Source organism: Equus przewalskii, chromosome 1, assembly GCF_037783145.1.
Source record: "Equus przewalskii isolate Varuska chromosome 1, EquPr2, whole genome shotgun sequence".
Taxonomy (NCBI): domain Eukaryota; kingdom Metazoa; phylum Chordata; class Mammalia; order Perissodactyla; family Equidae; genus Equus; species Equus przewalskii.
Window position 1 is genome coordinate 10,669,186 of NC_091831.1, and position 272,081 is coordinate 10,941,266.

General features: G+C 47.9%; 3 protein-coding genes and 1 long non-coding RNA gene across 43 annotated transcripts; 1 reads left to right on the plus strand and 3 right to left on the minus strand.

The window, feature by feature from the left end:
* Positions 1–3,723: 3,723 nt before the first annotated feature.
* On the minus strand, positions 3,724–213,944 carry TACC2 (transforming acidic coiled-coil containing protein 2). Of its 40 annotated transcripts, none has more exons than XM_070577572.1 (25): positions 213,640–213,766; positions 193,324–193,402; positions 189,029–189,088; positions 176,240–176,352; positions 149,138–154,504; positions 148,495–148,608; positions 114,346–114,471; positions 102,087–102,203; positions 53,321–53,457; positions 42,700–44,011; positions 41,055–41,090; positions 38,858–38,918; positions 37,471–37,672; positions 30,767–30,828; positions 29,341–29,456; positions 27,947–28,118; positions 26,518–26,658; positions 25,549–25,638; positions 19,067–19,210; positions 18,507–18,583; positions 14,775–14,818; positions 8,769–8,929; positions 8,468–8,574; positions 7,952–8,072; positions 3,724–4,273 (listed from the first exon to the last, which is right to left on the minus strand). In XM_070577572.1, the coding sequence occupies exons 2-25, from the start codon at positions 193,354–193,356 to the stop codon at positions 4,208–4,210; spliced, it is 8,979 nt and encodes a 2,992-aa protein (XP_070433673.1). In that variant the 5' UTR covers positions 193,357–193,402; positions 213,640–213,766; the 3' UTR covers positions 3,724–4,207. The 40 variants fall into 40 exon arrangements, with proteins under 40 accessions (XP_070433673.1, XP_070433716.1, XP_070433993.1 ...); XM_070577615.1 differs by lacking the exon at positions 213,640–213,766 and adding an exon at positions 195,136–195,635; XM_070577892.1 differs by lacking the exon at positions 189,029–189,088 and having other exon boundaries at positions 213,640–213,769.
* A 12,523-nt stretch (positions 213,945–226,467) lies between these two features.
* On the minus strand, positions 226,468–235,818 carry LOC139076934 (uncharacterized). Its single transcript, XR_011529037.1, has 2 exons — positions 235,082–235,818; positions 226,468–229,892 (listed from the first exon to the last, which is right to left on the minus strand). It is a non-coding gene; the product is annotated as an uncharacterized lncRNA (long non-coding RNA).
* A 1,019-nt stretch (positions 235,819–236,837) lies between these two features.
* On the plus strand, positions 236,838–251,756 carry NSMCE4A (NSE4 homolog A, SMC5-SMC6 complex component). The gene is made up of 11 exons (XM_070581956.1): positions 236,838–238,873; positions 239,594–239,671; positions 242,313–242,443; positions 244,610–244,761; positions 246,644–246,743; positions 247,682–247,772; positions 248,544–248,638; positions 249,651–249,699; positions 250,369–250,463; positions 250,553–250,639; positions 251,588–251,756. The coding sequence occupies exons 1-10, from the start codon at positions 238,585–238,587 to the stop codon at positions 250,625–250,627; spliced, it is 1,155 nt and encodes a 384-aa protein (XP_070438057.1). The 5' UTR covers positions 236,838–238,584; the 3' UTR covers positions 250,628–250,639; positions 251,588–251,756.
* Positions 251,757–255,132: 3,376 nt separating this feature from the next.
* On the minus strand, positions 255,133–259,683 carry LOC139076923 (uncharacterized). The gene is made up of 3 exons (XM_070582061.1): positions 259,327–259,683; positions 257,921–257,996; positions 255,133–255,941 (listed from the first exon to the last, which is right to left on the minus strand). The coding sequence occupies exons 1-3, from the start codon at positions 259,545–259,547 to the stop codon at positions 255,351–255,353; spliced, it is 888 nt and encodes a 295-aa protein (XP_070438162.1). The 5' UTR covers positions 259,548–259,683; the 3' UTR covers positions 255,133–255,350.
* Positions 259,684–272,081: the final 12,398 nt, after the last annotated feature.

The window sequence follows — 272,081 nt, forward strand, 5'->3', positions numbered from 1 at the left end:
GTGTGCACACACCTCCACCACCCCCCCCGCCCCCATCAGAACACCCACCCTGCTCTGGCCAATTTTTCAAGTGTAATGGAATGTCCTGGAAAGTAGAGAGGCTTTGCTAAGAAACCTCGGCATCCTACCAGCGCCAAGCTGGGCACCCTCACTCTGGCCCGGTCACCTCCTCTACCTGCCCCACGCGGAGCACCGATGGCTTCTCTCTCCTGGAGTCAGGGGCCTGGACTGGGGAGGCGTCCTCGAGGGACGCTCCCTACTGTGGCCTCAGCAGCTCAGATCTCACACCTAAGGAGCTGAGCCCCAAACTGGAAAGAAAAAGAAACTCCCCAGGGCCCCCCTCCCCAGGTCGTCAGTGACCACCTCCCTCTTTTCTATCTCCTTCCCCGCCCTACCCACTCTCTGTCCTCACAAGGCAGTCTTACTCTCTCAGTAAAGCCACCTTCAACTTGAGAGCACCAAGGAAATGCTGAGTCTGAAAAAGAAAACCAAAAATGATGTTAGAAGCTCAAGATTTCAACTGACTCGACAAACCGAAGTTCTAAGAGATGCTGAGAATCTCAAAGGTTGTAATGCCGGCTGGCGCATCAGTTGCTGGCTTCTCTTTCCACTCACTCAGCAGAGCAAAATAACTTAAATAGTCCTCAGCAGCCATCACGGGCTGAACATTTGCAAGCGTATGTGGCATTACATAAAGTGAGCGTAGGAGAAAAAGCAGCTGCTATTAACCCATAGGGTCCCGGAGGCCGGCACTCCGCACAGCGGCCTGTGGGTAGGTAGAGTGACGGAGGCAAGGGGTAGGTGGGCCTGAGGCCAAGCTTGGGGCCCGTGCTTCCCCAGCTAGGCCGGGCTGGCAGGCCAACAGTAAGAGCAGCCAACTGCCAGATCCTGTGCCCCAGAGCGTATACTGAGGCTGTGTGTGTCGGGCTTGTGTCTGTGTAGTGGTGGTGGGGTTATATCTTAGTACGACCTTAGTGGAAGGCTATTTGGCAATGGGCTTCCCAACCCAAACTTTAAAAATGTGTATAACCTTCAAGAAGGAGAAAAGCAGCCCGTGTCCTCAGGGAGCTGGCCGGCACTCACCGCCAGGTCTTGCTGTTCTCGTATAGAACACAGACAATTTCACAGAACAGCAGCGTCCAACCGACCACACTGTGATGGATCAAGAAAAAAATAAGACCACTCCGTAATCATGTCGGAACACAGACAGGACGTGAACATTATCCAAACCACAGAAAGGACCAAACATCCCTCTATCCTGGCTAATGGGTACATGAGTGACTGTTGCTTCTGTACTAATTACAGCTTTTCCTTAGTCTAGTCTTCTTCTAGATAAGATGTATTGAGATACCCACCCTGAGAAGCATCTCTGGCCTGACAGCATCCAGTGGAGCAAAGCTCTGCTTCCCCGAGTCTCCCCAGAACCACCTGACCCAAGTCCAAGCTCTCTGCCACAAGCTGAGACCCGCTTACTGAGATGCCCCACGGCTCCCCCTGGAGGGTGTCCCCCCGCACTGCACAGAGCAACAACCTGTTCAGTCACAGGTGTGCTCCTGGTGGCCTCTGGCTGGAGTACTGGCCACTTTAGGAATTCAGCCTAAGGAAGGACTCATGTTCACTAACGTATGTGCATAAGGAAACACACAGCATGCGTGTATAGTGACAGCAAAACGTTGGGACCTGATATAAATGTCCATCATGGGCAGTTGGCTAAATACATTTTGGTACACGGAACACACGCAGTCACTCGAAATGATGACAAAGAGCTCGATTTATTGATGCAAAAGTTTACCATAACATGACGGCCACATTACAGTATTAGGTGGAAAAAAACTTTACAAAATGGTGTGCAGGGCCCTGCAGAAGGCTGTGCCAGAGTGGCTCCACCTAACTGCAAATAATCCCGCTTTTATAAAAAGATCAACGAACATTTCACACACCGAGGAAAAAGCACAGCAAAATAAACATGAAAATGTTAACAGTTAGCATTTCTTCTTTTTTTTTCCTGAGGAAGATTAGCCCTGAGCTAACATATTTATATGTGGGTCACCGCCACAGTGTGGCTGAGGATCACGGTGCAGGTCTGCATCCAGGATCCGAATCCATGAACCCGGGTCACTGAAGCGGAGTGTGCCGAACTTAACCACCATGCCATGGGGCTGGTCCCAACAGTCATCATTTCTTGATTTGCATACGAGGGTTTTTTTCTTACCTGCATTTCTAGATTTTTAGTGATGGATGTTTTGAATGAGTTAATGGGAAAAATAAAAGCATTCAAGAGATAGGGGCTGGGCTGTTCTGAGAACACAGTGGAGGTGAGAACCTGGGGTGAGGGTGGAGGAGGGGGTCTGGCCTGGAGGAGAGAGCATCTGGGTGAGGGGGCTGTGGCTGAGCCATGAGGAGGTGTAATTGGGAGGCTGAGCCAAGCAGAGGTTGCTGGGCAGTGGGAGGAGGCAGACCCCTGCCCTGGCTTAGCATCCCTGCCAGGTGAGGGTGACAGTGGGACTAGAGCCAGCTGCGTCTTTCTCTCCCTGTGCCGCCTGACAGCATAACTTCACCCACTTCTAAATCACAAAAGAGACCCTCCCACACCCCTCCCATTCCTCCAAGGCTGAGGCTGCCTAGCCCACTCTGTTAGGGACTGGGGAGGCCCCACGTAAGGGGAGCAGGCTACAGCCACTGTGCCTAGGCAGGAAGAGGGGTGTTCGAGCCGAGGGCCTTCGGGGGCTCCAGACTGCTTTCCAAGCTTATATCCCACACCACACATCCCACTGGCACAAACGTATCCGCCCAAAGATACATCCATATCCTGACCACTGCCGCTTGTCAATGTGACCTTATTTGGAAATAGGGTCTTTGCAGATTTAATTGAGAATCATCCAGGATTTAGGGTGGGCCCTAAATCCAATGGGTGGTCTCCTTATAAGAAAAAGAAGAGGGAGATGAGACACAGAGAGGAGAAGGCCATGTGCAGACAGAGGCAGAGGCTGGAGTGACGCAGCTACAAGCCAAGCAACACCAAGGAGTGCTGGCCATAGCCAGAAGCCGGAGACAGGCACGGGACAGACTCCCTGAGAGCCCCCAGAGGGAACGACCCTGTCCACGCTTGGCTTCGGGACTTCTGGCCTCCAGCACCGTGAGAGAGCAACTTTCTGCTGTGTTACGCTGCCAAGTTTGTGCTGATTTGTTACGGCGGTGATGGGAAACGAGACACCGTCCCACCGCCTCACTCCTGCTATACACACACCCCTCAACCTGGGGTCCCGGAGAGAGTCAGGGGCAATTACGAATCTAACAGCAGGCACATCTCTAATTAATCACCTGTCTCCCACAGGTAACTGCCTGCCCTTTACGAAGCCTTCAGAGGGGAAGGGGCAGCGTCTCAGGGTTGATCTGAACACACTAGCGGAACGCACGGAGGAGTGACAGCCTGCTGCTTCCTCGAGCCAATCACAGGAAATGGATTTTGCCCCTAAAGTCAAAGAGACATTGTAAAAACAACTAAACTAATTCAATACACTCACTTAATCAAGTAAGCAGGAAGTCAATATTTCTCATTAGCTTCACCTTACCAACACAGCCACATCAACGAAGGAAATGTGAGTTACATCTGCGGACAAAGAAATGGACCCAGACAGAGGAGAGAGAAAGGCCAGATCTGATAGGATTTAACAAAGGCGAGAAACCACCCAACCCTTCCCAGAAAATAAACTGTAGCCACACTTATTGCCAAGATCCAAAGAAAAAAATTTATTTACAATAGAGAATCTTATTTGAAACATGCATTTTCTTTTTTTTTTTTTAACAAATCAGTAAATGCAGATCAAGTTTACACTCCTTAAGGCGAGAGTCCCTGTGCAAGCTGTACATGTTCATATGAAATCCAAAAGCTGCTCACCCTGGGAACTCGGGGACAAGGGCAAGGCCAAGGTCAGCAATGTCTTTTGTTAGAGAATCAGACAATCTCCCTGATACAGGAACTCTGAGGTCAACTTGCTATGAATTATACTAGGAAAATGCAAACCAATAGCAAGAAATTCTGATAGTCTCCTTAGTACTGCATACAATCAGATCAACTTTATTTAGAAAGGAAATACAGTAGTGCATACGGAAAGTGAAAACAGAACCTGTCCGCGTAACCAGGGGACAGCAGTGTGCTGACGGTCATATTGCACGCAACGGTCAAGGCCAGACGTTTGGTTCAAAGTTAGCTTTTCCCCATTTTGGCAATCAGTTCATCACAAATCTTGGTGAGTTCTTCTATCTCTTTATTCTGAAAGTGAAGACAAGAAAGAGGTTACTGAAATCTCTTGGTGGTTTGAAATCAAGCCAATCAGAATGGTCATTGGGCCTTCTGGGGCACGAGGTTCTCCAGGCCTCTCAGTCCCCCTGAAATTATCTGAAGCAGTGAGAGAAGTGACTTGGAGCCAAACAATCTAAGTACACATCCCAGCTCTAGCTGTGTGACCTTGGGCAAGTTACACAACCTCTCTGAGCCTTGATTTCCTTATCTCTAAAATGTTGATGATAACATCTGTCTGAGAATTAAATAAGGTAAGAAGTGTAAAGTTCCCCAGCACAGCGGCCAGCGCACAGTAAAGGCTTAACTAGCATTGGTTCTCTTCCCGCTATTTGCCTCTGAAGGACATGGACACAAAAGGATGGTCTGGGGTGAGCTCTTCAGTGGCTTTTTGGAGCAATGCTCCAATGAATGGGGATCACTGGCTTTATTCAGAGGATGCCCAATGAGGCAGTGCTGTGGATACAAGGGATCATGGAGAGAGGCGGGGGCAGGTGCAAGATGGCTTCAGGGGGTCCTCAGGCTAGGCCTTGCTCGTCCTCTCAGGGCTCGTCAAGGGGAAGCAACGCGATCGTCTCGCACCGATGATCCGACAACAACAACTGTCCATCCTCTAAGAGCGGAGATCCAGCGGGACGACTCCTTGTCTTGGCAGGTGCAGCCCTGCTCTCGGATGCACTGGATGCGGAGCCTCACACTGATCTGGCTCAACAGGCAATCTCGAACGGCCCCTCACAAGGGGGCTGGATCCTTCCAGCACCACGGGAACATTTTGCAGCCAGCGTTTCCTGGAGGTCCCCAGGGAAGGCGAGTCTTAACCACAAGCTTGTCCCCTGAGTGGTACTGAGACCCATCCTGGGAAAGCTCAGAACTCCCCGAGACACATCCCGGCACGGAGCTCCATGTCCTGTGCTTGCGGGTTGGGCTCCTGGTGCTCCTCACGGTGCCAGGGCCTGGGGAGACGCGGCCTCCTCAGTGGAGAAGTTCAGTGCCCACTGCAGCCCGCCACCAGCCCCTGCTGGGAGCATCTCCTTGGCCACCTCCCTTCTGGAGTGCGCAGCTCTGAGAGGCTCAGTTCAGAGGGGCCCTGAAATTCCTGTTGGAAGATGGGGCTCTGCACGAGACGCGGCACTAACCGCCAGTCCTGAAATTACTATTATTGCCAGTGCTGGGGCTGCTAGGGGTGATTTTTCACCTTACTGGAGCGCTTACCATGTGCCAGTCACCACGCTAAATACACTCAGGCAGCAAGTCCCTCAGTTCTCACGACAGTCCCCGAAGGGAAGCTATTATTAACTCCACTTTTCAGTGAGGAAACTTAGGCTCAGAGAGGTTAAGCGTTGTGCTTAATTTAAGGTCACACAGCAGGTCAGTCATGGCAAGCCCGGAACACAAATTCAGGCTGGCCTGCCTCCTATACGGCTCTGCTATCTTACTTATTAAACATAATGTCCAGGAACTGATGGTTGGGAGGCACTAGCAGAGCCGGCAGCTACCGACGCCTGGAGGTTCTCCAAGCTCTATCCTGGCACCGTCGGCCCACTGCTGAGCAAACCGCCCCATCACAGGGCTCAGCTCCTGGGGGCAAAAGTCCCAGCTCACTTTACAAAGTCTCGACTGGGCAAAAGGAATCTCTTTAGAAGAGAGACTGGCCCCTCTGTATCACGTAAAGTCCTTTAGTGAAGAACCCATGTGATTAACTCATTCCTCCTGAGCTTGCGTTTAAGATAAAATTACGTTTGCAGCTATGTTTGTATCTTCTCTGTTGTCCCAAACTGTGCAATCCCACTTGCTTTCTTCCTGGACTTTGAGTTTGCCAGAAAATTTAGCATCACCTTCATTTTGCAACTGTGATAATCTGCATGGGCCAGGTGCCTGGAAAACACCCATGCTGATTCCGGTTTTACCTCTATGGTTTTAGCTAACACCGTGATGGGACTTCAACACCGTCACATCCCAATGGAAGCAGGAGGGAACGATCTCCAACACCAGCACTGCTACCTTTCCCATCTAGAAACGCTGATGCACAACCGCCAAACCCAAAACCACTGTGGAATGTAGGCTTTAACGTAAAGGAATATTCCATTTTTCAAAAGTCACCGAGTATGCTATATGTGGATTATCGACATTCAGAAAACAAAAATAAACACCGATTCAGCAGTAAAACTGGAGTGATGCTCAATAAATATGGATTGAGGAAACGCCTGCGTTTGACAGTTCTGACTGTATTGCTTGTCTCTGTGGTTAGTGCAAAGAATAATGATCAGAGCCTGGAAAATAGAGGCTGAACATATTTGGCATAGTCCAGGCTCTTTCTTTTTTAAAAATACGACTCTGATATTAAACTGTCTGGTAGTCATTTGTCTTTTTCATCCTAAGAGGAAAATCATGATCTGGCAACGTGTGTTTTCTAGTTGTTTGAATTCTGGATAACCAGGAACGGGCCGTGGGACACACGGCCAGGCAGAGGCTGAGCTGTGGTTAGACTTGGATGCAGGGGAATTCATTCGACTAATAGAGCCATATAATTCTCAGGACAAGAAGGAACCTTCTAGATCTTCTGGTTTAATCCTCCAAAGTTACAAACCTAGAAACCAAGGTGAAGTGAGAGGCTTGCAGGGTGGGGCAAGGACCTGAGTCTCCCGCGTCCCAGGGCTCTTTCCCTGATGTCAGGTAGGTGAAGTGCGAGGCAGCACCTGTGTTCTGCTCGGCCCAGAACCCTCGGGACCACAGCCAGCCCCGCTGGAACCTGGCCAGGTGCAGGCACAGGAAAGGGGCCACTCTGAGGCTGGCTGGGTGCTTCTGGGTTAGCAGAGGCCATTTGGGAGATATGCGGGACCCCTGATGCCACCTGCCTATGAAGGACTCTCCATGACTGCTCATCAAGGCCCAAATGCATGAGAAGTGATGCTACCCAAGGTCACTGGGCTCTCTGATGACCAGCCAGGGGAATCCGAAGGCTCAGTAAGTCAACCAGAACAGGGTGCATGTCTGCAAACTCCCCTTCTAGAGACATACCCAGGGAGGGGCCTGCCTGGCTTACACCCATCCAGACTCAGACTCATATGGCGCTCCCGGCAGAAGTGGCCTCTCATGTCCTCTCACACCCAAGGAGACAGTGTGTACAGTGGACTGAGCACTAGATTGGAAATCAGGAAAGCTGGGGAAAAGCTGAGGGACCTCAGGAGGATCCCCCAGCCATGGAAATAAGAGGACATCTGGGGGCCCTTCTGACCTTGACATGGCCCCTTTTCTGCATCAGCCGGTTGTCTCTGCCAGGAGTCTGGTGGGGACCCCATCCACTCACCGGCAAGCATGGTGCAGGGACTAAAGAACCATGCCTGCGCATTGTAGGTGCTTGGTAAATATTTGACGAATGAATGAAAGTTGAAAAGGAATGAAAAACAGCAATAAACAGCCAAGCAGGCAGCCATTCAGGAAAGGCAGAAAGGAGGCCAGGCTCAGAGCTGCATTAAACTGGATCTTCCAGAGGGAGAGCGAGGAGAGCTCATGGAGCATGAACTTGTCCTGGGAGCGCCACTGCTGTGCAGCCTGTCCCCAGAGCTGCTGTGGGCGCAGGGAAGCCCAGTCTGTTTATCTGAGGGTCTGGCCAGCCCCACTGGCCTGGAGGCCGCCCCCTCGGCCTGTTACCTTCTGCTCCAGTGTTCTTTCCAGAGCATCCACTCGCAGCTGCTCCTTCCGCAGGCTGGCCTGGTAGGCAGCCTGCTCCTGCTGGGCCTTGCCCCGGACCTGGGCAATCTCGGCATTGGCCCTGTGGGAACGGGGCGAGGGTGTGAGGAGCTCAGAAATGGTCACCCTCCCCTGTAGATGTCTCCCACCCTCCTCCTCCCAATTCTGGACGGGGGCAACTGTCTGGCTCCAGCTCCTAGCGACAGGAGCCGAGCACAGGAGCCCGTGAGAACTGCCCACCTCCAACCCCGTTCCCACAATGTCCAGGTGCTTCGAGGGTGCCCTGGACATCACAACCTATCCCTTAATTAGCAAAATGCATGCCCACTGAGCGTGCACTCATATCATGAATCATGCTGAAAAAATGCACAGAATATCCGCCCTTCCCAGGCTAACGTCAAGGGTGCCATCGGAGCCCCCGGCCTGCCTTGGCAGGGGCTGCTGAGAGGCCCGTGGGAGCAGACCCAGGCGTGGTACCTGTCCAGCTTCTCCTCCGCATGCACCTTCAGGGCCTGGTACCTCTGCTCCTCCTTCCTCACTCGGGACAGGTACTCCTGTGCACACTTCTTCAGCACCTCTTCATTCTGACACGACAGAGGACACGGTCAAGCCCACAGAGAAACGCCGACGAGGGTTGCAAACCCCAAGAAGGTGTAACCCTGGCCAGCCAAGTCCGACTCCCCAGCCTGTGAGGACACCTTCCAGAATGTCCCCCAATCTCTCCCAACCTGTTCCACGCTCTCCCGCCCACACGCGCTGGCCCCGAACACAAACGCACCTTGCGGAAGCCCTCCAGGACCTCTTTCATCTTCTCGTATCTCCTGAAGAGATCGGCCAGAGACTTCTCCACGGAGTTCAGGTCAGCCAGGGCTTGCTCCTTCTCCAGGACCAGCTGCTGGACCGTTTGGTGGGAGACTGACTTCTCCCTCTGTTCATCCTCTGGCAGGAGAGACAAGGGGCCAAACGATGAAGCCCATGGAATCCGAACCTGAGCTCAGGGGCCTCGCGAAGCGAAGGCCTTGGATGCAACACAGCCCAACCAGCAGGCATCTCAGATCTTGGCTTTTTGTTCAGATGGACCCACTCTCCTGAGCCCACCCAGAGTCCGTCTCCAAAGGCACGAAACCCATGGCCCCAGCATCCCAGGCCTGGGCCAGCGCTGTATTAGACAGCACAGACACTGGCCAGTGTTCTTGAACCTCGTCGATGCAGCCCCTTAAAAATCTACACTGGAGACCCCACTGATTCTATCCGGTTGTTCACAGCAAACAGATCCATAAGATAAAAAAGTAAAACAGCACGACTTCATCGTGTTGGGCAAGATTAAAAAGTGCAGTGTTCTGGGCTGCACGGGGACGGCCTTCCTAACTGTTAGCAAAATAAAGAGATGATCGTGGAAAAGAAGAAGGTTTCTTCATCCTTCAAACATCCCCCGAACTCTAAAGCCTACATAACCGTTGCCTTGAAATTCTGCTTCACACAGAAACAGACATTTCCTTTGACAGAACAGGTGTCTGAACTCCAAGAAAAATGGAGCTGTTTCTGTCAAAGTGAGTTTCTCAGTTGTGTACAAAAGCATGAAATTCTGGCTGGGGTCAGAGTGGCTGATCCTGGGGAAGGCGACGGCTCTGTCCTCCACCCCACCTCTCTGGGCCACCACAAGCTAATATTCTGCCCCAAACGTCCTGAAAACCACCTAATCTTTATGAGAAAGTCTTTCTCTGACCACTCCACACACAAGCCCCTCGCCTGCACGGTGCTCTGTTTTGTGTGCTGATCCATCACTGGTCCAGGTGGGTGAGGAACCATTTGTTCTATCTGTCTGAAACTCTGGTGACAGCAGAGTGGGGAAGGGAGAAGCTCCCGCTCAGCGCTCCTGGGGGAAAGAACTCTGCAGATCTGTCCTTCCGTCTCAGCCCCCGGTCACCTGGGATGAGCCTGCCTGCTACCCAGGACTGCCTCCAAGGGCTGGCTGCTGAAGGATGGATCGCATCTGCAAATGCTAACAGCCAGAAGAGCAGCGGCCAGGGAGTCCTGGCCCCTCCACATGTCAGTGCCATGCTGACTGTTCTCTTTTTAATGCCCCTAAGCCAGCACCCAGCAGCCAGACCAAGCTTCCACAAGTGCAAACCGGGTCACCTCACTCCTGCTCAGAGCCCCTCAGGGCCTCCCCTTGCATGGGGAACAAAAGCCAAACTCCTTCCCCACACGCTCTGCTCTCTGCCCTCCCGGCTGCAGCCACAGTGGCCTCCACGTCCCAGGCGGTGCTGTCCCAGGGCTCAGCACTGCTGTGCCCACAGCGGGGAACGCAGGCCCCGGAGCGTCCCATGGCTCCCCCTCGCTCACTCAGGTCCCTGATCCCAGGTCGCCTCCCCAGAGGCACCTTCTCTGAGCACCCGTGGGAAACGCCTCCCCACGTCTAGTCCTTCATTCTCTCCCCAGCAGCGCCACTCCTTCATTCTATCAGATGGCTGTGTATGCGTGTGCACATGTGCACGTGCCTGTCGGCTGCCCGTCTCCCCTACAACGCATGCTCCACAAGGGCAGGGTCCTGAGTCAGTTTTGTCCACTGCTCTGTCCCAGGGCCCAGGAGGTGCCTGACTCACATGACACCTCGACCCACGCCCGTGCAATAGATGAGCCACTGGGGCCTTGCAACAACCTGGGCAGGTTTCTCATCTCCATTTCACAGAAGGTGAACAGGGCCTTAAGAGCTAAGTCACTCACTCACTGAGGCAGCGGCAGAGCCAGCCCCAAACCCAAAGCCGTGCTCGTAAGCACGTCTCCACACAGCCTCTTAGTAACTGACCTGGAAGGACACAGCACCCTTAAAAGCCAATGTTGCTTTGGGTTCTTTTCCCTTAGAGTTGATGGGCATCTTTCTGTATCTGAAGTCAGGCATATTCTCGCCATGTGGTGTAGAGGGGAAAGCACAGAACAGGAAGGCCATGTCCTGGTTTTAGCTCCTGCCCTGAGATAAACTTGCTCATAAGTCCTGACTCTCGGGGGCTCATTTCCAAATGAAGGGGTTCTCACATGTGAGTGTGCATCCGAATCAGCTGGGGGCTTGTTCAAACACAGATTGCTACACTCCCCCTCAGAGGGTTCTGACTCAGTAGGCCTGGGGTGGGGCCGAGGATCGGCATCTGGGACAAGGTCCCCAGTGATGCTGAGGCGGCTGGTCCGGGGAGCATGCTGGGAGACCCACTGGCTCAGAGGATGCCTGACGTCTCTGCAAGCCTGGCGCTCAGAGCTCCCGCCACCAGGGCGGAGGCGAAGAACCCACGCTTCTGAGTCTGACCGCCCCAGTTCTAGTCCTGCCTCTGCCATGTCCCAGCTGTGAGAGCGTGGGCGGGGCTAACAAGCTCTGTGTCAGCCTCCTCCCCTGAAAGGGGATCACAGTATGTGTCTCATGGTGTTTGGGGGAAGATTAAAGGAGAGAATGTATATGAAGCGCTCGCCATGTAGTAAGAACCCAGTGTCAATGACCGTTATCAACAACATCATCGGCATTCCCAAACTGGCATGATGTCACACCACAGTGACGCACGGAGGGGGAGCTTTTTAACGTAAGTGAGAACAGAACTGCCGGCAATCAGCTTGTTCCATCTAGACTCCTAAAAGAAAGGGCGTTTGGCAGTTTTGCGAGTGCCAAATGTTTGTTTTCATCCTTTGAATGTGAGCTGCCTCCTCAGCCTTCCTCACTGCACAGTGCGCCTTCCAGCCGGTCTCAAGCATGTGTACGTTTCACTTGGCCGGTAAAGGAGCCATTTATCAAACGGAGTCCATCTGACTTCCTGGACCTGAGACCCAGCCAGCCTCAGGTTTCCTTTCCTCCCCAGATAACCCCTGGAAAAACAGATTTCCCAGTTCCCAGGAGTTTGGGGAGGTGGGAGCACGTCACGGATCTTTGCGTAAATTACAAATCCTGTTAGGTTCTTCAAATCAGGAAATCAGCCCCAAACCAAAGGTGCTCTAGCCTTAACAGCAAAACAATGCCCCTGGAGATTTTTCTGGCTTTTTCAGGCAAAACCTGATGAAACCATGTGGGGAATGTGGCAAACACACAAAAGCAAAAGTAACAAAAATAGAAAAACAAACAAATGAGGGTTGCAATGGGCAGGTGTCAAATTAGGTGAAAAGCATTTACTTACCAGGCTTGCCTGTTTGTTTTGCAAGCAAAGGGCAAGAAGCAACAGAAAATGGAAGCAAAACAGATAATCAGGGCAGTTGTTAGGAGAGCAGAAAAAAAAATCAATTGCAACAACCTGGAATGCAGAAAGCACAGAAATCTCTCTTTGTTCTGAATTCTAAATATTCAATATTTGAACTTAATAAAACATATTCTCTTTAGTAACACACAATAAGAACAGACAATGATGGCAGGACAGATGTCACCCCGGTGTGGAGCATTTGTGGAGGTTAAATGGGGGCCACAGAGCCTGCCTGGAGCCAGGAAGGGCTCGAGTAGGTGGGGTGGAAACTGGTTTTAAATTCAAAACGCTATTACGTTCGCTCAGGTCCTGAACTGCCAAGCTCTCTGGGCCTGAGTTTCCCGTCCATGAGGAATGCTGATTGAGTGAGTGAAAACAACAAGAAAAATATGGAATCCAGATGAGACATGCGGATGTGCTGCCACATATGGAGACCTACCCAGAAAGAAAGCAGGTCCCACCCACAGCCACAGCAGGTCCCAGCCGTGCCCTGGACCCACACCATCTTCTACAAGGACATGAGGACCCCGAAATCTGCAATGGCCCTAATCAATGACCTGCAACAGTGACTGATGGGTGACAACCACGGACGTGCCACCTTTCTGATGAGAACAGTTCTGGAAAAGTGGCAGTGAATGGGAGCGTGAGGATGGGGAACAAGGAACGGACACACGGTGTGACACCACCCTGAGTGACAATGCTGCTTCCAGCCAGGGTTGCTGGAGTCTCACGGAGCCACTGCGGGTGGCTCGAACACCCCCAAACAGAAAATGCTAAAAAGGGCCAAGTTCACAGCTCTTGAAGAGAGGGACCCTTAGGCCAAACAGACCAGCTCTCCGGGGGCGGGGTACAGGGACCTGGGGGAGGGGGTGGGCATGTGGCCACAGTCCCTGGAGTCAGGGTCCCACATATCCTCAGACCGTGGGGAACTGAAAATTTTCTAACTACTGTCACCTGGAAATACGCTGTGAGGAAAGCATCAGAGTTGAACAGTTTTTGTCACGAGGACAGACCACCCAGGTGAACTAGAGAGATTCCTGCTCTTTTAGTTTTCAAGAGGGAACGTCTGCTCCCATGAAAACTGCCAGCGGAGCGTAAAAGATGGCTCTGGGCAGCCTGCAGTCAGGGCGAAGGCTCACGTCCTTTTACCCCATTTCAATGTTGGCCTAAACGTCATCACCAAGAGCAAAAATAAGGATGCATGACTCTGAGACGCAGGAGGCTGTTTCCAGATGAGCCACGGTAGGTCTGAGTGACGTTTGCACCTCCCAAGACTCCAGGAGGCCAAAAGGTTGAGCTCGGCTTGCCAAACGCCGTATATTGGAAGACATAAATCCCCCATCTCAACCACCTTTACTGGCAGTTTCAGTTCCAAGAGTTTTGTTTCACCTCCTCCAAACGCATCATAAATTGTTATACCAATTGAATGAAGAGGCTTCAGTTTATAGACAGCAGACCCCGGGAGGCTGAGCCTTAGAAACACCCGAATGGGCTTCCCCCCTGAGCTCCGGGAGAAATGGCCTTTTATTGTAATAACTCAAAACTAAAGCCCCTTTGAATGGGGGCACTCAGCTACCGGCCTCCTCACACTCCCGAGGCTGCTGTCATATTCATGGTGGGACAAGGCAGAGGTGTGGCGTGACGCACCCCCGAACGTTTGGGGGGGGGGGGCGTCATCTGCTAGCACAGCGTCAAGACGGGACACAGAAACTGCGGTCTGTGGTGAGCTGCGGTCTTTCTCCGGATGTCTTCAGGAGGAAAAGATTTTTCAAAGACTGGTATCCCAGACCTAAGCGAATAAACAAACAACTCCCCAACCCCCTAGAGTCATAACATCATTTTTGACTAGTGATCATTAGTGTAAAAACTTGGGCTTAGAATTTCTGCAAGATCTTTTTTCATTATTTACAAAAGAAAAAAAAAGAGCCAGGTGTGTATAACTTGTGACTTGCGCCCTTCTTTTATTGTAGACCAAAGGAATCTGTCAGTACTGGCTGCCTGGGATGCTGTGTTAAGATGGATTCTGAGGCAGTGTCCAACCTCGGTGAGAAAGAGCGTGGTGACTAGTTAACACGGTCTGCCATAACACAGGCGGAAGCAGGGGCGGACAGCTGGATTGCCACATGTTCTACTGTCCTTGTCCTAGAACCTTGTGTAAGGGCTGGATGGGGTATTCTGTCACTTGACTCTAGACTAAATTAGGGTTTAAGGATTTGATTCTTAGTCTCTCCCATGAGCAAAAAAGCCCCCAAACATCTCAGGAAACAACCCAAATCTCTTTCCCCACGAGGTGGACAGTCCTGGCTGCTCAAACGGTGGCCATCGAGGTGACTGCCACGGCTTCCCGGAGCCATGCATAATGCTAACACATTTGAGCAGGTGTTTCCGGGAGGTCCCCAGGCTCATTGCCCTGGGGTGAAGCCACATTCTGGGATGTTCTGGCCCCTCCCTGAAGGACTTCACGCTCCGAGAGGAGCCTAGGAGGAACATGCGCAGTGTCTACCTGCAAAGCCCTCCCCAGAGCCTAGAAACCTCAGGGCAGGCTGGGCCCCGCCGGCCGGGACACCCACCTATCATCTGGGCGATGGTCTTCTCATACTCGGCCACTATTTTCCTGTAAGAGAAGTGACAGCATGTTGGAACCATGACAACAGAACAGTTTTTAATTTCACACGGGGGCCCATGTGCTGGACATCAACAGCCTGACCAATGTACAAGAGGACACATGTCATTTCTCACACTTCTAGGGTCACCTCCAACCTCAACCCTCTCCTGGCACACCCAAACAGGCTCACTTCCTAGTGCACAACTCTCAACGCATCACTCCCCTGTGCAAAACCTTCAGTGTCCCCCGCACTGTCCACTGAGAAAAAAATAAGCCAAACCTTCAGCCTGGCCACTGAAGCCTTCCGCACCCAGGCCTGATCTCCCTCAGCAATCTTACCTCCTTCCACGCCACTGCGTGAACATGATAGTTCAACGACAACAAATAATTTTTTGTTTGCTCTGGGCTTTCTCACCTCCATGACCCTGCTCATGTTGTTCACTTTCTATCTGTTATTCAAAGTCCAATTCAAATGCTACTTCCTCCAGGGAGCCTTCCTTCATTTCTCCTTGGAACTCTATAACATTTTATCTGAAACTTCTTCTAAAACACCTCATATACCTGACATCATAGTACGTGAGTAGAAGCTCCTGAAGGCCTAGGGGCCACTTCTTAGTCACCTGTGTTTGGCAACGGGCGGGTGGGGGTAGGGGGAGAAAATAGTTGCACTTCTTGGGTAGCCTCACTAAACAGTAGCTGCACAAAAGCACTAAGATCTCCTGCTGGTGAGACTGCCTCACTGCTGCCCCCAGGTGGGAGGACCCAGGAGTGAACCAGCCCTCCCTCCAAACTCAACCTTCTGGAAGGAGGCTCTCAAAAAAGACTTGGGGGTTTCACTTACATCATCCAATAATGGCCCTCCATAAGAGTCCAAGAGCTGCTAGCCACCAACAGACCTGGACCCTGATTACAGCTGGCCCTGCCTCTCCCAGCCGCGTGATTCGGACAAGTCAGTCACAGATGCCGGGGGCTCAGCTTACGCCCTGGTAGACTGAGAGCGACCCCAGACCCTGACTTTCAGGGCTGTGGGGGGAATTAAATGAGGTTGAAAAGGACAATGAAAGCAGAACGCACTCTGCAAAGCTTAAAGGCCTCATGGCTGCTGGGCGTCTGTGGCTGGCTTCTTGGTCCCAAGGTCAGTGCCCCACTCAAGGGCAGACCCAAAAGAAAGGAGGCCCCGACATGAGCCCACCTGGGTTCTTTCTAAATCCTACATGGAAGCACTTTGTGTTTTTGTGATTGAACAACACCTCCTTGCATCTGGAGTCACACAGCGGTGACGGATCTTTGAGGCTGCCCGCCTGCACCCATCACCGCCGAGGACAGAGGCCGGCCACAGCAGGTAAGCGACGTGTCCTCTTAGAGTCCTGGAGACCAGGGCCCTAAAGCTGTTTCAGCCGCACTGTATCTTCATTTCCTTCTCTCAAGGACCCTAAGAGGTGCAGCCATCACTGTCCCCAGAATTGTTGATGGGCATACTGGGGCACAGGGTCACTCAGGAGCCGTTCCAGGATCCTCAGGCTATAAAGAGGCAGAGCGAGGATTCAAATCCAGGCCTTGGCCTCTGAAGCCTTTGTTCATAAGCCTCACACTCTCCTGCCTCGAAGCACTGTGATTTACCCCCATTTTACAGATGAGCAAAGTGAGGCACAGAGTTAAGGAACAGGCCCAGAAGCAGCTAGGAAGCAGAGCCTGACTCCAGAGGCTGACAGGGCTGACAGTCGAGCCATCAAACACCAGGGCAACTGTGCCAGTCGGTGACACCCGAAATCCTACCGTTAGTAAATAGCATTCCATGGAGCCCCCGTATGTGCTACTTCTGCCTGGGGAGGCAAAAGGGATCAAAGACAGAACTGCCAGCCTTCCCAGTGGGCCCTGCTGTCATTTTCAGTGCAGGCAAGAAACAAGCCACCCTGTGCCCTCCCCCACTCCCCTACCAAAAGAAAAAAAAAAAAAAGAGAGAGAGTTTAAAATACTGCAACTACACGGCCTCAGTTTGAATGTGAAATAGCACACTAAGATTAACCTCCAGAAATGGTCACAAAAAGCATCAGCAGAAAGAAGGAACTAAGAGGAGAATTTTCAGGAAGATACTATTTGACCCAGAAAACAGGAGCATATGATTACCTAAATGATTTGCTTGCTACTTAAAATAGTAGCCAGGAATGCAATTGATTTTGATAATTAACCAGCAGCTGCTATTGCAATTAAGTGCACTGTAAGTGTACTAATTCTTCGAGCAAGTTTTAAAAATCCATCTTTCCCTTACTCCCAAACTTTGAGACTTAACAATGAAGGCTGCTGTGGATTCCCAGCACAGTACCAGATCCTCTATCTCGTTAAAACGGCTGTGCTCTAATCGAAATTGTCTCTTGCCATTCAAAATCCATGACTTAATTTTTGTGCTGAAGAGAGCAGGTGTGTGGAAGAATGAACTGCGCCACTCATGAGCAGTTCTCAGACCTGGCAGCAGCCACAACCTGGACAGGGCAGACCAGAGCGGGGTGGTCACAGCAAAGGTTTGGGCCAAAGTTGCTTTAAAAATGACACCTGTCAGTGCCGGCCCAGTGGCCTAGTGGTTGAGTTTGTGTGCTCTGCTTTGGCCGCCTGGGATTCGCAGGTTCAGATCCCAGGCGCAGACCTAGCACTGTTCATCAAGCCACACTGTGGCGGAATCCCATATAAACTAGAGGAAGACTGGCACAGATGTTAGCTCAGGGCCAATCTTCCTCACCAAAAAACAAAACAAAACATATTTTTTTTAAATGCCACCTGCAATATAGTTTTAAAAATCACATCCCAAGGGTAAGTTCTAGCCCCAGAGATGGTTTCTTAGTTTCTAAGATGATGTGTTGAGAGAAAACAAAGGAGGAAACGAGCTGAGAACAAGGGAGGCAGGCAGCTGGGCACAGGGAAAAGAGTTTGCATTTTGGAGTCAGAAAGGTGGATTCAAATTCACGTTCTTCTAACTTGAAGCTCCAGGACCTCGGGAAAGTCACCTAACCTCCCTGAGCCTTCCACTGTCAGACAGGGCTGATCCCCTCTGGAGGGAGACGCAGAGACCGTGTCTAACCAAAAGCACAGCGCTCAGCACACGGCTGGCAGTCCACATGTGGTGGCTGCCACACTTCTGTCACAGTATGCAGCAAATAAAGAAACCATCCACCCAAAGTCGGGGATAACCCAAAAGCTCATCCATGGAGACCGGTGAAACTGACTGTGTCAGACCACACAGGGACAATTAAATGTCTGTTAAACAATGAGGTCGCCATGTATAAAAATCTGCCCGAGATATGCTCAGTTAAAAAGGCGTGTAGGATAAGGTATATTTCCTCACCCCACTTTTGAAGAAAAACAGAGGCTATATCGATCCATTCACACATTTGCGTTCAGAAATGGAAAATTCTTGAAGGATGCACCAGAAACAGTGCTCAGCGGTTACCTGAGGGTGTGGGACTAGAGGCTGAGCAGGAAGGAGATTGTTTCTCATTGTACATATATTTATTTGATTGCGTTATTTAACTCGTGCATGGTATTTTAATAATAGTAATATACTAAAAATACTTCTGTGAAAATATGACCCTTGTGTATTAAAGGAAAGATAACTCTAGAAGACGCGGGCCACAGCTGCTCCAGTTGGGATCAAAGCCCAGGTGAGCATCCCCAGGGACCAGGAAGCCGGAGCATCACAACTGACCTCATTTCCATCACTTCCCGCCTGCTTTCTTCATATTTATCTTTCCACTCTGAGACCTCTCTCTCCTTGGTTATGATCTAGGATCAGGAAGAAGAGGGGAAAGGTTAACCCCAAATGAGTGAAGTCAGATCTGAGCAATTCACAGCGACTGAAGACCAGGGGACATCGAATACATGAAGAATTAAAACTTCCTAGACCCAAGCAGGATTGTACTCAGAGACTCTCCCCGAGTATGAAACAGAAATAAGCCAGACATCAGACTTTCACCATGCCCCCTGGGCAGCGACTGATCTTTGTTATAAATCAAACAAGGCCATAAAGCCCCCTTAAACGACAGTGTCCAGAAAGATCAAAACCCACATTTGCCACCATCTCTGCCTGTGGTGGTCAGAGGAGAAAGTCTGTCTCCAAAGACACTGGTTTTGTGGACCGTGGGGGTGTGTGTGTGTGTGTGTGTGTGTGTATATATATATGTATACATTTCTTTTCACATGTGGCAGAAACCAGAGCTTTTCCCAGGGCAACAGAGCGTGCCTTCTCTGAGCCACACACCACGATACCTCTGCTCGGGCAATTTGGAGTGCGGAGTCCAGGTCCGGCTGCTGGAACAGAAGGCCTGCGGGTTTCTCCACCTCGGTGGTCCCGATGCGGGAGTACAAGGCTGTTTTGGAGATGGAGACATCTGTTGGGTGAGCAGCCTCTCTCTGTGGAATGGTTTTTAATTAAACAGAAAAAAGAAGAAGTTAACATCAATCATACGACAAAGGGGACTGCGTTCATCCTTTCATGAATGGGTCAGTTGTATGGTTTTGAAACAAGGAACATCAAAAGTATGAGAAAATGCTAAAACTAATGGATGGGGCAATGCCGGATACAATCTAGGGAAATCGATCATTTTGTACCTGTACAGGCAGACAAAGCGGCTAACAGCGGAGGCCTCCCCAACCCCCAGCCCTTGGAGTCAGGCGTGTCTGGTGCCTGCTTTATCACGGCCATTTATCAGACGCAGAGGCATTCAGGCACAGTGCCTAAGAAGCAAGGTCATTTTCCAGTAGGCTCCCCTTCCAAAACAAAGCCTGATGGTGAACGCTGTTGAATTCTAGTCTGCGTTTGCCTAGTTTTAAATAACGGCAGATCTGATATTTTTGTACGACTGTCCACATTTCAATTTGGGGGGGGGGTATTTGTTAAGCTCCGTTTGAAAGGATATGATTCACACAAAGCTTGAAGCCTACCAGAGGTGTCAACCAACGTCACCTTCAACAAGCTAGTTTCTGGATGCCGGAAGGTAAGAGCTATGTTGGAGTTATGTTGCCCTAAGTCTGTTGTGTCAATGGGAAAATTGAAAACCGGATCAAGGCTGATATCCACATTTGCTGATAAGACCCTCAACAAGCGGAATGCTTCCCCGCCCCCCACCCCAACTGACACAGGTGTGACGGCTTTGCAGCCTTCTGCAAGGACAGACACCAGCCTCCAGGGAGGCAGGAGAGGTCTGGGGCTACTCGGCCACTCTTTGCACAAAACACTCAGCAATTTCCAGCACACTCAAAATGCGGTGTTAGGAGCATCTCAACCAGAACAGCTGAGGGTGTCAGTCTAATTCTACGGCAAAGGAAACACCAATCCAACCGCACCCCCAGTCCGATTCATTAACCTCCCGGCGCGTCGGGCGTGCCCAGGCAAACCTCCCTGCTGGCTGCGAGAGTCCAATTCACTGCGAGGTAATGGTGGTCTGACAGGCAGGGGGCCACTGCCTCTTCCGAGGGAAATTTATGAGCAGAAACTGAGAAGTGGACAGAAAGCCACAGCATGGCAGACACAGGGAGAGACATGGGAAAAGAACGATGAGGACTTGTCTTGTCAGCGGCAGCAGCTAAGATCAAAGAACCAACAGTAACTGGGAAGGGGGCGCCCCCCCCCCCAAGGGACGTGAGCAGTGTTTCTCTCTCCAATCACAACAGGCATGCCGACCCTCCTCCAGCCTCAGGGAAGTGAACTCGAGGAGGGCGACAGCTCAGAAGACTCGGGCAGAAGCTTAATGGATAGGACTGGAGATTACCGAGTTAGGACCAATTAGTGGTACACATGCAAGGTGAACTAAACGGCTTTGGTTGCCTTGCCTGCGTTATTTGGCTAACTCTGCAGTGGGACCCAAATGATTACTGCCGGTTAGAGAGGGGAGCACTCAGCCCTTGTCCAACCAGATCCTAGAGTTACACCCACGTGTCAAATGGGATACCATGACCGTTTCAATCTCAGGTCCTAAACAGACCTGTTAAGGACATTTGACCGGAACACAAGTTCACAGCCAAGATGGACTGCTCAGCAGAAGGAGCGACGATGGGGCAGAGCCCTCCCACGTGTGGCTTCACCTCTGCTGCTGGAAATGTTTTGAAGGGTCTACTTGTCATGTGGGAAACTTCTTAGGAAGTAAATGGAAAATCATACCTAGACATCAAGATGCAATATTTGTATTTATGGATTAAGTTCATAAACACAAGATTCTGAATAGCGTTTTTTTAAAAAAACTGTTCCTATTTTTTTAAAAAAGTAAAATAGTGTGTTCTTTGATTAAAAAAAAAGAACAATAAAATTTCAAAATGGAAAGAACACTAGACACCATCTAACGCATCCTGGTCCTTCTGAAGATGAAAAAATTGAGCATCTGAGAGATTTGGCCAAAAGATTTCCAAGAAGGAGATTCAGTTCTGACCCCCCAAATAAACCAGCTCTCTAAAGTGCAGGAGAAAATGAATTAAAACTAACTTTATCACACTGGGTGGAAACTAAACATGACCAACACAAGAATTAAGGATCTTTAAGCTGCCTAAAGTCCTTTGTAAAACAAGGAGGGGGATGAAAAATAAATAAAGGAGCTTTCTAAGTAAATGCAAAGGGTTACTACCACAGCCAGCCCTTCCCTCTCCCCTTTCATCCTGGCCACCTGGTGTTTTCAATAAAGGAACAGATGACTTCAGCACCCACTTGAATTACTGCCTGAGTATCTGCATGTTAATAAAATTCAAGGTACACACCCTGGTTTTCTCTTACAACCAAGAATTGCTTTTCACTGAAATTAATAGGTTTGTCTCTTGCAGATTGTTTAAAATCAGACAGATTAAGCTTTGTTTCTCTCACATAATCTCCCACTTGCTACTTCAGAGAGACCAAAAAGCCACTAGAATCACAAATTAAAATGTGAAAAGCCCACGCCCCAGAGAGCCCTGAGCCTTTAGAACCAGCTTCCAACCCCCCAATCCACTCCCTCAAGTCTTGGTCCCGACGAGGACCCCTTGGCCACCATCACCCCAGTCAGACCTGTGGACCTCATGCTTGGGGTCCTTCTGGCCTTGCAGCCAGGGGCAGGGGTCCTGTCACTCACCCAAGCTCCTCCTTGTGGCCAATTCTCTGTTGCCAGGCCTCAGGGGACACTGCCATGTCTGGGACCAAGGCACCAAGATAGGATCCCTGTCTGGAAGCTGGGCCAGGAGAGCAGTGTGAGAGGCATGCATGGGGGTGGGGAGCAGGAGTCGAGATCAGGGAGGGAGACCACAGCAAGCTGGGCCAAGGTCATGGAGCTGGACACGGGCTGGGTGTCTGAGGGGGTGTCAGGGCTATATGGCACTGGACAGGTGAGTGGCTTCACTCTGGCGCTGTCCCATCCAAATTTGACAATGGGAGGTTCCCAAGCTCAGGATGGCAAACAGGAGGAAGGCACTCAGTAAGTGCCTTATCCCTCCCCGCAGGGAGGCATCACCAGGCACCACCCAGTGAGTCAAGACCTGGCCTCAATCCAGGCTGCAGGCGATACGCACAAATTCTCAAAAATGGCAAATAAGCTGAACCCCACGTGCCAGCCCTCTGTCACTGCTCATCAGACTGTTCTTATGGCTTTCAGGCATTGTGTTGTTAAACTTGGGGTGGGGGAGGTAGGTTCTGGACACAGCATGAGAGAAGGAGCCTATGATGCCAGGCTGCTCACCAACCACACAGGTTGCCCAGACCCAACTCCTTCTCCCGCTGACGTACTATCCAGGTGTCTGCCTTGATCGGCCAGGACTCCTGGAGGAATCAGACACTGAGGATTAACCCCCGCTTTCCCTCCCAGCGATGCCTGCTCCTAGGACCTCCTCCCGTCCTGAAGCTTGCCATTTGTGTGATCCTTGTCCCTAAGTTATGCAGACACATCCTTCTTTCTCTATTTCGGGTCCCCTCATCCAGAAGGGCCCATGGCTTTGGGGATCATGACCAGCATCTGTCATATACACAAATTAAGTCAAATCAGCCCCCGCACACCTTGCACCGCTCGGAAAGCACACAGGTAGGACACTTAGGTTCTATCTAGCCTCATTTAGTGTTAAATTCAGGGCTGCAGCACCACCTAGCCAACGACCCTGGTCAGCTTCACCCCCAGGAGGACACACCAAATTTAGCTGGGCCACAAGTGTGTGGAAGGAAAGCAATAAGTGGGCTACCACGTGGCATCCCAGCCCCTATGGAGTTTTCCTCCTTTCTAATGTTTTCTAACTAATGAGACAGAGCAAACCGCTGTGGTCCCTCCAAGGCCGGCTCAGTGGGCTCTCAGTCGAAAGGGAGATGCAAGTTGAAGCTGCTTGAAGGAGCAACCAGAAATCACCCCCATGATATTTCATGTGGCTTCTCATCTCCTCAATATGACTTTCCTTCATTCCAAGCGATTTCATTTCTGTGTTAGCAACAGTTTAGGACTACGCTGCCAAAAAGCCTGGGCTATGTCACCTGCAGCTGAAATAGATGGGCAGAAAAAAGAGCAAATTGGATACACAGCTGCTCTTTTCTTACAGATCAGCAGCTTCCAATGCAGTGAGGGGCAATCAAGCAGCTATATGAACAAGAAACCCACAGGAACTTAATTGGGTTAAAGAAAACGGATCACCCTCAGGCTGGTTAGTTACAGGAAAGAGCATCCACTTTCCAAGGTCACCAGGTAACGTATTTCTTACAGAGCAGTACAAGGTACTGTGGTTGAGAAAAACCTTCCTTACACTCCAAGACGGTTCTACACCTATAGAGTATTTCTTTTAGCATGCCCTTCTGAAATATGTAAGGAGGCAGCTGGGGTTGTCTCTCCGACTCACACTCTGTAGATCCATGTGACAATATTTCCTAAATCAGAATCGGGACACATGGTCTGAGAACAGACTGTAACCGAGGAAGTCAACTGCTGGCCAATAGTGCCGCCCGCCATCTCTGATGCGCTCTTGGAGGAAGGAGGCAGGGGGACCCGGGCACTCCAGAATGCTTTCCACTCAATCTGAACCACTTCTCGGAACGTGCTCAATTCTGCCTCCAACTTCTGGACAGGAATACTGTACACCCTATTAATAGCGGCCAAACTTCAAGTAATTCATTCTGTCTTGAAACCACTACCCAAGGATATCAAGAAATAAATCAATTAGGGAAAAAATCCTCACTGCTTAGTACTTTCTAAAAATCTCATTTTCGTGGAAATTAAGCCCAAGTTTACGGGTTGGCAACAAGAACAAGGACACTGGCAATCTGTATTTACATTCTTGTCTCTGCCCTGGGTCCCACTGTTGCCGGTTTGGACACCCACAGTGTGGCCACCTTCTGTCATTGGGAGCTGTCTCTTGGAGGGGGCCCCGTGTGGCTCCAGGAAAACCACACGGGGGAGCCCTCAGGGCAGGAGATGTAGGTGAACTTCTGATCCTATAACAAGGACGACAGATGGGAGAAACCACCGGCCCCTCTGCCAGATGAGACGTTTCTTGAGAGGTACAGGCAAGGGGCTCCCATTCGGAGATTTGAGCTCTTGTTCCCGTTAGGCCAGGTCACTGTCAGGCCTCAGGCTGGTTCCATGGCTCCACTTCCCCATCTGTAAAATGGGACGTGGACCCACTCCATGAGCTAGATGCTCGGAGCGTCTGATCAGGTAACAGAGCAAAAGTGAGGGTCAGCTAACAACAGCAGGTTTCGTTTATCGCACAGCTACTCACGCCACGCACGGTGTTGCTCTCCGTGTATCACCTGTAGTCCTTACAGCTACCTGCCAACCCGCTGTTCACAGCCTCATCTCACAGATGGGAAACTGAGGCTCAGAGAGGTTCACCAACTCCTTCAAGGCCACGGACACACTGGGGTCCAGCCCTGGTCTGACCGACTTGGGGGTGGGCTGAACCTCCCAGGGCCACCCAGCATTTTGCATGTCATCAGCAACTCACTCAAATTGTTAAGCAAAATTACCCTCAACTTGGAAGCCAGGCAAAAAGATTTCTGCATGCCCTGTCAATATCACATTCCACTCTGGAGCAGGGGTGAGCAAACCTGGTCTGCGGGCCAAATGGCCTGCTGCCCTTTTTTGTAAAAAAGGTTTTACTGGAACCCGCCACACCCATTCATCCATGTATTGTCTGTGGCTGCTTTCGAGCTCCAGTCGCAGAGCTGAGTGGTTGCGACAGAGTCCATATGGCCAACAAAGCCTAAAATATTTACTATCTGCCCTTTAGAGAAAAGGATTGCTGACCCCTGACGTAGGGGTCATCTGACACCTCAGGAAGGTCTGGGTTTCACTTACTATTTACTATTGATTAGGGTCCAGTCTCAGCAGAGTTAGATATTAACTTGCAGACAATGGAAAATTGCAAATTACTTTTGTTCAGTAGAGAAGCAAATGATTTCCGTAGGAAAAAAATAAACCTCAAAGGTTACAATTTGTTTGTCCTTTTAACCCAGTATTAACCAGTTTTATATCTAACTCTGTGATCTTATTCTCGCCTTTACCCCACTGACTCTGTACATCCATTTCTCATACTCTGTTCCATTCAGCCAGCTTTCCCATCCTGCCGGTTCCCTCACTACTGAGTTAAACAGATCTTAGACGTATGCACGGTGTATACTTATGTGAGTTATGCTTTCAGCTTTTTGGAAAATTATACTTTGTTGGACACTGACAATGCCTGCCTGGGCAATGGTTAGCAAAGAAGCTTCTGGACCACACAACATTCTCAGGAGGCAGCGCACGGCAGCAGCAAACTGGTACCTTGACGTCCTGGCGGCTGCGGGCAGCCAGGGCAATCTGCCTGGCCAGCTTCAGGGCTTCTATCCGCATGATGGCGAACTCTAGCTCCTCCTGCCGGAGGGCGGGTGTGAGCACATCGCAGGGGAAGCGCGTCAGGACCGGGTGTCAATGTTTCCCACATCGGAGAAATGAAGGCACCACATGAACGTGTCATGACAGGGACGCAGGAAAGACACACACTCTGGCTCTCTTTCACAATTAACACCTCAGCAGATCATGAAATAAGTGTTTAATTTCCTTTTTTTTTTGACTCGCCCTTTGGAATGTCTGTCGGGAAGTACTATGCAGTTGAATATGAAATGATTTTTTTTAAAATGGGGTCAAAATTTATACTGCACTGTTTCCTTCGATTTTTTTCCTTTTGCTCATTTAATATAAAGTTGCCTAACAATTGCCATGAATGGATTTGCATTTCTCCAATGACTGTTAACAATCTCTCGAAGCTGGCTCTGAACAGCCTAGTCTGGCGGGTATCAAATTAAGTTGTCACACGTAAAGCACAGAGTAGATAATTGTTTTGGTTCCAGATGCAAGACCAAGTCCAGATGTTATCTCAATGGGAGTCTGGGATGGCCTCCTATATATAAATAGCTCGGCTCCAGGGTGATCTAATACCCTTGGTTCTGTGAATAAATCACAGAAACTGCTTTTGGGGCTATCAAAACTTCTGAAAAATGACTGTTTGGGTCCAATTTCCACACTGAAATACTGTACAAATGGTTTGTTCCATATGGAATCACAAAATTTATATCATTTTGGCGTCTTGGGTAAAGAACACCACATATATCAGTCTTTGAGGGGAAGACATTTCACTTGGAACATTTTCAGCAATTCCTCTTTAAGTCCTGCCTCATTGCATGTGGGGCTCAGAGGTTCATTCTCTACTGAGGTTTTGACAAACTCCCAAAAGGTCACACGTGGGCTACAAACCTGAAGTTTCTGAGCAAATACTGGGGGGTTCTTTTCTGCTAAGTCGGGCTCCAGATAGTCAAGCGCACCACAGAGAGAGGCTGGATGAGCCAGCCTGCTGAGGAGGGCGTCAGCAGAGGCAAAGGAGCCCTCAGGAGCTGTCTGAAGGCCGGCAGAGGAGGACACAGAGGAAAAATAGAGGAGAGCAGAGTGATATTGATTCCAAGCAAGGACCACGCATCTATTTGCTGGACATTTCTGCCTTAAGGCTAAAGAGAGTACCAATTAGGTGCCAATACTTTCCTTTTCCTCTGGACTAATTCCCACACACTGACAATGGGCATCTGAAGACTGGCAGGCCCAACTCCCTTCCCAAAAGCACAGCTTTAGGCGCCCTCCCCACCCCCACACCACCTTCACTCCCTAACCAGTCGGTGGGAGCAAAGCAACCTCTTGCTTATTGATTTCAAAATCTTGGTTGGTGGGAGACAAGCTAGTTGATGGGTTTTCCAAACATAACTTATCAAGAAAACACCTCCAAGTGTAAATATCAAAGGAAGTAAGGTTTTGGTAAAGGTCATTTTCTAAATAATGGAAAGATGATTTGAAACAAAAAAGTGTCTCCTGGAGGATCAGAAAGACTTCAAAATCAGAAGCCAACTCTGTAGAAGCTGAACCACACCTGAGTCCTTCCACAGTATCTACTGGAGAGACGGTTGGACTCGTGTTGAGATTTTTTTTTTAGCTCATTATTATTTCTACACTATCCAACTGCCAGACTCACAGTAGGAGCTCAATAACTATCTGATGTATGAGACGAATGAATGGTCTACAATCCAGAACAACAAAAGTCACCCACTAACTCAATGGCCTCAAACCCTCCTGGGGACTGCTGGGAGGGAAGCAAAAGAAAGACAAAGAAAATTCACCTAGAAGGATGGTCCATTTTAGATGGGCAGGGGGTTGGGGCTGAGGGAAGCCTTCAGCTCAAGTCTATTTGCTCGGCAAGGCCCCACAGGGGCTGGGAGGGGAGAGGTCTAAGTCCTGTTCTACAAACAGGGGGGGTTTCCATCACCAAGGCCCAGAAAACCAACTGCTCCCCAAAAGGAGAGTGTCCTGCTCTACCATTCTCTGTCCTCTGCCATAGAGGACAGAGAAGCAGGGTACAGACTGATGACAGCTCCAAAGCAACAGTCTAGCCCTAAGGGACTAAAAGTAGAAAATAAATAACCCTGAAAGTAAGTAAAGCACTAAAGGTGAGACTGGAGAGCCTTTCTCTCATCATTGTGGTGTGGAGTTTCCCAGGCTGGCTCCTGTGGTCAAAGGGATGGGGTGGGGCCTCACATCAGGTGCCAAGTGAGTGTTGCTCCAAAGGCCTGCCCCTTGGTGATGGGACCCAGCAGGCTGGGTGTCACCCTCAGTGATCTTGGGCCCCTCTGACTCCACTTACAATTTCAATGGTGTCTGAAGCGGTGCCCAAGGCCATGGCCTCCAGCTCTTTCTGGGAGGATTTCTCTGACACCTGCAAGTGCGGGTCTTGGTTGGGGGCCAGCCCTCGTGCCACAGGATGCTGGATCTTTGCCCCAGCGTTCACAAGGGCTTCAGTCTCCTCAAAACTTGACCTAAAGAAGTAAAGGGCATCTTTAGTCTTCCCAATGGAAATCCCACCGAAATCGGCCAGGATGCCCCCACCCAGTCAACATCACAAGGGAACCTGGACTTGAGGGCTCCGTTCCCAGAGGAAATGGAGCAGATCTTGGGTGGCCACGGAGCCTGTAGGCTGGACAGCCTGAGGGAGAGGGTGGTCCAGCCTCCTCCCAAGGCCTGCTGACAAGGGCTGGTCAGAAGCACAGATGCCACTGGCTAAGGTCACAAGCTCTGCAGTTGAGCAGACTGCCAGTGCCTTGGTTGTGCCCCCGAGGGGGAGTGACTGGGTAGTGGGTAGTGTAGCTCAGCTTCCTTTCTGTAAAGTGGAGACAATGCACCCCTCTGTGAAGATCTAGTGAGACGCTGCCTGCATGTAAAGCACTGACCACAGTGCCTGTCACATGGCGCCATCACAGTTGTAAGAACATCCTCATCAGCAGAATTGGAGTAAGTTCTGGAAGTCAAAGCAAGAGTTTCCACTCCTGTTCAGTGAAAGGGGCAGGTAGGAGGGGACGAGAAGGTCCCAATCTTAGAGCAAAGCCCCCCTTACCCAATCCAGCACCACACAGCTCAGAACACGACCCTGACGAATGCTAATATCCACATTCGTATTAATAAATATTTGTCAGGCACTTCATGTATGCCAGATTCTGTGACAAGTGCTTTCCTCACAGCATCTCAGTTTAATTGTCCCGATGGCTTTGGAAGACAGGTACCCCATGCCCATCGCACAGTGGGGGATGCCTGTAAGACTGAAAGTCTCGCTCAATCTTCATAAAACCCCTACACATTTTTTTTAAATTACTCTTACTTTACCCATGAGGAAACTGCAGCACAGGAAGGCCAAGTAACTTGTATCAGGTCACACAACCAGTAAGGGCTGGGGGCAGGGGGCCTCAGGCTCTGAAGGTTGCAGCACGCTGTCTCCCCACGGGACAGGTAACAAAAGGAAGTCGTGTGTGCACTGGGGGGCGATCAGAAAGGGCTCACACTCAGGTGTTAAGGATTTCCCCTTAGTCCAACGGGCAGTCAGTAGCAAACCCAGTGCATTTATGACCACATGGACCTTCAGAGAGACAGGGATGCGGCTGCCTGAGTATATGCAGAGGAAACGATGCCAGGATAGCAGTGCCAAGGTGCTCAGAGGCTTGGGGGCCTCCGGCCTGATCCGCAACTCTCTCATTGTGGCGCTCGTACCCTGAACACGGCGTCGGGGACTCTGACATCCGGACGGGAGGAGACTTGACCGGGCTCTCCTGAGAAGTGTCGAACATAAGGTACAAGGCTTGCTTCTTCGGGGCGTCATCGTCCTGCTGCAGGGATCAAAGGCACACGTCAGCCTGGCGACACAGTTGGCCTGACCTGCTACTGAGGTGGAAAGCAGAGCACTCTTCAATAGGTACAAATAACTCGTCAGGGAAAAGCCTCTGCTTTTCTAGAGCCACCCAGAAGGGAGGAGAGAGAAAGACAGAATGGGATGGAAGTCGGGAGGCAGAGTGAGAAGGTGCAACTGTGCGCAGTTGGGACATTTTCAAGGGGAGAAGGATTGCACAGGCGTTGGTGTGCTGTATGCTGTTCAGTCTGTCAGCATTACAGGTCACCTTCTCTGGATAGGCAGCCATGCCAGCCACTGAGGATAAACTGAGGGGCAGACAAGACCCCAGTCTGCGTGTAGCCCACAGTTGAAATGGCGGAAGACGAGCATGAGGACCCAGTGCAATGAGCCCCGCCATCGAGGTTTGCTGACTGACAATAAACTGTGGTTTAGAAGCAGCAACCCCAGCAGCTATAAACGATGCAGACAGATAAGAACAAGGTGTCAGGGCCATTTAGTGCCACAGCCTCATGCCCTCCTGGGCACCTCCATGCCTCTGAGGGCAACACTGGACAACAGCACAGAAGGAGAGGGCATGCTGGAAACCAAACACCCCGGCAGCAGCAGAGAAGGAGCAGGGAACATAGCTGCCCATCACCACCACTTAAAACCAAGAGAGAGGAGCAGCTTAGCCCCCGAAGAGACAGTCTTCAGCTACATAAAGCAATTAATTTGAAGAAAACAGATAAGAATACACCTTAAAAACAACCAAACCACTCCCCTCTCCTTTTAAAAACAAATCTCTGATCAGTTCCTTCTCAGTCTAGGCAAGTACGGTCATGCACCGCATTACGACGTTCTCATCAACAATGGACCGTGCATATGACGGTGGCCCCATGAGATCAGTACCATGTGGCCCAGGTGTGTAGTAGGCTATGCCATCTGGGTTTGTGTAAGTGCACTCGATGTTGTTCACATGACGACGAAGACCCCTAACAACGCATTTCTCAGAACGTATCCCAGTTGGTAAGTGATGCTGACCGTAATTCTTCAGGGAGCCTAAGCACATTCTATCATTTTCCCCTGAAAACGCCATCTGAAGAGGACTGAGTATGCACCTCAAACCCTCCAGCGCCAGTTCCCCCTCGCCGTGCACCCAGGACGCTGTGGGCACAGAGGGCCCTCGATTTGGGGTCTGAGCTCCCAGGGATGCTTTGCACCCAGGAGGCGGCCAGTGCCTGCGTTTTCATGACAAAGGACAGGGCGAGAAAGCAAGTCCCCTCACAGGCCTGAGGCAGAAGAACTTACAGGTAAGGAGGAGCCAATTTTCTCCATATATTCAATTTCATAGGAGTTTCTGTAATCCAACTCTGCAAAAGAAACAGAAGGAGAGGTTAGCCCCTCAGACAAAAAGGGGAAGGATCTGGGCCAGGCAGGTTGGGGCCTAAAACAGGGTCTACGCTTTTGGAGACTGTCCACTGACTAGAGAGATCCCACACAGTCGAAAGGGGAGGCGCAAGTCAGCTATTCTCAGACAACTGGTAAACCTCTTGCTCTAAAGGGGCTTCTGCCATGTGGGGTCAGAGAGAGTTCCACGGGAAATAAACGTCATGACCAAGCATAGGTTTGGCTGGGGACAGACCTGAGCATTTTGTACCAAGTTTTCAGATCGGAGAGTGTATACATTTGGGGTGTTGGTTTTGTCTGTAAGTCTCATGTGCAACATGTGGAACCTTCCCACGTCTCGGTGACATTTTGAAACTGGACCCACGGTTGTCCCTCTCTGAGAACTTAGCTCCAGACACACTCTGAAGCAAGAGGAGAACAGATATGGTTCCTTCAGTGTTGCCTGTAAGAGAAGCTTTGCAAGTCACCTGAAACATCTCCCACAATTCTGCCAGTGCCAACAGGGCCAGTCCAAATCAAATTTTCAGATGCAAAGACTATTAAAGTCCAATTCGGTGGGGAAATGACCTATTTTTAACTGACTGGCAACTTCAGGCTGCAAAGAAAACTTCAGATGTTCTCACTAGAGACTAGAAAACACTTGTCTGCTCAGGTTTCCAGGCAGTTCCATGTGGAAACCCAGCTCTGCCACTCAATGAACTCCTCATCCTGTCAGTGGATTCTCAGCACCTACTGTGCGCCTCAAACCGTGCCGGGCACAGTGGATGCGGCGGGGAACAAGACCCAAAAGGATGCTCTTCTCGCAGAAGCTACAACTGCAGCTACCGGGTGGCTCTCTTCTACTTAAAAAGAAAACCACGAGTGACACGTGACCTGCTCAGAAATCAGCTGTGCAAGAGCATCAGTGGCAATCCCTAAAGCTGTGGTTTTCTTCACATAAAAAGAAACAGAAATAGCAGTTCCGGTTTGAAGCGCCTCAACTTCTACATATTGTTGAAGGCATCACTTCAAAAATGATTCCTTAACATGGGCTTTAAAATGAGATATTTCCTAGTAGACTTTTCTCAAAGCCTGCAAGTGTGTGTGGTCTGGCCGAATAAACCCCAGCACTGAAACCTGTGCACAACTTTTCTGGACTCTCCGACTCTCCCTGGAGAAGCAAACGCATCCTTCTAGCAGGCACGGCCTGATCCCAGGAATGAAGATGGTTTTGTGGATTGGTTATCAGAGAGACCTCGTGCATCCTGAGGGCTGACGCCCTGACATGTGTGTCACTCAGCAAGAACAGAGACAAGTGCCAAACCACATGCTGCTGGCCTGGAGCTCAGGTGACTGTAAATGAATCTGCACTGGGTCTGCCCTCAACTTAAGACACAGAAGCATTCGTTTATAAGACATACTGTCCTCCCCACCTTAAAAATAAGAAGTAGGTGGGGGACAGTGAAGGGCAAGGTGATTTCTAGGGCCTCTTCCAGAAAGGACCTTAGGACTATCTCATTTTTTCGTCCTATTAGGGACTGTTTAAGTCGAGAAGATAAGAGTGAATCAGCTGCCTCCTTCTCCAGGGTATCATTATTGCCAAGGTACGATTTAACTCTCAATTATGTAACAGGCCTACCCCTCAGCACAGCCCATGACAGCACAAAGTACCCAGCATGCACCCAACAAGCTGAGGGCCACCCCAGAGATTTTTCCGGGGACCTGTGGCCCTGGTCAGTGCCCAGCCCTGGTCACAGGTTGCCTCAGTGAAGCGTCCCCCTGGAATCTCAGCCCATTTCCTGTCAGCTGACTTGGGTGAGTTTCAGGTCACCGAGCTCTCTTATCTGTCTTCTTTCCTACCTGCCGAGGGGGCTTCCCCTCCCACTGCCCACCGTCCCCCGTTCCTCCCTTCAGAGGCAGCACACGACAGTACAACCGTGGGGGGGTTCTCTGACCCCCAAGAAATGCCTGCACCTGTGACAGGTGTGGTTACAGGAGGCCCACACTCTACACGGGAACTTCAACCAGAGGTGGGTGAGGGACGCCTGGAGGTGGCCCTTCAGAATGCACCCCAGAATTCCCAATCACAGCCAGTTTGGATTCTCACTTAAAATTTACAAAACGGCCTGGACAGGATATGAAGCCAAACAAACAGTTTTTATTGTCAGCAGAGTGATTTTCGATATTTTGAGGAAACTTGGTTTACTGAACTTGGTTTTCAAAATCTCACTCATCGGCTTTAAATTCTAAGCCTCAAAGTCAGGCTCGGACGGGGAGCCATGTCTAACGTTAGCCCCAGTTTTACCTCATGCACACGCAGCTGGCAGGCCAGGAAGGACGATGCCAGTTACACCAAGTGGCACGATGGCTTCACCTCTAAGAGAAGACGCCACTGGCTAAAGCATGTGCTGTTTTAAGCTGAAGAGGCCCAAAGTTATTTTTAATGGGTCCTGCCATATCCGAGGGTAGCTTTGGCTAATTATTTCATACCGGGCCAATGCACAGTGAGAGGGCCTGACTGCTGTTTCTACCTGACTCTAACTGCTAGAACTTTGCTAGAGGACTAGAAAGAACCCTGGGCAGAAGCTGGAGGATGCAACTGAGTCCACATCATCATTCCCAGGATCAGGGAAGCCGTCTCACTGACTTCTCCATGCCTACTGACCCAGCTGTAAAACGGAACTCGAAGTGCCTACATTTTGCAGAATAAAATGAAATGATGTAAGATAAATGCCCTACAATGGGTTATACAAAAGTAAGGGATCATGACCAGGTGTATCACTGCTTATTGTGAATATTTCTGGAGCTTTTAACATAAGTGACGAGAGAAGAAGAAAAGAGCCTTTTGGAAGGGGACGAGGATGCTGCTCCCAACTTCCTTGCCGTCACCCTTCTAACTGTCTGTGGTGTGACATCAATGGTGCGCACCACTGAAGAACAGTCAGGCCCCGAGGAGGATGCTTTCCCCTCTGTTGGATGTGGGAAGGAGGGGCTGAGAGCTGCGTATTTAGGGAGACCGGAGAATTGGGTAACCACTGAAAGGCCGTCTAGACTTGTGAATCCAGGAGCCGGCCCCACGGCCGAGGGGTTAAGCTCGCACACTCTGCTTTGGCAGCCCAGGATTTCGGCGGTTCAGATCCTGGGCGTGGACATGGCACCACTCATCAAGCCATGCTGAGGTGTAGTCCCACATGCCACAAATAGAAGGACCCACAACTAGAATATACAAGTATGTCCTGGGGGGCTTTGGGGAGAAAAAGGAAAAAAATAAAATCTTAAAAAAATAAAAATAAAAAAGCTTTAGACTTGTGAATCCAAAACAACTGCTCTCTCAGGGTCTCTTGGACCAGAGCTAGGAGAGGTCAGAGGCTGTGTTGCCCAGTGGTTCCTAATCTTTTCATCCCGAGGGACCACAAGGACTAGGTTTCCTCCCAGAGCACCATGTTTTGAAAGATTGTGCCCAAAAAGGGCATTTACTAAGCAAGCATTCAAAGAAACACATTTTAATTGCCAATCTGAGTTTTTAATCAGTGGGAAATTATCAGTGTTGCCACAGTGAGTTGATGTAATTATAGCCCAAACATGCAATTTTAATTAGCTGGGCATCTTCCTAAACTAGTCCCGCTCAGGGTTTTCAAAATGTGAAGACAACGTGAGCTCTCGTGGACCTAGGCAGGGAGGCACCTATCAGCTCAACACCCTCCTTCTACAGAGGACGACGCTCACATAAAGAGCGTGGTGGGAAAGAGCAAGGTTCTCAGAGTCAGGCAGACCTGGTTCTCCACGGATTAGACCCGTAACACTCAACAAGTCTTAACAGCTCAAAGCCTCTGCTTCCTCGTTCTTAAACCGGGAAGTGCAGAAATCCACTATCTAGAGCCAAGAGGGTGAAGTGAAATCATATACGTAAGAGACCCAGGAGGGCTCCAAGCGAGTGTTCCACCAACGACAGTTCCTGCCTTCCTTCGTTACTTAGAGAATTCATGTTGTAGTGAACATGTGTTCAAATGGTAATTATTTATTTCTAACCCAACATTTTATTTTCCTGGGATTTGTGGCTTCAGTGTAAGAAAGCCTCAATCAGAGCTGCGGCCCTGGACAGATTCTTCCCGGTGGTCAACATCAGCACCCTTGGTGCATGTATGGTGACGCTGGACTTGACCTCACTGAGTTAACAGGAAGAAAGATCTGATAAGAGGTTTCTACATTCAGTTGCCAGAGGGAAGCAAGGTCTATTAGAGAGGTGAATGCACTGTATTCACACCCATCGTGGATGTCCGACTGCCTGCCAGCTATAATTATGGTTGAGACCTCCCAAATCTTCACAAGCATTTTCTAAGGAGGCAGGTTTAATAGAATTTTGTTCCAAACTCAGAGATTTACCTATTGGTTGATTTTTTGCGGGGGAAAAAAATCAACGATCAACTACGTCACTGATATAATGGCTGGTCTGTTTTATGGTTCAATGTTAAAGATGAAGAAACAGATGTTGCCATTGAATGAAGCATCTATCAGCTTAAAAGGTACTATCAGCATCTTTACATTTTCTATGAAAAAAAAAGTATGTATTTGCTTTCTCATGATACCACCAAATACACACATACCCCAAATCATACACCTGTTGATTCTTATCTACAAGACCAAGCCCAGGTTAGTTTCTAAATGATTCTCTGACGTTTAAGAGTTTCTTATAAGCTTCAAAAGACGTGAACCAGCTGAAACCACAGGCGCTATCAAGATGGCCAGGTCCACAGCTTGTGTTCAAGCACGCCTGCTGCTTCTGGGATGTCACCCCCCATCTCCCTCACACAGGTGACACCTGTTGCAAAGATCAAATTGACTGTGCTGACACTAAGCTCTTTACCTGCCTGGCCTTGTATTTCCTTTCTCCACAAACCTGTCGTTAGTCCCTACTGAGTTCAGGAAGCTGTGGGGAACACAAAGATGGACCAGATGGAGTCCTTGCCTTCAGGGAACACACACTGTCGTGGAAGAGCAAGAGAGGTACACATATCATCATTATGGTGTTAAGTGACCTCAGAGTGGCCCAGACCAAGCATTGTGGGCAGGCAGTGCAGAGATGTCCAGGGAAAGGCTGGGAGGGGGCAGGACAAGTGTGGAAGAGAGGGAACGGGGGCATTCCAGCCGGAGGCCAGCAGCAGCCACTGCAGAGGCAGCTGAGTAGGCGTGTCCCCAGGGAAAAGGAGTTCCATCCGGGGAGACTGGTGGTTCATGTGTGTGTGCAGAGGAAAAGGAGGACTCAAGAGAGGTGGAGACCACGTCCCAGCCCCTGGGGTCAGGCTGGAGTGAGATGGTTACTGTTAAGCTTTCCAAACCCCAAGCCAGAGGGCCAAATGGACAGCCCACCAAAAGCCTCCATTCTGCAGAAGATACAATGCCCCAAAGTCCAAGAACACGTAATTTGGATCGTCTTTTCCTCTTCAAACTGTGGAAAGCCAGTGTAGTGAGAAGATAAGCATCCCAAATCCCCAAAACCATGCAATGGATCTCACGGTACCATTCAGAAACCTCATGGGCGCCAAGCAAGCCACTGAGAGGCCTGATCACGGAAGACCCTCCGAGGAAGCATTCCAATTCCACCACCGCCCTGCCCAGAGGGCGGAGGAAGGTTACGTAATGGAAATCATGGGCCTAATAAGCAGCAAGGAAGTAGAGATAAGGTTTTCTGTTCGACCATCCTCACGTTGACTTCTACTCAAGTTTTTACAATTGTCAGACAGCAACATCTTGGAAAGGGAAACAGAACCATCACAATGGTCCAGAGTGCTGGAATGATCACCCACACCAGGCTACAAGCCTCACACGGGGATGGAGGAAAGGCACTGTGAGGACTAGAACCCAGGGCAAAATCAAATCAAATCAGGGAAATGGATTAATTCATAGTTGCTCTCTCATCAGCTTTCCTAACAAGAAAGGAAGGGTGGAAAACAATATACACATTTAGAAAAATCAGTGTCAGTGGAATAAAAAACTTTTTAAAAAATCTTCATTCACCCAGTCATGCTGCACTGACTTAAGATGTATGAACTTTTCCAGCCCAAGGACCAGGCAGAAAGCTAAGCGTGAAACACAGAAGAGGAAGGAAGATATTAACGAAATAAGCAATGTGCCGGGGGCCTATTCCAAAGGACTGTCCTGTTGTTAGCAAGCCTGGGTGAACCTCTGGCTTGAGGCTTGGGTAGAAGGTGTGGTCACATTGTGGAATGTCCTATGGGGACTACAAACAGTGGTGGCACCAAGAGACCACCCAGTAGGTTGACTTACCCTGAGCATTTGACTTGAATGAAGCTCCTTAGAGCTGTTCTTTCAAAGTTATCAGCAGACAGACAGAGCGATACAGCTGAGAATGAGCAAAGCTCAAGGGAGCTCAGGACCGGGAATTAGAGGGCGCTGTCCTGGCTCTTAGCAGGCGGCTTGGGGTCACAGGACAGCTGGTGTCAGGCCTCAGGCTGTTTTAAGAAGCAGCCTTAGCTCGGAGCACACTGGGAGCCTACAGCTGACAGCATGGTTACCTGTCTTAGAAGTTTCTTTCCTGGCCTTTTGCTCCCTAGGGGCAGTAGTCTCTAAGGCAGGATGGGGGTCCGGCTGCCCCCCGAACTGCTTACCCTCCGTGGGCGAACTGAATTTGGTCTCGTTTACGAAGGTGGACAGGTCGGAGGGCTGCGGGTAGTCCTGTTTGTCAGCCTCCAGATCCACCGTCATGCACGTCCACTTCTGGCTGGTGACCGCCAGCTTCTCCTCATCAGTTGCGTGGACCACGGCGGAGATCACTGGCGGCGTTTCTGGTGTAGCTGCTGGAGTGGGGTCCTGTGGGGAAAGGGAAGCAGTGCCTTCATTCACTCAGTCTCTGCGTCTGAAACTGCGCCCACCAATGACTCTGGGGTCCCACTAACCAGAACAGGCCCCTGTCAAAATCCTTGGCATGTACTTGGACTCTGCTCAAAATGGTCCCAGGGCAACAAATTCCTTCCTCTACGAATTTCCTTTTCTGGTGGCTTGTTTCAAGGGGTGACCACAGGTTTAAAAAAATGAGGATTTTGTGTCTTGGCTATTTGAGACATTCCTGCTTGTTCACTGTGAGAAAAATAAGGAGACTTTTACTCTGGTCACTTTCATTACAGCTACTACTGTGTGATGGTCACACGGTACTCAAGGCCTGCACATCAATATTGTCACTATCACCCGACAATCCTAACGCCTGTCGATGGAGGAAGAGAGAGGGGGTCCTATCTCCATTTCCACAGAGGGTATGCAGCTGAGCAGGGCAGGGGGGGAGCCCAGAAATTTTGGAGCAGAGCTGGGACTGGGGCCCAAGACCCCGCTCCTGGGGCTGGACGCCTCTCTCTGCAGCCTCCCCCCTGGCCAGGGTTGGCTGGCTGGGGCGTTGATGGCTCAGATGGGAGGTTTGCTTGTTTGATGACCTCGACTGGCCTGGCATACACATTTGAGGATGGCCTTCCTTGGTAAGCAAATGGGGTAGAAGGAAGGGAATCTATGTGGTAGAGGAACTAGTAAGAGGAGGACAGGGACTCAGACGCAGAAGGAGCCCAAGCCTGCGCTGCTTTAGGGGATGGATTTCCTTTATCTTCCCACTGTGATTTTGGTGACATGATCCACTGCTCTTAACACACATTCAGTTTTTTCATTTTCTCACTATATATTCAACAGACCTCCTCCACTTGATACTTGTGAGTGCTCAGCAGATTAACTGGTCAGGATGGCCTGGTACCATTCCTACAGAATCCAACTAATAACATTCTTCCTGAACATCTTCCTACTCTTGAGATGCTCTGATGTTCCCCAAAGGGAAGGGATCAAAACAATGCCTTGCAAACACTGAGGGACCCTCCTCGCAGGAGGCAGAAGAGAGTGTTGGAGATGTGCCCATGATGAGCAGAAAAGAAAGCTTTGTTGACTAGTGGGGAATAAAAACACATCAGCCTGAACTCCTAGGTGAGCAATAAAATCATAAACGTCAAGGGAACAGCGTACCTGAGAAGGTGGATCAGAGAGAGGAGACCTTTTTGGAGACTTTTTCACCCTAAATGTGTCACTGGAAACAAAATGGAAAATGTAAACACAACAAACAGAGGCAGAGAACCCTCCAGAGCAGACCGAAGCCACCGCCTCTGCTGAGTATCTGGCCCAGACCACCCCCCAGTCTACACCACGCCAACGCCAAGACATCCACACCGACAATTCATTCTGACTTAACAGATATTATTGCTGCCCCCAAGGGAAAGATCCCATCAAGCTGGAAACCTTTAAAGAGATGCCATTTTGGAGAGCTGACCCAGAAAATGAAGCTAAATTTAACCACATGTTCTTATTTTAAAATGCAAATTTTGGGTGAGCAGATTAAAGGCTCCTGATTCATCCAGGAATGACTGAACCAGCCTAGGTGGAGGGAGGGGGTCTGGCTTCATGACAGCAATTAACAGATTTACAATTTACAGATGGGTGAGCCGACATGGCACTTTGACAACTGAAGGAGCCATGCGGAAACTGGAAAGAAGGTTCTGGGTCTTCAGGGAAAACCAGCAGGTTCCTTCCTACTCGCAGGAACTCTGAGCTTAATGGAATTAATGGGATTCCTGCACCTCTCAACTTCTAGGTGTGAGTCCAGCCACAGGCGGGCGGGGGCCGGGATGGTTCTCACGGGGTGATACATACCAGGAAACTGACCACCTTAAACACTAAGCGTGCAGTTCAGCAGTGTAAGGGACATTCACATTGTGCAGCTGATCTCCAGAACTCTCTTCAAGGATGGGAGGATTTTTTTAATGCCTTTTCCTAACCATTGTTAATGACTCTTTTCTCACCCTCTTTCTCCTTCATATAAATTTTTGGGGGTCAGGGGGGAATGTGAGGCAAAGGAAACATAAGATCAGACTCCTGAAAGGGTCAGAGGAAGGGACTTGGAGTCAAGACCGTTTCATTATGTCCAGTGGGTGGCCAGGGGTCATTTCCACAGTCAGAATGGAGGCTTCTCCACCTGCAGACTGGCCCCTGCCCCTGGCCTCAGGCCCCTCCGTGGTATGGTCCTGCCCCCAGCAAAGAAAGGGCTTTGGGGGAGGGGGGTCCCCTCACCTCAGATCTCAATGCCCTCCCTGCACTAAACGTTAACTGGATGGACAGAGCAATCTGGCACTCGAGTTCTTTCCTTGTGTTCTCTCCAATAAAATGCTCCAACAATGGCATCCAGTGGTGAAAAAAATCACTATAAATGGTTATTTACAGCATTTATGGCATTTGCCATATGAACAGTGCAATCACAGCTTGAAGCATATATTTATTCATGCATATAAATATATAACTGCACATTTCATGGCTGCTAAATGGCTCTAAAATACTAAAGCAATCCTGGGGGCAGAAGAAAGGCTGAGACCCAACCCTCCCCGGGACTGCTGAATGCCAGGAGCCAGGCCAGCTTCCCTCGGAAGGCAGAGAAGGTACCTGTCCTTGGGCCTCTCTGGGAGCTGCCCACAGGGTCCCTTCTGGCCGGAAGGCAAAGCATTAGGGGCACAGAGGTGGTCCACTCTGCTTCCCGACACCCAGCAGGGCAGCTCACAGGAGACATGCCAAGGCCCAGCCTGGTCCCAGGTGACCGAGAACGCAGGCCCTGCACAGCCTGACAATGGCTCTCACAGCTGTGTGCTCCACTCTGAGCGGACCCTGCACTTCAGGGCGCTCCTGCAGGTCTCAATGTGGAACAGCCCAATCATTTCTGCTTCACATGTAAGTAAGAACAAGCCACGGCAGGCACTGCCTGTGGTCTAACTGGATGGGTATTTTAATGTGAAGCCACAGTACTTTGAAAGCAATCGCCCACTAGTCCAATTTAAAACGAAAGAATGAAATGAGAGTTAAAAAAAAAAAAAAGATGCACGGGTTTCAGATGAAGACATCCAATATGCAACGGGGGAACACAAAGGTTCCATTCCTGACAAGCAGGCAGATGGTGGATAATCATGATTTCACAGCCAGGCAGTTTCCTTTACGTTCACCACTATGAAACAGAAAAATAACCTCTACTACTGGGCAGCCCCATGCCTCCATCATTCCCAGGCCCGCCCCAGAAATATGTAAGCAGCAGCCATGGAGAGGAAATAAAAAGAGCTTGGAAGCAAACACAGGGCAGAGAAAAGCACATTTAGCATAAGAGGCAGATCCCATTAAATTTACTTACAACAGAGAACACACAGACATCACATCTTCAACCATCCTAAGACAAGAAGACAAAGAAAAAGAGAGACAGACAGAAGGAACTGACAAAATAGATAAATCTGCAGACAACTGGTTATTACTGGGTTAGGATACGACAGCCGTCCACTGTGGGTTCTGCGTGGAGTGGGGGCAATATCCCAGCTTTCTGGAGACAGGCTGTTGGAGAAGCCCTTCCTTTCTTGGTTCCAATTATCCCACAGAGCGCTGGTGCCCCCAGAGCTCTGTCACCCCAGGGTAGGACTCCAAGCCATGTGCACTAGAGGTGAGACCTCCAGAGGGGCTGGCTTCCCAACCTCCGTCAGCTCTGATGGTGAAAAATATGATAACCAAGCTCTCCCCGTGGGGAGGAGACGGTGTGGCTACAAGTCAGCTCTCATTTCAAAAGGAGAGAACAGGGCTTTGTGGTCAGCGTTTGAGACTTCACCTGTTTGAGGCTGAAAATAAAGCTAACGACACAGATCTGATGGAGTCTCTAGGAAAGGCCTGGCTAGGTAACTGATCTAAGAAACTTCCACATTTTTGGTCAGGACTGCCTCCCAGCCCCACCAGACAGTGGCAGGGTGATGCAAGGCCAGAGCCTGCTGAGAGACCCTCTTCCCAGGAAGCCCCAGGTTCTTTTCCATTGCTAAAGGCTCGGGGCAGCCCGGATGGGAGGTAAACAGGTCCCCTGTCTCGATTTATACCAGGCAGACTCAGAGGGGCCAGCAGCTGTGGTCTGTTCTGAGTTGCCGCGGGAAGACCGGTCTCCGTGGCCTTGTTAGATTACTGACGACACTTCACGAGAACAAGGAGAAGCCTCCACACTCCAAGCCACATTCCGCTTGAACCAAAGTCCTGAGAACAGACCTCAGGCATCCGAGCTGAGCCGGGGCTTGGAATGAATTGTGGAGGCCTGGACATGGCAGGATTTAAGGGCAACTGATCTTGGCAAGTGTTTGGACAACAGACCCAATTCTTAGTGGCCTGCTAGTGTGCAAAGTGCTTCTCCCTTAAAGTTTCCTTTGATCTCTTCTGGACCTATAGGGCCTTTGGACTCTTGTCTGCAAAAGACGGCTCGAGAGAGGGATGAAGACAAACAGCTCTGGCTGGGGTGCAGGGAGGGGCCAGGCCAGACCTCTCCCTCCTGGGCCTCCTGGGCTAGTGTCTCACTAATGGGCAGAAACAAATACTATAGATTTTAACGATCTATATGACTAGGGCATATCTCCCAGCTTCCAGGCCACTCCAGAAAGCAAGTCACGTGCTAAATAGGGAAAAGGGTAAGTCACCAACGGGGAGGCTGACCAGGTCTCCACCACATTGTTCTCTTTCTCTGGATTTCCCACAATCCCATGGAGCTGAATGTTAGGTCTTTAGCTAAAAGTGAAGCTTTAGACAACTGACTTGTACTAAGGCAAAAAATCAAGGACTCTAGACCCAAAGGGATACGTGGATGAGAAATGCCAACACTGTGGGTGCAGAGAGGAAGGAAAACACGTATCTTGCCACAAACATGGCGTCACTACGGCAGATGGGGGAGGGGTTACGGCAGCCCAAGTTTGCATGACCAAGGATCCCAGCCAATGCACAGCCCGCCTCCGATCTTACCACCTGCACCCTGAACTTACGTCTTTAGGGGCGTCTTCTTCTTCTTGGCGGGCTTGTTTAGCCCATCCCCGTCCACTCCATTGGCTTCGATAGCACTGGCTGGGATCTCAAAGGAGGCTGGGGATTTAGAAGGTGAGCTGGGGGTCTTAGAGGACGTCTTAAAGGGGTCAGTGGACTCATCACAGGCGTCTGGGTCAAAGTTGTATGACTGTTGGGGGAGTTTGGGAGACTCCTGCATTTTTGAGGTGGAAGAGAAAGGGTTAAAATTGGGGTCATCCCACTTGTCAATATCAAAGGTGTAGGTACCTTTAGCAATAGGGATGTCATTGGGTTCAGCGGGGGATCTGGTAGGCGAGGCAGGAGTGTTGTCGAGTTTCTCGGGTGTTTTTTTCATCTTTGGCCTCCTTAGGGGCATTTTGGCAACTGGCTTTTTGCCTATCTTTTTGGTAGGAGGGGGGTTTTCCTGCTGGGTCTCCCAACTACCCTTGTCCTCAGAATAGTCAAACTCCAGCCTCACCGAGAGCCCTTTGGCTGGGGAGTCCTCCTGTCCCCCACTATCTGATGGGGTCACCTCCACTGCCTCTGGGGCCGTGGCAAGAGGCAACGTTTTCCTTCCAACGGGGGGTGAGTTCTGCACTCTGCCACTTCCAGGAGCTGGAGGGACGGCCCCTTCTGCGCCCTCTGAGTCCAGAGGGCAGCCGGCCTCAGACGCAGCAGCTGGTTTGAGACGAGCCTCCTCCAGTAAGGCTGGTACGGAACCTTCCGTCCCAGTGGATTCCGTTTTTGTCTCGGACGCTGGATTCTCCTCAATGGGGATGGGACTTTCTTCAGCTGGCTCTTGTTGTGTCTCTTTCACTGGGGGGGTTTCAGGGGGTTTCTTAGTGATCTGTTTCTTTTTTAGGGAAGGTGGCCTCGGTTTTTTAGTTCGCTTAAGGGTGCTGGAGGCACTGCTGGAACCCGTGCTGTAGGCATCTGGGGCCGGGGCCACGGCCTCGGCGCTGCCCGAGCAAGAAGCACCATCAAAGTCACTGGCTTGCAGGCTGAGAGACCGGGATAACGTGGACTTAGAGACGGGGACCGAATCCGTGGACTTCCTCCGCGTGTTCACTTTGCATTCGTGATTCTTAGAGTCTGAGCAGCGAGGCTCCAAGGCCTGAAAATCATCGACCAGCTCGATGCTGTCAAAGTCTAAGTTGTAAGTCCCGCTGCTGGCTATCGGCTTGTCTTCATCGAAGACGGCAGAGAAGGAGTGTGACGGAGGACGGAAAGGGCTGCCTTCCACCGAGCTGCTACGGGGGCCATCGGGGACAGAGACCGTCTCAGAACCACATCCTGAGGAACGGAGACAAAGCAGTCACTTAAGGACACTTGGGAGCATTTCTCATCTCGTGCCAGATGATTCCCCTCTAAACAGAGCCCCCTGGCCAACCTGGCCCAGCACGGGGCGGGCACACGGCTTGGGTACAAACCCTGCTCTCATTCTTAGCTCCCATTATTAGCTCCAGACCCTGGACAGGCTTACCCTCAGTTCTCTCCTTCATCAAATGAGAGTGATAAGGGCTGTCTAAGGAAAAGCTCAGATCATTCAGTCATTCAAAAACCCTTTACCAAGTGCCCAGTCTGGACCAGGCACCGTTCTGAGTGCTGGGGATTCAACAATGAAGAAAACAGAGAAAATCCTTGCCCTCCAGAAGTTACATTCTTCAAGGAGAAGACAGTCAAGAAACAAATAAGTAAAATGCACAGACTGTCAGATGGTGATAAGTGTTCTGGAGAAAAATAAAGCCAAGACAGGGGCATTACAATTTTAAAATAAGGTAGTTGGGCAAAGTCCTCCAAGGAGGAGACATTTAAGCAAAGACTGGAAACAAGGCAAAGGCATGAACCAGGAAGATATCTGTGGGGAAGCATCCTAGGCAAAGGGAAGAGCAAGTGCAAAGGCCCTGGGGTGGAAGCATGTCTGGTGTGTTACAGAAACATCAGAGGCCAGTGTGGCTAAAGCAAGGGAGAAGACGACAGAGCAATAATGTAAGCAAAGCACAGTAAGCCTTCAATAAACAGCTGCTATCATCATCAAGCCTGTTCTTGACTACCCATAGTCAGAGCTGTTGTGAGGAGCAGCAGGAAGCCTTTGTGTGGAGGTCCCCAGGCAACTGCAGCAGGCCTGAGACCGCCCGTCTGCCACCTGTCCCTGCTCCAGGCATCCCCTGTCATCTCTCCCTCCAACCTGCCTGCTATGCTCCTCTTCTTGGCCCTTCCTCTCCTCTTTTTGCGGCTCCCTCCCAGCTTCTCCAACCCCTCAGCCACTGCCGGCCAAGGAGACGCTCCTGATTTTACAACACGCTGCACATGCTCCAAATTTGGCCAAGAGATGCTCCCTCCTCTCCTGACCCCGCTGCTCACGGGGATCCGGCCAGCCTGGCCTGGGCTGGGCTCCTCTGGGCTCGGCCTGCACCGGGTGGAGCCTTTCAGGCATTGCTGGGTTCACAGCTGCCCCGGGCAGTCAGGATGCCAGAAAATGATCAGCCAGCAAACTCAAAGCGTGTCCATAGACAAAGGAGGGCAAATGTTGCAAAGTGGCCTGCAGACAAGGAACTAAAGAGCTGGCACACACAGGCCTGGGGACGGTGTTCCCAGAGGGAGTTCCACTGGCAGGAGGTATACTCCCAGACCGCCCCCTGCCCCCTGGTTTAACTGCCAGATAGAATACAGGATGTTCAGTTAAATTTGAATTTCAGATAAATAAGTTTTTTAGTATAAATATGTCCCATGTCCCAATTATGTGTTGTTTACCTGACACTCAAATGTAACCGGGCATCCCGTATTTTTATTTGCTAAATCTGGCAGCCCAATTCCTCATCCCCACAAACACACAGTTTGGAAGATGCTCGATTAAACTCGAACTGGCTTCTTACTGGAGATTTCCTCCCAGCGGCTCCTGCTCACTGTTGCAAAACTCCAGGCGCTGAGGGTCTCATGCGGTGCTCACTGACCCTGCTCACAAGCAAACCTTTCTCCGGGAGCACTTGGCAGAGCCCCCAGGAGATGAAGTGCTGCCGGAGACAAGGAAACCACAAGCCCGCCGAGTTCACGAACTGGTTTGACTGATCTGTTTTCCCCGGAACTGTCGTACTTTCTCTCGCAGCCTCAATAACGGCTCTTGAACTGAGAGCATCGTCCGGAAGCACGTCTATTAGCCAGTCATGGTTTCAAAACTTGCCCTCTCTTCTGCACCCAAGGCCACCCACCGTCCTACTTGGAGCAGAGGTCCCAGAAGGGGGAGCGCTGGCGTGAAGCCTCTCAGCTCTGCTCTGTCCGCCAAATGACTCCTCCATCATCTCAAACCCTCCTGTTCCTTCCCCTCTGCAGAGGAGGGGCATCCTCTCCCTTCTTCACTCTGAAGTCAACTCCCTCCCTATTTCCTCCAGGACTCGGGCCTTGGACACACCGTGCAGAGGGCACAGGAAGACCAGGGGACCAGGTGCTTTCATGTGGGCCTTGCAGGAGGGAGAAAAAGCCTCAGCCCATCCCATCGTTTCCAAAGCAAGGCCCACAACCGCTGACTTGCGGTGTCTCAGGCCACTTCGCATGCCCCAGCAGCCCGAGGAAGCCTTCCGAGGCCCTTCAGATGTCTGCGGTTCTCTCGGAATCAGGCAACAGTCAGCAGATATTTGGCTTAACCATCTGCTCACTGTTTGCTCTGGAAGGAAAGCTCCCTGCCTGCTTAACATGGCTTTCCTCTTTAGAACTGACATTCCCTAATTAAATCACCATGGGCCAGGAAATCTAATCTGGCTGCAGGGTTTCTTAACTTCAGCACTGTGGCCATTTCGGGATGGTGAGCTCTTTGTCGTGGGGGGCTGTCCTGTGCACTGTAGGATGTTTAGCAGCATCCTTGGCCTCTACCCATTGGATGCCTGTAGCATCCGCCACCCGAGCTGTGACAACCGAAAATGTCTCTAGAAACTGCTAAATGTCCCCTTGGGGGCCACAACTGTCCCCGCTTGAGAATCGCTGTCTTATCATGTGGTGACCTCCATGCCCTCTTCAGAGGAACCCTGGGTAAGCCAGGGAAAGGCCACTGCCACATGTAGGCCCTGATATTCCAGAGCAAGTGTGGTCCAATTGGGTTCCCAGTCCCCTCGGTGGATTTCTGAACATCCACACACCATAGCTGCATGAAGACCATTCATTCACTCATTCATTCATTCCACAAATAGGGTATGCTGTGGGCACAGAGAAGCAAGGACAAGACCCCAGAGGGATCCATCCACGTGAACATGTTGTCCACCTCATGCTTGCCCTGGACACCAACGCCTCCCCGGGGTCCAGTTTTGGCTCAGTCTGATGACAAAATCAGCATCCTTGGTTCATCATATGCAAAGGCTCAGTAGGCGGTTCTCAGTTCTGTCAGTCTGTCCAGGCCGCCATAGCCAAGTCCCACGGACTGGGGGCTTCAACAACAGACAGGTGTTCTCTCACAGTTCTGGAGGCTGCAAGTCCAGGATCCAGGTGTCAACAGGTTTGGTTTCTTCTGAGGCCCCTCTCCTTGGCTTGCAGATGGCTGTCATCTGTGTCCTCACCTGGTCTTTTCTCTGTGTGAGAGCATCCCTGCGTCCTCCTCTTCTTACAGGGACACCAGTCCTATTGGGTTAGGGCCCCACCCTTATGACCGTATGTAACCTCAATCACCTCCCTAAAGATCCCATCTTCAAATACACTCACGTTGGGAGGTTAGGGCTTCAACATACAAATCTGGGGGACACAATGCAGTCCATACATCAGTGCTAGGCAATAAAACTCCCAAGCTAGGCAAAAACACAAATGTGTTTAGAAACAAGAGGGAATTCTGAGGAAAGGGAGAAAGCCAATAAGGGGCAACTAATGCCACTCAACTGATGTCACCCTACCGTCTCCAAAGGCCACATCTCTCAGCTGTGCTGGACTGTTTCTAACTGGAGCACTGACTGCCGGCTGGGTTGGTGCTTCTCTCTGCCCTCGCACTGGCCCCGCCTGCTCCTGCAGGGACCCCGGGGCCCAGAGGACCAAAGGTGTCAACACATGGCCCCCCACACTCACAGACTCTTACCTTAAACCAGCACACCAAGGGTCAATGGCCTTACACACAGGGAGCATAGCTTTACACCTAAGCACATAAGTAATAATCTATTGCAATTCATAGTGTTTATTCTGGAAAAGGTCTCCATTTTAAGTAGGCTAACGAGACATAAATGGAGCATTACTCGGTCCTTATGTGGCATCTTGCTGGCAGGTGTGGGTGACTTGCAGCAAGTCCATGATGAACTGAATGTTTCCCAAACTTGTCTATGCTAAGACACGCCTAAGACGCTCATTAAAACCCCAGACTCCTGGCTCCTCCCTGGAGAAGCAGTTCAGCAGGCCTGGAGTGGGGGCTCAGAACCCCCATTTTCACAGCTGTCACAGGTGAGCCCCATGAGCAGGGAAGTCTGAGTGCTGGGCTACCACCTCACCTGCTTCCTATCTGGACTATCCTAGTTCTTAACACCTCCAGGGGCAATGGTTTAATATTTGGCACAGAAATGATGTGGAGGACACTTCGACTGGCTTGGACTGATCTCTGAGGTGAGCTCGGATGGCCTGCAAGGATTCTGCCTCAGAGGTCTGAGGCGTCAGGATGGGTGAAATGACAGGCAGACGGTCCGAGTGCCCACCCTCGTTGCTAAACTCAGAAAGGACCAGCAAAGAGGGGCAGGAGGCCCATGCGAAGCCAGCTTCCCTCCCTGACTCAGTGGGCCTTCAGAGTCTCACAGCGACCCTGCTGGGTCTTGAGGACCCCCACCCAGCGGGCCTGTGCCTGCTGCTTCCTGGACATCTGCTCTGCTCTCATACTATCCATGCTCTCGGACCTCCATCCAATTCCCAAAGGCTAAGGTGGGACCAGTGCTGCTCAAGGCACTGTGGGTAATGACAATTACTGCCCAGGGTGACTCATTGAGAGATGGAGAAATTCTCTCTGAAAACCAGATGGTTTCCACCAGAGTCCACCTGTGAGCAGCCAAGTGAAGCAGCCCTAGTTAGAACTGGCAGAGCTGAAAGGGGACTTTGCTGGCTGGGGCAAAAAGTGACATCACCCCACAGGGACCCAGGAGCACCGCGGGCTGACAGCCCCACTATGGGGCGGTGTGCAAAGCTGGGACCTGTGCAGCCCTGAGCACATCAAATGCCATTCTCCGTCCTGCTTTGCTGACTGTTGCTTTCTTCCTGCATCCTCCCTGCCAGAAGTCAGCAGCTTTCCTGCGGAGTCCTCACCTGCTGTCCTGCCTGGGATGCCCCACAGAGCTGCCTGCCAGGCACGCCGTGGTCCACCCCAGGCCTGGCCCGGCATAAGCACAAAGGGGCTTTCCTCTTACAGACTTCACTGCTCTTCATTCGGAGGTGGCAGGAAAATGACCAATAGAGGCAATAACTAAACACGCTGTGACAGGGGCCACTCAGGCTCTGTGTCCTCAAACTTCCCTTCCAGCCTCCCTCAACTATCATCCTGAGCACGAAATGAGAAGTTTCAGAAAAATGCCTTCTTTATAAGCTCAAGAAGACAGCTCGAGGACAAATCACTAGGAGAACATCACACACCCCAGTTCTGATGCAAGAAAAGTCAGTGGCAGAGGGATCAGAGCTGGACAAAACGTGGCTGAGACCTTGGCTCTGCCATTATTCAGCTCGGTGACCTTAACCAAAGTTCCTAACCTCGCTGTGTCTCATTGTCATTGTCCCCAGTCCCACCTCCCCAGTCGCTGCAGCATTAGAGGTTAGGTCTCTAATATGTCCACTGCAAAGAAAACGCTCCCAAATATTGCCTGTTGTTCTGTTCTTACTACCAAAAGTCATCTGTAACAGGGCAACATATATACGGCCTGGCTTATACCTCTGGCCTCCTGGGGGAATAACAGGCCCTGAGTCGCCTGTTTGGGGTGTGTGGGCCCCGAAGCACTGTGGGATACTCTCATGGCTGGCTGAGCCGGCAGGGGCCGCTGAGCTGGACGACGAGTGCAGTCGAGATCCTCCAGCGAGGTCACTAAGGGAAGTAAATGTGCGTCCAGAGGCTCAGGGCCCCGCCCGGTGCTCGGTGTGCCCACCCAAGGGGTCCAGGGCAGTGTGAGCACGGCAACAGTGGGCAAGTGAGGCCACTGTCCTCTCAGGTTTCCTCACCTTCCCACGTGGCCCCTGAACTCCCATCGTCCCTCCATCCTGGGATGCATAAGTTTTGGATCTGGGGGTGGTGGACCACATATACCCCTGGCCCAATAGCTGGAGTGCCCAGGAGCAGACCCGGCCTCTGCCTAGGCAACATGTGCCACCTGCCAGCTGTCACTAAGGCACCCGCCTGTGTGTTTTCTCCTTACCCATGGGGGTTGTCACATTGGGCTGCACAGAAGTGGATTGCCTTGTCCTACCCCAGTCGATTCTAACTCAGTGGTTTAGAGGTAGGACCCAAGCATCAGTATCACTGTTAACACCTTAAACTGAGAGTGAGTTCACCACTGGAGACACCAGTGGTCACGTGCACAAGAGCACGAACGGAGCTCCTGGACCCCTCCAAAGGGGCCAGGAGAGAGGGAGGAGCAGAGAGAGGGCAATGAAGTGTGGATGACCGGGGACAGAGATGCTGAGCACTGAGGATTTTTCTCTTCTGAACAGGAGATGAAACACACAGAGTTCCCAGCACAGGCCTGGCACATGGCAGATCCCTCAATGGGAACTATTGTTTATGTCCCTCAGTGGCCAGTTTTGAGTTCTAATAACACAGCCACTATACAGCAGCCAAGCGGTCTATTAACAGGACCATGGAAGGCAGAGTGGGAAGGATCTCAGAGGACTCTCAGGTCACCCTCTTCATCTTACAGATAAGAAAATGGGGCTCAGATAAGCTGCATCCTGGCCTGGTCCAGAGGATGGCAGGCGCAAAGTGGAACACCCAGGTCTCGCCCATCCTCCAATCCCCTGGAGCAAAACATGGTGGGAGGACCCAAGATAAGGCGACAGATTGTTTTGTAAAATGTAGCTTTCCAGGAGGAAAAAATCATGTCTCTGTTCACTGCAGAGGTCTCATCTATTATTTCATGTGGTTCCTTTGACACCTTTGGCAACGTCCTGGCACTCTGCAGAGGAAAACCAAAGAACAGACTCTCCTCTCTTGCCCTTTATTTCCCGTGGTTCTCAGAAGGAAGCTTTCTTTTCCTCTAGCCACCTCCACAAGCAAGCACAGCCTCTTCTCACGCCTGTGCCGTGCCCCACGCTGTCTGCAGGATGGAAAGGCAGCCTTTTGAACGAGTGCAGGGGCGCTTCAGGCAGATACATGCCAACCGTCAGTGTCCTTCCAGTATAATCCGCAGACATTTAGCCTCATTGTAGTTTTCCAAGGAGATGCGGAGAGTCCCTGTTCAAGACTCCAACAGGTGTAAGCAAGGTTCTGAGGGGCTGTGACTCATGGCAATTGACGGCTCCAACCCCTCCTCGGAGGGGTTCTCTCTTAATCCTCTATAATGCTCCTTCTTTCAGAAAGTGCCATCTAAGAAAGAGGTGGCTGTGGTGCGTGCGTTTATTTTTGCGAATGAAAGCTGTTCTTTGGTTTGTTGGAAAAAACTCAGGCAGAAGAAACAAGGACTGGCCAAAGAAGAGAAGTGGCAAACCAGTCCCCAGGGCTGGTCGGGACGTGAGCTGGAAGTCCTGGAGGGTGCACACAGGCCCACCGCCACGGTCTTCCTCTGTACACTGCTTGGTGCTTGGGGATGGACCAGACACTGTAAAATGCCATCATTTTCCTTCCAAATTCTTCTCTAAAGTATCCCACAGATTTATAGGCATGAGCTTATATATCCACAAGAAAGGATAATTTAATCTTAATTACATGTTTGACCTAGGGATTACAATCTGTTTGTAATTCAGCCACTTTCTATTAAAACCTAAGGGCCAATGTTTTACAAAATTATAGGAAGTGAAATTTTTACACACTTTATTACAGGAAGGAAAGAAAGTGGGGATGCAAGAGACTCTCTGAGAAAAGCAAGCAGCCCTTCTTCTGGCTTCTTCTCTACCTTAAAATCAAACAAGCCCTGATGATCACCCTCTCAGAGCCCAGTGTCTAGAGTGGCTGTGCAGAATCATGTCCTGCTAGCTGAGGAGCTGTCAAAGGGGAGAATATGGAAACTGCATTTGTCCGACACCAGCAAAGGCACCTGCTCTCCCTAAAAACTGTCCTACCCTCTTCTCCCAGCACCAGGGAGCATAGGTGCTTAGGAACAAAGTCCTGGAGTGTCTGCTCTTTCTAAAACAATGGCCTGCTTGAAGCCAGTGCAGGTAGAAAGACCTCCACCCATGTCTTTGTAAAACTAACGTCAAGGTCAAAATGTTATTCTATTTTTCAGCCCACCTGGCCAAGGAACGAGTACAAATGGAGGTCCCATCCTTGCCCTGCTCCTTCTCCTCCCACCCAAGCTCCAGCCCTCACCTGTGGTGGCCTTGAGTACAGGTGTGTGGACACCCCACCTGTACATCCCAGCCCCATCCTTGGTTCCTCCTCAGCTGAGAGGTACAGACACAGGCAGTCAGCTCTGGGAAGACGAGCCAGAAGAAGGGGAGCGGGTGGGCCCAGGGAGTGGCTGCTCCAGGTATCCAGAGCACGGTCTAGTTCAGCCCTGCAGACTCCTCACATAGTGACGGCTATGGCTTGAGGAAGGCCAGAGTGGAGCCCTAAAGTGTGGGGTCCAGAGCAGACCATCCAGGTCCAAGGACAGTACCATCTGGCTCCCACCCGGCCAGCCGGGCCATTTCTGGGACCACCTGGCCCCCTGACGAGCCTGTGGGACCATTTCTAGCAGTCCCCTCTCCTTCCAGGCCTCATGTTAAACTTTCATGCTAGAGGTGATCCCAGCCCTGCTGGTGTAACTGGAGGATGCACGCAGAGAACACCAGGCAGGTGAACAGGCTGGGGGTTGGGGAATGAGATCTGTCCCATCCCCAACGGTCACCCCCAGTCATCGCCACGTCTAAAAGGCACAGAAAGGTGTGTGTTTTAAGCCACACTCGGGGAGAAGGATGTGGGAAAGTGCTAAGAAATCAGGTCACTTGGCGTTCATGAGGAACAAAGAGCTGTCCACGCACGGATTCAGCTGTTACTTTCTCTTCTTGCGCATTCACTAAATATCTGCGTCCCTCAAGCCCGGTGGGGCTGTGATCTGTAACAAATTGCAGGTCCACACGGGCGTCCAGAACCAGTGTTCTTACAGGAGCAGGGGGCTAAAATCAGAATCCAAGACAGAAACTTCCAAGACCCTCTTTCCCCACCCAAACCCAGTTCTGGGTGCCAGGTGAAAGGCACCGAGAGATAAATGCGTGGTTTTCCCAGACGCCTCCCCTAAACTTCTGCAAAGCAAAAGAAGAATCCACTGTACCTGCTCCCCTTAGCTTCCACCCACATAAAACACAGCCCAGAGCCTAGAGGCCCCAGCAGCTGGGCTTGTCTAAGGAGCTCCAGCAACAGCCCCTGGGGAGGGTGCCCTCCTCCAGCCACGCCCCAGGAGTAGTTGCTGTGAGTTCCCTGGGGATCAGCCACAGGGCAGCTCCCGGGCCTCCCTCAGGGGGCACCTGAGCCTTGGTTACCTGGTTCTTCCGGGGGAGGCTGTGCGCTGACTTCAGATTCTGCAATGACTTCGGGGGGTGGCGGGGGTGGAGCTGGTGGAGCTTTCACAGGGGTCGTTGACTCCGGGGTCTCGAATGCTTCTTCAGAGTCAGAACTCCTGATGGAGAGAGAGGGGGAGAAACCCGGGTTAGGCAGGGGCCAGGGCCACGTTTGCTCCGAGGGACCAGGGGCCATGCAGCTGAGCAGCGTGCAGCCTTCTGACTCCCACCCGGGACCGGCAGAAGCAGGCTCCCTGCCAATTAAACTGTTTGAGGACAGATGCGAGGAAAGTCATTTCACAGCATGATTCCCAAGGGGGAATCTCATTATCACCAGCTTTGTGCCCAAATGATATATTCTTTGAACTCAGCTCTATTTGAAATACATATTTCTAGCCTTAGTGGCAAATACAAACAGTGGAATCTTTTGATCAACTTTGGCACGTGTTATTTGGCATCAGTTCAGTCAAACTGATATGGAGGCATTTCCAGGGACACTTTTTGATACTGTGGTTTCAACACCCCCATAGGATCCCCACCCCAGGAAACTCAATCTCATTTGGCCTCTCCCCACCCCACCTCATCATTCTCTCCCGCTGCCCTTCTGTCCCCGTGCTTCTCATAACTTGTTACTAGAGATTTATTCACTTTCTAATTGTGTCAATTATCTTTCTCCTCTACTGAGCTGAAAAGGCCATGAGGGCAGCCGGCCTTGTTTATCACAGCATCCCTGAACCTATACCAGGAAGCAGTGCATAAACATTGGTTAAACGAATGAATAAACCTAATGAATGAAGGGATGAAGGAATGAAACCAGCAAGCCAGCCAGCCAGCTGGAGGATGTGCCAGACCAAGACACAAAGCATAGGCCACTGACCCCAATGGTGTGAAAATGGCCCTCACTGGCCTGCAAGAAAGTCTGCTCTCAAGGAAGAGTCTTCACCCAGAGAACTGGGCCAAAATTCCAACCACAGGATGCCCCAGCAGGGGAGGCCGCTTACCAAACTAAAGTCTTGTCCTGGGCTCAAGTGCAGAGAGCCCTTCTCCATCACCCTGCTTCCAGTGGTGACTCAATTTTAAGTGAGAAAGTATGAGGCCTCCTCAAATCACTGAGCCAGGAATGTGTCCTCAGGCTAGGGGGCAGCTCCTCACTTGCTCAAGATGCCTGGGGGTCGACCCACGGTGCTTGCCCCACCTCGCTCTGAGGATGCCAGAGTGCAAGAAAGCAGCCTGATTCCCATCTCAGGATATTTTAAATAAACCAAAATGCTACGTATTCATTTGCAACAAGGAAGGTAATGATCAAGGGGGTGGATACAATGATTGCTACTGGAACAAGCCGCCCAGTGGGCAAATCTGGGTAAAGACCTATAATCAGAGGGTGATGCGTCAGGTGAGTATGGAGCATGAAACGCTCACATTACTGAGCTCCCATAAGGGTCAAAGGACCAGTGACCTCAGCAGAGGTCAGCATCTTCTAAAGACCATCTGCCAGTGGGCAGAGAGAACCAGGAACCAAACCAATCCCTCTATAGTCAGCCAGGACAGGAAAAAGGAGCCATTTGGTGAGTTCTTCAGAAAAATCTACATGGATGCTTTTATAACTTGTTTGTTGATAACTCACTTTATCAGTGCCAAAGACCCCCACCCCCAAGGACTCTGGCTCCTCCAACCAGCCACAAAGCCCTCTCGGGACCCAAAGAGATGAACAGAAATATCAGAGCTGCTTTTGATGGGATCCAATGAGCTGAAGCCTGCACACTATTAAATTTCATGAGTAAAGCCTTAATTCATGCAAACACAACAGGGGGCATACGGACTTTTTACAAACACACATTAATAGTAAAGGTCTGAGCTTTTGTCTAGAGGGAGAATGAAATATCCACACTTCAACAACAACAGATCTAGGTACCTGAAGTTTTGGAGTCTGTTCACCGGTATGAAAAACACAAGGAAGGTACACAACTGAGCATCAGAGAGGAATAAGCGTTTGCATCAGCCTGGTGGGCCCTGGGTGTCGCCCCGGCCCCCAGCACCACCTGAGTCAGGAGCAACATTGATGAGACACATAGAGCCAACTTGCCTCTTTCCAGAGCTTCTTTGAAGGACCCGCAGACTGGAGTCCCCACTGCTGGTCACCGCTGTCCACATCCACTGGGCCCATTCCACCAGGGGCCACATCCGACAGGAGGCAAAAGCCATCTCTGCTGAAGAACAGCCTCTGCCCCCCAAATTCTCACCCCTAATTCCCTCGGTGGTATCTGTGGGATCTAAATCTCTTTAAGATGTCATGAAAAAGTTAGCTGCACCACCAGCCACAGATGTGGTGAGCTTCTCCGGCGTCCAGCAGAGACACGGAACGAGAGGCTGCACACTCTTCCCATGCCTTCTCCATCCCTGGGCCCTGGCGATGTGTGGCTTTAGAGCACAAAGGCCCTCTGCTCTTTCCCAGCAGCACAAGCAAGCGACAGGGAGGGCCGGATGCTCTTGGGTTCAAGCTGCTGAATTCCAATGAGCTCTCCTCTGCTGCAGCTGCCCGGCCTGCACACCTGCTTGGAAGGGACCACCATTCACCACTGCCCTGTGCGCGGGGTGAGGGCACACCAAGCCCCTTTGTGGTTCCTTGCCTGTGTACCATGAACTATTTCTGCGTCAAAACACCAAGGGCTACTGTGGACCACTGGAAGGCATTCATTTCCAGCGTCGCCTGCATTGTTTTCATATTTCTGCACCCTCTCCCAGGAGCGGAGAGCAAGTTAATTAGAGGAGGCGGATGGCAGCTTTTTAAATTAGCTCTTTTTTCCCTAGTCAGTTTCCCAGGGGGCTCAAAAACATTTCCAAGAGCAGGGATTTCTGCAGTCCACCCACAAAGAGCGTGTACATAAAAATGAAGCAGCATTTTGGAGTCTCAATGCATAAGAGCAGTTCCCACCGGCTCTTTGATTTTTTTTCTACTACAAAAAAACTAACGAGAAATTGTTCTGTTAAGGTTCCACACACTTTCAAGACGAAAGAAAAGGAAATAAATTTAATTTGCCATCAAGCTGTATCAGAAAGAGAAATGTGCTACTTTGGTTTGCTAAAACATCTCTAAATTATAGGAAAATACGTTTACCAGGATATGCATATGCTAGGCTTCCTGTGTAAATAAATATGCAAATACAATAAGATATAAGCATTTCCACAGTGTAGAGAGATTATAATAGCTATTATACGTTGAACTTTTCGTTACGTGTCAGGCACTGGACTAGGCCCCTTTGTACATTTCTCTATAATCTTCAAAACATTCTGCCTGCTGGAGAGTAGGCCCATTTTACAGACGACGCAACTATGGCTTAGAGAGGCAAATTACTTTGTGCACGGCCATCTAGTTAGTAAGCAACGGAGGCTCAAATCTAGAACTGTCTGCCTCTAAAATCTGTGCTCTTTTCACCACATCTGTGGCTTCCAAACATTTTTAGCAACAGAACTATTTTTCCAAATGAATCTTATATGAAATTCCTATGCACAGAGAAAAGCCGTATTTCATTTATTTTATAAGCTCAATTTATAACATATTCTTATTATAAAGTCTATCATTAGAACCATTAAGCTACTTTGATGAACTTGAAAATGTGACGTTAGGAGTTGGGGATGTCAACTGCAGCACCGTACCTGGAAAAGTCCTGACACACCAGTAAGTAATGACAAACAGCACCTGTTTCTTAACAGCTCGTGCTGTGACCATGGGGTATTCTTTAATAAAGCAGACGGGGCAGGAGAGCTACCTAACCATACAAACCACATTAATCCGTCTGCAGAGGCAGTATGCAGGAGGTATCAACAGCACAGCGGGGTGTGCACAGAAGAGGAGGGAAGTCAGGAACGTGTAACCCCAAGTGCAGACAGACTGTGCCAGCCACTGGAACCCAAACCCGCCAAGCTCCCTGGGTGTGGGCTAGTAAAGTTTTAAATTATTTTTTCAGGTATTTTCTCGGATTTTGGAGACTATCTATGGAGCTCTGAAGTTCCACCGTACACAGTTTGAAAAACCTCTGCTCCACATAATGAAGAATTCCGTCCCTCCATAGACGACACAGTGTTAAAACAGAGCACTTTATGGAAACTGTCCCCAAAGGGAGACAGCGGGCAAAATGTAGAACCCTGGGGCCTGCTAACTATATTTCTGCTTTACTTTAAATATTTTCATGTTTTACTTCTATGAACCGTATCAACAAAATTGTATAAGATCAGCACCCACACATAAATATATTATATGTATTAATATACAATACAGCAAAGTTAGTATAATATATACATACATACATACACACACGTACACAAATGCATGTGCACATGTGTGTCTATGTATAAATAAAACATGGTATCTTTTAATAAAGAGGAACTATAAATGTAGTTTTCCAGAATATTATTAAATGATTACATTTTGCTCAAGTTTTACTGGAGATAATTCAAGGGCTTGGGAGAATAAATCTCTCAAGAGACCATAGAATCTTCCCACTGGGAAGCTGGAAGAAACTAGAGATCATTTCCTATTTCCACACACATATCACATCTTTTTAAACAGGTGAGGAAACTGAGGCCCGGAGAGATGAAGTGACTTCTCAAGGTCACCAGCCCATTCTGGCAGAGCCACAGCTGGACACCCCAGAGAACTGGCCCTGCCTTCATTAAACACTGCCTCTAAGTAAGAGCCTTCATTCTAAATATAACACCCCCCTCCCACCTCGGAAATCTAAAGTTACCTATCCGGTACTTAAATGTTACCTAATTATCAAGAAATAGTTGGTTCTTAAGCATTGCTAAAGGGGAGGGGAAATCTCCATACGCAGATCTATTTCTGGAGCGATTCCTCAGAATTCCAGGGTGCGGCTCCCACGTGAAAGTGGTCTGGGGCATGGAGGTTTTTGCAACCACCCACCAAGAGTGACAGGAGGCAGTGTAGGCGAGAGGTGGGAGCTCCCTATGACATAAACCCTCCCTCTGAGCTTTGCGGAGTGTCCACCCGAGCAGGAAGTGTGAGCGCTCCTCCAGCCTCCCTCCCCTTGAAGAGGAAACCCAGGGAAAAGCCGTAGTGTGGCCCCAAGCCCTGCATCAGGGAGGAAGGCTCGTATCCTCCAGGCCAAAGGACCATCTTCCGTCCTGAAGAGAGAGGGAGACCTTCCAGAAATGAAACTGAGCTCTCGGTAGACCAGACCGTCTCATTCATCTCTGCATCTCGTGTGAGTAAGAGTTTGATGGATTTGTGAGTGAGCGGATATTTCTGAAACTGTTGTACACTAAATTCTATTCATCAAAATATTCCGCTTTAGACAGGCCTGTCAAAAAACACTGTCTCTGCCTGCACGTGCACAGACAGACAGACAGACACACATGCACACTTCCCTTCTGCTTAAGACAGCTTGACCATACTGGTAATTTTTTCGGGCTGACTGAAAAGGGTCTTTCACTTCAATTTGCTCATCCTGTCTATAGAAAAGGCATTTGCTCTGCAATATCGATCCTCAATATTTAGGTAAAGGGAGAATGTGATTTCAACACAACCAAAGGCTAAGAGCCTTCTTGGGCGGTCAGGTGCTGTCTTCCATGAACACAACGCTAGCTCTGCCAAGCCAGGCTGCTAGACTTCTCCAGGCCGACACTCTAGGGAAAACCAAAGCAGATGATGGCTCACTTACCCCAAGATCCCCACCACCTAGTGTCTGTCAGGTGTATGAGGCAGGTCCCATTTTTAGGTTCAAGTAGTTATCACTTCGTGGCTACGCTGAGATGTCAGCAGGGTTCAAGGGGCAACAGCCATCAACATTGGCCATGTCCAGGTCAGGCTGCACCCCTGAGAGAAGTGGCAAGGAAAAGGGAAAAAAGCACACACAGACTGAGGAACCCCACAGACCTGGTGACAGCTGGTTGTAAACTGAATACAATTGCGGGAAACAGGAACTGACTCTAGATAACAAAAGCAAAAATGGAATTTATTGAAAGGCTATGGCAGCTGAGTAACCAGATTTGAAGAGACAGGAGGAACATCTAATTGGCCCATCCTGGGTCATATGCCCATCTCGTAGCTAGAAGAGGGTAGGGAACCCTAATAAATAAGCAACTCACCCTGGCCCAACGGGATGGGGGAGACAGAATTCCCCTAAAGGCAATCAGAAAGTGGAATGGATGGTAGGTAGTCCCCAAGCAAGGAATGTCTACAACAGAAATCTTCCCAGCCACATCAATCTCCATAACTATGGGACCTTTGGGAAGCCCACTTGACTCCTGGGCCCTTGCAGTGTTTGCCCCATAAATGGGGATAATACCTGTAAGGATAATGCCTCCCCTGTTACTGCAGCTCCTTATGACTGCAGCTCTGATTCTGCCCTTTGCCTGTAAGCACTAGAAATGTTGAGAAATGTGATTTGCTACTGTAGGGGAGAAAGACATTTCCTCCACCCACTCTAGGTCCTTCTGGCCAGGCTATGAATTAAATTGACATGAGATAGAATAACAGGAGAAAATCAAACAAAGCTTTATAACATGTATACATGGGAGAGACTCAGGAAAACTGAGCAACTCACCAAAATGGCCGAGGCTCTCATCTTAAACACCATCATCAGTTAAAGGCAAAGGAGGATGTTGGGGGTGGGAGTCAGTTATGGGAGATCACCAGAGAAGCACAGTAAACAAGAGTAAGGTTATAATGCAGATTTAAGTCCTTGCCTTCCGCATTGATAAGAGTTTCCAGAGATAAGGTCATCCCCCTCTTCCTGGTACAGACGAAGATTTCCTTTACAAATGTAATTGTCTCTTACAAAGGGTAACTTCTACTTTTAAGAGCTTCTCCCTTGTCTGCAGTTTCTTAAAAATAACCAGGCCCAAATAATCCTCATGCCAAAGAGACACATTTTGGGATGGCCAATTCCAATCCCCCACACCACCAAGGTGACTAAGTCTTTGATTTCATTAGGTCAAAACTACTGAGTCGCCATGAAAGAGAATCTGGGGGCTGCACACCCAGTGGAGGGCTGTGCTGCCAGGCCGGCCGTAGACAGAAGTGTGTCCTGGAGAACATGGGTTCTCTTAGAGTCACACTGAGCTCGAACTCCTCTTTCCCTTGCAGGGCACACAACCTGCAGACTCCAGCACAGAGGAATGTTTCCAGAACGGGGGAAGCTCAGTGTGGCACTGTGCACGTGTGCCCAACAAAATACACCACACACACTCAGATTTGAAACTGACTTAACCGCAACACCAGGCACTTAGCAAAAGAGACTCTAGTGGCCCAGGGTCTCACCACAAGCCGTGTGGAATCAACGCTGAATCGGCTCCCTGGCTCATGATTCCACTGACTTGTAAGTGGATCCTGGAGAAAGGCCAGATTGTGAACCAAGTTTCAGGAGAAATAAAGAAGGGACTTGGATTGCCCCCTTTCCCCTCGCCTTCAGCTACTGATAGCCCCCAAATCTCATCTTTGTAGCCAAACTCCTTGCTTGAGTAACTTAACTCAGACTCTTAAAAGCCTAACTGGAAATAAGATATTTACAGATGCTAGTGAAAAAAGAATATAACACATTGAACTGAGAAAAACATAAGAGGAGCTCCCGACAGCAGTCATTAAAAGTCCTTCTATTCTCTCTAGGGAGAGCTCCAGAACACTCTACCTAGTCAGAAGCCACTTGTCAAGCAAACAGTAGCCTCGCCCGGCTGAGACACAACCAGCACCCAAGAAAACACAAACATGTCTCTATTCAACCAAGTCCTACGACCCAGAGCTTGTGCTAAAGATCCTGCATGTTACTCAACGAAAAGCTCTCATGGTCTCATCTGAGAACATACGTATCCTTCTCTGGGACACTATTCTAACAGGTTTGCGCTATGGACTGAAAGCATGTGACCTCCTCAAAACTCACGTTGAAACCCAACTCCTTATGTAATGGTATTTGGGGCTGGGACCTTTGGGAGGTGATTAGGACATGAGGGTGGAGCCCTTAGGAATGGGATTAGTGCCCTTATGAAAGAGGTCCCAAGTGAGGACAAAGGGAGAAGCCCATCAAAGAAACAGGAAGTGGGCCTTCACCAGACACGGAATCTACCAGCACCTTGATCTTCGACTTGCCAGCCTCCAGAACTGTGAGAAATAAACTGTTGTTGAAGCTGCCCAGCCTATGGCATTTTTGTTACAGCAGCCCAAATGGACTAAGACAGTTTGGTATCTGGTTTCTGAAACCAAAACAAATTAGAAGGGGCACTAAAGATAGGCCCAGAGACAGCATCTATAAAGACGAAGTGAGAGATGAGACAGAACAGCCATAAAAGAGGACCCAAGAACTCAAGAAGCGCAGGAAGCTTGGTCAAAAAGAGCAGTAATGTTCGGTCAACCACCAGGGCTTCCCCTAGCCCCCAGCAAGCAAGAGACCCTCCTTGGTGCCACAGACAGCTAAGAGGGTGGTTGGGTTTGCATGTACACTCATGTGTCACTTGATGACAGGGACATGTTCTGAGAACTGCGTTGTTAGGTGATTTCGTCATTGTGTGAAGATCAGAGTGCGCTTACACAAACCTGGACGGTCCAGCCCACTACACACCCAGGCTGTATGGTACTAGTCTTATAGGACTACTGTTGTACACGCGGTCCACGATTAACCAAAAGATCACTATGTAGTGGGTGACTGTACAGTCAGGAGAGCTCCAAGTTAAGCGAGAAGAAGAAAAAACAGCAACTTAAAGGATGTATACATAGTATGAACTTATTTTGGATACAATAATTATACATAAACAAATATACATAAACACATGCACATTTACATACACAAATATACTATGTAGACACAGAAACATATACACATATAGGCAGCATGTATTGTTTTTGTAACCAGAAAAAGATCTTTAAACATGCGTACATGTTTGGCTCGGTACAGGGAAGGATGTAGGCCCAAACAGGGCAGAGCCCAACCATGCTGTTGGGAACCCCAGGGGCCTTCCCAGATCTGCCCAGCATATTCTCCCATCTCATCCAGTTCCAGGATGCAAGGAACAACTAACACAGCTGGGATCTGATTAGCTGGATTATGTCCAGGGCAACACAGTAGAAGGGAAGGAGCTGACAAGGAGTTTGGAAAAAGCAGAGTGGCAGCTGGAATGGAGCCTTCTTCTGCACAGTCCAGGGCAGACAGGCCCACCCGGAGCCAGCCCCCTCGAGGCTCTACCAAGAGGGGTGCAGGGGGCCACCTCCTCGGAGTGCTCTCACACCCAGCAAGCATCCATCCTGCATCTGAGGCTCATCTTCCGCACTCAATGAGCATCCTTCTGATTTCAAGGTTGTTTCCCAGGCAGGCACCTGAGTATAGGATGGGGGTAGCCCAACCAGGGACTGTGAACCTCAACTCAGCTGACATTTTACAATTAGTACGTCAGGGCTTTCTCATCCATCCTCTTATCTGACCCTCACAACAAGAGAGGCAGGTGGATATCATTCCATGACAATTTCAGCAGGACCTGTCGCGTGCCAGGCACCTGGGCAGCTGAGTCAGACATCTAGCTCCCCACTCTCAAGAAGCTTGCGTCCTCCTGGATCCTGAGGGTGAGAATTCAGAGCCAAGCGGCTCAGCAACTTGCCAAGGGCTCAGAGCCAAGCAAGGGCAGAGCCAAGACAAGAGCACGCGTCTTCTGCCCTTCGTCCTAACCCAAGTGCCTTTCTCAGTGTCCTGGAGGCTCCTGTGCATTGACAGGCTGGACTCCTCATTTGCAAATCAGTCTCTAATACCCTTGGGTGCTGTCAGTTTCCCAGACTGTCCTCATCTCCAGGGCAATGGATCTAACAGAGTTTCCACCTCTGGATCCATGACCCGTGGGGGGCAGCCAGGCCAGCCTGGGTCTCCTGCCTTCTGGCTTCCTCACTCCCTGTCCCTCTTTCGGCCATACCTTGACCCATTCCCTCATTCAGCCAACAAGTGGGGGTCTAAGCAGACCCAGCTACGCCATCCTGGCTACAATGGCTTGAGGGTCTTTGAAGCTACAGAGAGTGACGAGGGGAGATTCTGGGCCACCCAGACCTCTGGGGTTGGCCAAGAGGCCTCTGCAAGAGGGTCAGCTTAGCCTTCGAATCCTGTTACCCTCATTGATTCAAATCCTGGGCAAAGGACAACGTCATCCTGGGGTCAAGGGAGCCTGAAGTGCTGACTAATCTCAGAGCAGACTCTTTCAAAGAAGAGGCCACAGGATTTCTACTCAGCAGTGAGCAGGCTGGCTCTGGTTTTAGAATCCTGGCTCCCAAGTTCTTTAGGTTTTTAATTTTTCTTTGAGGAAGATTAGCCCTGAGCTAACATTCACTGCCAATCCTCCTCTTTTTGCTGAGGAAGATTGGCCCTGAGCGAACATCCGTGCCCATCTTCCTCTATTTTATATGTGGGACGCCTGCCACAGCATGGCTTGATAAGTGGTGTATAGGTCCATGCCCAAGATCCGAACCCATGAACCCCAGGCCGCCGAAGTGGAGTGTGGGAACTTAAGCACTATGCCACTGGGCTGGCCCCGCAAGTTCTTTAGGTTTTAAGTGTCCTCACCTAAGTGTGTGTGTCTGCCTGTCTCTCTGTCTATCTCTGTGTGACTCTGAATCTCTCTCACACTCTATCTGTCCTTGAGTCTGTCTCTGAGTATCTGCCTTCCTCCCCTCTCCACCCCGCGTGTGTGTGTGTGTGTGTGTGTGTGTGTGTGTCCCAACCCGTCTCCCCTCTCTAGTCAAAATGAGGAAAGGCACATTTGGAGGCTGCCCTGCTAATTTGAATCCTGTACTTTCCATCAATAATTAAAGCTCATGTGTTTTGACTTCATAATTCTTCATTTATCATTTTGCCTTTAAAGTGGTCCTTTAAAGCTTTGCAAACTATTATTAATAATAGCAATGGAGAAAGGATTAGAGGGCTCTTACTACATAAGACATTAATATCCCTATACAGTCTTGTACCACACAACGATGTTTTGGTCAGCAACAGATGGCATATACGATAGTGCTCCCACAAGATTAGTACCAGATAGCTTAGGTGTGTAGTAAGCTATACTATTCAGGTGTGTGTTAAGTATACTCTCTGATGTTTACACAACGAAGAAATCACCTAATGACACGTTTCTTAGAAGGTATCCCTGTCGCCAGGCGATGCATAACTGTACTCATCTCTTCATAACATTTCACTCAGTATAAATACATTACTGAGTCATGCTGAGAAGACATTGTTTTTAACAAATATATACACACCTTACACGTAAGATTTCAACCAGATGCTAAAACCTGAGCAGCCCAGGAAGCATCGTGAGCTCCTCGTGAGGTCCAAGCAGCTGGGATAATTAATCACAGCATCACGCCCTCCTGCTGAGCACGCTGACCTTGAGCGGCGCCTTCTGACACCCTGAAGAGAGAAAGTGCTTCCAGAGAGAGTTTAGCTTTTGTTATATTTCACTTATCTGAAAATTGGTGATTCTCAGAGCCCTGCCCAGAGCAGATGCTCAACCAGCACCTCCCACAGCTGCTCTCTGCTCATCAGAAAGGCAGTTCTCCAGAAAACCTCCTTCCCAGCTCTGCTGAATAAACGGCAACGTGCGGTCCACTGTCTCTCAACCACGGTTTTTCACACAGAAATAAAATGCGCAGATCTGGACTTGGGATGGGGTGGCCAGAATACATCTGAAATTTATAAAGTTTTAAAAGCTCGTTTTCTACTACTGTCTGCAAACAGTGCTTCTGTACAATAAAGAAAGAGGACTTAAATTTTTTGACCCTTTCCTTCTAATCTCCTTATACGATAAAAACGAAAAGAACGGCTTGTAAACAGTATGCCAACTGCAGAGAATAAGCATTGTTCAACACCTTGAAAACGTGCTTCTTTTAAGGCGCTGCCTGCTTCGGCATATTTTCACACCATTCTCTCATACATTATGCAGCAACATCAACTCAGTCTTTGACCCACTTATTAAAAATTCTGAACTGATAAGGTCTGATTTAAAGCACTGTCTCCACGTATAACAGATGAATTACATGATTCTGATAATCTTGTAGAAGAAAATAGTGCAACATTCACCAAATATAAAAATGCACATAGACAGATCTGCTTCCAAAATTCACGCCCTGCCACCTGTGAGGTGAGCAACCTGGGACAGGTTCTTTAACATCCCTGGGCCTCAGTTTCCTTGTCTATGCAGTGGGAAGTGGCAGGCAGGAGGCGGTACTACCACCTGCCACACGGGGTTGCTTTGAGAACTGAGTTTACTCCTGTAAAGGGCCTTGAACAATGCCAGGCATTTGGAGGGCATTTACTCTCTCCCATCCTTAAAGTGCTAAAATTCTACAACTGAGATGATCGTATCCTTCACCAAAACATAACCAGACAAACGGGAAGCAAAGTCACATTTTCTGCAAAGTCCCCTGTAGTCAGGGGACAGCTGTGCCAACGATTCGTGAGTTTACTGAGCAATGAGAAAACTTGAAACCTGATTTTCTTGCTCCTTCCACACATACTGCTTAAACGTCTGTGGGCGAGGCATTGCAAAATTAAGCAATCAACTTCACTCGAATATTTACTGAATTAATTCACAGCCACTCAGAGAGAAATTGTAATCAGCAAAACAGAATGCTGACACAGTTTGTTCCAGGCTCCGGGATGCACTTGGAGTTTCTCTCTCTTGTGTGTTCCCTAGAAGGAAGGCTTCTCAGAGACGAGACAGGGAGAAGGAAGGAGCCAGTGATCACAGAACTGGGGAAAGAGGGTTCCAGGCAGAGAGAGCCTCAACATGGAGAGTGCAGAGGTGGGAAGGAGCTTGCCACGTGCTAGGAATGGGCTTGTTGACACCCCCCTGGGACAGCAGAGCGGGCGAGGAGGAGAAAGTCAGCCACGAGGAGGGTTTACCCAGGAAAGACTCACTCTGATTTGTGTTTTTAAAAGATCATTCTGGTGGCTCTGAGCACAGTAGCCGGGGCAGGAGGCGGGTGTCGGGGGGTTACTGGAGGAGACGCTGGAGGCCAGAAGAAAGAAGACGGGGCCTCGGACCAGCCTGGTAGCAACGGAGGTGGTGAGAAGTGGCCAGATTCGGGACCCAGGTGGAAGGCTAAGGTGACGGGCCTCGAGGAGCCGAGATCCCAGGTTATCCTTCAAAAATTTTTGGCTAAAATAAGCATTTATTTTTACTTGCACTATAACTGATACAAGGAAGAAAATAGTTTTCCTTGACTCCAAGCGACTCTGAATCATTTTTTATACTGGCTGATTTAATAACAACAAATATATCAGAGCCATGATCAGTGGTTTAAATATGACAGAGCTGGTAAGTAAACTCAGATTTCAATTACATAGAACAAAACTCCAATAAACAGATACGATTTCCCACATCCAAGAAGCAAAACTGCCTCAAGGTTAAGGGTTTGGTGACAATAACCCAACTGAGTTAAAATCGACTCTCAGAGCCGACCTTCCTGCCAACAAATTACTCAATTTTGTAATGGAAGGAACAGAATAAAGTATAGATCTGACAGTAGTCACCTGGCTGTTTCTACTCGTCATGCCTTCAAGCCCTCTGACTTACAAACACGCTCCAGCCTTCTCTCGTGTTTTCAGGACAAGATGTGAAAGGCCAGCTTTGTGCTTTGTTTTCTCACATCTGTTTGCATCAAAGGCTCAAAGTTTTCCATTATCTCAAGGTTCCCACTATTTAAAAGTCATGCTTCTGGTTTCAACTGGAATTTTAATGTAAGTTGAATTAAATAATTAGGGGCTTATCTCTTCTTTTCTTATTTGTTACAGGAAGTGTTGACGGATTGAGCATTAGAAATAAGAAAAGGGAAGAATCAAGGATTTGACCTAAGTTTTGGCTTATGCAACGGGATGAAGGATGGTATTGATGAGTGTCTGTGTTCTAGCATGAAGGGAGAATCTGACTTTTGCCCAAAATTAAGATGGAAAAGCTCTGACTCTTGCCATTTCCACATCGCACTTCCTTCAAAAGCCAAGACCAGAGGGGTTTCATTGGCTTGGCTCAGGTGACAATGACCCACACGTCCACTGAGAGAACTGGCCAGCTCAAGCTCAGACTCCTTGATGAAAATCCATCAACCAGATCATCATTGCACAACCTCTAAACTTACATAAAGAGAAACCGTACAACAAAGACATCGGTGATGGAAAAACAGCCTTTCCGCCAAAGAATGCAAAAATACTCAGATATGGAAAAATAATCAGACACTTCCTAAGTACTGTTTCAAGATGGAGGTCCACAAACCCTCAAATTCCCTTTAGACACCATTTTCACCCCAGGAGTGGAAGCAATGCCCCAGGATGAGAGGGAAGGAGCGAGAGAAGGGGAGGGTACATTTCAGTCAGAACAAGAGACTCTCCAGGCACCAACCAACACTTGACTCTGAGCTGTTAACTGGTGCTCATCTGAGGGACTCCAGAGGGGAGCTCACCCCTCCCATCCCTGGTACCCAGTGCTCTCCGCCTTGGCTCTTTCCAGGTCCCAGACAAGAGATAATGCAAACTTGCTTCCTGACACATGGCCCCACATAAATGCTGGCTTGGGGGCCTCTCAAAGGCTTGAAATGCTGCTCCATTCCCTCAGAGAATTTGGAGTACCCTAATTCTCCCTGGGGTCTGCAGCTCCAGCAGGAAGTCTGGAGGTTTGGGAAGGGCCACGCCTAACTTTGGCACCTGGACAACCCCCAGCTCCACACAGTCCCCCAACTCCCTTCTTCCTGCAGCAGAATAATGCCACCGTTTTGCACACGATCCCAGCCCGACAGGCCTGGGCCCTATCTCCTCCCAGATTCACTATCCTTGCTGCTTAGAAAATCTTTCCCTCGGAGCCTTGCTCTCCCTGGGCCATCATTATAGTTTTTAAAAGGCCCTGTGCACAGGCTCCTCATTGCTCCTCAAATTGCATCTCCCAAACACACCCGCCTTTCCCTCTCTTCCAGCCTCCCTCCACTGCTCCTTCCAAAATGAGAATGTTTTATCTGAAATTCTTAAACTGCCACTGCCTTCCTTGCTTGCTAACTTGCTGTAACTAATCTCATACACATTCCGGCTTTCCAGGGTCAGACCAGCCCTTTCAGTAGCTCTAGTCTGCATGGTTATCCATAAAGCCACACATTTTCCAGGAAAAAAATATATTTTTGCCTGCACATACAATGGACTATTAAGTAAAATGACGTTGCATTTTCCTCTTAACTAGGATGAGCTGTGGGCAGTGGGCATGGGTCCCCTCGTCGCCTGTAGAACAGCCCAGCCTGCTGCAAGCAACTCCCCTGTGGGCGGCCTCTTACGCACTCACCCATTATCCACACTGGGCAGAAGAGCTGAAGTTCTCTATTAACCAGGGAGGACGTCAAGGGAGAATTTCAGGAAAGCCAATTTCTAAACAATCCCAAAAGACAAAGTCAGGCTCTTAGTTCTAAGAATAAGGACCCATAAAAGAGTCAGGCCATTCAATCTCTTAGGTCGCAAATCTGGAAACTCAGAATTAAAGTCAACTTATGTGACAAGAAACAAAGGCAGGCAGTCTTGTCCCCTTTTTCCTTGAACACAAAGCCAAAGCTGATCACGTGACTCCGCTTTTACCTCCATCAAAGACTCCCCAGTGCTGTCCGAACTCCTTAACGTGCTTCTCTCCCCAGGCCTTCCAAGAGGCTTTCCAAGAGTCGGTCCCTGCCATTTCCCCTGGTCCTGCCTCCCACGCCCGAACCCTGTGTGCCCAGGACTCAAGCCAAACCCAACAGCCTGCCCTCCGACAGCCCTCCAGGGCCCCTTCTGGCCCCTCTGCACTTGCTCTTGCTGCTCTCTCCACCTGGTGTGCCTCCCTGCCCAGTAGATACCTGCTCAGAAAGGGTCTGCAAAAGTGTCACCTCCTCCATGCAGCCCGGCTGTCCTGCTTTCTCCATTGCTTCATCCCCACTGAACACTACAAGTCTCTGTCCTAGTGCTTACAACATCCATGAGCATGTTTTGGGTATATGGCACTGGCCTCCCCCAGCAGACCGTGAGCTCCCTGCAGGCTGGGGAGTACCCAGAGCATCACCGTGGCCTCCAAGGTGCGCAGGGCCCGGCCTCCAATTCTTCATGTGTGGTCCTCATTCTGCCACTTGGCCTTTTCTATCTCACAACTTGACTGCTCCAATTTCATCTGAGATTTTTTACCAATGAAATGTTACATCTGGGTATGAGGCAGGTACTTCCCAGGGCCCCTGAGATTTGGGCAATTCGTATGATCTCCAGGAAGGTCTGTCCCCAGTTACCCCACCCCTTGGGTTCCCGTCCACGCACCACGCCAGGCATTTAAGCCCTGAGTTTTAGAAGGTGTGGTCGCATTTTGAGACGTGGGAGAAAAACAGTATGCAGAAAATTACAGATATAATAACATTTTGAGCATAGATTGGGAAATGCATTATGAACACCCAGAAGAGTGAGCACAAAGAACAGAGACTATTACTAAAGAAAGCCCGTCTGAGGGGCTGGCCCCGTGGCCGAGTGGTTAAGTTCGCGTGCTCCGCTGCAGGCGGCCCAGTGTTTCGTTGGTTCGAATCCTGGGCGCGGACATGGCACTACTCATCAAACCACGCTGAGGTAGCGTCCCACATGCCACAACTAGAAGGACCCACAACGAAGAATATACAACTATGTACTGGGGGGCTTTGGGGAGAAAAAGGAAAAAAATAAAATCTTTAAAAAAAAAAAAAAAAAAGAAAGCCCGTCTGAGCAGCTGGGTTCCAAGGTTCAGCACCCTCTCTCCCACTTCACAGGCACTAAGGGGTTTTCTTCTTGTTATAAACAGTTCAGACCAGTGATACTAACATATCCTTTTGCACAATGTATCACTGTTGCAGGGCTTTCTTCACCGGACTTCACTACGAATTACACCACATAAAAAACAAAACCAAATGCCAGCAGCACAGTACCTCCCGACATTTCACGTAGCATTTCTTCTCAAGTCCCTAAACACAAGCACGCATTCCCTATCTCATCTGCAGAAGTCACCTGCAGCAGCAAGGTTAACCCCATTTCACGGATGTTATAACTGAGGTTCCAGAAGCTGATGGTCCTGAGTGCACGGAGTGAGCAGACAATGCCACGTGCCCAGGAACACAGCACAGGTTCGCACTGAGCCAGATTTTTAAGGTGGTATTTGTCAACTCTGCGTTGCTCCTAACAGTGGCGATGGGCTGGTTCGTGCTGACCTAGGCAGACTCTCCCCTCCGTATCTCGGGAGCGGCTGGCTCAGTTCATCAGCACCCCTCAGTCTCAATGCCACCTGCTTCTCTGGTCCATGTAAAATACACAGGTCACAGACACAGACACACAGTCACACCAGCCGGAAAGACAAAGAGGAAACAGGAGGCTCCCAGTCAGGAGAAAGAACCCTCGCAGTCTGCTGAGCCCCAGTGACGGCCAGGGCCACGGTCGCACACGCAGAGGGTGGACACGAGAGAGAGAGAAAGGCAGGAGGAGAAGAGCTCGCCCGCCACAGCCTGTGCTCAGCCGCCAGCCCACTGCCTTGTGTGTACTGGAGCAGGTGGCTGGTGACCACAGGGCCCCAGCTCCATCTCATGGTGGCCTTGGAATCTGGGGACAGCCCCAGGACTGTGCTATGTCCCAGAGAGGGGTTGGCTCGGACACACTCTTCCCACATCTGTTACTAGGTAGACACGACGGACTTCAAGAACAAACACGTCTCTGCTTCTGAAGCCCTGCTCTTCCCCACCCTCACAGACAGCACCATGAAGCATTACTTTCCAGAGCACACCTTTCCCTCCTTACCAGGAGCTCCTTCCCACTCACCCCACCTCTGTCTAGTGTCCAGAACCATCAGCAGCAAGGGTCTCAGGAAAACACCGCTGGAAGCTTCCAGCTACACATGCCCACACTCCTGCCCCTCCTTTCCCTGTGTCTCAGGTCACTTCTCTCCAGCCTTGTCCTGGTACCTAAAGACACTCGGGACAGGTGCCAAGACCCCCGGGAGTTGTCCTAGGACCGGGCTTGCCTCCCATGACACCCCAGTCAGGGCACGACACACAAGCAGAGCTGCTGAAGGTCAGTTCATAGACCAACTGAGGGCCCTGGGTCCCCGCCGCCCCAGCTGGGCTCTAGGTCCGTGCAGACAGCCCCAGAGGCTGCAATGCGCCCCTCCACTCCCCAGCAGCTGAAAGCCCCCCAGAAGGTTAGAGAGGCAGCCCCAGGAGTAAGTCGCCTGTCGTGGATCAGAGAATGTGATTCTAAAGGCCACAAACTCTGATACTTCAGGTTTTCCAGGGAGGTTTTTCTTTGGGGGGTGGGGGAGAGGTCCCTTTTCCCAAAGTCGTGACAATTACCCCTGGAAGAGTCCTACCTGTCAATCAATCACAAGAGACACATTGCCTCTTTTCTTTTAGTCAGTTTGAATTGTTTGCCTTTTCACTTGTAACCACAGGTGCCTGGCTAAGGCCACAGGCAAAGGCCTTCTGAGGAAGGAAACATTCTGGGTGTAGTCCTGCCCAGGGACACCCCTTTAGACCCCAGGCTCCTGGTCACAAGACTGCCACTGCTTAGCACACACAAACTTTGCCAGTCAGTGGTTTAAGACGAGTCAAAACTGCGGGCTCACCACACCCGGGCTGGAGAGCCACCGGGAGGGGCCGGACCCTGCATCCGTCCGTCCCACCGCCCAGCGGCCTCTCGCAAACCCTCTGACTCTTCCTTTGCCCCCAGGAGTGATGACTCTCACTCTCCCAGCAGCCCTGCCCTCCAGGAAAAGTGTCTTCGGGACCATTCTTTCTCCCCTTGATGCATTAAAGGAAATGAACTCAGTCACAGATCCTCTTCCGAACCAGGCCGGGCTGGGAAATTCCACGCATGACCTGCATGTGTGCAGCTGTTTTCCCTCAAGTCAAGCCACCCTCTCCTGCCTTCTTCCTGGAAGGAAAATACTTCCAGATGGCTCTAGGCATGTCCCTTTAAAGCAGGACAATGGACAATTAGCAACCTCCCCAGGGCCCTGGTTAATGGCAAAGCTACTCCTCTAACTCTCAGAAGCTGGAGCCCTCTTTGATCCAGATTGCTTCTGAAGTTCCAGAGAGACCCAGATGTGCTCCCCATTAAAGATGGGGCTTGCACAGGGACTGTAGAAAACACAGCTCCTCCGGGGCTGGCCGCTGCACACCGGTCAGCAACTCTATTGTGATACTGTCCCCCACTGGGTTTTCTCCCCCAGCAGTGGACAAAGAGCAGCCCCGGTGTCTGACAGATGTCAAGCTTCAACCTGGACACAGAGCACGTCTTTAGCCACTTCCCATTTGGGATGAAGAGAGAAAACACCCGCCTGCCTTGGAAACTGGTCTGTGGAACACCCCTGAGGAGATGGAAGGACTCAGAAAAGAGAAAGACACTTTGGGGCAAAGACAGAAGCTAAGATGCAATGGAGGGCCTGGACCAAGGGCCCACTGACGGTCATTCTTATCCCCGAACATCCACTGCTTTTCCTCCAGGGAGAGAGAACCTGCGATCTGTGCCCTGAGAGGATGCCTCTGATTTAAGCTTACCAAATGATAGAGGCCACGTAAAAATCTATTTTTTACCAAATTGAAAGTTAAAGGGAAAAGATTAAAATGACCACCTGACTCTCTCTGAATGATAACTAGCAGGAAAGGCCTGCATGATATTTCACAAATGAGGTGTTTGTGGCATTTAAAACAACTTTCTATTAAGAAAAAGCCCTCAAGGGCCAGCCCGGGGACGCAGCAGTTAAGTGCACACGTTCTGCTTCAGCAGCCTGGGGGTCGCTGGTTCGGATGCCAGGTGAGGACATGGCACCGCTTGGCAAGCCATGCTGTGGTAGGCGTCCCACATATAAAGTAGAGGAAGATGGGCACGGATGTTAGCTCAGGGCCAGTCTTCCTCAGCAAAAAGAGGTGGATTGGCAGCAGATGTTAGCTCAGGGCTAATCTTCCTCAAAAACAAAAGACAGAAAGAAAGAAAAAGCCCTCTGTCAATTATAGAATTACAGAATTTCAAAATTAAAACTTTTACACAGTTTGAGCTCTCATCTTTAATTCAATCCCTCCCTTCCGTAGTAATTAATTTCGATATCCTCCTTTTTTCAAGCTTTGTTTTCAGTCATTGTAATTCATCAAAAACTTGCAGAAGCCAAAAAAAAAAAAAAAGCCCTCTGTGATTTCTAAGATCCTGATGTTTCCAGCTCTAAAAAAAGTCTCAGACTCTGGAACGCCACAAACACAAACACCTTGGAGTAAGTGAAGCTGGGATGCTGATAGCAAACGGGGCCCAGCAGTCAGCCTCAGGTGTCAGCCCCATAAGGACACAGAGCTGCTATGACCGCCTCTTAGCAGGGCTGGAGCAAACCATGGGCAGAGGGGCCGCCCTCACCCCTGCCTCCACCCCCACCACCCCAGGCCCCCACTGCTCTGCCCAGAGCCAGTGGCTGCTGCTTCTTCCATTTAAGGAGAAAGCAGAGGAAACAGCAAAAGCAGCAAACCCAGAGGAAAAAAGTCTTTTAAATAAGGAGGGCTGGCAGGTACCAAACCTGCGGGAAGTCCACCATCCCAAGAGGTAATTTATTGCACAGCCACGGGATGCATTGTGCAGAAGACCCACCTTCCTGGTCCCAGGAGCTGCTTTCCTTTGCAAGGGCTAAGGATGCAGGAACAAAGGTAATTTACTGCTCACAGGCCCACCCCAGCCTCCTCGTGAGCCTCTGCAGGGCCTGCAGCAGACACCTCATCTACCCAGCAGGGAGCGGCTTCCTCAGGTGGAGGCAGCTGAAGGCAGGAAAGAGACCAGCCAAGAGATGGACAGGAAGCCGCCCGCGGAGGTGGGTGGAGGGGAGCTGCCCAAAGAGGTTTGGGAGAAAACAGACAGTAAGAAGAGCAAACCATCTGGGAGGGGAGATAGCAGGCTGCGGGGTGGGGGAAGGGGAGAGGCTCCGAGTGTCACCTGAGTGACCTGCTCATCAGCCGCAGCTGCAGTGCATCCTTTCTCCTGCAAGGGCATTTAGGCAGGAACGTGCTTCCTTTTACCAATGGCACCCGCAGGATCCTGTGATGCCACATGGTGGCGACAGGCAGGCAGAGCACTGAACTGGCTGTATTTGTAGCAACGGGCCATGTCCTCACGCCAGGCCCACAGAACCTTAACGCCCGAGGTCCAGCCCAGCCTCTCCTTGTTCCTCCAAGTCCCTGACTGCAGGGCCCCACAGGATGGCTCAGTGTGGAGCAGACACCCTATGGTTCTTCTCATCGTAAGACATCCATTCATTTGTTCATGCATTCATTCATTCAACACATTATCTACTAGGCATCAGGCACTGGGTGAGGTGCTGGGGACACAAGTATAAACAAGGAGAATGCCCCTCAGTTGCTTACATTCTGATGAGAACAGTTAAAAGAGACAAACCAAATAACTACAAATGGTGCTGAGTATTAGGAAGAACCAAATAAGAGAATGATAGAGGGCTGCGTTGTCCAATACAACAGCCACTTACCATATGTGGCTATTTAAATTTAAATTAATTAAAGTCAAATAAAATTCAAAATTCAGTTTCTTGGATGCGTGACCCATATTTCAAGCACTCAATAACCACATGGGGCTAGTGGCTACCATATTGGACAATGCAGATTATAGAACCTTTCCATCATCACAGAAGGTTCTAGTGGACAGCACCGGAGAATAGTGGCAGGAAAACCTGTCAAGAATGAAAACTAGAGTAGCCAGCTATGCCAGCATGTGGCAGAATGCTTTCTGGATGGCTTACAGCATGTGCAAAGGCTCTGAGGCAGGCGGTCGTTGTGTGACAGGTGACCAGTGTGGCCTGAGATCAGCAGGCAAGGGGAGGAGAGGCAGGGGCCAGGCCTGCAGGTCCAGACAGTGGGGTTGGATTTTAGACTAAAAGCAACGGGAAGCAGAGACAGGGAAGGACCATGATCCGGACTGTTTTAGGAAGAAGAGAGGGGAGGGAAAAGGAGAAGACAAGATTGGACTAACAGGTTTTTGGCTGGAGCAGCTGGGTGGATGAGGTGCCGCGTGGTGAGATGTGGAGCTGGGGTGGGGACTGGGTTAGTTTATATGTGTGTTTTTGTTTTTGAGGGGAGGAAGGTCATCAGTCCTATTCTGGACACGCTAAGCCTGAGCTCGCCCTCGGAAACCCAACAGGAGAGTGGAAGTAAGCAGCTGGATAGGTCCAGTGGTCAGGTGAGAGGGAAGGACACGGATCCCGGCATTCTCGGTACATGAGAGTATTTAAATCCACAAGCACGGACGGGATGTCTGAGAGGGAGGGCAGAGAAACAAAGAAGGTGGCCAGGCCGAAGACTTGAGGACCCTCATGCTGGCCACGGGGTCACAAAGCTAGGGGACGTGGTCCGGGCACTGCACCAACCAGCTGTGTGACCAGGGGCCAGCAAACTACAACTCACTGCCTGTTTTTGCAAATAAAGTTTTATTGGAACACTCGTTTACTAACTGTCCACAGCTGCTTCTGCACTCTAACAGCACAGCATATGGTCGGCAAAGTCTAAAATACTTACTATCTGGCCCTTTACAGAGAAAGTTTGCTGACCCTTGATTTAAGCCATCCAGAGGCCTCAGTTTTCTTATCTTTAAAATGGGAGTAGAAGCGCCTGCCTCGTAGGGTTAACAGATATAATACTTCTATAATGAAAAACACCTGAGTCTCCTCAGCAAGGCTAAGAGAAGAGCCACTCACTCTCGGCTTTGACACCACAGCATCCAGCTCTGTTTTCACTTTTGGCAACGGCAAACAACACACACCCGCTCTCCAGAAACAACTGCTAAAGTGAATTGGTAAATATAAACAGAACCACCGCCGCCCGAGCTATCGCTTCAACACGCCATGTATAGGAACAGTTCTGACTACGCCAGTTCTCGCGGCCAACCAGTCTCCCCCGGTCCAACCTGAAACAAGGGCATCAGTCCATGAACAATGGGCTTTCATGGAACAATTGCTGACAATGCCTGTCCTCATCATTAATCTTAAGAGGGAAGGATGGAATTGTTCAACATCCTTTGCTTACCCCAGACGCTGCCCTGGCTCAGGCAATCCATCTGGCAAGAAGAGCCAATCATATTTCAGGCTCAAGTGGTTCCTAGGCAACCAAAAATATAGCCACAGAAACAGGCTGTAGACAGTGGAAAGAAACCTGGGGATGGGGAGAGAGTGGTCCAGAATCCACTGACCCGGATGTAACGCTCACCCACAGTCACTCCAGCAGTATCCCAGTCCTAGCTGCTCTCTCTCCCATCAGTGCCCTGTCCTGGTGCCCCAGCAGAAAGGGATGGCCTGACCCGTTGGACAATTGGCAGCTACCCGGAGGGACTCAGAATGTTCTTGCCTTTTGCCCACCTGAGAGAAAGCCTAAAGATAACTTCCACAGAGAAGGTATTGAATGGCCAGGATCCTTCTGGACATGGGCACCTGGCCACAGGGGCCATGCTGGAGATATCCAGGAATGACAGCTGAGGAAAAAAGCACCTGTTATGGACTCAATGTTCGTGTCACCCAGCCCCCTGAATTTATAGTCGAAACTCTGATCTCCAATGTGATGGTATTAGGAGGTGTGGCCTTTGGAAGGTAATTAGGCCATGAGGATGGAGCCGTCATGATGGGATTAGTGCCTTTACAGGAAGAGATAGCTTTCTCCCTTTCTCTCTCTCTCCGCCCTGTGAGGACATAAAGAGAAGACAGCCATCTGTAAACCAGGAACTGGGGTCTCACTGGACGGTAATCTGCCAGCACCTTGATCTTGGACTTCTCAGCCTCCAGAACTAGAAGAAATAAGTCTGTCGCTTAAGCTGCCTGTCTGCAGTATTTCTGTGATGGCGGCCTGAACTAAGGCAGCACTGAGAAGCCCCTTTGGGACTAAGGCAACTCCCATTCTACAGATAACCGTGCAGCGTTTTCATTCTCAGGGGGAACAAAACTCTGATAATTTGGTCCAGTGATAATATCCCAGATAAAATCTGCTTCCAGGAACTGAGAAACTGTGTGTAGCCCTCAGGAATGCTGTCATTTACCCAAATGACTTTGCCAAGGGTCACCCCAAGAAACAACGCTTTGAAAAAGACCCAATGAGGCCTAAAGAAAGATTCCTACCAGGAGCCCCAGCGGCCCCTCCTGGCCTCCTGAAATGCTGTCACTTTTTGAGCGCAGACTGTCTCCGCTTTTGCTGCAGACTGGTGCTTTCGTCTTCTTGGACTTTTTACAGACATGGCACCTCACCTCTGAGAAACCCTGTGAGGCAGGTGGGGAAAATCAGAGTCACTGGACCCTCTCAGCAGCTCTCAGACTCAAAGAGGGTGAGGAGCCACATGAGGGGGGAAGGGACCAAATCTCTGCTTTCTCGTCTGTGGTCACAGACGCGTGGAAAGCTCCAAACCCCTCCTGGGACCACTTTACCTCGTGAGGCAGCGCCCACGATCTCTCTCTGGTCGTGGCCACTCTCTCAGCTACAATTCTGATCTCACCTGCTTCTCCAATCCCAGCCCAAACCCGTGAACTTTCCCCCAAATGTGCTCCTAACCTGGTTTTCTCGTCCTGGCTAACGCCACATCCTTCTTAGTCATCGGAGTGTAAAACCACCGTCTTTAACCTTCCTTCTCCTGTCTCATCAATCATAGGACCTGTTGCTTCATCCTTCATCACCTCTCTCCATCCATCCTGGCCCTTCTATTTGGATCCCCATGGATCAAGAGGCATGGGTTTCCCTATTTGTGATCTGTTTTCTAGAGCCCAAGACATGAGTGGTGCCACAGTCGAAGGAGGCTGAACTTGCCAACAGTACAAATCACTCTCAGGTAAGGGCCCCCCAGCTGCCTCTCGGTGGGTGTGGGGATGTGGAGGAAGCTGAGGGAAACCCTGGAACCGGGGTCTCCAACTACACAAAGGACAAAGTACTTAATGCTGCTGCTGCGCTTAGCAGAAGCTCAGCCACAAGGGGCTGCCACGGAAGGAAGGCTCCAACGGCAGGTATAATCAATAGAGGCAGACCACATCTCCTCAAGCACTTCCCACCCCTTTCCCGTATCTCCCACCCATCCACGCAAAGTGTTTTCTGCAGCAGAATTCTCTTCCTGCCACCCCTCTTCTATTTGGAAGGAATGGCTACTGCTGCTACTAGAACTTTCTTCCCAGACAGGAAAGCAGCAGCTCGGTAAGTGGCCAGCGCTTCCTCATGGACCAGGATGGAGACAGTTGACTAGCACAGGGCTTCTCAAACTTTGCAGGCTACAAATCAGGGCATCTTTACAAATTACTAATCAAAACAGAGAATCTGATTCAGTCAATCGAGGGTGGAGCCTGAGATTCTGCATTTCCAGCAAGTTTCTAGGGGAAGCTGATGCAGCTGTCTGCAGACCACCCTCGGGGTAGCAAGGGATGGGCCAAGGTTTCACCTCCATCCCCCTGCCCAACCTCAATCCCATACGCCTTCCTGCTCCTCCAGGCTTTTATGCTGCTCCTCCCCAAAGGGGAGACACAGGACTCCGGATCTCCCGCCTCCTTGCCCTACTGCACTCCTATAGAGGGAAGCTATGGGGGGGGCTACAACAGCTGCCCAAAGGCATCCCAAATGTGCAATCTGAAGGAAAGAAATCCCAGAACTAAAAAGAATTCCTGCAGGCTCTTCCAAATCATCCTCATCTTCCCATTTTTTTGTTTCACTCTTACGCACCAGCCCTCCTTAAGCTGATCTTTCCCAGGGAACCATCAGAGAAAAAGAGAAACGCTCACTCTAGATTCCAGCTGTCATGACTGTACCTTGCCGCAGGTGTGCACCCTGAGTGCGTCTCCACCCCTGCCACCCTGACAGCATTGTCTTACAGGCGAAGCTTCTTTCCTGCCATGGACCACACGCCACATGTCTTGTGTATCATTTATGTGCATACGTTTTTAGGTGCATGGAAACACATGCTATTGCTAAAGACTTGAGCTTGTGCAGAAAGAGGTGCTCTCAATACATTTTTTTAAAGCCTCTAGACTGGAAATGAGCATATCTGTAGTAGAAAAACAAGCCCCAGTTATTCAAACAGCAGGGATGGGATTTTACAGAATAGTTGCTAGGAACTGCACCAGCCCCAAACATTTCCACTCTATTTTTCAAAACAAAATATTAGGGGATGGCGAGTGGGATTTTGTGAATGAGGAAATATACTATCTTAAAAATCTATATTCAGAGATTTTACAGAAGTAGCAGTTCCGGGGAGCAAAGCCTCAGGCTGGTGCTCATGGACCAACTCAACCGCACAAGATTTGATGAGCAGCTTCTCATGAGCAGTTTCCGTCACAATGTGGCCATTCAGCCTGGAGTTTATGTAAGTACCACTATCCCCACAGGACAGAACCTTGGGGCACTTTATCCAAAAAGGCAGCTTCTCCCTAACAGAATCCCTCCAAACTTAGCCCTCAGCCAACAGAATACTGGTCATTTATCAACTCAACTGGGAAAGAGGGTGGGGACGTTGGAGACTGGTGAGCTGAATTTTCAACGGCTGGGGAGCCTATTTTCCCCAAAGACCTGATCACATTACCTTTTCCAGCCTCCTAAGCTCTTTGACAGGTCTGAGCCCTGATAGCGAGTTTGATTTTCAGTTTAAAGAGTTTTAAAAAATGGATTGAAATGTTCTTTTCTGCTTAGGCTCGAGTCCTTCACGGGAGTACGTATTTCCATGCATCTAACAATACTACACATGGATGAAAAGCAGGGCAGGCATAGTGCAAGGCGCATGGCACTAAAGAACGGGCGTCCAACGCGACGCGCCTCCATTGTAAGCTGATGCTTTCTCAAGTTACAGGGATGAAGACCAATGATCGGGGCACACCTGCTCCTGAGGATGGTTCGCTGCTAAGGAGCCGGAGCCTGGAAAACCAGGAGGCTGGCCCAGCATTACATCACCGCGCTGAGCCGGCTCCTCATGGAAGCCCAGGCCTGGGGACAAGTGAGGAAGCCCCACATGGCTCCTGTCCCTACTACAACACACAGACCAACCCCTGCTATCTTTAATCTACACATCAATGGCTCCCATGAACTGACCACTTTACCGCCCCCACCCCCAAATCCCCAGAAAACACCCTTCTCTGAGACATATTCTTCTCTGGGGAAGGGGAGAGGTTGGCAGGGCTGTGGAGGCCCACTGTGGATGCAAGCCGGACCCGCTGAAACATGCTCCAGGAGCCAGATCTAGTCAATGAGCCCCATCCTCCAGACATGCCTGCGTAGGAAGTGGAAACAACCATATAGAAACGGCAATTCTAAAAAACACTCATGCAGAATAAAGGCCACTTCTGAGCACATTAGCTCTGTGGTTTAGAGAAATGATCAGATTCCTGGATCAACGCACAGTCAAATACTACCTCGACCAATGGACCAATGACAAGACCGTTCTGCTGGCTTTACTAATAATAGCAAGAGGCCTTGTCCTCAACAGTGTTCACCGGAGTGAGCATACCATGCTTTGGCTAACCCGAATGAATGTCCCACCAGCGATGCTCCACACCATCTGCCTAGCCATGCGAGTGGCTGCACCTAAATTGGTCTGTCTCCATGGGCACCGAGCTACCACACTGAAGGGTTCTTCCCAAGAGGCCCTCCTTGATACCCGGCTGTTCCCTTGCAGGAAATACCACTGCGCCAGGGGTGTAGAGTTAAGATGCTAATGGCACCAGAAGCCCCCAACCATGCACCGGGCTGCTGAACAACCAAAACCAAATTGCAGGGGGTCATTTCTGCCCCCAGGCAATATCCTGGGGCTGTCAGATGCTCATTCTAGAGGGAGTACGACATGCTAGATGGAGCAGCCACCAGGTAAAGCCACGCAAGGCTGCCGAGAACCCGGGCCAGCTCCAGCTCCAGGCTTCACGGTCATCAGGAGACGCGACAGTAACAAAGCCCCGGCAGCCTCTCCTCCTCTGGGGGGAGGGGGTTCCGGGCGGCCCGGCAGAGCACTTACATTGCCTCTGAAGCCTCCTGATTCAAGTCGCTGGCTGGGACTGGCTGCAGGGACTGCGACCCTCCCATCCTCGCTGCGCCCTGGCGAGCAGGCTAGCCGCAAGCAGGGCCAGCGTCCTGGCGCGATTCCTCCAGCCGGGAGCCCGGGGCGGGCCGGCCGGCAGCCGGGGCTGCTGCACTGCAGATGGGAGCAGCTGCTGGCATCCGTGGCGGCAGCGGCGGCGGGGAGCTGCGGCTCGCGGCCGGAGCCGGAGCCCGGGGAGCGAGCGCCGCGGAAGTGTGCGCGCGAGTGCGGTCGGCGCGCGCCTAAGTGTGTGCGTGAGTGTGGCCGGCACGCGCGGCTCTGCCCGGGGCGCGCGGGTGTGAGCGTGAGCACCGGTGTGGTCCGAATGGATCTGCTCTTAAACCCCCCGGCAGCCCGGCTCCTGTGTGTGACACAGTGATGTCATCATCACCGAGCAGCCCCGACGCCTGCATCTTCACAAAGCTCCATCGCGGGCTCCGGAAACCGGGCCGGGAGGAGGGAGGGCGAAGACCCTCCCTCTGCACCCACGCCGCCTCCCCTAGCCTCCCCCAGCCTCGCCCCGTCCGCTCCCATTGTGTGTCTTTGAAATGCAAATACGCTGCGGGCTGGGGAGCCTGGGGCCCCAGGAGGGAGGGGCCTGGTGGTCTGGCCAGGCTGACCACGGAGAGATTGGGGGGTATTCTCATCCCGACTGGTTCATCCCTCCAGGAGGAAGGAAATGGACTCTCCCGCCCCAGTGTCGGGGGACGGCTGGAAGAGCAGGTAAACAGGCTGCAGTGGGAAACGTGCAAGATGCGTGCTGTTGTTTCCCACTGCCTGCGTCTGCCTCCTTCAGGCCGGTGGCCAGGCCCTGGAGCAGCTGACGCCTGGACTGGGGAGATGTGAGGGCCTGGCTCTCCCCTCACAGCGAGCCCAGGCCAGGTCTCCAAGGACACCTTTGCTGACACAGTTAGGGGGATTGGGACAAGCTGGGGAGGGAGAGGCCCAGGCCCACTATAGAGTCTGCAACCCCATCTTTGGCCACCAGATGAGTTCTCCGCAGAGAAGCCCCCTGCAAGGGCACATCCGGAACAAACAGGCCAGGCAAGCTGCGAGGTCTGTGTCAGGCCCCTAATGCCACAACAAGGGTGTACGGCAAAGGCAGCTCCTGGTGACATGCAATCGAAAGGCCCATTTGTGTGATCCTAAACACAGGCTGGGCCTGCAGGAATGTCCGTGACACCCAATCGCAGAACCCCACAGCACCCACCCCCCAATATGCCTGCTGGGGCCCATTCCCAGCTAGCCAGGCCCCCACCGCTGGCTTCTGGCTGGCTCAGAAACCCTCAAGGCTTGGGCATCTGGGCCTTCTCACCAGAGGCTCCTAGAGGATTTCATCTCCTTAGAGGTGCAGGAGGTTTGGGGACGCACCTGGGAACCCGAACACCGTCTCCTGCTCTACATTCAGAGCAACCACATTCTGAGCTCCAAACAGACTCACGACTGAATTAAAGTGGAACCTCTGGTGGGTATGTTGAAAACTCTCCTACATTTTCCCAGCATTTCTTCACCTCCCCCAGAACAATAAGCCATAAAATGCATCTACATTGTGGTCAAAAGAAAAATAAAATGAAAACAAAACTGCTCAAAACATTTAAAAATTTCCCCCAATACAGAGTGTTTTCTAAAACTGTGGCCAAGGATGTTGGATGGGTACGTCTGAGGTTTTGGCTCACGATGTCAGGATAGTCCTAGAGCTTCACGGTGGGCCGACTTTCTTCCGCTTGTATTTAACATCAGTGTCAAACAAAAAGCCAGAAAATCAAATTTGTTTCCCGGGCTGCAACAACATGAAATTTCCAGGAAACACTGAAAAGGTTTACTTTCGCGTTTCTATGAAAATAGCTAATGATGGTGTCAATCTCGCAGGGAAGGTAACTGGCAGGGGGTGGCGTGATGTGGCCTGCTTTGGAAAGCACCGCCCCGGGAAGCCGTCACTCACTGTCAGCGCTGGGTGTCATCTGGAGGCAAGGATCCTGCAACTTGTTCATCCCATCATTCTCGGCACCTCCGGGTTTTGTTTCTCTAGCAGAAACAGATCTCTCAGGCCCATATGCGGCTGGGAGTCCAAAGAACCTTACCAGCAGAGCTGCAAAATTCATAAGTGCTTACCTAGATCTCATTTTTGGAGGAAAGTGACCCCTTCCCTGGGCACTGAGGGCGTGACCTTCAGCCAAACTTAGCACTTGGAAAATGCAGGGAAAAACAATAAGGAGACACAATTAGAACGCACCTGCTACCTTTTTTCTTTCCATGATGCGTGAAAGTATAGACCCATCCAAGTGTCCTTACCCTTAGCAGGTGGGGATTTTGCTGCAATAACAAGAGAGGGCTTTGAAACGAGACAGGAATTCAAATCCTGACTTCTTCCTCCTTTGCTGTGTGGCCTTAGGCCAACCGCTTAACCACACTGAGCCTCTGCTTCCTCAGCTGGCAAAAGAGAGAATGCATCTGCTTTGCAGGGTATTGGGACAATTAATGAAATAACAAATATGAAAGCCCAGGACCAGGACCCTCACTGGTACTAACAGTGCTAAGTTCCTTTCCTTCTTTATAGGAACTGTTCCCCCTCAATATAGTACCACAAAAGAAACCAGGAGGCATTAAAGCAAAGTGCTTTGACTTAGAATCCCGACAGCCAGAAAGTTACGACAGAGTGCCACTCCACTCAGCAGGCTGACACCACCACCTCGCTGATGTTAACAACTTGACCAAGAACCAGAGGAGAAACAAATGCCGTCTGGGCACCCGTGACGCTGATGCAGCTACAATCCAGGCGCCACTAGCCTGTGGGATTTCCTTACGGAAGAACTTCTCAGACCCTCAAGGAAGCCCTTTCGATGTTCACTTTATACACAATTCAAAACAAACTTGGTTCTCTAGTAATTCAGCCTACAGAAAATGTGAAACCTAAAAAATGGGGAGGGAGAGTGATTAGAGAAGAAAAAGGGCTGTGTACGCACTGAAGGTTTCTGTCCCCACATCCATATGTGGAGGCCCACTCCCCAGGGCGATGGTGCTGGGAGGCGGTGCCTTTGGGAGGTAATTAGGGTTAGATGAGGCCACGAGGGGCCTCTCATAATGTGAATAATGCCCTTATAAAAAGGGAAAGAGACACGTGGTCTCTCTCTCTCTCTCTGTCATGTGATGACACCGTGCCAGAAGGCGACCATCTGCAAACAGGAAGAGAGGCCTCACCAAGAACCTGAGCATGCTGGCACCCTGACCTTGGACCTCCAGCCTCCAGAACTGTGAGAAATAACTGTTTGGATTTAAGCTGCCCAGTCCGTGGCATTTTTGTTACAGCAGCGCAGGCTGACCAAGACAGGCTGCTTAAGACACATTGATAATACCAAGGAGAACGGCTGACAAAAAGGGAAAAATCAGAAAAACTATTAAAGTCAGACCAAGAAACCACAAAACACAGCAGTCCACGGCCATTCAACCAGCTTAAGTGTTCCGCAGACCCTGAAGATGCACAGCTCCCCCTGGGTTGTGGTTGTCCACAGTGACTGCTGTTAACCACACCCCTACAGCCCATCCTGCCTGTTTTACTGCCTCCCCTCCTGCCTCCCTCACCCCACCCTGCCACACCCCAAATCATTCCACGAAGGTTAAATCATGGGTTAATACAATAAGAAAGCACAGGTTCCAGCTAAAATTATTAAAATGCAAGCAGTTGGCATTCCACTCACTCATTCCCTCACGTATTCAACCTGCATGAGCACCCACTCGGGCCTGGCCCTCAGCTGGGGCTGAGGCTACAGAAGCGTCCCGTCTTCCCCCTCTGCTTTCTCCTGACCTCCCTTACAGGGGGCGCTGCCTTCACATGGCCCAGCTGCTCCTCCCCTCCTTGCGGCCTCTTCCACCCCAGCTGGTACTCCAGACTCCACCTTGACCACCCCGGGAAGGCAGAGGCTGCAACAGCAGACTGTTTCCTCTCTAGATCAGACCAGCGATGCCAGACACTTCTACCCATGGCTCTAATGAGGCTCTGAACTCAAACAGCGCCTCTGTGGGCCTCGGGACCACAGCACATGTATTCTAGGACCTTGAAGGTAGGCTAAGCCCACTTAGACAGGCTCTACTCCCAACCCTCCTACTGATGTCCCCAAGATACCCCAGTTGTTGTTAGTGCCGAAGAATCAATTCTGACTCCTAGCACCCCCGTGTACAGCAGAGCAGAATCCTGCCTGGTCTTTTTGCGCCATCCTCTCACCTTCAGCGCTATATCAGACAATGCTCCACTGCTATTTATAGGGTTTTCATGGCCAATTTCTTTGGAAGTGGGTGGCCAGGTCCTTCTTCCTAGTCTAGAAGCTCTGCTGAAACCTGTCCACCATGGGTGACCCTGCTGGCATTTGAATTATCGGTGTCACAGCTTTCCGCATCACAGCAACATGCAGCTGCCACAGTGTGACAACTGACAGAGGGGTGGCGTGGTTCCTTGACCAGGAATGAACCCAGGGCCACAGCAGTGAGAGTGCTGAATCTAGTGCTAAGCACTAGACCACCAGGGCTGGCAAAGACACCCTAGAAACCTGGATAAATCAAGGAATACGCTCATCATTTCTAAAACAGTTAGCAATTCAGCATATATTAAGGCACTTACCATGTGCCTAGTCTATCACTGCTGAATAAGATGAGTCTATTCTCAAGTTACTTACTGACACATACCAGAAATATCAGCAAACCTGCCAAATCCCCATCACTGAGAGATGAACTATGTGGTACAGGCGCATCAGTCCCACTGAGGTTCAAGGGACCGAGCCACAGTTGAGAAAGGCGAGGAGCTTGAAGCCCCTCTGACACCCCAAGGAAAACAAACTTGAGCGGTTCTATCTTTGCCTCCGGCCTCGGGGAAGTCTCTTGTTGCCATAGCAGCGATCCTCTCAAACACAAGCAGAGGACCCCTGCACTGCTAATTAGCCCGAGCACACACACTGAAGGAAAGTAGGTCAGATCACAGAAACATCCATCTGGAGAGGGCTGAGAATGTCAATACAGATGGGGAACAGGCCCAGGCAGGGGCCTGTTTCTTCAAGGCATTGGCCTTCACCACGATCCAGTGCACCATGGTGGGGAGTGCGAGGAAGCTGCACAAAACCACGTGGGCCTTCTCTTTAGAAGCCACCCTTCAGAGGTGGTGCCATCACTGCCCACATGCAACTTGTTCCTCCATCTGAGGCCCCAAGTCCAGCCCTACATCCTACGATTCTGTGCCTAGCGCTTCGCTCACTGCCTTTCCTGAGATTCTAAGAGCTGAGAGCTGTTCCATCTCAGCCCTCACGTGTGGCCCCAGTTCAGCAACCACATGTAACTATGGGCCTGAGACCAGCAAAGCCGACCGGCAAACACGATCAGGTGGTGGCGTTAAGAATGGCACACTGCTGGCACTTTCTCTGCCCAGGTTTCACGGATCCAGGATCCTCTTTCCTGGGCCTTTGGAGATACAGCTTTCACGTCACTCGACCTTGCTCCAAAAGTTGTCCACTGCCTTCAGGAAAAAGTCCCAATTCTCTGTCCAGGCCGTGATACTGTCCCTCGCTCCATCCTGTGTTCAAGTGGGGCCAGCATGCTCCCATGATCTCACTGCCGAGGAGGATCTCCCGCCCCAACTTCTCCAGCTCTCTCAATTCCCCCCTGCATCGTCCCAGCTCCCGCCAGCTCCAGGGAGGGGTCGGTCTGGCCCAGCCCACAAACTTCCTCCCATTTTCTCAGCTGCTAGCAGATTGAAGCCCTGGCTTTCTCCTGCCTCGCTGGAGTCTCCCTTGATCCATGTCTGTGTCTGGTGTCTCCGCCCTCCAGCCATGCGGTGTGCCCCATGCACAGCCAGAGCTCCATAAACACGGGTGGCATGACACCTCAGAGGACGTGGGAAAAGGTCCTGGCAAAAGTCTTCGATCTTATGAGGAACAGAGAAAAGGCAGGACGCTGTTGGGCTCCTCCACTCCCAGGGCCACTTCTGCTAATCTCCACTCCAACATTCTATCTCATGTGCTCACCCCTGCAAGTCTGAGTGGTTTTCCTGGGCTGAAGTGCAAGCTCAGGTGACACCCCATCTTTTCCAGAAGGTTCTGTTGCTCTCTCCTTGAAAAGGGCTCATCTACTATATGTCTTCCTTGTTGCCTTCACCATATTTACACGAGAACTTTCAAAGTTCCTTTCAAGCAAGGACAGCTCCAACGGCTACTCTTCATGAGGAAAAAAAAAAATCCTTCAATTCAGTTATGATAGAAGATGAAGGTTGAGGACTCTACTGTTACACCCAGGGAGGCAACCCAAAATGTGCTAGGAAAGAAATCAGTGAAGAGAGATGTGACTTTTATTTTAAAATTAAGAATTCAGGATACTTTTTTTTTTTTTTTTTTTTTTTGGTGAGGAAGATTGGCCCTGAGCTAACACCCGTGCTAATCTTCCTCTATTTTGTATGTGGGGATGCTGCAATACAAAATGGCTTGATGAGTGGCATGTAGGTCCGTGCCAGGGATCTGAACCCATGAATGTCAGGCCACTGAAGTGAAGTGTGTGAACGTAACCACAATGCCACTGGGGCGCCCCCTCAGAATACATTTTAAATCTTTGATTCCTACAAGAAGGAAGGAAGGCAGGCTGACCCTGAGAACCCCAGGACTATGCAAAAGTTAAGTTAGTGTTGAGAAGTCTCATCACATGGGAGAAAGAAATCAGAACAGAAACACCATGTCCAAGAAGACTAAATGAGATCCTCAAAATGCTTCTTTCTTTACCAAAATAATTCCGTTCTTTGGAGATGGAAATGGTAGGAGACACTAGAGATAACTGTTTGGAAAATATATCCTATCTAATTTTAAAAAGGATTTAAGCTTACAATTCAAGAGAGTAAAACAAGAAATTCGAGGAGAAAAGGTGGGTATAAGCCAGAGGGGGTGAGGTTGGCCTGGAAGTACTGACCTCAGCCCTTGCTGGAGTAAGCTGCAAGTCTGGCTCTATGCTTCCCAACAGCCAAAGCAAAAAGGGAAACAATTGTGATCAGTTACACAATTCATAAAAACCAGCAGATGAAAAAAAAAAAAGGCCATGCCATGGATGAGCAGCTTTTTCCATGACTGACATTCTCAACATGCCCTCTCCTATGGGTCCTCTGCCAGGGGACAGCGAATATGGTGGATATTGCCTTCAACAATACCCTTCTACCAATACAACATTCAGTTTCATACGGCTATTTCAGTAAGCCTATCAGCAGCTACTCAGCTCTCCCAGCAATCAATATGACCAGAAAATGATGAAGTTCCCAGGGGAGATATTCCTTGTTGCCCCATCCCACGGAGAGGGTCCCCACCATCTGTATTCCCAAAGTAACAAGGTCACAGAAGGGGAAGCAAAGGTCAGCGTTAGGAAGACGGTCATCAACCAAGCAACCACTTGCAGACTCCGTCTGCCCTCAGATATTCCTCTGGGCTTCACAAGTCCTTGAGTGTGACTGTCGGGGCAAACACACAATGCCACCCACTGCGAAGAAGACGGTCAACCCAGCAGAAGGTGAAGCGGGACACCATGAAGTCCAGGAAACTGATCCTGGGGAACTGCTCAAAAGCCACCCAAAGCCACTGAGAAATGGTGATCTGTGAACAACTGAAGGAGGGAAATCCAAGGATGAGGAAGAAGCTGGCTTCAAAGAGAGGACGTCAGGATCAAAGAACTAGAGAAGCTCTTCAGAAAACTCCCGAAGCCCTCCCGTACTGATGGAAAGTGAGTCTGTGCTTGAGCTGCAGGAGGCAAATGCGAAGCGAAGAATACGCAGGCCTGAAAACCTGGCAGAAATAGATGGCCAGAATTCTCTGTTCCTTCCAAGCATTAACATACGGTTATCATTAAAGTCTACATGTTGTTAAATACAAAATAAATCATTTTCAAGATTTTTCATTTCTTTTTTCAGGGTAAAGACCCAGTTAAACATTTTCCGCACTAATTACCATAAAATTTTGATTCATTAAGTGGATTAATGTTAAGTGGCCTTTCTCAGGTGACAATTTTCTTTAGATAATCCAGACTCCTTCCGGTAGCTATCTTTTATAAACTAGATTGACGATCATAGGCAAAAATAAACAAGGTGGCCCGCGGCAGAACTCCAGCCTCCAAAGTTCAGGATCCTCCTTGGAAATAAAGTCAAGTTTCACTCAAACTTGGGAAGACGGAAACAATTAACCACCTGGGCCAGGGAACTGCTTCTGTTTGGGATTAAAAACATAACCAGTGTCACCCATCGTTCTTCTGGGGAACTATTTCCGAGAAGAGCAGGAAATTCCATAAGCACTATAAAAATGCTTCGGTCCTTGTTAAAAGAGCTTAAATATCGTATGTGGTTTGAAGGGTGATGTGTTAATCTGCTGAGTCCTTCTGGAGCTTAAACTCACTGGTTTTAGAGGCTATTTTGTACCTGGGATAAGAGGCCTTTTAAGGAAAACATTCAGGTGTAATCAGCGATGGGATCTCCCAGCTGCCAAAATCGACACAAAGCTGTTTTCTGAAGCCGGATGGAGGACCAGGTGAGAGCTGCAGGTTCCGTCCATCCGTACCGGGAGAGGGTTCCCCATGGCCCCAAAGAGGCCATTCAGGGTGGAGCACATTCAGAAGCTCCAGAGCTCTTCGTCCTTCCTTCACTGTAAGCAGAGAGTGGGTACGGGTGATGTGCCCTCCTCCGGCGCAGCAGCCGGTTCACATCGGCAGGCGGCTGTCAGCTGGTCTGGGGGAAATTCCTTTCCATGTCTGACTAGCAGTGACACAGAGCCTGACAGGGAGCTGCCCTACTTGTGAGCGGAGCAGAGAAAACCAGGCGCTGAGGACCAGAACTGCTGACTCAAGGCTCCGACGAGATAGAACAGAAATCCAGAACGGTTGGGCCAGAAATAGCATCCCTGAGCATCTACTGATAGCATAATTAGCATAAAGTCTGAGGGCAGAGCGAGTGAATGAGCCTGAGTGTGCGTATGCGTGTGTAGGCATGTGTGGGCATGTGTGTGTGTGCATGTGTGCACTACCAAGCCCAAAAAGATATCCCTCTTTTCATCACCATTCCAGAGGCTCTAATTCCCTCTGCACCCTGACTAACCGTCGCTGGATGCAATTAGCTTTTAACTGTGTCTGAGGATAAGGGATTATTTTCCCTAAATACTCATATCTGTAGGAACTGATTTGTCCACATGAAGACAATCTTTCTGCATCCAGAGACAGTCCTGACTCCTGCCTCATCCCGCTGACCTTAAGGAACTGCGCGGGAGACATGACCAGGTTTCCTAACAGCCTTCAGAGGCCGGTTACTTATAAAAGTTTGGCGCAGAATAAATGCATGGTAGGTTTGCATTTTTGTGCATCTCTTTAAGCTCCTAACCTAGAAAGAGATGAAAGGTCTCTGCTTTAGATGAGCATTTCTGCAGGGCAGAGATTGCACAGCCTGGAACAAGCCGGGATAGTTGGCATCGACACTCTGGAGATCCCCCAGCATGGCGTGGCCCCTTGGTGTCCAGAAGGTCCACATCTCTCTCTAGAGGGGTAGAGGGCTGCCCCCCAACACCCCCTTTCTCCTTACAAAGCAGAGGTTTGACAAGGTCGGCTCCTGGAGGGCTGGGGCCATGCCTCCCATATGCCCCAGGGAGTGCCCCATGTTTAGTCCAGTGCCAGGCACTCAATGGCTGTGTGGACAGATGGATGGACAGATGGGTGGACAGATCTGTACTTAGAGACACAGAGGAGACAGGCAGAAACTAAAATTCTTTCCAACTGAGGCCAGAGCTGAAGGAGAATCAACGAAGCAATCCCCAGGCCAGGTCTGCCCACTGGCATCCACGCAAAGCCCGGAGCCACGCTCTCCAGCCTCCTTGACCTCAGCGCCCTCCCCAGGGGCAGGCCTTGGGGTTTTGTCTGTGATTTTAGGGGGAGAAGGGCAGGTTGGGTGCCCAGGAATGAGGTTTGAATTAAACTGTCTTCCTCAGACACCTAAGTCAAAAAGATCAGTGGATAATAGGGGACACTTTTCACTTACCTGAGTCCTTAAACTGACCCTAACGAATTACCTAACCCGACTCTTCCTCAGTTTTCTCACCTGTGCAATGGAAATAATAATCATACCTCTCCGACAACGTGGATATTGCAAGGTTTAAATGAGCTAACACATGAAAAGTTCTTAGTACCACAACACCAGGCATACAGCAAGTGCTCAATACACATCAGCTGCAGCTGCTGCTGTGGCTGTTTTATGAAAAAACAAGAAATCACTTTGTCCCGGGGAGGACTCTGTGTCCCTGCTTCACTGACTCTCACAGCATCTCCGGGACACCAAGCCCAGAGCTCCTCATTCAGGAGTTAGAAGCTGGCGGGCTTCCCGGAGGAGTCCCTGGAGATGACCCAACTCAAACGGTTCCCACTACAGCTTTGCTCTAGGAGCTGGTGACTCCGGGCAAGGTCCTGAGTTCACCGGGCCTCAGTTTTTCTGTCTATAAAATGGAGACAATAAAAACATCTGCCCGACAGGGCTGTTGCGGGCATTAAAAGAGATGAGGTGTATTTAAGGCATTTCTCTCAGTGCCTGGCACAGAGAGAGCACTCAGGAAGGGTTAGTTGTCATCACGATTATGAAGTAAAAAAGCCAGAGCCACCTTGTAAAGCTCCAGGAAGACCCTGAAACCCGGGCCCCACGCCCACGGCTGCTCCCTGTCCTTCCCTTCTCCACCCCTTCCTCCAGCAGGGCCAGCAGTTCCCACCTAGGGTCCTGCTGTAGAGCACTGCCACATCAGTGTTCCGATCGCAGAGGACGAGGCTGGAGGATGGTCCAGCCCCCCACCCAGCTGCTTCTGCCTGCACAGATCTCCCAGCCTCCGCCAGCTGAGGTCCACACAGGTACCACGTGCCAACCTACGGACAAGACTCCCCCTCCTCTTGGAAATGAAGCAGGGCACAGTGCACTAGGAAATCAATCAGTTTAGCAGTGTCAACCAAAATTTTCAAAAAGAATAGAATGGAGAATAGGACAGGATGGGATGGATGGGATGGAGGGGATAGAAAGACTAGAATAGGAATATTAATGCATCCCGTCTAGTAAGGGAAGTTCTGCGCCAATCACAGACACTAGGCCTGTTGGTGTGAGCGTGCTGGTCACGATGTAAGCTCCTCGCTGTGGTTTGAGGAAACTGCTCAGGGCAGGCCACGTCTGCTCCTCCCTGGAAGATGCCCTGGAAGATGTCGCCTTTTGGTTTTGTTTGCTTGTTTCTTTGTTTTAATGCCTCAAGGTACAAGCGGGGCTCTTCCCTCCTTTAAGAAATCAGGCCACTTTTGTTCATCGGCTTTCAGCCCCGTTATAGAAACCTGACCCAGGCTGAGGGACCCCGTCGTTCTGCAAAGCTCCCCAGGCAATGATGCTCAATGAGTGGGTATTTTTTTATTTTTTGAGGAAGATTAGCCCTGAGCTAACTGCTGCCAATCCTCCTCTTTTTGTTGAGGAAGACTGGCCCTGAGCTAACATCCGTGCCCATCTTCCTCTTCTTTATATGTGGGACGCCTGCCACAGCATGGCTTGCCAAGTGGTGCCATGTCCACACCCAGGATCCGAACTGGCGAACCCCAGGCCACCAAAGCGGAACATGCACACTTAAGCACTGCGCCACTGGGCAGGCCCCAGATGAGTGGGTATTAAGACAGAGTCAGGAGCAGAGGCAATGAGGTGGGGCACAAATGGGCAAGTCCTCCCCGAGGAGCCGGCTGTCCTTGGCCTCTTAGCCAGGAGAAAACCCCAGAGCTCCATGCTGGGTGACACCAACCACATGGGGAAATACACCCCTTCCACCCTAAGCCCAGCCCTGCAGAAAGGGGAGTAAATGCTGGTGCTGAGCCCAAGGTTCTCGGTGACTTGTGCTAGGAGCCCCTGCCCAGAATCACAGCCCAGCCTGGAGTAGCTGTCCCTGCAGAGTCCCCTCAGAAAGAATGTGGCCCATGTCTATGGGGGTCACACTGTCTCCCTGGCACCGGTTTCTGGCCTGCACAGAGCAGAAGCTCAACAAATGTTCAGGAGTGAATGAATGAATGAATGAATGCCAGAAAGACAGAGTCAGATCCTCTCCATCCCCACCCCCACCGCCCTAGTTCAGGCCACCATCACTTCCCCCTGGACCACAGTCACAATGTCCAGGGGTCCCGTGACCTCCGGCTTCTCCTTGCCATCCACCCTCCCCTTGGCCACCAGAGGTATTCCCCAAAACTAAACTGTGTCCCAACTTTCCCCTGCTTAAAAAGGGGAGGCGACCTTCCTTTCACTTCGTGGGTCCCGGGAAACTCCCCGGTCTGGCTGCAGCCCCTCCCGACCTGACAGCCACCTGCCACTCCTGCCGCTAACCTCACTGCTCTGCCCGTGACCATCAGTGTCCTCCCTCCTGTCCCTCCAGGCTTCTCCCTGTCCGTTGCCTGAGCCTCCCCACGCCCCGAGCCAAGGCCCATGCGGGTGCCCTCCCTGAAGCACCACCACCTTCTTCACCCTCAGCAAACACCTGTTCACGCTGGAAAAGCCAGTGGAAGCTTCGCCTCCCCCGGGAAGACTCCCGACTTCTCCAGGCAGAGTTGGGCACTCTCTTCTCCCAGTCTTCTGCTCTCAACTCTGCCGGAGAACTTACATGCCCTATTATGCTGTGTCTGCTTACAGAACAGCCGACTCTGTCTGTCTTCTTTCCCCCAGCACTCCCAGTACCACTGGACAATGGGGAGAGCCAACGTCGATTAAATGCCGCCTACTTGTCAAGCACTGAGCTACATTCTTCATATACCTCATTTACTCCTCAGTTACCTCCAAGATGTGGGTACTCCCAGCCTCATTTTAAAGATGGGTAAATGAAGCCTCAGAGTGGTCAAGTAATTTGTCCAAGGTCACACAGCTCATAAATGGGGCAGGGGCACGTCTCTCTGACTTTACACTCTTTCCTCTGCATCACAACACCATGGGATATGAATCAACCCAGGATGTGTATGCTGAGTGGACGGACAGATGGGTGGATGGATGGATAGAAGGATGAATGCATAGACAGATGAATGGATGCATGGATGGACAGATGGACAGACAGACGAATGGATGGAAACGAAGCAGAAGACAGCACTACGTGATCCACTGACACTCAGAGCACTTATCACTTCCTGCTGCTGACAGCATCAGGCCTGTGACTTCATCTCATGAGCGGAAGTAGACTAGAAACTGACTCCAACAAAGCTGTCAGCAGCCCCCCAGGCAGGGAGGGGCCCTCTCGACCTCTCTGGGGCCTGTCTCTGTCTGGGCTCCTCCCTCGGTTTGGGGGTCTAGGTCTCCACCTCCCCTTGCATCTCCAGCTGGGTCTGAGCTCGAAGGCATAAACTTTGTTTGGAAGAAAAGTGGCCTCCCGAAGCGCAAAAATCTAAAATTATAAAGTGGTAGCCAACATAACATGAGGCCAAGGGCATCTCTGGGAATGGAGGGCGGGCTCCCGGGCCTCACACGGCCCTGGGACCTTCCACCCACTGGAGCTGTGCCGGGCGCTTCCAGCCACACCCTCACGGGCTCCTCAGAGCTCCATGGCGCCATCGGCTCCTCCCCAGGCGGCGGGCGGGGCAGATTCCCTTCCAGGCTGCTCTCTCAGGGTCCTGGGACTGGGTCCAGATAGGTCACAGAGCTGAAGCTCTGTACTTCTCCCAGCTGTGCTCCAACAAGTAGGGCCAGAGAAGCCCGGCCTGGCTGCCCGCCTTCCTTCCCGTCTCCTCCCAGAAGAGGGAAAGGATTGCAGGGTGGGGATGGGGGTCACGCCCTCTCCACGCCTGCTCCACGGAGACTGAGGCCACCCTCTACTGGACTCCGTTTGGCAAGTGACGTGACAGCCTCCCTCCACTTGAGCTCCTCGGCTGAAGCCAGCATGGTGGAGCTTCTGGACCCACCCACCCAGGAAACACTAGGACGCTAGCGGCTGCCCAAACACTGGTTCCCATTCACGAGACTGACGAAGAGCCAGGAGACCCAAGTTGGATGGCCTCTGCTTGTCCCGCTGGGACGATAACACTCTGCAACCTATCTGCGCCCAGTCTGTCCTGTAAGAAGCGGGACTTACAAGCAGGAGAATGACTGAAATGAAATGTGGCTTATGCAAATAAGGAACACCGGATTAGACCCCAGTCTGCTCAGTGCAGCGTCTTATTGCTGGAGAGCGTCAGCATCAGCAACCCCAACATCTTTAAAACAGAGAGGATGGTCCTGACCCCACCTATAAAATTAACTACTGAGCTGTGAGCAGACCAATGAACTGGCTTTGAGTTCGAGGATGTACAGTAGTTTCCCAAGTGTTCACTTACGTGACTTGGTGGGGCAAGGGTACCATCCTAGGTGGGGCCAGGCAGGTCTCTGTGCTCCCTCTCCTGCCGGGAAAAGCTCTCAAGTCCAGAAGAAGTGTTGACAGACAGATGGGAGAAATCTGGGGTTGCCCAGAGCAGGGGGAGGCCAGGGGACATCTCCCCAGAAACCCCAGTGATTCGAGGCTGCCTGGTCCCCGCCCCCCCAGGCTGCAGTTCAGGGCGGTGTTTCCCAGCTGTGTTGTCCCCTGGGTCTCCTGCATCAGCATAGAACCACCGACTTCCCTTCCGAAAGCACAGATGCTTCTCTGTCTCATTTCTTCCCAGTCTGTCCAGGCAGCCTTTGGCGAGATTTCCAAGTTACCAATTCTTAAAGGACAGCCGTCCCCAGCAGGCAGAGGGGGACGTCAGGTCTGAACAGAGATGGCGTTTACTTAGCTTCACGCCCACCTGGCCCATGTGCCCACTCACTGGGCTCTCTGCCACAAGCCCCCCAAGGGTCCAAAAAACCGTGGTCAGCTGTGGCTGCTTTGGCATGAGCAAGGGCTTTCCACTTGCATTCCTAGAAATTCTTTATCGCCAGATTCCCCACCTGGCTTCAGCCTCTTTGAGCTCAACTAATGGCTGCATAATGCTCTCCAAACAGCTCCGGGAGGTCAGGGTGTCCACTGAGCGAGGAGGCTGCAGAAGGGCCGTGCTGAAGGAGGGAAGGCCTGTTGGAAGCTTGGCCGCCGCAGTGGACGATGTGCCTCCCAGGACAAGCCCTTTGCTTCGGGCAGGGTTGGGAAGCAGAGAAAGAAAGCTCTCTCTCCTCAGCAGGCCTCTCTCAAAGTCACATCTGTTCTCCCCAAGGCTTGGGGCCTAATGCTTACCAATGGGCATGGGGGAGGGGATGGGGTGTGAAAACTCCTGGAGAAAAGCCATTTGCACTGGAAACGTGGGATTGTGTCATCATTTCCACCGCATCCATTAGAAGCAGGGGGAGGCAGCAGGAAGTCACCCAGCATGTTTGCAAGAACAGAACATCTGTCGATTTGGTAACAAGAGGTGCCCCGGGCTTTGTCTGTCAGGATACCGGGCCTCGCTCCCCCTGCTCCCCTCCAAGCCCAAAGAGGGGAAGACAAGGCCACAGACAGCAAGGGACTGCAGTGGCCCGTGCACGGTGAAAACGCACAGAAGGTGTGCCAGCTCCAGCAAGAGGAGCCTGGCTAGAAATGGGAACTGATGGTGGATGGGTCTCGAAATCATGAGCCCAGCAGGGACCTCAGCCCCACCCCTGGCTTGGGGATCACGACATCCATTTCAGCCAAATGAAACTTTCATCTGTGCATTTTTGAAACTTGCTTTGAAAACCTCCAGGGACCCGTGGCAGGGAAAAGACAAGATTTATTTGGATCCCTGGATCCAGGCCACGGCCCCGTGCTTAGAAGCAGTCATGGAGAGCGAGTTGGCAGCACCCTGAAAGGGCAGTGGAGGGCATACTTAAGGCGATGGAACCGCAGCTGACCCTCGCTCGTCATGTCCTGGCACAGCGGGCCTGGGGGTCCTCAGGGCCTAGGGGCCCTGGTTAGTCTCAAAACCACCCCTGCCCTGCCAGGCAGCTGGAGAGATCCTTTAAAACTACAAATCTGGGGCCGGCCCCATGGCCAAGTGGTTAAGTTCATGCGATCCACTTTGGCGGCCCAGAGTTTTGCCAGTTCAGATCCTGGACGCGGACATGACACCACTCATCAGGCCATGCTGAGGCTGCATGCCACGTGCCACAACTGGAAGGACCCACAACTAAAATATACAACTATGTGCTGGGGGGATTTGGGGACGAAAAGCAGAAAAAAAAAAAAGACTGGCAACAGCTGTTAGCTCAGGTGTCCATCTTAAAAAAAACACCAAAAAACTGCAAATCTGATCCTAACTCTGCCTTGTGGCGGAGTTTCTGGACACTCTTAAAATAACCGCCTAGGAGCCAGTGTCCCAATGCCAAGGGCGGAACAATTGAGCAACAAAATAAATAAAGTAGTATTGGATTATAACCCAAAGCATAAAATAGGTATCCATGAGTCCATAACGATATAAATAAATGACTGAGTAAATTAATAAATGGGGGGAAGAGACAAGCCTCCTGGGCTGAAGAATTCCAAATAATTTATGTAGATGCTCCCCCTAGAAGAAGGACATAACTCCCCACCGCTTTAGGTGTGACCATAGTGACTTCCTGCCAAAGAGGATAGCGTGGAAAAGGGGAAAAAGAGGAACCTGACAGTGCAGAAACCTGACTAACACAACCTCAGCCCAGCGATCAAGGTCAACATCGCCCTCATAAACCATGCTGATAGCTATCACCCTCGACATGAAGTGATGAAAATGGCACTTTATCTCTGTGATCTTCTCCCCAAACCCGTAACTCTAGTCTAATCTGGAGAAAAACATCAGCCAAATCCCAGTTGAGGGACATTTTACAGAATACCTGAGCAGGACTCCTCAGAACCGTGAAGGTCGTCAGAAATAAGGAAAGTCTGAGAAACTGCCACAGCCGGGAGGAGCCTAAGGTGACAGGCCGACTAAATGAAATGTGGGATCCTGGACGGGATCCTGGACATAAAAAGGACATTAGGGGAAAAAAAAGAGTCTGCATAAACTATGGACTTTAGTTAATAACAATGTGTCAATATTGGTTCATTAATTATACAAATGCATCATATTACCATTAATGACTGTATGCTTGGGTAAGGGCGAACTCTCTATACTAACCTCTCAATTTTTTGGTAAACCTAAAACTGTTCTTAAAAGAAACCTATTAATAGAAAAAGAAATTCTACCAAGGAAAAAAGACAAAGCCCCCTCTCCTTAACATGACCCGTGCGCCCTGTCCTGGGCACTGGTCCCAGCCCCTGCCCGCCGCACCATCCTTCTTCCCTCCTCTCCAGGCTCCAGCCACGAGACACCTTCAGTTTTGCTCCCTTCTCTTTCCTCAGAGTTTTTTGCACATGCTCTTCCTTCCTCTGGGAATATCTGTTCTTTTCTCAGCCCATGTGCGGTTAAACCCACTGAGCCATCAGCTCTCAGGTTCGAAGCCACTTCCCCTGGGAAGCTATCCCCAGCCACCTAGACTGAGTGAGGTTTGGGGTTCCATCCACCCACGCGTTGCACCCCTCTTCTGTCCCACCCGTGACTGCTCGCTCTGTGCCTGTCTTCTCCAGTGGGCTGTAAGATCCACAGGGCCACCCCAGAACAACCCCAAGTGCCTGCTGCTGAACGCTGAGATGCGTAAACTAATGAGATTCAGAAGCAACCCAAATGCTTCTGGGTTTGATTTGAAACAGAAATGCAAATCAAAACCACAATGAGATGTCACCTCACACCTGTCAGAATGGCTATTATCAAAAAGCTAAGAAATAACAAATGTTGGCCAAGATGTGGAGAAAAGGGAACCCTTGTGCACTGTTGGTAGGAATGTAAATTGGTACAGCCACTATGGAAAACAGTATGGAGGCCCCTCGAAAAGTTAAAAACAGAACTACCCTAAGATCCAGCTATTCCACTTCTGGGTATTTATCCGAAGGAAAGGAAAACACCAATTCAAAAAGATGTATGCACGCTGTATTCACTGCAGCATGATCTACGACAGCCAAGACATGGAAGCAACACAAGTGTCCCCTGACAGATGAATGGATAAAGACGTGGGAGATATATCTATATCTATACATATAGATAGATATATACACACACAATGGAATACTATTCATCCATAAAAAAATGAAAGAAATCTTAACATTTGCAACAACATGGATGGACCTAGAGTATATCATGCTAAGTGAAATAAGTCAGACAAAGACAAATACTGTATGATTTCACGTACATGTAGACTCTAAAAACAAAACAAACAAACCAAAACAGAAACAGACTTATAGATACAGGAAACAAACCGGTGGTTACCAGAGGGAGGGAGGTTGGGAGGTGAAACAAGTGAAGGGGATTAAGAGGTACAAACTTCCAGTTATAAAATAAGTCACGGGGATGTATTGTACAGCATAGGGAATATAGGCAATAACATAGTAACAGCGTCATATGGTGACTATCCTGGTGATCATTTCATAAGGTATATAAAAATTGAATCACCATGATGTATACCTGAAACTAACAGGATATTGTATGTCAATTATACGTCAATTAAAAAAAGAGAAGAAGCAACCCAAACAGAGCTGGCTCTAAGGAACAAACACCAAGGGGGAGGTGACCCAGATGCCCCCATATGAGAAGTTTAGAACCTGGAGCCCCGGTGACCTCAGGAAAGGAGAGCCCTGAGCAGATGGGTACCACTCATGTCTGCTGGTGCCAGGGCGCACCAGGGGAGCTCTCTGACCCAGGCTGTCTGCCTCAGGGAAAGATCTGGAGGGCAGAACTTGTCTGTGTGTGCATGTGTACATTTCATCAAAAATCTTCTCTCTCTAGCCCTTGGATAAGCACGGTGGGTTTTTTTTTTAATTGAGATATAACTTACATACAGTGAAATTCACCCTTTTTAGGTGTATAGTTTCATGAATTTTGACACATACATTCATGTCGCCACCACTCCCATCAAGACATAGAACATTTCTATCACCCCAAAAAAATCCCTCCTGGCCTTTTGAGGTCGATTCCCAATCCAAAATTCCAGCCCGCAATGTAACCACTGGTGCATTCTCCACTCCTCATAGTCTTTTGTCTCTTCCAGAACATCATGTAAGTGCAATCATCCAGAACGTAACTTTTGAGTCTGGCTCTTTTCACTTAGCATAGTGCATTTAAGATTCATCTATTTTGTTGTACAATCAGTAGTTTGTTCTTTTTTATTGTTGAGCAGGATGCTAGAGGATGGATACACCACCTTTGTTTATTCACTCCCCAGCTGATGGACATCTGGGCTGTTTCAACTTGGGGGTGATTATGAATCAAGCTGCGACCAACATTCAGGTTTTCTAGGTAGATATATATTTTCATTTCTCATGGCTAAATACCTAAAAGTGAGTTTTCTGGGTCCTATGGTAGATGTATGTTTAACCTGTAAGAAACTAAAGGGCAGAATATTTAAGAAGAGTATTTTTCTTTCTTTCTTTGACACAGTTTTATCAAGCACCTACTATGTCCAAGGCAAACCAAGGGTGTCATCCCAAACACCATAAATGTTCCTGTCCCCAGACTGCTGTTGCTATCTCGCCACCAGAAGGCAGGCCTCCTGCACATTCCCGCCCTTGGCCTCAGGCAGGGTCATACAGACAAGTCACTGCACGACCCACGATCTCTGGGACTCAGGACCAGCAGAGCTGCAGGTAGATCTCAGGAGCTAACGGGCAGGAAGAGCTAACGCCCCACAGAGCACTGTCCAGATGAGAGGGGCTCAGCTCCAGCTCCACCCCCACTCCTCGTCACTGCGTGTTCTAGAACCACATCCACGTGCGGCATTCTCCCTCTCCCTGGTCCCTCTATTGCTTTTGGACACTGGCTGGGCAGGTGATCATCTACCACTCGGACCATCCCTTATAGCCTCACCCTCTCCTCAGCTTTCGGCACCCCTGTGCCTCCCCGGCCAGCAGGAGCTCTCCAAGGCCCCAGGCTTTCACTTCTCGACACACCTAGGTGTACTGAGCTCTCCACAACAAAAAACTGTCCAGGGACGCTCTAGGGAACTTTCAAAACTAAGTGGAATGGTTTATAACCCGAACCAACCGTTGGTACAGAAACAGGAGCTCCCAATACTTGTTATGATGGTTAATTTTACGTTTCTACTTGGCTAGGCCATTGTATCCAGATAGTTGGTCAAACACCAGTGTAGAAGTTGCTGAGAAGGTATTTTTTTAGGTGACATTAGCATTTAAATCTGTAGACTTTGAGTAAGGTGGATTACCCTCCATAATGAGGGTGGGCCTCATCCAATCAGTTGAAGGCCTTCAGAAAAAAAGACTGAGGTCCCTCAAGGATGAGGGAATTCTGACAGCAGACAGCCTTTGGACCCAAGCTGCAACATCAGCTCTTCCCTGGTCTCCAGCCTGCCGGCCTGCCTTGTAAATTTTGGGTTTGCCAGTCTCCACACTCACATGAGCCAATTCCTTAAAATAAATTTCTCTCTACATATATATAAGCAACCTATTGGTGCTGTTTCTCTGGAGAACCCTGATAACACACTTGCTCGCACAGGGCATCCCATTGTCACACGGAGAGCCTGCTACCCAGGGTAAACTTCAGATCAGCTACAGCCCAAATGATCACAGACGTGGCATTCCGGGCCCAAACTGTCAATGCCCTGTTGGTGCCATCCCAAATGCAGCTCACCCCGAGGCCCAGGGGGCAGAGATCACCAGGCCCCTTCTCTCCAGGGGCAGCAGCTGTGGAGGGACAGCTTTGTGCAATACCTGCTTAAGTCCTTGGCCAGGCCCTGGCAGGCGGAAGAGGAAGCTTCTACTCCATCACTGGCTGGGGCAGATGGCAAAGATGCATGTTCTGAGGCCGGGGCAGCGGCTGGGGAGGTGCTGGGGACACAAAGGGAGAATTATTCCCAATGGAACTTGGCTCATTAATGGCACATTCATCAGGCCCCCTCACCCCTGTCCCCCCCCGCCCCCCCCCCCCACCGCCACGGAACAGGCTATCTAAAGACCCAGCACCCTGCTTCCCAGGGCTCCGCATCTGGTCCCCTGGGCCTCTGTTTACACACAGTGGGGGCGCACCCTGCAAGGCAGCAGCCCCCAGGCCAGGCCGTGAAGTCCTCCCTTGCTAGGCTCCCGCAGATCCTGGGGTCTCTCTGATGGGGGCAGCTCAGGTGTTCAGGACACTCTCTGTGACTTGTCTTGTTTGATTTTTGTTTTGGGGAGGGGACCTTTATACGATCATTTCTAATAATTTTCTTTCCAGGCAATAAAACTCTGAGTTGAGAACTACAACACAACTTTGCAAACTCCCTGGAATTTGCCCAAAAAACCTGAGGCTAGAAAAAGTCAGGTGAAAAGCCTGATGGGTAATCAAGGAAGCTGCCCTGGGGACCTGCTGGGACCCTTTTCGCAGCTGAAGGATTTCTGCAGCCAAGCCACATCCCTCATTCAATGGGTTGGTGCCCCCTGCTGGACAGTCCAGGAAACGCGTCCAGTGCAGGGAGGCCCCTGGGGGAGGGAAGCCACCTGCAAACATCCTCAGAAGCCAAAAGGCACAAGGCTTGGAGCTCAGAACAGGTTTTGATGCCCCACTTTGGCAAAAAGCAAGGCTAGCAATGCTGTCCACAGACCAAACCCTGGGAGCCGTTTTGAGGCTGGTTGGCCCTCCCAGCCTCTCTCCAGCTGTACACACTGCTGTCCACAGGGGAGCTGGCAGGGCTGAGGGAGGCTGGGCTGGAATTACCTGACTCGGCACCAAGAGCCTGAAACCCGGCCTGAGGTCAAAGCCAGGGTTTGAGGTTTCACCGCCTTTGTGCCAGAGGAGGCACTTCTTCCCCAGGGTATGAACACCTGCAGGAAGCTCCCAGACTGCAGAAATCCAGCATGCTTGGGATTCTGTGTCAGAAACGTCCTGCTGATTTCCATCTCCTCCAACCCCACCTATGAGGTTGGCTTCCTGGCCTGGAGGACAGCTGCCGGGGGGACCCCACACACAACACACTGAAAGAATTCCACGTTTTGCCCCAAATCCCTGTTGGGGCTGAGCCTCTGCCTCACCCCTCACTTCCCCCCCAGCCCTCACCGGCTCTGCTCTGACCAGCTGGGCCTCCCTCAGCTCCCACAGCACCGCCTCCTGGCCTGCAGCCCTCTCCCCTCGCCAGGCCGGCAATCCCTCAGCCTCCACGTCTTGGCTTCGGCATCACTAATCAACAGCCACAAAAACAACAGCAGCTCACCCACGCTGGCTGCCCAGTTCCGGGTGTCCTGTCCGGTGTGTATGGTCCTGGGTACATGGTCCTACATGCCCTGTCCTGGGTGCCTGGTCCTGCGTGCCCTGTCCTGTGCTTTACATACATGACCTCAGGTAACCCTCACAACAACCCTTTGAGTCAGATGTCATCATCCCACTTTACAGAGAAGGAAACTGAGGCTTGGAAAGGTGAGATCACTTGTTCAAGGTCACATAGCTAGTAGGTGGTGGAGCCAGACATGAGCCCAGGTGCCGAATCCTTAGCCACCTCCATGTCCACTTTCTAACAGACTCCCCGAGCAGACACCTGGAAGCCCCTACACTCCTCCTCGTGACATGTATCACCGAGGACTTGAAGACCACCAGGGAGACAGATCTGTGAGTTCCAAGAGGACAGGGCAGCACCTGCCGCGTTCACCCCAGCAGCCCAACATCTAGCCAGGCCACCCATGGTGCGCACTCAATAAACAGCAGAGGGAGAGCCGGGTGTCCCAACCGGATATAACCAAGCGGGGCGTCGGGAGCGGACCGGGAACTGAAACCCACGCTGCCTCCTCCCCCCGGCAAGATGGAAACAGGAGGAAAAGAGTCACCAGGAGCGATGACCCTGGGTGAGCCAGGAGCCAGGCCAATCCTCAGGTGAACAGGAATGACAAGGAGAGCTCAGACAGAACCCAGGGGACAGGCGAAGTGGGCTCACGGAAGGGTGCCTCGGTTGTTCAAATTGTTATTTGTGTAAAGTGGCTGAAATCATTTATTTTATAAAGGAATGACTCAAAATAAATAATGCAAACTATTGAGGGCTTTTAAGCTCCTTAAAAGAGCCATTTTCACACTTTGGAAACCTACATTTATTTGTATTCATAAGCAGTAAATAGGCCACTTACAAACTCAAACTACAAGTCTAAAATTTGACGTTCTAAAGAAATTACACTGGCTGCGCTCCTTCCTCTGCACACCCTATGAAGATTTTATTTAATTTAATGCCAACTGAGGAAAGGTGACACATTTGTGGTACTGTTACTTTAAGGGTGGGCTATCAAAGTACAGGCAAGCTCTCGGTCTGTGGACCCCTGCAGGAGCGGGTCGGGGGCACTGCCTTGGCTCTGCGGCCCCAGAACAAGGCCAGCTCTGCAGGGTGGGGCATTGTGACAATCACACTCCACAGATGAGGATGCCCCCATGCTGCACCCACTCCCCCACCCCTGAGAACAGCCCTGGGGCTCCCCTCGGCTCCGCAGCCTCTTCCTGCCTGGGGACCACGGCTCCCGCTCCCTCCACCCTTCCCTCTGTTGGCCCCAGACCACCAGGGCCACACCCTTCCTGCCGGGCATGCTCCCATCAGCCAAGGCACCAAACAAATGACTCAACAGCTCTTTTGAGAATGGTGCCTCCGCTCCCTCCCAGCCTCCAGCCTGCTCCTGGCCCAGCCCCAGCCACCAGGAGGTCAGGCCCCAACAGGGAAACCGCTCAGTGACTCACGACCGAAGCTCTGACACACGGGCACCCACAGACACCTCCTAGCCCCAGCTGAACTCCTCCTCTTCCCTCCTAACCCTCCTCCTCCCTCGAATGTCCCCAGCCGGGGTAGTGACACCAGCAGCCCACCAGGCGCTGGCACCAGAAGCGGCGATTGTCCTTGACTCTTCCGGTTCTTCTCACTCCCATGCCCCTTCATTGCCTCTTCACGCTGAGTCACCTCCCTCCTCCTTCCGGAATCCGACCTCTCCATCCTGGCCACCTCTGCTGGTCCAGGCCGGCAACCTCTCTGGGCAGGACTCTGCACATCCCACTCTGCCTGCCTCCCCTTTCTCCCCGCACAGGCATCCCCTACAGACACCAGACGTCCCAACTCGAGTTCTGATCAGGTCCTGGCCATGCCTGAAGCCCTCCCAGGCTGTCCACAGCCTTTAGAATGTCTCTGTCCCCTCCCAGGTTTGTCCTCTCCCTGCCCTAACCTCACTAAGCCAGTCCCCCCATGCTCCTGCCCCTGAATGCCCACCTACCCAGTCCCACTCAGATCCCCTCCCAGTGCACCCCATAATCATCCTGGGGAGCCACCCAAACAAGGAAGCCCCTCCACCCGGGTGGGGGTCATCATGCCCACCCTGCACCTCCCGGCAGCGCTGGGCCCCGACCTCTGAGTGTCCTTTTTCTGCTAAGGTGGCATCTTCTACTAGAGTCTCAGCCACTGTGGCCTTTCCAGCCCCCAGCACAGAGTCTGGCACATAAAAGTGCTCAACATACAGCAACTCCCTCCCTCTGGCCCCTGGCCTCCCAAACACACAGGCACTGACTGTGGGACAACTGTCCTATCTTCTTGGAATCCCAGAGTCCAACCATCCAAGTCAGGACCAGCGACATAATTTGCAGGCAAAATGGAATGCAAATCAACGCTGAGTGAAGAGGCGGGGCCCAAGGAATTAAGAATTTCAAGCTGGCGACAGCAGAGCGTTGAACCAAGTGCGGAGCCCTTCCGAGCACACGGGTCACACGCCCGTGAAGCCAGTCTGGTTCTAGACCCCAAGGAGGAGCTTACAGAAGGCTCCTCTAACCCCCCCTGAGCTCCCAGAGGGGCAGCCAGAGCAGAGATGAGGGCCAGGGAAGACAGCTCAGCTTCTCTTCACCAGCTCCTGTCTCGGCTCAAGTCTCCCATAAGCAGCAGTGACTCGCCTCGAAGACCTTACACGCAGGGAGTCGGGCCCTTTCCAATACCCAGTGCCATTCCGGGGCCTCACCATGAGCTTCAGGACAGCTGCCAAGCCCGGCACAGAGGCGGGCAGGGCGCGGAGATGGGGTCTGCGCAGCTGCACTCTCCTTTCCCTTCTGCAAGGCCCTGCCCTTCTCTCACCCTGAGCTCCTCCTCTGTAAGAGGGGCCAGTGGGTAGGGCGCACGAAGGCCTTTCCAGCTGTAAAAGTACAAGATCCCTTTTTCCACTGAAGTTGTTAATCAATTTTTCCAAGCCTTATTGGAATAAGAAAGAAGCTGAATTCAAATTCACATAGGGTGCCTATATTTTTGGAGGATGAAAAAACGTTGATTTAAGCCTTTTTTTTTTTTAGAAGAATTGACAAAAAGGGCACAAAAATCAACTTTTTTTTAGTAGACAGACTTACTGATCAAGACATTCCTTCTTTCCAGGCCCAGCTACACAAGACCTCAGAATCCTTCTCAACACAGATCCTAGGGAACCACTACTGATGGGTGAGAGTTTGCCATCCCTGACTCAAACCTCACCAAGGTCGTCACAAAAAACAACTGGTACCATTAACTATCCGGATGCAGTCTCCACCCCCCCAGGGCCTGAGAAAGCCAGAGAGTGTTGCTTCAGGGCTTGTATTCAGCCAAGAGCCCTACAAGCCCAACTGCAGTGAGATGTTGTCAGCAACTGCTGTCTTTTGATTCCCTGTTTAGGGCTTTTGAGTTCTTTTTGGCAGGTCCCCCACTGAACTGATAGCAGATTTCATTTCAGAGATCAGCTGGAGTTGCCAAATTAAGCTGCTGTCCAAGGACGAACACCAGAGTGACCCTGGCTGTCACGGAGGGTGATAACGGCCCCCGAGATGCAGGCAGAACATGGCACGTCCTGTCGGGCCAGATGGGGGACAGCGTCTTATCTCCCGTGTCATATCACCATCTGGAAGGAATTAGCCCAAGGGCCCTTCCTCACAGGCCTCTTGATTTTTTCTTTCTGAATCCCCCAGTGCGCATGACCACATAACAGGACCAAGACTCGGCTCGGATGGAAAGTGAGACGCAAGCTAGAGAAAGGAAAGTGCTTGGAAACTGTCAGTTTGGAGAGTGAAGCCCAGTGGATCGGAGCACTGGACAATCAGCCCAACAGAGGCCTGGGGTTTGATCAAATGGGTTTCAGCGCTGGGAGACACAGCACGCACCTCCGAGACGCAGCCGCTGAACAGCAACAAAACCCGAATCAGAAGGTGCCCAGACAGACTTGCAAATTGGCTGGTGTGGGGACCTGGAATTGGCCACCCCAAGATATGTCTCTTTGGCATCAGGATTATTTGAGGCTGATTGCTTTTGATAAACTGGGACAGGGAAGGAGGCTCTGAGGAATGGAACTTGCCCTTTGTTAGGACACGTTTACATTTGTAAGGTAAATCTCTATCTGTAAAAGGTGCCTCCCTCTCTGTACCAGGAAGAAGAAAGGAGATGACCTTCTCTCTAAAAACTCTTAATCAACACCAAAGGCAAGGACTTAAATCTGCATTTTATTGTGCTAGTCTGGTAACCTCCTGTAACTGACTTCCCTCCCCGCTCCCAACCGTTGGCATCTCCTTAAAGATTAAGCATCTTTCTTTAGGCTGGGAACCGACTGTGGCGCTCATCTGTGACCCCCCCAGCCCGAGGTAACACACCTGTCACCCTGCGGCGCTCACTGAGACAGCAGACCTATCTGGCGTTTCCATCAAGAGCTGTGCTGACAGAGCAACCTCGTGACTATTGTAAAAGGGACATTTCAATCCCATGTGAAACACCCTGTTTGGGGGTATATAACCACTATGTGCACCCCACTTCTTCAGTGCCCTTTCTTCCTTCGGGAAGAAAGGCCCCGGGCCATGGTTCCTCATAAAGCTTTGTTTAATTTTCTCTTGCTATTCTGTCTCATGTGAATTTAATTCGTTCTCCAGCCAGACGAACCCACATTTGGGAAGAGGAAAGGTCTTCCTCCCCTACACTGGAAACTCCAATGCGGGCACACAGAGCTATTTCTAGTCACTAGCGAGATACCCCAGCCCACGTGAGAGCGCGAACAGCCCCTAACACCCTGACCTTCGGCTGTCTGGTCGCGGCTGCTCTGCACAGTTAACCCTGAACTGGCTGGTCAGTCCTTTCCGAGCACATTCTTACCTCCTCCGCTTCACAGAGCGAGTCTGTGCCCAGGGGAGAGAAATTACTTTTAAGCTGGGCCCAAGCAAAACTTAATCAGGAAGGAAAATATTAACTAAGGGAACAGTCATAAACACCATCCCAAAGCCAGTGAGAGGCTTTGCTCGGGGTGGGCTCATCCAGGTCATTAAGCCCCACCACCGTCACGCGGCTCCTTGGGTCCTCCCCTTCCCAGGTGCGCCCTGAGCACCCCAGGATGGGCCGTGATCACGAAGCATACAGAGGTGGGGATACAGAGGACAAAAGGAAACTGAGCTCAGATATCCAAGAGTTCATTGTCTATCCAGAAAATGAAAATTACCTACCCAGATAAAGCAGCTCCAGAACCATGAAAAACCAAAAGAAGAACAAAATCCTGCGTTAGTTTGAACCATAAGAGACTCTCAATATTGAACAATCGCCAATGTGATGATTCATGTGCTTCGGCCTGATGGCAGCCAGCTGGACACTGCAAACCCGAAGGTTTTGAACAAATATATAGGTGCCCCCCAATTTACTCAGCGCATTGGGTACTGGTTACGTATGTTTGTTTCATGATCATGCACCTTTAACACGTATCTTTTAAATGGTACAAAGGAATTGTTTCTGAGAAGACTTTCGGGTGATCTCTTTTCTTCATTAAAAAAATAATAATGCTGCCACTTTACGGTTTGGTTTCTAATAAGGTGCTTGCTTAAATAAAGGTTCAGCTAACTCCTGGGGGATAGTTGAACCCCATCATGCACACCCATAGCTGAAAGACAGAAAAATCTTATTGTGCCAACAGATGAAACCAAAATAAACCACATGATCTGCAGCAAGAGGGAAAACAGAAGCTGTAAGTCAAGTGTGAATTGCATGTGCTTTCAACTTCAGAAAATTCCGAAACTCCGTTTCTGAATTTGGAAACTCTCTAGTGGGGCTGTGATGCTGAGCAAGAACCACCCCCGCTCCTGGCTCCTTGATCTGAAGGCAGAGAGCTGACACTTCAGCCACTAGCTGCTGGGCCAGGTGTCTCTGATCCCGAGGAGCCGTTAAGAGCCACACAAGTGAGAAGCACGCATCTGGACCAGACTGCATTCCCCAGTGGTTCTCTGGTATGGACCTTGGGCCAGTAGAACTCGCTAGAAGTACAAAGTCTCAGACCCTCCCTAGACCTCCTGAATCAGAAACTCTGGGGGTGTGGCAGCAATCTGTGCCCTAATGGGGTTATTCTGAGGCACTCCCACGTCTGACCCCCATGGACATGAGTCAGGTGAGCAGTCTTCCAGCTATGTCAATGGGAGGCCTCGAGGTCAAAAGAGATCCCTCTGCTTGGATTCCTGACTGTGGGAAAAGCAGAGGACGTTCCCGGATGTCCCTGGAGTGCCCCGTTTTACTGACTAATAAATGGTGGTACAGCTAGAAGGTTTCATTTGAGAAACAGTTCTGCTGCTCTGAAAAAAAAAAAAAGGGAAAATATTGAACAGATGAGAGTCCAAGTTGGCCCTGGGCGATGCAGTCACTTATAGAATGTTCTAGAAGGGCTGGGCCCAGCTTTCTGTGCCATCCAGGGAGGCGGAAGCAAAATGGGAGCTCAACCTCTTAAAGCAGGTTCACGGGCTCTTCCTGAAGAGGGAGCAGGTTTTGATGTCTTCCACCAACAGCCACTGCTTCTTCCAGTGGCTTTAATAAAAGAGAAGGACACGTCAGAAACGGGGGTGGCTTCTCTCTTTGTCCCTATTCAGAAAGAGGACTCCTTGGAAGAGAAGGACACAGCCCTAAGGAACAGCGGGCAATGGGGAGGGAGGGGAAGGCCAGCTCTGTTTTTCTCTCAGGTGGCTTAAAGCAAACCACCAGCCCCACTTTTCTTTTTCAATAATGTTTTTAAAAATAAACTTTTAAAATTTCAATTCCTTTTTTTTTTTGAGGAAGATTAGCCCTGAGCTAACTACTGACAATCCTCCTCTTTTTGCTGAGGAAGACTGGCCCTGAGCTAACATCTGTGCCCATCTTCCTCTACTTTATATGTGGGACGCCTACCACATCATGGCTTGCCAAGCGGTGCCACCTCCGCACCCGGGATCCGAACCAGTGAACCCCGGGCCACCAAAGCAGAATGTGTGCACTTAACCACTGTGCCACTGAGCCGGCCCCACAATTCAATTTTTCTTAAGTACCAACCCTGCTCCTGTGTGGAAGCACACCCTAGAAAGGATGTTGTAGGCACCCGTCCACCTGTCTTCCTTCCCCTCTTGCCTCTCCTCATCGCACCCTCTGCCTCTTCTGTCCCTACTCTGAGCAGGAAGCGGAGGACGATCCTTGGGTGGTGCTATGGTCTCAATGCTTGTGACCCCCAAATTCACAGGCTGGAATCTCAACACCCAATGTGATGGTATCAGAAGGTGGGGCCCCTAGGAGGTGACTAGGTCATGATGGTGGAGCCCCCGTGAGTGCGATCAGTGCCCTTATAGCAGAGACCCCACAGAGCTCCCCAGGCCCTTTCACCACGTGAGGACACAACGAGAAGTCTGCAACCTGGAAGAGGCTGCTCGCCCAACCACACCTGCACCCCGATCATGGACTTCCAGCCTCCAGAACCGTGAGCAATAAATTTCTGCTGTTTATAAGCTACGCTGTCTGTGGCATTTTGTGACAGCAGCAGGAGCAGACTAAGACAGGCGGGTGGGGAGGCAGGGCCGCTTCTGAGGTTTAAAAAGTCACCACTGTGCACCCGGAATGCCCTTCTTAGTTAGCCCCACAGATCGCCAAGTTTAAGTACAGTTGATTCTCTTTATTCGCAGTAGTTACAGTCTCCAAAGCCGCCACGGACACTGAATTGGTGGACACTGAATTGGTGAACGCCGAACCACGGCTCCCAGGGGAAATGCAGGGTTAGGTTCCTGGGAGCCTCTGGTCACAATATTGTTGTCAACTGATCAATATATCACCTTGTCTTCTGTGTGTTTCTATTGAAAGACATCTCATTTAATATATACCATTGATTTATTAGCATCACATTCTTGGCCAACGGCAGCATAACTCATGCCCTAACGAAGCTTATCTCACACAAATATTTTTTGTACAAGGCACATCACCGCCTTCGTGAGCTGAGAAACACCAGAGAGCACTTCAGCACCATGTGCGGGGGCCATTTCAGGCAGCAAAATCATCAACGAAATGCACAAAATTACAAAAAAACATGGCACTAAATATACCATGAAAGGACACTTGCTCACAGCAGGAGAGCCTCCACCAGAAGACAGGGCACCGCCCAGCTCCACCTCAGCTGGGAACACGCTCATTGGGACACTCGGATCTGCTGCTGCTCTGCACATGTTCACGAACTGCCATGAAAGAGCCCCGAGCATCCGTCTTGGGGTTACAATGAAATCTTCAGCAAATTCACAAATATGAAATTTGCGAACAAGGGGGATTGACTGCTTTCTGCGCCCAAAGCCGGGCCACTCCCTGCTCCTATCAGAACTATTTCTTTCCCACCAATTTCCAGTAAAAACAAGACAATACAACCCTGGAGAAATGTTCAATAACACGGGCAAGGTATCAAAATTGCTCGGCTGGCACAGAGATCAACTGTGTCTTTCCTCTGGGAAATAAAGCCAGAGAGCTGGCGAAGCCCTCAGCGCTGATAAGATCTGTACCGGTTCCTTCCTGCATCCTGTGGTCACTCGTGGTCACGGTCAGAGGTGACACAACTTCTTTACTCAGTGTCTTTCTCAGACCTGAGGGAGGCCAGGGACGTAGGCGGGACCCCGTGGCCTGGTGGAAGGAGGAAGCCTGGCTCTGCCCGCAGCCAGAGGAAGTTCAGAAGACGGGCTTGGCGGCCAAGTGGACCTGCCTCAAATCCCAGCTCTGCCGCGTCCTGGCCACGTGACCCTGGGCACGAGAATGTCTTGGAGCCTCAGTCTGCTCATCTGTAAGAGAGCAGTCAGGACAGAACCCCTGCCTCCTGGGGTGTTGTGAGGATTTGCAGAGACTATTCAGCATGGTGCCTGGAGGCAAGGAGGGCCTTCAGTGGGAGCTTTAAGAGCGGACATCCCTGGCCTACTGTGGGGCCTGGGACAATCGTTAAAAACACACAGTCTCAGGGCTGGAGGGGACTTTAGAAGCACCAATAATGTCTCCAACTGGACTTTAGTTCTCCTGAGAGCCATGCAGCCATGCCCTCCCACATCCTCTGCTGGGAGAGCTTCCCCTTGCCCCGCTGCATGCCCCAAGCATTGGATGAGGACGGTCTTAGGCCCCTTCTAGGCTTCCCCGTGGAAGGGTGTGCCCCACTGCTGCAGCCAGAGGTCCTGGCCTTGCTAAAACGGTAGGGTTCAGGGAGTCAGATTCGAGCGCCATGGGGGAAGGGAGGAGGCCGAGGAGAGGGGTGGAGGGGAATGCCCAACTTCTCACTGGAAACTTCTGCACACTCCTGGGGTGCTGAGGGCCTTGTTCCCCAGCTAGGATTCCTCCTTTGCAAAGTTAAACTCATCCATAAGTAAGAACTCTCGTTGATCCCTGTAAAGGAAACACTCAGAATTCTACGTCGAAGTATAGCTGCCTTAGAACATCTGTTTCTGTCCCGGAGCTTCCCGCTGTGTCAATACCACCCTCACGTTTCTCTTCCACCAGGCAAACCCCCACCCAGTTTATGAAGAGGCCTCTGGATGCTGTCCCAGCTTGCCCGGAGCCAACTGCCTGCACCCTGAGAGAGGCGGCTGCGGGTGGGGGCAGGCGAAGGAGGATGCCCCCCCTACCCCCGCGCCTCCCTCCTAAGCCAGTTCAACTCCACCAGCACTTGTCGAGGGCTGGCCTGAGCCATGCTGTGGTTCCAGAGGGTGCAACGGATCCACTTCCCCCCAGAGGAGATGGAGTTAGAGAGAGAATTCATGGGTCTCTGTGAAGGGCAGTGACACAGGGGGGCACGTGTGGCTGCAGGATTACAGAGGGTAGCTCCCGTCTCAGCCTGGGGGGAAGGCTTCCTGGAGGAGGGCAGCTCTAGGGGGAAGGGACAGTGTCTGTCCTATGCACCACAGCGTCCCCAGTACCGTGTGGTATCTGGCAAAAAGCAGCTGTTTTAGTGATATAAATATAAATTAAAATGTGTGTGTACATGTATGTTATATATAGAGAGAGAGAAACATATATAGACGAGTATGTGTGTATATAGATAGACTGACAGATGTGTGTGCGTGTGTGTGCACAAGCACAGAGGCATCTGGCCGAGTCCTGAGGCTGAGTGTGAGCGGGCCTGGTTCCGATAGAAAAGTGCCGAGTCTGCAGGCGGAGGGAGACGCGAAGCCTGAGTCTGGGGTGAAGTGCTGTGAGCACGGAGGCTGTGATGGGTGTGGGGTTGCTGGGTGTGAAGTGCAGGGGGAGTGCAGACTGGGGGGAGGTGAGGCGTGAGAAGCCCCCCAGCCAGGCTCGTCCAAAGGCGTAAAGACCTGGGCCCTTTCCCATTATGCTGCTGGCTCCTCTCTTCTCCGACGGCCACCAAGAGACAAAGAAAACAAGCAGCTAACCCAGCTCAGGTCCCGGGAGGCCCGAGGCAGCTAAGTCATTCCCTGAAAATGTATAAGCAGCACCATATCCCTCCTGGGGACTTCTACTTTAAAAGAGGCTCCTGAAGACCACCTGGGAACAACTCTCTAAAATGGCCTTTGTGTCGGGGCGGAGGGGGGGGAGGCTTCCTGGTCTCCCCTCAGATCAATCCTAACACCCCAAGAAGAGGCCCCAGCCCTGTGCAGGAGACGTGTGCAGACCCTGTGGGGAGAGGGGAGGGAGGTGTGCAGCTGTGGGTGAGAAGAGGGGAGGAGAGAGGAAGGGAGGGGAGGGAGGCAGCCTCAGGGATGGGCCCTGGGGGCCCAACACCAGCCCTGGCCCAGCCCCCACCGTACCTCGGGGCTGTCAGATCCGGGGAGACCTGGCCGATGATATCACCGTGGCGGGAAGCAGCAGCTAAGAGTAGGATTTCCAGGTCCTCAAGGGCAGCTGGCTGGATGATGGCATCTGTTGCAGGTGGACTGGGGAGAGGAGAGGAGACACCAAGGTTCAGGATGTTCCTTAAGGTGTAAGTGTGTTTCAGCAGCACGTTTTGTCTGGACCCTGAGCAGGGCCTCAATTTCCCTTCTATAAATGAAGGGTCTGGTGCTGCTCCAAGCGTGGGCCACAGATGGCACTGGTCCAGGAGGGGCTCATGTCCACTCCATGCTGGCACAGCACAGAACCCTGGGTGCGTGTTTAGAAACCTTCAGAGGAATCCGATAGAGTAATTTTGCCTGTTGAATCCAGTAATAAAAGTCAGGGATTGTTCTGTTGGTATTGATCAGTGGTCTCAACCGTAGGCAGCTTGTGCCCCCAGGGGACACATGGCAACATCTGGAGACATTTTCAATGTCACAGCTGGAGGGAGCAGGTACTGCCGGCATCTAGAGGGCAGAGGCCAAGGATGCTGCTAAACATCCTACAATGCATAGGACGGCCCCACAACTAAGAATTAACTGGCCAAAATGTCACCAGGACCAAGATCGAGAAGCCCCAGCCTTGAGTTTTGTTTCATTTTCTAGTAACCCATTTAATCGTATTTTCAAAAGTTTTGATCTACAGTGAGGCAGAAATTAAAAACAACATCGTTCATTCACTGATTGAGAAGGTCGGCACTAGAAACTTCCAAGAGCAGGCTGGCTTTGGAAGGTGGGCTGGATACAGGCCACTGGACACTGTCACTGGTTACCCCTCAGCTCACCCTGCGAGGGGCCCCTTCATAATCAGTTAGGTCTTACTTGTTCATCGCGGAGGCCAGGGGTTTCTTTCTTTCTTTCTTTTGTGAGGAAGATTGGCCCTAAACTAACATCTGTTGCCAATTTTCCTCTTTTTTTTTTCCCTAATCCCCCCAGTACATAGTTGTATATTCTAGTTGCAGGTCCTTCTAGTTGTGGCATGTGGGACGTCACCTCAACGTGGTCTAATGAGCGGTGCCATGTCCGCAGCCAGGATCTGTACAAGTGAAACCCTGGGCCGCCAAAGCAGAGCATGGGAACCTAACCACTCAGCCACGGGGTGGCCCCAGGTTTCTTTCTTACCGATGAACTCGGCTGTGCAGCAATAAGGAACGAGGCACTTCTCTTCATTCCCTGAGCAGGTACTGACTGAAAACCCGCTCCATTTGTGAACGAGACAGGGGTCCCTGCCCTCGTGGAGCTTATAGACTTAGGAAAGAGTCGGACATGTTAAAATATGCTGATCTATTTAGTAACAACTGTAGTAACCAGAAGGAAGGAAAGGTACAGATGGCTATGAGAGCATAAACCAGGACCACGTGCCAGGAACTGTTAGCCTAAGTCCTCACAGATATCACCGTATTTGGTCCTCACAACAACCCTGTGATGAGGGTACTATCATTACCCCATTTTACAGTTGTGGAAACTAAGGCACAGAGAGGTTGAGTAACTTGTGCAAGGTTGCACAGCTGGTACGGGGCAGAACCAGGATACACACCCAAGTGTGACTCCAGGAACCACATCCTTAACGACCACACTAGGCTGTGTCCCAAAGGTTGAAGAGTAAGAGAAAGGAAGAGTGCCCCCCTCTTCCTGTGCAGGAAGCCACAAATCTGAAGGCTCCGGATCCAAAAGGAATCTGGCATTCTGGAGAAATGCAAAAAGGTCCTGGTAGCTCGAGTGAGGATGAAGAAGACTAGGAAGTGGAGAAGCGGCCAGAAGCCAGATCACAGGCCAGGTCGAGGGACTGAGACTTGATCCGAAGCCAAAGAACAGGCCCAAAGCTTCTATCAAATGTTCAGCCACAAAGTGCTGCCCTTAGCATTGAGACGAAGGAGAGGTGGGGAGGCCCAGGGCGGATTTCCCGAAACCGTATGCTAAACACGAGTGGACCAGCGCATGCGTGTGCCCACACTTTACTACTTATTCCCAGAGATCTTGTGATGTTTCCTTCTTCCTCCACGGTTCCCACCCAGCATTCCAACCCCCGCAGAGCACCATCCTGGAGCCCTGTGACCACACCCAAGAAGTCACGGAGGACTCGGCGCAAGGTCAACCGGAGGAAGGAGCCAGCCTGGGGGACGGAGGATGGCAGGGACTCTGGATCACAATTCAGAGAATCCTCAACCACGGGCAGCATCGACTTTCCAAAGTCATAAAACCTGAGTGGAAAAGCAGAGCCCGGGAGTTTTGGCAACACACACGGAAAGCCATAAAAGACCTTGACGGAGCCATCCCGCGTGCAAGAATCTATTCTAAGGAGATGAGCAAAGGTGTGAGCAAAGATGCTGATCACAGCTGTACTCATAACAGCAAAAACCTGGAACCAACCCAAAGGTCTGACAGTAGGGGTCGGAAAATGAAATGAAGGCACAGCCAGAGAATGGACTCATTTGCAACTGTTTAGAAAAATGAAGTCGATCTCCATGTATCTGGATGTAAATATGTCCATTATTAACTGAAAATAGGTTAAAAATTATTGGCAGCATGATCCAGACTTTATGTGTAGGTGTGCACGATACACACACGTGTATATATGTATATATGTACTTGTATATAAACACACACACAAAGCGAGCCACAGAGGGAACAGAGCGCCGGGCAGCGTGGGAGGACATACGCCAAGGTGTCAACGGTGATTCTCTCAGTAGTGAAATTATGAGTGTTTTTTCTTCGTCGTCGAGTTTATCTCTATTTTCTAGTTCTTTATAAACAAAATAAATAAGAAAATATATTTACGGAAAACTTTAAGTGTCCAGGGACAACTTCAGTTCCTAACTCAGTGAAAGTTTCAGGAGACAGACAATCGGAGTCATGCGGTCTCTCCCCGATGTCTGTATTCACATTTTCCACCATGAGGACCTGGACTTATCAGCTGCGTCCCGAGGCAGAAACTCAGCCAGGCCTCGCTCATCAGGCACCACTGGGGAAAGTGACGGTCCCAGTGAAGAATTTTTCAGATAGCAGATATCTGCCCGCATAGTCTACGTGATGGCATTTTCATTTTAACTCTTTGACATGGAATTATTTTTCAAAGCACGTTGGGCACTTCTCTAACTTTTTCTGAACAGAGAATCTTAAAACGTAATTAAATGTTTTCCCAATGCCACGCAATCAGCATCTTGAGCGACTATGACGTAAGTGAGGAAGTATGCTGTGGCACCAAGAAACAGTTGTACATGAAGTCAACAGGGCTGGATTCTAGACCAGCCCCAGCTCAGGACCTCAGCCAGGTGACTTCTCTGAGCTTAGCTTTCCCTCTGTAGAAATGAAGGCACTGCGCTGCACGGTCACCGAGCACCCCTCCAGCTCTTTCAGTCTCTTCCTTTCCTCACAGGCTGTCTGCTGGCCCTTCTGCTTCCAACCCACCTGACTCTTTACTTCCTACCCTTCAGCTCTCTGCTTCTAATGCACAGACTAAGAAACATGGCTGAGGGTGTTAGAATAGTGTGTGAATCGAGAGTTAATAAGCCCTGATAAAAGTTTACAAACCTCCCATACAACATAACTATAATAATTTAAAAATATACATGTATGTGTATATATACGTATATTTTAGATTGAACCATATGAAATGGCTAAAAAAAAAATTTGTCAAATTCACATTGCCCCATCAGCTGCAGGGCCTTTCTGTCTTACTTCCCTGTGATTCAGGTATGGTCCAGGTGCTAAGGACAGGGAGAGCTGACTTCTGGGTAAGTGGAGGGATTCTTATAAAACAGCTCTTCTCAGACCGACTATAAGAGGCGGTAAATGGCTTCTACGTTCTACTAGTGGTGGTGCTGGGACTAGAGCGACTGAAATATTTTTCAGAGGGGGAAAAAATCTGTCAGAGGTTTTAACCACCAGCTGCTGCCACCAGCTGCTGGGGCCAGCCCACTATAAATTTAGTCAGGCCAGCAAAGGGTTGATTTTCCCCTGGAATGTCAGAGAGGGAAGCCTGTATCAACAAGTGTTTCTCCCAAAGGGCCATGAGTCACCCCCGGCGTCAGAGACTGAGGCAGAGAGGTTGGGCTGCAGAGAGGAAGATGTTCATGCTCCGGTCTAAAGAGCCAGCGCCCTCAGTTCCACACGGAGGACCGGGGCCCCAGGGAGAGCCCCCTGGCCGGCGGCAGGAGGAATTAAATGGGCATCGCTCAGAAGAAGGAGAAGGAGAAGAAGAAAAGGGGTGGAGGACACTCCGGGAGGTGATGGCCGTGTTTACAGCCTTGATGGTGGTAATGGTTTCACAGGGGTACACTTATCCTCAAACCCATCGAGTTGTATGCATTAAATATGCACAATCAGACCCCAATAAAGTGGTTTAAAAAAGAAATGGGGATGGCACCCTCCAGAGTTGACAGGTTGAGCAAGAGCCAGACAGGCTGCAAGTCTAAAGCAAGCAGAACTGTGACAGTGGTAACGGGAGAACAAGACGCCACAGCAAGCGGGCTCCTTCCCGGCTGGGCCATCTGGGGAGGCCCGGCGGGGGGGGGGGGGGGGGGGGGGGGAACGGAAGCAAGCGCCTCAACAGACAGACGTGTGCAAGGGCTTTCCAGAATAAAAACAGCTTCTCCCTCCCACTCTCCCTGATGGTTCGGATGGAAACCCACTAGGCTTTCTACCCCCTACACGGGGCAAGGAAGGGGCACAGGAGAAGGCACAGGGATGGCACAGAGGAGGAGAACGGTGTCTTAAGGAAATCGTTACCTACAGGGAGATTAGCAGAAAAACAACCAGCTCAAGGACAACAGGAGCCAGGTTCTCCTGTCAGAGAGGGATCTGCAAACACAGAGGGTGATTAGGCTCCATGCAATTCTCAGGGCTGGGTTATAACCAGAGCTATCACATAAATACAGAACTAGATATGGAGGGGTGAGTGTGTGTGTGTGTCTCTGTGTGTGTACATATGCACACATCTATTTCCCAGCACTGTCTGCTGAGAGAGGTCATGTCAAAAGGACACAAGAACCACCTCAAAGGGCCTGCCACTGGACAAATCTGGGACTATTTGGGCATTAAAAAAATACGATACTAATGGATTATAACCCACAGAGTAAAGAAATAATCCATGAGTTCATATACATATAAAGACATGAACAAATGCATAAATGGGGGAGAAGGGAAAGCTCATCTTTACAGTACAATGCCAACTAGTAAATGTAAGGGGAATGATGAAAACAGAAAATCAACATTAAAGAACCATCAAGGCCAGCCTGGTGGCACAGTGGTTAAGTCCGCGCACTCCGCTTCAGCAGCCCAGGGTTCGCCAGTTTGGATGCTGGGTGCGGACATGGCACCGCTTGGTAAGCTATGCTGTGGCAGGCATCCCACATATAAAGTAGAGGAAGATGGGCATGGATGTTAGCTCAGGGCCAGTCTTCCTCAGCAAAAAGAGGAAGATTGGCAGCAGATGTTAGCTCAGGGCTAATCTTCTTCCTCAAAAAAAAAAAAAAAAAATTAAAGAACCATCAGAGTGGTGGTGAATTCCAGCAGGAGCCATCAAAGGATGCTGAGGCAGGCAGGTGAGGGTTAAAGAAGTGAAGGACGGTGGTAGGGTCCTGGAGCATCTCCTCAGCAAATACTGATGGACTACAAAGGGGAAAATGATGACTTGACGGTGGAGAAACCTGGCAGGCACCCACTTGGCCAGGTGTTGACCAGGATTACCATCCCCGGTGGTGGGACAGTCCTCACCCTGTGCCCCAGGATGTGATCCACAGGGAAGAGTACAGCATCACTTCTGTGGGATCCCTGACCAGAATAGACAGCCAGAGTCTGGTCATGAGGAAACCCTGGATGGACATAGGTTGAGGGATTTTTCCAGAATGACGGAGCTATACTCTTAAAGGTCATGAAAGACCAAGAGAGACTGAGGAGTTCTTCCAGATTGAAGGAGAGCCTGCAGGCATACAGAGTGTGACACCTGCATTTGGACTGGACCTCGATCGGATGGAGCAAGGGACAGGAATCCCTTGTCTGCGGGGTGATGGGGAGCATCAGAGATTTATGAACAGGATACTTGAGAGATAGGGCTTGTGCCAGAGTGGAGAATGATCGGAGGGGAGAGGAAATGCAGGTGAGGGAGCCGAAGAAAGAGCTGTGTGATGTGTCGCTGCCCCACCCAGTCTTCAGAACCCGTTCAGATTCCCCAGCACTGTCCCGCCTAGGGACAAGCAATGATTTGATTTTTGAGTCTCTATAGAGAACAACTCGTCCGTTCTTGATCTGGCAGATGAGGTGGGATAAGTGTGGTCCGGCATCTCACGGGCCGGGTACAGGGGCTGGGCCGTGGATAACACAATTCCCAAGACCAGAGGGTTCAACTGCTCCCAGGCGCAGAGGAGGAACTCAAGACCCTGTGAGTTGAGGGCTTGACCAAGGTCTCAAGCAGGCTGTCTTTACGTTGGTGGTAATACTTAAAGACATACTAAATATTGTAAAGCTTTAAATAATTCCAATAAAAGTACTAATAGGAACAATCAACCCTAATCATCAGAGCAGCTAATGCCGCCAGGTGCTCCCATGTGCCAGGCACTGTGAGGAGAGCTCTGCACGCCCTTCTCATCCAGCCCCAAGAGGGGGGCGAAGAGATGTCAGAATTTGAATCCAGGTCCAAGGGCACAGGCTCCAGGCAATCCCACAGCGAGCCTGGGCCCGGCTCGGGCAACCAACAGGAAGACGGTTCCCACAGGACTCAGGAAAACAGCCTGTCTAAGAGATCCCACAGCTGTGTCAGGGAGAAGAACAGAGAGAGATTTCCCATTCCCAGCTAAGAACGTCCAGCAACTTAAAGATTTAGCCTTCAGTTTTAAAAAAAAGTAAAAAAAGTACATAGCTATTTATATAGTATCTCAGGGCTTTGCCAAATACCGCATTTTATGATCCTCCATCACCCCATGTAGATGGCAGACAACTTATTTTATAGGAGACCGAGACTCCAGGAATGAAGTAACTTGGCAAAGAAACACAGTGGCGAGAACCCAGCCCTCTGTCGCAGACCCGGTCCTCATTACGGGAACCCTCGCTGCCTCCCGGGCCCTCCCCGCAGCGGGCACGCCAAGCTCCCTGGCCCAGGGGCAGCCCTCTGAGAGGCACCGGAGGCGGTGGAGGCCCCTCGAGGGGAGGAAGAGGTGGCAGGGCTGGCGGGGCAACGTGGCCCCAGCGACAGGGGAAGGACCTTATTCCCTGCTACATTCTGAGCCCAGAGTCAGCCAGGCAGATGATTACTGGGATGAATGAACAGAAGAGGCAGAGCCACAGGGAGGCAAGCCGAGGGTGGCATCAAAGAGGTGACCGAGTTCCAACAATGAGGTTGACACAACGTGATGTTTATAAACACTTAAAATTGAACATTTGTCCACTTCAATTATAGGCTGTGCTTTTCATTTTTTGGAGCCAAATTTTTAAGGTCTTAAACATCTTTTGGACACCCTGGTGAGCCCTCGGCCTCTATACTGGGCATTTGCAGACAAAGAAATAAAACTACCCCCCCACCATACACACACTATTCCCTGAGAGGCAGGAGGGGGCAAGGGATGGGAGGCCAGAGTCTGGCACCAGACGGCAGGAGCCTGAATACCAGTCCAGCAACAAAGAGCTGTGCAGCCTTGTGGAGTCTCCTCAGAGCCTCAGTTTCCCTATCTGTCAGAGGGCAGTGACAGTCCCACCCAGAAAGGGAGTGGAGAGGACTCACTGAGACAGTCACACAGATGTTTCTCTAGCACAGGGCCTGGCCCAGGGAAATGCTCCAGGAATACCAACACAACAGGTGTGCTGTTCTCCCAACGGAACATACCGGAAGTGCTTTTTCAACGTACACATGGCCCTCCCTCCCGCCCCGCCCAGGGGTGTGCCCTCAGGTGCACACTGCCCCTCCCCCCACCCAGGCTCTGTGTGCACATCAGCTGGGGGTGTGGGGCAGGAGGGAAGACAGGTGGCAACAAGCGAAAGGAACCAACGTTTAAGAGCAACGACCATGTGCCCGGCACTGCGCAGGCCCTTTGTCACTGTGAGCAAGGTGACAGCCCACTTCCTGAAGAGCAATGGAGACTGCAGGCCGGGAAGGCCCTCCACCCTCAGCCACACTCAGCTCAGCTCAGCTCCACCGTGGCTGCTCCGACTCCAGGCCTCATGGGCCGACAAGCAGCATCTCTCTCAACCATGTGGCATGAACAGAGAGAGGCGCAAAGCAGCCTAGTGGGGTCTGCCTCCCAAGGAAAGCATGTGAGCAGCCAGCAAGGGCACTGGCCGTGCTCTAACCTTGGGGAGCTGGGCAAGACCCGTCTCCCGCTGGGCTGCGGGCGCCTCCTCCATAAGATGAGGGTTTGAACTATTCAGTCTCTATGGTCCCTTCGAGCTCAGGGAGTTTCTGATCTGAAGACCCCAGGGCCCTAGAGGTGCAGCCCCCTGGCCTGGCTGACCAACTTGGAGGAGGCTGTGCCCCCCATGGCCCACCCCCAGTTGGCCTGGCCCCTTGGCCGGAGGCCAGGTTCCTGGTTAGGACTTAAGGATGGGGGGCAGAGGGTGACCTGCTGACCCATGACTCCAGCTCCCCAGGAGACCTGGCAGAGGGGAAGGGGCACTGGGCGTAGAGGGGAATCTTCTTCTCATATACAACTTAATCACTCCTTAAAACTGGACTACTGTCATCCCCATATCCCTTAGGGTTAAGGAGCCCAAGCACTGGGGTTTATGACGAGCTCAAAGCAGGGGAAGTTACTGCAGAGGACAAGGCAGGGAAATGGCAGTCATTGTTCTTTTCAAAAGACAAAGAAAGAAACCCATCCAGGCGCTGGGAGAAGCTACACGGTCAGGTAAGTGATGACGTAGTTGTCCCTTTGATCAGAGAGCACAAAGCCAAGGGACACGCCTGCCAAATGGGCCAGCACCTCCGGCGTCAAGATCCCAGCCAGGGCTGCCTACCTCTTCCGAAAGCTGGTGCATGCAACAAACAGGTGTCTCGACTCCACCAGAATACTGGACACAGAAATCAAACTGAGTCAGCCGTTGGTGGGGGTGAGTCCGGGGCGGGGGACGGGGCAGCAAGCACAGTACAGAAAGCACAGGCTCTGGGGATGGGCAGATCTGAGCCTGAATCCAGCTCTGCCATTTACTAGCCTTCTGCAGCCCTAAGCAAGCTCATTAACCTCTTTGAGCCTCACTTTCTAACCCTGCAAAATGGGGACAAACTGTATAACTTGAAAAGATTATTAAAAGAAATAAGAGCAAAAAGTATACGTAAAGCACAGTGTCAGTCTCACAATTGGTCCTCAGCAAACAGTGGGTGTTTATTTGTTGAACCCATGGATGCATGGACAGCAGCAACAACAGAAAGATGTTAACAGCTGCTGCCACCAGAACTGTCTAGCTGCTACTTAATTCAGGCCAGAGCCAGCTTCCTCTCTAACTTTTTAAAATTGAGAGCAGGCAACTCAGCTCACGATCAGGCTGAGGTCTGAACAAATGCCTCCAATGTGTTCACACAGACAAGGCAAAACTTTAGTTGCTTTTTTAAACCTTACGGAGTCCTCAATATCTTATGATGGTCACAGATTTTCCCTGATTCCAAAACCACACAAGTAGCAAAATTACCTCGGTAAGCTCTTCCCACAGAAGGAATGCGATGTGGTCTAGACCTCATGCAGGAGCAAAGGCTGGTACCCACAGTTCCAGACGGGAGCCAGCGCACGGACCCACGGAGGCACGGCTGGAAATGTGTCCCACCCAGGCTGCCGGGAGAAACGAGGCAGGGTCTTGTCAGCCCTCGAGGAGAGAGCGCCTGGCGCACGGCTGACCACGAGACAGCCCGGGAGCTGGAAGCTGGGTGCTATCAAATGCAGGTTCCTGGGCCAGGTACCTCACGGGGTGAGCGAGCTTGAGTCAGGAATGCAAGAGGATATCGGAGCTTTTCCTGTTTCATGTAAACAGGCGGCTGGAGAGCAGGCAGCCAGGGGAAAGCCAAGGGTTGGAGGGAGGGCTGTCCTGACAACAGGAGGAGGGAAGGATGCTCCTGACACCAACAGGACCCAACCTCTCACCACCTCTTCTCAGTCTGGAATGGGTCCCCATCGGGGGAACCGCGATGATATGAAACCAAACCCGTGACCTCAGGAGCTTAAATCCCAGAATGCTGACCAGGAGCCATACATTCTAAATGACACAGACACCGGGAGAGCTCCCAGGCCTCAGAGGACCCACGTGGACACAAGCACACAATGGGAGGAATTAGGGAGACTGTAAATAGCCAAACTCGTATATGAGCCAGATTTTTTCCCCAGATTTGCTCTCTGTGAGCAGAACTGACACAGGTTTCATATTCGTTTATTTTAACTTGTTTTCTTGGGAAAGTATAAATGAGCAATTAAAAAGGAAGGTGACACAGCGGACAGAACTATAGTAAGCAATTATCACAATGAAAAAAATGAACGACCATAATGCAGAAACAACTGTAAAAATTAGAAATAGAAAATGTTTTTAAAGTTCATGAGTAATAACAATCTGAGGTATTTTCACAATTTCAAAAAAAAAGGGGGGGAAGGTGATAAAACAAGGGAGAATGGACAAAAGGGAGCCTAGATGCCCCGCTCCCAAATCAGAGAGAACTGCACTGACTAGCAAACCTCCTTGTTTCCATTTAAAAATAAGCGGCAGGAGGTGTTAGGAAATCTTCCTTCTCTAAACAAATCCCTTTGATCATAAAGAGGCGAAAAATAGTTATACAACTTTCCATATGCACAGCACCTCACAGTTTGTCAAGCATTTTTATGCACATAATTTCACCCACCCCCCCAGAGCTTTGTGAGCCAGAAGGGCAGGGACAAGCATCCCCACTGTTAATGAGATGCAAATCATGACTCAGAGATGGTTAGTGACTTGTTCAAGGTCACACAGCTGGTAAGCATGGGGCAGGGATTTCAATACACAATCTTAGTCTCTAAATTGGGAGCTTTCTCTATAGTGCCCCTCCCCACCCCAGGGAAAATCAGTTTTAGGAACTTTGCCTTCTTTTAATTGCCAGCACTGAATACATCTGCTAAATGACAGACTGAAACTACAGACCAGAGTGGACTGGAGAGGAGGGGAAGGGGGACGCGGCTGACCCTCAACATCTGGAACGAAACCTCCACGGCAGAGGATTGCTCTGTGGTCCCTCGGGAACTGGGCCTGCCCCCCCGCCCCCGCTCTGTTTTTAGAGACACTTCCCTACAAACTTTTGTTTCCCCAGGTCTTCTTTTCCACGCCTTTTGTTTCTCCCAAATGATTTCATAATCCTTGGGTTGTTCTGTCATCACAGTGAGTTGCCGTGGGAAGGATTATTGAGGTTATGGACAAAGGACTGTGACCTCAGTGGAGGAGGCAGAAAAAACCCAGCCACCAAGACAGATTTCACACGCCTCGGTCACAGGTCACAGCGGGAGAGGCCAGGACACTCGACCCCACGGCCTTCTCCTTCTTATATTTGCTCCTCCCGCCAGGACCAGCCAGGGACTCTGTCACCAGCTTCCCAAACCTTCTCCTGATTGCCCGTGCAAAAGGTGCCAGGGCCTGCTAAACCCAAACCACAGTTAATCCAAGAACTATTTGCTCTGGGCCGTGGAACTGAGTCCCAGGAGAAAACACACACTCACACACACATCTGTCGACCCAGCCCTCATCCACACCTGCAGCCTGGGGCCTAGCAAGCCAGAGGCCCCCATCTCTCGTCTTCCCAATCCCATTCCTCGGCCCTTGCAGTGTCCGCTACAGGGGGTGCTACTGGCATTTGAGGGAGGCAGTTCTTGGTTGTGAAGGACAGTCCCACGCACAGCATCCCTGACCCTCACCAGCCAGATGCCAGCGGTGCCCTCTCCTGTCACTGGGACAACCAGAACACCCTCATACACTTCTAGACAGGCCCCTCCTGGGGTGTTACCCTCACCATAAAGTCTGCCCAGTGTGTACGCTCGGGTGTCTCCCACACTCACACACACACACCCTCCTTGAAAGCAGGGGCTGTCTTATTCACTCCAACCACCATTTGCCGCCCTGGCCCCACGTCACTCCTGTGGGGTGGAATTGCAAACTAGACAAGTCCTCCCCGAGGCCGTGTCTGTCTCCATGGAAACGACAAACGTAAATAACTGCCATACAAAGCCGACGGAACCAAGGAGGCCACAGGACTTGGCGGAGAGAACATGGGGCCAGGTGTGTGGGTCCTGGGTTTGAGTCCCACCTTCACATGTGACTCTGGCTAAGACCCTAGACTTCTGAGCTTCCTTTATCCTATCTATAAAATGAAACCTGGATCTTTAAGTTTCCTTCCAGCTGAAATATTCTAAGTGCTCAAGCTTAGAGAGACAAAAGGGATGGAGGCAAACAGAGGCACCAGAGGCCAGTTCTAAGCTTCCCACAGGGAGTGCATGTGCTCTGTGGATTTCCATAAGCAGTAAGGCCTGTGTATGGGTCAGACCCCAGTGCCTGGCCTACCTGAGGCTTGGGAAGTAACTTTTGATGAGGGACTAGCGACAATGCAGGAGCCAAAGAAGAGGGTCTGGGTAGCTGAGAGTTGGCTGTGGTGTGTGCACAAGGTGCCTGACCTATTTCCTGCTCTGACTCTCCTCCTCCGAGAGTGCCCAGGCCCCAGGGAGAGCCTGTGAGAAGCAGTCCCATGGGACTCCACTCCCTTCCACTCACCTGCCCAGCACAACTGGCCCCATTCTCTGGAAGAGCTCCCGGCTTGACCTTAGAAACAGGAAAGCCCAATGCTCTGGGAGGTAACTTACTCCACAATTCCCATAAAAATCTTTCCTCCAGGTTCCATCAACTATGAGAATGGGGCCCCCCAAAACACTGGGGAAGACTCAGCTTTGAAATATACAAGTGTATCTGAATGGATGAACACCACAGATGAGACCCAGCCTCAGGACACGGCCCCAGACAAAGTCACTTCCAAATACAATGAAAACAGCTTTCGAAAAGTGGCCTCAATAGGGAATCCCAGAGAAATAAGAACAGAGAGTTCTCTGCCTCATAACAGAGCTTCACCCTACTCTGGCATAAAACAGATAGAAAACCACACCAGGACCCTTGATTTCCACGTGCTGTGATAGAAGGGCTTGGGACAGTCATACGTACACATGCACGCACACGTATGAAGACGTGCACACACACTCCCTTGGGCACTAAGCCCCCTGGCTGCCCTACCCTAAGCTCTGCTTCTATTTCCACCTCCCCTGGCCACCCATGCTTGGGAGAGACATTTTTCGCACAACGTCTACTTCAGTTGTATTTCAACCTACTACCACATCTAGCATTTGACAGAGCCATAAGATAAGATAACAACAACAATAATAACATGACATTGATGACGATGCCCTTTTAAGAAAAGAGAAGCACTGAGGTGTTCAACAAACAGGAACCCCATGCAACACCTTTGCTGCAGAAAGCGTGCTGAGCCTGTGCAGTGAAATGACTGTACTTTTTGAAGGTGCATTTCCAGGACCTCCAAAGGCAGAGGAAGACTCCGGCAGGGGCCCCGGGAGCCAAGGACGCGAAGGGGAAGCTCCGGCGGGTCACGTGCCGCGCTGGAGCTCTGAAGTGCGCTCGGCCCCGCTGACGTAACTATTAGAGAATTTAAAAGTCCCAAACTCGGAGGAAATCCAGTGCAGAGTTTTATGGCTAATCCACGCGCCGCTGTGGCCCGCAGGGGGTGCCCCTGCGCGACCGGGTGGGACCACACGAGCTCAGAAGGAACCCAGCGGGGAGGGCGCAGAGCCGGCCACGGGCCAGACCCCAACCGTGGGCACTGACCGCGGCCACGCGCATGGACCCCAACAGCGGGCGGGGACCCCAACTCTGGGCGAGGACCTGGCCACCGGCATAGACGCCAACCGCGGGCGGGGACCTCAACCAGGGGCGAGGATCCCAGCCGCGGGCGCGGATCCCAGTCGGTCCCACCTACGGAACTAGCCTCCAGAGCAGACGCCCCGGGCACCGCGGCTCCCCCGCAGACGCACTCCTCTGCCAGCAGGGGACACAAATGTGTGTTTAGCCTCTTTCTTCCCCTTAACCAGTCCCTGTTGGGGAAAGATGAAATGAGCTTCAGCTACCACTTCTAGCACGCCTTTGTCTGGCGGCCAAGGTCCTGGGGACGCCGGTCTCCTCCCTGACCCCGGGCGCCCGCCCTCCCGTCTGCCCGTGGCCGAGGCGCACTTACCGGCCCCGAGGCGATCGCGATGGCCCGCACGGAGCCGCCCTCCTTCTGGGACGGAACTGCCAAAAAGCCCCCAGCAGCTAAGTTTTCCGAGGCGGACGGCGGCGCAAAGAGTCTCCACTGCCCGACTCGGCCAGGGGACGCAAACTTTCCCGGGGCAGCGGCGCGGGGCGGGCGCGGGGGCGGCGCGGCTCGGCGAAGGGCTTGGGCAAAGTAGCAGCACAAAAGGCCAATGACTGGGCGCGCTGCGGCCGGGCCAGGCTCCTCCCCCAGCTCTCGGCGCTCGGAGCCGGCCAGCGCGCAGCCAGCTGCTCGCGCAGGGCGCCCGCCGCGCTCTCCTCCCGGGCCAGGAATGCGCGGGCCGGTCCCCGGCGCCCCGACCCCCGAGGGGCCCACGCGCCGCCGAGCGAGCGGGGCCCAGACAGGCGGACAGACGGCCGCGGCCCGGTCGCTGCTCCTGAACGTGCCGCAGACTTCTTCCAGGAGTCTTTGAGTCATGACAGCTTGTTACAGTTCTTAGTTTTTCCACGGCGCTTTCCACTACGCATGGCAACGCGGGGAAGGCACCGGCGCGTGAAATGACGGAGAAGGCCAAGTACAGGCCGGGAGCCCAAGTCTGCGGTTCACGCACGCTTCCCCCCGCGGGGCATTTGGCGGCGGGGGAGCCAGCCCCTGAAGGAGGGTGGGGATGAAATGGTACCTCTCTTGTTCCTAGAGCCAAATTCTGGCCCTTCTTTCTTCACCTGCCCAGCCAGACCTAACACTGCTTAACCACAGATCCTTAGGCGCACTGTGCTCTACAGTTTGCAAAACGTGTTGACGCGCCTTCTCCAGGACTGTTGCACCCTCTGAAGTGGCAGAGACTAAATCCAAACCACTTCCTGCTGCCATATTCCGGGGGAGCATGTGTATTTCTATTTGTGAGTTGTTGGTTTTGTTTTATTTTTTCCCTCAGAGGGCCCAAAATCAACTCCCTTGCTAACATTGACCTCACACCCAGAAATGGAGCTTACCTGCTGGCACGATTGCAGTGTATCACCTTTTCTCTGGAAATTTCTGCAGCTAGCCCCCAGCAAGAAGAGCCTGTGGCTGTATGTGGACGCCAGCCTTCCTATTTTAAGTTTAGTGTCACAAAAGCATTGCTATATTTTATATATGGGGACCAAAGGGCAAGGGACTCGCCAATGACTCAAGGCTTCCTTCCCTCCTCTTAAAGAAACAGAGCACCAAGACTTGATGGCCCCAAATGAGAATTCTCTGTACAATAAAGAAATAGACTTTTATTGCCTTCCACTAAAATATTGTTTTTTAAAGACACCAGGCTTCTAAGAGTCACATTTCTGATGGAAATTTAAGTAGATTCCTTGTTCACATGCTTATCATGGGCTCACTGGTATAGTATTAATGTACCCATTTCACAAATGTGATAACCACCCAAATAGGCTAATTTGTTTAAATGTACACCATCAGCTATAGGTAAAGTGAGAACTGGAGTGCCCAGTCTTCTGTGTCCTTGTGCCCTAAACCCAGGTCAGACCCGCTTATGTGAAAAAACATGCCCCACTCACCACCTTGTAAGCTCAAGCACTCCAATTAGGCAAAGAGCTGAGATGAATCTGAGGTGCCATCGCTTTCATACGAAACAGCTCTTCCTAGTTGCCAGATGCATATCCTTCACGATGGAACCCAACACCAGGCAGAGACCCCAAATATAGTCAGGTGACCCCAGCCATGGGCACGGACCCTAATAGGGGGCAAGAAATGTACCACTATGCTTTGAAACCCACTGGTGTGGCCAGTAGAATGATGCCCTCACCAAGGATGTCCATATTTTAATCCCCAAGGTCTATGAATATATTAAGTTACATGGCAAAGCGGAATTAAGATTGTAGATGGAATTAAGGTTGCTAATCATTTGGCCTTAAAATAGGCAGATTATCCTAGATTATCCAGGTGGGCCCAATGTTATCCTAAGGGTCGTTAGAAGTGGAAGATGGAGGAAGAAGAAAAGAGTCAGAGAGAGAGAAGAGACAGTGAAGCAGTCACAATGAGATTGGAAGATGCTGCGCGACTGGCTTTGAAGGTGGAGGATGGGCACCACAGCCCAATGAATGTGGGCAGCCTCCAGAAGCCGCAAAAGCAATGAAACAGGTTTTTCCTTAGGGCTTCCAGAAAAGAACGCAGCCCTACTGACACCTTGATTTTAGCCCAGTGAAACCCGTGTCTGACATTCTATTTACAGAACTGTAAGAAAATTAATTTGTGTTGTCTTAAGCCAGGAATTTTGTGGTCATGAATTACAATAGAAATAGGACAGTGATACAGTAGGTGTCTGGTTATAACTGTGATTTAATCTCCTCTTTGAAGGATTTTATGAGTGTGTCTTCCACTTCATGAATGTCTCCAGAATCTAGGACCTCTCATTGCAGGAAAAACCCTCTGGCTGAGGAATGCTTGACCCCAGCACCTCTCCAAGGTGTCCCCAAGCTCAAGCTGTGCAATAATCTGGGGCAGCCAGCCTTCAGACAGAGCCATGGTCCAGTAGAGGACATAGTCATTAGAAGATGAAGTCAAGGGATCCCAACATCACAGAGGACTGAGATTCAAATCTCACCGTATGACAGAGATACATCCACGCAGGAAACCCTCGGCCAACCCACACAGCCCTGGTCCTAGCCACAGCCAGCAATGATGCCCGGATAATAAACCTGAAGCTACAGTAAGTGTGCATTGCCTGCGTCCTCCTGCTCCATGTCAGGGTGACAACACAATGCTGGGACAGAGGAGGGCAGAGGCACGCTTACGCCCTCTGTCTTGGGATACCTGGAATTACAGGAAAAGACTGAATCACAGGCAGCAAGGATGTGCCTTACTCGTTACATCCATGACTGAATCCTTACATTCTAAGGATTTCTTGGGTCTGAGTCAAGGCCAAGGCCTCTGCAGAAATGTGGCGTATGTGAGTGTTTTCAGCAATGCCCTACTTCAATAGCTGCTAAATGATCTTCTCCAGAGTCCTAGGGTTTCTGGAGTTATCTTAAAGGCTACCTGGAGGTCACCCATAGCATCTGCAAGCCAGAGCCGTTCCACTTTTATCTGTCCTATCTGTGGGTTCCACATAAGATTTTGTTTGGAGAAAAGGTTCATTTGGAGGGAAGGGAAAAAAAAAGAAGATGTGAAAACTGCTTTACAGAAAAGAATTTGTGCTGTCGGAATCCTAGAATCCAACCTGAGACCCAAAGAAGGAGAGTGGCACGCCCAAGGCCAAGGGCGGCATAATGACAGAGTAGGTGTCTGGAAGGAGATTTTTTTAAACTTAAGTAGAGAGAACAGTATATAATGAACCCTCTATATATTTCCCAGCTTCAATATTATCAAATCCTGGCCACTTCTGTTTTATTCATATGCCCACTTCCCCCTGCTGCCCAGATTATTTTGAAGCATATCCCAGATATCATCATTGAATCAGTCAGTATTTCCGACTGACTCTCCAAAAGGCAAAAACTGGGAAGGGAATTTTTGAAGGCTCTTTATTCCTTAATTCCCCCAGCCTCCCTTTAAAAGGACCAACACTGCTGAAAGATCATCTCCAACCTGCAAATATTAATAGGAGACGAACCACAAAACCAGACCCACAGGTCTAAAATTCAGCGCACGTAAGACTCACTGGGTTATTGTTAAGATGCTCCCAGAGATTCTGGATCAGGAGGTAGGGGAAGGGGCTCAGGAAAGCACATTTTAGCAAGCATATTCTGGATAATTCTGATGGAGATGCTTTCCTAACCACACTTGGAGAAACTCTGACTCTGAACTTTCGTGGCATCCCAAACTGCTGTTCCCTCTCCTTATTTACTTACTTATGTTCAAATAATTAGTGTTGGCATGGTCATGTGACAATCCTTGGCCAACAGAACAGAAAGGGAAGTCAGCTGGGCTTCTGGAGATGCTTTCCTCACTCTCTGGAGGAAATGCAGGACTGCGTTTCTCCTGTCCTTCAGATGTCTTCCTGCCTCTCGACATTGTCATGTGAGGGCGTGATGCTTGGAGCTGCTGCAGTCAGCTTGAAATAATGAAGGGGACACCAACCAACACGTTAAATTCAGGTAGAAGGGAAGATGAAAAGAGCTAATGAATTATTCAGCCTTGGAAGTGCCCTGGCGCTGGACTTTCTGCCACGTGAGATGATGGACCTGTTATTGTTGAAGTTGGGGTGATGATGATGATGATTGTCAGCTAGTCTGTTACTTACAGCTAAAAGCCCCCTAAAAGGACTGTCAACTGTGATGTTGAGAAGCACTCACTCATTTGGTCGATACAAGATCTAAGGCTACAGAAAGGAAGGAAAAACCACAAAGCAAATGAAAGCTTATTTGCCAAGGGAGTCTCTGGAATACAAAAGGCACATTGGCGCCTGGGAAATACCCCTGTCCCTTTCTGCCGAGCAACACTTTGCTCTGTGTTTGCAGCTTCCTTTAATATGGTGTCGTGGCAACAATATTTTCTTTGGCTGCGAAGTGGGAAGCCACATGGAAATGGGAAGCCAGGTTAGAAACCTGTGCCCAAATTTGCCTGACACATAAATCACCATGAACTAATCAAGTGTTCACTGAGCACCTGCAATCACCATTCCAAGCACCCACGGGGGCATAAAAATGTACAAAACGGGAACGTGCCTGGAAAGCCAGACTCGTGCTAGAGAGGCAAGAAGAAGGATTATGGAGCCAGGAACGCCAGCAGACACCAGATGCAGCTGGCTTTGGGGCAGGAAGAACTGGAGGGTATGGCCTGTATATTTGGAGAAGTTATTACAGGAGACTGAAAGGAACCTCCATTCTATCAGAGGACTTTCTTCTGCCCCATTGGACCAACGGCTCCTCCCTGGACTGCCAGTGCCACAGTTGGATACACCAAGAGACCTGGGAAACAAGGCCAGAGACTGGAGACATGCAAGTCTGGCTGGTTAACTGATGGGGAGTACGTGATGCTGAAGGACAGAAGCCAAACTCTCTAGAGACAAAGGACACACCAGCTCCTTGCTGGGAGGTGCGAGTCTAAAAGAAATTTCCTGTCTCTGACGTGTTGATGGACACCCAAGTGGAAGCTTAGGGACACTGGTGCCCTGAATTACAGCAATGTTGTCCTCAGAGAATACCAGGGCATTTGGTCTGGGCACCCACACATGGCCAGACGGCATAAACTTTCCTACACTCAAGGGGTTTCTTTCTGTCATTCAAAATCACTTATTAAGTAGCTGCCATGTTCCTGGCCTTGAGCAAAGTCAGATGGCTCGTGGTCCCTTGCTCGCTCCTACAGTTGGATCAGGTAACAGCTACCACATGACAGAGACAAAAAAGGCGTATTTAATCAGCCTTGAAAGCTATGGGGAGATGTTCCTGAAGACGGAATCCTTCAGCTTAGAGGATAAGTTTAGAGGCTAAGGAGGTGTTACCATATTCAGATTTCTTATATTACTAGAGTATTTTAATAGTTATGCATTTAAAGCATATTAGGAAAAAATATATAATTAGCACACCCAACCCATAACTTCACAGACATTACCTAGGACAAAACTAAAGTAATACATTGAAATAAAAGTGAAGCAATTTAAAGAAAAATAGTAGGTAGATAAAAATACAAGTGGCAACAGATATGGTAAAAGTCTTGTAAGTGGTACAAGAGTGATGGACTATGGTGAAACCCCAACCTACAAAAAGAAGGGAAATGGGCCAGGAGAAGAGAAATAGAATGTTCTGGGTAGTGGGAATCAAATCTCTTTGAACATATTCAATAACTTGTGATAAGGAAGACCATGATTAAGTCATTCAGCAAATATTCCTTGAGCAGTTACAACGCCTTAGGCGCAAGGACAAGGGACTGAGCAGGAGAGACAAAATCCTTGCCTCGTGGAGAAGAGCTTCTAGATAAGCATTATATGGCCACCTACATTAATTACCAAGTGAGAGGCAAAGACAGTTAGGGCCTCGAGCTGTTTTAATCTTTTAATGCCCGTGTGCTCTCTCTTAACCCAGGCTGTGGTCTCCTAGAGGGCAGAAAACCAAGCCTTCGACAGTGCCCGCCCCAGCAACTGTGTAGGCTGAGCCCTACTGTGCTGACTCTCAGTCCAGTGCTCGCTGCCCGTCCTCTTTCTCCTCTCCTGGCATTAGAGTCCCCTCCTCCAGGGCCAGCCACCGCAGCCTCCCCCAGCCCTATTGCCCAACACCTCCTAGTTCCTTGAGGTCCTTCTTCTCTAGCACAGCCGCATCTCAGGGCTCCACCCAGTCACTAGAAACCCAACCAAAAGGGCATTTTCACCTAGAAGATTGTCCCATCATCCGCCAGCTTTGAAGGGTGGCAAAAAACCATCTACATGACAGCTTGCACTCTGCCTTCCCCACTTAATAATCAGATAAAGGAAACCACAAAGGCAACTGAAACCTTTCTTAAATGACCACTATAATATTAGCTAACATTTGTGAGCATTGGGTACCCAGCCAGCACTCAGCTAAGTGGCTGACGTCTCTTCTCTCCCTTAATCCTTATAGGAGCCCATGCTGTAGGCCCTGCTATCGTCCTTTGCTGGCAAAGGACCTGGAGGTGACCCACAGTCACACCAAACATAGCCAGGTTCATACAGACACTGTGTGTCTGTGAACCCAAACTCCTAACCAGGCCACAGTGATGGAGGACTAACCTTCGGGTTATTTTTATACTCTCCCAACATGTCAGCAGAGGAATATGCTGTGAGGGACCAGGACCAGTGCCGGCTCCTTCATGTGAGCTCAGTTCTCACACTAAATAAAATAAGAGCCGCTTCACTAGTGAACTCTGAGGAAGGGTTTTTTTTTTCCCCCTTTCTAGAAGGAATCACTGCTTTGGGCTTCTGAACTAAGTCTTCACATTCCACAAAGGGTTGTCCAAGCAGCGAGGTACATTCCTGAACTGCAACCCAGCAAAACTTCAGTTGTAAGGGCAGAGAGAAATATTTGTAGGCGGGATTCAGGCCTCCAAAAAATTCAGCCATTCCCTCCGCCCATGCTAAGATGAAATGTCAGCCTGAACCCAAAATACACGCAGGAAATGTGTGGGGGCAGCTTTCCACGTGACTCCTCAGCCTCATCCAGAATTTCTAGACGTGGCCTTGGAATTTTCCTTGAGTGCACACACAGCGCACTCCACACACAGGCATGCATTGCTCCCACGTGCTCAGCCGAGCCTGCATTTGAATTCAGCTGAGTCCTGATTTTGAGTAAGTCATTGACTAGATAGGGAGCCAGGCTCACTCTGCCTGCTGCCCCCTTCCTGGGCAGAAAAACAGTCTTCCCCAGGAGTCAGAGTCAGATGTCTGCGTGATATCAGGGCGCTGCTTGAAAAACTAAACATTGGAGGTGACAGCCGCAGCAGTGCGAGGGTCTGGTGGGCCGGGGGCGGGGGAGGTTGGGCAGGGCTCAGTTCAGTCTACACAGTGATAACGATTACGTAGATGTCTCCTCTCCCCACCAGAAAAATCAGCATCTAAAGGCTGAGTCTTTCTTTGATTTGCTTCTGCATCCCTTAGACCAGCGGTTCTCAAACTTTGCTACACAGTAGGATCATCTGGGAACAGGCCACACCCCATATCAATTAAATCAGGAACTCTGGGGGTGGCATGTAGGCATCGATATTTTTTAAAGCTCCCTAGGAGATTTCAGTTTGACAGGAGATTTCAAGGTTGACAACAGTGCCCTAGATCCTTGCTACTCAAAGGGTGGCCCATGAACCTAGCAGCTTCTTGAACTCCAATGTGTGGAAGAGTCACTGGCCACCTTGTTGAAATGTTGATTCTGACTCAGCAGGTCTGGGGTAGGACCTAAGACTCTGCCTGCCTAACAGGCCCCCAGGGGATGCTGAGGCTACTGGTCTGAGGAACCACATTGTGAACAGCGTGGCCCTAGAACAGAGGCCCTCTTGGGGCAGTTTTGCCCACCAGGGGACATTTCACAGTACTTGGGGACATTTTTGATTGTCATGACGTAGGGGATGCTACTGGCATCCAGTACTGGCAAACATCCTACTATGTGCAGGTCAGCCCTCCCTGACAGTTACCCAGCCCAAAATGTCAGTGGTGCCAAGGATGAGAAACCGAAACCCTGCCTGGAGCCCCTCACACGGACCCTCATGTAGGTGGCCTCAGTGTGAGTGAATGAGTAATTGAGCGAATGAATGGTTTATACCCGCAATGATTTTCTTGTCGTATTGTTAAACTAACCAGGCTGACAGACTCTGATTTCTCTTTTGAGGGCAGTACCCAATAGACACACCCTGTATCGGATGGACAAGACACAATCAATCCGCAAACATCTGCTGAGGGCCTACTCTGTGCAGCCCATTGTGCTAAGGAACAGGACCAGGCATAGCCCCTGCCCTCAGAGGGCTCACTCTCAGGCGGGGACAGCCATGCATTGAGCGCTTGCCCGTGCCAGCCCTGAGCCAGCACTCCCCACACACCATACACTGAATCCTCACCAGGTAGGTACTAATTTTATCCACATTTTACAGATGAGGAAACTGAGGCTTCAAATGATTAAGTAACTTGATCAAGGTGCCAGAGTGCACAAGTGACAGATTTGAACCCAGATGTGTCTAACTCAAAACACCCAAGCTCTTTTGCAAAGGATGAAATCCCATATGGCCAGCTGTGATGCACTTGCCTGTCTTAAAGTTGTGGTCAGGTCACAGAAAGGACCCTCGACACTGGGGCAGGCGGTGGGGGGACTCCCAGGGAGTTGGAGGGTAGAGAAGGCCTCATAGCCACTACGTGTGCCTGAGCCTCTCTGGTCTGTTGAACAAGAACGTGGTCCCCTAGAGGGCTGACAGGTAGGGGAAGGGAAAAGGCAGGGACAAGGACGTGTGAGGCCGGCCAGCATCTCTTGGCCATCTTGAAGTTCCTGCCTTGAAGTCAGGGTCCGCCTCTGCATTTACACCTTTCTCCACATTTTACACCAAAGGAAAAGGCATTTAGAAGAGAAGACATAAAATACCCTTGCTTAGTCTTGTAGAGCCAGTGGCCTCTCAGGACGGCCAGGAAGGAGCAGGAAAGCATAACAACGTTCATATTCAGGTCATAGTTCCCAAATGCAAAATGCAAATAGAGCTTCTGAAAAGCCAAAACTCTCCCCCATGTGGAGCCATTCTACAGAGCAATTACTCCCCACTGAAGATAAGATACGAGCCTAATAAGAGGCATAGACATCGATTCAACAGGGAGCCTGGTGGTTTCTGACAGATAAACTTCCCATCTTCCTGCAAAAACAAAACTAACCCCTGCGAAGATCATTAAGAGTGTTTTATCTCCCAAGGATTCATGGCCCAACTGTTTGTAAAGAAACTTGAAACGGACTGTTGTGTCCTCTGAGAGTTTCCTCAGTAAACTGCTCACAGCCACACTCGGCTAGAAGGAGGGGAAACTCAAGTTTCAGCAGAACTCTCTCCTATTTAACTCTAATCCGAGACTGCCCTCCCCGTCAGCGTCCACGCACTCCCCAAGTCATGGTGAATTAGAGAATCTGGGAGCATTTGTTCAACCAGCTTTTCATAGTGGTTTTTCTGCAGTCCTACTGCGAATGCTGTCGGCCACGAGCAAAGGAAAGCCAGGGCCAGCATGGCACACAGGTGACAGCTTAACTCATTTTACAAAAAAGCTGGAGCAGGCCTGCGATGCAGCTTACTCAGACACAACCCAAGGACAAGGTTACTTTAACCACTGCCTCCTCCTCCAGAAAACCATCTGTAACATCAGCTCACAGCAGGCTCACCGAGGGTGTCGACTGTGCACAGCAAAGAGGACGCTTGCTCACTAGAGCGCCAGTGGGTTTGTTGAAAAGAGCACTGGTCTTGAGGCCAGAAGAACTGCATTCAGTATGAGTCAGACCAGTGGCCCCCTGTGTGGCCTTAAGGAAGTCACACACCCTCTCTGGGTCTCAGTTTTCTCATCTGTAAAATGAAGAGACTGAAGGTCCTGAAGTTCCTTCTGGTTCTAATATGTCATGACTGTGAATGTCTGAGTCAGGCATGAAGTGGTACCCATCTCAGAGGGTGAACATCCCTGCTCCCAAGCCTCAGGAGCCAGAGGAGCATCTGCCCCAGACACTCATCACAGGAGGCCTGGAAAGGCAGTCTGGCCTGGAGCTGAGCTTTCACGCCCAGGCTTGGCACTCCCCCAAATTCTCACTTTCTGCCAACTCTGGCCATGCACGTTTAAATACCAGCTGCTCAGTCACTTGCCAGGAAGGGTCTCCTCCTCCGGCTATTGTGCTGTAGTGTCTGACGGTCAGGCAGGGCCAGACAGCCTTCAGCCCTGCCCCTTCCTGTAGGAGGTCTGGGATGAGTGAGCAGCTCAAAACTTCATGCCAAGATAGTCGGCAATTTGTCCCATAAGATGCACTCAGAGCTTGTGTTCCGCTGGTGCGGCCCGGCTGTGCTCACCCACACAGGCGCTCACTGCCTCCCACAAATGTTAGGTTCCAGCCTCTTTGCAGCCACTCTTGGCAAGAGGTTAACCCCAAAGCCCTAGTTTCAAGGAAGAGAATGCAGTCCCCACATGTGCCAGATGGCTTGACCTTGCATCAAATACAATATTGCAACACTGAGGCCACCCCCGTGGGGAGGCTAGTGGCTACAGGACGGGAGGTAGCTGCAGAGGGTAGCGACAGATTCCAAAGAATCCAGGGCAGATGCAAATGAACTTCAGCAAATTCCAACTAGTCCGTGTGTCAAAGCACAAGTGTTTACCAGTAACCTGCGTTCTAGTAGTATTATCATCATTCAAACAATGATAGGCATAATAATGACAGTAATAATATAAACAATTACCCCTGACATTTAAGTGCTTCCTGCATGCCAGGCAGGCACTTTGCTAAGCTTTTTACACATATTTTTATGTAACCTCCATAATGTCTCCATGTGGTGGGCCCTAGTGTCATACACATTTTACAGGCCTTAGAGCGGCCCCAGACCATGCTCGAGATTGAAGAGTCTGATGGTGGAGCTGAAAGGAGACCCTACCGTCTGCCTCCAAGGTCATGTCTGACCTGGTTTCCCAGGACAAGAAGCGTCCAACTCACCTGATAGCGAGTGGGGCTGAATTATTCAGCAAGTGCCTATGGTGCCCACTGTGCGCCACACAGAGCATTGGGGGCTGGGTAACCAAAAGCCGTGTCTGCAAGTCTAATGTTCCCACAGAAACAAGACCGGGGCTTATTCTCCTGGCCTGAGGCCAATGCATATCGAGCAAACATTTCTAGATAGAGAACTTAGGATCACAACATCCAACTCCTGGCCCTGTGTCAGGGGACACTGAGGCCCAGGGAGGGGAAGGAAGCACAGTCCCCTGGAGAAGGCACACAGTGGGCAGACAGGAGCCCGGGAACAACCTATCCCTTGGGAGTGTGTGAGCACTGAGCTGGGGGCCAACCAACCGCATGCTTTACTCACCTGCACCCGCCTCCCTCCCCACCTACCAATTTACCACGACCCTCTTTCCAGTGGGGGAGCCTGTGCCCAGAGCATCCTGGATGCCCATCGCAGCTCCTCCCTAGTGGGGGAGACCTTGGCTTCCCTTCTAAGCACCAGCCTGGGCACACATTTGCTGGGTGACTGCTGAGCAGGCTGTGGGGATGGAGCTGCCCACAGGGCTCCCCGCAGCTCAAGGACCTTGTCCTTGGGCTCTCTAGGAGCTGACAGGCCCCCCCGCTCTGCAAGAGTCACAGCTACTGGCTATGGAAAGCTGGTTTTGTGCAGAGTCCCCCATGTCTTGCCTTCTCTAATCTCCATTTACTCCTCCCTCTAAACATCGGGGACATCAGCGGCCCCATTTACCAGCGAAGAAGCACAGGCTTGGAGCAGTCACGTGACCACCCAAAGGAGCCCCCCCCCCCCCCCCCCCCGAGTTGGAGCTGGGATTTGAACTCTGGCCCATCTAAGTCGTCCCCTCCCTGCAGCCGGATTTCACCCTCAGCCTCACTTCTGCTTCTTCCTCCTTCCACCCTCCTCACTCACCTGGGGCAGCTCCCGGGCCTTGCTCTCCTCCACCCAAGGGTGCCCCTGGCCTGCGAACTCCGCACTGACGGAAGTCCTCCGTGCACCACGGCCCTGTCCTGGCCCACCCTGCCCACCCCCAGGGCATGGATGCACCCCTCCCCTGAAGCTTTTATTCCCAAACACCTTCTGCCCATCTTACAAAAGGAAAAGGCATTAAAAGAATCAGTAACAGACCTGTTCCAGTGCTTTCCCTGGAAACAGAAACACTTTCGCAGTCTGCGTCTGAACCAACAAGCTGCTAAAATATTTAACGCCGGATGACTCAACAGGCCCTGAGAAGAAAGGGGAGGCCGGGCCGCGGTTAGCTGGGCCTGCCGACGCCACGCACCCCACGGTGAGTCTCCTTCCCACCTGCCAGCTTCTCAGGACAAGAATGGGGCAGAGATGGCACATGGAAAACCCATCTCGGCCGTGGACCCATTTCATCTTTTCCCCTGGCCCAGAGAGGCGCCCTTGCAGATGTGGCCACTGGGGACGAGTGCGCAAGGAGGGTTCTCGATTAAGTGTGGCTGGTGGAGCCAGCTGACTGGGTTACCTGGGGCCTCCCTACCAGGCCTGGGCATGAGGTCACACCAGCTGAGCCAAGGCCTCCAGCTGGCCCCACGGGGAACCTCGTTCACTTGGGTACTGGGTACCAGAGAGTCACCTCCTGCTGGTCTGCGTTGCCGGGCAGTTGTGCTGTGAATATGCCCCAGTCTCCACTCTGGGGGCACCGCCACCTGGCGTTCCCACTTGCACAGCCGAGGGGCAAAAGGAGGGGTCCAGCTCTCCCTGAGCACCGCCAGGGCCCAGCCCTTGCAGGGCATCACAGACAGAACCTTGTGGAATCCACGCGGGCTCTGATGGCGATGATTAATCCCTTATGTGTAAGCAAAGAAACTGTCTTTGATGCGGGCTGTCCCATGCAGAAGCCACTAGCCCCATGTGGCTATTTCAATTTCAATTTTGATTAATCAGAATTAAATAAAATTCACAATTCAGTCCCTCAGTGGCCCTGAAACCTCTTCACCCTGAAACTGACCCGGGATTTTCAAGTGGCCTCATTTCAGGTGCTCAGTAGCCACAGGTGGCTAGTGGCTGTGGCACTGGATAGCAGAGGTGGAGAGCACCCCCATCATTGTAGAAAGTTCCAGTGGACAGCATTGTCTTAGAGACTTGCCTCCCCAAGATTCCACCTGACTAAGAAGTTAATGATCAGGGATCTAGACACGGATCTGATATCTGAAACACTTCCTGAAGAGAAATTCCAGTCCCAGCTCCAACTCTTACTAACTCTCTGACCTTGGACAAACCGAGCCGGCTCTCTGGGCTCCATTTCCTCCTCTGCACAGCCCCCTCTGCAGGTGGAGAGGAGCGTGGAAGAGAGCTGCATGGGGAAGTGCTTCAGCCCAGAGGGCGGGATAAGTGAAAGGGGGCTTATGCTATGGACTTAATTTGTGTCAGGCGCTCTAAACAAAGCACCTCACTTAATCGTAGGTATTACATGCCCCCATTTCACAGGTGGGTAAACAGGTCCAGAGGGTGATGCTCCCAAGGTCACAGAGCTGGAACTTGACATCGAGGCCTGTGCTTGTCTCACACCAAGGCTCAGAATTCCATGATCTTCTCTCAGAAACCTGGAAGCAGGTTTGGGGTGGCTGGCATTCCTGGGAAGTGCAGCCCCCTCCTCTGTGGAAGGGTCCTTGGGTAAGCTCAGGCATCACAGAGGAAATATGCCATCAGGGGCCAGAATCCAGTCCTAGCTCTGCTGCCAGTTAGCTCCCTTGTCCCTTCCTTATTCTGAGCCTCTACAAGAATGTCCCCAAGTTTCTTTCCAGCTTTAACCAGCTAGAGTCTAAAATACCCATTTCTCAAACACTGCTGTTGAAACAACCCTGAATCCAGGTCTAATGCAGTGGCTTCTGCGAGTGGCAGTCATGAGAGGTTCCCGGAAGAGAAGCCAGGTCAGTCTGGACACAGTCATTTGGAAAACCACCACCCTGCCCTGAAACTGGCCCTTGGGTCCAGAGGCAGCATGACAGAGGCCATGGGCAAAGGGGCTCAGAAACCCAGAGGAGATAGACATCAGGGCAGGGCATTCCCGTTGCAGGCACCTGAAAGCGGGGAATCCAGCCCACAGCCTCTGAGGAGGCTGCCAGCCTCATGGGTGCGCCTCACAAACCAGCTTTCCAAAGGGACTCGGCACTTTCCCAAAGGACAGATTCACCTCCAAGAGAATTCATTTTAATTACAGAACACAAAGACTTCAGAACATAAAGGCCACATTTAAAAAGGGCCTTTGACTTCTATGTATGATGGCTTGCAATGATTGAAGCCGTTGATAATGATATAAATCCACAACATTTATAGAGTCTTTCGTTCCTGAGCACCTTTGAACCAACCATGTGACAAGCTCTTTGTGAGCCGAACAGGGCTAGTGGAGCCCCCATTCAGCAGACAGAAATCGAGGCACAGAGAGGTCAAATGGCCGGAAACAGACTCTCGCCCAGTTCTCGCATCTCCCTATTTGTGCATGATCTGTTACCATTTCATCTGGGGACCTTGGGCATTTTCTCCTTTGGCTTAATTCTCAGGATGCTTTTGAATAAATCCATTTAAAATTATAATAGCAGTTACCATTTTTCTCAGTTGCTTACTGTATACCAGGCATTATACTAGATGCTTTGGAAACATTCCAATTTTATCCTAACTGCAGCTCTAACAGGGAGGTATTATTTTCCCATTTTATAGATATGGAAACTGAGGGTTGAAAAGTTCAGCAGCTGATCGAAGGCCGCACAGCCAGGAAAACTCCGCTGGGATATGAACGGGTCTGCCTTACTCTACTGCCTCCCATTGGGGAAGAAAATTGCTCCAAGCAAAAGGAGCGTCAGAGTTGTAGCTCTGAAACAGCCCAGTACTTCTCAGAAGGGAGCTGAAGAGAAGAGAAGCGATGTAAGATAAAATCAAGCCCAGAGGATCGCAGGCGGGGAGGGAGTGGAGGGGGGATGTTGTCCTGGCTTTATCTGCTAAGAGACCTTTGCTTGAATGCTTTTTTTCTTTCCCTTAATTTATACAGCTGTCGCCATCCTCTAAGACCTTATCCTTAAACTCAAAAACACGGTGTCACAGCTGGTAATTTTAGAAGGAGGAGGAGAGAGAAGGAGGAGAGAGAGATGGAGTGGAAGCGAGCGTGGGAGGAAGGGTGGGAGCAGCTCCGAGGCCACGTTCAGGTCCAGCCAGGACTTCCTCGGCACGGGGCCAGCTGTCCCTGTCTGTTCTCCCTCCCTAACTCCCTCAACTTTTCAACCCAGCTGCCCTTCATGAGTTAGCCCAGGTCTACACAAAGACCCTAAGCATCTGGGAATCATTTAATTCTCTCAAAATGCACCAATAATTGAAAAGGATACCCTTCTACCCATTTCCCCAAGTGGAAAAGAAAAGACCCCTTTCAATAAGTGTTCAGCAAAAACAAGCTTGAGGATGTCCAGGATGGATCCAGAACTACATACATGTCTGATCATCAGTGGTGATAATCAAAATGCCGAATTCTAGACTTGCCATCCAGAAGGAAGAGAATTGTATGTGTACAAACTCAAAATCAATTCAAGCACCATCTGTAGAACAATCTAAAAACAAAGCGAGGCTGTCTGTGGGTCCCAAACTCTTCCACAGGAAGGGACGACACAATGCACAGAAGTCCACAGCCGAGCTGTCTGCCAGAGCCTGCTTCTCAGAGATGGGGGCTGCATTTCCCCTTGGATGTGGGGTGGTGGCTGGAGGTAAGCAAAGCCACAGGACATCTGTGGTACATCCACCAGCAGTGCCAATTTGACCTCAAAAGTTGAGAAATAGGCAGCAAAGATATTTGTGCTCCCTGCATCCACATGTGTATGAGACTAAGTTATCAAACCATCCCGTCTTCAAGATGAAAAAGAGACATGGCTTAGATACTGCATCTGATCTGTTGTATGGGCTCTGTTCAAGTCAGCAGAATCTTCAAAATTCAACACATTCAACAGAAGCGTGTCACATGCTAACCAACAAGAGAGTAGAAAATTGGGTTTTGATTTGCTTTGCTCTCCTCGTGGCAACTCAAAACATTATTTCTGTGTTGAAATGCAATCCAATATGGTACACAATGAAAGATACATATGAGGTTTTACAATAAAATACAATCTCAAAAAATTTTAACTTGAAGGAGATCACTGTGGGCTACAGAGTAGGAGGTAAGGAAGAATTCAATCTCTTCGGCCATTACGATATTTTAGCAGAAAAAGAATTCGGTATTAGAAAAGAAAGATGGCCAGGTTGGAACCTCAACCACATGAAGACGGGTGGTGGCCACTGTTTGCTGCACGGGGACAGCCCATCGCATAGAACTGCGATAGGGAACCCGGCACTGCCGAGTGCCAGAACGTGCTGGCATTGCACTCAAATCATTATCTCAGTGAGCCAGGTACAGCTGGCATCATCCCAGTCTACAGATGGGCACACCGAGGTTATGTATGTAACCAGCCAGGGGCAGAGCTGGGGTGTGAGTCTGGAAGCCCTGCTCTGGCCTTCATTACCATCCAGCTCCTGGTAGCTTCTGTTGATGTGTGGCCACCCAACGTCCCCAGACTGCTGCTGAATTTCACCTTTATGTGCAACACCTGCAGCTCCCAGGATGCACACACCCGCCCTGGCCTTGGCTGGACTTTCTGTGAGACCCGCCCAGCTCCACGGCACGGCCCGCTCGTGATGACAGGTTCCCCAGAGGTACTGAGTCTCCTCCTCAAGGCAAAGGAGCATTTCCAGCATTGATGTCAAACCTGTAGGAATGAAGTTGCTGGACAGAGAGACGGGGGACTTTGGGGTCCCCATGTGAAGGCGCGGCCTTCTGGATCATTGTCAATAACTGTTACAGCTCTATGAGGGCTGGGGTGTCCAATATGGCAGCCACTTGCCCTGTGTGGCTGTTGAGTGCTTGGAATATGGCTAGTCCAAACTGAGATGTGCTGTGAGTATGAAATACACACCAGATTTCAAAGACCTACTGTGAAAACAAGAATGTAGGCTATCACCTTAATAATTTTATATTGATTGTTGAAATCAATCATGTCTGTTTAAATATTTACAGAGCTGTTTCTTCCCCCTGCCATCAAAACTCTTTGCAAACATAAATCTTGGAGACTGAAGTTGTATGACTTATCACAGTTGACTGATATGATGTTGAAATGATAATATATATGATATACTGGATAAATAAAATATTTTAGTAAAATTAATTTTACCTGTTTCTGTTTGGTTATTTTTTTTTTAAAGATTTTATTTTTTCCTTTTTCTCCCAAAGCCCCCCGGTACATAGTTGTATATTTTAGTTGTGGGTCCTTCTAATTGTGGCATGTGGGATGCCACCTCAACATGGCCTGATGAGCGGTGCCATGTCTGCGCCCAGGATTCAAACCGGTGAAATCCTGGGCAGCCAAAGTGGAGCACGTGAACTTAACCACTCGACCACAGGGCCGGCCCCATGTTTCCGTTTTTTTAATGTGGCTACTAGAAAATTCAAGATTGCATTTGTGGCTCACATCATATTTCTATTGGACACAGCTGGTCTATACCTTCCAGAGACCCTTGACTGTCTACTAAGCATAAGCCGGAAGCTGCTGTGGCCTATTTGCTCAGACGTTGCTGCCTCTGTAATTCTCCTCAAAGGAAGGAAGCCAGAGGTCACCCCACCTCATGCTGGAGGGGAGAGTCCAATCAGAATTCTTCCCAGAAACCTTCAACCAGTGGGAGGGTAGGAGACCTTTTTCCCAAGAGCCCACAGCACAGGAAAGGCCAGCTCTGTTCACCTTCATTTCCTTCAAGGACCAGGACAAAGTAGGTTATGGAGCCAAACGATCTAAACGGATATAGACCTCAAGCCACAAATGCAAGCCGTGGATGCAAAAGCCACAAATGTGATTTAAAAACTTTTGGTAGCCACATTAAAAGCAGCAAAAAGAAACAAGGAAAATTAATTTTAATAATATATTCTAACTCAATACATCCAAAATATCATTTTAATAAATAATCAATATAACAATTATTAACGATGTATTTTCTATTCTTTTTTCATACTAAGTCTTCAGCGTCTGGTGTGTATTTTACACTTACAGCACATCTCCACTCACGTGACGAGTGGCAGCCAATGTGGACGGCGCAGACCCAGAGAATCTAACAGCCTACCGCCCGACGGACCCTCAAACGGAGCAGAGTGAGCCACGAGTGAAACACTCGTGGGAGCCTAGATGTCCTCTGCCTGCTCAGCTGTGGTCAGTTACACAACTTCGGCCACTATGATTTATGTTTGCAAATTTTTGGTGGCTCTGTAAATATTTAAATAGAAAAAACCGACAGATGAAAATACACTAAAATAATAAGTAACAATAATCATGAGCAAATTTTTCTCTTTTTTTATACTTTTCTATACCTAACAAATTTTCTAATACTAATTTAGAAATTGCCATTTTAAAATTTAAAGTGATTAAGACAATGAGCCATGAAGGACTTACTGAACTGTCCAATGTCTGTCCCTGAGTTCTCCACGAAGGTGATACAACGTCCGGGGACATTGAAGAAGGAGCTAATGCATCATTTGCGGGGAGGGGCAGGATGTTCCTAGGTAGATATTTTTCCTACACTTTAAGTGGGAATGTAAAAAATATACACCAGCAAGGGCAGCAGGGGATCGAGTGCTAAGTCAGCAGCAGAGACAAATGTCCAGCACAGATTAAACTCGCATCTGTCTCAGCGCCATGCGCCTGCATCTCGCTGGCCCGGAGTTGTGAGACCCACCCTCATTGGGCAGGAGCGGCAGCTGGGTATCGGTGGAAGCACTCAGACTCGAAAAACAGGTGAGCAGGCATTCTTTTGGCACGTGCAAATTATGAATCAGATCATGTGTAAAATGCCTGCAGCTGTTTGGTAGGATACACTGGCCAGCCACGGGTACTAATTCAAAGTCCAACCCCACTCTGCTCATGTACACACATGCACACGTGCACACACACACGCACGCACGCACGCACAGAGTGCCGGAACAGCCAAAGGTCTAAGGATGTTGCAAAGCTTGTTCACAGTGTGTCTTTGTCTACAATTCTCTCCTTTTCCCCCAAAGGAAGAAACCTCTGAGTAGCAGCTTTTGCACAACCATAGGTGGCATTTCACTTGGGAAGGAACAGGGAAGCACCCTGCAGGTGTGAGGTCTGGGATTCACACTCATGTCTGTCACTCGTCCTCCTCTAATCTCAAGATCTTTATGGAGTGTGGTTGCTGGTGATTAGACATTCTTGCTGCAGAGATTAAATCAGTATTGAACTCATTTGCCTCAAAAGGTAATAAACTAGATTAGTAGTTGTCCAGGGCTTGGGGGGTGGGAGGTTGGGGCGTGATGTCTAAGGCGTGGGTGCAGGGTTTTTTGGGGGAGCATGACAATGTTCTAAAATTGACTGTGATGGTTGCACAACTCTGTGATATACTAAAAGCCATTGAATTGTACACTTTAAATGAGTGAATTATATGGTATGTGAATTATATCTCAATAAAGCTGGGGTTTTTTTCTAAGGTAATAAGCTCAGATATGAAAGCAACTCCCTCAGTCCCTTTGACAACCATGCAGCTTATCGTCATCTCAGGCACGTCTTTACCCCTGTCAAGAATGGGAAGGCTATTTGCTTCTTCCTTACAGAAGGACTCGTGTATATAAAGTACTCTCCTTGGCAAAACATCCAGCGTGTCTCTGCCAAAGGACGGCATCATGATTCTCCAGAGGCTGACGCCTTTTCACTCACCTTTCTGCTCCTCCCACACTTCTGGCCTCATCTGAAATGACCTCGCCCATGATGTTTGGAGCATCCTTCTCAGGAACGGAAGGTAAGGTGGATAGGCCAGGCCCGGGGCTCTTTCTGGGATAATGTGAAGAAAGCAGTAGATGGTGAGAAGGGCATTCTCTCCCCTTCCTATTGGAAAAGCCCAATTAAAGCTTTAGGCCACTACTTTGCCAAAATCCCTAGAAAAAAATTAGCTTCAGGCATTCAAGAGTTTTGAGATGCTTTTAGATCCCTTCAGCATCTCTGTGTAAATAAATCCAGATATTCAAAAGCAGATGTATCTCAACTCCAGAAAAACATGTGACTGACTGTAACCCATGACCCAAGAGCGTGCCGCTGGCCAGTAAACATTTCACGCTTTTCCAACAGTTCCAGTTAGACGAATTAAAGAACGTGTTAAACCAACAGCTCCCAACCTCCACCCACTGCTCACGTGTTTCAGAATCTCAGCACACCCGGAGATTGTAAGCAGGTGAATTTAAACAATTAGAGATGGAAAACTTAGCTTCATTAAAAACTACCCATCTGTTTGACTTTTAAAAATCAGGGTGGGAATTACTTTTGAAACTGACCCCACATTCCCGTGGGAATTTCTTCTAAGTACCTTTTATCATGGAGAGCTTCTGGAGCCAGGTTTTGCAGCTTCAGGTCCCGAGTTTCGTCAGGTTCTGGAGGTGAGGAGACACGCACTCTCCCATCTGCAGCAGGATCGGGAAGCTCAGGCCCGGGCTGCTCCTCAGCCTGCTGGTGACCGGCTGGGCTGTCCCCGCACAGGGCGGCTGCAGCCTCCATCCCCAGAGCCCCGTCAGAGCAGCCTGGGTCCCCACGGCTCCCTGGCAGCCCCAAGGCACGAGCTTCACCAGAGAACATTCTGGTAGTACCTGTTTCAGGCAGGTCACCAGACACACGTGCTCCGGTCTCAGCTGTGCTCAAAGTGATGTCACCCTCTGCTTCCCCAGCAGCTCCTGCCACCGAGCTGGGCTCCAGGGGAGTGTCCGCCACTTCTCCAGTGGGTGGCTCAGGGGTGCTCTGGTTGCCCAGGGAATTTTGTGTTTCCAAGATCCAGGCAGCACCAACATGCGTCTTCTCATCTCCCAGTGTGCTGGGGGGCCAGGCCTCACTGATGGCCTGGGCCACAGTCGGAGTATCCCCATGGGGAGCAGATGCTCCCAGGGCAGAGGTGGACCCTGGCATGTCACCCGCAGCCCTTGTGTGAGCAAAGCCCCCGGCACCATCTCTGGGTTGACTGTCACTGGTGGATGTTTCCTGGTGCTGTTCTCCAGAAGGAATTCTGTTGTCTTGAGCCGAGTCCCCTTCTCCACGGCTCTTGGGAGCCCCCTGCAAGTCAGCAGCCTTCTCCTCAGGGATCTCCTGAGAAGCTACCTGTGAGCAAGGACCCGAAGCTGATTCCTGCCGGCTGCTTCCCTGCTGTGAGTGGGCCTGGCCTCCCTGCCCAGCTTCCCCAGCCCCCTCTGGTTTCTCGCTTTCCTTCTGCACCTGTGGGACACCAGTCATGGCCACCCCCACCCTGGCACCTGGCAGGTTCTGCTCTGCAGCCAGCACCCCCTGCCCTGGCAGCTTTTCTGGAGCTGGACCCTGGGGAACCAGATGGGAAATCTCAGCCTCTACAGCCAACTCTTGCTTCTTCTCCTTTGAGTCCACCCGGAGTCCAGCAGGAGGGGTGGGGAGAGGAGCAACAGCCGTTGCTTGAATCCCATCTGGAAGCTTCTCCGGGCTCAGCGGCACAGCGAGGTCCTTGCCCGCCACGCTCCTCCCAGCTCCTGCCTTTCCTCCTGGTGTGCTCTGGGGCCGATCAGTGGTCAGGGTTCCCAGCACAGACTTCTCAAAGATCTTGGTGATGTGCTGCCTGAAGTCAGAGAACCCAGCGATCATGCTGGTCTGCCTGGAGCTTGAGTCTACACCACCTGACACGCCCCTCCTCGGATCTTCGGAAGGTTCTACCATCCTCTCCCTGCTGTTCTCTGTCTCCCCTGCTGCATTGCCTGCCATGCCTTCCCCACTGGCAGGGCATGCTGGAATCTCACTGGGCCTGGCACCCGCACCGGGATCACTTGCTGCTTTCTCCTCTCCCGTTGTCTGCTTACCCTTGGCCAGAAGCGGCATCCTCTCCAGGTAGGGCACGGAGTCCACAGGTCCCTCAACGTTTCCAGCTTTGGGACTTCCGCTGCTAGCTTGCTCCACAGAGGTTTCCCCACCTGCAGCTCCTGGTTGTGAGAGGGAGGCAAGGGAGCCAGCAGACAGCTTCAGGGAGGCGACATTTTCCAAGGCGAGCAGGGGCTCCCCTGTGGGACAAGGGCTTTCACCAGGAGCCCTGGGGTCTTGAGAGGAAACAGCTTTCACCCCACTGTCTTCTGGCCCTTTCCTAGCAGCACCGTCGATATGCAGGTAAGGAGTGTCAGGAGCAGCTTCTTCTGGTGGCCCAGATGGCAGGAGCCTCTTCGGGTCGAGGATGACCTGGGGTGCAGAAATGTCCACTGTGGCGCTGGGAATCCCACCCAGCTCTCCGGCTGGCAGTAAAGCATCCTGGCAGCTGGCCGAGGGCTGCTCATCTTGGCTGGGCTCACCTAGGGCAGCGGTAGAAGATTCCTTCCCAGAGGAGGGGCACTGCTCAGTCTGAAGGAAGCCACCACTCAGAGCAGCTCCTCCTGGCTCCTCCAGAGCCCGCTGCATCCCCGGATCTCCTTCATTGGCGTTCTTACCAGTCTTAGCAGCCTCACCTTCCACACCCTGCTCCTCAGCTGATGGGAAACTTCCAAGAAGCTTTTGCGCCTTCGCATCTGAGGCGGTGGGATGCTCCATTTCCTTCTGCGGGGCCGGCACTGGTTGCTGCCTGCCTTCCTGGGTTGCATCACATGCTTCTCTCTCTGGGGCATCCTGGGCGGGTGTGACTCTTGGACAGGGGAACACTGGGGCTGGTGGGCAGTGAGCTGCATCCGGGAAAGCTACTGAGTCAGGCGGACAAGGCGGGGTCCCCACTGTGTTCCTACTTGCCTTCTCAGTCTTTCCCAAGCCCTGGAGCAGGGGCCAAGAGTCAGCTGCTTCAGAAATGCCTGCGTCCCTGCGACAAGCTTCTTCATGCTGGCTGCTGGCTTCCAGCATATCAACCAGCTCCTGTTGGGACTCGTTCGGCCCCTGCCCAGCACAGCAACTTTCCTTTCTGCTCAAGCTACCTGCAAGAGAAGAGTCTTTTAAGGTGTCTGCTGCAGGAGACGAGACCCTGGAGAGCAGACTGCCACTGCCTGCTCCCTCTTGCCCATTCTCCCCTAGTGCAGGCATCTCTGGTCCTATTGGTGCTGACAACTCCGACTGCCCTGTCGCCGGACCCTCCAGAAGTGGGTCCTTGGGAGCTGAACTTGGAGCATTAGGCATACTGCCTTTGAGGAGCTCACTTTGAAGTTCTGATCTGGAAGCTGGTTCCTTTCCTCCATGAGTGGAGAAGCTCACAGCCTCCTGAGGTTCCACAGGCACATGGATCTGGGGAGAGTCTGCACCCGGGCTCTGAAAACCTGGATCACCTGGAGAAGTCTCTTTCCCATTTTCACACGCTTGGGCTTTCTCCCTGAGCACATCAAAGGCAGATGCTTCTGGGTCCGATTGGGATGGCTGCAGACAGTTCTCAGAAGACAGTGAGGGCCCCTCGGATGCAGCTACTTGTGTCCAGCTGTCCCCGGGGCAGGACGGGTTTCCCTCCCTGTCTTGCTCCAGGCTGAGCGTCGTGAGCCCGCAGTCCACTGCGAAGTTCTCCTCGGGGGGATGTGGCCCATCAGCATGGTCTTCCTGTCCAGGTGCATCATGCCCCAGCCCACAAGGCTGGTCCAGGGACGTCAGCAAGCTCTCTCCATCACAGCTGCCAGGCTTCGGTGTGGCTGGGCGGCTCCTCGTCTTTATTTCAGATGTGCTCACCACTTCCTGGGCTTCGGGGACCACCTCTGCAGCAGGAGTTGACAGGAAATCCGACTTCTCAGATTCTAAAACAGGAACAGAGTCCATTCTTCCCAAACCCCCCGCATCCTGAAGCGTGTCAGGACATTTGGTCTGCAATCCTGGCCCCTTCCAGACACCTCCTTTGGGAAGAATGTGTTCACTGGCTCCATCCAGATCAGGGGGCAGGGCAGGATCCTGCTCACCGGGCTTGTGCAGTGAGCCAGATGCATGGACCACACAGGCTTCTCCCATCATCCCACAGGCCACTGAGCTCCAAGCTGCGTCTTCTGATGGAGAGCCAGGCCTGTCCACATAGCTGGGACCATCCTTTCTGAGTGGCTGTACCGAGTCCGTGCTGGGAGGGACTTTGCTCTCCACATCACTGGTTAGCTTTGAAACCTCGTCTTTCTCCATCTCTGGGTTAGGCTTGCAGCCAAAGGCCTGGGGTTGCTCTCCCCACAGGTTCCCAGGATATGCATTGTCACATGGCTCTGGGGCTCCTTCCTGTCCTCTAAGGTCGGCCCCGGGCACGCTGCTTTCCTCCTTAGCCACAGCTGGGCTTTCCGGGGCCTGGGCTTCCTCCTTTGGCTCCAGTGACTTTCTGGCACTTTCATCTGATGCACTGGGAGGGGGAGTGGGCAGCAGCCCTTGTTGGACTTCATGGCCTTGCTCCTCAGTTGAGAGCTCTCCCCTCTCCTCCTGGGACAAAGACACAGGAAGCTCTCTGGGGCTCCCTTCTGCACCCTCTCCCTCACCTCCGAGATCTGACATGCGCTTCTCCTGTCCCCCCAACCCTTCATCTGCCAGCTCTTTGGCTGGATCTGTAAGAACTGGCATCTCAGCCCCGGAACTCATCTCCCTGGTCAACCAGCTGGGTTCCTCCACAGCAACAGAGGCCTGAGCAGCTGGCGGTGAAGTGAGGCTTGAAGCTGGACGCGCTTCCTCCACAGGCACATGTGGGGAAGGCTCGGTGCTCACAACTAACCCCTCTTCGGGTTGGTCGCCTGCTGCTGCACAGACAGCTTTACTGGGCTCAGTTCCTGGCGTCCCTGTCTGCGAGTGGCCCTGAGCTTCACCAGCATCCATGTTCTCTTTCCCAGAGCCCCTAGCCCCTGGAGCCAGGGCAGGACTCAGAGAATCCCAGGGCAGCTCTGCATGTGGCAGATGTGCTCCCATTTGTTGCTGGCAGCTTTCCCAGGAAGCAGCACTCGCTTCGGCTTCTTGGGCAGCCCCTGAATCTCTGCTCTGCATGGGCTGGCAGACCCCAAGGAATCCCAGGCCATCCACTGAATCCTGAGGTGCCACCTCCACTTGGCGCTTCTCTCTGTCTGAGACTCTGGGGGCCGGGTCTTTTGGGGTCAGGGTCTCCGGATTTGGGGGGCACTCCTCCAGACCAGCTGAGCTCTCCTTGTCTAATTGTGCTGCAGTAGGGGCTGTGGGGGCCACTTGTACAGAAGCCACCCCCTGCCCTGACTCTGTGGGGGGAAAACCACCTGCAGCCTCTTTCCCTTGGGACTTGAAACCACCAGGCCGGCCATCCTCTCCACATGGCTCTCCCTTCATTGGCTCTGTAGGAGGTGATGGTGAAATTCCTGGCAACTGGTCAATGCACCTGGAGGAAGACACTATATGTCCCTCCTCCTTCAGCTCTTTCTCTCTCCCGGCACTGGGGACAATGGCAACTGCGCTGCTCTGAGTAAGGCTGTCCGCCTCAGTGACAAACGCTGCCAGGGTGTCCCCTGGGGTATTTGGGGAAGGTTCCCTCCCAGGATGTTGACCAAGAGGCCAATCTTCGGTTGCCGCTGCTGGGCTTGCCAAGCAAACTTCTGGGGGGCCCTCGGCAAAGGGCATAGCGGCCGAGGGGCGCTCCTGCTCCCTGGGCGTGGGTGGGCTGGGCAGTGGAGAACCTTCTGGGCCCCTGGCGTCCTGTGGGCGCTTCTTCGGCTCGGTCACCTCTGGGGACATGATGCATGGGTCCAGGCTGGCAGCACCCTCAGAAGCAGAGCAGGAGCCTCCATGCCCGACGCTGCCAACAATGAAAACATTAAAAGTTTCAACAAGGATGCAAGGACAGAGCCACCTCGCAGGCAGAATCACCCCAGCCTCTCCCTGCTAAAGGCCACAAACACACCGTCCTGTGCAGCTGCCTCCTCTCCATGAGGAGACCCGCCCTATCCCAGCCCTCCCATAACCATTACACATGCCCTCTCTCTCTCTCTCTCTCCGAAATTCATGCACAGACTCTCAGACATTCAGTTCGGGGTTTTCCATGCAGGTCAGTAGTGAACAGGGAAATATGGAAACATTCATAATAGTCTAAAATGTGGGAAACTCAAAGTGTTTAATCAGTGTAAACTGTAATAGAGGGTTTGAACCAGTTCTGTGTGGTTTACAAGGAGCGCCCGAACCCTTCTGGGGATCCTTGGATGTTTGGGGAAAGGCCCAAGTGGGCAAGGCCGGGCTTTGAAATAAAGCATTATTCCTGATAACAGTTAAATTGATCTTTCACATCCAACAGGTGGTACTGTGAGAGGCATAACCCCAAATCAATTCTGTTGAGCTGTGGGATTTCTGCATATGACCTATATCTAACTCTTGGGAGCTGAATTTCCTTCATACCCATATTTGTCTTAACTTGAACTGACTTAGCTGGACAATGTGTGAAGAAAAACTTTAAAATGTGCAAGAAACCTGGGGCAACATGGCTCAGAATTATAGACTTGCTGTAGATAACCAACTATCCGATTATTGTAAAATAGTTTATCACCTGCCATATTTGGACAGTGTTCCTCATTTCTATATAGTTTTAATTAAGTGCATTTTTAAAATTTAAAAATAATAAATGGCCAATACAAAATTTTTAAAATGTAGGAAAAAATATCTCCCACATGCTCGCCACTTGAAGTGCTCTAGTGGATTTCCTTTTTTTTCTACAAAATGTTTTAGCAGGTGCAATTTTTGTTATTTTTACCTAGCTGTGATTCTGTATACTCTTTATGATCATAAATTGTTTAGTATCAAGAGAAATTGCTTAAGGCAAAGTTAACAGAAGTATGGTTTTTCTAAGGCTTTTACCATGTTCTTTAAAATTATTATAGGGAGGAAAATTTACGGAATCTTCTTGTAACTGTTACATACACACATTCACGTATTCATAGACCCATGGTGTTTTGGATGTGACCAGAGGAAAGATTCTGCTCTCCAAGTTCAGTGCCAGAATTCCAGCTTTCCACGCAAGGCAAGGCACATGCATTCCTCTATAAGGGATGCATGGAGTGGGAAGGTGAAATACACTCCGCTTAAAATTTAGGAATATGTGTTATGGACTGAATTGTGATCCCCTAACATCCATGTGTTGAAGCCCTAACCCCCAATGGGACTGTACTTGGAGATGGGGCCTTTAAGGAGGTAATTAAGGTTAAACATGGTCATAATAAGAGTGGGGTCCTAATCCAACAGGACTGGTGTCCTTATAAGAAGAGGAAGGGACCCCAGGAGTGCCCTCACACAGAGAGATGGCCACCAGCAGACACAGTGAGGAGGTGCCATCTGCAAGCCAAGAAGGACGGTGCCCCGAGAACCCAACCCTGCTGGCACCCTGACCTCGGGATTCCAGCCACTGGAACTGTGAGAGAATAAATTCCCGTTGTTTAGCCTCCCAGGCTGTGGTGTGCCGTTACGGCAGTGTGAGCAGAGACAGTAAGTATGCGGGCATTTATTAGACTATCCTTTCAGTATTTTTGAGGTGAGGTTTCAACTTTCCCAAACTGAAAAGTTGGGAAAATAATAATGGATGAAACTCATTAGACATCAGTGCAGGGCGTGGATTGTCTCATTCAACCCTGCTGAGAGCTGTGCAAGATGGCAACTGTCGCTGCCATTTAGCACGTGTAAGAACAGAGAGGTTAAGCCTGGATCTGATGGGCATCCGACTCCATGGGCTGTGATCTTCTCATTCACTCTATGCTGCCTCCAAGAACAAAAGCTTCCAAGGAGGGAGACTGAATGTTTGTGTCCCCAAAACTCATATGTTGAAACCTAACCCCCAAGGGGATGGCATTAGGAGGTGAGGCCTTTGGGAGATGACTAGGTCTTGAGGGTTGAGCCCTCAGGAATGGGATTGGTGTCCTTATAAGAGAATCCCCAGAGAGGTCCCTCGCCCCTTCTGCCACGTGAGGATGCAGCAAGAAGACGGCCATCCATGAACCAGGCAGCAGGCCCTCACCAGACACCGAATCTGCCGGCACCTTGACGTTGGACTTCCAGCCCCCAGAACTGCGAGAAATAGATGTCTATTGTGAAGCCGCCTAGTCTATGGGAGTTTTGTTACGAAGGCCTGAACGGACTGAGACAGAGGATGGGTGGCTCTTTCCCTGGCTCCATTCCAGCCTCTTGCCAAGCCCCTCACCTACGAAATGTCTGTGACATCACACCACATCCTTGGAGGAGGTGTGTACACGTCGTCACCAAGCCAGTCATCCTTATGTAGGTTCCTGCACCTATGACAGGCATGCTGTGCCTGAGATACCGAAAAGCTTTAAGAAGGACCCAAGAGACGGTGGCTACTGTCTCAACAGGACTGGCATTTTCAGACCCAAAAGCAGAAGTGATGAGGGCAAAGAAGAGAAGACTCAGAGGGTAAGTTATAAGAATCCCTCCACCCCCAAATGGTCGCGAGGACAGATGTGCCCCCCCGAAAGCCCTGGCCCAGCCCTGGCTGACACGTGTGACACCACCTGGGCTGCAGGTAACGTGCCTCGGTCAGGCCTCTGGAGAGCACGAGGCTCAGGAGCGCTCACAAGCCACGAGGCTGTTGGCTCAATGGATTATTCCAGAACCAGCAACTCCACACTCCACATCCGGCCACTTTCCTTTTAACAAACACTTTATATTTAATTGCATCCCACTTATTTACTAGGGGTCAAATCGTTGAGTAGCTAATGAGATTAACGGTGTGTAATTCAGAAATGAAGCACTCTTATTTACGTCTGCTTGTTCAAGGAGATCAGAGCACAGCGCCCTGCTCGAGGCTTCATCACGCTGGGAAGGAAGCAAATCTGCTTCCCTGTCCCCCATCCCCAGCCTCCGATATGAGCTGCCAGCTTAGAGGGAGCGAGTGGCTTCCCTTCGGGCTGACCAAAGTCATTATCATCTGGGGACAAGATGATAAATTCACTAGATTTGGGTACCTTGAAAACTCGTGGGTCTTATCAGAGAGCAGCCAGGAACCAACTTCCCACTGAGTGTGGGGCACACAGCTTCCCCAGACGAGAACCCAGCCTTGGTTTATGTAGCAGAAACAGCACCAGCAGTCTCTTTGATTACCCCTCAGAAGCAATTTTCAAAGCCAGATTAAAGTCACTCGCCAGGAGCAGATTTGCCGAGGGGCAGGAATAATTCTAAGAACTGATCTGTGAGGGCTCTGCGTTAATTGAAGCTTACATAATGTCCTTTTATGCTTCAAGACTGAGTCAAAATGTGTGGGATGGAGGTTCTGCTCAGAATTTGAGGGCGAGCTCTCGTGGGCTGGGCAGCGGGGTGCTGTCAATGGAAGGCTTTCATCCCAACGGGGAGCTGCCTTTGTGTTGAGGTCGGGAGGGCAACGGACTGCAGCCTCCTGGGTGCAGACCGGACGCCCCCAGTACAACAAAGGGAGAAGTACAGGCGACCTGAGGTGGGGGGGCGTGATTTGCTGCAACAAAAGTTTAAGCAGAAGATGGAATGCAGAGAAGACCCTCCCCACTATCCTAGCTGGAGACGATCACATCCAGATGGGTTCCTAAATGCATGGCTCTGAACACACACACACACACACACACACACACACACACACACACACACACACGAGTAGACTAGGAATGCTTAAGGGCGGAAGAAGGCTGGCTGGGGGAAAAAGAATTAGGGCCCCAGCTCTACCAGGCTTTAAGGATATCAGTAAAACCCTAAAGCAAAATTGTCAAGATGGAGAGTTGCCACGTACTGGGCATTTACTAAGGCCAGGCTATGCTAAGCTCTTTTCAGTTATGATTGCATTTAACCCACACTGTAGCCAGGCAGAGTAGATGGCTCCCATTGCACATATGAAGAAATGTTCCCAGAGAGGTTCAAGACCAGACCCCGGGCGCAGAGCTACCGATGCAAAGCTAACTCAAGTCCTGCCTGCTCCAGGTCTCTCCGCCTCCTGCTACCCGTAGTTACTGACCTCACCTCTCCTGGACGGGTGCTGCAGCCTCTTCTCCCATCCCTTCATCGTGTTCTCCAGGCTGCAGCCAGAGCAGTGGCTTAGAAATGAAAGCCTGATCCCGTCACCCCCATGGGAAAACTCTCCAGTGGCTTCACTTTGCCATCGGCTGTGGCTCTAACCTACTTTGTCCCATACAGAGCTCCGCATCCCCGAATCTATTGGAGCCTGGCACCCCGCTGCTCCTCCCCAGCAGATCTCAACCCTGATCTTCACTTCTCAATGAGCCTGCCCTGGCCTCTGGGATCAGCTCTCCTTTCACAGGCCCACCTAGTGATGACACTACAAATCTCCCTCAACTTACGACAGGGTTACATCTCGAAAAATTCATCCTAAGTTGAAAATATCGTACGTCAAAAATGCATTTAATACATCTGACCTACCCAATGTCATAGCTTAGCCAGACCTCCCTTAAATGTGCTCAGAACAATTACATTAGCCTATAGTTGGGCAAAATCATCTAACACAAAGCCTGTTTTACAATAAAGTGTTGAATATCTCATGTAATCTATTGAATACTGTACTGAGAGTGAAAAACAGCACGGTTGTCTGGGTACGGAATGGCTGTAAGGGTACTGGTTGTTTACTCTTGTGATCACATGGCTGCCTGAGAGATGCAGCTCGCCGCCTCCGCCCAGCATCACGAGAGAGAGTGTCATACCACACATCACTAGCCAGGAAAAGATCAAAATTCAAAGTACAGTTTCGGCTGAATGCAGATTGCTTTTGCACCATCGAAAAGCTGAGAAATTATAAGTCAAACCATTGTAAGTTGGAGACCATCTATAGTCACAATTGCCATCAACATTGATGATCACTTCCCTCACTGGGATATAACGTATGCTGTTTCAATACTTTATGCCCATGCCTGACATATAGCAAACACTGGATATATGAATGTATGGGTGGATGGATGAATGGGTGGTTGGATAGATGGATGGATGAATGCATGGAAGGATGGATAGATGGATGGATGGACGGGTGAATGGATAGATGGATGGGTGATGGATGGATGGATGGTTGAATAAATGGACAGATAGACGAATGGATGGATGGATGGATAGACAGATACAATTGAACCCAAATCAAGGATCCTAAATATGCAGAAATGCTCTCAAATCATGGTGGTTTCAATTGAAGATTAGGAAAGTTCTTTTCTTCTGTACAATTATAGAATTCCAGTAATCTATTAGTCCTAACCTCTCATTTTCAGATGAGGAAACTGAGGCCCAGAAAAGGCAAAGTAGTTTTGTTTAACTGCTCCTGCCAAAGAAACGAGGTGAAGGCAGCACTTCTCAACCACAAGTCCCAATGCAGCCTGGTGGGTCTAATGAGTTAGGGGGATGCACTGCGAGTAATTTGCTAGTGATTATAAAGTATAGAAGTCTGTGAATGATTTGCTATTTTCATAAATTAGTCTAATTCAAAAGATTAGAAGATTTCTTCACATATCACCACTGTTACTCATTGCATTCCAATGCACTTTCTGGAAAAGGAAAACACAGGCTAGAGGGAAAACCAGCGAGTTAAACAGCAGCCCCTGGGAACTACCAGTCCTGACATACCCTTAACAGTTGTGGCAGCTGGGGTGGGGACAAGGGGCGTAGGGACTAGGGGTGCTCCTCAGCTGCCTGCATTCCTGCCTTGGCCCATAAATTAGGGGCTTTGTGACACTTCTGAGCTCTCAGAGAAGTACCACGCTTCTGCCCTATTCCCCACTCCCTTAGGGCGATCCCCCCAGGAGGAAGTGAGGCTTCTCTGATTGGTAAGATGGGGAAAGCAAACCCCATAGGTACAGTCTCCCCACAGGTGGGTTAAAGGGTTCAAGGTCACTGAGATGAGCCTACCCACAATGCAGCCACTTTTCCCACAGCTACCTGCCAGGTGGCCAGCTCGCTGGGGCCAGCTCTCCCTGCCTTTCATGGCCCCCTGCACTGATACACAGCCTGGCACTGTGTGGAGGAGGTTAGTTCACGGGCAGTGTGAGGAGCCCCATTTTGACTTGTCCACCAGTCCAACCTTGCCTTTGACAAAGCTGGCGCTCTCCTCCCTATCTACCTCCAGCATCTATTTCACAATTGATTCAGAATCTGGTGGGCAAAGATGTGATCAATTAGCTCCCCAAACCCCAGCGGCAGTTTAGGATTACTGTGGTGTTCTGTTCCCCCCATACATTTTGAGGGCTTGTCAAAATCTGGATTGGCCCATGGGCCATGTTGGGACCTTTTTTCAGTAGAAGAAAGGCTGAGACACCAGCCAAAGAAAGTAAACTAAACTCCAGAATGTTTTCAGTTCTTCCCGACATGAAATCAGAATAAACCTGGTTAATTTGGGGACCATGTAGATCTTCACAATGGCACAGCTAAACTACTAACCGTCAAATCCATTCATTGTCTTTGTTCCTGCCCTTTGCTTTGTATTTCTCTCTATGAATCATAAGTCTGGTAACCAAGGTGCTCTAGGGTTGTAAATAATCGTGATTCTCAAAGGCACTCTACTCACTATAATAAGCCCACTTCTCAGTTTCTCTTTTCCTCTCTTTTCCATCCCAAGCTAGGCAGATTGCCTAAGAAGACGGTCTCCTGGAGAACTTGACAACTGATTGGGCCAGCCATGATAGGTCATTCCGGATCAATCATTAATGACTAACAAGAGTTGCATAGGATATGCCCTCCATTTTTACATTTCTATTAGGAGTTTTTAAATACTGGACTCAGCGTTTTTTACAATACAATTGTTAGGTGTACAAGAAAGAAGCTTTCTTGGTCTCCTCCTCTATTCTCCTAAAGCCCGGTGTACAGACTCTCTCTCAGTACCTACTGCGTCTCTTGTTTGATGATTCATTTGTTTTCTCACTGGGTGTGACCTCCTGGAGGTTATTGAGAGTTCATCTCATTTATGTCCGTGTCTCAGTCTAGCCCTGGTATGTTCTCTGTTGGATGAATGACTGAGTGATGAGATGAATAAAGAAGTGCAAGAATAATCTCTTTTTTGACCGACACCCTAACTGCTCACTTAAGTTGACTCCTGCACTGTGGGATGTATCATCTACCCCAGAGACCTTAGGAAAGGAATAAATGTTCTATGTTATCCATGCAGAGGAAAGAATTCTCCAGTTAACAAGAGAGGGACACTGCCAGTCCTCAATATCTATAACGTGGTTTTTCATGGAGAAAGGCACCTCCTCAGAACCTTGTCTGCAATCTTAGCAGATTAGGTCTAACCCACATGCATGGTCCTAACTTGTCCAAACAATGCTTCCTGAACAGATGCCTAGGAGCCCACTAACCTTGGAAGCCCTGTCAGACTCAGCTTTGTTTTCCCTTTTTTTTGCTGAGAAAGATTAGCCCTGAGCTAACATCTGTGCCAATTTTCCTCCACTTTATATGTGGGTCACTGCCACAGCACAGCTGATGAGTGGTGCAGGTCCGAACTTAGGATCCGAACCTGCAAACCCCAGCCACTGAAGCAGAGAGTGCCAACTTAACCACTACGCCACAGGGCTGGCCCCTCAGCTCTGTATTTTTAAGCCAGTTTTAACTCTTTTCTGTGCTCATTCTATGATAGAAAAAACGAAGACCACAACGCTTAAGCAACCCAGGCAACAGATGAAAGGAAATATTGGTAGGTTCTAAAGTATAAGGGTGTGTGTGAGGAGGGGTGGATAAAACCCCTAAGTATCTTTATTTTTCAGCCTACGCTTTGCCACGTGAACTTTCATATGACTTCAAGGTCAAGGTGTGGGTCCACTCATGAGAATCCATTATCCAGCATTGTGTGGGGAGGGGGACAGGTGACAGAATTCCAAAGAAAATTTAAAAACAGTCTTATAACCAATTTTTTCAGCATCCTTCCCGTGGGGTCCTAAAAGGCAGCACAGTGACCCAGTTTTGTGGTTTCCAGACTGACTGCTGGAAGGGGCTGCTGGATGGTTGCACTCAGCGCTCCCCAAAGCTGGAAAGAATGCCGTGTCTCACTCATATCTGTCATTGCCCTTCCAACGCATCTAGATCCTGTCACAACAAAATACCAATTCATCTCTTTCTTTCTTTTTTTTTTTTTTGAGGAAGATTAGCCCTGAGCTAACTACTGCCAGTCCTCCTCTTTTTGCTGAGGAAGCCTGGCCCTGAGCTAACATCCGTGCCCATCTTCCTCTACTTTATATGTGGGATGCCTGCCACAGCATGGCGTGTCAAGCGGTGCCATGTCTGCACCCGGGATCCGAACCGGCGAACCCCAGGCCGCTAAGAAGTGGAACGTGCGAACTTAACTGCTGCACCACCGGGCTGGCCCCACCAATTCATTTAAAAGCGTTTGTGACATAATAATTACTTCCAATCATTCGGACACTTCTTAAATGATCAAATACCAAAAATAAAACTACTATCCCATTAGAGAAGATAGTCGTTTTTATTCACAACGAAGAAAGATCTCTAAAATGTTAATAAGCCCAAGTCAAGGAATTTGGTAGACTGTTCACCTGAATATGAAGGTTTCCTTAATTTTAAGTTAAAACCCACTGGTTGTCTATGGAGAAATGCGAACTACAGTTTTGCTTGTGTGCCTGGATTATGGGGGAGCTTTTATTTTATTTTGACGCTGCAAGGGTATTTTGAACTGGAAGTAGTGGGGAACATATTTTTGTTACATTTCTTCTCGATAAGACTTCTAATGTGTATTAAAGTCATTTTCCTGCCTTAGTCAACACAGTACGAAACAAAGAACACCATGGAATCTTCCCATGATGACTGAAAAATCTTGCAGAGAATTTGGGACATTTCCTGAACAATAAGACATCACCAGCGTCACCTACACGAGACTGAGCCCATATGTACTGAGCTCAAAAAAGTGATTCAGGGTTTCTTTTGAGAATAAGTCCCAGCCATTTCATCACAAATTTCCTTGAAATTTGCCTTTCTGTCATCCCATTGACCTAAATGCAGGGCGGGGGGAGTCAATGAGTCAACATCATGGGGGCCAAGCTGGGTCCATGTTAACCAGATAAAAACCACCCCAGGCTGCTCCCCAGCACTAATGCAGCTGCGGGAACGTGTTTGGGAAGAGTAGCTGCTGTCAAAGTTGCCATCTGAGGCCAGGAAAAGAGAAGAGGCTGCAAGTGTCTGTGATACAAGCTGCTCTGGAGGAAAGAAAATCTACTCGTGCCCACAGCACTCTCTCTCTTATTATTTTTTTTTTCTTGAAAGTCCTTCACATCTATCCCAAAATAAATGCCGAGTGTTTTGCTGCATTTCCATTTAAAACCAGAGAAAGAAACTTGATACGGAGGCTTTTGGGTGTTTTCAGAGAGCCTGGGTTGGAAGGCATCGTATAAAGAATTATTAATGACCACAGGGGCTTGGACTCACGGGGGGCTGGCTACTGCAGGGGACATGGGAAATGAAGGACAGTGATCCCCGAAGATGGAAAGCAACAGAGTAAGTGCTGCTATTGCCCCAGCTGAAGGCCTGGAGGAAGTGGCACAGGGTGGGGGACCCCGCTGAAGCCTGACTGTCTCCTTGACTTGAGGAGATGCAGCTGGGCATCTGGGGAGACCAAGGCAGCCGGAGTTCCCAAGGCAGAGTACCAGAGAAGGCAAAGAGAGAACTCCCGAGACCTGCGCGGTCCTGACCAGCACTACATGTACGGAAACCACCTGAGGCCGCGTGCAGACCGCTCGAACCCTTGAAGCCAACACAGGCCTGGGAATAGTTCCCGCTCTCACCAGCCAGAGCGGAAAATCTCATAATTCACGGGACATCTGTTAGAATACTAAGAAGAGTCTTGCCTCAATAGTGGAGAAAATTAACCCTAGACTAGAGCCTACTCTGGGCCCACCTAACAAGGCTTAAAAGCAAAGATAAAAAGATTAAACTCCAAATAACTGCATCCCAGAGCAAAGGGCAAGGATATTTATAGGAATACAAAAATATCCAGAACCCAAAACCATAAAGTCCACAGTGTCTGGCACGCAAAGAAGCCGGAAAATATGATCCACAACGAAAAGAAAACTCAATCAAGGGCAACTGAGAAATTATGCAGATGATAAAATTAGTACTCAAGGACTTTTAAAAAGAGTTATAACTCTATTCCAAATGTTCAGGAGGCTTGAGGAAAGATTGAGCTTGTTAAGTACAGACATGGAAGATATAAAAAAAAAAACAAATCAAACCTAAATCTGGAAATGAAAACTACAATGTCTAAAATGAAAATCACACTGGGTGGGATTAATAATGGATCAGCCATTCCAGAGAAAAAGATTAGTGAACTGAAGACATACAAGAGAAACTCTCCAAAATGAAACAAGGAGAGAAAAAACTGAAAAAAAAAAAAATCAGAGTGTCAATGAGCTGTGGGATAACTTCAGTCAGCTGAGTATACGTGTAACTGAAGTCCCCAAAGGAAGGAGGGCGATTTAAAAAACTATTTGAAGAAATAATGGCTGAAAATTGTCCAAATATGATATAAACTATAAACCCATAGATCCAAGAATCTAACTAACTCCAAGCACGAGAAACAGAAAGGAACTTACACCAAGGAATATCAGAACCAAACCGCTTAAAACCAATAAAAAAGTGAAAAATATTAAAAGCAGCCAGTGGAAAAAAAGAACAAAAGTAAAGATGATATCAGATTTTTTTTGTTGGAAACGATGCAAGCTAGAATACAGAGGGCAATATCTTTAAAGCAGCAAAAGAGGGGGCCGGCCCGGTGGCGCAGCGGTTAAGTTTGCACGTTCCGCTTCTCGGCAGCCTGGGATTCACCGGTTCAGATCCCGGGTGCAGACATGGCACTGCTCGGCACGCCATGCTGTGGTAGGCGTCCCACGTATAAAGTAGAGGAAGATGGGCATGGATATTAGCTCAGGGCCAGCCTTCCTCAGCAAAAAGAGGAGGATTGGCAGCAGTTAGCTCAGGGCCAATCTTCCTCAAATAAATAAATGAATAAATAAATAAAGCAGCAAAAGACAAAAAAAAAAAAAACCCGAGGCTGGCCCCACGGCCGAGTGGTTAAGTTCGTGCACTCTACGTCTGTGGCCCGGCGTTTCACTGGACCCTGGGTGCGGACATGGCACCGCTCATCAGGCCACGCTAAGGCAGCATCTCACATGCCACAACTAGAAGGACCCACAACTAAAATATACAACTGCGTACTGGGGGATTTGGGGAGAAAAAGCAGGAAAAAAAGAGAGAGAGAGAAGATTGGCAACAGTTATTAGCTCAGGTGCCAATCTTAAAAAAAAGAAAACCCATCTGCCTAGAGCTCTTTGCCCAACAAAATATCTTTCTAAAACCACAGGTGAAATAAAGATTTGTTTTCAGATATACAAAAGCCAAAAGAATCAACCACCAGCAGAGTTATATTTCAAGAAATGTTGAAGGAAGTCCCTCAAGCCAAAAGAAAATAATACCAGATGGCAATTGGGATCTACACAAAAGAAGAAAGAACACCAGAAATGGTAACTATGCATACAAATATAAAGCCTTTTTTCCTTATTATTTAAATCTCTTTTAAAAGATAATTTTTCTAACATAGAAAAAGTTGAAAGAATATTAAACACCTGTATATGCCCATGGATATTCAATAACTATTAATATTCCGCCATATGCACTGCCCTTCATATGAAGTTTTGCCTCTTATGCAAACTGGAAAAAGTCAAAATATTGCTGAACCATTTAAATGCTTCAGTAGCAGATATCATGACATAAGAAAAAAAGATAATTGGCTATGTAACAAAAATAACATATATGTTGGGATTTGTTACATATGTAGAAGTAAAATGTATGACAACAATAGCACAAAGGCTAAAAGGGGAGAAATGGAGGCACACTGTGTAAGCTGTCCAATCTACAAGAGATGGTGTAATACCACTTGAAAGTAGATTGTGATACATTACAGATGTACAGTGCCGATTCTAGAGCAACCACCCAAAACAACACAAGTCATTATGGATAATAAGTCAAAAGGGAGATAAAGTAGGATTATAAAAATAATGAATTTTTCCAAAAGATAGCAAAAAATGAGGTGGACAGAGAAAACACATAACAAGACCGTAGATTTAAACCAACCATATTAATAATCACATTAAATGTAAATGTTATAAACACTCCAGTTACAAGGCAAAGATGTTCACAGTGGATTAAAAAAGCAAGATCAAATATGCTGCCTACAAGAAAAGCAGGTCAAATTTTGCTTAACAATCATAAATAGGTTAGAAGTAAGGGAATGAGGGGAAAAAAGAAATACCATGAAAACACTAACCAAAAGAAAGCTGGTGTGTCTATATTCTATCAGACAAAGTAGATTTTGGAGCAAAGATATTAGCAGGCATAAAGAAGATTGTCATAATGATAAAAAGTTTTTTTCATCAACAGGACGTAAATGTTCTAAAAGTTTATCTAATAACAGAGTTTCTAAATACATGAAGCAAAAACTGATAAAAGGAGAAATGGGCAAATCCACACCTACAGCCTGACGGTTCCACACCCCTTTCTCAATAATTGATGGAACAAGTAGATAGAAAGGCGGTATGGATACAGAAGCTCAGAAAAGCACTATGAACTAACTTGACCTAACTGACATTTATTAAACACTATCCATTAGTGGTAGAAACATTCTTTTCACGTACAAAAGGAGCATTTACAAGACAGACCATATTCTACACACAAAACAAGTCTCAAAAAATTTTAAAAGATTCAAATTATTCAAAGTATATTATCCGGCTACAATGGAATTAAATTAGAAATCAATAACAGAAAGATATCTGGAAAATCCCAACCATTTGGAAATTAAGTAAATAATTCTAAATAGCCCATGAATCAAAGAAGAAATTAAAAGGGAAATTAGGAAGTTTTTCAACCAAATGAAAGGGAAAACACAAATATTAAAATGTGTCAGATGCGGCTAAAGCAGGACTTAGAATGATATTTAATGCACTGAAACATCTATATTAAGAAAGAAGTTCTCAAATCAATGACCTCAGCTTCTACCTTAAGAAACTATAGAAACATTGGTTGCACAACAATGTGAATACACTTAGTACTGAACTGTGCTTACAATTGGGTGAGACAGGAAATTTTATGCTATGCATCTTTTCACCACAATAAAAAAATAATTAAGAAAATCAACAAGTAGGAGGGTATAAAAGAAACCAAATAACAAAGTATATATACTTTTTAATCCCATTTATATGAAGTTCAAGAACTGGCAAAACTAACCAATGGTAGGGTCCAGCCCCGGGGTGTAGTGACTGTCTGGGGTTTGCAGGTTTGGATGCTGGGCACCGACCTAGCACTGCTCATCAAGCCACGCTATGGCAGGGTCCCACATAAAATAGAGGAAGGTTGGCACAGATGCCAGCTCAGCGACAATCTTCCTCACACAAAAAACTAATCAATGGCAATAAAAGTCAAAAAGTTGCTATTCTTGGGCAGTTGTTATTGACTGGGAAGCGGCATGAGAGAATGTTCTGGGCTGATGGAAATTATCTAGATCCAGATCTGGGTGTGATTACACGGACGTATAGCAGTGTAAACATTCCTCAAGCTCTCAGATTTATACTCTTACAATATGTATTTTATTCCAATTAAAAAAAGTAATAGAAAAAAAAAGAAACTATGGAGAGAGTAAAAAGGTCAGCGGTTGCCAGGGGTTGGTAGGGGAGGGAGAGAAAGGATGAATAAGGTGGAGAACAGACTGTTAAGGCAGTGAAGCTATTCTGTATGACACTGTAATGGTGGCTAATGATGCATTTGTCAAACCCACAGAATATACAACACAAAGAGTGAAGCTTAATGTAACTATAGATTTTAGTTAATAATAATGTCTCAATATTGGTTCATTAATTGTAACAAATGTTCCTCACGAGTACAAAATGTTAATAATGGGGAAACTGTGGGAGGAGAGAGGGGTATATGGGAGCTCTCTGTACTGCTCAATTTTTCTGTAAACCTGAAACTGTTCTAAAAAATGGTCTATTAATTATTTAAATATATTTTTATACATATAGTTCTGCAAATAAATATATTGTTTAATATATATGTATATACACACAAAGCTATCCCACAATAAAGAAAGAACTAGAAAAATGAAGAAAGTCTGACGGAAACACTAATATTTTAAGAGCCATTGTCTGTAGATGGTGGGAGCACTGGTGATTTTTTTTCCCTCTACTTTCCACTTTTCTCTGTTTTCCAAGTTGTTACAATAAATGGGTATTATCTCAGAATGGAAAAACACTTCCCTTCTGTTCTTGAAGGCTCTGTTGAAACCAGATGAGCAGAGAGCAGACACACACCTAATCCAGCACATGACCTTCTTTTTCAGCCAGTGTCAAAAGCCAGGGAGCTCACGCCTTCCCTCCCTCCCTCCCTCCCTCCCACTCTCCTCTCTGTGTTTACTTCCTGCCAGAGATAAATAATGAGTCAGAAGCAGGACCCAAGGGGCTGAGGCTGCCCCTGGCTCTGCCTGACACACCTCAGCTTGGCTGAGTGTGAGCAGATCCCAGACTTCACAGAAGTTTGTTTGGAAGGAACAGAATGATACGGCTTCAGAGACACGGGGCTCAGTCATTAGGAGCTGGCCCCAGCCACTGCTCGCAAAACAGATCAGATCGTTTTGATTTTTTTTTTCTGGGTCTGAGAACTAACCTTGTTTATAGGGAAATTAAATTTTAAGGACAAACTGGGGTTTGCCTTCTAATTATGGAGACCACAACATGAGTATTTTCAGACACCAGTGAGATCTCAGCATAATGGCTATGAGCCTGGACTTTGAGTGGCATCAGCTCAAGCTGGATTCTAGTCCCCACTATGCCACGTACTGTCTGTGTGACCCGGGGCAAGTTCCTTAACATCTCTGAGCCTCGGTTTCCTCATCTAGCCCCCAGGACACCTGCATTCATCCACACTGAGCTGCTGGCTGAGGTACGTGTTTAGGACCTGGGTCTGAAGCCCAGCATGCAGTAGACTCAATCCACAAAGGACAGTGGGAGGCGAGGCATGACAGACATCCTTGCCTTTCATTTGAAGCCCACTTTTTCATTTTTTTCAAACTGTCTTTCTACCCTTTCCTAAGCTGCTGTTACCCAAACACGAAGGGGTTTAGTTCCAAGTAGGAGTTTGTATTTTTGAAAAAGCCAAGAGGTTGAGCTTAATGAATAAGCTACATCTCTTCTTTCCCACATTAAAGAAGTTCTGAAATTTCCTATTTGAGAGGCTAGCGAGTCTAGTCGTCCCTAAATTCTGTTTCCCATAGGTCTATAATAATTACAGCTCTTCCCTCTGCCTGGGACTCTCTTCTTTTCCCCCACAAACCCCTCCTTCTACTCCCCGAGACTGCGTCTGTGACCACGGAACTCGGCAAATATACCTGGGTCAGCCAGTTTTTCACATCTCAGCAAATGGTCCCGTCAACCCGGTTGCTCAAGCCCAAACGTCAGGAATCTTCCTGGGTTCTTCTCTCTCTCCTTCTAAGACCAACCTGCCAGCAAGCCCTGGCATCTCTGGTTCCCAATTATCCACAATATTCAGAGCTACACAGTTCCTCCATCTCCGCTGCCTCGCCTTAGTCCGCGCATTCTCAGTGGGCCAGAGTCAGACCAGGAGCACGAACACTGGCTCTTGGGAGGCGGAAAAAATCTCAGCTATGACAATGTTTGTGGCCTCCGAAGGCCACAAGAAATAAGCATGTGCACTACATCCATGGGGTTGAAACTTCTCGGGGAGGCAAGGCAGTCAGGAAGAAAAGGTCTATAAAGATTGCTGTTGGGGGCAGGGGTGGGTGATAACAGTAAGGTCGAGAATCCCTTCCCTAGCTCAAGGCACCACTGCGTCCCGCCAGGGTCCTGCAATGGGCTCTTCTCTGACCTCGTGGCCTCTAGTCCTGCCCCCTTGCATTCTCCATTTAGCAACCAGAGAGGTCCTGTTAAAACAGAAATCGGTTCATGTCACCTAAATCCGGATTCCTCTCCACGAGACCCTATCCTGGCCTGCCCTCCTCCCCACCTCTCCCTCCCTCCTGAGCCTCTGTCTGTTTCTCTAACACACCAAATTCATTCCCACCTCAGGCCCTTTGCACTGCCTGTCCCACCACCTGGATCTTCCCATGCTTGCCACCTTTTTGCCCTTCCAGACTCACTTCAGATATCACCTCCTTCCCTGACTATCTAATCCAGCGGTTCTCAAACTTCAGGGTACATCAGAGTCACCTGGAGGGCTTGTTAAACACAGATTGCTGGGACCACTCCTAGAGGGTCTGAGTCAGTGAGTCTGGGGTGGGGCCCAAGACCATGCATTTCTAATAAGTCCCCAGGTGATGCTGAGCGGGGAACCTCACTTGAGAACCACCAGTTTAACGTAAACATCCCTTCCTGTTACCGACCAGCACCACACGCCAGCTGGGCGTCTTTCCGAGCCCGGAGTACCTGAGAGCATCTGACACTACAGTCTCCTTTCCCGCCCAGAAGAGCCCCCGGGGCTCCCGCTGTCTACTGCGTCCCCAGCGCCCAGCACAGCGTCAGACCCAGAGCAGACGCTCAGTAGATACTCCTTGAGAGAAGAAAAATAGAGACGAGAAGGGAGGGAGGCAGAGTTTGACGTATGCTAATTACCCCCAGGTTCTGAGCCTTAATTTTCACGTTCACAGAAGAGCAGACAGAAGCTGGCTACCGTGATTGGCCTGCGGGGGACCCCGGTCAGTGTTTCCCACAATTTATCATAAGGATCACAGGGGCTTCTTATTAAAAACAGGTTTTGGGGTCTCACTCCAAATCGACTGGACCAGACGATTCAAGGGAGGGGCCAGGAAACGGGGTATTTTAACTGGCAATAAGGCAGCCCTGGTGACGGGTCACTATTTCACTGATTTCCCTGCTCAGAAGAATCCCCGAGGGTGCTTACTACAAACACAGCCTCCAGGCTCCACATTTGGCGACTCTGATTCAGAGGGACTAGCGTGGGGTCTAGGAATTTATTTAACGATCCCCCAGGTAAATCTCTCGATCTGGGGAGACTGGAAAACACTGCTGCATGTGAGTTCGTTGGCTACCCTTCTCCCCAACCCTGATCTGTTCCTATGCTCTTAAACACAACGTCACAAAAATAAGCACTGGAATGAGCCGACCCATCTGAGAAGAACTCGTGTCAATGACCGAAACCACCATGAGGATACCATAGGACTTGGGGCCATTATGCTCTACTGTCACCCCATCAAACCGTCACTCCTCCCTAGGCCGGGGCCCAGATTAACTAAAGGCCAGTCCAGCATGGTTCCCGCTAGACTTGATGCTCTTTCCTTCCACGTGGCTAAAGCTGGTCGGAGCGTCCCTGGAGCAGCTCTCACAGGGACGTCCCAGGTTCTGATGTTGCATCTTCCTTTTGGGTTCTTGGCCCAGAACCTTAGCATCTTCTTTGACTCCACCTCCTCCACCCACACCCGGGCTGTCACCAGGTTCTGTGGGTTCTACCTCGGGGTGGTTTCCCAGCCACCATTCCTCTACCATAAGGGCATCCCTTACTGCTCTCCCAGCCCTCGCCTCCAGTGCACCAACCTGAGCCCCTAAATTCATGTCTGAACTCTTTCCTTCATGCATAAACCCTTGTTTAAATGCAAACAAACCAACTGCAAAGCACTTCCCCAGCTTCCTGTTCCCTGCAGGATAAAATCTCAGCCCCTCCCCTGACCTCCTCAGTCTGGCTTCTCTTCTCCAATCTTGTTGTTAGTGAACACTCAGCCCCGAGGTCTGGGCTCCCTTCCTGCTCAGCCACAGAGAGGTCCGAGTCAGGAATTCTGCCCCTACCTGGAATGGCCTCTATAGCTGTCCCCTTTAGCTCAGGTACCCCCCCCCCCCAGGAGACTCTCCTCATCCAATCCAGCCCTTGGAGTAGGGTGCTTCTTCCAACCCCAACAGCACGGAGCCCGGGGCAGTGGCACAGCTGTGTGGCATAGTGCAACGGCTCTCATAGTGCTGGTGGTCCCTGCACCAGCAGCATCAGCATCCCCTGGGAACTTGTTAGAAATGCTCATCCTCAGGCCTCACCCCAGCCCTACCGAAACCGAATCTCTGGAGGAGAGGCCCAGCAATCTGTGTGTGGACCAGCCTTGCGGGTGGTCCTGATGCCTGCTCACGTCTCAGAAGCAGCAGACGATGGTTAAGACTCTAGGCCTGCTGAGTTTCCAGTCCTCCTTCAGCGACAAACATGCTGGAAATTCACTAGGAAACCCTTAGGGTCACTCCCTGGGACAAGTCATTCATCTCTGAAATATTGTCTATACTTTCCTTGGAAGAATGAGCAAGTTCGATATTGAAGCACAGGAAATGGTCACTAGCCAACAAATTTTTACTACAAAAATGATAGTTTCCTCTGGTGCAATCTAACAGCTTCATTACCTGGGGAAAGATTGTATGATAAGACCCGTTGTGTTTTGAGGGTTTAAAAGGAAAGGACTGCCCATCTGTGGTTGTTGGTACCCCCAAGGAGGGAAAGCCTCCTTGAAAGGGATGGACCCAGAATCAGCCCAGACACAGGCGTCCAGGGCAGCTGTCTCAGGGGTGTACTTTGCTGGGTAGTAAGAGGCACAACCTGGGGTTAAGCTTCGTCCCAGGTGAGCAGGATCATGCCCCTCAAGAGAGGAGGGTCTTGCTCAGGATGGCATCAGGGAGGCGCCGCCCAGCTTCTGCGGGGTTTGGCCTACGCAGGGCTAAGTTACAACAGCGACACCACATGGCAACTGGAAAGCAAGGCAGTTCAGCTGAGGGGCCTCCCCACGTGGATGAAGAACTTACCCCCTTGGGGGATGTATAAACCCAGTTCTCATGTGGTTCAGAGGGAGGAAGAGCCTTGAGGAGAAAACACTGGACTTTCTACCACTAAGACACAGACGCCATAGGGCTCCAAGCCTCGGTCTCGCCATCGCTAGAGGAGAGATCACGCCCGTGCAGAGGGACGCTATTTGGAAATAGTAACACATGCCTTTCTCCTTATTTATTCCCTTGCCTCCAGGTCCAGCTGGAGCCACTCCAGGCCTTTCTGTGTTTTCTCGCTGGGCTTTTTCCAAGTAGAAAACAGAAGCAGTTTGAGGTCAATGGTTTTTCCCATCTTTTGTAAAAACCTATAATACATCCTTTGAAGAGAAAAAGCTGGTTATCCAATGAGGTAGAGAGAGAAGGCAAATGCATTTTAGAAGGAAGAGAGGGCAGGAAAAGGGTTTAGAAAGGGTCTGAGGGTGCTTCCCTGCTTCCTGACCGTGTCCTCAGGCTTACCGGGGGAGGAGCACAGAGAGGTGAAGGGAATGGCCATGGGGCTCCCGGCCTCACCAAAGATGCCCACCCACCAAAGGTGGCATGAAAGCAGCACAGCCACAGGGCCCGAGGGACAGCGTAGCCCAGACCGGTGGGCATCTCGGTGGTGATGGGGTGGGGAGGGGACGGACGGATGATGGCCTCAATACACGGGGTCAGGAGAGGGGGTCCCAAGGATGGCTGACAAGGGCATTCCCACCAGCCTAGCAGAGGAAGGAGATGCAGAATCAGAAGTGAATTGACTTAGAGAAAATAAAATTTTATTTTGTACGCATACAGCATTGGGCATAGTGTCTGCTGCCCATCTGGGAAATGAATGTTGAATGCTATTGTCATCATTACTGTGGATGCCCATGGCGTGCCCCCCTGAAATAGTACATCTCTCTTCCTATAAACATCCTGACTCCACGACAGACCCATTGTCAGCCCTGGAGAACAGGAGCCAGGCCACCTCTTGATAGTTTGTTAGTTGATAGTTTTAGTAAGTCCAGGGCCCTGTAGGACAGACACGCTCGCATTTATGGAGGAGAACTGTGTCTCTAATCGTCAGCAGGAAGTTGCTTCCCTGGGCCTGCTCTTAGAAACCCCCTCTTCTATGCTCAATTTGCATGCCAACGAGAGGCAAGTCTTCTTCAAGGGAAAAATAATAATTGACCAAAGCTGAGGAAAAAGACACAAAAGACCTTTGAGCTTCTATTAGTCCTCGACCCAGCTGCGACCCAGGCCCCAAATAACTCTCAAGCCTCTCCAGAGATCCCAGAGCCTCAGGCAGATGAGGAGGGAAGAGCTGGACCTTGGGTCGCAGCCAGCAGTGACTTCTGTTGTGCAGAGTACCCGAAAAGATGAATCCCTCCATTAGTTTCATGACCATCTGGAGCCAATTGAAATGAGCCATCCGGTCTCATTAGGGCCAAATATTAAAACCCTTGTCCAGTGACCCTGATAAAAAAAGTTTGTGAAAATGGTACAGTCATGGGGGTCTGGGAGGCAAAGGAGACCCCCCTTTTGCAGAGAAGAGAGGTCAAAGGTGCTGTTCAAGGCATATTCTGTGATTTCCTCAGCAGAAAGAACACTCTGCCCCATCTGATCACCATTTCCCTACAGAAATCTATTGTTTATGCCAAAAAGTTCGAAGTGCATCCTCTGGAAACCACAGAACCGGAGCCACCCGGAAAATCACACCAGCCAGGCGTGGAAATTCCTGCCACCAGGGGTCGCTCTTACTTACCCGTGACCGTCTGCAGCCTAAGGCTGAAGCAAAAAAATGTTGATGCGACTCTTAAGGGGAAAAGCTCTTGCTGAGCATTTGTGACCCAAAGTTTCATTGTCTGTTATCTACGACGGCGGGGGGGTGGGTGTCTATCATTTCATTTTGCATTTTTGTTCTTTGGAACTCCTGTTCATTTGTTTTTAAGGCCTGTAATTACAGTCTCCGGGAAGCTGGGCTTCAATCCTTCAGGAGGGTTTTTCTAACCAGATCCAAGGCCTATTCACACACCCAGCCCACAAGCACTTATTAATTGCCTCCAGTGTTCCTGGCCTCTGTCGGTTCTGGGGACTGAATTTTCATGTCTGCTGGCCCTCTGCTTGTGAATGCCCCCAAGGCCGTGGGTGGTGAGCACTCCACGGGAAGATTCTATTGGACTTCTTCCCAGCAGCCGCGGCAGGGAAATCAGGACCTGACTCTGGGTCATAATGAGGAGCCACTGGGCGATGGGCCACACCTGCATGGCCACATTCCGCTGTGACAGTGTGGCCTCGTGGGTTTCTGGAATTCATCCGCCACCCTCCCTGGGACTGAGGGCGTGGCCCTTTAGTAATTGTCCTTTGAGTCCCCTGTCTCATCATCCAGTGCCCACATAGGCTACCATGCTGGACCTATGTCCTATGCAGACCCCAACTTGGCCACAGATTAGATCCCCCGAGAAGCCCCTGGGCAGCCCTGATCGTTTTCACTGTGAGTTCTGACGACGGAGATAAAGCACCCGGAGCGCTGCTGGAACGGGAGCCTGTAATTATTAATTTCATCTTTGGGAGACATTAACTTTCCAATCATGCAGGTCCAGGCAATCACAAACAGGTGTATGAGCCACTGCTTCGAACATCTCACCACGGATCCTTTTTTTAAGGGTAAATTTTCCAAAAGGAATGGAGCACACACATGCATAGCCACGGAGAGCTGGCCCCACTGGGCCGTGTCAGTCCCCCATCCCACCTCCTACCTGGGCAAGGCCCCACGCTCAGTGCTTCCGGGCTTCTCCTCTGGCTTCCCCTTTATGTTTGGGCTGTTCCCAGGTGGATGCACGGATCTTGGACTCTGAGCAGATGAAGGCCTCTGAGCCAGAGGAAAGAGAAATTGGAAATGAAATCAAATAGGAGCCTCTGAAAACACAAAAACATTTATCAATGGGCCACTGACCACAACACTCAAGGGCAAAGTTGTTCATTTGCTTTATCATCCCACTGAGCTCTGACTGTGTGCCGGCACTGAGCCACGCTTGGAGGATGAATGATGAGCACAGCCACACAGGGCCCCTGCTCTCACCCAAGGCAGGAGAAACAGTTAAACCAGTGAGTTTCTAAGAAACCAAGACGGGGGACACCTGCCACACTTCGGGGCTCATCTGCTCCTTGGAGAAAGTGGGGATATTTAACTTAAGATCTTAAGGTGATCAATTCGTTTGTGGCACCAACTAGATGAAAATACATTTTCTTTCTCCTGTGCCCCATGGTTTTGCCTACCAGAATTCAGCTGGAAACGTGAAGAAAAAAAAAAACTGAAGGAAGAAAACGATGAGCCTTTGGAAATTTGGGGCCACCCATTTCAGGTCCTAACTGATCTGAGAGGTGGTCCCCTTCTCTTTAACTCCCACAATAAGCTTGTCTGCTGTTTAATTGATTTTTAAAACCAAGATGCAAAAATATAAAGGACAGTCAAAACTTCAAATCACAGGACAGAAAGAGATGAGACATTTTAAAAGCTCAGATTAAGTGATGCTCATTTAAGTATGATATAAAAACCAGAGGCCGGCCCTGTGGCCCAGTGGTTAAGTTCACGCGCTCCGCTTCGGTGGCCCAGGGTTTCGCTGGTTCAGGTCCTGGGCGTGGACATGGCACTGCTCGTCAGGCCATGCTGAGGCGGCATCCCACATGCCACAACTAGAAGGACCCACAACTAAAATATACAACTATGTACTGGCGGGATTTCGGGAGAAAAGGCAATTAAAAAAAAAAAAGATTGGCAACAGTTGTTAGCTCAGGTGGCAATCTAAAAAAAAAAAAATATGATATAAAAATCAAAAATAGGGAGAGGGCTTCTATACACCCCAAGCAGTATTTCCCAAAGCAGCAGGGGTCTGCGATTTTGTCTTCCCAGACCAGACACTGGTCCCTGAAGCCCCCTCTCTGAACAACAAACAAGCCCTCCTTTGGCGCCGGCTCTGCCTTCTTCTAAGGAACTGTTCCACCCATATCCTCTGTCCCGGAGGTTCTCGTGGAAATGGCGATCAGCGAGCCCGACACCCCTGCCCATCAGGGTGTGCACAAGACTCGGGTCAAGCCAGGTCCTTCTGCAAAACTCCCCAAAGAACCAGAGGGACAAGAATGTGGTGGTGGGTTCTGCAGAATGTGAATGCAAGAGTTACTGGCAGCCTTGTGTCTAGCAGCCTCTGCAGCCAGAGAGACTGGAGCCAGCAGGCAGAGAAAAGCTGATGAGAGACAGAGGGAGAGGGTCCTTGTGCTGTCAAGACCTTGGCTCCACTTGGCCCTGGGGTCCAGCCTCATTCTGCCTTTTCCATCCAGAGGTTACGTGAGATCTTCCTCCCTGTTTGCCTTAGCTGGTACCGGCTGGATTTCTGTCACTTGCAAGCACAAGAGTATATTCCATAGATGACTAGACGAGCTTTGAGGGAAACAAAGTGTTCTCTGGTCAAATAGGTTTAAGAAGCGCTCCGTGATGCAGCCCTCTTTTAGAAATTCAGGATGCACGTTAGCATTGAAGGTTCTGAGAAGTTCTGGAGTAAAATAACATTGAACTTAACCCAGGGTTTCCCAAAGTTTCTTGACCACAGGACCCTTCGTTCATGGGCCACCTGTTAACATCTCATAGAGCTAGTGTTCCGTGGCACCTGCTTTTGAGGACAGTTTCTCTCCACCTTGTTTGAATCTGGCCGATGATCCAAATCCTCAGAGCAGGGCGGCCCCTAGCCTGTGCGGCGCCTTTGTGGAAAGTGGAAGGTGGTGCTCCTCTGGGCAGGCACATGGCTTGTGAGTAGTGCCTTTGTGTGAATTAGAAAAGCTTCTCTTTCCTCCAGCACATGGAGCTCAGACCTAGGCACGTGGCTTGCTGGGTACTTGGGAGAAACCAAGCTCCATGACCTCCAGCTCTGTCCTCGAGGAGCCCCATCTTGTGGGCAACGCGGTGGAGATGGGCACCAGGGGCCAGGCAGGAGGAGCTCCTCCGGGCTTCATGGCGCTCCCTGCGGCTCCCTGCTGGAAATCTTGTCTCTCCCCTCAGGGAACACTGCTCTCCCACACAACCCCAGAGAGAGACCCAGCTCGGTCCTGCCCATTAAAGAGGGCAGCTGGAGATGCAAAAAGCATCTCCTGAGCCCAACAGTTCACCAGCGGCGCCTATGCACCCTGATCCAGCGAGATTATTTGATGAATAACTCATTTCACCCAGACCTTCCAAAATGTAACATTTTATTTATTGATTTGTTGATTCATTCAATCTCCTAAGAAACATTCATCTAAAGCCTATCACGTGCCAGAACCAGTGCTAGAAGTGGGGGCTCCAAAAATGAGTAAGACTCCATCCCTGCTCTCGAGTTGCTCAGTCTAGGGACCCACAGACCCCAGCGCTGTGACCACAGAGATGCGAACACGGGGGCACCCAAGGAGGAGAGCCAGGCCCCCCAGGAGGGAGGGGCCCCACCCGCCCACCTCCATCAACCTCTAGGTTGGGGTTGTTGTGAGCTAATCTGGGGAGCTTCCGAGGGACAATGGGGTGCAAATCCTCCGCCTGACCTGAACCTGGGGGTCTTCTAGTGACCTTGAACCTTCTGTTGGATGGGCTGCCGTCCTTGACCTTCAGACACAGCCTGAAGAACAGCTTAGCTTCGCCTATGTTTCCCCCACCTGGTGCATTTCTCTGTGTGACTGGCTGCTGGCGTTCCCCCAGTGGCATCTGCATAAAAATATAGAAGATGCCTCAACTCTCAGGGGCCCAGGCGTTCCAGTGCTAACAGGAATACTACAGTTAGAAAATTTCCATTCACTTCTGCTGAGACAGTGTGTGGGGGAAAATAACAACACAACAACAACAATAATAACTTCTGCTTATTTAACTTAGGAGGTGCTAGGCATTGAGCCAGTAGCTTTCCATAAACCACGTCGTTGGATCTTCGCAGCAGCCTTATGAGAAAGATGTTAATCATGTCCCTGTTTAGAACTGAGGCTTTGAGAGGTTAAGTAACTTGGCTGATATCACACAGCCGCAGAGTCTGGGTAGATCTGATTCTCTCTGACCCAGAGCGAGGACAGGCCTCTCTGTTTGATCCCTGCAGTGGGGGATACTGAAGGAGGGAGAGAGAGCTGGGGCTGATTCCTCACCTAAGAGGGGGGCTGCTGACCCCCGGCTGGCTGGACCCTTTCCTGAAACGAGAGCCCCTGGCCTGGCCTGGGGGCCTCAGTCTCCTGATCTGTGAATCTAGGAGGATAATCACCCCCAGAGGACAGTATCCAGACAGTACAAACTTCAAATCACCGTAAATTCAGACTCCAAGTGCTCCTGATCCTCCTGAGCAAGGTTCTTTCTCTATGTAACATCACTACCTTCGGATGCACGATTTAAAAAATTTACTACGATAACTCAAGAATGACAGTACAGAGGGAGTGACACTTTTATATCAGGGTCCTGAATTTTTAAAATCATAACCCAATTCCTACTTGCCTAACTGTCATGCCGGCCTCAGCTCCAACCCCTTCCGCAGCCAGGCCTCCCCTTCCATCACCAGACGATCTGCCATGAATTATTCTGCAACTAATTTAACAAATAAATCTCCTGCCCTTTCTTCTACGATCAAGGTCACTTTAAAGTAATTCTGGAAAGACGTTGACATGTCTAACGCCCCAGACAGATGCAAACAACAGATGGAACAAGGAGACAGATCTTTGCTCTGACTAAAGGAGAAAAAAGGGACCACATGCTCCGGTTCCTCAGGCTAAGGAAATATAACATGGGCTCAGATCCGTCTTTGAAGAAAAAAGAGTCCACCTTTCTCCCTTTTCAACCCCACTCTTCTTCCTAATAAAAAGCTAATCTGCAAGAAGAATACCAGTTCCCTCCAACAAAACCATATCTGGATGGAGTTAAAATGAAAGCGAGAATACTATCCATGGGAATGGCACATTGCACTTTTCAAAGTGCTCTGACATCCATCCGAGTCGTACCAAACCCCTGTGAGCTAAACAGGCAGGTAAAGTAATGTTTTCCATTTTCCAGATGAGAAACAGAGGGTTGAGTGGCTTGGCCAGGTCTTTTGCCTTGAAGTCCAATGCTCTTTCCACAATAATAATAACACCCAACACATACATAGCACTTTTTCTGCTATAAAAATAATAGCAAATTTATTATTACGAACACTTTCTATGTGCCAAGTATTATTCTTTTAAGTGCTTTACTTATTTAAACTCATTCAATCCTTACAACAACCCTATTTTACAGATAAGGTCACTTAGCACAGAGAGGTCAAGCCACTTGCCCAAGGTCACAGTGTGGAAGTGGTGGAGCCAGGACTTGGACCCAGAGGGTTGGAGGCAAGAGCCCGTGCTCTTGAGCTTTACCTTATACCGCCTCCCCAGACAGTGGGAATAGCTGCCTACGATCCCTGACATCTTCCTGCCACGCTCCAAGTAACTAAAACAACTGGACATTTATGAATAATGTGGTACAGGAGCCTAGATTCAATGCCCAGAATAGCACCTGGCACAGAGGGGCACTTCATAAATATTTGTTGAATGTTTGAAAAATAGATTATTCCCGTTCAGTCTGGTAGCCACTTCAGTGAACGGGGGTGGGGAGCACACCCGGTCCTCAGAACTCTCGCTTTTGCTACATTTCCCACCGTGTCTTTGAGGCCTCCGTCCAGTTTCCCCATCCTAGCAACGGTCCTAAGCCCTGTTGCTTACACGATCTCAAGGGGTCTGTTGTGTCAACAGACGTCACTGCAAAACAGCACACGTTTCTAAAGTTACCCTTCCACTTCCAAAGCGCGGGCTGGAAAAAAAGCATTGGCAACCCTCCACATGACAAACTGACTTGTCAAGTTGCTTCTTCCAATCTTTCCTTTGCTGCCACTGCTTGGGTAAACAAACAGCCTTTCTTTGGCTCTGGAATGCTCCAGACCCTGGGTCTATTTTAAAGCAATTTCAAACAGTCACAGCAACTTTCCAGTCCTGAAAAAAATACACTTTATCAAGAGCTAAAGTGTTTCACTACCGAAAAAAAAAATCCCTTCACCTTACCTCTTAAATGTGTTCCCTCTCTCTAGACCTCGGCTTACTGGTCAGGCCGAGAAAGAGGCTTAATTAACATGGTTAGATCACGACCAGAGTGTCTTGCCAACTCGCCCACTCTTTGAACAGGCTTCTGGGAGCAGTGTGACTGCAGGTGAATGCTGGGAAGTAGACCAAAGGTCGTCCCCATGGCGCTGGGCATCGGGTTTCAGAAACAACTGCCAGGCTGCCAAATATGGAGGAGCAACACATGTTCGGGGCTGGGGCCTGCGGGCTGCCCATCTTCCCCGTCAAGAGAGGGCAAATGGTCAGACCAGTTCTGCTAGATCCCAAACATTTCTTCCCCTCCAAGGTGAAAATGAGAGGCGGAAGCCGCTCACTCCTACTGGCAGCAGACGACACCAACAGCCCCAAGGCTCGGCCCGCAGGTACTCCGTCAGGCCAAGAAGGGAGGCCCCAAGGTGGAATTTTAGGCTTTCCCGAATGGAATGTTTCTGATGTAGTATGGTAGAAAACCAACCTTTGGAGTCAGAGAGAGCTGGGTTTGAATCCCCAATCTTTAAAAGATGGAGGAAATAAGAGACTCGAGCTGGCAGTGAGATCTTGTTGACTCTGCCTCGTGTCTGGGAAGCACTGAGTCTACATTCTAGGTCGACACAGAAGCTTTAAAGAGATGGGCTAAGACGTTGAGTTTGGAGGAAGCTGGAGGAAGAAAAAGTGGGAATTCTCTGTACTATCTTTGCAACTTTTCTGTAAATCTGAAAATAGTCCAAATAAAAGTTTAATTAGGAAAAAAAAGACACAATTCCTACCCTCCTGGAACTTACAGTTTAGTGAACGAGTGAGAAACACGCATCCAATAAATAGTATCTATCTTCCCCTCCTCAAAAGCATCTGGGTCAACAGCGGTAGGGTGACCCCAAAAGGACCCAGGAGCCCCACAGATGCCAGAGTTGACGTGTTCTGGCATCTTTAGTTTGCAGGGAAATGAAAACCTTTAAGACTTCAAAACACTGCTCAACAATAATGCCCTGTATGTGTTTAATATTTTAGAAGCAATATAATTTAAAGAGAGCTGGACCAGTTCAGAAAACCCAAATCATTTCACCTCTTGGAGCCTGTTTCTCCATCAGTAAAATGGGGACCACAGTCCCTGGCCTGCCTGCCAAGGTGGGTGACAGGGCCACCTTGTCAATATGGCTAAGAAGTGTACAAATGGTGAGAGAGTCTCTTTATTCGAAGAGTTGGGTTTGTCAGGATGGTCTACAGTGTCCTGTGATTTTTACTGCTTTATATTTGAAATGCAGACATAAACCTTACTTTTCGCTCCTCTAGAATTCCTACATCCACCCAGTTTCACGCTAGAGCAGCACAAGGCTTGACTCAAGAATAAGGTGCAGTAGTTAAATCCAAGCTTTTCACTGCTTATTTAGCTGTAAGCTGTCAGGCTCTATGCCTCCAGGACCATATCTGGAAGATGGGGATCATAATTATTGAGTTGTTTTGAAGGTGAAATAAAATAATGCACAAGAAGCACTCAGCACAAGGTTAGACCATAGTAAACACTCACAGATGCTAGTTATGATTATTACAAAGAAGAAACTGATTCAAAACTCATTAATTAAAGGCCCCAGTGGCTATCTCAGAGCTAAAGCAGTTAATCAGATTCTTCAGAAGATGCATCCGGCCCAAACCTGGAGCCATGGAGTTCACAAACTTTAATAATCGTTGCAGTGAAAATTAGCACCACACCCTGGGCTGGGTGATTCCTGCAAGAGAGGCTGTGGGAGCGGACGGTCACAATAAAGGAGCTCTCCACTGCTATGAACGTCGAGTTCGTGCTGGTTAATTGTCTCTTTGCTCAATTTCTTTCTCATTAAATGCAGTTAAGTCATCCCAGATGCCTACCTTCCACCAGTAGAATATGAAAGATGCTATTTCTTTCAGCGTTGGTTTCATGCTGTTGTAATGTTGGCTTTCTCAGAAACTAAGGAAAATACTTCCCAGTTCAACTCGGAGCCCCAAGCATTTGTAGCTTTAAACAACACAGGCGCATACTTACAGGCTGTGTATCTACCAAGAGAAATACTGATCCCACAGTGCCTGGGCCACAGCCAGCCTCAGCCTGCAGAAACGTGCTCCATCACGTTTCTGGGTCATCGCGACTCCAGGGCTGGGTCACGTAGCACAGATTCTCCTGCTCTCCTGGCCCTCTGTTCCATGGATGTCAGAGAATTCCATAACCTGAGGCCACAGTGCTGAGGTCGCCTTCAGAAACAAACCTCAGGCCTGGGCTGTCTCTTGGATGCTGAGCCAGGAACCAGGGGGACCTGCCCCGAGGAAGCCTGGGCTGGGTGGGGGAGGCATGCGAAGTCACCTGCTCTCAATTCTCCAGGTCCCATTTATTTCCCACTCATCCTTCAACTCTGAGCTCCAACAGCAGCTCCCCGGGAGAGCCTGCCCTGACGCTCAGGGCCAGGCCAGCTGTCTTTGCACTTGCCTTCTTGCTGCATAGCATTGACCACAATTTCTACAGCTGAAATTCATTTTTTTTCTGAGACTCTAACTACAGAAACATATAGACACTGGAATGGCTTTCGAAAAGTTTCAGCCATCAGAAGAGACCTCCTCATCTCGCCCTCCTCCCACCCTCATGATTCCCAGGTATGTCTGCTTCTGTCTTTTCTCCACCAATGCCCAATGGTGGAAGTGTCTCTCCTCTAAGCCCACCCCTGCTCCCATCCTACTCCCTCTCAAACACTCAAGGCCAGCCTTCCTTCAGCTGACCCTTCCCTTCCCTGTCCTTCATTGATCTCTGCCTCTCTCCCTCATTCTCAAGAACACACAGGAATCTAGTATCTTCAGGCTTTAACTAAATCTTTCATGCAACTCTCTCCTCTAGCTACTGTCCCAATATGCTGCTCCCTATTTAGAAAAACTTCTTGGATTAGCTACACACCTCTTGCCACAGCCTTATGTCCAATTCCCTCATCAACCCTCCCCCATCCAGCCTGCACCCCTGTCATTCCACTGAAACTGTGCTCGTCAGGGGCCTGCAGGGCAATATGAGGTTTTCCTCATCACCAGTGGCTTCCATCTTGCCAAATCAACGGAGAGGTGTCTGTTCCTTGTTTCTCAGAAGCACCTGTCATACCCTCTCTACCTCTTGACATTCTCCTCTTATGTTCTCCCAGGTCCCTCATTTTCCTTTGTCTTCAGCCAGCTCCGACTCCTTCAAAGACTCCCCCTTCCCCCAGGCTCATGTCTAAATGTTGGCACATCTCGGGGCTTAGTCCTGGGTCCACTTTCCCATCTCTCATTCTCTCCCCAGGTGATCTCATCCAGTCACATGGCTTTAAATACCAATGCTGATGACTCAACCACACATTTTAAGCCCCACCTCTTGTGCACCCAAATGCCTGTTAGATCTTGGAGCGCCCAATAGTCATTCACATTTTATGGCCAAACCAGAACCTTTGATTCTCTTCCTTCTCCCCAAACTGGCCCATCCTCCAATCCTCTCCATCTCAGGAAATGAAATTCCCATCTAGCTCATGCCTCAGGCCAAACACCTCAGGCTCTTTCTTGATTCTGCTCCTTTCCCACCCCCGAATTCAATCTGTCATCCAGCCTGTCCTCTCTGCCTTCAAAATAGGTCCCGAGTCTAGAGACCTCCTTCCCTGCCACCTCATTCCAAGTGACAGTCATCTCCGCCTTTGACTTCTAAATAGCCTCCTAGCTAATGTCCCTCCCCCCTTCTGCCCTCTGCCCCTTAAAGACCACTCTCTCAGAGCAACCACAGCCCCCTTTTCAAAATCTCACACCAGTTCCTGTCATTCCTCTGCTGAAAACCCTCCAACGGCTCTGCTTCACAGTCGGGATGAAGCCAGCCTCTTTCCCAAGGCCAAGAGCGACCTACAAGACTGAGTGCTCACCCGCCTCCTGGCCTCACTTCTCACCACAGCTTCTCTCACCACCCTCCTTCAGCCACACTGGCATGCTTTACTGATCTTAAAATACAACCAGCTTGTTCCTCCCTGACATGTTACACTTGTTCCCTTTTCCAGAATGCTCCTTCTCCACAACTTATGTGGCTATCCCCTTCTTAGCACATCAGACCTCTACAGAGAGGGCTCCTCTGACCACTCACCAAACAGTCTCTAAACACAATGAGATACCGCTTGACACCCACTAGCATGGCTGTAATTAAACAAACACCAACAACAGGAAGCGCTGAGTGTTGGTGAGGATGTAGAGAAACTGGAACACTCAGGTATTGCTGGTGGCAATGTGAAATGGTGCAGCCACTGTGGAAAAGTTTGGTGGTTCCTGAAAAACTTAAACATAGAATTATCATATGATCCAGCAATTCCACTTAGGTATATACCCAAAAGAACTGAAAGTAGAGATTTGAACAGATATTTGTGCACCAATGTTCATAGCAGCCTTACTCACAATATCCAAAAGAGTGGAAACCACCGAAAAGACCATCAACAGATGAACGGATGAAAAATGTGGCACATCCACACAACGAAATATTACTCAGCCACAAAACAGCGGCAGGTATTGATACGCGCCACAACATTATGCTAAGGGAAAGAAGCCAGACACAAAAGGTCATGTATTGTATAGCTTGATTTATAGGAAACATCCAGAATATGTAAATCCATAGAGACAGAAAGCTGATTAGTGATTGCCAGAACCTGGGGGATGAGGAGAATGAGGAGTGTCTGCTTAATGGGTAGGAGGTTTCCTTCGGGGGTGATGAAAATATTTTGAAACTAGATAAAAGGAGTGCTCACACAGCATTGTAAAGGTACGAAATGCCACTGAGTCATACACTTTAAAACGGCTAATTTTATGTTATGTGAATTTCATCTCAATAAAAAACATGAAAATAGCCTCCTATGGAAAAGCTTCATGATATTGGACTTGCACTGATTTCTTAGCTGGGACATCAAAAGCACAGGCAACAAAATTAAAAAATAGGTAAGCTGGACGTCATCAAAATTAAAAACTTTTGTGCATCAAAGGACACTAACAAAACAATGAAAAGCCAACCCACAAAATGAGAGAAAATATTTGTAATCATATATTTGATAAAGGATTGATATCCAGAATATATAAAGAACTCCTGCAACTCAACAACAACAAAAACCAAACAACTCAATTAAAAAATAGACAAAGGACTTGAATAGACATTTCTCCAAAGAAGATATACAAATGGCCAATAAGCACATGAAAAGACGCTCAGTCTCACTAATCATTAGAGAAACACAAATCAAAACCACAATGAGCTACCACCTCATACCCATTAGGATGGCTCTCTAAAAACAAAGAACAAAAGAATAATCAGAGTTGGCAAGGATGTGGAGAAATTAGAACCCTTGTGCATTGCTGGTGGGAATGTAAAGCGGTGCAGCCGCTGTGGAAAACAGTATGGGGGTTCTCAAAAAGTTAAACATAGAATTAGCATATGAGCCAGCAATTCAACTTTGGGGTATATACTCAAAAGAACTGAAAGCAGGGACTCCAGCAGACATTTGGACACCCATGTTCATAGCAGCATTATTCACAACAGCCAACAGCGGGGAGCAACCCAAGTGTCCAGTAGATAAATGGATCAATAAAATGTGGAGTATACATATAATGAACATTCTTCAGACCTAGAGAGGAAGGGTATTCCAACACATGCTACAACGTGAAGGAACCTGGAGGACATTACGCTAAGTGCAATAAGCCAGTGACGAAAGGACAAATGCTGGTTGATTCCACTGACATGAGGTCTTCAGAGTAGTCAGGATCACAGAGACAGAAAGTAGAATGATGGCTCTCAGGGGCTGAGGTCGGGGGATGAGGAATTACTGTTAAATGGGTACAGAGTTTCAGTTTGGAAAGATGAAAAAGTTCTGGAGATGGATAGTGGTGACGGTTGCACAAAATGCGAACGTACTTAATGCCACTGAGATGGACCCTTAAACACAGTTAAGATGTAAACTTTATGTTATGTATATTTTACCACAATAAAAAAAAAAGGATAAAAACAGCTGCTGACTCCAGTTGCCATTCGAAATTGCATTATGTGTTTCTTTGCTGACTAGCACATTGCCCGTTTTTCCCTGTGGAAGGGGAGCTGCGCTGGGGTGGGTTGTGGCTGAATTATTCACTGCTGATCCCAGGTGCTGGAATAGTGCCTGGTAAACGAGGCACTCAATAAAGTTTAAAAACAAACATTTCTTTACTTGCTGGTTTGTCCATTTGTCCACTTGCTCATTATTTTCTCTCTTCCCACTGGATCAAGGGACCTGCTTTGTCTTGCTCTTCTTTGGATCCACAGCACCTACACCAGTACCTGCCACCCAGCGGGGTTCCACAGATGTTCACTGAGTGAATGCACAACTGCATCCACGATGAGACACGGGACCTCGTCGCCGAGATCTTAGCTCTGCTGCAGAGTGCTGTAGCAAGCCCCGAGCTACACATAAGAACCCAGTTTGAAAACCACTGGCCTGGCCACTCTTTGTGACCCTCTAGGACCAGGGTTCTAATTCTCACTCCTCCCAAATGACTGGGATGATTAACCTTCCGAACCTGTGTGTCTGTGAAACAAGAGTGGTCAGCCTGGGCCTGCCGCCCTCACAGGATCACGACGAGAATCAGATGAAATCAGGTGTGTGAAAGGCTTCACTATGTTCTACGCAGACGGTTAAGTTCTTTCACGAGCACACACACCACTGTTTGGTGGGGATATACAGAGAACCAAGCGCACCAAGCCGACCTACCTGGCAGTCACCCTTCGGGGTGCAGCGGCTCGTTTCCTAAAGCAAGGGGCACAGCACCTGGGTGACTGACTCCCCTCCTCAAGGGTGTGACGGGATTTCAGAGCGTCATCCTGACCACACCCACGGGCACACACCAACCTCAACATTCTCTTCAGGAAAAATCTCCATGAGATGGATGCAAAGCTCCCAATTTGCCCTCCTCCCCCATCGATGGCAAAACCTTTCAGGCAGAGCTAAAGCTATGAGACTCAGCCAGCTGCATTTTTGCATGACAACACTGACCACGAATTCAGCATTCAATTTTTTAAAGACAAATCAGTTTTGCCCGCTGGTGGCGAAGGTGGGGCTGCCACCCCACAGGCAGCCTCACTCCAGGACAAAGGAAATCCAAGTAGAAGAGGTTGGAAGGGTTAGTACTGGCTCTCAGCATCTGCGTTACATTGAAAACTTGAGCCTCATTCAGCATCTCACAGCATATCGACCGAGATGGCTCTTGGGTAGGTACACCAAAACATTATTTTAAAAAATCTAAATATATATTGCCGATTCTATTGTGTTTTACAACTTATTGAGGCGGATGGGAGGAGGCAACAGGAGAAGGAGGAGGAGAAAACCTAAAAATACGAATGAACATGCCACGCCAAGTCTGCACCCGTCTAGTTGTTAGGAAGGGGCTGGAAAGCAGAGCATGCCGAGCTCATTCCCCAGTACCTGCGGGAGTTCAGGGTTCGGTGGCCACAGGATGATGTTATGCAAGCCGGAGTCCTCTTGCTGAAAGCAAAGGAGTCTTGCTGTTAGGACAGGTCACAGTGAACGGGACCCCCCGCGGCACCAGAGCGACAGTCCTGGCTGGTTTCTATTCCCAGGCCTAAGCTGCTGGGTGTGCTCCCACCCGGCCCACAGCTACCCAGGGGAAATTAGACAACTGAGGGAGAGGAATCTGCAGCCCAAGGGTGTATGAGGAAGGCAAGGGGCAGGACTGGGCAGGTCGGTCCCTCACCCTCTGCACTGGTGACATTGCTGGTCCTCAATGCCTAGCCCTGAATCTGTGGACAGGAGTTTCCTTCCTTCCAAGAGTTCACTTGTAAGCAGGACGTGGGGACCCCCGAGTGCATCCTCACAGAGAAAGACCGTCTGGGAGAAGACTGTGGGCATGGACGGGACGGGGGTGGGGAGTGTGGAGGCAGAGAAGCTAGTTTGCATTGATCCAGGCGTGAGGCAACAAGGCTGTGACAGTGGGAATAGAGAGGGAAAAAAACAACATAATGGAGATGTGCTGTATTTTATCTTTTGAGAAAGTGCTCCAAGCGATATTGATGTGGCCGTCATTAACCTGGGCCCACCTTTCCCCTTTAGGGGAGGGTGCATAACTCAGGCTGGGTAATCAGAGACTCCCACATTCCGGGGCATAAGTGACTGATCCCAGAGAGGGCATGTGACACATCAGGGCCAGTCAGATTCCTAGACGGAGATGATCAGGAGGCTGGACCATTAGCTGGAGGAAGCGTGGAAGCCTGGAGTTGGGGGACTGGGGTGCTGGGAGCACCTCCCCAAGCACCAAGGCATCATGGAGGAAAGGAGAGCAAGATCCAGAAAGGAGAGATCTCCAGTGTCATCTTTTGAACCTCTGAACTCAGTGACCCCTGCAGTGAGACCCTCTCTGTGGACATCTCGGTTCTATAAGCCCAACAAGCTCTTTCTCTGCTATGGTCATTGGAGACGGGCTTCTGTCTCTCACAACTAAAACAAGTCCTAATTAAACAGAAATTTGGAAGGCTAAATGCCCAGGCCATTAGTTAATTAACCAACCATAGAGAGATTTAGTAAATGTGGAGAACGGGAGTGGATGGAGTCAGGGTGGCTCAGACTTCCGTCTTGGATGGTAGGGTAGATCATGGAACCCAGGAGGGGGAATGCAGGAGGAGGGGCAGGTCAGGGGGGGAAGCTGAGTTCGGGTTTGAGGAACTCAGGGTGACGGTGGGTCATCCAGGTGGAGATGCCCATGGGACAGTGGGAACATGTGAGCATCAGCCTCACGGAAGGCCTGAGTCCTGAAGCCAAACACACTCGTGCTTCCTTCTCACTCATTCCTCTAAGGAAGGCAGACCTTATTCCGAGCCTGGAATCATAAAGGCGACCCCATAATGCCCCACTGGGTCAGGGCTGGCTGAGGTCAGAGAAGTGGAAACTGGCAGTGACAGAAAATGCCTCCTGTCTGCTTCCGGGGCGGGGGTGGGGCAGGGACGGTGCAGGGAGAAGGGGGCTGGGGGCTGGCGGGAGGTGAGGGGGGCGTACGTATAGTGGGTGAGGGCTTTTAAATCGCCCGGCATTTTTACCTCTCTAATCAATAAAGATCAGAAACACTAAAATAGTCATTGCTTGCAAGAAATAGTGAGATGGGCCCTCATACCCTGATGAGAGAAGTATATATTGGTATCACCTTTCTGGAAAGCATTTTGGATACAGATACAGATATAGATATGGATGTGGATGTGGATGTGGATATAGAGATATAGCAAAAGCCTTTCAAAAACGGTTACCCCTTATTTGACACAGCTATTCCATTTCTACGAGTCAATCCTAAACAAACCAGCCCCCAGCTGGAACCAGCATCATTTAGTAAAGGTAATGGAAAGAAAATGTAAGCTACTCTGACATTGCCTGTATCCAGGTGGAAAGTCATCTCAGGTTAGAGAAGGTACCAAAAGCACTACCTATAAAAGGAAAAACTGATAAATTGTATCTCATAAAAACTTTTGTTCCCATAAAAGACCCTGTTAAAGGATGAAAAGACAAGCTCCCAGTGGGAGAAAATATTTGCAAACCACAATCAGACAGAGGATTAGTATCCAGACTACATAAAGAATTCTCAAAACAAAGCAATAAAAAAAAAATCTAATGAGAAAATGGGCAAAAGACACGAACAGATATTTCACCAAAGAGAATATAGAGATGGCAATGAGCTCGTGAAAGGTGTGCAACATGATTAGTCATGAGGGAAATGCAAATCAAGACACGGTGAGCTATCACAGCACACGTCAGAACGGCAACACCGAAGAGTGACAGTGCCCAGTGATGGCCAGGGTGCTGAGGAACTGGCTCACTCGTACATTGCTGGTGGGAGTGTAAAATGGGACAGGGATCCTAGAATATAGTTTGGCAGATCCTTGAAAAACCAAACATGCAAATACCATATGACCCAGCAATGGCACTCCTGGGCATTTATCGCAGAGAAACACAAACACATGTTCACAAAAAACCCATATAGAAATGTTCATAGCAGCTTTATTTGTAAAAGCCCCGGCCTGGAAACAACTCAGATGTCCTTCAAGGAGTGAATGGTTCAATGAACTATAGTACATCTATACTGTGGAATACTACTCAGCAAAAAAGGGAATGAATTACTGACACATGCAACAACCTGGAAGAATCTCGAGGAAATTATGCTGAGTGAAAAAAAAAAATTCCAAAAGGTCACATACCGTATGATTCCATTTATATAACATTTTCAGAATGACAAAATTATAGAGATAGAGAACCCATTAGAAGTTGCTGGGGGTTAGGGATGCGGGACAGGAGGGAGGTGGTGTGACTATAGCGACAACAAGAGGAATCTTTCTGGTGATGGAAATGTTCTGTGTATTGAGTGTTTCAATGTCAGTATTTGGGTTTTGGTACTATAGTTTTGCAAGATGTGACCCTTGGGGGAAACTAGGTAGTGGGTACACGGGATCTCTCTGTATTATTTCTTACAACAGTATGCCAATCTACCACTATCTCAAAAAAAAAAGTTTGATTATAAAAACTTTGCGGGCTGGCCCCGTGGCCGAGTGGTTAAGTTCGCACGCTCTGCTGCAAGCGGCCCAGTGTTTCGTTGGTTCGAATCCTGGGCGTGGACATGGCACTGTTCGTCAGACCATGCTGAGGCAGCGTCCCACATGCCACAACTAGAAGGACCCACAATGAAGAATATACAACTATGTACTGGGGGGCTTTGGGGAGAAAAAGGAAAAAATAAAATCTTTAAAAAAAAAAAACAAAAACTTTGATTTCATAGAAAAAATACAGGTTTCTGACTTCTCTTGAAGAAATGGGAAGATCTTGTAACACCAGGCCCACATTCCCACAGGGTGACCTTCTGCTGGAGTGGATGGTGGCTGCCTCCTTTAGACAACAGGACAGGAACCCTCCTGGTGGCCACAGTACCCACCTCTCCCTATCGTCTCACACCCAGTCATTTCACACAATTACTGTTTTTTGTCTGCCCCTAAAGATTGCCCCCATTTTTTTTTTTTTGATGATGATTCCTGTTTTCCTGCTTGAGAAAAGATTGTAGGGCAGAAAAAGGCGAAGGGAAAACAAATTGCATTATGCTGGTTTTTAGGTCCAATTTTCTCATTCAAAGAACTCAATACCATTAATTCAAAGTTTCCATTGTGTGTGGGATAAATGGGGAAATGTCTCCCTGATTTTGTTCACCAGGGCATTGAATTAAAACTCTCAAACTTAGAATAGTTAACTACAAAATTTGAATATATTTTAATATCCCAGCCTTATGCACAATTAAGCAGTTACGGTCAATTCCGCAATTTAATCTGCTCAATGTTGATAGATTTTAAAATCACTTTTTAAGGGCCAAAACTTTATTCTGGGGAGGAGTGTGGAAAAATTTTATTTCTACCTCCTCTGCTGCTTTCATGTAAGTAAGCGGATGGGTGGGCATAAGCCAGGAAAAATGTCCCAAACTCTCAATATGTCAATTTTAAAAGCACAGAATAAAAAGTAAAGCTAGTTTTTATAGTTTATAAAATTAGGGCTTGCCTTAATATGAGAATTCTGAAAACGAAATTAAGACCTATGTGGATACATATACGCCTGTATGTATCCAGGTGTATCTGTGCCTGAGCTTGCTTCTTCCTGGGCAGAGGGGAGATGCTGAAAAAAAGAGTCTGGTCAAGGTCAGTCAAGAGACCCACGTAGGTCGAGGGAGAAGCTCCGACACCCACCTGGTTGTCCGAAGTGCTGTTCTCATTGCCCATGGTGACTCAGGGTGCCCAGCGTCCCTCAGGATTTTATCAGAGGCGACTAGAAGAAAAAGAGGGTATGTACATGTGTAAAACTGAAGGAGATCTGAGGCTTCTTCTGTCTGTTCATCTCCCCAAACTCAAAAGCCAGATGATGGGAAATGTTTATTTCTGCAGTCACATAATGGAAATTGCTTTTGAAGGGTTTTCTTTTGCGATATGCCACCCAGACGTCTCTCCCGATACAGGCTGGTGTTTTTATTCCCCACCCCGGGGTTGGCAGACACTTCTGAGAAACGAGTGTGTTACCAAGCCTCTGAGTTAATGCCAATGTACACATATACACATATACACAAACGGAGTGACAAAAGGGGCCCATTTGCCAAACAGAGCTTGAGGAGTGCCGCTGGTGGAGGGTTTTCTGTTTCTAATTGTGTTCGGTTTGGAAATCCAGAGTATGGCTGGTTTCCCGCTGTCACTGACAGCAGAGCTCCGAGTCGAACATTAGGAGGCGTGAAATCCACTTCTCTTCAACAACATATGGTTTTTATATTTTTTACTCTAAACACTTGTTTCATCAAATCACTTTCACTTCTGCACATATTTTTATGAAGGCAGAACGGTTTTCTTGCTGAGGAAAATGGGTAGTTGGGACCAGACATCGAATAAATAATCATGTAAAGCCGCGCACTGCAGGGACAACCAGAATCATTTCCTCGGGCTCACTTACGGACACTGTTTATTGATCATCATCCTAATAAGGATGCTTCCCACACAGCTCCCGGAGAAACCCAGGACAGGTGCTGACTTTGTCCAACTGGGTTCCCTTAGACTCCAAAACACAAGCAGGACTGGGACTATTACCTTCATGTTTCTCTAGGTGGACAAACTAAGTTACAGAAAACTTTAAAAATCATAGACTTTTAGACCTTAGAGATTACCTGTCTAACCGAGTGGGGAAACTGAGGTAGAGAAGGCAAGGGGCTTGCCCAAGACCCAGTTTGGGAGGCCAAACATGGAAATAGAGCTCAGTCCTCTGCCTTCTAATTCAGGATTTCTTGCACAGCAGTGGACTTACTCAAAATAAAATGTGCGCGTTGATTTGCTTACCGATTCGACCAACATTGATTTAGTAGTACCAAGCACTATGTGTAAAGAACAGTCGCTGGAAAAGAAAACCTAAGTGTTTTGAGCAGGCCCAATTAAAATGCCCCCAGACTGAGAAAACTGTGAGTGACGTCACTGTAGTGATCAATTCTCTCACTCCTAAGCCTTTAATCAAAAGGATACAATTCCTTAATCTTTTCTCGCTGTTTGTAAGATGGACAAAATAAAAAAATCATAGACTCACTTTTACAGAATATAAAAACTTCATTTGCTTAAAATTATCACTTCAGTTTATTTTTTATGCTCCTTTGGGAAATGATGCCTCTTTAGAAAATTACATTGTGTTACAAGCATTATGCCCTCATCAATTACTGTAACTCCTCGACCCGACGGGATGAACCACACGCAGCTGGCATGTCATATGGTTCAATGTAATATTAATTTTGGAAGCTCCTTCACCAAATAAAATTCAGTAATTGTATTAAGAATCAGAACATCCTAACTAGCTTTTTAAACAGGTAATAGACTGAAGACAGTGGCACAGCTACTTCCGGCCCCGTGTAAATTTCAGAACCACAGAGGGAAGGCCTGGCTGCACTGGAGCTCTCCTGGCGACTCCAGACCTGCCCCTCCCTGGGGCTTCCCCAGGACCAGACAGGAGGCCCGCGCGGCTGTGCGTCTACTTACGTTCGGGGGTGGTCTCCGACTTTGGAGGCTGCAGCCCACGAAAGTCTGCTTTTCAGCGATTGGACTTTCTCCTCCTCCATTCAGGAGCGGGTGAGGTCTGAGCCTAGGCACCGACTCACCTCAACCAGTTGGGCAAACAGCCCGTCTCCACCCTCGACACTGATACAAACCAGCTGTGCTTCATACCTGCGCGGGGGCCGTGCAGCCACCGCGGCGACACAACTGTGGACTCAGCGTTTCCCAGCCCATCGCGTCCGGGGCCTTTCAGACAGAGGATTTAGCCAGTTATTACTTTCGCAGGGCTTCTTTCAGAAGAGGCTTATCCAAACTAAAACTGGCCCTGTGATCTGATTGGCTGCACCTAAGGGAGCAGGACTGCTGTCCCGTCCCGGGAGCAGGACGCCGTGAATCATTCGCTCGCCCTTTATGCTTGAGAGCAGGGGACAAACCTTTCTTTCTAGAAAGGAGTGAAATGCTCAAGGGGCTTCCTGTTTGCACCTGGGAAAATTCCGCCGTAAATATGGAAAGTCAAAGAAAACTTGTGGAAATACAATGACGCCAGCAGTCTGGCACCTGTTTATGGGCTGGTGTGGGCAGAATGTACTCACCGAGGCGTGGCTTGAGTTTCAACAAGTGAAGTCATAAAAAGCAGCAGGCTGGCCTGGATCGCTGATAGGCAGACCTGCCCAGCTCGGGTGGAGGAGGCCCTGTGGCCCTAGGGTGGGACTGCAGGGCAGCCACCCCAACTCCTGGGATTTCTCCAGTTATTACCACTTGGCCACTCCTTTGCATGAATGCAGTGAGTTTCTTTCTATAGTGTCAGAGCCTTTCATTCATGCTGCAGAAGCCCCTCGTCCCTACTACAAGATGCGGCTCCTCCAGGGGAACGAGTCAGCATTTCAACAAAGGCTTCCTTGAGACCAGGTGTCTCTCCAAGCACAGAGGAGGGTCAGGAGCTCCTTGGAGGGAAAGCTGGATGTGGAGGGGAGCTCAGTGCCCACTTCTGGTTCAAACAGAGCAGAAGTGTGTATGTTCCAACAGTCGAATGGAAAAGCAAATATGGTCTATCCATACCCCGGAATATTACTCAGCCGTAAAAAGGAATGAAATTCTGGTGCATGCTGTAACTCAGACAAACCTCGCAAATATTATGCTAAGTGAAAGAAGCCAGACCCAAAGGGTGCATATTGTGTGATTCCATTGATATGAAATGTTCAGAATAGACAAATCCAGAGAGACAGAAACCAGACTGGTGGTTGTCAGGGGCTGGGGGAAGGGAGAGTAACTATTGACGGGTTCAGCGTTTTGCTTTGGCATGATAAAAATGTTTTGGAACTAGGTAGAGGCACACAGCATTGTGAATGTATTAAATGCCCCTGAATTGCTCCCTTTCAAATGGTTGTGTTATGTGAATTTCACCTCAATTTTTTGAAGTAAACATATGTCACATCTTGGGGTTCTGCCTAAGATATTGTTTGAAAAAAGAATTCCAATACCAGGGCAAAAAATTTGAAAACTATTGCCTTTGTGTTTATTAATATCAGGTTTCTGTATGATTAAGGGTTGGAGGGATAAGAAATAAGGTTTGCCCTCCCATCCCCCTCACCCCCAAATCACAAGAGAATTCTTCCAGGGAAGAGAATCTTCTTAAGCAAAATATCTTGGGTGAGCCAATTGGGAATGAAGCGCGATCCCAGGCAGGTCTTTGACAGGTGGGCAAACACAGAGAAAGAGCTGGTTCCTGAGGACTTTGAGGGTGGAGAAGTTTCGATATTCAATATTCAATTTGCAATGTGAATTCCCTCCATGAGCCACCCTCTCAGGCAACTCTGCAGCTTCACGGGTGGCTGCTGGCCTCCCTGTTGCTGCCACCACTGGCCTCTGAAGCACCACCTTGGCTGTTAGACACGGGGCATCATCACCGACACGTGACACCACTGCTGTCCTGGCCGCCACCTGGCACCAGAAGCTGCCAGTGCCACTAGGGAAGACAGCAAATGAATATAGGGACTTTCCAGCTTCCGTCCTAGGAGCTCTGTGTCTTATAATGACAGATTGCCCAGGCACAGGGGACAGGTCCAGATGCTGGGCACTTTGGAACCCAGAGTGCCCACATTCCTTAGCCACGACCCCCTTTCCCTGAGGCAGTAGTTGGAGGGGACCCCAACTTCAGTCTCCATGACTTACTGTCTTCACATGTCCTTGGCAGATCAACTTCCCTCTCTTGGTGCTGTCTTCCTCCAAACCAGACATCAAGTAACTGAGCAGGTTTCCATCCCCAACCCCCAGATGGCTAAATGCACGTGTATGTGGCTTCCCACGTGTATCTCTGGGACAGCCTCCCGTGGGAGGCAGTAAAGGGCTGTGATCACGAACCAGATCCTGGGGGGCCAGACTACCACCATTTAAATGCCACCTCTACCGCTCACCTGATGTATAAACTCTGCAAATTTTATTTAACTTCTCTGTGTTTGGTTTTGTCATCTCTAAAATGGGAATCAGAACAATTCCGACCTCACGTGGCTGTGGGGAGTGAATTTCTGTAAAGCTCTCGGAATCGATCAAGCCCTAGATAAACCGTTGGCTATTATGTTATTATCGGCAATGGGTCTCTTTGGAGCCTCCAACAGGCAAATCTCTCAGTGAAACAAAGCTTATACTGCCTTCTTATTATCCTTTCAGTAAAATCATGAATTCAGACACTGCTAATTTAGAAATCAGTGCATCTGAATAGCAGCTCAGCTAACTGACTTGTGAACTAGAAGAAACAAACGTTGACTAAGAAAATTTATAACATAGGCTTGAGAAGAAGAAAGTTTCAAGAGTTTTTGACCAAGCCACTTACAATGAAGTATTTGCTGGGCTAGTGGCACGTCATTTCAGTCCTGCCCCTCCGTGTGGCCGATGCTGGGCATCAGATGGACACTTAGGTGGGGCGCCTCTCTGTCCTCGGGGCATGAAACAGCGCTTCTTCAAAAACCATCCTTGGTTGAGGCTTCTCATTAGTTCAAGCCGGCTTGCCACAAGCAAGACTGAATTCACGGAGGTTTCTTCTACCCACTTGCTCTGTGTATGGAGACTAAACAGCCAGCCAAACCTCACCTAGTCTCTTGGAGATTAAAATGTATAATTCGTTTTAAAAGACAGCTGCTTGGGAGAATTTTTATTTTTCAACTGGTATATTGGTGTCACATCGTCACAGCCATAAAAGACCCTAAATATAAACCAGGACAGTCTTTTGATTCATTAATTCACTTATTCATGCATTTTATAAATTTTGAGCTCTTTCCTCGTGCTAAGTGTTGTGAAGTGCTAACAGTATGTCTATGACAGCAAAGCTATGGGGTAGGGGTTTTCTTTTTTTATAGATGAAAAACCAAAGCCCAGAGAGGTCAAGAGGCATGACAAAAGACCAGCAGAGAGTAAGAGGAAGGATGGAGTCTGGTAGGCTCCGAACCTTGCGCACGATGAACGATGCGATGCTGCCACTTTGGAAGATTCTTGTACAGAGTTCAAGGTAATTGACTGCCTCTGTCTGTTGTTCATTTAACTCTGTAGTAAAGTGTGTGTTTTCCAGCTTTTGGCATCTAAATCTGGTTGAGAAGGTCCCAGCTTATGGATTCCCCCTCACTGATCTGGGAAGAGGGTAGCAAGTCCAGGTTTGGGCTGGGTGACTAACCGTCATGGCTGAGGCAGCCCAGCAGGGCTGGGTAGCCAGAAGTATTGCTGAGGGGAGCCAAGAGCATGACTGGGGACATGGGGCCAGGGACCAAGTCTGAAACAGGAAGGGACATGGAAACATGAGGACAGACAGAGCAGTTAAACTATGCAGAAGGAGCACGTGCACAGAGGCCGCGGCTCAGAACCCACATTATGACGTCCAGGCTGGGCTGACGCCCCATTTCACCTGCTGGGTGGAGGATGAGGAGGTGCAGGGAGCTGGGGCGTCGGACACAAGATCATGCAGGCCCCGTTTCATCCATGATAACACGGAGGCTCAAGAGGTTTTGCAGCTAACCTCCCACTGTCCTGTGAGAACAGCCTACTGGGATCTATTGAGGAGTCAGACAGTCGCATCAGGTTTCTAGTCAGGGTTTTTTATTCTCTATTGAAAAAACTCTTTTTTGTATGTAATAGCAATGTATCTGTTTTAAGGGCTTAAGAAATTTTGATTTTTCTCCTGCATTGAATAATTTAGTGCTGGAAAGACCTGGAGGTCATCTTCTCCAACGCCTCCTTTCACAGAGGAGGAAGCTGAAGCCCAGAGAGTGGAAGTGATTTGCCCAACATCTCACAGCAAGCAAGGTCTGGAACCAGAACTAGACTCAGACAGGCAGGCTCTGCCTGACCAGGACTCTGCAGGCTCTGGAGTCACCTCCAGACCAGACCAGCGAGGTCAGATGAGACCTACCTTTCCTGCCGCTCCGGCCGCAGCGGCCTCCAGCCAGTCAGGTCCTGCAGCAGCCAAGGATGTGGGAGGCGCCGACAAGAGGATTCCAGATGCTGTTTGCTCACCGAGGGTGAGCTCAGGTTCACCTGACCCTGCAGCTCCTTTGGCTCCTCCACCAACCCAGCGAGCGGCCTGAGCCAGTTGCCATTCCCGCATTTGGCGCCAGCCCCCATCCCAGGCGGCAGGAGACCTCAGCTTCTCCCTCCAGGGGCTGAATTCAGTTGTTCTCTCTACCTTGCACAGCTGAGCACGGAGCTACTTATAGCCCTGTTATCATGTTCCCGTTTTAATATAAACAAACAGCCGTAACCTGGGGAAGAGATTGATTCAGAGACATTGCCTGCTTTCTGCTCTGGCAGGCGACCTTCACGAGCGCCAATTATCTGCCTGCTCTGTGGGTTTGAGCGAAACGACAGCTCTTCCTTCACACTCTGCCCTTAGCCTCCCGTCCCCTTCCCTCCCGCGTCGCTGAGGCCTCCCACATTCTCTGAGAAATTTTGATATGAAAGTCCAGTCGTGGAGCTGTGAGGGCTATGAGGAGCTCAGCAATCACTTGCTCTCAAGACCCGGAGATCCGAGACAAGGCTGACCTCCCGCTCTGCTGGCGAGAGGCTGGGCCAGTTAAGCTATTGTTTCTCAGCTCCAAACCCACCACCTTCAGATGCTGGGGGACTCTGCAAACACCATTTCTGCCTTGCAAACTGCTCCTATAAGGCTCCGCCAGGAAGGGCAGAGACTGGAGGAGGAAGGAGGAAGGAGAGCACAGTCCTTCCTGTCCGCTCCCTGTTTCTGGGAGCATCTCCCGGCCTCCCTGCTTCACCCCCATGGCAGCAGGGAATCCAGTTTGCAGTTTTCCCAACACTTACGGAGCCAGCCTCATGGCCCGGCCTCCGGAGTCTGGAGCCCCCTCCGCAGAGGTCTGAGGTTCCCCTCTGGGGGGCCTCCCTCTAAGCTTCTAAATTTTAATAATTTCATCTTCTTCTCTTTGCTCCCCCGGCCTCAAGGGTGGTAGCTGGTTCCTACAGTTGCTTCCTCCCTTTCTACCTTAGACTTCACTATTTGCCTTTGCACTTCGCTAGAGAACAATTCTTTGTATTCAGTTCTCTCTGTTAAAACAACTGGGAGGTTCCTGTTCCTTACTCGGCTCTGGGATCCAAACCCAGGTCTACTTTCTCCTGGTGCAGGACTCTCTGCACTGGAATCCAATCAGTCTGTTCAACTAAATGAAGGAGTAAAGTGAGTTCACGCCATTCATCAGTTCTAACTTTAATACGATGCCGTCTAGGATTCACCACCACCAACAACAGCAACAAATTATCACCTAATCAGAACCTAGACTTCCTGTCAGCCAAACACCAATCTCTACCACAGACCGTTAGAACTAGAAGGGACCGTTGCTCTGGCACAGGGCCTCCCAGCCTTTCACATCCTGGCACAGAATATGACCACGTTTATACAGCCCCTGACCTGGGAAAGGGACAAGGCTGCTTGAGGTCTCACCCACTGCCCAGCCCCCAGCTGGCCACACCAAGAGTTGAGGGAATTGAAGTCTTGGAGCTCCTGTAACCTGCCTGCACACCGGTGAGCCACCAGCTGGCTGTGGAGAGGCTGCCCTGACCTAACGCCCTCATTTCACAGATGACAAACTTAAGGCCAGAGAGTTTAGGTACCTTGCCCAAACCGAAAGAGCTCCAGCTGTTGGCTGGAGCATCTCAGCTCTCCTTCATCCTCCAGCAGGCTAGCCTGGGCGTGCTGACAAGGCTAGCATAGGCTTCCTCTTGGGAAGGAACAGGTTTTGTTTGGGGAAAGAACTTGATTTAATCCGTGCAGGTGTGGAGCATTGACGGGAGCTGATGCTCGGTAAAATGAGGCGGTCACTTCGCTGCCATGTGAAATGAGAGTAATTGAGGTTTGGTTCCCGAGGTGGATGGTCAGAGAGGAGGACATGGGGCAGAGAGAGGAACGGGGGGTGCTCTACCTGGAAGCTGGTGTGAGATAGAGAACGCTGGGATGAAGGGCTGGTGGAACTTCCCCTGAAGTGGAGGGACTGAGGACAGTTGAATAACAAGGATGCCTAATGTCACTTTGAAGTTATTTTCCTTTAGTGTAGGCAAAGCTGTCCTCTCTCTGCCCCTAGATCTTCATTCTACTTTCACGAATGCTTTGTGAGCACTTTGCTTTGTTTTTGGCAGGGGTTGGGGTTGGGGAGGGGGGGACCTTAAAGAAGGGGCTGCACTTTATTCGTGTCTGGGTCAATACAACATGGAACAGAACAGAGACAGCGTAAAGCAGGAGTCTGAAGGCAGAGGGGACCAGGACATATAAGCCTGGTTCCACAGAAACCTTGGGGAGCACTGTGCAGATCCAGCAGTCGTGGACTTCAGCTCAAAGCTAAAAGGGGCAAGGAAACCCCAACTGACATCTGGGCAAGCATATATTTATAAACTTAAATAAAACCCACAAAAACAAAATCCGGGATCATGCATACTGTCTGTACTCTTTTTGATACTTTCTTTTTTTTCATGTAAAGGTAACACATCAAAAACATTTCCCCATGCCTATGACATCATATTTAATAGCTGCAGTGGATACTAAGTTTTTTTCCAAGTTTTAGCCATTTAAAAACACATATCTCATTTTTATCGTTTGTCTCTGCCTGGAATGGCCAATGAGGTTTCAGAATAAGGTGAGTGGGAGTCAGCCTGGACCTGCGGTTGGTTAGATCATGCAGGAAGGTACTGAAACCAGAGAACTGTGATGGGGGATGGACTTAGGGTGCCCGACAGTCAGGTTGGCAGGATCGGAAATGGGGCCAGGGACTGTGCCAGCATAACATTCAGGGTGGAGAGCATGCGGAGGGCCAGGTAAGCAAGGACACGGTGTGGTGGGGGAGGTGGGAAGGCTGCAGTCAATCTGGGGTCAGAGGATCTCTCAAGAAGCAAAGGGATTCTTGAGTGAGGAGAGCTTTGTAGCCCTGTGCTGCCTTTCAGTGGGGAGATCTGGGGTCTCATGTCCTTGATGTCTGAGACAGGTCTTAAAGGGTCTAGCTCATCAGCTGGAATCTGGTTCGTTGAGGACAGATGCCAGGTACCTCTGTTGGTGATGCTGTCTAAGTTTTGAACCTCTACACCAGAAGCTGGAGCTAATCATGGAATCTCTGGATCTGCTTGAATGCCTCTAGTGATGGGAAACTCACTACTTCCTGAGGCATGTCCTCTGGAGAGGTTATACTGGATCACTGGGAAGTAATTTCTATTGCTCCGTAACCTAGATTCTGCCATGATCCAATGAGACATTATCCCAGGGCTCTGGATAATATTGAGGCCACTAGTCATGGGCTGGGCAATGGTCAGAGGTGAGGCCTGAGGACCAAGAAGGGACAATGTAGCTGACTTTATGGACCATCAACTTAGACTGGGCTACAGGCCTTTACTCAAGGGCCCACCTAAATTTGCCCTGTTCTGGGACTGCACTGAATCACCAGCTCTCTCATCTTCGTGGCTGATGAGGGGTGGCCATCAGCTAGCCAGCCCACAGCTCCTGCAGACACATGAAGGACCCCAGCTGAGGCCGCGAGAATACCCAGAGAAGCCACTGAGCCCAGGCCGAATTGCCAATCCACAGAGTCAGAAGCTGAATAAATGGTTATCGTTCTAAACCACCACGTTTTGGGGTGGTTTGTTACATGGCAAAACCTAACTGATAAGATTTCCCCCAGAGGGTCCATTTAACCATCCTTGATACCAGCCTGGACCCAAGTCTGGCTGGCCGTCTTGAAGATCTGTGCATTGGGTCACAAAGGATGCCATGTGAGGGAGGATCGATGGATGGATCAAATCCCTCTCTGGTGGTGAAATGACAATTTGCAAACATGGCCCCTTGACTGGGGACCCCGAGAGCCACCTTAGTCTATGCCAGACTGAACCTCATTGCTCACAGCTCTCTGCGGGTGAGGCTCTGCGCATCCTGTGTTATAAACCACTCATAGCCCCTTAGCCCAAAATGTAACACGAAGCTGCATATCGATTTGCAGTGAGGGGTCTCTTTTTTTCCTGCTAAAACAGATACTTGATGACATTCAAATATAAGGTTCCCCTTTCTCCCAATTTCCATATAGTCCTTCTCTGCAGACTGGAGATTAGCAAAACCATATTTTTTATGAAAACAAGCTGTTGAAACCCACAAAAATTCAGACATCAGTTTGAATCCAAAAGCTGAACTGTGCTGTCATTTTTGGAAATCAAATACAGTATCAACATCACTGGGAACTGTGGGCTAAGGGGAGGGTGTGGGGAGAATGGAATGAGGGGCGGGGAGGCCGTTTCAATGCAAACAACACCAGAGAGATCTTGAGTGTAGAAGGGGCATCAGGGCTAATTATATCAGAGGCAAAGATATTAATATTGATGAGCCATATGTTAGAGCTGAACTAAGAAAATAAAGATATTTGCCTTCTCTATGACATAATAAGACTTTGCAAATGCAATTATTAGGATTTAGAGTTTCAGCTAACATCAGGCAATTTTATGTAAAACTTCTGTTCCTCAGATAAGTTTATTGTAAATTTATCCTTAAAAAATTAAGGACAGTAATAATCGTTAGAGTCACGCATTGCTTAACAAGAGCGATGTGTTCTGAGAAAAGAGTCATTAGGCAATTTCATCATTGCGCGAACATCATAGCGTGAATTTACACAAACCTAGATGGTATGGCTTACCACAAACCCAGGCTACATAGTACTAATCTTATGGGATCACAGTCGCATATGTGGTCCCTCATTGACCGAAACGTTGTTATGCAGCGCATGACTGTGTATAATTTAAGAGTCCTTATCAACAAGACTTTAAGTACCTTTTGATCAGTCTATACTTCTTTCCAGCAAGAACAAAAAAGAACATCTTACTCATATTTGCCTGTTTTCCAAATTAGCATTTGAGGTAGCTGAAAACAACAGAGGCGTCCAGCTACCTGCCTCCCAAAATTCCCTCCCAGAACGGTAGAAAACAATGAAAAGCAGAAAGCAAATGTATGCAAAAACCAGGCCCTCAGTATGACTGAAGACAGGGGAAAAAGACACAGAAGTTTAAGCATCCTTCAAAGTACCTGTGACTGAAAGGAGAGAAGTCAGAGCATCCCCGAGCAGTTTCTCACGTTCCCACCCTCATCCCACCACAAATCTTCGTGGAGACACAGGCAGACTTAGTTTCCCAGGAAAATGGTGGAGAAGACCAGAAGAAGGAAGCTAATGAATGGAGCCTAAGTTGACCTCAAATTATTGTCAGAATGATGAAGTCCATCCTAAATCAGAAGAATACTAAAAAAGGCGTCTGGGCAGGTCAGAGCAGGGACACAGGGGAGGGACCTCAAAGCACAGGGCATTTAAAGGGATAGGCACAACGTAAAGGGGTCATCTTCAAAATGCATTGCTCTAGGGGAGGATAAAAAGCAAAAAGGACAGAAGAAGCACACTACGGCAACCGGGTGTTGAATGGGGAAAAGAAAGAAAAAGAGAAAATTTAGAGTCCAGCAAGAAAAAAGAGAACCACAAAATCAGAAGACTCACAAAACCTTCCCACCCCACCCCACCAAACATGGACTCCGCTCTACAGACGGAACAGGGCACTGTTAAACGAGGAACCCTGGGAAGCACCCCAAGGCTATAAAAAGGGACAGGATGAAGGTCAACAAATCCATACAGAGCTATTGCAAAAAACCAAAATGTCAGGAGACAACATTTCACACATATCACTGAGGAAAATCTTTCCCATGCCCCAAAAACAGCTAAGAAGTAGAACAAAAGCACAAGTCAGTACACCCAACAGAATCAAATATTCTCTGAGCGTATGTAAAACACCGTGAATGAGAAATTCCAATATGCAAATAGAAATGGACAAGTCAGGGAGAAATGAAAAGATTGTGGATTGTACTCAGGAAGGAAATAGAAAACAGCTCAATTAACTCAGAAAGAAATAAATCACAAGGCATCCAAGAAAGAATAGATTTAAATAAAAATTTAATGAAGAGCATTGAAGAATCAGGAAAATAATGAAGAGAATGAGAAATGACAGAAGAAAGCAGCCAAAAGGATGAGAGAGAAAGGATGGAAATGGGAGACAGACAAAGGAGTAAGATTCCTATTATTGAAGTCTCTGAAATAAAAATGAAATAATAGAACAGAGCTAATATTTATTTACTTATTTATTTATTTTGAGGAAGATTAACCCTGAGCTAACATCTGTGCCCATCTTCCTCCATTTTATATGTGGGACACCTACCACAGCGTGGCTTGCCAAGCGGTGCCATGTCCGCACCCGGGATCTGAACCTGTGAACCCTGGGCCGCCAAAGCAGAATGGGCACGCTTAACCGCTGCACCACTGGGCCGGCCCAAGAGCTAATATTTAAAACCTTGATCCAAGAAAACTTTCCAGAAATAGAAAAATACTTGAATCTACACATTGAAAGGATTCACTGGATTCTTGGAAAATTTTACCCAAAATAATCAATTCCAAGATAGATCCTAGTAAAACTATCAGATTTCAAATATAAAAGATAAAATGCTTGTGACCTCCAGAGAGAAATATCAAATAATTTACAAAGCCAAAAGTACTAGACTGGCATCATATTTTTAAAAAAATCAATACACAAAGCAAAGTAACAATGGAGCAGTATTAAAAATGCCCCAATGAACTAAAGTGTGAACCAAGGATTTTACATCCAGCCAAGCTGTCCTTTGTATATTAAGGCTAGAGAAAAACGGTTTTCAACATATAATAACTTACTGAATTCTGCTCCCATCAGATTCCATCCTGGGGAATCTACTAAATAATGCATTTCATCTAACCAAGTAATGACTGGGAAAACTTTAGTAAAAGGACTGATGATGAGGATTAAAAAATATATAAATGTACATGTAAGACTAAAACAAAGATGGAAGGGCGAGGATGGAAGACTAATGCATGGACATTATTTCATTTAACAAAGTAGGAAATAATGCACCTAAAAACTGGGAGAAGACAGAGAGGGAAAGAGGAAACCAGAACAAGCTCATTGTTATAGGCAATGAGTGAGTGTTAAAGGAAACTGAGAGGGGACCCTAATATCCTAGATAGTAAAAGGTTAAATAAGAAAATAGGGGATCTATTTAGAGCAGTGGCCAGTAGAAAATTCATTGTACTAAACATATTTATCTTTGAAAATGAAATAAGAAAAATAAATTAAATTCCCGAGTCAAAATACTAGGAAAGGAAAAACAAAACAAACCGGGGAAAGTATAAAGAAGAAAATAATAAAGATGAAAGCAGAAATTAATGAGGTAAAGAACAGAAAAATCAGCAATCTAAAGAACAAAGCAAAATCATAGTTCCTAAGAAAATTAATAAAATAGAAAAATCATTGGCTAACTTGATGAAGAAGAGAAAAGGAGGAAGCACAAATACACAAAACAAAAAATGACAAGAGGGAAATAGCCATTGTCACGGAAGAAATTTTTAAAATTATAAGAGAGAGTTTGGCAGACTTCTATGCAAATAAAAAATGCATGAAATGTACAGTTTTCCAGGGAAATTCAGGGTAATTAACAAAATTGACCTCCTTAGAGTTCGAAAATTTGAAACATACCAAAACTGGCAAAACCCAAGCAGAAAGGTGCACTGTTGCTAAGCTGAAGAAACAGAATTTGAGCCTGCCAGAGAGACTGGAATTGAGGGGGGATCCTCATAAAGGAAGGAACCACAGAAAGAGAGTCCCAAAATCTGCACACAAATTCCCCTCAGATCTTTGGCTAATTCCTAAAATGCACATACTCAGGGTGAGCTCCAAGGAATTCAGGAAAAAGCAATGGCTGGAAGCTGAGAGATCTAAGAGTGGTTTCCGCTTCTATTCAGCGCCAAGAAGGCAGTTTGGAGTTAAAGTCCCATTGAGTTAGAGGGGCTTGGTGAATACCTCAAGCTTCTCACTGAAACTCCAGAAGAACCAAGGCTGAAGAATAAGGACTATATCCCAGGACTAAGGATTATGCCCTAAGAATAAGTGCTAAATCAAAATAGACCTACCTTGACAAGGTCTAAAACTAAGCCTCTACAGGCAATCTCCCAGTAATTTAACTGCCTGGTAGAAGAAAATACAAAACTATTTGTTGGAAAAGAACAGAATCCAGCATCTATCTACAATATGCAATATACAATAACAAGCTTCTAGATATATGAAGAAGCAGGAAAATATGACCTATAATCAAGTGAGAGAACCATCAATATAAGCAGACACACAGATGACCGAGAGGTTGGAAGTAGCAGACAAAGACTTAGAAATAATTATTGGGGCTGGCCCTGTGGCCAAGTGGTTAAGGGTTCTGCATGGTCCACTTTGGTGGCTCAGGTTTGGGGGTTCGGATCCTGGGCACAGACCTACTCTGTTCATCAGCCATGCTGTGGCGGCATACCACATACAAAATAGAGGAAGATTGGCACAGATGTTAGCTCAAGGCTAATCTTCCTCAAGCAAAACAAAAGAAAAGGAGGAGGACTGGCAATGGATGTTAGCTCAGGGTGAATCTTCCTCAGCAAACAAAACAAAACAAACCAATAATAATAATAATAACTCTTATAACCCTGACAAAAATAATTTACGGGAAAAGATAGATAGAATGGTGGAGGACATAGGAAATTTCTGGATGATATATATAGTGGAGGATATGGAAGAGCTATGAAAACTTGGGGGGAAAAAAATGGAAAAATGCCTTAAGAGATATATCAACCCAAAGCAATTTGTGGTTCTTGTTTGGATCTTGATTGAAATAAACGAACTGTAAAAAAAAAAAAAAGAGAGAGAGACAGAGACAATGAAGGATATTTGAACACTGACAGGACTTTTAATATTAAGGAATTATTTTTTACTTTTTAGGTATGATAATATTATGGTTATACACATACAAAAAAGAGTCCTCATCTTATAGAGATACATACTTAAATATTACTGATTGAATGATGGAATGATTTACTTTAAAACAATATGGCAGTTAGGGGGGAGAGACATTAATGGAAAGTGGAGTAATAAATGAATTAAGGCTTGGTGGTGTAGTGGTTAACTTTGCACATTCTGCTTCAGTGACCCGGGGTTTGCCAGTTCAGATCCCGGGTGTGGATCTATGCACCACTTATCAAGCCAAGTTGTGGCAGGCATCCCACATATAAAGTAGAGGAAGATGGGCACGGATGTCAGCTTAGGGCCAGTCTTCCTCAGCAAAAAGAGGAGGATTGGAAGCAGATGTTAGCTGAGGGCTAATCTTCCTCAAAAAAAAAAAAAAAAGAAGAAATAAAATAATAATAAATGAATTAAGATGGGCCATTGTAGGTAATTATTGAAACCAATAATGGGTATATAAAGATTCTTATAACATTCTCTCTACCTTTGTGCGTGCTCGAAAAGTCCATAATGAAAGATTAAGGAAGGAAAGGAGCGACAGTGGGAGGGAGGAAAAGAAAGCCCTCCTCTTTCATTTGTGACTAGGGTCCACTCCAGTTCCTGAGCCAATCCTGGCTGACTCAACCTTTGCCCTGCAATGGCGAGCTTTGTAATTGGGTCAGCCCTTCCTAAGCATGCATCAAGGTGGTCTGCCAGGAAATTAGCTACTTTAGATTTGCATTTTCTGAACCAAATTTCCTTTTTGAACTTCAGATGTGAGACCCAGCACCTCCAACGGACCTTGAAGTCCAAGTGTTGCTTCCCAAGTCCTAGGTCAGCCCGTCTCTCCCATTCATGATGGTTTGGTTCCTAGTACTATGTGTCTGACCACTACCACCTGGCTTCCAGAACGTGGGCCTGAGGACTGATCTTGCCATGTATGAATACATCTCCCAAAGGATAACTTCCTGAATTCCCTATGACTAGGATCTGCCCATCTGACAAGAAGCTCTGGTACTAAACACAGATTGCCCGTGGGCATTGTTCCTTCTCTATCTAGTTGCTTCTCCAACATTGGCATCTGTAGTTGCATCATTTCCCTCTATACCTGTTGACCAAGATAAGCCAACCTGAATCTCTTTGTTTATGCTAAATGAGGAGGAGCCATCTGCAAAATCATTGACAGTCCCGGGGCATCCAGCAGGCTGGTGTTGGGGGAGAGGGAAGCACATGCAACAAATGCCAAACAGGAAACTTCCACCAGGCAGTGCAAACAATAACATCACCAAACGCTCTGCAAAGAACTGGAACACATGAGAGGATGGTCTTGTGACTACCGGGATTCAAGGATTGGTTGTCTCATCTGTTTGCTATGAAATATGAGATGCAAAATAACTTTGTCAGATCCTAACTTGAACCTCATTATCAGTGTCAGCAGAAGCACGTCACAGGAATGGCTTTTTGAATGACCGAAAGCGAATACAGAGCCACATTTTTTAAGCTCACAGAGTCACCTACGAAATTTTGTCCCCTCAAAATGAAAGATTTGGCCCCACTTAGAAATGATCACTCCAGCTTCACCCACATCCATACTCTTCACACTTGTTTCACACGTAATGTGCACAACCAGAATGAAATCTTCTTTCACGGGCTAAGTCTTGCAACTCGGAATTTGATAAGCATCAAAGGTAACTCTTCTGGGGAGAGTCAGTCCTTGGTAGAGCCTGGATATTTCTCTGGAGCCTCAGAGTACTGAGACACAACCAATTTTAGTAATTCCTGAACTTTACACAGATGTCAGCAGCTTGACTACAGAAAGTTAGCTCTCTTTGCTAGAACACCAGCCTGTGTCGCTGGGTTTAATCTCTTTATAATTCTTTGGCACCAGATCTGGCACAGGTCTCTGCCGAGGCTGTTTCCTGACTTGAGTGTGCAGCAGAATTTCCCCTTTTTAGGTTACAAACTCAGAGCATTCACTCATCCCAGCCACTCTCTCCACCATGTCAATTTTAAACACTCTCATTAACAACATTTATGAAACGTTGGCAAGGTGGCAACTATCGTGAGTTGTTCCTGCTATACACGGGCATTTCATAGGATTGAAACACATGCAGGAACTTGCCACAGCAGCTAGGATTATAAAAACACATTGATATGTACCTCTTCTGAACGCTAAGAATTCTAAGCTGAATTGAGCACCCTGGGACAAGGGTCGTGGTTTGCCCAGTGACCCTCAAAGGTTACAGGCAAGCCCACGAATAACAGTCTTCTTGTGTTAGTGTTTTGGGCAGTGTCAGGCTGCTCTCTTGCTGCCTCACCACGTGGAGTCTTGGTCCCCGTGCTCTGCCTTTGGGGCTGGGATGGACCCTCCTGCGCTGAGATGGACAAATCTCATTTGAGCTTTGTGGTCTCCCTGGGAGTCAGAGCACTGGGCCAGGGTCAGCATCATAGTGAGTTTGGTTTTCTACTGCCCCATAATCCCCAGTCTAGTGAACTGCATTTGTCCTGGCTCTCACCCTTTCCTATTAGCCACGCAGTGCTGTCACCTACCCCCAGCATGCTCCTGGCCATTAAATACACAACTTCGTATGAATTGGTAGCACCGATGTTAGCAACCCAGCTTTCACTTCTCCACTCCCATGAAATCACGCACTTGAGCAGGCAACTTTTGAGGGCCTGCCTTTGTCCTTTACTCTGAAAACTGTTCATCCTCCATTCTCCCCCTACTCCCCACACCCCCTCACTCACTGACTGAATGGTCTTGGCCCATCACACAAACCCATTTCCTAGACACTGCTAATGGAAATAGCGGTCGATTCTGGCTTCAGCTGGACCATTCAGATTCTCTGGATATTTGATAGGGGCCCTGGAAGTCAGTCGAGGGAGGCCACAAGTCACAAGGCGATGAGGAATGGGAGCTGGAATCAGTGTCAGAGAAACCCGGAGCCTGTGCGCGCTGACCTGAGGGAGGAGTGGGACCTGGGGCCCAGCAGAGGAGACCAGTCCACGCTCAGACCAGAATGAAGCAGAGGTAGCTGAGAAGGAGGGATGAAAAGAGTTGCTACAGCCCAGAGCTGTGTCTTCTCAACTAATTTGTCCTTTTGAGTGGGTTTGTTTCTTACAACCAAACATTCCCTGATAGAAACCACACACCAAAGTTGCCCATGACCCCCAAACTCTGGCTTTTTCTCAGTCCTCATCCTCCTGCAGCATCTCTGTAGCATCTGACACTGTCACTCCCACTTTCCTCAAACCTGTCTCCACTTAACAAGGTGCTACAAAATCCTATTCTCTTTTTTCTTCTCCAGTTGCTCCTCCCGCTCTCTTGGTAAAACCATTTAATGGGATTCAGGATCGGGTCTTCTAGCCTGGTCTCCTGGGAACAGTCCATTGGTTTCCACAACTTCCTCTGTTGAGCCCAGGTAGAAGGCTCTAAAGCTAGCCGCCAGCCCTGACTTCCCTCTCTACCCCAACTGCATTTCTAACTCTCTGATGGCTATCTCTGCTTAGATGACTCACAGCCACTCAACCTCTTGAAATGTCAATTTGATATCTTTCTCCAAGCCACCCCCTCCCTTGACTTTCCCATTTCCGTTCAGAGGACTGTGTTTTTCCAGTCAAATCCCCTGGGACTCTCATGGTGACTCTGCACCCCACGGTGATTTCTTGCTTAGTACCTGCATCCCTACCAGCCCAGAAACTCCAGGAGGGCCCGGATTACATGAGTGTGGTGTACAACCGTACCCTCCTTCCCAGAGTCTGGTACATGGGGGTCACTTAAATGTTTGCTGACTGAATTGGAAGAATGAATGATTATCTTTTATTTTTCCCTCTGCTCCATTCCTCTTGTCTTTCCAATATATACTCACCAAGCCCTCTACATTCTTCCTTCCCAATGTCTCTTTCATTGTCCCCTTCCTTCCCATTTCCTTTGCCTCTGGGCCAGACCTTTATCACTACCCGTTGGAGCTACCAAAGAAGCAAGCTGGTCTCCTTGATTGCAATTAAAAACCTGATAAGTAGAATTCTGGGAAGATGGTGGCAGCAGAGTTTTTAGATCTCCCCAAATCTCCTTATATAAACAGACAGAGCAACTAGATAGAAAAAAAGAAAAAACCCATGGACAATTACAACAAAACTAGATGACAAGGTTTCCCCTGAACCTCAACCACCAACAGCCACAAGACCCACCTTGCACTGGTGTCTGTGCAGGAGGAAGCGGAAGGAAGTACCAGGGTAGTGTCAGCTAGAGCTGAGAGCAGGAAACCCCAGACAGCCCACAGGGATTCACTGGAAAGACAGGGGCCAATGTGGAAGCAGAAGCTAAAACTGGGAGGTGTTTTGCCCCTATACACACACATATGCAGATCTTATGCACTAGATTGTACATGGTGTAAGGGGGATAAGGAATTTCAGTCTGTGCATTTCTGATTCATGGAACATCCTATGACATAGACACACGCACACACACACACTCACACTCTGTGTTTAACTGAACTGCAGGATTCTCTCACGAGGCTTAGAATCCGCCCTCCTTCAGTGTGATCTGATGATTCAGTTTTAACTGACACCGAGTCAGACTCAGAAACACACAGTCTTTGTCAGGATCACAGGGCAGCTCAAGTTGGCAGCCACAAGGTCAGAAACAAGTCTGGAAAGGTACTTTATTGAGTTTAGAGAAACACTGTGTAAACATGTCAAAGTCAACACCATCCAGAGTTTTAAAATAACTTTTCCCATAAAAGAGGGCCTTAAGGGCTCTCTTAAATCATCACCCCACAGACCATAAATACTTGAAAATCCAATTTGCAATGGGCAGAATCATAACAGAGGCCAGAGAAGTTTCAGTAATCTTCTGGCCAACCCTTATTTTAGAAACAAAGAGACTAAGGCTTAGATCAATAGGGACTTGTCCCACCAAAAGTAACCGGCAACTTCTTGGAAAGGAAAAAACACAGTTCGTATGGCTTCGGAGACAGTCGGGGCGGGGGGGGGGGGGGGGGGAACGGAAAGAAGCACAGATGTGCCTTTAATTTCCTTTTGTGAGAAAAAAAGGAAAGAAATGCATTTATCCCTCTAATCTCAGTAGCCAAACCAGTTTAAAGGCACACGTTGCTCAAAAGGAATAAAGCCATCAATCTGAGACTGACTTACCCAGTATCCTCCTAGCACGAGGAGCAGAGGGGGCAGAGGCCCTCTCTTCGTGAGGTTCTGCCTTTTCAGCACTGCTCTCCGCCCGCGCTCTGTCTTCCCCCGGGATCACATGGAAGTGTTCTATAAATGTGCATTGGCTTAAGGCTGGGAACACTGGCCTGGGAGGCGGCAGCGTGTGAGCAATCTGACCCAGGCCAGGCGGCAGCTTTCCAGAAGGCTCTGTAGCCCAGAGGGAGGACAAGGGGCAGGGAGCTTGCAGGTACGAGAGCCTGCCGCTCTCTGCTTTTCTCACTCGAAGATCATTTGGGATCTCAATCCAGGCTCAAGAGCCTTGGGCTGCAACTTAATTTACTTGGGGCAATTCTGTATTTTAGGACCAGCCACTTTTCAAAACACAACAGCCTTAAACAAACAAGCAAACAAACAAACAAAACAGGAAAAGCTAGTGCATCTGGAAAACAGGGACAAGTTATCGTCAGCTTCTACCCACCTCATAAAATCAAGTTGTCCTTTTTGAGAATGTTGATATGCTCCCTTGAGAAAGGGAGCATGAGCAATTACTCTTAGGCCAATTCTAATTGGCAAAGCTACCTAAAAGTCCATCGGTACTGGGGCTGGCCAGGGGTCTGAGTGGTTAAGTTAGCGTGCTCCGCTGCAGGCGGTTCGAATCCTGGGCACGGACATGGCACTGCTCATCAAACCACGCTGAGGCAGCGTCCCACATGCCACAACTAGAAGGACCCACAATGAAGAATATACAGCTATGTGACGGGGAGCTTTGGGGAGAAAAAGGAAAAATAAATAAAATCTTTAAAAAAAGAAAGTCCATCAGTACTTGACAAATTAAATGTGCAACCATACGGTAAAAAACTAGGCAACTGTTAGAAAGCACGTGGAGCTCTTTATGGACCAATACTGAAAACTCTCTAAGAAACACCATTGAATGAGAAAAAATTAAGGTTCAGAACAGTGTGTATGCTACTATTTGTTTAAAAAAAAAAAGGAGGGTATAAATGTATGTGTGCACACTACATTATATTTACTACATAAACTCTATGCTCTGAAAAATCACACCATACCATATATAATATACTATATTGTAATATGTAAATTAATGACTCTTTCTGGAAGTTCACACAAGAAACTAGTGACAGTGGCTGCCTCCAGGGAGGGGAAGGGACAGGGAGGGGTGGAGAGTGAGGGACAGAGAAAGAGGAAGATTGCCTCCTCATGTATTTCCTTTTCTATTCCAGGAGTTTTACGTCATGCGAATAGTAATTTTTCAAAGAAAATTTAAAAGGTAATCTAGTTTACATTTGAAATATTTAATTTTCAAAATTACTATTCAGAGTGCTGAATTCAATGGATCATAACTCATTTTTTTCACATATTTACAAGTTTTGATTGGGTTGGGCAGGAGATTCCTTGAGAAGACAGAGTTTTGCAATCACTAAAATCCTGTAATATCGAAGGACCAACGGGTGAATTCTGAATGGGGGGTCTGAAGGCTGGAGTTTTAGTCCTGACTCCTCTGCTTTCTAGCCATGACTTGGATCAATTGCCCAAACGCTTTCATCGGGTGTAACATGGCCCCACCCGCCACCTTCTGCACAGGCCCAGCGTGACCTAGACAAGACCATGTATATGAAAACCCCCTAAAAACAGAAAACCTTTATTCAGGAATAGAGCTGTTCAGAGTGATCACATTTTATAAGGTTTTCCTGAAGTTCTTGTGTAATTCAACCCCCAATAATTTGAGTCAAATTTTCCCATAAGAACAAGCACAAAAGTAAAGGGAACACGTTCAGAGAGAGGGCCTGTATCTCTGCCCACTGTGGCTTATTTTCCCCTTAGCGCTGTTTTTATGCTCTCAGCATCACTTCTCATCTTGCACAGTTTTCCTCGAAATTAACATCCTGGCACACCATGGGGCACTATGTGGGCTTCCTGCGACGCTTTCTTTCACATCCGTCTGTTCCTAGTTTATTAACCCCAAAGCATTTTTTTAGTCCTCATATTAGTACCAACGCATAATGCTTGGGTGGAATTGCTTTGAGATGTAGAAACGCTTTTTAATCACACTAAAATCACAGGCCGAAGTTCCCATGCCTATAAACAGTGTGGTTCCCACAATCCTGAGAAAAACCGCAGGGAGCTGCTTATGGCGGAAGTGGCGCCACCACGTGGCAATGGTGTCAGTTTGTCTCATTCATTTATCCAGTCAGCTTTGACGTGATTCCTGGCCAAAACACAAATTAATTAATTACCAAAAGCAAAATGTTTTTGTAATTTGGGGAGACTTGAAAAATTTTTAAATTTTCTCATAAAGGGAGGTTTTACTAATATTTTTGTTTCATATTACTTATTTGCCAAATTCAAACTCACGTAAACACAGCCTTGCTGAAAATTACTGGCATATGGCAGAGGACACAGAGAAAATAGAACATTTCCTAGAACTGCTGATTATTTAAAAGTTCTGAGAGGAAAACAAACTCAAAGTAATGTTTAGTATGACAGTAAACAGGCGGAATTATAAAAATAAAAAGATAATGTTTATGGTACATTATCTCCATACGCAGTGAAAAAGAAACTCTTTAATGAAACAAACAGAACACACAAATTTAACTCCTTTCCTTCGAGTTTTCATTAAGGCAATAGTAAAAAATATATATATATTTTTAAGTTTCTTGGGATGAAAATGAAGCAAACTGGGATGGCACATCAGCCAACAAAAGATTGCTCCATGGGGCCGGCCTGGTGGCACAGCAGTTAAGTTGGCACATTCCGCTTTGGCGACCTGGGGTTCCCCAGTTGGGATCCTGGGTGCGGACATGGCACTGCTTGGCAAGCCATGCCGTGGCAGGCGTCCCACATATAAAGCAGAGGAAGATGGGCACAGATGTTAGCTCAGGGCCAGTCTTCCTCAGCAAAAAGAGGAGGATTGGCAGATGTTAGCTCAGGACTAATCTTCCTCAAAAAAAAAAAAGATTGCTCCATGTTTTTGGATAATGGGAAATGGATGGAGGACTGGTCAGGGAGGAATCAGGGCAGAGGGGCCTCAGCCTAGAGTTGGGGAGAGAGTGGGCAGAGGGGGCTTCAGCCCAAACAAGACCAGTCTGCCCCACAGACCCAGGAGAGGCTCTGAAATACCAGGAACAATGGAGGGAGCAGAACTGGGCCTGAAAGTGGAAAATAGATGTAAGCAGAGCCTACCCACCTTGTCCCGCCTTCCCCAGCGCCTACCAAGCAGACAAAAGCAAAATCACAAACAAAAACCAACCCCGCCTTGTATTCTGAAAAAAACATTCAATAGAAGGTTGAAGGCAAACATAATAAATTATCTCAAAAAAAAATGGAATTAAAGAAAGATTTTAAAAATGAAAAAAAGTACTAGAGGCTTAGAGAATCAATCCATGAGGCCCCACATCTGATCAACAGGAGATGCAAACACGGAACAAAAAAGTGGAAGGAAGGAATTGTCAAAGAGTAATTGAAGAATGTTTCCCAAATTTGAAGAAGGGAAATCTCCAGATTGCAAGGGCCCAGCAGGTGCCTGGCACAGTAACATAAGAATGTCCCTCACTGTCCTGTGGGTTGGCTGAGCTCAGCTGGGTGGTTCTCGTGTTGGGGGAGGGCTCTCGTGCAGTCAGACAAAAGCAGGACCAGGAGTCATCTAAAGGCTCAGTGGGGTTGGACATCCGAAACGCTCACACAGGCTCCGAGTCAGGGCTCATCTGTGGCCTGCACATGGCCTCTCCATGTGTCTTGAGCTTCCTGACAGCATGGCGGATGGGTTCCAAGAGTATATGTTCCAAGAGACAGGGAGTAGAATATGCCAATCTCTTAAGGCCTGGATCCAGAAACTGGCAGTGCCACGTCCACTGTACTCTATTGGTCAGAGGTGACGGAGCTCAGATTAATGCGGAGGAGACGTAGATCCCCCATTTCAGTGGGAGGAGTGTCAAAGAATTCACGGCCATCTTCAATTCACCACTGATCCTAAATGTTTCTAGAAACAAAACAAAATAGGTCACTTACAAAGTAATGAGAATCAGAACCAAACTCGTTTTCCAGTGCTCTGTCCCTCGTGTCCACACTGCAACTGCATGTGCCTTCCGGAAGTTTCTTGAATGTGTCAGACTCATTTTATCCTCAAAGACCTTTCTTTGCTGTTGCCGCTGACTAGAACATGATTTCTCTGTATCTTCGCATGACTCATTACTTCTCATGATTCAAGTCTCATCTCAAGTGTCGCCTCGTCAGAGAAGGTGTCCCTGCCCATCATATCTAAAATAGCAGTCCCCAGTCAGCATTTGCGCCCTTGGCCTTATTTAAATTCTTCATAGCACTTATCACCACCAAGTCTGACTTCTTGTTTCGTTTTTGTTTGTTGTTTGTCTCCTCCATGAAGCAGGGACTTTGTCTTATTCAACATTCTATCTCTAGTGCCTAGAGTAGTACCTGGAATGTTTGTTGAGTGACTGTTGAATTAGAACCCATTTCAAGCAGACAATGGAACAATGCCTTTAAATTTCTGGTGAAACCAATATTTTCAACTCAAAATTCTATGTCCAGCCAAATCATCCACCACGTCAAAGGGCAGAATAATGACATTTTTCAGACTCATAAGATTTGCCTCATTTATTCCTCTTCTAAGAAAGTGCCTCAGCACAATCAGAGCATAAACTAAGGAAGGTTTTAAACATGGAATCCAGAAAGCAATGGACTCAACAGAGGAAAGCAGGAAAGTGAAGCCCCATGGTGACAACTGTACAGCTAGACTGGAATTGCAGCTCATCCAAATTGAAGCGGGCAGACAGGGGCCCTGGGATGGAGATCTCCAGAATAAAAGGAGCATTTCCATGGAACAGGGGATTGAATGAAGAGGTTGGGAAACACTGATGATATATTTCTTCAAATAGTATAGTCAAAGCAATCAGAAACTATAGAGGGGGGGCCAGCTCCATGGCATAGTGGTTAAGTTCGGCACACTTCACATTGGCAGCCCAGGTTCACAGGTTCAGATCCCAGGTGTGGACCTATACTACTCATCAGCCATACTGTGGTAGTGACCCACGTACAAAATAGAGGAAGACTGGCACAGATGTTAGCTCAGGGTTAATCTTCCTCACCAAAAAAAAAAAAAAGAAGAAGAAGAAGAAATAAAAGAAAAGAAACTGTAGAGGAAAGCAAAAGTATAAGAAAGAGAATGTGATCAATAGTCATATTGATCACTAGCTCTGTATTAAACAATATTCACAGAAATCCAATAATAAAAACATTGCTCATTGATTTTCATATTTGAGAATCAACCTATAGATGAAGCACAGATGGTTCACTTGTGGTTACAAAACAGCTTTGATGACTTTGTGGTGGACCCTGTGCTGCACTGTCCAGATCCTCCTCCAGGGAAAAAAGGACTTATTTATCCCCCAGCTGCTGGAAGTGCTGCCGGCTGACGGGCCTCAGCTGTCTGTCCCTTTGGGGGTGGCCTCAGCCGCAGAGAGATGTGTGGCGTGAAATTCACGTTCTCCGCCTGCCCAGTCCTGCTTCCTTCCCTTCTGCGGTAGATCCCCTAACAGAACTCCTGCATGCTGATCTGTTTCATGGTCTGCTTCCTGGGGAGTCCAACCTGTGACAGTTGGTACAGGAAGTGATGTGTCCCAAAAAACAGATAGTAGGATGGGGTTTTGGAGCTGGGTCACCTGTTACCTGGCTGACAAGGAGGACACCATCACTAGGGGCAGGTGGCACACAGATGGTCCCTGGCACAAGATGGCAGTGCAATTGTTAAGATTTTTGTTGGTGGTGAGCTCAGATGGTACTTCTTGTGAAGGAAATGTACTAGCTGGCATGATATGTCAGGTGTTAGAGACATGAAAGAAATAGTGACTATAAGGCTATTGCCAAGCTTGATGAACAGCCTGAAAAAAGATAACAAATAGGTGAGAGAGATTCATCAGCAATGATAGCTAAGTGTGCAAGCCAGAGGGCCAGGCATGCAGTCAGCATGTCTGGAGATTGGTTGCAGACAGAAGGATTAGGCAAATAAGTAAATAAATTAACGATAATGGTAACCAGGTTTCTCACTGTTGAGAAGGGATTTATAAATATGGAAAGAGGGAAAGCTGGAAAAAAGACAGAAGTACTGGATTGGAATTAAAGGTATTGGTGTAAACTCATGTTTTAAATCTATTATCTATCTATCTATCTAGGCATAAATAAAGATATAAGATAAACACAGATGTATGTGTTTATTAGGCATAAGTATATATATATATATACAACATACATCTATTTCCTGGGTCTGTTTCCTGAGAGGGTCTAGAAGCAATGATACCCCAGCAGCAATGAGTATATTGGGCACCAGGTTTTGGTTTCTAAATACCACTCCCCTCTAAAAGAAACCAACTTGGTTGGAGCAATGACTGATTCCAGGGCTGAGGTCAGGAAAGCACAAGATGAGACTACACATCTTGCTGTGCCAGAAAAGTAAGGAAGTGCTCGAAGAATGAAAGGTGTGTGTTAAGAAGACAGAGCAGACACTTGGAAGGGGCTCCCAGTTGCCAAATCGGGGACAGTTTAAGCGTCAAAGTAAACAGTGATAGTGACAAATACAACCCAGATGATACTTATATGAATGAATAAGCGAGATGGGAAAGCTCTTTCTTGTAGCACAATGTCAATGAATAAATTTGTGAAGAATGATGGCAATAGAAAACACCATTTAGCAATCATCATAATGGTGGTTAATTCAGGTAGGAATCAATAACGAAGACTAAGGCTGGTGACTCACAATTTTAAAAAGTAGAAGATATTGACGTAGTCCTGGATTGTGTCCCCACAATATACTCATCAACTACGAAGGGAAAAAGGATTCCTTTATGGTAGAGAAAGCTGACAGGCACCAGCATGACCAGGTGATCAAGATTCATATCATCACTTGGGCAGGTAGACCTCACGCGACCCTGCTATGAAGAACGGAGAAGAATGTCACTCCATTTCGGTGGTATTCCTGCCAAGGATGCTTGGCCTGGGTCTGGACATGAGGAAACATCAGACGGACCCAGATTGAGGGAGAACCTCCAGGATATATTCTTGACAGCTGTCAAGATCATGAAGATGATGAAAGACTGAGGCACTCTTCCAGGTCGAAGGAGACAAAAGAGAAAGACAGCTCATGGCAACACGTGATCCTGGATGGAATCTTGGACCAGAGATGTTGGGACATTGGGGGCTGGATTATAGTGTCAATTTCCTGATAGGGGTTGTGGTTAAGCAGGAAAGAGTCCTTGCGTGTGTCTGGGACACACTGAGGAAAGATGGACATCATATCTGCAACTTGATCCCAAAAAAGAACAGTGATGAGTATCTATATCTGGGGCGGGGGGGGCACAAATAAAACATTAACAATTGGGGATATGCGAGGTCTTTGCATTCTTCTTGAAACTTCTCTAAGTTTGAAAATATTTCAAAATGAATTACTTTTTAAAAATGGTGATACTTGTGCTCTCAGACTACCTGACCAAATTGTATTAAAACTAAGTGGGGGGACCAGCCCAATGGCTTAATGGTTAAGTTTGGCATGCTCTGCATTGGCCACTCAGGTTTGCAGGTTTGGATCCTGGGCGCAGACCTACACCACTTGTCAGCCATGTTGTGGCAACGACCCACATATAAAATAGAGGAAGATTGGCATAGATGTTAGCTCAGAGCTAATCTTCCTCAAGCAAAAAAAAGACAAAGATTGGGAACAGATGTTAGCTCAGGGCAAATCTTCCTCAGCAAAAAACAAACAAACAAAAAAACCACCTAAGTGAGGTGAGGAATCAGGAATCAGGATTGGGACACCCTAAAGGTCAATGGCTTCACTGGGCTGATGTAGCCACTTCTCAGACACCACCACCTTTCTCTTTCCAGTTCAGACTGGGGACAGGGCCTGTCCCACCATAGTTCTCAACTCTGTAGAAAGCAAGTATTTCAGGCTGGGTTGCAGTAACTCCTCTTGGATGAACAAGTGATTGTGACACAAGAATAGGGACCCCTTTGCACTCTTGAAAATGCCAAGGTCATTCATGATATCATGCTCTCATTCATGATAGCAGAAAGGTGGAAGCCATCCAGATGGATAATCAAAATACGGTCTAGCCATACAATGGAATATTAGCCAGAAAAAGGAATGAAGTCCTGATACACGCTACAGCACGGACACATCTTGAAAATGTCATGCTAAATGAAAAAAGACAGACAAAAAAGACCACATATTGTATGATTCCATTTAAATGAAATGTCCAGAAGAGGCAAATCTGTAGAAACAGAAACTGAGTTAGTGGCTCCAGGGGCTGGGGGAAGGAGTGAGGGATGGAGAGTGACTGCTCATAGGTAGGGGGCTCCTCCTGGGGTGATCAAAATGTTCTAAAATTGACTGTGGTGGTGGTTGCAACACTGTGACTATGATAAAAACCATTGAATCGTATACTTTAAAGGTGTGAATTTTATGGTACATGAATTATATCTCAATATTAACAAAAAACAATCTCACTCTGGCCTTGAGAGGTGAGTCAATGTTTAAATTGTTCTGCGTCTCCCAGGTCTTGCCTTTAGATTGTGGTCCGTGGTCAGCAGCACTGGCATCCCCTGGGAGTTGGAGATGGCCGTTGGACGCCCCTTCCCAGAACTACTGAATCAGAATGAGCATTTTTAACAAATCCCAGGTGACTCAAATGCACGTGAAATTTCGAGAAGCACTGGTCTGGGGCATTATTGAGGTGATATAGCCCAGTGTTGGGGTGACAAATACGTAGCTGCTTTGATCACATTAACATTAATTCAGTGACATGAGAGAGATCTGAAAAAATGTTTTTTTAATTTGTTGCCTTTTTAAACTTCTTTGTTTAGAAATTCTCCTTAATGTTTAAAAAAAAAAGAAAGAAAAGTATAATCAGGGAAAGGTTTGGAAGCTGGTGTGAAACACAGGGCTCAAGCATGTTACAAAATATCCCCAAGCTGACACCGTATTTTGATTTTGGTTTTTCTGCGGGTTGGAAATGACTTCAGGTGCAGAACTTTTGCTGGCCGGCTGCGGTTTCTGATATAAGTGCTGTTTACGAATACGACGGTTGCTTTCTCAGAAAAATAGGGAAATGCCTGTGGGGTGGAGAGGCTAGCCATCCTCTTCAGACCTTTAGACCCTTAAACCTTTAAATCCTTGAAAATATTTGCACTTTTTGATTAATAATTTGCACTTATTGTTTGACAGTGCAGATGAAAAATTAATGAATTTCATATTAAATTTCTCTCCTGAAATGATAAAATTAACACATCACTGCAGCGGTACAGGTTTAACAATCCCTCGCTTTCTTGTCTCCCCATTCCCACCCAGGTGAGCGCTATTAAGAGTGCAAACACCTTTCTCTGGGTTCTTATGTGAACACAAGCAGCCCCTCAGCTCTCTGGCCCAACTGCAGCGAAGCAGGCGCATCCTTGGCTGTCCGCGCCTGGCGTGGGGTCGGAGGGGAGAGCTGAAGAGCTGGGCGCCCTTCCTTCTCACATTGTCCTATGTCTTGCGTACCTTGACCCAGAGGCCTAGACAATAAAGGCAGGTATGTCCCAGTCCTGGGCTCAGCTTCTTCTCAAAACTTTTCAGATCAGTGTCTAGACTTGGGGGAGAATCTTGGGAAAGAGAGAAGTCTCTGGATCTGGAAAGTTCTACCCCCTAGAACTTTGCATGGCTGTCTCCTCCTCATTATTCAGTTCTTAAATGAAATGTCAGCTTTTCAGAGAGGGTTTCCCTGATCACTCCGGCTAAAGTAGCCCCCTGGACCCCTCACTGCCTAATTAGTCCTAACGACAATATGCTTTGTAATTTCATCATATTACCATCGTCTGAAATTTTTGATTTATTTCTTGCTTTTTTTTTTTTTTTTTGAGGAAGATTAGCCCTGAGCTAACATCTGCCGCCAATCCTTCTCTTTTTGGCTGAGGAAGACTGGCCCTGAGGTAACATCCGTGCCCATCTTCCTCTACTTTATATGTGGGACGGCTGCTACAGCATGGCTTGCCAAGCAGTGCCATGTCCACACCCGGGATCCAAACCGGTGAACCCCGGACCACAGAACGGGCCCACTTAACCGCTGCACGACCAGGCAGGCCCCAAATACTTCTTGCTTATTGTCTCTCTCCTTGATAAGATTGCTGGCTGGCATCTGCCCATGACCTCAGAGATCTTGTCTGTCTTGCTCACTCTGCAGAGCCTGGCATCTAATGGGCACAGAATGCATTTGAGCTGAACAGTCTGTGTGGCAGACCTGCGGATGCCCAGCCCTGCACCTGCTGGCCACCTCTGAGCTCACCTGCAGCAGCCAGGGACAGTTCTCCACTTGTCAACAGCTCCCCACCTGGAGTTCCTGGCATTTTCCCTTTTTATCAGTTTTAGCTCCCTCATGTTTTTGCAGAAAATTCCTTTATTTTCTGTGAGCCCAGCAAGGCCATACAAGTTATGGCGTATACAGGATCCGGTTGTCTAGCGGGAGCCTCTTCAGAGTGTCTAGTCTGATACCCTCCTGCGATTATTTTTCATCTTTCAACGAAGCGGTTCCCAAACATGGAGCATCAGGCTTGGGGTTCTGAGGCCCCAGCTGCCTCATCTGCTGCTCTCCTCGCCTTCACTCTACCCTGACTCCCACCTCATCCTCCTTCTCATCTCAGCTTAATGACCTCGACTCCGCCATCTAGGTCTAAACGCTTGCCTAGTTCCTAATCCTGTACTTCCCAGCACTTAATGTGGCAGGCGTGATATATTCATCTGCGATTTCATTTGCCTGATGTCTGACTCTCTCCAAAAACGGTAAGCTCCATGAGTGTGGAACCCTGTGTGTTGTCTTCGATACTGTATCTCCAGCATCTAGCATGCGGCTTAGCACATAGTGGGCACTCAATAGACATTTATTAATAAATGCCCAGAAAGGGGGCAGATTTTCATCACAGATTCATGTAATCACTAGCACAGCAGGGGCTACCAGAGAACTAGGGTGTTGAAAGTTTTTACTAACTTCTGACTTTTCCTGGAAGCTTGACAGAGTAGGAGAACCGAGACTTCCCTGAGAGGCATGTGGAATATTGAATTACACTGCCATGTTCGTGTTCTTGACACCAGCCACAATAAATGCATTGTTGATGCTCTAACTCAGCCGTGGCTGGACATACACAGCCAAGTCTAGAATTCCTAGCACCAAATCAGATCTGACCAGAAGTTGGCTGCCTTCCCTAGAGGGCATGTTGCCTGAACTATTATAAACTTTGTTTCTCACCTGGGAATTGACAGGTTTTCGCATTTGACTTGCAAGAGAGCTGGTAACCAGCTACAGCCTGGTGGAGACTTCGTGACACCAGGGGACCCATTTTCTCCCACTCTGCCCCACTTCCAGCTCTTCTCTCGCACTCTCCTCTCTGCCTGGTGTTCATTAGGTCCTGGTGACAGATATCCCCCTTCGGGTTACTCCTCACTTCACAGTTCCTCAGGGTCATGTCGTGTTAATTAGGAGGTTAATCCAGAGGCTTCATCTCCCAGGAAAGGAGGACGGAGTCCACTCAGTCAGCTCTTCTCACCACACTGCTCTCTACTTCATCATCTTGCAACCCTCTTTGTTCCTAATTAATTGTGCATGACCACCTGTGATAATCAGTCTTTGCTGTTTGGGGTACTTTCTGGATGTATCTGGTTGCACAAGTTAGGATTCTTCATTTTTTGATACTAGAAAATCTAAACCAAGTTGGCTTAAGTAGGAAAGAAATGCATTATTCAGATGGTTTTGTCTACAAATAACAGAACATCCGATGAAAAGTGGTTTAAGCAAAGACATTTATTACCTCCCCAAACAAGATGTCCAGAGGAAGGGCAGTTGCAGCGTTGGTTCAGCAGCTTAGTTATGTCACCCAGGACTTAGGTTCTTGCTGCCTTGCAATGTTAATTTGTTAATTTGTTAACTTTTCCTCACATGGTCACAAGATGGCTGCCACATTTTGAGCAACACATGTGGGCATGACAATATTTGGCTAAAGAGGAGCATTTCCTCTTAGTGTCTATTTTTATTGTGGAGAAAACATTTCTGACAAGACCTTCAATGGACTTCTCCTTAGTCCCATTGCTCAAGATGAGGCCACATTCCACGCCACAGATGGAAGGGAAGGAAGGTGAGTACCTGGCACTTTTTTGGCCTCTATGGGGGAAAGTGAGCTCTGACAGTAGGGAAGAAGGGCTGGGGAAACAGACAATGTGTTTCCCAGGCTCCCTTACAGTTAGGTTGAGGCCACGTGACCAGCTCTGGCCAACAGACTGTGAGCAGCCATGACATGTGCCGCTTCCGGGTTGAGGCAATTAAATCAATGCCCCAACCCTGCACTGCCTACTTCTAGATGTCCAGTTACACAAGAAAAACTGCAGCGATTTTGACTAAGGCACTGCAGTGACGTTTCTATTATACCTGTGTCGGTGCAAATAACTCAGAACCAATCTATCAATCAAGATGGGGGTGATTTCACTATGATGGACACAGCATGTAGCAGGTCTATGGTCTCGAGCTGGGTGTCACAGGTGAGCACAGCAATCAATTCCTAGCCTAGAGAGAGATGCTTATCCTTAAGGAAATGCCAATGTGGGGGAAGCTGCACCTTTATCTTAAGGGCATTTGTTCTTATCTTTGGGACATAGCAAATGCTCAAAGCAGATATACAATGCATGCTCAATGGCCATGTCAGGTCCTTTTGGAAAAAACAAGGTTAGGCAAAATTAGTTTTACACGAAATGGCTTCCTCATATACTCTAATATATCCTATTGCTTGCCATTTATTTATCATTTTACCCCTTTTGATCTATAATCTTTCGATAGAAAGCATCAACGATCAAAATATTGTCCCTGGGCACCAGGGTGGTTGCTGCCTGCCCAGGATCCATCATGTCCCTTGGTGCCAGGCTTTTATCTCATTTATTTTCTCAGTTGTCCCCACTGGCGGAAATAATCAGATGCAGTGGAAAAGCACAGAGGTGTATATATCAACAGAGCATTTCATAGTGTTTTTTAAAATTAATTTTAGGTTGTTACACAAACATTGTATATGATGACTCCTTATGTTTACATTGTTTATAATCATGGAATAAGTACAATAACAATAATTCAATATATTTGAAAAGATTAGTCTAAAATGAACTCTTAGGCATAGTCCCTATCAGAAAAGGACATTTGTCCAGGGTCATAAGATCGATCAACCCTCTCAAGCTGCCGAGGAATCATTACTCTAGTTTGCATGCCAGTCTTACAACACTGAGTAAAGAAAACAACAATTGGTTTGAATATTATGATTAGTACAAGAATTCCAAGAAGTAATAGAAATAGGAATTGCAATCCAGATGGGAAACAGGAATTGATACTAGAAGGGAGCCAACCAAACAAATCAAACTGGGTGTAGGATCGCTTAAGGCATTCACCCGTTTCTTCATGTGCTTTAGCAGAGACAACTCAGTGGGAGACTCATCAGGTATAAAAACACAGCATTCTGTTTGAATGATTGCACGTGTCCCACCTTGGGATGTAGTAAGAATATCTAAGGCCATTCTGCTTTGAAGGACAGCCTTTCTCATTAAAGACATTATAGTATTTAATAAAGTTATCCCTTCTTGACTAACATTAACGGTTTGTTGAGTAAATTTAGTAAGAGTCTCTATATGTGATATGACATCTTCTAGCCCCAAGAAAGGGACAAATATAGCTGCTAGGTGATCATATCAGTGGAGCACTGAACAAGCCCATCTGGCCTTAAGGAGAGGGAGATTGGCAACAGATGTTAGCTCTGGGCGAATCTTTCCCTACATCCAAGGGAAGCCCAGAGTGCAGCTCCCTAGCCATCCAAGCAGCAGCCAAGGCCAGCGGTTTGTTCCTCATAACCACTGAGTTCCATTAGGAGTCACCCAATAAATGCCTGGTCTCTCAGACCAGTCTGTTCCAAACCAATCACTTTCTTTAGGTATAATAGGTCTGATATGACTCGGGGGGTATCCAGCCTATCTTTCGAGTATAATCTGGTAGCTTTTGTTTGGAATGATTTCTTTATTTCCAATAGAAAGGTGCTGGTGTGTTTGAAGATCCATGGCTAGGAGTCAGCCAAACATATCCATCCCAAATTTGTGTGAAACCTTCCACAGTTCTTCCTGTAATATCTGGCTTCTTTTGTTCATTTGCAATTTGTTGGCATAATTGGATGGTTTGAGCAACAGAAAAAGAGTAGGGGCCAGCCTGGTGGTGCAGCAGTTAAGTGCGCACGTTCTGCTTCTCAGCAGCCCAGGGTTCGCCAGTTTGGATCCCGGGTGCAGACATGGCACTGCTTGGCAAAAGCCATGCTGTGGTAGGTGTCCCACGTATAAAGTAAAGGAAGATGAGCACGATGTTAGCTCAGGGCCAGCCTTCCTCAGCAAAAAGAGGAGGATTGGCAGTAGTTAGCTCAGGGCTAATCTTCCTCACCAAAAAAAAAAAAGAGTAGCTGTGTCCTGTATCATTAATAATACGGGCTATTATCCATGTTTTAGGATCATAATTAGTAATATCAGATGAACCACAAACACTGGAACCAGATATTTCCATCACAAGAAATTGCTTCAGAGCTTTCCAATCTATGCCTTGAGAGGGACAGACCCACCACGGCAACTCAGAAGCGCTAGAAAGTGGACATTGGTCAAATATCCAACAATTGGACTGATTTTTGTGTGTAGCAAAGGAATGTGCCCATTGCAGAGAAACATTGCCATCAGAGGCCCATTCGGATGTAGACTAGAAAAACAAACATAGTATTAGGAAAATCTTAAGTGACATTTTTTTTTGGTAATTAACAATAGTTTTTGTAATTAGGTTCCAATCTATCTTATAAAGTTGGGGAGTAAAGTATCGGGGTAGGAAGAGGGTAAGGCAACCTACAAATTGATTATTTTAGCAATTACATAAAGTTTAAACATTACAAGGGTTTAAATGAGGAGAAATAAGGTTAGGAGTACAGGCCTGGTCTAGAGTCTTGGGACAGCTATCTACAACAGATGTCATCTTCTTCTCATCCTGGTTTGGAGAGATTTGTCTCGGTCAGTCGAAGTTGTGAGAGCCTGGGGTTTGAAGCCCATTCAGGTGGAGAAGCCTTTTTTAAATGAGAAATGTGAATCCATGAATCTACCCCTTTTGATTTTACAGCACATGGGTTGGTTAAAAGCACCTGATATGGTCTTTTCCAACGGGGCTGCAAAGAGTCCTTTATCTGGTGTCTTTTCCAAGAAACAGCATCTCCAGGCTGTAATCCATGATCCTTAAGGTCTTCGTGTCCCGGGAGCTCACTGCGAAAAGAATCAGCTACCAATCTTTCATTTCTTTTAAGTGCCTCCACAAGACCTTGACAATAATGTAAAATGTCTCCTTTGAGTAAAGTCGGTTCATACATTCCTTCGTCAAATTACATAGGCCATCCAGGTATTATCTCGAAAGGAGACAGCCGATGTTTACCAAAGGGTATAGATCTAAGATTGAGGAGCATTAGCAGAAGAGCTGTTGGCCATGAGAGACTAAATGCTTCTGAAAGCTTTGCCAATTGAGTTTTGATTGTGCTGTTAGTTCTTTCCACCAATCCTGAGGACTGGGGATGGTAAGTGCAGTGGAAATGCTGCATTATTGGCCAAATATTACAAATAGATTTAATTCTTTGTCCAGAGAAATGAGTTTCCCCGGTCACTATGTAACTCAGTAGGAATTCCCCAAACAGGAATTATTCTTTCTAACAGTAATTTACCTACAGCTAAAGCTGTTGCTCTTCCGCAAGGAAAGCCTCAATCCAATATGAGAACACACAGATCATTACCAAGACGTATTTATATCCTTGAGACGGTGGCATTTGGACGAAGTCCAAAGGATCCCTTAGGAAGGGGAAAGTGGCCTTGTGATCCATGAAGTGGTTTCCCTGGATTATACTTTGGGCATAAAACAATGAGTATAGGCTTTATGGGCCACTGTGGTGGAAAGTTTCCAAAAGTACTCTTTTCCCCATAAGATCATCTTTTCACGTGCCCAATGGGTTAATTGGTGTATATGCTGGAGCAGTGGTAATTGCGCTCCAATAGGTACTGTGGGTTTTTTATTGGACCTGAATCACATCTGTGAGAGGATGTCAAAAATTCCCCCTTTTGACTGCCATATCTGCTTCTCTTCTTCCATGGCGATTTCTTGAGCCTGTAGAAGGAAGTATAACTGGGTTAGCAGAGTTAATAGGAAGCAGCAGGCATTCTCAAGGCTGGGTGGGGCAAGCCTTCAAGGCTGCTTGTTTAGCAGTTGCATGAGCAATCCAGTTTCCTTTAGCTTCCAAAGCATCAGATATGGAATGCCCTGGTATTTTAATAATTGCTAGTTGTCTCAGTAGTTGTATAGAATTCAATAATTCTGCAACCTGTTTTCCATTCTTTATAGGCTGACCTGAAGAGGTTAAAAACCCTCGTCGTTTCTGCAGCATTCCAAAGTCATGTGCTACCCCGAAAGTATAATGGCTGTCAGTGTAGATATTTGCTACCTGGTCTCTGGCCAATTGACAAGCTTGAGTTAAGGCAATTAACTCGGCTTGCTATGCTCATTTTATTTCTGGCAAATAAGAACTCTCAGTTATGTCTTCCGAGGATGTTACTGCATATCCAGCCCAATGACATCCTTGTTCATCCTTTAAGACCCATCTCTAAACCAAATTAGATCAACACTCTCGATGGGAGTTTCTTGCAAAGCATTCCCAGAAGTAAGTAGGTAATCAGTTAATAAAATGCAGTCGTGGGCATCCTCCTCCTGTGATGCTGGTAGTAAAGTTGCAGGTTAACATTATTACTTTGGGGGCCCGCGCTATGGTTTAGTTGGCGCGTTCCGCTCTGGCGACCCAAGGTTTTGCTGGTTCAGATCCTGGGCATGGACATGGCACTGCTCATCAAGCCATGCTGAGGCAGCGTGCCACGTGGCACAGCCAGAAGGATCTATAAGTAGAATATACAACTATGTACTGGGGGTCTTTGGGGAGAAGAACAACAACAAAAAAAGACCATTGGCAACAGATGTTAGCTCAGGTGCCAATCTTTTAAAAAAAGATTATTACATAGGGCTATGGTAATATTAGGAGCAGAGAGCAACAGAACTTCACAGGAGGCTAGTTGGCTTGCAGAGTAATGCTGAGTGTGATGAGAATTTAGGAGAGATTCGACTGAGTGAGGAACGTAGATAGTTAAAGGAGACCCCATCACTGTTTCTTCAGTGGTCTTGCGTAAGAGGGCTACTGCTGAAATGGCTCTCATACAAGGCAGGAGCCCTTTTGCCACGGAGTCTAACTGCCGACTCTAATACCCTATAGGTCGATGTTGATCTCCATGCTTTTAAGTCAAGATACCTAAGGCATTTCCTTATCTTCGTGTATGAAAAGGGAAAATAGCAGGCTGTAATTAGGGTGCCCTAAGGCTGGTGCTCGACCCAAAATAGACTTTCAGGTAGTTTCTGCCTTCTCTCCTTCTGGGGTCCCTTCAATTAAATCAGGCTGGTCAGACTTTAGTCATGTAGATAAAAGCTGGGCAATAAGCGAAAAGTTAGGTACCTAGTTCTTGCAATATCCGGTTAGTCCCAGGAATCCCCTTAACTGTTTCTTTGTCTCAGGGAAAGAAAAAGCCAAGATTCCTTTCAGAATCAATCAACAGTCCATCCTTAGATATTAAGTGCCCTAGATACTTCACAATAGGCAGGCAAAATTGTAGTTTGTCCTTGGACACTTCATGCTCCTTATATGTTAACTATTGTAACAGATAAATTGTGTCCTTCTGAGAATGCAACTTAGTTTTTGAACTAAGAGTAAATCATTCGCATACTGAATTGAAGTGGACTCATTAGGGAACTCACCATTAGCTAAATCAGCCTTGAGTATCTGGGAAAAGTAAGTGGGGCTTTCAGTATAGTCCAGCGGCATAACCGTCCAGGTGTACTGGCGATCCTCCTACGTGGAGGCAAAAAGATGTGGGCTATTCTTTTCTATGGGAATGCTAAAGAAGGCACTGCATAAATCAATGACTGAGAAATAGCAGCTGTCACTTGCAATGGCTGAGAGCAAACTGTGTACATTTGGAACCACAGGGGGTCAGGGAATCACAATGTTATCTATAGCTCTCAGATCTTGAACAAATCTCCTGCCTTCTCCATTAGGCTTTTTTTTACTGGCAAGATAGGTGTATTACAGGTTCTGGTAGAAGGAATTATAAGTCTCTTTTCAAGAAATTCCTGAATGATTGGCCTTATCCCATTCAATGCCTCTGGTTTAAGTGGATATTGCCGAATATTAGGTAGACGCTTAGAGCTGTAAACAGTCACCTTAATAGGAGCGGCCGATTTAATTTTCCCAATATTTGAAGAGGATGATGACCATAATTCTCTAGGCGCTTGTAATAACAGGTCATCAGCTGCCGCTTCTTCCATTTGAGTCATTGATTTTACAATCATCAACCCGTCAGTTAACGACATGTTGGTCAGCATCTTGATTTTCTAAATTCAGAAACATTTCAGCCTTTTGCGAAAAGGCAATATGGGCATTGTATGCTTCTAGAAGATCTCATCCAATCAAATGAATTGGAGCACATTTAACCAGGAGAAACACAAGTTTTTTTTGATGGTTCCTAAATGAAAAATTATCAGTTCTGGTTTAAAAACTGGCATTGGAAAACTTGAAACCCCTACCATTTGAACTGTCTGTTTACTCGGAGGGAGAGGGCAATGAATAAGGGTGGGGGTGAGGACAGATAAGGTGGCCCCGTATCCACAAGGGCCTTTAAAGTTTCCCCTGCAAGAGTTACCTCCACTTCCCCTAAGGTATTAGTGAGGAGGAGGGGAAATGCCCTCTGGTAACCCTCGGGGCATCCCTATTCCTGTTCGTTGTTGTCACATCCTAAGTCCCGTTTGAGTTTACGGCAATCTCATTTGACATGACCAGGCTTTTTGCAATAGTAACAGACGTGGTCATTTTGTTTCTGGTTGGATTTTAAAAGGGTGGCCTTTGCTGGGCCACTAAGCTGTTGTAGTTGTATTCTCATAACCTTAGTGACTTTCCCTTTTTGCTGCGGGGTTTAGATAGTTTATCCGCAACAGTGACAAGAGCACTGTGTGCATTAAGGTCCAATCCAGTTCATATCCCTTAACTAACTTTGCTAATTCCTCATCTAATCTGTCTAAGAAAATTGAATTATTTTGGTGATCCTAAAAACTTTCGGGAGCCATCCCAGAATGCTGTTTAAATATTTCCTCAAGACTTTCAAAATAATCAAAGATAGATTCTTCGGATCTATGCTTACATTGGTGCACTTTAGCCCAGTATATTTTTCTGGAGAAAACTACAGGAATGGCTTTATATAAGTCTCGAGCAATATCTGTACTTAAGGTCATGAGGCTCCTGCTTATGGAAATCCTCCAGGGGATCTCTCCAATTTGCCTCTTTTATCCATTCCTTTCCTCTTAGACAGCAGCAAATGCACCCGCTGATATAAATCTGAATATCCTGGTGCATATGTTCTAACAATTAAATCAAATTCTCAAGCAAACCCTAAAGGATCCTGCACAGGCTCTAGGAAGTCCTTTGTCAAATTCTTAAGTTCATTTCTAGGCCAGGGACTATACACAAGAACAGGGTTGCCTCTCCCAGTAACAGATTTCTCCTTAAAGGGAGCCACTCTAACTTTAGGACTCTCAGTTTCGGCTCCCTGAGAGTTGCTCCTTGTTTTCTCTAGGGGCAGAGGAGGAGGAAGAGGTGGAGGAGGAGTAGGAAGACTGGAGAGGTCCAGGTATGGAAGTTTGGAAAGGAAAGGATACACGGGTGCTGAGAGAGAAGAGGCAGATGAGCTCTGAGGCGCCAAAAGGGAAGCGGCAGAGGAGATGGAAGAGATAAGGGGGGGGATGGCTTCTGACTTCTTACTCTCTTTAATTCAGACACAGTCTCTGCCAATTTAGTTAGTCTCCTGTAAAGAAGTCATTTTATCATTATTACTCTTTGAAGCCTCTAAATGCCAATCATAAGCTTCCCATTCTTTTGTTTTAGTTGTATTGCCAACTCTTCCAAATTGCGAGTGCAAATACAGTAGTTGCGAGAGGTCAAATGTTCCCCACTTTGGCCAATTAAGACAAGTTATCCTTAATCTTTCCCATTTTGTTAAAATTCTTGCAAACATTATTTCTGTGTGTATTATACATGAAACCAGCTGGAGTCCCAGTCGGGGATTGTCCATCTGGGAGCTGGCTGGCTTTAGAAGATGGTTTCCCAATTTCTTTTAGTTCGTTGTTGTTTTTAATAAAGTCTGAACAACTTCTAAGGGCAGTGTTGTGGGTCAGAAGTGTGCTGCTTGTGAGTGTTACTCCCTAAAGGAAGGTTGTAAACATTCTCTTGCATGCCTCGGTTTCTCCCGCCAGCAGCCTAAAACTGCCACGGGGGCTCGGCGCTTGGGTGACCAACTCTCATACTGATGCAGGCTCGGCGAGCCGAGGAGTTGAAAGAAAGATTTCTTGGACTCTCAACGTCTGGCAGTAGTGCTCTTTTATTCAGAGAATTGCATGGAGTAGCATGGGGACAGGACCCACGGGCAGTAAGAGCTGCAGGCATGGGGACAGGACCCACGGGCAGTAAGAGCTGCAGGCATGGGGACAGGACCCACGGGCAGTAAGAGCTGCAGGCATGGGTTCAGGGTAGGGCTAAATTTAAGGCATAGGTATGTGAGTTATCTCTTTACAAGACAAAGGAAAGATTATGTAAAAAAGTCATTAAAATGATAGTGCAGGTGGGATCTGGTTATTGGGTGGTCCTATAACTTTAGACAAAAATCAGGTCAGATCAGGTCAGGACGTCCTATGCTTCCTGGAGGATGATATAGATCATATGTAGGGGAGGACAACTTGGCTTCTCTCCCTGGGCAGCCTTGATCTTCATCAATATGAGCTTCCCCAACCGAGCCTTTAATTAATTAACATGAATCATGGTGGAGTTCCCTGTGGGACTGCTGTATGTCGTAAGAGTCAACCCTCCAGCACTCCCACTAAGGTTCCCAGTCACCTGAGAACGCCTTTCGGCCGGGAGGAGTAATGTCCCTTTTTTTTGGAGCTGAACACGTTCAGTCTCTCATTTCTTTATCAAGCAGTTTTTCAGACTTTATAAACACAATTCTTTCCAATTTTAAAGCCAAATTAAAAGGACAACCAAGCCAGTTCACTCTAAGCTCCCCCTAAGCTCCCCTGGCCTAGGAATTCCCTCTAGGTTTCTCTCCACCTAGGAAATGAATCAGTACCCTTCAAAGCCTCTAGTCTTAAGACCTTAAACAGTTCATTTAAACTCTTGGACTGTCAACTCAAGGAGCCTGGGTTTCAGAACTCACCAAGGTCACCTGAAGAATGCAGTGATCCGGGGGGTGCAATGGGCCCCTGTGGTATCAAGTGCCAGTTCAGTGTAGATTCCAGGTGGTCTCCGGTGAGTTACTCTGAAGTCCTGTCGCAACTACTCCAAGAAATGTCTGAGCAAATAATCCATAACTAATCTATAAACGAAAATTGGGGTGAGTTTATTATGAGCCAGACCTGAGGACCATACAGCCTGTGCGAGTCCTTCCACAAAGGACTGGAGCACTCCAAGGAAGTGGGGGTGTACAAAGTGGTTATAAGGGGCCGGCCTGGTGGCGCAGCAGTTAAGTTTGCATGTTCCGCTTCGGTAGCCTGGGGTTCGCTGGTCTGGATCCCGGGTGCGGACGTGGCACCACTTGGCAAAAGCCATGCTGTGGTAGGAGTTCCAGATATAAAGTAGAGGAAGATGGGCATGGACGTTAGCTCAGGGCCAGTCTTCCTCAGCAAACAGAGGAGGATTGGCAGCAGATGTTAGCTCAGGGCTAATCTTCCTCAAAAAACAAACAAAAAACCAAAGTGGTTATATATCATTAAAGAGCATGTATCACATATGACTGAAATGTCCCTTTTACAGTAGTCACGAGATTGCTCTGTCGGCACAGCTATTGATGGACACGGCAGGTAGTAGGTCTGCTGTCTTGATGGACACAGCAGGTAGCAGGTCTGTGGTCTCGAGCTGGGTGGTCACACGTGAGCACAGCAATCAATTCCTAGCCTAGGGAGAGATGCTTATCCTTAAGGAAATGCCAATGTGGGGCAAGTTGCACCTTTATCTTTAGGGCATTTGTTCTTGTCTTTGGGACATAGCAAATGCGTAAAGTAGACATACGATGCATGCTCAATGGCCACATCAGGTCCTTTTAGAAAAAACGAGGTCAGGCCTAATTACGTGTACACCAAATGGCTTCCCTATATATTCCAATATAACTTACTGCTTGCCATTTGTTTATCACTTGGCTGAACAGATGATGATACACCCATACCCACCATGCCGGTTATTCTCCTTTTGTCCTTGCCCTACCTCAAATCCATCTCTACCTTTCTTGGCCAGGTTCTGCTCAGAGATTGATCTATGGACTGTATCACACAGGTTCTCCAGCCCTCTGGCTTCCTGTTGGCCTCAGCCAGTGGGAGGTAAAAGCAGGGGAGGAGATGTTGGGAGACAGAGACCAGGGTATTTCACCCCCACTTCCTCTTTTGTTAGCACCTCCTCTTTTCCTGGCATGGCTGCGTCCCTCAAGGACCACAGCTCCTATCTGGCAGCACCTTCTCCATGGCTTCAGCTCTCATCAGGCTCTGGTAACACTGCTTCTTCCCTCCGACCCTTAAGGACCAGGAGTAGTAATGTCTTCTCACTGCTGCTCATCCTGAGTCCCTGTGCCAGTTTCCCACGGCTGCTATAACAAATTATCACAAAGCTGGGTTCCAATTTATCTATTTTTTCTTAGGTTGCTTGTGCTTTTGGTGTCATATCTAAGAAACCATTACCTAATCCAAAGCCACAAGATTTATACCTAGATTTTCTTCTAAGAGTTTTATAGTATTAGCTCTTACATTTAAGTCTGACCCATTTTGAGTTAGTTTTGTATATACTGTGAGGGGGGGGTCCAACTTCATTCTTTTGCATGTGGATGTCCAATTGTCCCACTACCATTTGTAGCAAAGACTATTCTTTCCCCATTGAATTGTCTTGGCACCTTTGTAGAAAATCAATTGACCATAGATGAATGGGTTTATTTCTGGACTTTTAATTTTATTCCACTGATCTATATATCTATCCTTATGTCAGCAGTCTTGATTACTACAGCTTTGCAGTAAGTTTTGGATTTGAGAAGTATGAGTCCTGCCAACTTTGTCCCTCTTTTTCAAGATGGTTTTGGCTATTCTGGATCCCTTGTATTTCCATATGAATTTTAAGGTGATTTTCATGTCTGTCCATATGACTTTTAGGCTTAGCTTCACATCTCTTCTAGTGAGACCCTGGCAGGCGAAGGCAAGTGTCTGAGCCATTTTTGTGAGCTGCTGTGTTTTGTAAGGTGTATGGCTTATCAGTACACATCAAAAGCTTGTTGAACTGAATGTTGTCTGGAGCTTGGAACACATTTTCACCTAGAAGAATGCTAAGTATTTGTTTCAGTTCCAATGCACTGAGCTGCAAGTGACAACTACAAAACTATTAAACAGTGACAATTGGCTTACTTAACAAGGAGTCTGGAGGTAGGTAGTTGATTCAGCAATTCAGCCATGTCCATCCTTCCTCTCCACTGTCCCCAGCATTCTGGTCTTTCCTCATGCTTGTCACCTCATCAGCAGTAGATGGCTGCCATCATGTCATGCACCACGTTGTCTCAAAGAAGGAATGAGAGTGGGGACAAAGGCTTTCTTTTCTAGTGGCTTTGTGTTTCATTCACATGGGAAGCCCCCTCATATCTCACTGACCAGAAGTGGATCACATGTGTATCCCTAGCCCAGTGTTTGGGGAAGGTGGACAAGATTACCATGACTCATATAGGCCAATCACCCTTCAGCCAATAAAGCAGGCACCAGAGTATATGTTTCCTGAAATCCAGGTAAGTAGGGGCGGGGTGATGTACCAGCCATTGGGCAGCAATGAATAGTGCTTACCTCAAGCTGGGTATGCATGAGGCACAAAATGGTATTTTTGTAGACTTGTGTAGAAAACTCAACTTATACTATTGTTCCTTTGAGAAAATAAAATGTGTCCTCAGCACCAGAGAACTTTTGAGAAAAAACAGTTGCAATACCATCCAAAATACATGGAATAAAATTCATACATTTATCTTTAAAACTATACTGGATATAATTTCATCTTTCTTGCATCCTTTCGAAGGTATTTTACCATTTTTTAGTTTGAGAACCGGTAAAATGCCACGGTGTAGATAGAACAGATGGTTAACAGAGAGTTCATTAGGAGAAAGTCAAGGAACCTTGTTGATTTTTGTTTGTCCTCTGTCCTCACCAAGAGTGGGATTGCCAGATGCGCATAAACCCCATTTGATCCCCCAATGATGGCTCAGGGAAACTAAGGCCGCAGATGGTGAGTGGCAGAACCACATCTCTCGTCTCCAAGTCCAGGGCTCGTCCTGCTCAATCAACCGCCCGAGCCTCTATCAAAAAACGCACTGCGTGCCCATGACGTTGCCAGCCCGTGATTGTGTGCTGGGGAACCAGAGACCCCGGGAAGGGGAAGGACCCTGGGGGACCAGACAACCAAGATTCTAACCCCTGTATAGTGTGAGTAGGGGGATCTTACTCCTGTCTACCAGCAGTCAGCGCCCCGCGGGGTCTCCCGTGCCGGCCCGCTCCGCCGCCCCGCCGCCGGCCTCCCGCCACAGGCGTCGCTGTGCGCTCGCGCGGCCCGGAGCCGCGTTCCGCGGGGAGCAGGCGCTCGCGCCGAGCAGGGCTTTCAGTTTCTGGCGCGAACTTCCGCCGTTCCGAAGTTGCGCGGCGAATTGGCGCGATGTCGGGGGACAGCAACGGCCGTCGGTCCGAGGGCGGGGGCCGGGGCCGGGGCCGCGACCCGCACCGGGATCGCACGCGCTCCCGCTCTCGCTCGCGGTCCCCGCTGTCGCCCGTGTCCCGCCGCGGCGCCGCGCCCGAGCGCAGGGAGGCCCCGAGCTTGGAGGACGCAGAGCCGTCGGATTCCGGGGACGAGCTGGTGGACCCCGCGAGCTTGGAGGCGGAGACCGACCACGGCCTGTGCCGCCAGATCCGCCATCAGTACCGGGCGCTCATCAACTCGGTCCAACGTAAGGCGGGGCGCGGGGGCGGCGCGGGCCGGGCGGCGGCGGGGGCCGGGCGCAGGCCCCGCGCGGCCGGGTGGTCGGCGGCGCCCGAGGGCAGCCACGCGCTGCCCGGCCCCGCCTCGGTTGGCTCGCTGAGTGCTCCCGCCTCCGTCGTGTCGATCGAGCTGCGCGACCTTGGCTGGGCGCGCAGGTTCCCGAGGGGCAGGACGGCACGGCTGGAGGCCAGGCGCGGTCGGCGACTCACCGGAGCCTGGACGGCAGGAAAGGGGAGAGGCGGGACGCAGACCCCTGGCTCCTGTCCTTGCAGTCAGCGGGTGCCAGCCTGTGGTCGCCGGCCCAGCAGCCGCAGCGTCACCCGTTAACTAAGAAATGTAAATCCCCGGACTGCACCCCAGACCTACCCACTCTGAAACTGTGAGGGTGGCCCGCCCATCTGTTGTTGGGGGGCTTCCGTGGCTTGCAGAGTTTGAGGACCCCTCTGTTAGGAGTGGAGCCCTTTGGGTGAAGGTTCCAGGGAGTCGGGTCGCCTTTTAAAGTTCATGCTACTTAAGGGGTGCAGTCACCTTTCTCTTCCCTTGCGGTTTAGTTAAAAAGATAAAGGTGTTTGAAGTAATGACCCAGGGAGCAGGGGGCGGGGCTTGCCTTTCCTGCAGGTGGTCGCTTTGTGAACGACTTGTCCGTGAATGATGCGCGCATTCCCCAAAGCTCCTATTTTTTAAATAGAAAACCGAGAGGATATACTGAATGCCAGCGACAAATTAACGGAGGTTCTTGAAGAGGCCAACACTCTGTTTAATGGAGGTAATTCTTTATTTTATGCGTGGAAGCTTTTTGTTATACGTTTTAGAATAATTTTAATTAGTTTTATGTAAGAGCCAAGTTATTGACATCAAACAATTCCCACGTTTATAAGAGTGCTTTACTAGTTTTGGAAGCTTTTTCTTTGTAGCGATAATCCTGCATATAAGCATATGATGAGAGCTTTACTGGAAATTCTGGGGGTGGGGCTTGCACTCTGTTTTCACAAGCCCCCCGGGTGTTTCTGTTGCTTGTTCAGGTTAGGGAATTGTCAGGTGTTAATTTTTGTATTTACTGCTGTATCCCCAGGATATACGTGTTGAATGGATGAGTTGAAGAACTGAGCTGCTCTCTGACATCCTGTTTCTTTGTCTGTCCTCCTCCCAGTCACCCCTGCCCCCACGCCCCAGCTCCTTGCTGTTGGTCCACCTGTAACCCAGTAGGGGCGGCCATGTCTACAGGTGGACCTGTGTGTGTGTGTGAGAGAGAGAGAAATCTCAGAGCACTGAGCTCTAGACCTTGGTGGGGAGGCTTTAAAAAATCATCTTGGTTTGAATTAAAAGCAGCAGCCGTGTTGCTGGTGGCAGTCTGTTCCATGACGGAGGACAAGTCAGGGGTACCACCTGATGTGGGCACTGGGTCACAGAGCCGTAGGACAAGTCTCCAGACCACTTTCCCCTCTGGGCCCCTCCCTAACAGTTGTGGGAACAGAAGCGGGGAATGCAGACAAATGCGGCAGTACGGAGTCAACAGGACTTGCACTGCCGGACCGCAATTCCTCGCGTTCTTCCAGGACCAGAACATTTATTTCTAGTCATTCCCTAGTGTGGCTACTGGTTTAAATGTTGTCCCCTTTTAGCACTTTTCTGTCTCTCTGTTCTCGGGTTTGGGTCTGTCTTGCTCTGGCTGCAGCCTCCTGATCATTCTCCGTCGTGGTCTGCCACATTCGATAAGTCCCATCAAACGCTTCCTGAACGGAGCCCTTCCTTTCACCGGGTTCCAGTCTTCCTCTCCCCGCTTCTGCTTTTTCTTCTCTCCCACGCCTGCGTCCCCAGCCAGTCTCCCCAAGGTTACTGTTGACTCATTCACTCCCATGATGTCTTACTGTGCATCTTATTCGTTCTGGATGTACAGATCGTTTCCCCCTCAGCTTTTTCCCCTGGGCTGACTGGGTCACCTCTTGAAGGCAGAATTATTCACTCAGCTGGGCTGTAAGAGGTGGTCAGCAGACACAGGATTCTAGGTCCTTGGCATTCATGGATTTGATCGTCTCAGTTTTAACTCGTTAGAGGCCTTAAAGCCATCCGTGACAGGTTTGCACTTTCTCACAGTTCGTGCTGTGAGGCTAATGGGTGACGGAGACCGAGGACACCCCGGGAGGGAGTCGTCAGCATCTGCCTCTGCTCCGTTCGCTCACGCAGCGTCACTTCCGCAGTTACTCCTCCAAAATGAACTTGAGGAAAAAAAATAGTGTCTAAAAACAAAACCTGGAGTCAACAAGTTCACCAGCCTGAAGAGTGTTCACGAAATTGATGATTCAAATAAAATGGCTTCAAGGAGCAAGCCGGCGTCGGCGTTTCTGTACTTGAACTTTGCCGTGTTCGTCTCTTCTTGGCTTCCTTTTCACCTTTGCAGGTGTTCCCAGAGCACTCTTTCACACTCTCTGTTCCCTACTGGGTCTGATTGAGCCCGGTCCCCTTAGCCCTGCTGTTTCCTCCAGTGGGCCCTTCCCTCATCTTTCCAAACTTCATCCTCGGTTTTTCTGCCCCATTCTCTTCTTGTCTCTTATTTAAATCTTGTTCTCTTTATAGCTTCTCTTAAATCCCATGTCCTCTGTCAAACCTGTTTTTTTTTAAAGATTGGCACCTGAGCTAACAACTGTTGCCAGTCTTTTTTTTTTTCCTCCTTTTTCTCCCCAAATCCCCATAGTACGTAGTTGCATATTTTTTAGTTGTGGGTCCTTCTAGTTGTGGCACGTGGGACGCCACCTCAGCATGGCCTGATGAGCGGTGTCATGTCCGTGTCCAGGATCCGAACTGGTGAAACCCTGAGCCACTGAAGCGGAGCCCACGAACTTACCCACTCGGCCATGGGGCCAGCTCCTCAAACCTGTTTTGATCATCCGTCCTCGGAGGTCACTTTCCTGCTGCCTGGAGACTGCTGATTTCGTGGTTTGTGCTGCCATGTGGAGGCGTGGACCTCCTGCTGCCTGCCTAGCGCATGACCAGCATTTCACTTAAGGCTCCTTGACAGCTGACCTATTGCTGGTCAACAAACCACCAGGCCAGGCACAGTGCCTTACACCGCGTGGGCATTCAGTTTGACTTACCGTGAGCCCAGGTGATAATAGTGACTAGGATGGGTGACAGGAGTCAAGGGCAAAGCCAGTGTTCGAGATGATAGAGGTTTTGTTAAACTGGGGTTAGAAGAGATTGTGGTTTGGTTCACAGGGTAGGAAAGCTGGAGAGGGAGCTGGCTTGGAGGAAGACTGGTCAGCCTCAAGTCCAGGTTTTGGTAAGTTGGGCAGGGAGCCAGTTTTTAGAGGGAGACGGGAATGTTTGCGATTGTTTTTGGAAATTTAGGGAAAATATCTGTGGATAATGTGTGTTTTGTAATGCCTGGATTTTCCTTCTTTTTTGAATAGTGTCCCGAGCAAGAGAAGCAGTCCTAGATGCCCATTTTCTCGTTTTGGCGTCAGATTTGGGCAAAGAGAAAGCAAAGCAGCTGCGTTCTGATCTGAACTCGTTTGATATGTTAAGATATGTTGAAACTCTAGTAAGTTCAAAGCTACAGAATCTTAAAAAATGTTTCATCTGTCACATATCGTATAATTATCTACTTTGCTTATATCCGAATGTCAATGGGTTTTTGATTCGCTTTTCCTTTTTTGTTGGTCTCAGATTCCTCCAAAGGGATTTTACCAAATTAAACAGACAGTAGAGCTGTGTGGGGAAAATATGGGGGGAGCTCAGAGCACTTTGAAAATCTCAGTGTTCTGAGACTCTGGGTGCTATGTTTATTTACAAATGGCCCGGTTTTCCTGAACTGTCAGTTGATAAGTGTTCTGTGACCCGGGACCTTTGTCCTGGCTGGGCAAAAGCCCACACTGCAGGTGGCAGAGCTCAGCTGAAGATGAGTTGGGCCTGGTGCGGGGAGCGTGTTTTGGTCTGCCTTTGAGAATATTTCAGAAATATACAGATATGATTGGGGTTTTACTTTTTTGGGTTTTTTGTTGTTGTTTTATTTGCCTCTTCATAAGTTTGGTTGTTACCGGAAATTTTTAAAACTTTTCCTTGATGGATTTACCAAAAAAGTACCATGACACTGACCTCGTATCTTACTCTGTTGGCATTTTTTTTCTTGGTTCTACACTGAGCCAACCTCTCTTCTAGCATTTCTGCTAGGACATTGAATTTCTGACTGGATGTTTGTTAAATGGTTATTAAAATGATTTAGTACCATGAGGTCTGACCAGATAAATTCATTATTTTGTAAAGGTATGAGGCTGATGAGATTTTTGTAGTTTTTAAAACCTTAAAAATTTTTTAATTTAAATTTAACACCTTAAAATTTTCTATCTTTTTAAAACTTTTTTATTGTGAAGTATAATGCATTTAGAAAAAGGCACACTAATGTACAGCTCAATAAATAAAGTGACTGTATATTGGGTTATCTTTTTTAAAATTACTTTTATTTATCAGGGTAAGTTCTGTACTTTAAATAGCATATCAAAATACATTCCAGAAGTCTTAAAGCATTCAGTGTAAAACCCTAAATTAAAAGCTGTCTAGTCTCTGGGTGGGAAGACCTTTCCAGATGTAACACTAAATATAGAGACTATGGAGAAAAGATTGACAGTTTTGACCAGACAAAAACTGAAATAAGCATGTCATAGGATGGGGCGGCCGGGGAACGGAGTGGGGCTGACCACACCTCTGATTGGGATCTTGTAGCCTCTCTTTTCTTCAAAGTTTGATTACCTTTCATAGGGTTAAGTTCTCTGAGGGCTTTTTGATTATTGTTTATATGTGATACTCCCATTTTAATTTGCTAACTTGTAGGTATTGTATAGTTTTATAATGTAATAAAAGTGTACCTTGCTAAAAGTAAATTTAATAGAATACATTTTCTGTGAGACAGTTTAAGAGAATTATTAGACTTCTGTCACGTCTTCCCAGGAAGGCAATTTTAAGATGAACGATTGTCTCACTGATGCCAGGCCACTGCTCCCTGGATATACTGAGACACAAGCTGACCAGCGGTCTCTGGGAAGTTGGCTGAAAATGGAAACCTGAAAGCTAGCTAAACTTCCCCATTCTGTCTGGAATTTTTGATTTGGGATGTGATTTTATATTTTTATGCTAGTACAGTTTTCCTAATACTTTAAAAATGAACTACTTGTGATCCAGAAATCCCCAGTGGGCTTGGTTCTTTTGGCTTACCTAAACCCCTCAGCCTGCCAACGGGCTAGAGCAGGGTTTCCCAGCCTCGGCACTATGGACATTTTGGGCTGGGTGAGCTTTGCTGTGGGGGCCTGTACTGTGTGTTGTAGGATGTTGAGCAGCATCCTGGCCTCTACCCACTAGAGGCCAGGAGCACCCTCCTAGCCAGTTGTGACAACCAAAATGTCCCCAGATGTTTCCAGAAGACCCTGGGGAGCAGAATTGGGCTGGATGAGAACCAGTGGTCTAGGTCATCTCAATTTTTCACCAAAAGGTTCTAAGTGCATTGAGGAATATTTTCTGCCAGAAGAAGTTACCTTTGAAAATAGGAATTTATATATAAAATTATCTTTATAATAAGAAATTTAGCCAACATGTTAGGACACTGAAAACTGGCTTTGTCTCCGGTCTGTTAAAGTTTAGTGATACAAATTATTGGATGTGGTGAATGATTGCTTGTGGCTTAACTGGGGTTTTTTGTTTCCCTTCATTTTTGTAGCTGACACATATGGGTGTAAATCCGCTAGAAGCTGAAGAACTCATCCGTGATGAAGATAGTTCTGATTTTGAATTCATAGTCTATGACTCCTGGAAAATATCAGGCAAAACAGCAGAAAACACCTTTAATAAAACCCATACATTCCACTTTCTGTAAGATTATTTTAAAAATCTGACAGACCAGTCATTTGTAAACCTTAAATTGTTCTTTATTATAGGGACAAAAATTATTTGGTGTTGTCAAGGTGACAATCATGATGCCATTGTTTGGAGACTTTCTAAACTTTTAATTCAAAAGTTCATGAAATCTTGATGTAGATGGAACCTCATCCTGCTTAATTTAAGCAGGAAAGGCCATGGGCAAGAACCTCCCTACCAAGGCCCTCTGCTGGCTCCTTTGCTTTCTAGAATGTGAGACTTGGGTCTGTGGCATAAAGTTGGGCTTTGTTTTGTCATCTTTAAAATCCTTATCATGTAGGAGGATGATACCTCCTATGGATGGTATTGTAAGATTCTACCAATAGATGTAAAGTGCCATTTATTATAATTCCCTGTTGGATGGATGATCATTGACCTATACTTGAAGACTACTTGAGTCACTGTCACATAAACTGCCAGTTCATTTTTTGGATACAACTCTAATTTTGAAAAGTTTTTCTTTATACTCAAATGAAACTGGCTTCTGTCTTAATTTCCAAGCTCAGTCCTATGGAGAAACTAAGAACAGCTCTTAGTGGTTCTTTTGTAAGACAGCCTCACACACATTGGTCATATTCCCCAGAAGATTCTTTCTCTAGGGTGACCCCCCAGGTTGCTTCCTCCTCTTCTGATTCGCCCTTCTAAACTTCCTGAGGTTGGTGACATCTCGGTTAGAGGGCTTGGGAAATGCAGATATAGTAGGTCTGTGGCGTGGGGCCAGCCGTCTATTTTTAACAAGGCTTTGGGTAACTCAGATGCCCAGAACCACTAAATATAATACAGCATAGAGATCAGACTTCTTTATTATAGGATAAAGTCCAAATCTTTGGTTTTTTGCTGTTCTAGGCTCTATCATAAACCCTAGGATCTAAAGATAGCCTTTTGTGGTGTGACTTACTAAACTTTGTCTCATCATCCAGCTCCACTTCCAGCCACAGTGAATTACTCACAACTTTGTGCACTTGCACTTGCTGTTCCCTTGGCCTACAATGTCCTTTCCCCTACCTTTTTCCGTCTGGTAAGGGGTACTTGTACATAGGTTCCGACTTGGAAGCCCCCAGTAACTTCCCCAGATAGGTATCAGTGTCGGATCAGATTTCCCAACTAGATCACTCCCGTAGCCAGGTAGCTATCTCCGGCCGAGTCTCTCACAGCACTTGAGTAATACTCTTGGTACAGCACTGTAGGATCTACCATGTTATGCTGAAATGGATCTGTATGCATGAAAATATATCTGTCCCTCTGCACTGTAGACTTTGATCTCCACATGGGTCCATATTTTGGGGGGCCTTGATCTTTACATGATGCGTATATTACTGTAGCTTTAGTCTACGTTAGGGCTTCTTATGAGGGGTGGGGTACAGGAGGTCCAAAAGGGAAAGGAATCCCCTGGCCGCTGCTTGACCTGTAACCCTAAGACAGGTGTGTTCTGTGAGCCTCTGCCCTGGCTCCTCCGGTCAGAAGGCTGTTAACTCCAGTGGAGCTGTTTGTTCCCCTTCCCCACATGCTCATCCTTACTCTGATCTCTGAAGTTGGCTTTGCAAAATAGATAGTAGGCTAGCTGGGGAGACCACAGGCATATTCACTCGCTTACTGTTCAAAGCAAAATATGAAGGTGTTTGAGGAGGTATTTGTGGCTGAGTAAAGCTCCCAGGAGTTCTTTTAGAAACACAAAGGGAGCAGAAACGATGTCACAAACCTGACAAGAGTCTTGGTCTGATGTCAGCTCACACCATAACTGAGGCTTGGTCTGAATTTGCCCATACTATGGTAACTGCTTTCAGGTAGTGAAATTTGTTTAAAAAATAAACAGACATGAAAGCATATTTTTCATTAGGTTGGGCTCAATACAAGGAGAGTTCCCTGTGCCAAAGCCACGAACCGATCGCCCAAGAAAAGTTCCTATGATAGAACAACGTCGGGAAATGCCTGCCCAGGTTTGTTTTTTAAATGTTGCTTTGTAAAACACCTCCAGTTAAAATAGCCATTAATGTAGCGGACATGCAATTTGGCCATCTTTTCTAAGCTGTAGGGTCTGGAGTCAGGATCGGCCACTTCATCATTTCATTTAAGCCTTTAAACATTTTATTGGATTGCCCACTTGTCTTGGTTTTAACTCATTTCTGTAGTTTGGATCAGTTCTCCTAAACCAGGGCTTCTCAGTGCCAGCACTGTCAGCGTTTGGGGCTGGATAACTTGGTTGTGATAGGCTGTCTGGTGCACTGTAGGATGTTTAGCAGCTGGCTTGGCCTCTTCTCACTAGATGCCAGTGGCATCCCCCCTCCCCAAGTTGTGAAAACCAAATATTGGCAGATGTCCCTGGGGGGCAAAATCATTCCCAGTTGAGAACTACTGTTCTAAACTTCCCTTTCTGTATTTTGCTATTTTATGTTTAACCTGAAAATGATTGGTTTGGTAATGTTGCTCTTCTGTTAAAAATTTAACGTAAAAATCTTACTGAAACTAGAATTTTTTTTAACTATAAATTGTTTTCTTTTTGGGGAAGATTAGCCTTGAGCTAACATCTGCCGATCCTCCTCTTTTTGCTGAGGAAGACTGGCCCTGAGCTAACATCCGTGCCCATCTTCCTCTACTTTCTATGTGGGACGCCTACCACAGCATGGCTTTTGCCAAGTGGTGCCATGTCCGCACCCGGGATCCGAACTGGCAAACCCCGGGCCGCTGAAGCGGAACGTGCGCACTTAACCGCTGTGCCACTGGCTGGCCCCTAACTATAAATTTTAAGATGAGGATAAAAACTGCTAGCAATCCCCAATAAAAGAGTTTTAGAGGAGTTTGGGTGTGTAAGAGAGCAGAAAAGGTTAACAGGCAAGCAAGTAGGTCAGTCTGCTTGATGACTACTTTATATTTTCAGCTAAAAAGAATGGAAGAATCTCATCAAGAAGCAACAGAAAAAGAAGTAGAAAGAATCTTGGGATTGTTGCAAACATATTTTCGAGAAGATCGTAAGTATGATACCAAGTTCAAAATGGAGAAGTTTGTATTTATCAGTTAGACGTGTCACTTTCAATGATAAATTATTTCTATTTAAAAGGCACTTTCAGGTATATGTGGTGTTTGAATTATTTTGGTTCTTTCTTGGCATATGTATTTAGTGAGCCTTCTCCCCGTTAGAAATCCCATGTGAGAACATTGGTGAAGTAACTTTGCATTGTTAGTTTTAAAAGATGGGGTACTTTGTCTGTTACAAAATAAAACAAGCCATAGAAGTGAGAAAAGTAAAAAGTCAAGTACCTATTCCACCTCGCCTCACTCCCCAGAGGTAGCCACTTGTAAAACGTGTATAATTGCAGATTATCTTATGTTTATGTCAGTCGCATAAGTATATAAGTACTTGGGATTCCTTGTTTTTTTAAATGCTTCTTTGAAAGCTAATCATAATACACATTTAAGAAATCTATTAGTCGATGACGAAGTTCTTTATAGCATTTTACTCTTGTATAAACGGCTGAAGTGAAAAATCTCATACACAGCTTTGTGCACTTGTATCGATACTTCTGGAGGACAGCTTTTAGAAGAGGGTTGCAGGTCAGTGGGCACACGTATTTTTAATAGACATGCCAAATTGCCCTCCACAAGGGTTGTATTGGCTTACATTCCCACAACAGGATAAGTCCCATTACCTTTCTCTGGCTAACACTAGAGAGTATTGGTCTTATTGATAAGCAAAAATTGCCTTTCCCGTTTTGAAGAATTTCTTCCTCTTTCGTCCATAGCGGATACTCCTATGTCCTTCTTTGACTTTGTGATTGATCCACATTCTTTCCCCCGCACAGTGGAGAACATCTTTCATGTTTCCTTCATTATAAGGGTAAGATTTAAGATTATTTCTTTGTTTTTATATGCGTTTAAAAGGATAAATAATAAATCTATAGATGGGAGCTGGCAAAGGTGTTTGTCCTAACCAGTATATATTTTAGACCCATTGTGGCAAAACATTAATTGACGTGTAGGCAGAAGAAATGAGCTAAAACAAGAAACAAGCGAAAAAATTGTGTGCTTGCTTTTATGTTTTAGAAATTATTTAGTGAAAGAATTGGCAAAATTTGAATATGGAACTATAGATTAGCTAACTTTCTGGTATAAATGTTAAATTTCCTGGATTTAATAGTTGTCATGTTATGTAAGAGAATATCCCTGTTCTCAAGAAACAGACACTGAGGTATCAGGGGACAGGGACAGGTTGCCTGTGGTTACCCTCATACAAATTAATAGTATAATTTATTTATAGAGAGAGTGGTAAAGTAATGTGGCAAACTCGAACAATTGGTGAAGTTGGGTGAAGGATGTATAACAGGTCTTTACAGTAGTCTTGTAACTCTTGAAGTTTGAAATGATTTCTTAATAGAAGTTTCAGAAAAAATGTACTATGGAAATTTGCTCTGTCTTTAGTCATATATCAGGTTGCATTCCTGCACACGTAAGATGAATTTGATTTTACACTTAGGCAAAAATCTTATATTGACCGAAGTATTTTCCTAGAAATGATAAAAAGGCATATTTTGCCAACAGTAAATGATATAATTATGCATAATAAAATGTGGAGTATTCAGAAATATGTCTGAATCAGTTAAAGAGGCAAAACATTTAGAGATCTCAGGATGGAGGCTATGTCTGGGTGAAAAGCTGATTTAGAAACCTGATAGATAAAGAAAGTAAAGATGTTAGAGAAGTCTTGTCCTTGTAATCTCCTCATTATTGTTATGATACATCCTGATTGTCTGAAATATAGAATTTTCTAATTAAGTAATATGTTTCATCCCATGGCAATAGGTTTTGAATCTAAATTTTAGTCTTCTCCTAAAATCATGTCTGTGTTTTAGGATGGTTTTGCAAGAATAAGACTTGACCAAGACCGACTGCCAATCATAGGTAAATGATACTATGTTCAGAAAAATTACTTTTAGAGAAAATATATTTGTTTTTAGAGTTTCTGAAATGTTTTTTACTAAATGTAAATAAGCTTTCATTTTAGGTAACAAACTTTTACAATGCTGTGCCTTGCTCAGCTGAAAATACTGAAAATGTGGTCATAGTTTAAAACCAATGGATTCATCTATGTCATTGACTCAACATCTACTGCTGTAAAGATTAATAAGAAATAATATAATTTCCCTCAAATGTTAATATAGAAAGTTTGTAATTGCAGTTATTTTTGTAGTTTCCTTCTTTCTGTTTTTCCTGAAGACAGCTCTGTCTCCTCTCCCTGAGAGAATCTTTAATTCTTAGTTAATAGTTTCACACTCTCCATCACTCTTTTCCTTCTAAGGTCTCCTGCAGAGAATGAAATATTGCATTGCCATTCTTGTTACTTTAAAAATCCTCAATTTCATATTGGACTCACTAAGGCATAGCTAGTGCAGAGGTTTTCAAATGATTAGAATGTGTTACTCTCCTACAACAACTCAGTGATGCATGAAATCCTGATAAGTATGTCATATGATAAGTATCGTTTCGATACAGGTTTCATTCCTATTATCAGTTTCTGTTCAGATTACCTCTTCCGATTTGATAACCTTTGAAAATTTGTCTTTTAAACAGAGCCTGTTAATATTAACGAAGAAAGTGAGGGCATTGACCAAAACACCCAAATTAGGAATCAAGGAATTATAGCTTTGAGTTATCGAGACTGGGAGGTAAAGCTCTGCTTGTTGCTCCGGGCTAGTTCTGTCCCTGACGTCATTTGCTGTAACCCAGTGCCCACATCTTCTTTGTTGTCTTCCAGGAGATTGTGAAGACCTTTGAGATCTCGGAGCCTGTGATTGCTTCAGGCCAGAGCCAGCAGAGGCTAAGTGCTTGACGCTAGCTGAAGGTAACATTTCCTATGGGACAGCTGCACATTTTTATTAAACTTGACTTGGCATTCCAAACCATCCTACTTTTTCACATTCTGGTGAAATTTGGATTTTGCCTCCCTCTAGTGCCCCATTCTTAGAACTGTGTGTACTGGTGAGAAAGGCAGAGCAGGACCTAGTGGTTGCAAATTTCCTTCTTTGGATTAATTACCTTGGAGTTATTAAGATTTGCCGTTGATAGAGGCAGAGCAGGAGTTTGTTCTTGGTTTGGCTCCCCCCACCCAACAAAGTGATAAATTAGATAAGTGGAATATTGAATCCTCCCATCAATTTTGTTCTCTGTCCTATTAGATTTGCTTATTTTATAGGTACAAAGTGGAAAAGGAGGATTAGGACAGAATTACCTTGGAATGATGTTACTAAATGGGCAATTCCGAAACTTGAGTTAGGCTATGAAATAATGCTTCATTTTTGTGAAGGAGAACATTGCTAAAAGAAAATCTTAGTAATGGTCTGGCATTCTCTACTACACACAGCTATGGATGGGAATCAGGAGCCCTGGATTCTGTTGGCTCTGCCCCTGACTTTAAAACATTGGGCAAGGCACCTAATTTCACTTAGCTTCATTTTCTTTATCTATAAATCTACCTATAAAATGGGGGGCTTTTGAATTAGATTATTGCTAAGGGTTTTTTTCTTTTTCCTAGCTTAAATTTTCTATGATTTTGATATTAAAATTAGCTTTTTAGTACTTAATGTAAACGCTTAACGTGCCTCACTTAATTGAGCTTCTTTTGTCCCAAGATAATTGAGGGAAAGAGAACAGACATAAGATACGTAATGTGGGTTAACCTGGGCCCTACTCCCTAAGGAAGGACTAGTTAGATTTCATTTATGTATATTAAATGAACTTTTGATTTATCATTTATAAACTGTTAACCAGCTATTTTTTTTTCCCTTTTTAGGACTCAAATGGATAGTGAGATCCAAAAAGGAAAGCAGCATGTATTGTATATATTGTATGATTAAACATTTTTAAAGACAGATTGTTTTTAGTAAAATGTAGCTTTTGATAGTTAATCAATTTGTCCTGGTTGTCTTTGATTAAAGGAAATTCACTGCCATATTCACAAATAATTGTAGTTACTCTTTATTTTCTGATCATGGGAGGGTTTCTCCTTTCCCTAGTCGTGTCCCATTGGAAGTTTTTTAGTTAGGTTGTTAATGGTTTATAGATTATCGTTCTTTTGACATCTCTTTAGTTGTAAAGTAGTCAAGTCAACAAATTATGGTTACGTTGAACCACATGAAATTGTTGTTTTTCTAAGTAAAACATCAAATATCAGCAATTTCCTATGACTCAGCCTGTGATTTACACACCGGAAAGTATTGAGTCCTCTGCCGAGCCAGGCTGGACTACTTTCCTAGCAGCGCCCCCTGGATCCATTTCACCAGCAGTCCTCTCTTTGCACACAGAGCTGCTCATCGCCACAGAGGAAACCATATAACGGAGTGGAGCAATGCTACACCCATACTTCTCGTCTTTGCTGAGCCTTCAGGTCTGTCCTTGATGTTTTCTGAGTCCCTAGTTGCTTCCTTTTCCCATTCCGCAACTTTCTACATCCATCTTTTCTCACTCCTCCTCTCTGGGATCAAGAGGTGGAGATGTCTCTTGTGTGGAAGGCTCTGGATTCTAGCTCTTCCTGCATCCTCAGGTCTCTGCTCTGTCAGTCATCCCCCCTCCATATCTATTGCTTTCCCTTCAACTATGCTCATTTCTCATCTGAAAACAATCGTTGTGACCCTTCTCAAGTGACTGTTCTGTCTTTTCTTGAACAAAGAATCACATGCTATCTCCCCTTTTGTCAGTCCTGAAACCATGCAGTGCAGCGCCTTCTTTGCCACCATTCTGCTGAGGCTGTTTTATGCCAAATTTATTAGCAGTTCTTTTGCGACCTGTTAAATCCAATGGATAAATGCTGTGCATTAGAAAATTTACTCCTTGAAAACTGTACATCCTGATGTCCTATGCTTTCCCTGGTTCGTCTTCCACCATCTTACTCATGATTTATACTACATCTGTATCCTGAACATTCCTAAAACTCTGACTAAACTTCTCTAAGAGGCTCCAGATATATGGAACCAATGGCTTATTTGACAGCGTATTAAACATATGTGTAACTCAGCCCCCAAATCTGTCCTCCCTGTAATCCCTATGCTGGTACTTTTACTACTTTATATTGCTCAGAAAGAAACCTAGGATTTCTTTTCTCTTTTCCCTTCAACAACCTCTACCTTAATCAGTCACTGATTCCTATTTGGTCTTGATTCTTTCCATTTTTCCTGGGTTTCTGCCACAGACCCATTTGGTGCCCCCACTTCCTGTGCTTCAGATCTCTTCCACATCTTCAACAGTCTCTCAGTGATTCCCCGCTGCCTTCGAGATCTGAAAAGCCTGAGCTCTTCAGTGACTCAAAGCCTTGCATGATCAGGCGCTTTGCTTACATTTCTAGGCTCACTCTGTCCCCTCTAAACTCCAGCCATTTCTTTCATTTTGGTTAAACAACTTTATTGAGATGTACTTCACAGACCGTACTCTTCACCCATTTGCAGTGTACAACTCATTGTTTTTTAGTCTATTCACAGGGTTGTGCAACCGTCACCACAATCTAATCTTAGAACATTCTTGCCTCCCCCAACCCCATACCCAGTAGCAGCCACTCACCCTTACCTACTCCCCTCACCCTTAGCCCTAACCAACCGATAACCTACTTTCTAAATTTGCCTGTTTCTATCTCTATAAATTGCCTCTTCTGGACATTTCACATAAATGGAATCACACAACATGTGGTCTTAACATTAAGTTTTCAAGCTTGTGTGTTTAACAGAGTGCCTTCCTCTTTCATTTGTCTACTTTCTTCTTGTGTCAGTTTCTCCTTATGTAAGAAACTTAAAAGTGGTTACCTTTTACAAACCAAGGTGACAAAGCTGTTACTTTGCATTTTGTACCTTTCTGTAATTATTTGAATTTTCTAATCGTGCACTTTTTCATTATTTTTAAAAATTGTCAACAGAAGTTATCTGGACAGGGAGATCATGGGCCACTTTTTCTTTAAACTTTTCCATAATAAAAAAAAGTACCTAATACATGTTATCTTTAAAAAATCAAACTCATGTCACATCCCCAAGCCTTTCTTCTCTTCCAAAACTTTGTGTTTTCATAGCACCTTGTTCTTACCACAGTCATCCTGTGTGTGCTCCTCACGTTGTTTACTTGCTCGTGTTTTCCTGTGGAGTCCCCCCAGGGCCAGGTTGTGCCTCATTTCCCGTGCTGATGGTGGCTGGCAGGAGGTAGGCATTAGTGTTGAGTTTGGGCCATGCTTTCCTCCTAACTGCTCTGCCTGCCTAAGGAGTTATCCTCTGAGGTGCCTCCTCGGGCTCCACATCCCCCATAAATTGCCACCCTGCTCTCTAGTCCGTACTCTCAATATTGCTTTTATCCTATGGAATTGGACATGTGCTGCTTTGTTTTATTTCTTCCATTGTTCTTTTCCCCTTGAGGGGCTACATGCTAGAGTCCTGGATCTCTAGCAGGGCTAGAGCTTAGGCTTAGGTCTCTGACGTCTGTTACATTTTAGGTGAACTGGAGACAACACAAGACAATGTGTTCTTTGCATAATAGTGGTAACAGGCTTTCACATCCTCTGTCTATGTTTACCTCTGCAGAGAGGCAGCCAGGCTCTGTAGTCAAGATCAATTCAGGAGCTGTGAAACTGCAGGCTTTGTTCCTTATAAAAATACTTTAGTTTTTAAGAGCAGTTTTAACATAAAAGAACAATGAAAATTATAATGAAGGATAGAGGTGTGTGATAGACTTTTCAGAGTCTTGGAGTGCTAGATTAAAAAATGGCTGCAAACGTTTTTGAAAGGAAGAGTGTTGAATTTGCGCTGTCTTGGTGACTTGTTTGAGCGATAGAATGTGGCAGCAGTGATGTTGGCTAGGGACTTCTGAGGCGAGGTCATAAGAAGCCTTGTGGTGTCTGACAGGTCTCTTGAAGCCCTGAGTCACCATGTAATAAGTCCAACTACCACATGGCTCTGAAACCACATGGAGAGGGGAGGCAGAGAGAGGGACCAGCTAAGTCCAGCCTTTAGTCCACGCTGTCAAGGGCATGTAGGGGAGGAGATCTTTGGACTCTCCAGAATAGCCCAGCCATCACCTGAATATCCCCAAGCAGCTCCACTGGTGCCACGTGGGGCAGAAAAATTGCCCAGCTGAGTTCTGCCTGAATTCCTGGCACAGAATTGTGAGATATAATAAAAAGGTGGTAGTTTTAAGCCACTAAGTTTTGAGGTAGTTACACAGGTAGGTGAAATACTTCTGAACGCTGTGCTTGTGGTTTAACTTTTTTTCTTTCCAGTTTGATGTACTGAGAAAGAAAATTAGGGGGTATAGGATTTTACTGCACTAACAACTATGAAAGTATGCTAAAAAAGAAATACAATAATCTAGAAAACAATTTAAACTTTATTTTTTTCTAGTTGACTTCTCAAAAACGGTGGCATACTCAAGACCTCTCTTCGGAGTGGTTTTTTAATTTGATCCTCTTCTTTTGACTTTTCCATCAGAACGGTCACTTCTAGAAGTTCTTCCTGGTAAGGCTGGGCAATTGGATAGGCTGTGACCCATTCAAATTCTTTCACTTCCTCTTTCTCTGCTTGAGATTTTCAGAAAGGAGGACCCCAGGTAGAGAGTTTCTGAGCGGCTCCTTTATCATTTCTTTGCTCTGTGAGTTCTCTCCCTCGAATCATTCGCTCTCGATGTCCCTTTATCTGTTTCTTTGCCCACGCTATCTTGTGCTTTTTGATTTTAGTTTTGGGTGTTTTCTGGATAGTTTCAGTCTTTTTGTCCTTCTCGAGTGTTAAGATTTTGGGGAGAAGTGTTTCACTTGGAATTCTTTGAGGGAGTAGTCGATACTTGTGGTCCCTGAGGCCTCTGGCTCGTTCGGCTCGGTGTATGTGTTTCTCTATCTGGTTCAGTTCCCTCTCAGGCACTACATTGTCCCATTTTTTAGCATCTTTTGTTTTTTTACTTTGTGGTCTCTTTTCCTCTTTTTTAATTTCCCATTTTGGAATCATGTTGTATTTCCATGGGTTTTCCAGCATCATTTCTTGGTATCGTTGATAGTAGTATGCCTCTGCTCTGGCAAACCGGAAGTCAAAAGACATGGCCTTAAGTTTATGAAGTGTTTCATTCTCCTTTTGAAACTTTTGGGCTAACAGTTTCCTCACTTCTGAAGAATGGACACCACCTAAACTCTTGTCAAAGGAAAGTATTAGAACTTTTTAAGTTGGACGTCCTTTATTATATATAGTCCATGGCACAGATATCAAGTGGCTGTCAGCCCTGCCTGGCACCCCTGCACCATGCCCCACTTTGGGTCTCTTAACAGTGTTTCATGTCTTCCTTTTCAACCCTCCTGCAGTCCCTCCCCCCAGCACTCCCTCCTTGTTGAAGACTTTGCCTTAGGTCTCCTTGAGAAAACAGAAGCAGCCACTCAGGGGCACCCTCCTCGTCCCACTGCCAGGACAACCACGGTGCGTCATCCTGGACTCTGCCTTCCTGCCTTTAGGAGGGAAACGTTGCCCCTTCATCTATCAAAAGCTGATTTTTCCACCTGTGCTTTTTGAGCTTTAAGAACGTCAGTTTGCAATGATCAGATTCCCTTTCCTGCTTCATCACAATTCCCTGTCTGCTGGATCCACTCCATCAGCATAAATATGTGCTTCAGTATATGTCATCTTTAAAGAGAAAAGGAAAACTCTTCCTTTACTGCACATCCCTCTCTAGCTTCTAGCCATTTTTCGCTCCCATTCACAGTATAACTTGAAGCAGTTACCCATAACTCCACTCTACTTTCTCCCCTCACATTTTCCCCTCAATCCTCTTCTATTGGGTTTCTGTCCCCCCTCCTTCTCTGAGAGTGCTCTCGTGTAGGTCATGAGTGATCTCCATAGTGACAGATGCAGTGGTCTCATCTCTGTCCCTGTCATACTTGACCTCTCAACATCCTACAGAGGTGACCACTCTCTCCTCTTTGAAATAACTTTACTTCTGGCTTCCAGGCTATGGCCAGGGGCATGTGACTAAGGCTATCTTGGAACCCCTAGACTATTCCAGCCACTAGCTGAATATCCAAAGTGAATGAATATCCCCTCATTCTCTTCCTACCTCACGCCCACAACCTTCACCTGCTTTGCTGGTTCTGTCTTTTAAATATAATGCAGAAAATATTGCAGAGAAATTGTCACTTAAGATAGAGTGCAGTTACATTTAGGCTTCCTTGGACACCGACAGTCTCAATCATTCAACAAGGTGACCTCCCATGTGCCAGCACTGCTCTAGAGAGTGGGAATAAGAGATGAGCAAGACAGTCGAGGCACACAAGGCTACCCTGTGCACACCTCTCAAATTCAGACCTAGATACTGTCTACCAGACAGCTCCACTTGGCTCTTGCTCCTAAGTGTTTTCTTCAGTTTCCTCCTTCTCAATCCTGTCACTTCTAACTTCAAAATGCCCCGACCCTAGGGGAGCAGCCTAACCAGCTTCCCTGAATCCACACTTTTCTCCCTTTGCCCTCAGCCCCATCAGACCAGTCACACAGCAGCCAGAGTGATCTTTGTATTACATAAATCTGAGCACATCACTTTCCTGTATGGAAACTTGGGATAGCATCCTATCGCTTTTAGAAGAAAATCCCAAATTCCAGTATGGCATACATAATGTGGTTCCTGATTGCCTCTTCAGATAACCTCAGCTCCACTGCTTGCTCACCCTGCTGCAGCCACACTGACTTCTGTTCCTCAAAAACCATATTCTCTTCCCCACCTGAGTATTTTCATGTGCTCTTCCTTCAAATACTCCCAAACACACAATGTAGCAGCTCTATGGTCCTTATGTATATAATTTTTAGGTTTCAGCTTAAACATCACTTCCTCAGACCTTCCATATACTCATTAAAAAAAATCCCATCCTTTCATGACACTGTCACAATCTCTGGTAATTGTTTAATGTCCAGGTCCTTCAGTGGACTAAGCCCTGTGAGGGCACGGGCTGTGTTTATTTTGTTCAGTGCTATCCGGCCAGCACCACTGGTGGTCAGTGAACCAAATGCTGAACTAAACATAACAGGCAAAGCACTCTCCCTTGAGACACTCAGGCCCTTTACACCTTGGTGGTAAACTTTTTATGACTGTATTACTGGCTCCAAAGTTCATGGTAAATGTATTTCCTCACCTGAATCTTCTTTTCTAGTGGGGACTGGGAACCTACTGCAATCCGAGGGTCTTGAGTCTTTTTGGCCCAGGCCAGTCTGGAAGGTCAAAAAGAGAAATGATACTAGGATTTGGACAAAAGTTGCAGGAAACATGCTCTGGTGTGAATTGTATTAGGGAGGTGCTTTGGGACTCACTTTTCATATGTAGAAAAGGCGTTTCTCTGTGCCAATTGGCAGGACCCTACGATGCGTTTAACGTCCTCCATCTTTCCTTGAAGCAAAGAAGGAATGCTCTCTGATACAAGTATAAACGAAGAGCCACACTGCGTTTGAGGTTGAGACTGTCAGAAGCACCTTTATTTTAACACTGGAGAGGGGAGGCTGAGTTGCTATTTCAAATTCCACAAACCGCTGTTTGTGTATATTGTTGGTAGAACAAAGAACTTTGATGAGAAAATAAGTTTTCAAAGTTGGTAAGTCCATTTTAAGTTGTTATCCATAAAATTATTAACAATAAATATAATTTATAAGCTATCAATTTCCAACAACTATAACATGTTTCATGATTCTTCTCAAAGCCTTACATTGTAGATAATGAAACAATTTGATAGCAAAAAAGTTCCTTTTTTGTGTGTGTATGAGGAAGACTGGCCTTGAGCTAACATCTATGGCCAATCTTTCTCTATTTTATGTGGGATGCCACCACAGCATTGCCTGATGAGTGGTACTAGGTCCGCACCTGGGATCTGAACTTGTGAACCCCAGGCCACCGAAGCGGAGCATGCAAACTCAACCACTACAACACTGGGCCAGCCCCAAAAGTTTCTTTGTTATTTAACTTAGAGAAATTTGTCACTTAAGATAGAGCACAGTCCCATTTAGGCATCCACAGAACTTCTTATTTCTTAACCTGCTTAGTTAGCAAATAGGTTCTATGTTTAGCAATTTAGGTTGTAAATACTCTTTCTCTGACTTTCCTTAGCAGCAAAAGAGAAGGATTTTTACAACAGAACTGGAAAAAACAAAACTATATTTGCCTTTTAAATAATTTTTAAGCTAATTTCTTTAAAAGACATTTCTGCTTTTATATTTTTCTTCCCTACAATGTTCTTACATTATTTCCATAGCAACATTTATTGAGTTTACTATCCACTAGGCACTGTGCTAGGAACTTAAATGGATTCTTTTACATAATCTTCTGAACAAGCATTTCAGGCAGTTACTCATTAGCTCCCATTTCTCGGCAAGAAGGACTGAGGCCAAGAGAGGTTCAGTGATTTGTCAAAGGTCCCAGGGTTAGTTTCAGCTGCAGGATATGTGCCTGCGTGACTCCAAAGCACAGAGTTTTCATTCCTGTGCTACACTTGTTCCAGATACATGAACATTCTCCTGCCTTTACAAAAAATGGAAAGAAAATAATACCTACTGTTCTTCTGCACTCAGATCCAACCATTCTGAGTCTGTCACCGAAGGAGGGTGTGAGGGTGGGGTCTGGACTGCTGGTTGATCCTTCCATAGACCCCCACTGCCTCCTCTCCTCACAGCACTTTTGGTCACTTCCACTGTTCTTGTAGCCTCCTGCTGTTTCTCTTCGGTGTCTTTTGTTTTAGCCATTGCCCTATCTATTGCCAGCTTTATGAACAACATCGTTGCCGTTCACTCTTTTCCTTTGATCATCTGCTCTCAGTTCTACCCTCTAATCTCTCATTCTCAGAACTGCAAAGTACTGTTTTCCAGCCATTAAGCTTTCTGGCCTTCTTTCAGACTTTCAACTATCTACTGTTGAGCCTCTGGGATGCCTTGGTTGATTTCTAGGGCAACGAGAAGCAGTCACAAGCTTTTCTGTGTCATCACTGTCCTAGATTAAGACTACTGTGAGGTGGTAGGTGAAGACATCGTCTGGTTGGCAGGGAATGAACTTCAGTGTAAGCTCAGCTGAATGGCCACAGACAGAAGGTAGAAGGAGCTATGTTTCACAGACATAGGCATCCCATCTCAGTGCGGTTAGAAGCACCGTTCAAGGCAAAGGAGCATCTTTTTCATTTTTGTTCTTTTTTGGAATATATATTGAATATCTTCCATGGAAATGCAATCGGTGAACCTCACAGTGGACCCGGCACACACACTCACAGTAGTTGGTGGAGGTCTGACAAGTGTGTGGATGGCCCAGTCACGTGATCTCCTCCTCATTTAGCTGGTGTGTCATAGCTAAATACTGCTGCTGCTATGGAGGTATTGAGCTTTAATACTGTTCAATAGACTTTTAGTTACATGTTGTTTAATTATGTTCATTACTGGTCATTAGTTAAAGAAGGAGAAAATACACCAAGGTTGAAATACAAATTAATGAAAATGATTCTGTATATTCACTTCAAGATACTCTTTACCCTATATGTAAGCTGCGTCTATCCAAAGTCCTCATGTAGCCCACTAAGATGTCTTGGGTTCTTTAAAAAAATGTGAAAAGGAGACAATATAATGATTAATTACAACCTGGCTTCTTATTTATTAGAAATAAAATCTATCCTTTCCAAAATGTGCTGTTTGTAAAGATGTGCTTGAAACTGTAGCCCCAAACATATTCAGAAATAAAACAGAATTATAAAAGTAAATACGGGTATTTTATGGTTAAAAAAAATCAGAATATCAAACAGCAAGTCGTGATAGTTTCTATTTTCATAACAAAGCACTTAATTAAATTTCAGTCTACACTTTAATATTCATTTTCTTCCCAAACCAAACAAGATACCATTTTAAAACCAACAAAAAGTCATGCTGCTCAGATGTCAAACTCATGTGATATTAATTCAGGCAAAATTTTTATAGCATCTGTGACCTGACAGCATTGTATTACCACTACAAATTCCTAATATTTATTGAATATGAACCAGGCACTGTGTGAAGTGCTAAAAGGCAATATCTATTTATCCCACTGTGAAAAAAGAATAATAGAAGACTCTTTTTGGATAAAGAAAAATATGCAATTCTTAATATGAGCCTCTCTTTAAGTAAGCAGTCAATTAAAATAAAACATAAAGACAATCACGTGGACCTAAAAGTACTTTTAATTTAAGTACTATGTTGTAAATTATTTCTCTTTCCTGATAAGAGAAACTGGGGGGATAAAGAATATTTATAAGCCAGGGAGATAGAACCTTTTTGATAGCAAATCATTTTGAAACAACCTATGAGCAAGACTAGATTTTGCCCTAACATAAGCAAAAGATGGCCTGAGTTGGGTTTTTCTGTGATAAATATAAAAACAAAAGGACTTTGCTAATGAGTATTTTATCATATAGCTAAATTTTAATCCTTTGTCAAAATCATGAAATATGTTCAAATAGTTATGAGAATTCCTAGCCGGGGAAGGAGATGATGATGTTTCCTGAACCAAAATTATTGTTAACCACTTAGGTCACTGAACTTGAAATAAACTTCATAGTGTTATCACAGGTCAACTTCTGGCATTGGAAACAGCACATTGCCTGCTGTCTCCATTTTGCAGGAGTTTGAAAACAAACAAATAACAAACAAAAGTGCCTCTGAGAGTATCTAAACATAGAACACTGACACTCCAACCACCCTATGAGGTATTGTTATTACTCTCCCCATTTTCCGTATGAGGCAATGGCGGCTAAGAGAGTTAAGTGATTTGTTCAAGGTCACATAGCTGCCAAGTGGGAGACTGAAAATTGAACACGGATGTCTAAAAGCAAAGCTCGTGATCTTAAGCACGTGCCATCTCACCTAACCTTGGAATACTGGAGGAGTGGAAGCATTGTCCTTACCTTTGAGGAGCTTAGTACTACTAGGGAGACAAGAAATGTATGCAGGTGCACACATGACATAAAGGTACAAATGGGATGCTTAAGTATGGGGGCGGGGAAACAAAGGGCAGGAGTCATTAGTGTGAGGTGGGACTGAACAAGGAGGACATCTTGGGGAGCACATTTCGAGCAGAGTGGCAGAAACGTCAGAGACTCCCCTGAGACCAGCCAAACAAGAGGTGACTCAATCAGAGTAGTTGTTAACTAGAGAAGTTGCACATGCGGAGTACCATACAGAGGGAGGGATGCTGGAGGCCAGAATATAGAGTACAGTATGTGAAGAAGGACACTGGAGACAGAATGTGACCTAGAGGAATTTCTATGACTTCCCCAAACAAATAGAGAACCATGAAATGTTGTTAATAGGAAAGTGATTAAAAAGAAGTGGCACTAGAGAAAAGATCCCAAAACTGTAGGGCCTAGAAGAGAGATAAGTAGAGAACTGGAGTTGTAAGAATTTGGTTCTAGACCAGCATTGTTCCACAAAAATATAGTGTGAGTCACAGATGTAATTTAAATTTTTCTAAGAGCTACATTTAAAAAACTAAAAAACAAATCAGGTCATATTAATTTTAGTGATATATTTTATCAGGACATATTATCTCCAGGACATACAAAATATTATCATTCCAACATGTAATCAATTAAAAAATTTCACACTTTTTAAATAAATAATTTTTTAAGAGCAGCTATAGGTTTATAGAAGTATTGATCAAAAAGTACTCTCTCCCTCAAAGTTCCCCTACTTATATTTTGTATTAGTGTGGTACATTTGTTATAATTGATGAACGAATATTAATACATTACTATTAACCAAAGTCCATAGTTTACATTGTTTCACTCTTTCACTGTTGTACATTCCATGGGTCTTCACAAATGCATGACAGGTGTTAATCATTACTACATCATACAGAATGGTATCACTGCCCTGAAAAACCCACATATTCTGGCTATTTGTCCCTCCCTCACTCTGTGCCCTAAACCCCTAGCAACCACTGCTCTTTTTACTGTCTCCATAGTTCTGCCATTTTCAGAATGTCATATGGTTGGAATCATACAGTATGGCTTTTTCATACTGAAAAGGCTTTTTCAGATTGGCTTACTTCACTCAGTAAATATGCTTTTAATGTTCCCTATGTCTTTTCATGGCTTAATAGGTCATTTCTCCTTATTGCTGAATAATACTCCATTGTCTGGATGTTCCACTATTGGTTTATCCATTCACCAATTGAAGGCCATCTTGGTTGCTTCCAACTTTTGGCAATTATGAATAAAGCTAGTATAAACATTTGTGTGCAGGTTTTTGTGTGGACCTAAGTTTTCAAGTCATTTGGGTATATACCAAGGAGCACAATTACTGGACAGTATGGTAAGAGATATTTAGTTTTGTTAAGAAACCACCAAACTGTCTTCCAAATGGGCTGTACATTTTGCATTCCCACTAGCAATGAATGAGTTCCTATTGTTCCACATCCTTGATAGTATTTTGTGTTGTCAGTGTTATAAATTTTAACCATCCTAATAGGTGTGTAACGGTATTTTATTATTGTTTTAATTTGCAATGCACTAATGACATATGATGCTGAGCATCTTTTTGTAGGCTTCTTTGCCATCTGCTTATCTTATTTGGGAGGCATCTGTTCAGATTTTTTGCTCATTTTTACTGGGTTGTTTTTCTTATTGCTGAAAAATTTAAGAGTTCTTTGTATGTTTTAGATAGTAGTCCTTTATTAGATATGTTTTGCTAAGATTTTCTTCCAGTCTGTGTCTTGTCTTGTCTTTTCATTCTTGTAAGTGTCTTTTGCATAACAGAAGTTTTTTTTTGTTTCGGGTTTTTTTTTTGACCCTGAGCTAACATCTGTGCCAATCTTCCTGTATTTTCTGTGGGATGCTGCCACAGCATGGCCCGACGAGCAGTGCTAGGCCCACACCTGGATCCGAACCTGCAAACCTCAGGCTACCAAAGTGGAGTGGGTGAACTTAACCACTATGCCAGTGGGCTGGCCCCAGAAGTTTTAAATTTCAATTAAGTACAACTCAATTTTTTATTTCATAGATCATGCTTTTAGTGTGCTACCTAAAAAGTCATTGCTAAACCCAAGATCATCTAGATTTTCTACATTATCTTCTCAGAGTTTTTAGTTTTGTGTTTTACATTTAGGCTTAGGATCCATTTTGAGTTAGTTTCTGTGAAAGGCATAAGGTCTGTGTCTAGATTTATGTGTTTTGAACGTGGATGCCCAGTTCCAGAACCCTTTGTTGGAAAGACTATCCTTTCTCCATTGAATTGCCTTTGTTCCTTTGTCAAAGGTCAGTTGACTGTATTTGTGTGAGTCTACTTCTGGGCTTTCTACTCTGTTCTATTGATCTTTTTGTTTGTTCTTTAGCCAATACCACATTGTCTTGACTGCTGTAGCTTTATAGTAAGTCTGAAAGTCTGGGAGTGTCAGTGCTCTGACTTTGTCATTCTCCTTTAATACTGTTTAGGTTATTCTGAGTCTTTTGCCTTGCCATATAAACTTTAGAATTAGTTTGTTGATATCAACAAAACAACCTGCTGGGATTTTGACTGGGATTACATTGAATCTAAAGTTGGGAAGAAATATCTTAAGAATATTCATCTTCCCATCAATGAACATGCATCATCTCTCCACTAACTTAGATCTTCTTTCATTTTTTTGATCTGAGGTTTGTTTTCCTCATATAGATCTTGAACATATTTTGTTAGATTTATACCTAAGTATTTCACTTTTTTTTTCATGGTGCTAATGCAAATGGTATTGTGTTTTTAACTTCAAATTCCAATTGTTCACTTCTTGTATATAGGAAAGCGATGGACTCTTGCCTAGTAATCTTATGTCCTGCAACCTTGCTACTATTGGTTATTAATTCCAGGAGATTTTTGTTGTTGTTATTGATTCTTTGGAATTTTCCATTTGGCCAATCACATCCTTTGAGAACAAAGACAGTTTTACTTATGCCTTCCCAATCTGTATACTTTTTATTCCTTTTCTTTTTTATTGCATTAGCTAGGATTTCCAGTATCATCCTGAATAGGAGTGGTGAGACGGGACATCCTTGCTTGTTGCTGATTTTATTGAGAAAGCATCTGGTTTCTCATCAAGTACAATGTTAGTTGTAAATTTTTTTAGACATTCTTTATCAAGTTGAGGAAGTTCTTCTCTACTCCTAGTCTGCTGAGTTTTTATCATGAGTGGGTGTTAGATTTTGTCAAATGCTTTTCCTGCATCTATTGATATGATCACCTGATTTTTCTTCTTTAGCCGGTTGATGTGATGAATTACATTAATTGCTTTTGTAATGTTGAACCAGCCTTGCATACTTGGAATAAATCTTAGTTGTTGGTGGTGTATAATTCTTTTTATACATTGTTGGATTCCATTTACTAGTAGTTTGTTCAGGATTTTCCCATCTATGTTTATTAGAGAAGTTGATCTGTACTTTTCCTTTCTTGTAATGTCTTTGTCTGGTTTTGGTATATAGGTAATGCTGGCCTCATAGAATGAGTTACAAAATTCCCTTTGCTTCTATTTTCTGGAAGAGACTTTTGAGAGTTGGTATAATTTCTTCCTTAAACATTTGGTAAAATTCACCAGTAAACTCATCTGGGCCTGGTGCTTTCTAGTTTCAAAGCTCATTAATTATTGATTCTATTTCTTTACATATAGGCTTATTCAGCTGATCTATTTCTTGAGTTTTGGTATTTGTGTCTTTCAAAGAATCAATGCATTTTCTCTAGGCTATCAGATTTGTTCACAACATTCCTTTATTATCCTTTTAATGTCCATGGGATCAGTAGTGATGATCCTTCTTTCATTTCTGATATTGGTAATTTGTCTTCTTTTTTTCTTAATTAGTCTCACTAGAGGTTTAGCTCTTTTATTAATCTTTTCAAAGAACTAGCTTTTAGGTTTGTTTTTTCTATTGATTTCTTATATTCAATTTCATTTATTTTTGCTTTAATTTTTGTTATTCCCTCTTTCTCCTTATTGTGGATTTAATGTGCTCCTCTTTTTCTAGTTTCTTGAGGTAGCAGCTTAGATTATTGATTAAAGAGCTTTTTTCTAATATATGCATTCAATGCTATAAATTTCCCTCTAAGCACTGCTTTTGCTGCATCCCACAAATTTTAATAAACTGTATTTTCACTTAGTTCAAAATATTTCTAAATTTCTCTTAAAATGTCTTCTTTGACCCAAGTGCTATTTAGAAGTGTGTAGTTGGGGCTGGCCCAGAGGCACAGTGGTCAAGTTCAGCACACTCCACTTTGGCTGCCCAAGGTTCGCAGGTTTGGATCCAGGGCATGGACCTAGACCACTCATCAAACCATGCTGTGGTGGTGTCCCACATACAAACTAGAGGAAGATGGGCACAGATGTTAGCTCAGGGCCACTCTTCCTCAAGCCAAAAAAAAAAAAAAAAAAAAGGAAGATTAGCAGCAGGTGTTAGCTCAGGGCCAATATTCCTTACCAAGAAAATAAAATAGAAGTGTGATGTTTAATCTCTGAGTATTTTTGAATTCTCCAGCTACCTTTCTGTCATTGATTTCTAGTTTAATTCCACTGTGGTTTGAGAGAATACTTTGCATGACTCCTATTCTTTTAAATTTGTTAAGGTGTTTTTTAATGGCCCCAAATGTTGTCTGTTTTGTGAATGTTCCATGTGAGCTTCAAAGAATGTGTATTCTGCCACTGTTGAATGTATTCTATACATATCACTTAGATCCAGTTGATTGATGGTGTTGAGTTAAATTATGTCCTTTCTGATTTTCTGCCTGATGGATCTGTCAATTACTGATAAAGGGGTGTTGAAGTCTCTAACTATAATAGTTTATTCATCTATTTCTCTTTGCAGTTCTCAGTGTTTACCTCATATATTTTACCACTCTGTGCCAGATCCATACACATTAAGGACTGTTATGTCTTCTTGGAGAACTGACCCTTTTATCACTAAGTAATGCCCCTCTTTATCCCTAATTTTCCTCACTCTGAAGTTTACTTTGTCTGAAATTAATGTAGCTACTCCAGCTTTCTTTTGATTAGTGCTATCAACAACACACCTTTCTCCATCCCTTTAATCTGTTTTTATATTTAAAGTGGGGTTTGGGGGTAGATAATATAAAGTTAGGTTTTATTTTTTTTATCCAGTCTGACAGTCTCTGTCCTTCAATTGGTATATTTAAACCACTGACACTTAAAGAGATTATTGATACAACTGGATGAATATCTACCATATTTGTTATTGCTTTCTAGTCATTGCTTATGTCTTTGTTTGTCTTCCACTCTTTTTCTGCCTTCTCTGGTTTTTTTTTTTTTAATTGAGTTATTGATAGGTTACAATCTTGTGAAATTTCAATTGCACATTAACGTTTGTCAGTCATGTTGTAGGTGCACCACTTCACCCTTTGTGCCCACCCCCCACCCCACCTTTCCCCTGGTATCCACTAAACTGTTCTTAGTCCATAATTTTAAATTCCTCATATGAGTGGAGTCATACACAGATTATCTTTCTCTCGCTGGCTTATTTCACTTAACATAATTTTCTCAAGGTCCATCCATGTTATTGCAAATGGAATGATTTTCTTCTGTTTTGCAGCTGAGTAGTATTCCATTGTATATATGTACCACATCTTCTTTATCCATTCGTCTGTTGCTGGACACTTAGGTTGCTTCCACGTCTTAGCTATTGTAAACAGTGCTGCAATAAACATTGGGGTGCATAGGACTTTGGGGATTGCTTACTTCAAGCTCTTTGGATAAATACCCAGTAGTGGGATGGCTGGATCATATGGTAGTTCTATTTTTAATTTTTTGAGGAATCTCCATACTGTTTTCCATAGTGGCTGCACCAGTTTGCATTCCCACCAGCAGTGTATGAGGGTTCCTTTTTCTCCGCAACCTCTCCAACATTTGTTGCTATTAGTTTTAGATATTTTTGTCATATACAGGTGTAAGGTGATATCTTAGCGTAGTTTTGACTTGCATTTCCCTGATGATCAGCGATGATGAGCATCTTTTCATGTGCCTATTGGCCATCCATATGTCTTCTTTGGAGAAATGTTTGTTCATGTCTCCAGCCCATTTTTTGATTGGGTTGCTTGATGTTTTGTTGTTGAGTTGTGAGAGTTCTTTATATATTATGGATATTAAGCCTTTCTCAGATATATGACTTGCAAATATTTTTTCCCAGTTAGTGGGTTGTTTTTTCGTTTCAATCCTGTTTTCATTTGCCTTGAAGAAGCTCTTTAATCTGATGAAGTCCCATTTGTTTATTCTTTCTATTGTTTCCCTTCTCTGAGAAGGCATGGTGTCTGAAAAGATCCTTTTAACACTGATGTCAAAGAGTGTACTGCCTACGTTTTCTTCCCGAAGCCTTATGGTTTCAGGTCTCACCTTTAGGTCTTTAATCCATTTTGAGTTTATTTTGGTGAATGGTGAAAAAGAATGGTCAATTTTCATTCTTTTACATGTGGCTTTCCAGTTTTCCCAGCACCATTTGTTGAAAAGACTTTCTTTTCTCCATTGTATGCCCTCAGCTCCTTTGTCAAAGATAAGCTGTCCACAGATGTGTGGTTTTATTTCTGGGCTTTCAATTCTGTTCTATTGATATGTGCACCTGTTTTTGTACCAGTACCATGCTGTTTTGATTACTGTAGCTTTGTAGTATGTTTTGAAGTCAGGGATTGTGATGCCTCCCGTTTTGTTCTTTCTTCTCAGGATTGCTTTAGAAATTCGGGGTCTTTTGTTGCCCCAGATGAATTTTAGGATTCTTTGTTCTAATTCTGTAAAGAATGTCCTTGGGATTCTGATTGGGATGGCGTTGAATCTGTAGATTGCTTTAGGTAGAATGGACATTTTAACTATGTTTATTCTTCCAATCCATGTACATGGAATGTCTTTCCATCTCCTTATGTCGTCATCCAATTCTCTCAGAAAGGCCTTGTAATTTTCATTATATAGGTCCTTCACTTCCGTAGTTAAATTTACCCCAAGGTATTTTTATTCTTTTTGTTGCGATTGCGAATGGTATTGTATTCTTGAGTTCTTTTTCTGTTGGTTCATTACTGGAGTATAGAAATGCTACTGATTTATGCAAATTGATTTTATACCCTGCAACTTTGCTGTAGTTGTTGATTACTTCTAACAGTTTTCCAATGGATTCTTTGGGATTTTCTATATATAAGATCATGTCGTCTGCAAACAGCGAGAGTTTCACTTCTTCGCTCCCTATTTGGATTCCTTTTATTCCTTTTTCTTGCCTGACTGCTCTGGCCAGGACCTCCAGTACTATGTTAAATAAGAGTGGTGATAGAGGGCATCCTTGTCTTGTTCCTGTTTTCAGAGGGATGGGGTTCAGTTTTTGCCCATTGAGTATGATGTTGGCTATGGGTTTGTCGTATATGGCCTTTATTATGTTGAGGTAGTTTCCTTCTATGCCCATTTTGTTCAGAGTTTTTATCATAAATGGCTGTTGGATCTTGTCAAATGCCTTCTCTGCATCTATTGAGATGATCATGTGGTTTTTATTCCTCAGTTTGTTGGTGTGGTTTATCACGTTGATTGATTTGCGGATGTTGAACCATCCCTGTGTCCCTGGTATGAATCCCACCTGATCCTGATGTATGATCCTTTTGATGAATTGCTGAATTCTGGTTGCCAAAATTTTGTTTAGAATTTTTGCATCTATGTTCATCAGTGATATTGGCCTGTAGTTCTCTTTTGTCGTGGCGTCCTTGTCAGGTTTTGGTATCAGCGTGATGTTGGCCTCATAGAATGTGTTAGGAAGTGTTCCATCTTCCCTAATTTTTTGGAATAGCTTGAAAAGGATAGGTATTAAATCCTCTCTGAAAGTTTGGTAGAATTCCCCAGGAAAGCCATCTGGTCCTGGGGTTTTATTCTTTGGGATGTTTTTGATTGCTGTTTCAATCTCTTTCCTTGTGATTGGTCTGTTCAAATTGTCTGCCTCTTCTTGAGTGAGCTTTGGGAGATTGTAGGAGTCCAAGAATTTATCCATTTCCTCTAGGTTATCCATTCTGTTGGCATAGAGTTTTTTGTAGTATTCTCTTATAATCTGTTGTATTTCTGCAGAGTCTGTTGTTATTTCTCCTCGCTCATTTCTGATTTTGTTTATTTGAGCTTTCTCCCTTTTTTTCTTTGTAAGTCTGGCTAGTGGTTTGTCAATTTTATTTATCTTCTCAAAAAACCAGCTCTTTGTCTCATTGATCCTTCCTACTGCCTTTGTCGTTTCAATAGTGTTTATTTCTGTTCTGATTTTTATTATTTCTCTCCTTCTGCTGACTTTGGGCTTCATTTGTTCTTTTTTCTCTAGTTCACTTAGGTGTGCTTTAAGGTTGCTTATTTGGGATTTTTCTTGTTTGTTAAGATGTGCCTGTATTGTGATGAATTTTCCTCTTAACACAGCTTTTCCTGTATCCCATATGAGTTGGTATGGCATGCTATCATTTTCACTTGTTTCCAGGTATTTTTTTATTTCTTCTTTAATTTTTCTTCAATGATCCATTGCTTGTTCAGTAGTGTGTTGTTTAGTCTCCAAATCTTTGTGCCTTTCTCAGCTTTTTTCTTGTAATTAATTTCTAGCCTTATAGCACTATGATCTGAGAAGATGCTTGTTATTATTTCAATTTTTTTAAATTTGTAGAGGCTTGCCTTGTTTCCCAACGTATGGTCTATCCTAGAGAATGTTCCATGTGCACTTGAGAAGAATGTGTATTCAGCTCTTTCAGGGTGGAGTGATCTATATATGTCTATTAAGTCCAATTGTTTTAGTTTTTCATTTAGCTCCACTATTTCCTTGTTGATTTTCTGTCTGGATGATCTGTCCATTGATGTGAGTGGGGTATTGAGGTCCCCTACTATTATTGCGTTGCTTTTAACATCTTCCTTTAGGTCTGTTAATAGTTGCTTTATGAATCTTGGTGCTCCTGTCTTGGGTGCATAGATATTTATAAGCGTTATTTCTTCTTGATGAAGTGTCCCTTTGATCATTATATATTGTCCCTCTGTGTCTCTCTTTACCTGTCTTATTTTGAAATCCACTTGGTCTGATATGAGAATTGCAACACCTGCCTTTTTTTCCTTGCTATTTGCTTGAAGTATCGTCCTCCACCCCTTCACCCTGAGTCTGTGTTTGTCCTTGGGGCTGAGGTGTGTTTCCTGGAGGCAACAAATTGTTGGATCGTGTTCTTTAATCCATTTTGCCACTCTGTGTCTTTTTATTGGAGAGTTCAATCCGTTTACATTGAGAGTGATTATTGATGCATGTGAACTTAATGCTGTTAATCTGTCGCTCATTATCTTGTTTTCCTGTGTTTCTTTTCCTGTTTGCTTTAGACTACCCATTTAATACTGCAATTTCTTATGCTGGGTTTCTTAGATTTTTCCTTATTTATGATTTGTGACTCTGTCCTGTCCTTTATTTTAGTGTCTACCTTGAAGTTTGTATTTAGAATCTCGTGTATAATATAGTCTATTCTCTGGTGGTCTCTTACTTACTTGACCAATACTGATTTAGACCCTTTGCTCTTCCCCTCCTAAATAATTATTTTCATTTTTTATTCCAACTCGTCTTACTAATTTGTAGTTAGAGTGCTAAGATCGTCCTTGCTTTGGTAGTTTCCTTACCTTTACCCTAATGCTATAATTGAATATTTGCTATCCTGTTCTGGTCCTATCCATCGGTCTCCCTAGTCTGTGGATTGTGTCCCCTTTCTCCCTTTTTTTCTTTTTTCAGGTATGAGCGCCTTCTTGAGGATTTCTTATAATGGAGGGCTTTTAGTTACAAATTCCCTTAACTTTTGTTTGTCTGGAAAAGATTTAATTTCTCCCTCATATCTGAAGGAAATTCTTGCTGGATAGAGTATTCTTGGCTGAAGATTTTTATCCTTTAAAGCTTTGAATATATCACTCCATTCTCTCCTAGCTTGTAGGGTTTCTGTAGAGAAATCTGCTGACAGTCTGATAGGGGCTCCTTTATAGGTTATTCTCTTTTTTTCCCTTACTTCCCTGAGTATTCTCTCCTTATCTTTCCTATTTGCCAACTTTACTACTATGTGCCTTGCAGTAGGTCTTTTTACATTGACAAATCTAGGAGATCTAAAACCCTCCTCTACACACATTTCTCCATTGATCCCTAGATTTGGGAAGTTCTCTTTAATAATTTCGTTAAGCACACTTTCTGTTCCATTTTCCTTTTCCATATTCTCGGGAATTCCTATGATCCTTATGTTCTTACTCCTCATTGAATCCATTATTTCTCGGATATTTTCCTCATTTTTTTTTTTTTAATAATGTTATGCTAGATTACAACCTTGTGA

Excerpts from the sequence above, each read along its gene's own strand:
- TACC2 (XM_070577572.1), bottom strand. The coding sequence starts at position 193,356 with ATGGGCAATGAGAACAGCACTTCGGACAACCAG. Across the intron at positions 8,575-8,768 it reads TCCTGGAGGGCTTCCGCAAG|AATGAAGAGGTGCTGAAGAA; the intron begins GTGCGTTTGTGT and ends CTGTCGTGTCAG. Across the intron at positions 4,274-7,951 it reads AAAGAACACTGGAGCAGAAG|AATAAAGAGATAGAAGAACT; the intron begins GTAACAGGCCGA and ends CTTCACTTTCAG.
- LOC139076923 (XM_070582061.1), bottom strand. The coding sequence starts at position 259,547 with ATGTTGTTCATAAAGCTGGCAATAGATAGGGCAATGGCTAAAACAAAA. Across the intron at positions 257,997-259,326 it reads GATCTGAGTGCAGAAGAACA|ACTGGCCTGGGCCAAAAAGA; the intron begins GTAGGTATTATT and ends TTGACCTTCCAG. Across the intron at positions 255,942-257,920 it reads CACTAGAAAAGAAGATTCAG|AGTTTAGGTGGTGTCCATTC; the intron begins GTGAGGAAATAC and ends TCCTTTGACAAG.
- NSMCE4A (XM_070581956.1), top strand. The coding sequence starts at position 238,585 with ATGTCGGGGGACAGCAACGGCCGTCGGTCCGAGGGCGGGGGCCGGGGC. Across the intron at positions 239,672-242,312 it reads CAACACTCTGTTTAATGGAG|TGTCCCGAGCAAGAGAAGCA; the intron begins GTAATTCTTTAT and ends TTTTTTGAATAG. Across the intron at positions 248,639-249,650 it reads ATGTTTCCTTCATTATAAGG|GATGGTTTTGCAAGAATAAG; the intron begins GTAAGATTTAAG and ends TCTGTGTTTTAG.